This window comes from Gorilla gorilla, chromosome 8 (genome assembly GCF_029281585.2).
Source record: "Gorilla gorilla gorilla isolate KB3781 chromosome 8, NHGRI_mGorGor1-v2.1_pri, whole genome shotgun sequence".
NCBI classification, from domain to species: domain Eukaryota; kingdom Metazoa; phylum Chordata; class Mammalia; order Primates; family Hominidae; genus Gorilla; species Gorilla gorilla.
Window position 1 is genome coordinate 30,493,921 of NC_073232.2, and position 243,793 is coordinate 30,737,713.

Genomic DNA, 243,793 nt, shown 5'->3' on the forward strand with positions numbered 1-243,793 from the left:
CACTGCCCCTAGAAACTGCTTCAGTGACCTGGGACAGAGAGGCCCCACCCACATGTCTTCCCCCAAGGAGATTCCTTCTCTCCAAATTACCCCTCGGTCACACAAGAACAAGAATCTCTGCGCTCTGTGCCACCTGTCCAGACACAACCAGGCCTTGTTTCAGCTGCAGCAGAGGCCCTCACAGTGTAAGCCCATTGGTGCTTTCAGCCTGCTTGTTCTTTTGACATGATTTAAAATAAAGAAGAGGAGGAGGGAAGGCAGAAGAAGAAGCAGGGAAGAGGAGGATGGGGGGTGAGGAGGAAGAGGAACAGGGGAGATGCAGAATAAAAGATGGCCAAGGGGGATCAGCACAAAATGGAACAACTTTCTTATCCAAATTGCCCCATAACTCAGTCTTTCCCACACTCTAAAAGAGAGATAACTAGTTTCAATAACTATTAATACTTTCTCGAAGTAACTTTTTTGAGTGAATTTTACTCTTGCACCTGACTGGAACCGACCTACCCCTCTCCCCAACCTGAAGAGAGGAATGGGCCATGTACCTTTGGGGAGATAAATAGCTTTATAAGGCATAATAGCCTCCCTGTAGCCAGTCATCACTCCACAGAAAGCCAGGGAGATTCAAGCTGTGAGAACCCAGGTGCTTTGTTGCATAACCAATCTCAGCCTTAATCCAGCCAAGGTCAGCCCACATTAGATTCCCAAGAAATGGGCTTAGGGTTCCTCCTCCTGCCTGGACCATTCACAGGTAAGGAGATCCTCATAGAGAAATACATCTAGTACTTACAACCAAACTCCAAGTGGGAGCAAGTCATCATTGTGATGAGAGTAGAAGACCATGGCAGAGAAGGGAGGAGGTGTAGATATGTATAAAGAGAGAGAGAGACATGTTTGCTTTTGCCCAACTCTACAATTCTAGCCTGACTCAGTCCATCCTCACTCAACCACCAGGGTAAAATAGAAATCAGCCTCTGGGTTGTCAGAGAGAGAGTAGTGGTTGTGTGTGTATGTGTTGGGGGATGGGAGTTGTTGCTTTCTCCAACCCCAGGCTAGTGTATAAGGAGGGATATCACAGATAGGAAAAGATGGAGTAGAGGGAAAGAGAGGCCGGAGGAGAACTACAGCCTACAGTCACTCTGAGGAACTCATCCTCATTAAAGAAATCCTTTGTATGATGCTGCATGTCTTCCTCAGATTTGTGGCAGCCACACTGAAGGAGGAGGCAGCTGTAGGAGCTGCCGCTGCTGCATGCAGGTATCCAACAGTGTGTCCCTAGCAGCCGACTTGGTGTCCCCAGTGTGAAGAGCCCAGGCTTTGCCCATTAGGCTGTGACTGAAAACAATCCCCCTGCTCCAAGCAGCTTCCACAGTGACTACCCCAAATCCCTAAACAGATTCCTGGACTGAGAGAATACAGTTCATAGCATGAATGTCTAAGAGCGGGATTTAGTTAAAACAAAAAAAAAAGATAACAGAAAATCCCACCCAATTCTGAAATCACTAATGAAATCATGTGTGGTAGTGGGTATTTGTCCCTGCATGGATCACAGTTTCATACTTTTGTCCCTACAATGACATTTCAAAAATATTCTCCCCTATGTAGCATCAAAGGCTGTTTTTATGGCCTGCTATTGTGAATCAACCTTCTGTAAACCATATTGTGCATTTTCCCCTGGATTTTAGTGAAAGAATTGTGCCAAGGCAACTGCTTTGTCCCAGTGCTGAAACAAAGACTAATACACGGGAAAGAGGCAGCCTCTCCAAAATGTACTCATCTCTGATTTGGGAGGAAAGCTCCTAGAGTGACCAGCCCATAATTGTGGTTGATATTTAATCCCCCTTGGTACAAAGGCTCATCTTTTCACTAAGCAGAAGCACCATTGAGATATGACTAACCTTTAGGGTTATATCCCAAATGGGGAGTCCAGGGCCTACACTTGGATTGTCTAGGTCTCTTCTATTTTGTAAAAATATACACAAAAAAGCATTCCTCACAACAAAGCATTCCTAATCACTTCAGCTTCTTGGTGGATTTTTATTCCTGTGTCCACTTGGGGTATTGAAATCGATCGCTGCAATATTTAATATATTACACTCCTAGGGTCATCCCTCTCCTAAGACCGAATTCTCTCCCTCATGCCCTCAACTCAGCCCAGTTTCTACCCTCCCACTCCCATCTGTCCAGGTCCTCTGTTTATCTGTCCACATAATGCCTTTAATTCTCAGCCCAGCCAGACAACTTCACGTTTATTCTGTTTTCTTCTGTTATGGAAAATGCTGAAAGCTGTAGGCAACAGTGCACTTAAAAGGGAAAATGAGGAGCTCCGTAGATTGGATAAAATTAACCTGCCACAAACAACCTCATTAAAGAACTGCCTACCAAGAGTTAAGAATTAATAGCAAAATGGATGGGAAAAAACCCTTCAGTGAAGAGACCTTAAACCTCTTTCCCTGAAAGGTGCATAATTTACAAGCCCAACCTAACATTCAGTTTTATTTCCCTTTCCTAGTGACCTGTCCCATAACCTTGTAATCCACTGCGGGGGTGTTTTCTCTTTTGTCCCTTTCTTCTGGTTACACACCCATAGGTTTGCAAGCCCAAATATTTTCTGATATTTTTGGTTCAAAAATGCACTTAAATTGTTCGGAGCCTTTTAATTTAGAAAGACACTTTAAGAGACTCCTGGAATACCCTTTGGGAATTGTTAGATGATTTGAAGAGTGCCCTTAAAAGAACTGTGTTTGGATAGGAGGGGGGCTGAGGGAATCGTGCATAAAGAAGCATGAAAAACCAGAGTGAGGACATTTTGTAGATTTAGTGTTCTGATGGCACTGTGGTTTATTTTGCACATGAAGTTCAAATTTAAGTAAAGCCCATGTATATGGGCTGTAAGTTGCTTTTCTAATGTTTTATTGGGCAGTGTATTCTATATTGGCATTTTATATGCATAATCTCATTTCAATGCAGAGCCGCATACTAAATCCTGGAGCAAGCAGATGAGAATGCTATATGGATATTACACTCAATTTCATTGACTTCAATGAGACTTTGCACGTCGCGATTTCCATTGTAATGGCTTATCTTTGGCTAGAATTTTACACATTGACATGCTATTCCTTTGGCCAGGATCCTGAATGAAGAAACCATGTCAATGGAACAGCCATAATGATTCCATTCACATTATAGCAGGTAACTGGGATCAATGGTTCTAACAGAATTTATAAAAGACTTCCTGCTTCTCTTTTTCTTTTCTTTTTTTTTTTTTTTTTGAGACAGAGTCTCACTCTGTCGCCCAGGCTGGAGTGCAGTGGCATGATCTCGGCTCACTGCAACGTCCGCCTCCCAGGTTCAAGCGTTTCTCCTGCCTCAGCCTCCCGGGGAGCTGGGACTTCAGGCGCCCGCCACCATGCTGGGCTAATTTTTGTATTTTTAGTAGAGATGGAGTTTCAACATGTTGGCCACGGTGATCTCGAACCCCTGACCTCAAGTGATCTTCCCGCCTCCTTGGCCTCCCAAAGTGCTGGGATTACAGCATGAGCCACCGTGCCCGGCCTTCTCTGTTTCTTAATATTATTTTTTTGCACTTTTTTTTTTCTTGAAGGAGATCACAGTTAAAATCAGTCTTGGAGTATACACTAAAGTAGTGGTTCAAAACAGGAAAAGATAGGAAATTCACAATCAGGATGCTTCCAATTCATCTAGAAATCCTTCTGTTGTGTCAGGATATTATATGTAGTGCCTTCATGTGTGGTAGGATCAGATCCTATTCAGATAAACCAGTTAGAGACTCACAGAAAGGACAAAATTTTAGAAATACTTGTAACCTTCTTAAGTCTACAAAATAAGTTATATTTCTTTCCCACTTAAGTTCTACAAAATAAGTTGTTTTTCTCCTGTTTAACAGTAATCTTAAATTACAGACACAGACTGAAATATATAAGATAATAAGAAATGTTGGCTATATTAGAGAAAGTAGATGTTTCAGAGGTAATTTCTTTAAAGGAGAAGATAGAAGTGTGTAACTAATTTCCTAATTTACTTTTAAATTTATGGTGCATAAAGATGTAAAAGGATAAAAAACACAAGAATTAAAATATTTTCATTATTTTCTTAAAGTCATGAGCAGCAAAACAATTGAACAATTTGAATGTTAACCAAGATCTTCCACTTAAAAATCTTCCTTATTTAGGAAAGAGGGGGAAAAAATCCCACCTCTCTTTTTAAAATCAGATAAGAAACATTCCGGTAGTAGTGATGTACACCCTTTTAATTCTTAATCATAAATGTTTAAGTTTGTTTTAGAAGTCTTTATTATTAACAGAAAAAATAAAAATTGGCTTCCTAAAGGCCAATTTGCCACATGATGTATAACACTGGGAACAAAATTAAAAGCATCTCTTTACATTTGCATCTGGCAATGTGCTCCATGTTAGAACCATAGCCATGTGTTTATGGAGTGCAGCTCTCCTGGTCTTGAGATACATGCTGTTTTTTATAGCCTAAGCAGAATAGCTCAGCACATGCAGGGCAAGAGGCTGCAAAGCCCTGGCCCCTCACCCCAGCAAGGAAGCTCAGGATCACTGCAGGCTCCCACACTGCTTCTCTCAGCACTGGTGTAAGTCCAGATCTTACCCTCTTTCCACTTCTAGAGCAAATATTATGAAATATGGGTATTTCCCAACATAGCCTTCACCTGGGTGCAAGGGTTAGGTAGGGGGAAGGGAAGAAGGGGAAAAGCTGAGAGACTGGGAGGAGAGAGAAAACAGAAGATACAGGGAAAAGGGGAGAAAGGTAAATAAACCTGTTTAAGGCAATTCCCACTGTATCATGCAGGTTTGACTTTGAATGGATAGGATAACTAGACATCTGAAAGCTTAACCAGCCACTGGTCTGCATATTTGGACCCAACGTAGAGGAAGAAAACGAATCTCAGACATTTGCACCACTGACAGTCAGGGTATTCATTTGAAGGGAGGCGGGGGGAGGAAAGAAAGAGATGAGAGAATGAATGTAAAATGTGTCTTTATTCCTGAATATCCAAGAATCTAGGCCCTTGCAGAGACTGAAACCCCTGCCTACTGACCAAGTGGTAGCCTTCAGATCTCTCATATATCTAACTTTCACAGAAAAGGGGGAGGAGGTCAGCTGCCTCCACTCAGTGCAGCCTCTCTTCCACACGGTGTTTCCTTTCTACTGCTCATCACTTACCACAAGTATTGTGTTTTTCCTGGAGCCAACTTAAACTGATCTTAAAGAGGGCAAGCACTAACAACAGAAATTCCATTTTAACCTCTTGTGCCCTACATGTGCTTCTCCCAGCCTCCAGAATTCTGAGTTTATTTGTTTGTTTGTTTGTTTTGGTGGCTTGAGGAAGAGGAGAGTAAGCTGCCACTCAGATGGTTTCTCTTTTTTTTCTTTTCCCTCCCTTCCTTCCGTGCACTGGGGCTGGAGAAGGCCTTTGCAGAGCTGCGCTCTGCTAGCCTGGTGATATTTTAGGGTCTAAGTCAACTGACTCCTGAGCGTTTTCCATGCAAAAAGGGTCCAACACAAACGTGTTGATGGTAGTGATTAGATGAATAACTGCATCTTACTGGAAGGCCTCTAGACTGCCTGCTACTATCTCTCCACCTTTTTCTTTCTTGTTTCAGTTATCTACCCTGAAGGAAGATCCAGACAGCAGGAATTAAGGAATCAGGGACACTCTGGCATCCTAGGTACTTGGGTTGTTTCCCATATATTCTTTTTAGACTATATACATACACATCTGTGGGCAGCAAGCTCTTCTGATTCTCTTTTGGAATCCCTCCCACCCCCCACATACACACCTCTCTGGCCTTAAACATTTCTTGCAACAAGGGGACAACCACTGCCCTTTCCTGCCCCGCCCCCGCCCCCCCCCCCCCCCCCCCCCCACACCCGGTTAGGCACCAGTCGCCCCGCAGCCATGGCCGCAGCCGGAAAAGAATAGAGAGCTCGCTGTGCTGCAATCCAAGCCGCTCAGCTCTGGGCGAAGAAGACATCGTGGGAGCTAAGCAGTGGCACAGGATAGGGCTGCTCCCTGACCAATAAAGCATTTATTCAGCTGAGCAAACGTTTTCGGAGCACCCAGCATGGCACTGCTAGATGCTGCTGTTCGGTCCCAGGAAAATAAAGGGAGATGGCAGTCCGCAAGGCGAATGTGAGAGGAGACCTGTACGGAAGCCATCGACAAGAGTTTCACACTACACGTTTTGGGGTCGTGTTTTTCCAAGCAAACCCGAGTGATCTTTAGGGAAAGCCAAATACACTAGACGAAAACATCCTGTTATGAGAGGCAGGGACGGTGGAAGCACAGCTATCTGAGAGTGCGTTAATCAGTCAGGATAGGGGCTTGGAAGCCCAGGGCTTGAATTTGGTGAATTCGTGCAATTTGGAGCATTTCGACTTAGTATTGATCCCTAAACTCAATTCTGAAAACAGCCTCCATTGCAGAAGTGTGGGTTGTGTTATCCCAGTATTTGCACTCATCGATTGGGCTAAAATAAAATGCATCATACTCTCTGCAAAGAAGGAAGAGGCAGGGACAGTCACAAGAGGAATAGCAGAAAGTGCATAGTTAATATGGGTTGTACGCGAATCCGTGAAACAAGTGCCTTAAACCCAGGGGGATTTCACGTAATAGCTAATTTGGTGAGAGCTAGCGCGCAAGCAAGCAGAGGGCCATCTTAGAAGGGAAGGAAGATAGCTGAATATAGGCTTTTCCGACTGGAATTAACATTTCCTTGTGATTTGCATTAGCTAATGTCTAAACCCTCACATGCAGCCCACCTAACCCAGGTTTTCTTCCACGCTTGTAGGCTCAGTAAGGAATTGTCTTCCTTCTAACTGCACTGCCAGAGCTCAGAGGCTGCGGAGAGGCGGATGCTGCTTTTCCCCCGACCCACTGGGTCCTAAGTGCCGGGAAAGGCCGCAGGGCAGATGCTGGGGAGGCGCTCTCCGCTTGTCCTCTCCCGGCCTGCAGGACCCCAACGGGTTCTCTCCTCAAAGTTAATCCGAGGAATCCAGCGCCTGCCTGGTTTTGCCCATACCCTTCTCAGGTCCCAACTGGGAGGAAAGGGAACTGGAGGAGATGGGAAAAGGAGATAGGAATATTTTATCTTAAAGAAGACATTCTTTTTCCTTGTTCAACACACAAAACCAAAACCCCTTCCTCTTATTTCTCCCGTCTTCCGATTCCATTTTAGTTGCTAATGGAGTGTGTGTGTGTGTGTGTGTGTGTGTGTGTGTGTGTGTGTGTGTGTGTGTGTGTAAGAGGGAGAGAGAGGGAGAAAAAGAGAGGGCGAGAGGGGGAAAAGAAACAGGGGGTGAGAGAAAGAAGAGAGAGATGGAGATCCCTTTAAACAAAAGACAAGAGGCCTGAGCTGGGGCCTGGAGCTGTCCCCGGAGCCTGCTCTGCCCCGCAGACCCTGCGATCTCCAGGCCCGGTAGGCTTTTTCAGGTTCCGCAGGCCTGGCCGAACCGGCCAGATCCCGCGTTCCAAGCGTCTGGAGAACTGGAGACAAAGCCCAAGATCCAATCCCACCGCAGCGCGGCTCGAGCCGGCGCCCGGGACCCGCGGGCCTAGGCGCGACCCCCAGCAGCCTGTGACCGAAGAGGGGAGCCCGGGACCCCTCCGCCTCTCCGCAGCCCTCTCGGGCGGGGTCCCCCAGGCCCGCCCGGTTCCCCCTGCCGCACTCAGCCAGCTGCTTTTGGAGGCCTGCGAGTTCCAAACACGCCTTCCCATTAATTAAAACCTGGAAAGCCTGGCCACTTTCTTCTCAGGCCGAGGCAGCATCTCCAGAGGTCCCCGCGGCACTCTCGGCCGGCAACGGCTCCCACGCGGGGCCTTGGAGGCCGAGCGGCCATTTACTGCCCTGTGATTGCGCCGAGGACCAGGTTAGCTCATAAAGCCTTTCACACTCAACAATGGGGATTTTCTCAACAATTAACAAGAAACAACATAATAAAGCCATTTACAAAGACCTTGCTATTTACTACAAATTAGGCACTCTTTAAGAGACCAGTGCCTAATTTCACACACTTTACAACCGGGGCTGCATTTTAAACACCCGGGAAAACAAGCTTGTTGCACTTTCCTGTGACCTAGCTGCGGTGCACCTCTGTTTCCCCTCTTCCCCGGTAGCAGCTTTGTTTGCATTGCTGCACTCCAACCTCCCCAACCGAGGGTGGCTTTCCAGGTCACTCTCTCACGTTTCCCGTTTCCAGGCCATCATTCCCCTTGCAGATGCACGGAGAGGTTCCCAGGGATGGGGACCACGCGCCAAACCCAGCCAGCCGGGCCTCATCCCATTCCTCCCACTGTGGGAGTTGCGCCCGGCCCTGCCTGCGCCCCCCGCGCCCTCCCCACCACCCAGGGCCTCTGGTCCTGAGCCACTTCCCAGAAGGCGTTCGCGGCCACACTGGCCCAGGGGAAAGCCCCAACCCTTTGCCACTGGCGATCCACACGCGCCTTTTGGAGGCCTTGGCCAGCCCTCCGCCCAATGCGAAGAGCTGGGCCCCATTTGCCTGGGGAGCGGAGATGAGGCCTGGGCGAGAAGGTGAGAAACGGCGAGGCTGCGTGTGCGTGTGCCAGGGTGGGCGATGACTTCGGGACACACAAAAGGAGCGCCAAGTGAGGGGAGGCGTTCCAGGCCCCGAGGGCCGGCCCCCGCGCGCCCTGCGCCCCCCGCTCGCGCCTGGCCTGGCCCCAAGGCCGACTGGCCGAGAGGCTGCTCGGGAGGTGCCGCGGCGCTGGCCCTGCCGCTCGCCCCGGGGGTCGACATCGTCACCCATTCAGAGGACAGCAAGATCTGGGCGGGAAAACAAAAGTCACAAAGAAATTGGTTTGCCACCATGCAAAATGGCGGCACTTAAACATCTTTCTTGTGGTGGTGGCCCTGCCCAGAGAGCCCGGAGCTGCCCTAGGTTTAGCGCGGTGCGCCCTAGAGCTCGGCGGCCTGGGGCAAGCGAGGGGGAAAGGGACCCTGAAACCCCTGCGGCCCCCAAGCCGGCCCTTAGCCCGCAGCCCATCGCGCGATCAGCCGGCCCCTGCCTTCCTTCCCAGCCCGCCAAGCCCCTAGCCCGCGCCAGCAGCCCCCGGCCACTGACCGCTGTTTACAAACACAGCCTGGGGGCGGGGTGGGCCGGCCGGAGCGCGGACTGGCGGGGTGGGGGCGGCCGCGCGCCCCGGAGGACGCCACCAGCAGAGAAGAACGAGGAGTTGGTGCGAGAGAGCGGGCTCGGCAGCTGGAAAGGACTGAACGCCTTGTTTTTGAAACTGTCAATTCCCTCAACCCCTATTGTGAGGGCTTCATGCAAAACATCTCAGGCCTTTTAAAGTAGGAGCTTGTGAGGCCGCCACAGTTTGAAAAGAAGCGAGAGAGGAGCGGGGGCCCAGGGCATGGGCGAAGAATGATAGCTGGGCCCCCCTAAGCCCTCCCCACGTACTCTGGTTTTTTTTGTTTTTTGTTTTTTTTTTTTTTGCAAAGGAGGGCCTGCCAAACAGGTAAAATGCAGCCCTCCCCCACCTCCTAGATCTGCCCTATGTCCCCATCCCCCAGGCTAGTTTGCAAAATGCCCTTTGGCCTAGGGAGCAAACCAAAACCAAAGCTAGCATCAAAAATAGTTCTTCCTTACAGGGAAGGGGAGAATCCTGGAATGATTGGGGTGGCCGGATGGACTCGCTAAGGTGGATGCCCTGTTCCTCCTTGCCAATTTCCTGAGGTTAGTTGATGGGAAGCATTTTTTTCCCCCTTTCCTAGTTTGGCTCTGGGAACTCCTTTTTACATCCTTCCCAGCAGGAAGTTATTTTTAAGGTGAAGCAAAACTCACCACATTTTCTTTATTTTTTGGATGCTAATGCTTTATTAAAAAAAAAAACTTTACCATGAAGGATTTTTGTTTTTGTTCTTTGAAAGAAAAAAAAATGCTTTTGAGGAATTAGTTTCTACATCTCTTCCTGCATGCAAACAAAACTGTCATTTTCATATCAGCAGAAACTCCCAATTCTTGTTGATTAGAACTTTGAGGAATTTCTAGACCATTGAAAGTCACCCAGACACAGAAAAGATAAAAATCCAACACCAGCCCCATGTAGTTTGTGTTATTGTTGTTTAGTGGTGGCTCCTTGTTGATTTTCAAATAAACAACCATTATTGAGATTACTCCACTGTAATCAAGTAAGCCAGTAGAAAAGAACACCCACTTTAAAAAGTAAATAGTGGAAAAAGAGCAGGCTGCATTTTCTATAAAGGCGGATAACCTGACTGTGGAAGACAGAGTACACACACCTCTTAAAAAAAAATTTAAATTTTCATTTCACAGTCTTATCAGGAAATTACTTTTATAGGAGACCAAAAATAAGTTTGTTAACCCAAAAAGTTAGAAAAAGAGCCTTTTCCTGCTTTTTTTCCTCATGTCTGTAAATGTTGGACTTTAGACACAGGAATCAGTCACCCTGGAGTCATATAGTGCTTGTTTTTTTGTTTGTTTTTAATTCTATGCCCTGAAAACATCTAAATGTAAAAATGTAATCTATCAATGGAGGTAACTTGTTTTTTTCTCAATAAGGCTTAACTTTCTGAACAAATGGGACATTTATAGCAGCTTAGAAAAGTCTAGATATTGTCATTAATCATAAAACAACCAAAATAATATAAACAGTACTGAGAATAATTCCCACATCAGAATGGGGAAACAACTAAGGGGCTAGCAGGAATTGAAAGAATACCTTGTATTTGCAAGTTACTGCATACTATTTGGTACACTTTCCTTACAGAAGCCCTAACTCACGTTTTGCTGTGGTTGGCTGGCTTATGGTAGTACTGTGGGGTGAAATTTGTGTTGACGATTTAATTTCTTTCCTTTTGATGGTATCACTCTGGAAAGCCTCGGCCTCCATGCTGTTCATTCTCCAGCTCCTATAAACTGAAACTATTGATTCTCTGAGGGTTAGAGACTAAGTGTCAAAGCTGGAGGCCAATATTTTATGTCAGAAATTCCATAGGGTATATTTGTTTTAAATTGTGCTTATTCCATCTTACAGTCCTTCCACACCCAAGATCTGTAGACTTCAAATTTATTCTTACTTTATAATTTAGGAACAATGAGTCCTTAGCCAACAAGAGAAGTACTAGTCTGCATGTAGTAGTCACCGTACTTTGAACTTTCTTAACTTAGAAGTAATTAAAGAGTAGAAATTACACACTTCCAATGTGTGTGTCACACTTTTTACAGATTGATTTTTCAGGACAACTTACTGCACCTAAATTCTGTATTGCTTTCCGAAGAGAAAAGAACTGAGATTATGAAGCCAATTGTTTAGCTTTCTGGGGCTTTAACTATAACATGGACTGGTCTTTGGAATTATATACAAACAAGAATTCAAAGATACCATCCCCAAATTTTCACTTTGACCATATCTACCATTCCAATAAAAAAGAATCCAGTGAACCTACACCTGGCATGGCAACATTCAAGAAGGAAAGGAAGGAAGGTAGTTGAAAGCATCTGTTTACTCCATCCAAATGTATTTGGATGCAGGTATTCTCAGCCTCGGTCCTTTACAATAAGAGGAAAACCACAGAGCATATTCAGCAATTAGGGGCTGAGGCCATCCAGATCTAACTGAAACATTTATAGACAAAAGGAAAATTTCAAAGGGAATAGGAACTAAAAGGTTAAGGAAAAACAAAAACAATAGACTGAATTTCCATGAGAAATAGTGACTTAAATTCACACAGTAAACATTTCATTGGTGTTTTGTTTTGTTTTGTGATTTATCATCTATAGACGCAACTTCTTAGATTCAAGATAGCAAGGATCTGAGATACATAATCTGTCAGACTAAAGGAGGTGGGCCAGAAATTATTAGATTCAACTTTCATTAAAAAAATCACTGATCTCTGCTTCACTTTCTTAAGCCTGAAACTTTTCCTACTTGATGTGTAACAAGTTTGTAAAGTTTTGTTCTTACTTGGAAAGAAATCCACCAGTGTTCTGCACAGAACCTGACTGGCCTCGTCACATAGTATTACAACAAAACACTACACCCAATAAATGCATTTCTTTCAGGCAAAAACATTACAAGTGAAAATGTCAACAAAACCGTTCAATCCTGTTAACCGTTCTTCAATCTGGAATAAGTAGAAATGTATGGAACCAGGAATTTTAAACAGTGTTTTTAATTGAAAATAAAGCTAAAGCATGCTTTTCAACAGTGCAAATTTCCATAATTTTGATTTACTGCTTCCATCATCACAACACAGTACACCAGCATGGCCCTTACCCAGGGCTAGACCCTAGCATTTGCATGTTGAACTACTTTGATTTTAAGTGCAAATATAGATAGTCATCTCTGATTGTCACTTGCAGTAGAAACTCTCCTGCTCTATACACAGGATGGTCTGAAAACAGAAGTTTTAGAGAGATGCAGAAAAAGTATAAGGTAATAAAATCCAAGTGCCTGAGTTCTGGTACCAAAAAGCCCTGAAAAAACTGTTATTTTTCATTTGGGGTATTGCAACTCTGACCCCTCATTTTCTTTTTCTTGGTTGTATTTACTGATTTGTCACTATCAAGAGTTCGACCATGAAATATTCTGCTATTACGAGAAATATTTCAGCCCGGGCATGGTGGATCACACCTTTAATCCCAGCACTTTGGGAGGCCGAGACAGGCGGATCACCTGAGGTCAGGAGTTCGGGACCAGCCTGGTCAACATGGTGAAACCCCGTCTCTACTAAAAATACAAAAATTAGCCAGACATGGTGGCACGCGCCCGTAATCCCAGCTACTCAGGAGGCTGAGGCAGCAGAATCGTTTGAACCCAGGAGGTGGAGGTTGCAGTGAGCCAAGATTGTGCCACTGCACTCCAGCCTGGGCGACATAGCGAGACTCTCTCCAAAAAAAAAAAAAAAAAAAAAAAAGAAATATTTCAATTGTTTTGGGAGTTTGAAGAGTCATGTTCAGACCACAAGATAAGCAGGACAATAGTAAGAGTCACCTTATTTAAAACCTTTGGGTGAGAACACAAAACAGACTTTTCCTATTGCAAAGGAGTGGCTTTAAAAGTAAAATCACACCCTTTACAAAAAAAATACAATTCTGTATTTATTTTACTCAGTATGTATGAGGCAGCTTTTACTAGCATTTAATCAGGACTCACACCCCAATCTTTCCACTAAAAAAAAAAAAAAAAAAAAAAAAAGTTAAGTGCAACTACTCTTGGAGAGGGAATAAGGGGAGTCAAAAGAAAAAGATACCCCACAAACAAGAGCTCCAGAAAATAACATTTTGGGCTCACAGAAACTTCTTGCTACCTCACCTCACCTCACTGTGTAACCATGTAACCTAACAAACTTTCACTGAATTAACAGTTACACTTTCAGCTCTGAAATCTAGTGCATAAACTTAATGGCTCATTGTAATATTTATTATTCAACCTTTTGACATTTATTTGTTGCAGTTGAATTGAGGTACCGGGTGCATTATTAGCATCGAAACAGTAAAGTGTTCCAGCTCTACCGTAATAACTGAGTTTTACTTGAGTCTTTAGCCTGAAGTAGTCTGTGGAATGTAAACCAACCCTTCTCCCACCCCGCCCCCACCCTACTCCAGAAAAAAAAAAAAAAAAACCCGCAACGGAAAAAAAGTAATCCGATTTCTGTCTTCAAAATGCGATAAACCAGGACTCCAAAGGGGGTGTAACACATTAATGGACTTGTACAAACCATCCTGTGCAGTTTACAACAAAAGGAAGGTAATATGGTTCAAGAAAATATCTTCCAAAACATTTTTATGAATTAAATTTCCTGAATTTGTGACTAGGTGGAAGAGGTATTGCAGAACCGCCCAGCTGCCATTTCCATATAGGATGGGCCTTGTGAGGAGTTTGAGAATCCTTAGTGGTGTTTAAGGAATACGCCGGCCACAAATCCCCATCTCTCCCAATAATGAGTGATGGTGGACAAGGAAAATTTGCCATGAAATGAAATGGCCTTTTCACTGCTGATGCTACATTGCTGGCTACCTTTTTGCGTCTGTTTATAACTGTAAAATCATCCAGTGTTCCTTCATGTGTCTCAGTTTTACCTGTAGGACGAGGGCTTCTAGCTGATTTCAAATTTGGTTTGACTGGAGGTGTCTGAAGGACAGGTCGCTTTCCCAGTACTAGTGTCCGGTAATTTTTTCTCACCCTGGCACCAAATTTATATTCCCCATCCTCAGGTTTTGGAGAACCTAAAGTGCATGAAAGGCCCTGACTTTGAGCCAGTGGATTTAAGGAAGGAGTTTCTTTTTCAGGGTATGCAAAACCTTCCTTGGCTGTGGTTAACAAGGCGTCCTCCTCTTTACTCTCAGTCACACTGTAAAACTCACCCTTTGTATCATTGCACTCGCACTTTAGCTTATTTGTAAAAAGGTGAGGTTCATATTCTTCATTAGCACTACTGTCTTCTACTTTGATTTTAATATTGTGCAGAAATGGCAATGTCTTTTCGCCTGTGTCAGTGCAGGGATTCTCGGCTTTAGTTGCTGCTGCTCCTGCAGCGTTCACTTCAGGATCAGTCTGCGAAGAGGGCAAATCCGTAGCAAATTCAGGACAATGAAGGATTTTGGAATATTTTTCTGAATTTGCTTCTGCTCCTGAAGAATCATTATTTAAGAACCTAGCAGCTATTGTGTTGTTATCTGCACAGTGTGTAGTAGGAGTTGTTTGTAGGCATTTCCTAGCCTCTCGGAGTATTCTTTGTTGTGGAAATGCATTGTTTGTCTTTGGGCTAGGTGAAGAGGCCCCCTCTGCCAGGCAGTTAATTGTCAGGTCAGTTCTCTTTACAGCATTGGAAATTTCAGAGTGTGGGAATGTAATCTCAGATACCCTATCGTTCCTTATCTCAGCGAAACAACTCCCCAGGCTGGCCGGGCAGTACACCGGAGATGCTTTGGGGGCCCAGCTCTGCAGATTCCACTCCTCCGGCGACTCCGCTTTGACACTACTCTTGAGGTCGGGAAGCCTGCCGGCATCCTCGAAAGCAGCGGGTTTGGTTGCAGCGGCGGCGGAGGCCAGATGGTACAAGAAGTTGGCCTGCGCCTGCACGCTGGGAGGCTTGCAGAAGCTGGTGCGCCTGAATCGGATGCTCTGCACTGACACTTGGCTGGAGCCGGAGCTGGAGTCCGACTCGGTGGACGAGTCCTCCTCCTCCGAGCTGACTTCACTGGAATCCGAGGCCCCGCTGCCCCCCTCCTCCTCCTCCTCCTCCTCTTCCTCCTCCTCCTCTCCCTCCTCCTCCTCTTCCTCTGAGGACACAGAATTGCTGGAGCTGGACAAACTGGAGCCAAAATCCGAGTCGTTGGCCGCGTGGTCCGAGTAGGAGCTGGACTCGGAGTCGCTGCTGCAGCTCTCGGGAAAGCTGCCCAGATGGGGCTGCGGCCGGTGGTGGTGAGGGGGGTGGTGACTCTGCTGCGGCGGCTGGGCCCGGTGGTGGTGGTGGTGGTGGTGATGGTGGTGGTGGTGGTGGTGGTGCGGAGGCGGGCAGAAGCCGTTGACCAGATGAAACCTCTCCAGGCAAGTGGCCCCGGCGGCGGCCGCCGCCGCCGCTGCCGCCGCCGCCGCCGCCGCCGCCGCCTTGGCTTTGTAGGACCTGGGCAACAGCAGCAGGCGCCGCGCGCCGGCGTGAGGCGCGAGCAGGCAGTCCTTGGCGCCGCCGCGCTTGCGCTTGCAGCGGTAGCTCAGGCTCCCCGGGCCTCCGGCGCCCGCCGCTGCCTTGGGCTGGGGCCCGGCCGCCGATGCCTGGTAATAGGCGGCGGCGGCGGCGGCGGCGGCGGCGGCGGCGGCGGCGGCGGCAGCGGCGGCGGCGGCGGCGGCTGCCGGGTGTTTGCTGCACAGCAGGCTCCGAAAATAAGCAGGGTCCGAGGGGAAGGCGACGTAGTTTCCCTGGAGCGGGGCAGTTTCATAGTTTAGAGGGGGTTTGCACGGCGAGCGCACGATCTCCGGGTAGTGCGAGCCGGGGTATTTGCTAAAAATCTGAGGTAGATGGGCGGCGGGGCGCGCGGCGGCGGCGCCCGGGCGCTGGGACTGCGCGCTGATTGGCAGGGGCCGCGCGGCTCCGCTCAGGCCCCGCCAAAGTTGGTGCTTGTCCTTCCAAAATCCCGGGCGGGGGCTGGCGGCAGCGGCGCGCTCTGGCGGCGGCGCCTTTGTGGCCAGGGCCCGGCCGACCCGCCTGCGCTTGGTCTTGAGGACGCGCTCGGTTTTGCAGGAGGTGTAGAGCGCTTCCACGTCTTCCCGGGAGATGAGCGTGCATTTGGCGGCGTGGAAGGCGATGCTGTTGATTGCCTTGAGTTTCCGCAACTCCTCCAGATCGCAGTGGTGCTTCTTCACTTTCAGATGATCCATGCGCTTGTGCACGGTCGTCCTCGGGATGTTTTTCAGCAGATCTGTGAAGACTTGGGAGAGGGCAAACATTTGCTTCCCTTTAATGATGAGGTAGCCGAGCCTCACGCCATCCACCTCTTCAAAACCTGACTTCAGGTCTCCCATCTCGGGCACTAAATGATCCCCACCATTTGCAGTAAATATATACGTGACGCATACATACACATGTATGTATGTTAATCCTCCGCCAGATGCTGCGTGTGTCTCAAGGCATCCTGCTAATAAAATAACAAAGACTGTTATTCCCGGCGAAGGAAGTGCCAAACTCTAGGCGAAATTATTGGGGGGGGAAACCCCATGAAATTACACTGACTTGATTCTTGCTTTTTTGTTGTTGTTGTTTTCGTTTTTTTAAAAAAGAGGGAAAAAACCATCCGGTTTCTGATCTGCCAGTGTGTTGGTCTGAGTCCCCGATGCAGATCAGTACCTGGGCCCCTCTATTCCTTCCTTCTCCATTGGAGCACTATGATAATGGAATGTGAAGGGAGAAAGAGAAAAGAAATGCAGCTGCTATTCCCGCCGCTGCTTTAGCTACAAATAAAATGACAGAGTGAAGTGAGCTCGTCCGGAGACACCTTCATCAATTAATTCCCCTAAAGCCAGCGCTGATTGGACACTCCTGACAGGTGATGCAATAAAAATTGATATTCCACCCCTTCCCCCCAAAATCTCCCACTAATTAGCATACCCTTATACTGCCACCTCCCCTCCCAAAGTAAATAATACAGTCGGTATATAAATCTTTCCATTAAACTATCGGAGCTCAGAAACAGCCTGACTCACAAGACTTCATCAGAAGCAGTGTGTGTACGCTTAAGGAAGAAAAAAAAAAAACCGCACCGTATATTCGCCTTTAAAGAAATACTGCCTATTTTTTTCGTTTATTTGCATTTTACCGATACAGCTATTATCATTTCAAAGAAAAGCATTTAAAAAACATTATCAAGCCGAAAGAGAGATACCCCACCCCCTTTTCCTTTTGGAAAATGGAGCTTAAGGGAAAATGTGCAGAATAGCCTGGTATTTCCCTTACAGGAGTGGGGAAGGAGACCGGCTGGGAGCTCCAAAGTTAAACCCGCCCCGTGAACCACCCCAGTGCGGACTTACGTTTGGAATTTCTCTCGATTTTCTTTTTTTTTTTTTTTTTTCCTGAAATGCCTTTTTACAACCAGAAACAAAGTTATTTGACCAAGGAAGCAGTTCAAGGCTCCAGCTCCGAAACACTGTAACAATTCAACTGGATTTCGGTTCTCTGCTGGGGGGTGGGGTGGGGAGGAGGTAGTTTCACGTCAGACCCATAACAAAGCATAGATAAGCCAGAAATGTGTACACTTTTCCACAATTAACCGTACTGGATTGGAGGCGGGATCGTCCAAGAGTCCCCAGCAAAGCCTTTGCCAGGGTCCTGTTCACCACAGGTCAGAATTCCAGGGAGCAGATTGCTTCCTTCTGCAGCAAAGAAAAGAAACTGTCAAACGCCCAAGGTGCTTCCAGAGGTTTTACGTAATAACAATGAAAAGAAAGTGCTGATGTACGATGCAGACTGTTTCAGTGGTTTGTGATGCTTTTGGTTGGTAGTTTAGGTAAATCTTCCACAACTCCCAGTTTTTCCATCAAAGTCAAGCATCTGCTTTAACAAAATCACTTTGGATGAAAATCAATGTGGTTTAACCTCTTCTTAGTCAAATTAAGGCATATTTTGGTGTCGTTTTCAAGGATATCCAAAATATTGCCAAATGAGAGCAAGGGTCCCCCCAGTCGCATTACCACGATCCCAAGGCGGCTCCTTGGCTGCTTTGCAAAATTCGGCAAAATCTTCTTAACTGTTCGGTGTTTGCAACTACAACATAAATGCAACCCAGGCATTTATGTGTTTCCTTGTTCCTCCAAAAATAGACACATCCGCGTGATTAAAAGAATAAACGGATATTTCTGAGCCTGCAAGAAAAAAATTATACAATAATTTCTTTTTTCACATTCAAAAGTCCCAGCTTCCCCTGCTCTGGTCTGGATGGCACGAGCAGGTATGGCTCAAAAAAGAAAACAGAAAGATAAAAACTGAGGAATCAGACATACAAAAAGGTAGTTTGCCTGACAAGATGAAATCTCGGCCATAATTCCCCACCCCACCCTCATCTCCTTTGTAATTTCCCAGGAATTTTGAAAAGAATTGGGAATTTCAAGAAGTGCATCCGGAAATTAAGGAAGTCTATTTAAGAGAGTCTGTAACTCAGGAGGTTGGGATTTGAAAAGTCAGCCCCTGAACTACTGTTGCACTCAGCACAGATGTAATCGCCGCTCTTCAACTTAATCAATGTGTGTACAAACCGCGATGTCTAGTTCTTGCCTTTGAAATCTAAGGCTAGCATTTCCATCCAAGAAATCAGAGCTACAGCAAATTACATTTTTGTCCCTTGAATGAAAGAAGGATCATTGAATGGATCTCGTGATATTTCAGGCTTTAAACGTAACCGAGAGGCAGCAATGAACAATGCCTCGTCACAGCTAATACCATCCACCGAGTTGGCTTTCTTTTGCATCTGGATCTATTACACCGCGTTTTTCTCTTTCACTTTCACAGGAGACAAAATGCACAAGGTTTAGGCAGAAAGCGAAGTTTCCAGGAAAAGCAGATGCTGGTGTTTGTTTTTAAAAGTAGAATGACCAGAGTCTTTCTATTGCCAGCAACAATAATGTCGTTTTAAAATTCCTTCTGATGCACTTATATAGTACTGCCAGCCCTCGCCCTCCCACCCCCACCCCCGCCCATTCCCCTCCCCCAGCTTTAAGATTGAGACCAAAGAGTCAGCCAAGAAATAGTAAACTCAGAAAAAGCTTTTGAGAAGACAGTACAAAAGGTTGGCTAGAGCATCTTTTTTTTTTTTTTCCAGGTAGTTTTAGTTGTTCTCCATTCCTGTTTATATTTCCTCTCTCTCTCTCTCCTAGTCCTCCTACACATAGCAACATGATTTAGTAGCCATTTCAAAACTACCTTCTTTTCCTCTCTCTTCACCTTTAAAATATTGGCAATATAGGTGGTTTTGAAAACTAGTAGCATATTAAGTTTTTTTTTTTTTAACTAAGGGCATAATCTGTTGGGTGAAATAGAGAAAAATAAAGGCTAGGGAATTTGAGAAATGTGTCTATATAGACTTTGTGCAAGTATCTCTATATGTACACTCAAACACCTTTACACTTATACATTTTTAATACTACTATTACACATCTTTCTTCGTGTCTAATACATTCTTTTGTTCCTTTAACTTCCCCATCCTTGTGTGTATGTGTGTGTTAGGCTCCAGCACTCTTGCTTGAATGAGTGAATGCACACACACACACACACACACACACACACACACACACACACACACAGAAACACAGAATGTGACAGACAGCTTTCTTGGGCCATCAGCACACGTTGCATATCCGGGGTCTTCTCCAGGCACATTGGGGGTCGATCCCGATAAAAAGATCTAGCAGAGGCCCCTGAGCGCTCACACATGAAAGGCAGGGGACTTTAAGATGGATTTGCATGCACACCGGGGATTTCGATCAATAGCTACCAACATTTATGGCTTAGATTATTAATGTGAAAGCTGGCCAAAAGAATGGGGATGAAAAATTAAAGGTGTCTGTTATCAATTATGCTTAAAGTTATGCAATAATTTACTTACTTTGCCTGATGTGCAGATCCAGATGTATAAAGTACTATTCTTCAAAAGCCAGGGGGTTTCTTTGATAAATTTGTTGACCATGTCAGCTGACTCTACAATCAAAGATGAACCCAATTCAGATAATGGACTGTATTCAAATTCTTTTTTAAGAAAAGATATATCAACTTCTATGTTTCTCAAATGCAAGTACATATGTAGATAGATATGTCCAAATTAACATTTATATATATATCCTTCTCTGTGGGTCCAGGAAATTATTGTGAATTTAGGCACATGTATGATATGCATTGAGTTTAATTAAATGTGATTATTTACTCAGTGAGGAATGCCTAATCTACACACTATTGTAAAAAGTGCTTTAGCTTTGAAAACAAAGCTGCTTGCAAAAGGAAAATCCTCTTTAGCAAATAGAGATTGAAATATATTCCTAATGTCCACTTACTTCTGCATTTATTGTAAAAAATCAGCACTTTCAGTTTTTAAAGTGAAGGGCCATGAAAATATGAACATATTTGTCTTTACTTATCCCATATGAATGTGCTAGATTTACCTTTAGATGCTCTATTTTGATTTATTTTCACTGTATTTTATGTTTAAATACCATTGCAATTCAGTCTGACCTCTTTCCTCTGGAGCGAAGTAATGCACACGGCATTTACAGTCTTTTAAATGGTTAGCTGGGAAATGCAATAGCAATTTGCAGGAGTAGTTTACTAATGGGGAAAGTTCCTTTGAAAACCTGAAGGAAAACCTAAGAGTACTTTTGCATTTCTACACTACAACTGTCATATAATTAAAGTATTGAAGAGCATTAAAATAATCCTTTTCCTTCCAAGCTTTCACCCATACATACATAATTTAAATGAGGATCACAGCGCCCCCCCACCAACTCTTCACCATATACGTTTGTTTTAGTGATTGCTGGGCACATTTTGTTCAAAGTGAATTCAGACAGAAAAGAGTAAGGAACATCACAAAGGCCTCAACAATGTAAGTATGCTGGTTAAAAGAATAAAAGCTCCTTGTGCTATTAACTAAAAGTAACTATAATATTCACAAGATAAAAGTTTAAAATAATAATAAAGTCTCATATGGCTGAATTAGTTGAGGATATAAGACAATAAAATCTCAACAGTTCTTTAGCTAAATTTATCTAATATCACATCTTCTCTGCTTTTTGGGATGGGAAAATGGGAATGAAGGAGTAGAAAATGGTTAAATTGAGAAACAAATGATAACTTAGTACATTTCCTTTAATTTTTTTTCTTTCTGGTTCATTTAAACAAATCAGGGTAAGTCTCCAAAAGGGCCCATCCCTCTGTTCTTAGGCATTTAAAAACCCTGTCTTTAACAGAAGTTTGGGACACAGGGTATATGCCATGTTGTCTACTGACCCATAATCAAAATGCAGTGACCTTCTACCCTTTTTTTGCCCCCTGACCCATCTTGAATTCAATGCAGCCTTTATAAATTTGCAAATCCTTGGAGGTAAAGGGGTTTTTGTGAGGCTTTGTTCTGAAAAAGCCCTAAGAGTGTGCTTTCTAAACTAGACAAAGGTAAAGCAACAAATCCTAGTGGATGAGATTTTACACAGGTGAGCAATAGGCACCTCCAGATAACATATATTGCAAGCTAAAAACCAGTTATAAACATAGGAGACAAGGAGGTTATGGATTGCATCAAATTAGAGTGAGGTACAAATCACTTTCATGATGTAAGAAACGGCTAGGCCACAATCTTCCCGCTCTTCTCATCTCAAGGGCTGTAGGGGACCCTAGTGACCAAGGAAGGAATGGGGGCGGGGGGGGAAGGGGGCAGGGAGGAAAAGAAAGGAGTGAGACTTGATCTGGATCTGTGGGCACATTCCCTTATCTTTCCTGCTATCAGCCAGTTTAAAGGACACCATAATTATGATGGTGATAAAACAATGCCTGCTTATGTGTGCTGAATAAATAAAGAATGTTTACAGCTCAAGAATCTTTTAATTCCAATTAAATGCTATCAAAGAAAAGCCACTTTTCCTACTGCAACCGCCTTTCCCCCCAATTATCTTGTTTTGTTGTAATATTTTCCTGAGACACATGGGCCTTTCACAATTGATCCTGAATGCAAAAGAAAAAAAATCAGAGAAAGTAGAGTTTGACCTTCAGATATTAAATAATACACAAATATCCAGAACCACAATTTGTTAGGGTTGCCCAAGTTTTTGTTTATTTTATGCAAGGGCCAAACATGTAGAGACTGAAGTGGTGACACCAAGTGTTGAGGCCTACCTATGGGCTGCTCAGCCATACTGAAATCCTGAGCCACCACGAGGGGAGACAGGAGAGACAAGACATGAGGAGCCTGATGGTCTCTGGAAAGGGAATCCTCTTCTGGTTCTCTTCCCCTGGCTTCAGCCCAAATCCTTCTAGGAGCACTGGAGCCAATCACTGTCTTTCACTGCTGCAGCTACTGGGAACCTACAAAAAAGCGGGAGATAAAAAAAAAAAAAAAAGAAAAAAAATCACAAGTTCGAATTTATGGATACACAAGTATCATTTCATATTCATGACATCAGCAAATCACATCATAATCAGATTTGAGCAAGGTTTGGACACTAAGACCCAAAAGGCTGGACACTCAACACTGACAGTATCACATATTAACCAGAAAATTCGCTTTTTTATTATGGAATCACAGGGTGAAAATTAAGTCTTTTAACTTTGAAAAGCTTACTTTTCACTTCTGAGGCCTATTTTTACACTAATAAATTTCAAGTAAACGTCTCTTTTAAAGTTGTTCCACAACATTTCAATTCAAACTTCTATTTCCTTTCTCAATTGGGGTAGTGTTTTGTTTGTGTTTTAAAAAAACACATGGCACAACAAACGTTATGGAAAACGCACTCATTCCGTTAAATGCCAATACAAACCTGCCTTTTACTACATCTGTCTAAGCAGCGCATTGCTAAGTATAAACTTTAAAAAAATTTTTTTTCTCAAAGACATGTCTATTATTTCTTGTCAAATACTATTTGGTGATGTGGTGCAAAAACACAATGGTAAAAAATTTCGGGGTATTTGTAAGTTTTCTGGAGACTTGCAGGCCCCTTTCCTTTTGAAAGTTTAGAGCTCCAATACCCTCAATTCTACTGGCAGAATTAGGATGGACTTAGAGGGTCCTAAACGTGACCGATTCACTAAGGCGGGGGGGGGGGGGGGGGGGCTACAGCTTGCAGCAACGTGCTCTGCAACTTAATCCTACGCTAAAAGAGGGCAGAGAGCGAAAAAGAATGGAATACAAACTCTCCCGACATCCGTAGTTACTTTCAAGGTGGATTGTGTATTTTAAGGCTGATGGGAACGTCTGGTTTGTGGAGCAAAAAGAAGAGAAGGTAAGTGTTTGTCCTTGTATCCACCAGTTCGTAGAGAAACAATGAAAGAACAAAGGGAACCACTTCCCCATCTGAACATTTTCTGTATCTCTCTCCGTTTCAAGCCAAAAAGCTTGGGAAGGGATTCGCTTTACTCTACCTTAAGTAGTGGTTGCTGGCTTGTTGAACTAAGAATGAGAAAAAAGTTGAGAGGCAGATATAGACTAAATAATAATAAAAAAGGCTTGCTGTGGCGGATCTCCACCGCGCCAGTCTCAGCAACTTGCAGCAGAAGTTACTCAATGCACGGAGGCAAAGCCCAAGAAATACCCTTTGCACACCAGATTTCGAACTCAGTCATTTAAATAGACTTTCTTGCTGTTTGAAGGGGTTTCTGCGCACAAAATGTGTAGGTAGTGGCTATGGGAGAGATGTACTATTTAGGTCGAAAAATGATCTCATGGCTATCTAGAAAAGAATTTTTAAAAAGGAAAGGGGATTCAAGTATCACGTTACTGTTTGCTAATAGAAGAAATGGCAGCACTGGCTGGGAAAGGAGAGGGATTCGTATTGAAATGCATTTGCTTTGGGGTACGCTGGTTATCCGCAAGTCTGGCTTTGTGGGTCTGCGTGGCTGAATAAGTGACCGAGTGCCTTCGGCATTATATAAACGGATCGATGTGTGGGGGAGTCCCCAAAGCCGTCGAGCACGTGAAACGCGATTTTTTACTGCCCTCCAAGCGGCGACCAAGCCCCGCTCCACCCCACCCCGCCTCAAAATCCGTATATTACCTGCCCTGTTACAGTGACACATGTTTATGTTTATAGTCCTGGTTTGTAGTAGTGTCAAGAACCGCAGCAAGAGGAGGGGGAGGAGAGAGGAGAGGGAGGAGTAAATTCAACCACCCCCACTTGTTGTTAAAGCAAATTTACTGCGTTATTGCAAGCTCAGGACGGGGGGGCTGGGATGAGAGTTGAGAGGAAGGGTTGAGTTGGGAAGTGTGTTGGCGGTGGAAGAGGGGGGGTGGGGTTAGGAGCTCCGCAATGGAGCTGCTCTCCCCAGCAGCCCAGGAAATGCAGCTCGGTCAATAGGGGAGCATGCTGGCACGGTCGAAAACAAAAAGGTTCCTCCTGCTCGCTGCGTTCACGTGGGGGGCTCTGCACGCGGGGCTCCAGGGCCGTGACCCCTGACCCCGGCTCCTCTCCGCGCTCTCCCGGTGCCGCGCGGCCACTTTTTACCCAGGATCCCTCGCGCGGGCCGCGCTCGTGCCGAGCTGGAGTCCTTCCTAATCCTCCATTCCCCGCTCTCGCTCCCCGCCCCCGCCGCCAGCCCCGGGGAGGATTCTCCGGCGGGGAACCCCCGCCCCACCCCCACCCCGACTGCCCCGGCGGAGTCGGCCGCAGCGAGTCCGCGCGGGGCGGGGAGGGCCGGGCCGGGCCGGGCCTCCCCTACGGCGCCGGGCCTGCGAGGGAGGGGAGGTACGGGGAGCTGAGGGGAGGGGGCGCCGGCCTCCCGGCTCAGCTGCCCCACCGAGGCCTGGACCTGTTGACTGCGATTGGCCCGCCTCATCCCGCGCCCTCTCTCTGCCCGCAGCGGCCCCAGCCCTTCCGCGGCGTCGCGGGGAGGAAATGGGGATGGCTGTCCTCCTCTCCGCCTCCCTCTAACTTTCCTTTTTTTATTTGGGTGTGTGTGTGGGGGGGGGGGGGGGGCTGAGAAAGCCCAGGCAACTCCACCGCCGCCCCATCCTGCCTCCGAAAGTCTCGTCACGCCCGACCCGCCGCCGCCCTCCCAGCCCCCATGACTTAAAACCGCCTGCCCTCCTCGCAGCGGCGCCCCGGCCCGGAGCCCGAGAGCCCTCGACGCCCCCGCCGCGCCTCCCCCGCCTGGCCTGGCCCAGCGGCGTCCCCAGCGAATTGTGTCGCTTTTCTGCCCTGGAAGCTCCCTCGGCCACGTTCCACTTTTTTTCCCAGTCCCAGGAGGCGTAAGATAAAACCTCTGATTTGCTGCGTGCTGCCGGGCACATTCTCTGCCCTCTCGTCCGAAGGACGACTTTAAAATGGAGAGTTTAAAATAATAGCATTTACAGGAGGAAATAAAGAGCGAGGGGATGGTTCTTTGGCCGGTTTTAAGACATACATGCTTTTTTTTTCTTTTAATACAAGATGTCTTAAGGGTTAAAAGCGTTCTAGGGTTTGCTGTATTTCCTTCTAGATTTGGGGTTTCCTGAGGAAATCTTTTCCGGAGGGAAATAGCAAATCGACATTAAGATGGAAGCGAGACTTCTCAGCCACTTTTGGAAATGAAGGGGGAAATTGTAAAAATACATTCAGAAAAGGGCGCGAAGGCGGCGGCTGAGGGGAAGAAGCTGGAGTCTTGGGAGGAAGCGCAGTGGGTTGGAGTCGGGGGAAGGAGGGCCCGCTAGGTCCGGGCGGGGAAGAAGGCGTGCGGGCGGCGGGGCGTGCGCCGGGCCGGGCAGCTGGAGGAAGGCGCGGCGGGACGGGCGAGCGCGAAGAGGCAGGCGGGGAGGGCCTCGGGGGGCGGGGGCCGGGCGCGGGGCCGGCGCGCCGGAGGAAGCGGGACCTGGCTCCTCGCGCCCGCCGGGCCGCCCCCATTGTTCTGCCCTAGCGCCGCTGTTAGCCGAGCAAGTCCTGACCGAGGGAGGGGTCCCGCGGGCCAACCCGACCCCCGTCGGCGCCTCCCCGGGCTCCTGAGCTCCGGCCGGGTCGGGTCGGGCCGGCGCGGCAAGTTTTGATGGTCAGACTCAGCCAGCGAGGGGTTCCCAGCTGAAGATCTCGGAGGAAGGAGCCTTTACAGCGTGCTGCGAAATTGAAGGAAGCCGGGCGAGCCTGCAACGCACACGTTATGAGAAAAAGGGAAAGCAACATAGATATGTTTATAAAGTGATAAATAGATAAGAGACACACGTGGGCAGTTATTATTCTGGATCCGGAAAGTTACAGTAGATTATATAATATTTGAAATATCTTGAAATGCATGGATTCAAAAATCCATTTAAAAAAAGGTTCAAAGGAATTCGGAAAACACGTTTCGCTATCCTTATTACTGATTACTCAGCTCTTCTTTGTACACAGAAAGTCTAGTTTTAAAAGGAAAGGCTGAGCTAGCCCTTTCAAAAACGGGCTTCCTTTAACGTGAAGTGCGTTTTCAAAATAGGGAATTTCAAAAGGGAAAAACGTTTAATTTGCTTTTAAGCCACGTTTTGGAAACAAATAATTGCAATCCACTTAATAAACTCTGTCTGTTTTCCTTTGTGAGGCATATGGAAGAAATATTTCTGGCTAACGTCACAGTTTTTTTTTTTTAAATGAAGATTTCCAACAAGTGCTTGCGAGTCTTGTCGACAAGACCAAAGTCATCGTGCGTGAAAGGCCAAGAAAAAATAATTTCAATCCTGTGGTCCAAACCTTACTAGGGCAAGAGAGTAATTTCGACTTAGGTTTATGATAGACTTTGCGGAAATTCCTTCTAAAATACTCATTACTAGTCTGTGTGTTATGAAGCACTGTTTCCCAAGGTAGATTTTAAAAAACCAATTAGAATTGATCTTTAATGGAATATTATATTTACACGTCATCATGAAAACATCATTTGACAGAGTTTTGAATTACAAGAAAGGAGTTAACAGATGATGCTCATAAATAGCATCTGTTTGAAAAGACCCCTTAAGAGTCAGTTAAAGGTAGTGATGGTTGTATTTTTGCATTTGAAATGCTGTAGAAGTTGCTTGCATTTTAACACTTTCATTTTGCCGGTCTTCTTTCTAAACTTGCATTTCCTCATGGAAATCATTCAGTTATTTCGAGATATAGGGAGAAATTCTTATGTAAGAAATCATTTGAGGCGTAACTATGGAAAGGTTTGAACAGAAAAAAAAAATCGCTGTTGAAAATCAAGTATTTTCAATCTATTCATTCGTTCCACACTCATCCTCCCACAGTTCCCCCCATCAATTTACATTTTTTTGTTTATGTCTTTGAATATTTAGAATAGCTTTACATGATTATCTGTTATGTAGATGATAGTAGAAGGTGAATCGTTTTACATCATTCACTGTTTCAGATATTTTTTGTTTCATTTAAAGTAAAAAGATTCTTAGGAGTCATGTATTCTTGTGAGAAAAACAACAAATGGATGGAAAAAGGGCATGAATGGGGGTGGGGATGGAGAGGGACAAGTAGCATTCCTGGTCAGTCTTTGTGATACCTTTCTTTAATTTTATGTCATTATATTTTCCACTTCTGCTTGCACCAACGATCATTGCTTTTTTAATTGGGGTAAAGTGCCACCATATAAAAATTACCTACCTTCTGGCTCTCAAGCGCCGCAGTAAAATAAGGCTGACAAAAAGTGATCCGAGGCTTGTGTGTTTAATTCGCCAGGAATGTTAAGCTTCATAAGATTCACCCTATGGGGTCATGTTGGTCCTTGGCACTGTTACTATACAGTTTCAAGAGGTAAATATGCACATTATAGATTTTAAAAATCTAAGATGTACTAGACCAACAGTTTATTAATCGAAGGAATAAAAAATGAATTTGTCAACCTCATTCTTTCTGGGACACAATGCACTTAATTAACATATTCTTGGGCTTGTTTCTGGATTTGGTAAGCAGTGGCCCCTTTTGGAGAGGAAAACATTTAAATCTTAAAAAGTGATCTTCTTTGGTCCAAATAGTATTTATAAATTCAGTTTAATTTCTTCTTTTTTTTCAGTCTAAGATATGTTGCATTTCTTTCAAGGTTCTCTTCCATTTCAAAAACTGATTTTCCTCTTTTCCACGTCCAGAATCTTTTCACTCAGATAATCTTATGTGGCCTATAAACAGACACCTAAATATGTCACTTTAATCACACTTTAATTATAACAGAGATGCAGATCTTCAGTGTCAGTAAAAAATGAGAACATGGACCTTACAATACACACTATATTGATGATACTCTGAAAAGTCAAAATATAACGCCTTTCAGTATTGCTGCATCATGGAAAAAAATAGTTCAACTCTGAATCGTTAACGAGGTTTAGGTAACACCTAGAATGCCTAAAGGCATCTTTTAGATAGCATTTTTATATTGATAATTGCATGCTGTTTTACTCAAAAAATGTAAATACAGCCATTTGATATCAATTTTATAGCAAAAGAAATAGCTCTGAGGCCAAACACGATTAACCAAACCAAACCTTTCAAATATTAGACCTCGATTCTTAAAAAGATTTTTATTTAGATTACACAAAATTTAAATTTCAGAATTATCTACCAAACTTTCAGAAAATTAAAGTGTATCTAAAAACAATATTAATTATAATTGATTCTAAGTTGGAGATTGTTTTGTAATAAAGTGATGACTGTTACATGAAAAGGTGGTAAACATTTGAGGGCTATTTAGAATAGTCAAGTCTAAACTACCTGGTAAATAAAAACTGATATTAATTTCAACTATTGAAAATCTTCAGATAAATCAATTCACCTGAAAATTTTTGTTAATCATTACTTACAAATATTAGTTCAATTGTACATACAAAATAAAATCTTGCTTTACTTTGAAGAATAAAGCTCAGAGTGTAATTAGCTTTTAAACACCAATTGAGGACATTAAACAAACATTTACTCTAGACCTACTATGTGCAAGACACTTGCTAGGTGTGATGGTGAGTGAAAAATAATCACCTAGTAAGATTAACAAGTTTCATTAAATAGATTTTTGAAAAAGCCATTAACAGAATCTCAATTCAAAACATAATTGCAAAGAATATTTTTATATGAAATTTCAAATAGTACTCCATGATATAGGTGCCATGGTGGTTTTGTATCTATAAAGACACAATACTCATTTATGGTGACATATTAATAACAAAGCTAGTTTCAGAAACACTTCAGTATTTTAATCATACTAGCATAAATATATGGCTCATAATAAACTTTTAATGAAAAAGGTAAAAACTCTTGGGTACCAAATGAGCAAAACAAAAAACAGAGATTCCTCTATGTAAAAGAGGATATAGCTGAAAGTCTGCACAGATCATAAGAGAGTGTCTTTTTGAGTTTTTCAACTAATTTATTTAGAAAGAAGTTGATAGACTCCAATGAGGTTTAGCAGATGCAGGAATTCTAATTGCTTTTTGTTTAAAAAACTTAGTCGAAGAGCCAATATAGAATTTTACACACTATGGAAGTCAAGAATCTGAGTTCAGGAAAGTGTATCTAGTCTCAGCATTATAGAAGTATACCTCATATGGATGTAGAAATAGACCTCAGTTTCTATACCCCGTTGTAGAAATTTATGTATACCTTGACAATGGGTACAATAGACTAAATATAATATGCGCAAACAGAAGGCAAATAAAACTTTAATTTACAAAGGAGATAAATATGAATAGTACTAACCTCTGAAATGAATATGGTTTTAAATATTTCTTTCATAATATCTACTTATGTAAATAATTATGGAAAAGCAAATACAGAAATTTGGTGCCTACCTTAAAGAATAAAGAAAATTATTGGAAGATATATTACCCATAGAGCGAAAATACATCTTCCCATTATAGTAGGGTTAGAGGTTACATCATAAAATACTTGAGTTTTTTGTGGTTTGCCTCAGATGATTAGTTTGGAGAAACAGATGAGCTAGTACTGAGTTAGCTGCTGTTATGTGAAGCAATATTTAGAGACAACAGGGTTTCATTTTATCCTAGAGGTACTACATATACTTTTTTGAAGGATATTTTGAGAATATAAAATAAAATTTTAGGGTAACATTTTACAATTGAAATTGTTCTTTTTCACAAAGTTATTTTATAACTCCTATGGTAATTTATTTTTATATTGCTATGTATTTTAAAAAGCATACTTGAACTTTAACAATTCTGCCAATGTAATTACAAGTTTTATCCATTTTGAGGTAGGAAAATTAGCATATTCAGCCAGTTGTTACATATATAACTATATATATATATATGTCTCACAAAGGACAAATACAACTTTCTCACTGCTATATTCCCCATATCCAAAACAGTCCCCAGTACACAGTAAATGTTGAATAAATATTTACTGAATGAATAATTAATTGTGTATTTGAACTGTTTTACTGTTTTATACTGTCTGCTTTTCTTCCTTTTCACTTAACATTTTATAGAAATATACAAAATATTATACTTCAGATATATAAGAAAAAGTTTGATATCTGGTACAAGTTAAAATGAAAATGAGTTATTTACACTCATGTTTTTTCTTATAATTTTCATACTCAACATATGTTAAAATCAGTTTTAAATAATTTGAATTATATTTTGTGAACACTTATGTATACATCTTTAACAAAATTTGTTTCAGATACTATTGTTTATATACAGGCTGTTATGAAATAATACATTTTCCCTATTTTTAAAAATTTCGGAAACCTCTTACAAATGATACATTTTTTTTTGTTTTGTTTAGGAAATAGCAAGTGTTTACTTACATTTGTTTTAAGTGTTAAAGAATAGGGCAAGGTACCCATCCTTCTTTACATACAAATTAATTCCTTCACAAGAACTAAGCTCCAATGCATTAAAAATAAAACAAATGTATTTTTAAATAATTTAATGCATTAAGGCTTGGCTGCAGTGTTTGGGAGGGGAAGTTTCACACTGATTTTTAACTCAGAATTGCTCTATAGTAAGAGTCTGAACAGGACTTGGATATTGAGCTGGTATCCTTTGTATAAGGGTGAAGATAAAATATATGGTTAAGATACACAAGACAGTATAGTTTTGTTTGAAGGCCGTTTTAGTTTCATAAATTTTTAAGGTAGTTAAAAAATATAATCATTATATATCCAGAAATGTATTAATTGTTGTCACATCCCAAAAAAGAATTCACATTATGTAGTCTTGTAGTCACCTTTTCTAAATGCACTATGTGAATTCTCATTGTTTTAGTGTATATTTTAATTGCCATTACTTTGTATATCTCAGCTTTTAAAACATCTGAATTTGCTATATATGCTCTCATTGTGCTGTATACCTATTATCACTCTTACACAGATTTCTAGCAATTAATTTGAAATAGAAAAACAGCCATGATACCTTTTCTAACCCCCCTTTATCAGAAGAACATTTAGAAGGCTTTTAAAGCCCAAACCATTATATTATCTTTTGGCGACCGACTAGGAGAACTTGGGTTCTCTATGCTTTAGCACTGTGAAAGTGCATCTTCCAGATCAGCACATTTATAATGCGAATTGCTGATAACCATTTTGTACCTGCAAGGTATTAATCAAAAGTCATGAATTCGCCTTTTAACTGGGCTTGTCATTTAAACAATCTGCATAATTCTGATTTCATGCGAAACTTTTCTAATTAGACATTTTTTGCTTAAACATCAATATTGGGCTTTACGGATGCATAAGGAATAGGCAGACAGTAGAAGATTTTAGTTTAAAAGTGCTCAGCATCCAGCTAATTAATCTATGCAGATAGGCCTAATCCATTTTCCATTTGTTTGTGAGGTGGGAGCTCTCATCTTTCTGCCACTTTTAAATGACCTCACATTTCCAAGTATAAATTTGGAGAAAAGACCCGGATCAGAGGAATCCTCCATCAAAACTGGACGCCACTGTCTGATGGCGTTAATTATGTTTTAGCGACTGACCAGGAGGGCTAGAGTTCCTTCTTCCTTTTGGTGTAATACAACTGCATTTTCCGGATCATTGTATTATATTGCTAATTCCTGATAAACCACCATTTGTCCTGCACACCGAGCTGAGGGGCGCCTTGGCGTTCCCTCTCCGAGTGCAGCCCTAACCCAGGCTTTTGACCTTCAGCCTGGAATACACTTTCGTTTGTCATTGGGGCCCACGTAGTGCGAAAATGGGCGGCAGATTTGGTAGGACTTCCAGCGGGTGAACTTTGGGAAGAGTCCAGGACGTGAATTTAATGGGTGGAGTGGTTGCGGCAGCACTGTGAAGTTAGCGCGGCCAACTGCAGGAAGCCATGCTTCATTACACCCTTCATGGGAGCTGGCACACTCGCCCCACCCTCGTTTTCCACGGGCCAGTCTTGGAGGAAAAGGCCAGCAGGTAGGTTCCCAGGGCACGGAGATGATGCCCCCGGGGAGTCCCCTCTGGCGATTCTGAGAAAACCCCTTCCCAGCCCTGGGCGTCCGCCTCCCCCGCCACCTCCCAGGCCTCTTCCCGACGCTCACACGCGGCCCGCGCCACCAGCGCTGCAGAGGGCGGCCCTAACGTCCCCGCCCCCGCGTGCGCGCCCCCGCGCCCTCGCGTCAGCTCATTCCGGCCTCCGCGCGCCGCCGGCTCCCCTCGCGCCCACCCCCAGCACACCTCGGCGGCGGCGAGCGGCGCGGGGGAGGGGGAGGGGGACGGGGCCCCGGAGGTAGGCCGGGGGCAGCCAACAGGCCGCGGCGGCGCGCACGCAGGGCTAGCCTCGCCTAGGCCTCCTCCCTCACGCCGGCCGCAGGACGGGCGCGCACGCCAAGTGACGCTCGGAGGAGGAAGCGCAGCCCCCTTCCCCTCCCTCGCTGCCCCTGGCCCAGCGGGAGCCCCCCCCCCCCACAGTGCGCCTGTGCGGAGGCCCTCTTGATTATGTGTGCCCTCTCCGGGCGCCCGCGTTAGCGGCCGGGTGGAGGTGGGGAGGGAAGACGCTGAGGAGGAGGAGGAGGCGGAGGAGGCGGTGGAGGGGAGGTGGGGGGAATCAGCAAGGACATGGCTCCTGACTCCTGTGCGGAACGTGAGTGACTGAGCGGCAAAGCCCGAGTGAGCGAGCGGTGGGCTGCCGGGCTGGGCGGGGGGCGCCGGGGCGGGCTCGGGGGGCTGTGTGGGGGGGAAGCACTAATCGGCTTGCATGTGTTTTTTAATGGTCCCCCCAACTCCCTCTTAGATGGTCTCTAGCGACCGGCCCGTGTCACTGGAGGACGAGGTCTCCCATAGTATGAAGGAGATGATTGGAGGCTGTTGCGTTTGCTCAGACGAGAGAGGCTGGGCCGAGAACCCGCTGGTTTATTGCGACGGGCACGGCTGCAGCGTCGCGGTGCATCAAGGTAAACACCCAACCGCCCGCCGGGGCGCGCCGGCCTGCGCCCAACGGTCACCGCCGCCCCCACCTGGGCCGCAACCGCCGGCACCCCCGCCCCGTGCCGCGGCCGCGGGAGGGACTCGGAGGGTCCGCGGCGGGGCGCGGGGGGTGTGGGCCGCGCATGTGGGAGAAAGTGCGTGTGGCCCGGACTGTCATGTGATTCCGCTCTCACTCTCTCAAGTGTCATTCGGCCGCCGCCTGCGCCTGGGGCCGGGGTCTGCTGACTTGGCGGGGCGGGGCAGGGCGGCGGCCGCGCCCTCGAGATCTGGGCCGGGGGCGGGGGCGGGGGCGGTGCGCGCCCCTCCCGGTTCCCGGGGCCACGGGGGTGGGTTTGGGAGAGTGGAGCGCCCTCTTCTCCCCTGGCCTGCAGCCGCCTGTCTGCCGCAGTGTTTGGAGACTTCCTGTGGCGTGGAGACTGGCTCGGGAACGCGGCGCCAGTGTGGGGAGGCTGGGGGTCGCCTTGCCTCTTTAGATGGGGAGGGATGCGGGGCTCGTTGCACCCCGAGCCAGAAGGCTCGGGCCCTACCGCCGCCCGGTAGCTGTCTGCGGAGGAGATGGCGGAGTCCGTTGCTGACCGTGCGGGAGTGGCGGGGCTGCTGCAGCGCCTGTGGGGTGGCCGCGGCAGGCCACCACCAGCCTAGGTGGCTGAAGAGGTGGCGGTGCCACGTCACTTTTGGGGAGCCTCTTAGTTTATTTCTGGTTGTTAACAATTGATGAGGTTTTTGGATATACAAGAAGGCCGAGGACACTAGTAAGATACTTTTCTGGCCTTTGAAGTGGCCGACTTCTCCCCATTTCACGTGGTAAGGAATCCAGGACAAAACAGTCTACATTCTTTTTTGGTGGCTCCATGTCCCTTCGCATTTCTGAATCTGGCATTAAGCGATGCATATGTTTTTAGTAGTCTGTTGGAAAGGACTACCACCAAAAGGGAGACAAAAATTTGAACATGTGCTAAAGTGCATTTTGTAGAGAAACGAATGTCACACTTGGAAAGGGAGACTTAGAAGCAGTGGTGATGATTCTGAGGTAGTGAACTTACTCTGAGAATGCTGTTTATTCCCAGGCTTTTATTTTTTTACTTTTTATTTTGTTGAGACGGAGTCTTGCTCTGTCACCCAGGCTGTAGTGCAGTGGTGCCATCTCAGCTTACTGCAACCTCTGCCTCCTGGGTTCAAGCGATTGATTCTCCTGCCTCAGCTTCCCGAGTAGCTGGGATAACAAGCACACCCTAGCACACCCGCTAATTTGTATTTTTTAGTAGAGACGGGGTTTCGCCATGTTGGCCAGGCTGGTCTCAAATTCCTGACCTCAGGTGATCCTTTTGCCTCGGCCTCCCAAAGTGCTGGGCTTACCGGCGTCAGCCACTGCGCCTGGCCCTAGACTTTTAAAGAAGAGCCAAGTTGCATGTCTTGCTTTTTTAGGGAGTGAATACAATGCCTGTCAAACCAGATACTGATTTTAAGATCATCCCATGTTCATTGGCATTTTGAAGGCCAATGAATTTCTTATGAATTGGAATTTCTTATGAATTGGATGATAAACTATCAAAATTTGATAGTAATTTCTATGTCCCAATATAGAAAATTTTTATTCAAATCTTAAATTTTCCTTCCTAGAAGTACACTTGAATAAAGTTTTTGGGCAATGATGCTGTGTTTTGGACACCTATGCTGTGTTTTTTGACGGATAGAGCATTTATAGTGAGACACATTTTACAAATTCTTTTTTTTTGAGACAGGGTCTCACTTTGTGGCTCGGGCTGGCATGCAGGGTGCTATTACAGCTCACTGCAGCCTTGACCTTCCAAGCCATCTTCCCACTTCAGCCTTCCCAGTAGCTGGGACCACAGGCCTGGACAACCATGTCGGGCTAATTTTGTATTTTTGGTAGAGGTGGGATTTCACCAGGTTGCCCAGGTTGGTCTTGACTTTTTTTTTTTGAGACAGAGTTTTGCTCTTGTTGCTCAGGCTGGAGTGCAATGGTGCCATCTCGGCTCACCGCAACCTCTGCATCCCAGGTTCAAGTGATTCTCCTACCTCAGCCTCCCGAGTAGCTGGGATTGCAGGCATGGACCACCATGCCCAGCTAATTTTTGTATTTTTTTTAGTAGAGATGGGGTTTCTCCATGTTGATCAGGCTGGTCTTGAACCCCTGACCCCAGGGTGATCTGCCTGCCTTGGCCTTCCAAAGTTCTGGGATTACAGGTGTGAGTCATTGTACCTGGCCTGGTCTCGAACTTTTGAGCTCAAGGGATCTGCCCGCCTTAGCCTCATAAAGTGCTGGGATTACAGGCATGAGCTTCCTTGCCTGGTCCTACAAATGTTTAACTGGAAGTGGAAGTTTAGCTTTTGGAGTTTTAAAAAGTTATACTGAATTTATATTCTGCCGTGATTGTACAGTGGGTAGTACTCTGTTTTGTGAATTTATATTCTTTCTTTCTTTATATGTTTTTTTGAGGCAGAGACTCCCTCTGTCGCCCAGGCTGGAATGCAGTGGGGCAATCTCGGCTCACTGCAGCCTCTACCTCCCGGGTTCATGTGATTCTCCTGCCTCAGCCTCCTGAGTAGCTGGGACTACAGGCACTACCACCACACCTGGCTAATTTTTTTTTTTTTCTTTTTTGAGATGGAGTTTTGCTCTTCTTGTCCAGGCTGGAGTGCAGTGGCGTGATCTCGGCTCAATGAAACCTTCACCACCCAAGTTCAAGTGATTCTCTTGCCTCAGCCTCCCAAGTAGCTGGGGTTACAGGCACCTGCCACCATGCCCAGCTAATTTTTAAAAAAATTTTTAGTAGAGATGGGGTTTCACCATCTTGGCCAGGCTGCTCTGGAACTCCTGACCTCAGGTGATCCTCCTGCCTTGGCCTGCCAAAGTGCTGGGATTACAGGCATGAGCCACCGCGTCCGACCTGAATTTATATTCTTTAAATGCTTTCCAATATTTAAGATATTTTCATATTTCTGCCTAGCAAGCTCATGCAAAAGTCTACTTGGTTATTAGTGTTTTTAGAGTTTTAGAAAATTTTCAGTTTTGAGCTAATTATTAACTTTAAAAACCAATTTTAAAACAAGACTGTGATTAGATATGTGATGTATACTTAAATCATTTGGAGCATTCACATCATTATGTATTTAGAAATAAACATACCTTTTTTTTTTTGAGATAGGGTCTCCTTCTGTTGCCCAGGCTGGAGCACAGTGGTGTGATTATGGCTCACTGCAGCCTTGATTTCCCAGGCTGAAGTCAGCCTCCTGAGTAGCTGGGACTGTAGGCACATGCCACCGTGCCCAGCTAATTTTTTTTTTTTTTTTTTTTTTTTTAAATTTGAGACGGAGTTTCACTCTTATTGCCCAGGCTGGAGTGCAATGGTGCGATCTTACCTCACTGCAACCTCTGCCTCCCAGGTTCAAGCGATTCTCCTGCCGCAGCCTCCTGAGTAGTAGGATTACAGGCATGTGCCACCACGCCTGGCTAATTTTGTATTTTTAGTAGGGACAGGGTTTCTTCATGTTGGTCAGGCTGGTCTTGAACTCCCAACCTCAGGTGATCCGCCTGTCTCAGCCTCCCAAAGTGCTGGGATTATAGGTGTGAGCCACTGCGCCTGGCCTAATTAAAAAAAATTTGTTTGTGGAGATGGAGTCTCACTGTATTGCCTAGACTGTTCTGGAACTCCTGGGCTCCAGCAGCCCTCCCAACTCGACCTCCCAAAATGCTGGGATTACAGGCATGAACCATTGCACCCAGCCTTGATTTATTTAGATGAGGTAACACAAAAGAGTTGCATTTAAAATTTTTACTTTTTAATTAAGTAAGCTGTATATGTGATAAATAGGATGTGAACTGTTTTCTCTGTAAAGAGGTAGTTTACTTGAATAGTGACAGGTGGATTAATAGGGCTTTGAAAGGGTATTTGATTTTTCCATAGTTCTTCGAATCTTAACATTTTAACACATTTCATTTTTCAACAGCTTGCTATGGCATTGTTCAAGTACCCACTGGACCATGGTTTTGCAGGAAATGTGAATCTCAGGAGAGAGCAGCCAGAGTGGTAAGGACTATTTATCAAGAACATTAAACTTTAGTGAGTAGGTTAGGAAATTAGGAACTGCACTCCTGTTGTGGTTTGTGGGGTTGTCAGTCATTTCTTCAAATATCATAATGTAAGAGATAATTTAGGCCAAATATTGACTTGGAGTATTAAACAGATTTTGTAAAACTGAAAAACAAATGGAATCAAGTGAGTATATTTTGGATACTTTGAAAACAAAAATACATAGTCATATTTGGGCTTTGTTAACTAGTTACAGAATCAAGAAAGCTTGAAGAAGTTTGAAGGTTACACTGGCTAATCATAGTTAAAATATAATGGAAATAGAAACATAAGGAAGTTACATTGATAATTCTGTTAGGTTTTGTGTAATGGGAAAAAACCCCAATAATTTTAGTGACTATCATATTCCTTTTACTACATCTTTGGGTGTATAGTTTAACTTCGAACACTCACTGATTTCAGGCATTCAGTCCCTTTGGCAAACCAACATAAAAATCTTTTTTTTTTTTTTTTTTAACTTGGGTGGTTACCTTATTTCAGAACTTTTCTAAACCTCTTATAAGAATGAAGGAGGTGCCGGGTGTAGTGGTTCACACCTGTAATCCCAGCACTTTGGGAGGCCGAGGCGGGAGTATCTCGAGGTCAAAAGATGGAGACCACCCTGGCCAACATGGTGAATCCCTGTCTCTACTACAAATACAAAAATTAGCTGGGTGTGGCAAGCACCTGTAGTCCCAGCTACTTAGGAGGCTGAAGCAGGAGAATTGCTTGAACCCGGGAGGTAGAGGTTGCAGTGAGCTGAGATGGTGCCATTGCACTCCAGCTTGGGCAATAAGAGTGAAACTCCGTCTCAAAAAAAAAAAAAAATTACAAACGTTAGCTGGGCGTGGTGGCACGCGCCTATAATCCCAGCTATTTGGGAGGCTGAGGCAGGAGAATGGCGTGAACCTGGGAGGCAGAGGTTGCAGTGAGCTGAGATCATGCCATTGCACTCCAACCTGGGTGACAGAGCAAGACTCTCAGGTAAGGAAAAAAAAAAACAAAAAGGAGGTAGGCTGGGTGCAGTGACTCACACCTGTAATCCCAACACTTTGGGAAGCCGAGGCAGGAGGATTGCTTGAGTCCAGGAGTTTGAAACCAGCCTGGTCAACTTAGTCTCTACAAAAGAAAAATTTTTAAAATTAGCTGGGGCTGGGCACAGTGGCTCATGCCTATAATTCCAGCACTTTGGGAGGCTGAGGTGGGCGGATCACTTGAGGTCAGGAGTTTGAGACCAGCCTGGCTGACATGGTGAAACCCCATCTCTGCTAAAAATACAAAAAATTAACTGGATGTGGCAGAGCGTGCTTATAGTCTAGCTACTCTGGGGGCTAAGACAGGAGAATCGCTTGAACGAGGGAGCCAGAGGTTGCAGTGAGCCAAGATTGTGCCACTGCACTCCAGCCTGCACTCCAAACAGAGTGAGACTGTTTCAAAGAAAAAAAAAAAATTAGTTGGGCGTGGTGGCTTGCACCTGTACTCCCAGCTACTCTGGAAGCTGAGACAGGAGGATTGCTTGAACCTGGGAGGTTGAGGCTGCAGTGAACCATGACTCCAGCCTGGGTGACAGAGTGAGAGACTGTCTCACAAAAAACACAGTGAGGGAGGTATGTTTATCCTTTGTATCCACAAGCATTTTTCACATTTGGATTTCTGAAAATATCAGAAATAGATTTTATTTTCATTAGTTATGCAAACCTACCATTTAAAATGTGATAGTTCCTTTTTAAAATCTTATTATATTTATTGATTTATTATTTATTCCAAGACATCTTGTTATAGCAAATTCCTTTCCCTTGGTGTTGATTATGGAATTAGACTGAAGGTAGAAAACAAACATTTTAGCTTCTTTACCTAGGCATATAGCAAAAGCAGAAGCTTTTGTGTTTGCCTGGGCAATTTTTGAGCGGTAGAAATAATGGGCTGGGTGCTGTGGCTCATGCCTGTAATCCTTGCACTGTGGGAGGCCAAAGTGGGTGGATGACCTGAGGTCAGGAGTTTGAGACCAGCCTGAGCAACATGGCGAAACCCCACCTCTACTAAAAATACAAAAATTAGTTGGGTGTGGTGGTGTGCACCTGTAATGCCAGCCACTTGGGAGACTGAGGCAGGAGAATCGCTTGGACCTGGGAGGCAGAGGTTCCAGTGAGCTGAGGTTGCGCCACTGCACTCCAGCCTGGGCGACAGAGTGAGACTCGTCTCACAAAAAAAGAAAGAAATAATGGTTGAGTAACCTATAAAAATGTGTTGAGTCTCAGAACTATTTGTATTTTATTATTTTGAGACAGTCTTGCTCTGTTCCCCAGGCTGGAGTGGAGTGGCGCAATCATTGCTCACTGCAGCCTTGAAGTCCTGAGCTCAAGAGATCCTCCTGCCGCAGCTTCCTGAGTAGCTGGGACTTACAGGCCTGTAGCACTTAACACCCAGCTAATTTTTTTATTTTATTTTTGAGACAGTCTCGCTCTGTCGCCCTGGCCGGAGTGAAGTAGCGCCATCTCCGCTCACTGCAACCTCTGCCTCCTGGATTCAAACGATTCTCCTGCCTCAGCCTCCCATGTATCTGGGACTACAGACATGCGCCACCACACCCAGCTAATTTTTGTACTTTTAGTAGAGATGGGGTTTCACCATGCTGGCCAGGCTGGTCTCGAACTCCTGACCTCAGGTGATCTGCCTGCTTTGGCCTCCTGAAGTGCTGGGATTACAGGCGTGAGCTACCACGCCCGGCCTGAATTTTACTAGAAATGAGGTCTTGCTTTGTTGACCAGCCTCGTCTGGAATTCCTGAGCTCAAGCAGTCTTCTTACCTCAGCCTCCCAAAGTGGTGGGATTACAGGTGTGAGCATCCGTGCCTGGCCAGAGCAATTTTTTTATAGTTCTGATGATATGTTTTGGTTGTGTGTGAGAATGCACTTTAATAGAATTACAGCTGTTATTCTAGTGTGATTTAGCAAATGGAGGATAAAATCAATCATAGAAAGTTTGGGACTTGGTGAAATCTTTATAGCGTTACTCTTTGACTTTTTTTTCTTTGTATCATGTTACGGTTTGTGGTGAATAGGTCACTACGCAGTGGAACCTATGGTTTGTTAGTAAACACTGACAATGAGATGAGGCTGTTCCTGGGGGTGTCACAGTAGATTGAAGGCTGGAAAAGATAAGAAAATAAGGTGGGTATTCAGAGAGAGAAGATAATGAATAGGGAGTGTCAGAATGCCAGCATCATTTGCCTCAAATGCCACTTGTTACGTGCTTCCACTCTTTTATTCTCTCTAAGGACATGGTCAAAGTGTCAGTGTGAATAAGGTAGTTAACTTAAAAGATGTATTAGGGCTGGGCGTGGTGGCTCAAGCCTGTAATCCCAGCACTTTGGGAGGCTCAGGTAGGCAGATCACATGAGGTCAGGAGTTCGAGACCAGCCTGGCTAACATCTTAAAACCCCGTTTCTTCTAAAAATACAAAAAATTAGCCGGGCGTGGTAGTGAGCGCCTGTAATCCCAGCTACTCGGGAGACTGAAGCAGGAGATTCGCCCGAACCCGGGAGGCAGAGGTTGCAGTGAGCTGAGATCGCGCCATTGCACTCCATCTTGGGCAATGAGTGAAACTCTGTCTCAAAAAAAAAAAAAAAAAAAATTATATTAGATGCTGCTGGGTGCAGTGGCTTGCGCCTATAATCCCGGTGCTTTGAGAGGCCAAGGTGAGAGGATCACGCCTGAGTTGGAGATCAGGCCACAAGTTGGAGATCAGCCTGGACAACATAGTGAGACCTTATCTCTACAAAAAGAAAAAAAAAATTAACCACATGTGGTGGTGTACTTATCCTAGCTATGTGGGAGGCCGAGGCGGGAGGATCCATTGAGCCTGTGAGTTTGAGGTTGCAATGAGCTATAATCACACTACTGCACACTAGTCCAGGTGACAAAGTGAAACCCTGTCTCTTTAAGAAAAAGAAGTTTTTGCAGGGGGGCATTTTATTTTAACATCATTTGGTGGGATGTGGGTGACATTAAGGTTTTTTTTTTTGTTTTTGTTTTTGTTTTTTTTTGAGACGGAATTTTGCTCTGTTGCCCAGGCTGGAGTGCAATGGCGCAATCTCGGCTCACTGCAGCATCCGCCTCCCGGGTTCAAGTGATTCTCCTGCCTCAGCCTCCGGAGTAGCTGGGATTACAGACACCATGCCTGGCTAGTTTTTTGGGTTTTTTTTTTCTTTTTTGAGATGGAGTTTCGTTCTTGTTGCCTAGGCTAGAGTGCAATGGCACAATCTCGGCTCACCACAACCTCCACCTCCTGGATTCAAGCGATTTTCCTGCCTCATTCTCCCCAGTAGCTGGGGTTACAGACATGCGTCACCATGCCCGGCTAATTTTTGTATTTTTAGTAGAGACAGGGCTTCTCCATTTTGGCCAGGCTGGTCTCGAACTCCTGACCTCAGGTGATCCACCCGCCTCAGCCTCCCAAAGTGCTGGGTTTACAGGCGTGAGCCATGTTGCCTGGCCGAGGATTTTTAAAGAAGAGGCAAAAGCAAAACCTTTTTAAAATTATATTTAAAAATATATATTATATTTTTTTGGAGACAGAGTTTAATTCTTGTTGCGCAGGCTTGGAGTGCAGTGGCGTCATCTTGGCTCACTGCAACCTCCGCTTCCCGGGTTCAAGCGATTCTCCTGCCTCAGCCTCCGGAGTAGCTGGGATTACAGGTGTGTGCCACCACACGCAGCTAAGTTTTGTGTTTTTAGTAGAGATGGGGTTTCTTCATGTTGGTCAGGCTGATCTCAAACTGCTGACCTCCAGTGATCTGCCCACCTCGGCCTCCCAAAGTGCTGGGATTACCATTGTGAGCCACTATGCCCGGTCTGTAGTGTATAATTATGAAAGGCAGGGTCCTTTGTAAGAAACAGATAAGCAAAGAAAGGGCATTGTATTATAAGGACACAGGAGTCAAGAACCCTAACATGGAAATGTATTTCACCCAGAAAGGGAATTGAATTAGTTTTATGAATCTTTTTTCCACTTTTGTCTGCATGCCTGCTTCCATTCTTTTCTTTCTGCTGATTTACTGTGCTACTTGTTCCAAAATGAGTAGCTAACTTTTTGAGTGTTTACTATGTGCCCACATACTGTGCTAAATGTTTTATGCCAGTTACTTCATTTAAGCATCCTGTCACATCTATGAGGTGGATGTTATTCTTACTTTATGGGTAAGGATACTATAGTTTTAAGAGAAATAGATGTTTTATGACAGTCTGGGATGTGATTAAGCTCTTAACCACTGTGTTACCTCTTAACCACCATGTTGCCTCCTATGGTGAAAGATGACGATACCTCAGCTCCTGATATTTTCCATCTCCTGTCTCAAAAGCGAGTAAATTCAGTCCCAATCTCATGTTCCTTTGAGAAAACAATAAAACAAAAGCCCAACTTTGGTTTGGCTTGGATGAGGTACCTAGCACTGGACCGTTTTGCTATGGTGAGACAATAGGGTCAAGTTGCTCAGACACAGGAAGAACTCTCTGGACTGGGGATAGCTCACTTCTCAGGGAAGGGGGATTATGACCTGGCAGTACCCTGACAGATAGCAAACAGTAAAGATTCAGAAAAGTAAAGGAGCATTTTCAGAAAATTTAGGTACTATGTAGAATGAACTTGAAAGGGAAGGTTAGAGATGGACTTAGGATGCTATTACTATAAAGATGGAATACAAAAGGAGTAGAAAAGAAGGGAGCATTTTGAAGTATGAAATGACAGAAATGGATGTTAGGTAAAGGGAAGGGAATAATCAAAGATGATTCTTAGATATCAAGGTGCTCACTCATTAATGGTGATACCATTAATAAATATTAGAGCAGTTGTAGTAGAGGAAGGAGAGCAAGTGAAGACTAAAGAAAGACCTGTTTTGGGCATGTTGGTTTTGATGCTGCTAAAATTTTTGTATTGGAGGCCGGGCGCGGTGTCTTATGCCTGTAATCCCAGGACTTCGGGAGGCCGAGGCGGGCGGATCACCTGAGATCGTGAGTTTGAGACCAGCCTGACCAACATGGAGAAACTCTGTCTGTACTAAAAATACAAAATCGGCCAGGTGTGGTGGCACATGCCTGTAATCCCAGCTACTAGGGAGGCTGAGGCAGGAGAATTGCTTGAACCTGGGAGATGGAGGTTGCGGTGAGCCGAGATCGCGCTATTGCACTCCAGCCTGGACAACAAGAGTGAAGCTCCATCTCAGAAAAAAAAAAAAGATTTTTATATTGGAAATTTAGGATACAGTTACAGAGTGAAGTCAGAGTTGAAGCTGCATAGAGGGAAAACAGGGAACCACATGCCTTTTTTTTTTTTTTTTTTTTGCTAGAGAAGAGAAATGTTCACATTTGGGAGAGTAAGAGAACTGATTATCAAGGATTGATAGTGAACTGTCAGGAAAAGAACCTAAAAAGTACAGTCGCCACAGAGACAACTAGGTGTTCAGGAAAGAGAAGTTGATAGTAACAGTACTGCCAGGAACGCTGAAGGACTAAGAAAAGTTTTTGAGACAGCTAATACAGCTTCCTGGTTTGGGTAGAACCCTGGTTGTAGGGCATGGAAGATAGAGGATTTGATTGTTGTGTGGAAAGTATAAGGAAAGAGAAAAATTAAAGGAGATGAGGTTGAGGAAAGTTTGGTTTTTAAGGGAAGTTCTTTGTAGATAGACATTCATTATTTAGAAAAAGCACCGTGTCTCCCAAAAGAAAAAAATTAAACACACTTTCTCATGACTATTTTTGTACGTATGTATTTAGAGACAGGGTCTCGCTTTTTGCCCACGCTGGAATCAGTGGTGCGATTTTAGTTGACTGCAACATCGAACTCTGGGGCTCAAGGAATCCTCTCACTTCAGTCTCCTGAGTAGCTAGGACTATAGGTGCCTACCACTATGCCCGGCTAATTTTAAAATTTTTGGTAAAGATAAGGTCTTGTTATGTTGCCCAGGCTGGTCTCGAACAGCTGGCTTTAAGAGATCCTCCCGTGTTGTCTTCCTAAAGTGTTGAGGTTTCAGGCGTGAGCCACCATGCCTGGCCTATTTTTTATTTAGTGAGCATTTGTTCTGAATTACTGCAGGCTGAAGTGACTTATTAGAAATTTTGTCTACTTACATAATTTTGATGAGACACAGAAGAATTTTTAAAAATTTAATTAATTTTTTTTGAGACAGTCTTGCTCCATCGCCCAGGCTGGAGTGCAGTGGTGTGATCTCGGCTCACTGCAACCTCTGCCTCCTGGGTTCCAATGATTCTTGTGTTTCAGCCTCCTGAATAGCTGGGATTACAGGCATGTGCCACGATGCTTGGCTAGTTTTTGTATTTTTAGTAGAAACTGGGTTTCACAATGTTGCTCAGGGTGGTCTCGAACTCCTGGGCTCTAGTAGTCCCTCCTGCCTTGGCCTCCCAAAGTGCTGAGATTACAGGTGTGAGTGACCGTATCTGGCCAGAGAGGACATTTTAGATTGTAAATATTCTACTTTTTTTTTTTTTTTTTTTTGAGATGGAGTCTCACTCTGTGGCCCAGGCTGGAGTGCAGTGGTGTGATCTCCGCTTACTGCAACCTCCGCCTCCCAGGTTCAAGCGATTCTCCTGCCTCAGCCTCCCGAGTAGCTGAGACTGCAGGCACGCCCCACCACTCCTGGCTAATTTGTTTTTTTTTTTTTTTTTGAGACAGGGTCTCTGTCTCCGAGGCTGGAGTGCAGTGGCACAGTCTCAGCTCACTGCAACCTCTGCCTCCTGGGTTCAAGTGATTCTCCTGCCTCAGCCTCCCGAGTAGTTGGGCTTGCAGGTGCCCGCCACTGTGCCTGGCCAATTTTTTTTTTTTGAGATAGAGTTTTGCTGTTTCCCAGGCTGGAGTGTAATGGTGCAATCTTGGCTCACCACAACTTCCGCTTCCCGGGTTCAAGCGATTGTCCTACCTCAGCCTCCCAAGTAGCTGGGATTACAGGCATGCGCCACCACACCTGGCTGATTTTGTATAGTAGAGACGGGGTTTCTCCATGTTGGTCAGGCTGGTCTCGAACTCCCGACCTCAGGTGATCCACGTGCCTCAGCCTCCCAAAGTCCTGGGATTACAGGCGTGAACTCCCATGCCCGGCCCTAATCCTGGCTAATTTTTGTATTTTTAGTAGAAATGGGGTTTTACCATGTTGGCCAGGCTGGTCTCGAACTCCTGACCTCAGGTAATCCTCCTGCCTTGGCCTCCCAAAGTGCTGGGATTACAGGTGTGAGCCACCCCGCCTGACCCCTTCATTCTTTTATTTTTTTAAATTCTCTGCTGATTTGGAGGTCATATGCTCTATTTCTTTTATTTTAGTGATTGCACTTAAAGTTTTAACATGCATACTTAATGTTTTTCTGAGTCTTAATATCTGTACTCTGAACAAAACAAAGGTCCTTGGGACGCCTTGATTCCTTTGGTTCTTTTTCCCTCGCACAATCTATGTTATTGTTGTCTTTATTACTCTGCTGTTTTTTTTTTTTTTTTTTTTTTTTTTAAGATGGGGTCTCACTGTGTTGCCTAGGCTGGTCTGGAGCTGTTGAGCTCATGTGATCCTCTCACCTTAGGCTTCTAAGTAGCTGGAATTACTCCATCTGTTTTTTTCTTTTTTTTTTTTTGGTGATAGAGTCTCACTGTCACCCAGGCTGGAGTGCAGTAGTGTGATCTCGGCTCACTGCAACCTCCGCCTTTCATGTTCAAGTGATTCTCATGGGTTCAGCGATTCTCATGCCTCAGCCTCTTGAGTAGCTGGGACTACAGGCACATACATGCCACCTTGTCCGGCTAATTTTTGTATTTTTAATAGAGATGGGGTTTCACCATGTTGGCCAGGCTGTTCTTGAACTCCTGACCTCAGGTAATGTTCCTGCTTTGGCCTCCCGAAGTGCTGGTATTACAGGCGTGAGCCACTGTGCGTCTTATTTTGAATCTTCTAAATAATCGTGTGTTTTAAAAAAATAGTTATTTATAATTAGGCTTAATATTACTGATGTTTTTGTTCAATCTAGCCTTTTATTTTCCTTTTTTGTGGGTTCATTTTTTTTCCTTTGAAGGTTTTGATATTTTTTTCTCAGGGTCTGAGGCTAGTAAGTAATAAGTAAGAAAGTTATATTAGTCTTTTTGTGTCTATGAATTTCATTATTTTGCTCTCTTGGAAGCTAGTTTGAATCCTTTGATAATAGCTATTTTCCTGTAACTAAAGATTTTATTCTAGTTTGTCTTCTGGTATCTGTTGGTTGATAAACAATCTTTTGAGTTTGTTTATCCTGTTTGAGACTTGGTCTGCTTTTTCATTCTGAGGACTCAGTGTCCTTCCATTTTTTATTTTCTACTCTGTCTCTTCAAATACTGTAACCTTCTCATTAACTTTTCTTTTCCTAAAACTGTTAGGTATATGTTTGGGATTTTCATTCTGTTTTTCATGTCTTTTAATTTGTCTTTCATATTTTCTATCTTATCTTTTTTTTTTTTTTTTTTTTTGAGACGGAGCCTCTGTTGCCCAGGCTGGAGTGCAGTGTTGCGATCTCGGCTCACTGCAAGCTCCGCCTCCCGGGTTCACGCCATTCTCCTGCCTCAGCCTCCTAAGTAGCTGGGAATACAGGTGCCCGCCGCTACGCCCGGCTAATTTTTTGTATTTTTAGCAGGGACGGGGTTTTTCCATGTGAGCCGGGATGGTCTTGATCTCCTGACTTCATGATCCACTCACTTTTGCCTCCCAAAATGCTGGGATCACAGGTGTGAGCCACTGCGCCCGGCCTTTCTATCTTATCTTTGCATTATTGATAATATCTTTAACTCTGTCTTCAGATTTATGCTTATTTTTAATTCAGTGAATTAATTTTTTTCTGAGTAAATTTCTAGAATTTTTGTGTGATTTTATTTTTCAATTTGTCTCTTTTTTCAGGGTATCTTGCTTTATTGTTTGAAGAATTATATTCGTTTTTTTATTTGAACATTTAAAACATACTTATTGTAAAGATTCTCAGATTTTGGAATTCTTTGTTAACTCTGCTGATAGATGTCTTTATATATTGTGTAATTTTTGACTGCAAGCTAATCTTCAGGTGGAGTTGTCTTTCCTGGGATTCCTGTTCCTCTACCATGAGTTGTGAAGATGTCACTGTGGGGTTTTTGCCTTTGCTCTCTGTCTTTTAAGAATTGTGTTTGGCCGACCAGATTATAATGGTTTCTACAAGTCAGGAGCTTATTCCTTTTTTTTTTTTTTTTTTAGACTGAGTCTTGCTCTGTCATCCCGGCTGGAGTGCAGTGGCGCAGTCTCGGCTCACTGCAACCTGCACCTCCCGGATTCAAGCAGTTCTCCTGCCTCAGCCTCCCCAGTAGCTGGGATTATAGGCGCGTGCCACCACTCCTGGCGAATTTTTTGTGTTTTTAGTAGAGATGGGGTTTCACTGTGTTTCGATCTCCTGACCTCGTCATCCGCCCGCCTTGGCCTCCCAAAGTGCTAGGATTACAGGCGTGAGCCACTGCGCCCGTCCAGTTATTCTTTTACTTAAAAGCAAAAGGCATTTTGAAGCTTTGATGACAGCTCTCTTAAGTCACTAGGGAGTATGCTTTTTCTGTCTTCCTTCTGTATCAGCCTTAGCACATAGTTTTCATGTTCAGGGTTATCCCATAGTCAAAGCATGGCAGCTGGAACTGCAGTCACTGTGACTACAAAAGAAGTCCCAGGCAGAAAGAAGGGGAGAGGGTAAGCTTCAAGTGTGGTCCTCTAACTGAGTTGTACTCTTTTTTTTTTTTTTTTTTTTTTTTGAGAGAGAGTCTTGCTCTGTTGCCCAGGCTGGAATGCAGTGGCCGCAATCCTCTACGTCCCGGGTTCTCCTGCCTTAGCTTCCCGAGTAGCTGGGATTACAGGTGTGTGCCACTATGCCTGGCTAATTTTTGTATTTTTAGTAGAAATGGGGTTTCGCCATGTCGGCCAGGCTGGTCTCAAACTCCTGACCTCAGGTGATCCGCCCGCCTTGGCCTCCCAAAGTGCTGGGATTACAGGCGTGAGCCATCGCGCCTAGCGCTGAGTTGTACTCTTAAACTAATTGTCCTTGAGGCTCCACTCAAGAACTTAGGCTTAATTTTACTGGCTCTTAATTGTTACAGAGCCTGCAAAATGTGGTCATAAAGTTGGGCCCATTGATAAACTGGTTAAAGTGAGAGTTCTGTTAGTAGGGAAGAAGGAGAAAATGGACTTGGATTGGTAGCTGCAGAGTCTGTTACAGTTTGCCTAATGGGGTTCATTGCTCCAGGCCAGGCTCTAAGTTTGTTTCTTGGCTTGGATTTCTACATCCTTTAGATAATGGATTTTGGGCCCCATACCTTCCCTCAGCATCTCCTTGGATTTCTAGAGTGACTCATCTACTCACATCTGGAGCAAGCATCTAATTTCTGTGCAGCTTCCCTAGTCTTAGTAGTCCAGCACATGGTTTTCTAGAGTCTCTTCCTGTTATGACATGGGTCCTTATCAGCTCTTGTCCTTATATAGGGAACCCAGTTAGAGCTTTTCTACATATCTTTAGTCTATGTTGCTGTCATAGTCAGTCCTACCCTCTAAGGTATTGTTTCTGATAGCTTCGTTAACTGCCCCAGCTTCAATTTAATACTGATTCCTTTAGCTTTTTGTTTGTTTTTGAGACAGGGTGTTGCCCTGTTACCCAGGCTAGAGTGCAGTGATGCAATCTCAGCTCACTTCAACCTCCGCCTCCCGGGTTGGAGCGATTCACCTTCCTTAGCCTTATGAGTAGCTGGGACTACAGATGGGTGCCACCAAGCCCAGCTAATTTTTGTATTTTTAGTAGAGACGGGGGTTTCACATGTTGCCCGGGCTGGTCTCGAACTTCTGACTTCAAGTGATTTGCCTGACTCAGCCTACCAAAGTGCTGGGATTACAGATGTGAGCTATCGCGTCCGACCTTATTTAGCTTTAAAGTTCTTTTTTATTTCTGCCACCTGGAGAGTTACCTTTATTCACATAATTAAAAATTATGTGAAAACAATTAAAAATTGTTTTCAGATTTCTTTTATCTTTGATTTTTTTTTTTTTTTTTTGAAATGGAGTCTTGCTCTGTCACCCAGTGCAGTGGTACGATCTTAGCTCACTGCAACCTCTGCCTCCCAGGTTCAAGTGTTCAGGTGGTTCTCCTGCCTTAGCCTCCTGAGTAGCTGGGATTACAGGCACGCGCCACCACGCCCGGCTGATTTTTGTGTTTTTAGTAGAGACGGGGTTTCACCACATTGGTCAGGTTGGTCTCGCACTCCTGACCTCATGATCCGCCTGCCTCGGCCTCCCAAAGTGCTGGGATTATAGACGTGAGCCACCGTGCCCGGCCAACTTATCTTTGATTTCTAAGTGCAAGAAGCCAGGCTGAGTGCCAAAAAGTACTCGGATTGTACCTTTTTTTTTTTTTTTTTACATAACACAAATAACTTTTTTATTTCTGTACAGGCTTTTTAGCCTGTACACTTTAAATAGAATGTCTTTAAAGTTGAACATTTACTAACTTTTTTTTTGTTACTGCTGACTCATAATCTAGTATTTCATTTTAAATTCAGCATAATATCCTAAGTTCCTATAGCTTTCAAAGAGGTGGTTTTCAAAAATTAACAGATTTGGTGCTTTCCATCATAGACCGATAACATAGCCAGTTTTATTTGCTTGTTTCTTGAATTCCTTTTCCTTTTAATGTGAGAAAAGCCTAGCATAAGGGCAGGAATGAAGCAGGTGCTTAATATTTGTTTGTATTCTTTTCTAACCTGCCTACAAAACTAGTAAGAGAATTGAAAACATAGATGTACTTTGATAAATTGCCTAGCATATGGTATCTATTTATTCTGTTTTTGTGTTTAGACTTTTTTTTTTTTTAATTAAGTCTAATAGTTTCTGTCTCTTTTTTTTTTTTTTTTAGGCAGAGTCTCGCTCTGTTGCCCAGGCTAAAGTGCAGTGGTGTGATCTCAGCCCACTGCAACCTCTGCTTCCCGGGTTCAAGCGATTCTCCTGCCTCAGCCTCCCAAGTAGGTGGGATTACAGGCACACACCACCATGCCTGGGCAATTTTTGTATTTTTAGAGACGGAGTTTCACCATGTTGGCCAGGCTAGTCTCGAGCTTCTGACCTCAGGTCATCCTCCCACCTCAACCTCTCAGGTAGCTGGAACTATAGGTAAACACCGCCATGCCTGTCTAATTTCTACATTTTTTGTACGGATGGGGTCTCACTATGTTGCTAGGCTGGTCTTGATCTCCTGGGTTCAAGGGATCCTCCAGCCTTGGCCTCCCAAAGTACTGGGACTACAGGCGTGAGCTCCCCTGCCTGGTTTTTGCTAATTTCCAAGACAAAAATATACAGCAGTGTTATTACTTTCTGGTGTTAATTTTTATTTTTTTCCTCTGTGATTAATATTTGTTCTGTATTTCAGCTTTCCTCGTGTTTTTTTTTTTCTAAGACTATAAGACTAAATCTTTATATATCTTCTTACTGCTTTTTTTTTTTTTTTTTTTGAGATGGAGTTTTGCTTTTGTCACCCAGGCCAGAGTATAGTGACAGTGATCTCAGCTCACTGCAACCTTCACCTCCTGGGTTCAAGCGATTCTCCTGCCTCAGCCTCCTGAGTAGCAAGGATTACAAGCGCCTGCCACCACGCCTGGCTAGTTTTTGTATTTTTAATAGAGACGGGGCTTTACCATGTTGGCCAGGCTGGTCTCGATCTCCTGACCTCAGGTGATCCACCCGCCTCGGCCTCCCAAAGTGCTAGGATTACAGGCGTGAGCCACCATGCCCGGCCTCTCTCATTGCTTTCTTAAATAATCTGCATGGTTATCGTATTAGGTCGTTTATAGATTCACTTTTCCTTTCCTTCCTTTTATCTTCTTTTCTGTTTATTTTCTTCTTCCTCTTCTTTCTGTCTCCTCTTTCTCCTCTCTTTGATTTTATTCTTCTCTGTTCCTCCTTGCGCCTTCCTCCTCCCTCTTTCTTCTCTCCCCTTTTACTTTCCCTTGTCTTTCTTCCCCCTTCCTTTCCTTTTTAAACCAGGGACCTTCTTGTGGGTACCATCTGCTTGCTCCCATCTGGACTGTTTGCTCCTTAGGCTTGCTGTATGGATACTGGAACATCCCTTCACCATTATCTTGGAGTTTTCTTCTTGCTTATATCGGATTCCCTGTTTTTCTATCCCCCTACTCCCCTGTTTCTTTATATTTAAGAAGGCACATCTTCTGGCAGCTTCATAGGAAAAGGCGCATGAGAAATAAATTAGGGTTTTGCATGGTTGATAAAATGGGATTGCTATCTTACTTGATTGTTTGACAGAATACATAGAATTCTTGGTTGAAAATCATTTTCAATCAGAATTTGAAGATATTTCTCTACTGCCTTTTAGCTTTCAGTGTTACTGTTAGCAAGTCCAAAGCAGTTCTAATTTTTTTTTTTTTTTTTGAGAAGGAGTCTCACTCTGTCACCCGGGCTGGAGTGCAGTAGTGTGATCTCTGCTCACTACAACCTCTGCGTCCCGGGTTCAAGAGATTTTCCTTCCCCAGCCTCCCGAGTAGCTGAGACTACAGGCGTGTGCCACTATGCCCAGCTCAGTTTTGTATTTTTAGTAGAGATGGGGGTTTCACCATATTGGCCAGGCTGGTCTCAAACTCCTGGCCTCAAGTGATCTACCTGCCTCAGCCTCCTAAAGAGTTGGGATACAGACATGAGTCACCACACCCAGCTGCAATTCTGATTTCTTTTTCTTTTCCTTTTCTTTTTTTTTTTTTAGACAGGGCCTCTCTGTCGCCCAGGCTGAAGTGCAGTGGCGTGATCTTGGCTCACTGCAAACTCTGCCTCCTGGGTTCAAGTGATTCTCTTTCCTCAGCCTTTCAAGTAGCTGAGATTATAGGCGTGCGCCACCATGCCTGGCTAATTTTTGTATTTTTAGTAGAGATGAGGTTTCACTATGTTGGCCAGGCTGGTTTCGAACTCCTGAACACAGGTGATCTGCCCGTCTCAGCCTCCCAAAATGTTGGGATTACAGGCATGAGCCGCTGCACCCAGCCGATTCTGATTTCTTTTTAATCGTTTGTATGTGGTAGTTCTTTCTGGATTTAGTATTTTCTCTTTAACCTGGTTATTCTGATACTCACGATGGTGTGCTTGCTTTTACTCATTGTACTACGTACACAGTGGTCCTTTTGATTTGTTAGCTCCTGTTTCGGAATGTGAGTTTAGGTCAGGGAGAAAGTTTTTGAATTATTTCTTTGATAATTTCCTCAGTTCTGCTTTGTTTGCCTTTTCTGTATTTAAAAAAAATTTTGGATGTTAGACTTTCTAATCTGATCCTATAATTTTTGTATTTTCTGTTTCAGTTGTTTAACTCTTTTTACTCTATTTTCTGAGGTGATTCCTCACTTTCTCTTCCAACTCTTCACTTAAAAATTTTTTTGTTTGTTTGAGACAGCATCTTGATATTGTAGCCCAGGCTGACCTTGAAAGTGATTCTCTCAGCCTTCCACGGAGTTGGGATTATGGGCGTGCCACTACTCCTGGCCCTCCTTCACTTAAAATTTTTTTTTTTTTTTGAGATGGAGTCTTGCTCTGACCCCAGGCTAGAGTGCAGTGATGTGATCTCAGCTCACTGCAACCTCCGCCTTCCGGGTTCAAGTGATTCCCCTGCCTCAGCCTACCAGGTAGCTGGGATTACAGACACCACCACCACGCCCGGCTAATTTTTTTTTTTTGTATTTTGGTAGAGATGAGGTTTCACCATGTTGGCCAAGATGGTCTCGATCTCCTGACCTCGTGATCTGCCCGCCTTGGCCTCCCAAAGTGCTGGGACTACATGCTCTGAGCCACCGGGCCCGGCCCCTTCACTTTAATTTTTCAAGATGGTTATACTAATTTCTTCCTTTCTTTGTTTTTCTTTCTTTCTTTTTTTTTTTTAGACAGAGTTTTGCCGTGTTTCCCAGGCTGGAGTGCATTGGTGCGATCTTGGCTCAGTGCAACCCCTACCACCCGGGTTCAAGGGATTCTCAGGCCTCAGCCTCCCGAGTACCTGGGATGACAGGCGCACGCCACCATGCCCAGCTAATTTTGTATTTTTAGTAGAGACGGGGTTTCACCGTGTTGGTCAGGCTGGTCTCGAACTTCTGACCTCAGGTGATCCACTCGCCTTGGCCTCCCAAAGTGCTGGGATTACAGGCGTGAGCCACTGTGCCCGGCCATACTTTTTAATTTCTAAGGACTCTTTATGCTCTCAGCTGCTCCTTATTTTTGTAATCTTCTGTTCAAGTTTCTTGGATACAATTTATTTTAATTTAAATTTAATTTAATTTTATTTTTTTGAGACAGAGTCTTGCCTGTCACCCAGGCTGCAGTGCAGTGGTGTGATCTTGGCTCACTGCAGTCCCCACCTCCTGGATTCAAGCAATTCTCCCTTCTCAGCCTCCTCAGTAGCTGGGATTACAGGCGCCTGCCGCCACGCCTGGCTAATTTTTGTATTTTTAGTAGAGACTGGGTTTTGCCATGTTGGCCATGCTGGTCTCAGACTCCTGACCTCAGGTGATCCACCCTCCTCCACCTCCCAAAGTGCTGGGATTACAGGCGTGAGTCACAATGCCTGGCTGATACTTTAATTGGAGGTTTTTGTTTTGTTTCAGTTACGAAATTTTCTTCTGCTCCTTGAACTCTTCTTTTGTACTGTTTTGGCCTGTCTTTCGTGTTAGTGACTTTATGTAAAAATCTGGTGATTCTCAGCCTTGATTCAAATGTAAGACAAATTTTTTTTTTTTTTTTTTGAGAGGGAGTTTCACTCTTGTTGCCCAGGCTGGTGTGATCTTGGGTCGCCACAACCTCTGCCTCCTGGGTTCAAGTGGTTCTTCTGCCTCAGCCTCCTGAGTAGCTGGGTTTATAGGCATGCACCACGATGCCCAGCTAATTTTGTACTTTTAGTAGAAATGGGGTTTCTTCATGTTGGTCAGGCTGGTCTCGAACTCCCGACCTCAGGTGATCCACCTGTCTCCGTCTCCAAAAGTGCTGGGATTACAGGTCAGGTGTGAGCCACTGTGCCCGGCCCTTTTTTTTTTTTTGGACATGGAGTCTCGCTCTGTTGCCTAGGCCGGAGTGCAGTGGTGCGATCTCGGCTCACTGCAACCTTCGCCTCCCGGGTTCAGGCAATTCTCCTGCCTCCGCCTCCTGAGTAGCTGGGACTACAGGCATGTGCCACCACACCTGGCTAATTTTTGTATTTTTAGTAGAGACGGGGTTTCGCCATGTTGGCCAGGGTGGTCTCAGCGTGGTCCGCCCTCCTCGGCCTCCCAAAGTGCTGGGATTACAGGTGTGAGCCACCGTGCCCAGCCTCAAATTTTAAGACAAATTCTTAATGAGTGGATTGGAAGTTCTGTGTGAGCAGACATTGTTGAGTGATAGACTTCATCATAAGTGATCTAGCGGGGTTCTTAGCTTAGCAGGAGAGAAATACATCTGATCATGATCACCTGTTTGGGGTTGACAAACCTGGTTACCAATATTCCTTCAGCCAGATGGATGTTGGAATTTGAGGATTTAGAATTACACTTTTATGATTCTTGTTTTTCTTCAGCTGCTCCTGGTGTCCCTGAGTCTAGATTTCTTCCATTTACCCTCTCTAGGAAATTAAGCTTTGCAGTTTTCTAGGGCAGGTGAGAGCCAGTTACGCGTTAGTATGTAGTGAATAAAGGATTGTTTTGATTGCTTTTCAGATGGTATGCAATTCCTGTTGGTTAGCCTCATCTGAAAACGTCACTCCTGGATACATAGAACATCACTGCGCATGTGCATCTCCCCACCCCCGATGCCTGGTGTCTAACGTTCCTCCAGTTTCTGGTGCTCTGATGCATTGCTTTTGGGCTTGTCTTACTACAGCAGCTTTCTTTGGTCCTAAGTCATTTACCACTTGTCATATGTCCTTTCTAGTTTCCAGGGATATTCTTTTTTATATTTATGGCTTTATGCCGTTTATCTCAGTTGTCATTTGGTGTTTCGAGAAGGAGAGGTGGTAGTGTTTAAGTGGAATTAACTACTTGTGTTTCTGATGTGGTCTTTTATATTTCTTACAGGGTTTTGTTTTACCAAGTACTAGTCTTCAGTCTATCCTGTTTACTTGATTTTTTTCCCACTCAACTCACATTTTTGAATCATCTCATGAATTCTGCTTTCCATTTACATTTTTGCCCTTTTGTCTTTTCCTCTTCGCTGTTAAACTTCCTGAAAAAATAAAACTAGTTGATTCACTTCTTCAAATGCCTACTGTGTTGTTATTTTTCCCCTTGTGCTTAATGATTGAGTTATAACTCAGTTATTATAAGTAATAGTTTATGAAATCTGTATTTGATATAACACTTTCATCATGGACACTGTCCATTTTGTTCTTCAGTGACTCTTAACATAAAAGATCCACGTACAAGAAGTTCTTTTAATAATAAAGCATCAGGAAAATTATCTCCCTTGCGTATCTGGTATATTTCCTCCTTTTTGATAGATCTGTGAAATACATTCTATTTGTCTTTTTGTCCTGGTTACCAGGCAGCCTAGAACCAAATCTGGTCTTTAGTTACATCAGCTATATTAATATCATTATTAGTATATTTGTTCCCTCTTTCTCCTTCCGTGGGGTTTAGGACTTCACCTCTTATCTCTGTTTCTCTGCGTGTTGATTTCATTCTCTCATACTACAGACTCTACTTCATGAGGCTGGAACCATGACTGCTGGCAGCTCTTGTTTCCAGCCCCTTTTGCCAGAAGAAGGGGCTCTCTAGAAGAATCCTGGAAAGGACTCTGATTGGCCTGTCTTGGATCATGTGCCCATCATCTCTGTGGCTGGAGTGGGGAGGGTACTGTGAATGGCAACCCTCACTAGAACTACATAGTTGGAGTCAGGGGTAAGAGCAGTTTCCATAATGCAGGGGGGTGGGTGCTGTTTGCAAAACAAGGGGGATGCTTATGAAGCAGAAAAACAATAGATGTCTATCATACTGGCTTTTATTATTTTTCTTTTTTTTTTTTTTTTTTTGGAGACAGAGTCTCGCTCTTTTGCCCAGGTTGGAGTACAGTGGTGCGATCTGGGCTCACTGCAACCTCTGCCTCCCGGGTTCAAGCAATTCTCTGGCCTCAGCCTCCCAAGTAGCTGGGATTACAGGTGCCTGCCACCACGTCCAGCTAATTTTTTGTATTTTTAGTAGAGATGGGGTTTTGCCATGTTGGCCAGGCTGGTCTCGAACTACTGACCTCCAGTGATCCACCCACCTCGACCTCCCAAAGTGCTGGGACTACAGGCGTGAGCCACTGTGCTTGGCCTTATTTTTCTTTTTTTAATTGTTATAATACTTGTCCTTTATTGTAGACTGCCTCAAATCCTTTTCTAAAAATTTTAGGTTTAAGTATATTAAATATCCTAAAATAACATAAACTCCTATTCATTCACTCTTCAAGGGTGCAGTGAGCTATGATCCTGCCACTCTACTCCAGCCTGGGTGACAGAGGAGACCCTATCTCTAAGAAAAAAGAAAAAATCAAAATATGATCATGGGCTTTGGAGTCAGATGAACTAAATATATGACTGAGCAAGTTTCTTATCTTCTTTTTTTTTTTTTTTAATTTTAAATTAAAGAATAGAGGTGGGGTTTTGCTATGTTGCCCAGGCTGGTCTTGAACTCCTGGCCTCACGCAGTCCTCCCTTCTTGGCCTCCCAAGGTGCTGGGATTACAGGCATGAGTCATTGTGCCCAACCTCTTTTCAAAAAATTTTTATTTTTTTAAATTTTAAGTAGAGACATCTATTTGTTTTGACACTATTCCTCTTAGTTCCACAGTGGCACTATGTCGTAAATCAGCTGTTAATATTTGTATGCATTTCTTTCTGGACTTTGTGTTCTTTTTATGTGCCTTTGTGCGAGAACCACAGTTTTAAAATTACTGTAGCTTCATATTAATAATAACTCTGGATACAAGATACCAGAAAGAATTAGTCCTTCTATATTGTGTTCCTTTTTTGTTGTTGTTTTAAGTATCTTGCCACTTCTTAGCTCTTTGCATTTGATAAACATTTTGAACCATAATGTTCCACAAAAATGTTGCTAGTGTTTTGTTTGAGTTTGCATTGATTGTGTATATCAGTTTGGGGAGAATGGACTTCTTCTTTCTTTTTGAGACAGAATCTTGCTGTGTCGCCCAGGCTGGAGTGCAGTGGTACAATCTTGGCTCACTGCAGCCTCCGACTCCTGGGTTCAAGTGATTCTCCTGCCTCAGCCTCCCAGGAAGCTGGGACTACAGGCATCCGCCACCATGCCTGACTAATTTTTGTATTTTTAGTAGAGAAGGGGTTTCACTATGTTGGCCAGGCTGGTCTCGAACTCCTGACCTTGTGATCCACCTTGGCCTCTCAAAGTGCTGGGATTACAGGCATGAGCCACTGAGCTTGGCAAGAATGGACATCTTTATATATAGTTTTGAATTTTTGAATCCATGAACATGGTAATCTGATTATTCAGATTTTCCATATTCATTGTGGTAAAATACACATAATACAAAATATACCATTTTAACCATTTTTATGTATACAGTTTAGTGGCATTAAGTACATTCACAGTGTTTATAACCGTCAGCAGTATATATTTCCAGAACTAATCTCAAAGAGAAATTCTGTACCTTGTAAGCATAACTCTCATTTCGCCCTCTCTATAGCCCCTGGTAACTTCAGTTTTCTTTCAAGTTGCCTAGTTTAGCTACTCATGTAAGTGGAATCTTATATTTGTTCTTTTGTACGTAGCTTATTTCACTTTGAATGTTTTCAAGGTTCGTCTATGTTGTAGCATGTACCAGAATTTGAATCTTGTTTATAGCTGAATACTACATAATCCATTGTTATGTATATACCGTATTTTGTTTATCCATTCATCTGTTGATGGAAACTTGGGTTGTTTCTACCTTTTTGCTATTGTGAATAATGCTGAGCTGAACACTGGTATTCTACCATCTGTTTCAATCTTTTTTTTTTGGGTGGGGGGGTGTACATTAGGAATGAAGTTGCTGGATCACATGGTAATTTTGTTTGGCCTTTTTTTTTTTTTTTTTTCCTGAGACGGAGTTTCACTCTTGTTGCCCACGCTGGAGTGCAATGGTGTGATCTTGGCTCACTGCATCCTCCGCCTTCCGGGTTCAAGTGATTCTCCTGCCTCAGTCCCCTGAGTAGCTGGGATTACAGGCGTGTGCCACCACACCCGGCTAATTTTGTATTTTTAGTAGAGACAGGGTTTCTCCATGTTGGTCAGGTTGGTCTCGAACTCTCGACCTCAGGTGATCTGCCCGGGCTGGGCCTCCCAAAGTGCTGGGATTTGAGCCACCATCCCTGGCCTGTTTGGCCTTTTGAGGAACTGCCAAAATGTTTTTCACAGAGACTTCAGCATTTTGTATTCGTACCAACAATGCATGAAGGTTCAGTCTTTTTCCACTCAAGTCTTTTTCAGTTTTCTTCAACTCTTCTTATTTTCTGTTGTTGTTACTGTTTTTGAGACAGGGTCTGGTTCTGTCATTCAGCATTGAAGTGCAGTGGCTTAAACATGGCTCACTGGAGTGTCAACCTCCTGGGATCAGGCAGTTGTCTCACCTAGACTCCTGTGTAGCTGGGATCACAGGCACGTACCACCACCACCACCACCACCACCACCACCACCACCACCACCACCACCACCACCACCACCACCACCTAATTTTATTGATTTTTGTAGAGAGGTAGCTTCACTATGTTGTCCAGGCTGGTTTTGAACTTCTGGACTCAAGCAATTCTCCTGCCTTAGCCTCCCCAAAGTATTAGGATTACAAGTGTGAGCCATGACACCTGGTCTATTTTCTGGTTTTTGATGATAGCCATGCTAATGATGTAAAGTGGTATCTTGTCGTTTTGATTTGCATTTTCCCAGTGATTAGTGATACAAGCATCTTTTCATCTGCTTCTTGGCCATTTGTGTGTATTCTTTGGAGAATTTTCTGTTCAGGTCCTTTGCTCTTTTTGTGTGACTTTTTGTTGTTGAAATGTCGGTATTCTTTATCTACTTCTAGATCCTAGACCCAGTATCTAATTTTAGATTCCAGACCGTTCTTAGATACATGGTTTGTGAATATTTTATCCCATTCTGTGTGTTGTCTTTTCACTCTGTTGATAGTCATGTCCTTTTATGCACAGAGATTTTAATTGTGATGAAGTCCAGTTTATCTTTTTTTAGTTTTTGTTTTTTGTGCTTTTGGTATCATATCGAAGAAATGATTGTCAAATTTAGTGCAGTGAAGATGTTCCCCTGTGTTTTCTTCTAAATGTTTCTATAGTTGTTGCTCTTTTATTTATTTATATATTTATTTATTTGAGACGGAGCCTTGCTCTGTTGCCCAGGCTGGAGTGCAGTGGTGCGATCTTGGCTCTGTTCTGGGTGCAAGTTCTGCCTCCTGGGTTTAAGCGATTCTTCTGCCTCACCCTTCCGAGTAGCTGGGACTACAGGCACATGCCACCACACCCGGCTAATTTTTGTATTTTTAGTAGAGACAGGGTTATACCATGTTAGCCAGGATGGTCTCAATCTCCTGACCTCGTGATCCGCCCACCTCGGCCTCCCGAAGTGCTGGGATTACAGGCGTGAGCCACCGCACCCGGCCCAGTGGTAGCTCTTATGTTTAGGTGTTTGATCCATTTTGAGCCAATTTTTGTGTGCAGTGTAAGGTAAGTGTCCACCTACATTCTTTTGCATGTAGATAATCCAGTTTTCCCAGCATTATTTGTCGAAAAGACTCTTTCCCACTGAATGGTACTGGCACTTTTGTTGAAAATCACTTCACCATATAAGCGAGAGTTTATTTCTGAACTCTCTATTCTCTTTCAGTGCTCTGTTTTTATGCCAGTACAACAGTTTTTTTTTTGAGGTGGAGTTTCGCTCTTGTTGCCCAGGTTGGAGTGTAGTGGCCCAATCTTGGCTCACTGCAACCTCTGCCTCCTGGGTTCAAGCAATTCTCCTGCCTCAGCCTCCTGAATAGCTGGGATTACAGGCATGCACCACCACGCTCAGCTAATTTTTGTATTTTTAGTAGACACGGGGTTTCTCCATGTTGGTCAGACTGGTCTCAAACTCCCAGTCTTGGTTGATCCGCCCGCCTCGGCCTTCCAAAGTGCTGGGATTACAGGCGTGAGCCACTGTGCTTGGCAACACTGTTTTGATTACTGTAGCTTTGTAGTAAGTTTTGAAATCAGGAAGTGTGATGTCTTCAAATTTATTCTTCCTTTTCAAGATTGTTTTGGCTATTTGAGGTCCCTTGAGATTCTACATGAGTTTTAGAATGTATTTTTTTTTTTATTTCTGCCAAAAACATTCTTGGGATTTTGATAGAGATTTTATTGAATGTGTAGATTGCTTTTTTTATTTTTGTTTTTTTATTTATTTTATTTATTTATTTATTTTTGAGACAGCGTCTCACTCTTGTTGCCCAGGCTGGAGTGCAGCAGCACAATCTCAGCTCACTGCAACCTCTGCCTCCTGGGTTCAAGCAATTCTCATGTCTCAGCCTCCCAAGCAGCTGAGATTACAGGTGCGCACCATCACGCCCAGCTAATTTTTGTATTTTTAGTAGAGACAGGGTTTTACCATGTTGGCGAGGCTGGTTTTAAACTCCTGACCTCAAGTGACCCACCCGCCTCAGCCTCCCAAAGTGCTGGGATTACAGGTGTGAGCCACCACACCCGGCGTGGAGATTGCTTTGGAGTAGTAAAATCTTAGCAACATTAAGGTATTACAGTCCAAGAACGTGAAATGTCTTTCCATTTATTTATATTGTCTTCAGTTTATTTCAGTAAAGTTTTGTGATTTTTCTGTGTACGAATCTTGCGTCTTCTTCATTGCTGACTTATATATACTTTGTTTTGTTTTGTTTTTTTTTTTTTTTTGAGACAGTTTCACTCTTGTTGCCCAGGCTGGAGTGCAATGGCACGATCTTGGCTCACCACAGCCTCCGCCTCCTGGGTTCAAGGAATTCTCCTGACTCAGCCTTCTGAGTAGCTGGGATTACAGGCATGTGCCACCACACCTGGCTAATTTTGTATTTTTAGTAGAGACAGGGTTTCTCCGTGTTGGTCAGGCTGGTCTTGAACTCCCAACCTCAGGTTCCTGGTGCTTCCTATTGCACCATCTTCCCAGAATCCTCTCCCTTCCTGTTGTGCTTTTATAGCCACACCTGCTTTCCTCCTGCCGCCAGACTTAGTCATAACCACTAAGGTATTCTTCATTTTGGTAATTTTGTTACCTCAAGGATGTTATATAAATGGGATGATAGAACTTGTAATTTTCTGGAGGCCCGGCGCGTGGCTCAGGCCTGTAATCCCAGCACTTTGGGAGGCTGAGGCGGGTGGGTCACTTGAGGTCAGGAGTTTGAAACCAGCCTAGACAACATGGTGAAACCTGTCTCTACTAAAAATACAAAAATTAGCCAGGGGTGATGGCACGCACCTGTAATCTCAGCTGCTTGGGAAGCTGAGACATGAGAATTGCTTGAACCCAGGAGGCAGAGGTTGCAGTGAGCTGAGATTGTGCCGCTGTACTCCACCCTGGGCGACAGAGTGAGACTCTGTCTAAAAACAGAACAAAACAACATGTAACTTTCTGGGATTGAGTTTTTTACACTAGGTTTAATTCCTTGGAGATTCCTCCAGGTTTTTGCTTAGTATTTGTTACAGTTAAACTGCGTTTTAATTACTTACTTGCTGAAAGATAGTCTCAGTTATTTCCACTTGTAGGTTATTAAGAATAAAACTGTTATAAACATTACATGGGTTTTCATGTGAACATAAGTCTTCATTTAGTAATTTTGATAGGCGGGTAGTGATATCTCACTGTGTGTATTATTATTATTATTATTATTTTTTTGAGACAGAGTTTCACTTTGTCGCCCAGGCTGGAGTGTGGTGGCGCGATCTAGGCTCACTGCAGGCTCCACCTCCCGGGTTCACGCCATTCTCCTGCCTCAGCCTCCCGAGTAGCTGGGATTACAGGCTCCTGCCACCACGCCTGGCTAATTTTTTGTATTTTTAGTAGAGACGGGGTTTCACCGTCTTAGCCAGGATGGTCTCGATCTCCTGACCTCGTGATCCACCCGCCTTGGCCTCCCAAAGTGCCAGGATTACAGGCATGAGCCACCGTGCCCGGCCTATTATTATTATTTTTTTTTGAGACGGGGTCTTGCTCTGTTACCTAGGGTTTGAAGGGCAGTGTCATGATCATGGCTTATTGCTGCCTTAACCCTCAGAGTAGCTGGGACTATGGGTGTATGCCACTACACCCAGCCATTGTTTTTAAAAATGTATTTTTGAAGAGATGGGGTCTTGCTATGTTGCTCAGGCTGGTTTTGAACTTCTGAGCTAAAGCCATGCTCCCAACTGGTCTCCTAAAGTGCTGGGATTACAGGCCACTACACACGCGTCATTGTGTTTTTAGTATGTATTTACTTAGTGGCTAATGATGTTGACCATCTTTTCAGGTGCTTATTTGGTATCTTTTTTTTTTTTTTTCTTTCAATATGGAACACTTTAAGAATTTGTGTGTCATTACTGTGCAGGGAGCATGCTAATCTTCTCTTTATTGATTCAATTTTGGTATATGTGCTGTTGAGACAAGCACTAGTACCTTTATATATCCTCTGTTCATCAGTTTTGGCTATTTTCTTTTTCTTTTTTTGAGACAGTCTCCCCATCTCTACTAAAAAAATACAAAAATTAGCCGGGCGTGGTGGCACATGCCTGTAATCCCAACTATTTGGGAGGCTGAGGCAGGAGAATTGCTTGAACCCTTGAAGCGGAGGTTGCAGTGAGCTGAGATCGCACCACTGTACTCCGGCCTGAGTGACAGAGTGAGACTCTGTCTTAAAAAAAAAAAAAAATGCTGGGTGTGTTGGCTCACGCCTGTAATCCCAGCACTTTGGGAGGCCAAGATGGGTGGATCACCTGAGGTCAGGAGTTCGAGACCAGCCTGACCAACATGTTAAAACCCCGTCTCTACTAAAAATACAAAAATTAGCTGGGCGTGGTGGCGTGTGCCTGTAATCCCAGCTACTCCAGAGGCTGAGGTAGGAGAATTGCTTGAACCCAGGAGGTGGAGGTTGCAGTGAGCCGCGATCGCACCGTTGCACTCTAGCCTGGGCAACAAGAGCGAAACTCCATCTCAAAAAAAAAAAAAAGGTATTCCACTCTTGGTGAGTGGAATGTTCTGTTGTTCTGTAAAATGTTCATGGATCCAGTTAGTTCATGGCGTTGAATTAAATATTCTTGCTATGAATATATGTATAGTTTTAACAGTTATTACAGAGAAATATTGAAGTCTCTATAGTGGATTTATGCATTTCTCCACTCTGTTCCATCAGCTTTTCTTTTACATATTTTGTAGTCTTGTTTTTTGTTGCATACACATTTAGGAATGTTATGTTCTCTTGGTGGATTGACCTCTCTCTCCATAAATAATTTCCTTCTTAGTCTCTAGTACTTTTTCTTTGCTCAGAAGTATAGTGTTTCTGATATTAATATAGTCACTCCAGCTTTTATTTAATGTTTGCATCATATACCTTTTTAATTTTTTTTTGCTCTCAACGTGCTTATTTGAAGTAAATTTCTTGTACACAAAATAGTGTTAGGTTATGTTTTCTTTGTTTTTTGTGTTTGTTTGAGATGGAATCTTGCACTGTAGCCTGGGCTGGAGTGCAATGGTGTCATCTTGGTTCACTGCAACCTCTGCCTTCTGGGTTGAAGCGATTCTTCTGCCTCAGCCTCTCGAGTAGCTGGGATTACAGGCGCCCGCCACCATGCCTGGTTAATTTTTTATATTTTTAGTAGAGACGGGGTTTCACTGTGTTGACCAAGCTGGTCTCGAACTGTTGACCTCGTGATTTGCCTTCCTCGGCCTCCCAAAGTGCTGGCATTACAGGTGTGAGCCACCGTGCCTGGCCTTTTTTTTTTTTTCTTTTTTGAGACATGGTCTTGCTCTGTCACCCAGGCTGCATTGCAGTGGCACAATCATGGTTTACTGCAGCCTGGACCTCCTGGGCTCAAACAGTTCCCCCATCTCAGCCTCCCAAGTAACTGGGACCACACGTGTGCACCATCACACCTGGCTAATTTTTTTATTATTTGTAGGGACCAAGTCTTGTTATGTTGCCCAGCCTGGTCTCGAACTCCTGGGCTCAAGAGACCCTCCTGTCATGGCCTCCCAAACTGCTGGCATTACAGGCATGAGCCACCATGCTTGGCTTTAGGTTATGTTTTTAAAATCCAGTCTGTCAATCTTTGGCTTTTTTTTTTTTTTTTTTTTTTTTTGAGTTGGAGTATCGCTCTGTCACCCTGGGTAGAGTGCAGTGGTATGATCTTGGCTCACTACAACCTCCGCCTAGTGGGTTCAAACGGTTCACCTGACTCAGCCTCCAGAGTAGCTATTACAGGTGCCCACCACCACGCCTGGCTAAATTTTTTTTTGTATTTTTAGTAGAGATGGGTTTTCACTGTGTTGGTCAGGCTGGTCTCGAACATCGAACCTCAGGTGATCTGCTCTCCTCGGCCTCCCAAAGTGCTGGGATTACGGTTGTGAGCCACTGTACCTAGCCAGTTTTTGTCTTTTATTTGCTGTATTTAGGTATTTGGGTCATTTACATAGTTATAGATGTTGTCAGACTCCCCCCCACCCCCCCCTTTTTTTTTTTGAGACAAAGTCTTACTCTTGCCCAGGCTGGAGTGCAGTGGCTCAATCTTGGCCCACTGCAACCTCTGCCTCCCGGGTTCAAGTAGTTCTTGTGCCTCAGTCTCCCGAGTAGATGGGATTACAGCCATCTACTGTAAGCCCAGCTAATTTTTATATTTTTAGTAGAGGTGGGGTTTCACCATGTTGGCCAGGCTGGTCTTGAACTCCCGGCCTTAGGTGATGCACCTACCTTGGCCTCCCAAAGTGCTAGAATTACAGGCCTGAGCCACCATGCCTTGTTTTAGTTTTTGTTTTTTGACTGTTTTTCTTGCTTTCTTTTGGGGTACTTGAACATTTTTGGAATTCCATTTTTCTTATTTTTTTCTTCTACGCCAATTCACTGTGCCAAACCATTTTTCTTTATTGTGTTTTGTATCTTTTTTTTTAGTTCGTTGATATGGTTTGGATATTTGTTCCACTGAAATTTTTTTTTCTTCTTTTTTGATACGAAGTTTCGCTCTTGTTGCCCAGGATGAAGTGCAGTGGCATGATCTCGGCTCACCTCAACCTCCGCCTTCCGGGTTCAAGCGATTCTCCTGACTCAGCCTCCCAAGTAGCTGGGATTACAGGCATGCACCACCACACCTGGCTAATTTTGTATTTTTAGTAGAGACGGAGTTTGTCCATGTTGGTCAGGCTGTTCTCGAACTTCCGACTTGAGGTGATCCACCCACCTCGGCCTCCTAAAGTGATAGGATTACAGGCGCGAGCCACCGTGCCCGGCCTTGGTATCTTTTTGGTATCATAAATAACTTTTGATTGAAACCTGGGCATTTTTGTATTGTCATGAGACTATGCACTTACTTAAACAACTGTTTTAACTAGTGTTCTCTTACACTTATCTAACAAGGGGAGAGTGTTGGTGCCACTTTGTTAAGCCAGGTAGGGGATGAAGTTCAGGTATCTACCTTGTCTGTGTTGACATTTGAGGCAAACTTCCTTTTAGTTGTTTGCAGAATTGGGAGTTGTGGCTCCCTACCTGATCTCTGTGGTGGATGTGGCCTTGTTTGTTACTGTGTGTAGGTGAAAGTTCTCACTCTCTACTAGGTCTTCTCTGCTACCACTCCAGTAGGGACAGGGAGGGATGCCTTATTACTGGCAGATGGTGGTGGAAGTCCAGTCTTCCCTACTTTTCTCCACTGACACAGTAGGGAGTGGATGCTCATTAACTAGCCAATTGGAATGAAGGTTCCAATCCCCTGCTTAATTTTCTCTGACACTACCTGGTGGGAATCTTGGATTGTTTTCATTACAGTCTCATGAGGGTGGATATCTAGGTTCCCCATGTGATCATTGTTGGTATGGGTGGGGCTAGGTTTTCTATGGTGTTATGCTGGATTATAGCAGTTACTCTTCAAGTTCTCTTTCTGGTTAACATACCACTTTACTGGTAATCTGGTCTGGAGAGAGAAGGCTTTTGTTGGGGCTTCTTCTTTTTTTGTTTTTTTGAGACAGAGTCTCTCTCTCTATCACCCAGGCTGGAGTGCAGTGGTGCGATATCTGCTCACTGCAACCTCTGCCTCCCGAGTTCAAGCAATTCTCGTGCCTCAGCCTCCGGAGTAGCTGGGATCATAGGCGCCTTCCAACATGCCCGGGTAATTTTTATTTTTAGTAGAGACGGGGTTTTGCCATGTTGGCCAGGCTGGTCTCCAACTCCTGACCTCTGGTGATCCACCCGCCTTGGTCTCCCAAGGTGCTGGGATTATAGGCATGAGCCACCGCACCCGGCCTTGTTGGGGGTTCTTTTATTTGGTCAGTGCCCATCGGTGTTCCTGATGTACTCACTTCTTCCATTCCAGGAGTAGGATACATTAGGCAAAAAGAAGAGAATACCCAGGGAATTTACTGCTATATTGTGCCTTGTGTCCTGTGATCCTCAGCTAATTTGCCTTCTCTCCACCTTTCAGAGAAAATTCGTTTTATTTATAATATTCACATTTTAAATTTGTACTTAGTGGGAGGAATAGGGAAAAGTATGTCCATTCCATCCTCCTAGAAGTGTAAGTGTAACCTTTGATTTCATTGAGTGTGCCCTATTTTTCTGTTTTCTATTTCATTGACTTCTGCTCTGATCTTTCTTTCTTTTGCTCTTCTAGTTTCTTAAGGAACAAGGTGAAATCACTGATTTGTTTCTTTTCTAATATAGTCATGTAATTGTATAAATTTCTATTTCAATTACTGCTTTAACTGTCTTAAAAATACTTGATATTTTTGTCTTTTTTTTTTATCCCTTGGTTATTTTATTTTATTTCATTTCTTTTCATTTTATATTTTGAGACAGATTCTCGCTCTGTCTCCAGGCTGGAGTGCAGCAGCGCGATCTTGGCTCACTGCAAACTCCGCCTCCCGGGTTCAAGCAGTTCTCTGCCTCAGCCTCCTGAGTAGCTGCGGTTACAGAAGCCTGCTACCATGCCCGGCTAATGTTGTATTTTTAGTAGAGACGGGGTTTCACCGTCTTGGTCAGGCTGGTCGTGAACTCCTGATCTTGTGATACACCTGCCTCGACCTCCCAAAGTGCTGGAATTAACAGGCGTGAGCCACTGCTCCTGGCCCCCACTGGTTATTTTAGAAGTATGTTTTGATTCCAAATATTGGGATTGTCTTTGGTTTTTTTTTGTCACTGATTTCTAGATTAATATCACAGTTGTAAGAAAAAATTCATGGTAACACCTGAAACCTTTTAAATTTACCAAGAGTTGTTTTTTTGGCCTGAATATGGTATATCTTGGTGAATGTTCCAAATGCACTTGAACAGAATGCGTATTCTGGTAGTTTGTGTAGAGTGTTCTATAGTTAGTTAGGTCAGTTTGGTTAATGGTGTTATTCAAGCTTCTGTATCCTTACTGATTTTCTGTCTGCTGGTCCTACTATTATTATCATTCCTTTTTTTTGAACATGATGTTGCTTTGTCACCTAGGCTGGAGTGCAGTGGCATGCACAATCATAGCTCATTGAGCCTCCACCTCCTGGGCTCAAATGATCCTCCCACCTCAGCCTCCCCAGTAGCTGGGTCTACAGGCATATGCTACCATACCCAGCCAATTTTTTTTTTTTTTTTGTAATGGAATCTCGCTCTCGCCCAGGCTGGAGTGCAGTGGCGTGATCTCGGCTCACTGCAAACTCCACCTCCTGGGTTCAAGCGATTCTCCTGCCTCAGCCTCCTGAGTAGCTAGGATTACTGTTGTGCGCCATCATGCCCGGCTAATTTTTGTATTTTTAGCAGAGACAGGGTTTCACCATGTTGGCCAGGCTGGGCTCGAATTCCTGACCTCAGGTGATCTGCCCGCCTCAGGCTCCCAAAGTGCTGAGATTACAGGTGTGAGCCACCATGCCCGGCCCACCCAGTTAATTTTTAAAAAATCTTTTTATAGAGACCAGGTCTTCCTGTGTTGCTCTGTCGCCTGGGCTGGAATGCAGTGGCACAATCATGGCTCACTATGGCCTTGACCTCCTCCTGCCTTAGCCTTCCCGAGTAGCTAGAAGGACCACAGGTGTGTGCCACTACCAGTGGCTAATTTTTGTGTGTTTTTTGTTTTTATTTTTTGAGACTGGGTGCCACTCTTGTTGCCCAGGCTAGAGTGCAATGGCATGATCTCGGCTCATTGCAATCTCTGCCTCCTGGCTTCAAGCAATTCTCCTGCCTCAGTCTCCTGAGTAGCTGGGATTACAGGCATGTGTCACCATGCCCAGCTAATTTTGTATTTTCAGTAGAGATGGGGTTTGTCCATGTTGGTTAGGCTGGTCTTGAACTCCTGACCTCAGGTGACCTGCCTGCCTCGGCCTCCCAAAGTGCTGGGATTACAGGCGTGAGCCACTGTGCCAGGCCAAAATTTGTGTGTGTGTGTGTGTGTGTGTGTGTGTGTGTTTTTTTAGAGATGGGGTTCTGCAGTGTTGCCCACACTGGTCTCGAACTCCTGGCCTGAAGTGATTTTCCCACCTCGGCCTCCCAAAGTGTTGGGATTACAGGCGTGAGCCACTGCGCTCAGCCACTTTTCTTCATGTTTCCAGTGACTGATAGTTCATTAAAAGAGTGCCCTGTTATACATGCTTATAATTTCCATCAAATATGTGAAAGTTGTTGGCCATGGTTTCTAAAGACTTTTTTGTTTCTATATTATCTCCTGTTTTGTGGCTCCAGTTACGAGTATGTTTGGCCTCTTGAAATTATTTCAATTATCACGTATTACATTTTTTAGTGGTTTTTTTTTTTTCTGTGTTTCATTTAGGTTAGTAATTTTGGTTTCATGGGTTGTAAATCTCAGTGTATTTTTCATCTTAGACTTTGTAATTTTCAATTTAGAAGTTCAAATTTTAAAAATATTTCATATTTTTACTAAATATATTTGTTTCTTCTAGCCTTCTGATCATATGAAATATCATCATAATTGTTTTAAAGGACTTGTCTGCTAATTCTGTTTTCTGTTTCATTTCAAAATTGGTTTATTTTTTGTTTCATTATGGGGTGTAACTTCCTGCTTCTATGTAAGTCTTATAAATTTTGATTGACTTTTTAGCCACTGTGAATTTTACCTTGTTTTCTAGTTTCTCTAGTTTTGTTTGCCTTTTACAAATATTTGTGGACTTTGTTCTGTGGCATTATTGAGTTGCTTGAAAACAGTTTCTTTCTGTTGGGTCTTTCATGTTTTCTTTGACTGGACCAGGGCTGTGTTTAGGGTTAATTTTTTCCTCCTTCTGAAGACTTTTCTTTCTTAGTACTCCGATGTCATATCTACAATGTGATATAAGTTATATCACATCATTTCCTTTTGGACTTTTGGGTATGGGTACTATTCACATCCTTATGTCAGTTCTGGATGCTATTACCTCTAATTCTTTTGGTGATTTCTCATCTTGCCATTGGATAGCTCCTTTACATTGCAAGTGCTGATTTGTCATTCAACCAAAAGTTCTAGGGTGAGCCTTTGTAGATCTCTTCATTTCTCTCTCTCTCTCCAGCTCTCTACTCAGTGCTGGTCTCCCTTGTGAGCTCTAGGCACCTTGGCCTCCTTGGACTTCCAGCTTCATTTCCTCAGCTTGGGGAGATCACAGGCTCTGCCTGGGTTCCTCCTCCCTGTTCCACGACCTGGAAACTCTCTCAAGGCAGTAAGCTGGGCACACGTGCGGCCCATTTGTTTTTTGTCTTCCAGGGATCACTGTGTTTTGTTGCTTGTCCAATATCTTCAGTGCTGTTGTTTCATTCATTTTATTAGGTTTTTATTATTTCATGCAAGGAGGCTAAATCTGGTCCCCTTTATTCACTCCATCTTGACCAGAAGTGGTATCATTGTGGTTTTAATTTACTTTTTCATGATAACTGATGATATTCAGCACGTTTTAGCTTGTGTGTTGACCATTCGTGTGTTCTCTTGTGATGAGTTTGTTCATTTAGCCTTTACTATTCTTTGTTTTCTTTTTTCATCTATTTGAGTTGCAGAAGGTGTTTATATGTCCTAAATACTGATCCTGTGTCTGATAAATGTTTTGTAAACACTTTCCCCAAGTCTATATGGTTTAACTATTTATTTTAACTGTACCTTTTGATGAGCAGAAATATTTATATCTGATAAGTTTAATTTATCAGTGTTTTCTTTTGTAGTTATTGCTTACTGTGAGCTAAGACACTTTTGCCTAACCTCGAAGTCATGAAGGTAATTTCCTTTATTTCCTCTAAAAGGTTTTGCTTTTGCTAATTTATGTTTAGGTCTGTGATGCATCTGAAATTATTTTTGTAGGTTTGAGTATTTTGCATATGGCTATCCAGTTGTTTTTCACCATTTGTTGAAAACAGTCTCTTTTTCTCACTGGGTTGCTTTGGGAACATCACATGGCTGCATAAGTGGGATATCTTTCAGAAATCTTTATTCTGCTCCAAAAATCTGTTTGTCTAGCCCTGTTATTCTGATAATTTTGTAACTTTATATTGTCTTGAAGTCAGAATTGCAAGTCCTAAAACCTTTTTCTTCTTTTTTGAAGTTCTGCATATTCTCCGTCCTTCACATTTCCATATAAATTTTAATAATCTCTTTTCTGTCTTCTCCAAAAAAGGCTGATGGGATCATGATTATAATTGTCTTGAATCTGTTGATCAGTTTGAGGAGAACTGACATCTTAACGACGATTGAGTCTTAATCATTAGTATAGTATATCTCTCCATTTATTTAGGTCTTTTTTGCTTTGTCTGAGCAGTCGTTTGTTGCTTTTAGCCTTTGGTCTTGCATGTCTTCTGTTTTTAAAATTACTTATTTTTTTTTCCTTTTTTTTGAGACAGAGTCTCACTCTGTTGCCTCGCTGGAGTGCAGTGGTGCAATCTTGGCTCACTCCATCTCCTGGGTTCAGACAATTCTCCTGCCTCAGCCTCCCAAGCAGCTGGGATTACAGGCATGTACCACTAAGCACAGCTAATTTTTATGTTTTTAGTAGAGATAGGGTTTCACCATGTTGGCCAGGCTGGTCAACTCCTGACCTCAAATGATCTGCCTGTTTCAGCCTTCCAAAGTGCTGGGATTACAGGCATGAGTCACCACGCCTGGCCTAAAATTATTTTTAAGTATTTTGTCTTTTTTTTGATGCTATTTTAAAATATTAAATACATTTTTTAGCAATTATAAAGTATTATAAAAATTTCTAATTTTTTGTTGGAAATAGAATTTTTGTATATTGACCTGTTTCTTACAACCTCACTTAAGTTATGTTAATTCTACTAGTTTTTTAGGTAGATTACTTAGATTTTTCTAATAGATGATTGTCATGAAACACTGTTGTATCTCTTTTTTCCCATTTGTAATTCCTTTTATTCTCTTCCCTTACAGAATGGACTTAATCTTGTTTTCATTCTTAGAGGAGAGCATGCAGTGTTACACCATCAATTATAAGTCAGCTGTAGGGGTTTTATTGATGAAGTTTATCAGATTGCTTTCAAATATAGCTTTTATTACTATTTAGATATGGCAAGGCCAACAGAACCCAGCATGACTGCCATTGAAAAGATAGTTTGTTATAGTCACAGACCCCAAGAGGAATAGTCATGCCATGCCATGGAGAATACACAGTTGAGTAGCTTCCTGAGGGTTTGTGTCATGAATGGATATTGAGTTTTCTCAAAAGCTTTTTCTGTATCTATTGAGATAATGCTATGTTTTTAAAGATATTAATGTAAATTTCATTGTTTTATTTTCAAATGTTACGCTGAATGCCATTTGGTGCCATGGTGTATTATTCTTTTTTTTTTTTTTAGTGATGGGTACAGTGGCACAATCTCTGCTCAGTGTAACCTCCACCTCCTGGGTTCAAGTGATTCTCCTGCCTCAGCCTCCAAAGTAGCTGAGATTACAGGCACGTGCCACCATGCCCGGCTAATTTTTTTTGTGGAGACAGGGTTTCACCATGTTGGCCAGGCAGGTCTCCTGACCTCAAGTGATCCTCCCGCTTTGGCCTCCGAAAGTGCTGGGATTACTTTCGTAATCCATGTGAGCCACCACAACTGGCCTATTCTTCTTATATATTGTTGGACTTAAATTGCTAATAGTAAATGTTTTTGCAACTTTGTATGGGAGGGCCTTTGTTGTAATCTTGTTGCTTTTTGTCAAGTGCTGGTATTTTTGGTATATTCATTGGTATTCTTCATGCTAAACTTAGAAAATGATTTGGGAAGCATTGTCTTTTCTGTTTTCTGGAAATACTTGTGTGAGATTGATTTATAGTGTTTGAAGGAACTTATCAGTGAAAAAATCTGAGTCTAGAGTTTTCTTTTTGGGAAGGATTTTGATAATGAATTCAACCTAAAATGCTTCTCAGATTTTCTGTTTTATCAGTTTTGATAAGTTTCATTTTCAAATAATCTTTTCATCTAAGCTGTTGAATTGGTTAGCATAAAGTCATTAATAATAATCTTTGGCCCTCTTAATATCTTTGGGATTGTAGAGGTAATTCCCATTTTATTCTTGATATTGGTAATTTGTATTCTTCCTATTTAAAAAAAAATTAATTTAGCTTGCAGATTGTCAACTTTTTAGGTTTTTCCAAAGTGTTACCAGAAAGGGGGTCCCAATCCAGACCCCAAGAGAGGGGTTCTTGGATCTTGTGCAAGAAAAAATTTGAGGCGGATTCATAGAGTAAAGTGAAAGCAAGTTTATTAAGAAAGTAAAGGAATAAAAGAATGGCTACTCCATAGGGAGAGCAGTGCCATGGGCTGCTGGTTTCCCATTTTTATGAGTATTTCTTGATTGTATGCTAAACAAGGGGTGGATTATTCATGAGTTTTCTGGGAAAGGGGTGGGCAATTCCCAGAACTAGTGGTTCCTCCCCTTTTTAGACTATATAGGGTAACTTCCTGGCATTGCTATGGCATTTGTAAACTGTCATGGTGCTTGTGGGAGTGTCTCTTAGCATGTTAATGTATTATAATTAGTGTATAATGAGCAGTGAGGACGACCAGAGGTCAGTTTTGTCACCATCTTGGCTTTGGTGGGTTTTGGCCCCCTTCTTTATTACAACCTGTTTTATTAGCAAGGTTTTTATGTCTTGTATCTTGTGCCAGCGTCCTATCTCATTCTGTGACTTAGAATGCATAACTTACTGCAGTCCAGCAGGACTCAGCCTTATGATTTCCCCAGCCCCTATTCAAGATAGAGGCATTCTGGTTCAGAGGCCTCTGACAGAAGGACCAACTTTGACTTCAAATTCTCTGTTACTTTTCTTTTCATTTCTTCTGCTCTTATTTTTACTATTTCTTTTTTCTACTTACTTTGGGTTTACTTTACTCTTTTATATATAGGTTCTTTAGGTATAACCCTACTTATTTTATTTTATTTTAGACAGAGTTTTGTGCTGCCACCCAGGCTAGAGTGCAGTGGTGCGATCTTGGCTTACTGCAACCTCTGCATCCCGGGTTCAAGCGATTCTTCTGCCTCAGCTCAGCCTCCTGAGTAGCTTAGATTACAGCCACCCGCTGCCATGCCCAGCTAATTTTTGTATCTTTAATAGAGATGGAGTTTCATCATGTAGGCCAGGCTGGTCTTGAACTTGCGACCTCAGATGATCCACCTGCCTTGGCCTTCCAAAGTGTTGGGATTACAGGCGTGAGCCACCATATCCGGCTGCTAGGTCATTAATTTTATATCTTTTTTTCTAATGTGGTTAGGGAACATAATCTGTATGATTTCCATTATTTTCATTTTATTGTGTCCCGCTTTATGGCTCAGTATGTGGTCTCCCATGGGGTATGCACCAAATTTACCTGAAAAGAATGTTTATAGTGGTTTTAACATTGCTTAGATTATTATTATTATTTTTATTTGGTTTGGTTTTGTCAATCACAAAGAGGAGTGTTAAAATATCTTACCACGTTTGGGGCACTGAGTATTCTGACTATGCCTTATGCTAATTTTTGCTTCATGTATTTTGAAGCCTTGTTTTTAGGTGCATACATTTATAATTATTATGACTTCTTCATTGTCTGACTTACTGTGAAATGCCCCTCCCTCTCTTTACTATGTAGCCACTCACCATCTTTTTTTTTCTTGTTGTTTGTTTGTTTTTTTTTATGAGATGAGGTTTTACTCTGTCTCCCAGGCTGGAGTGCAGTGGTGTGATCTTGGCTCACTGCAGCCTTTGCCTCCTAGATTTAAGCAGTTCACCTGTTTCAGCCACCCTAGTAGCTGGGACTATAGGTGTGTGCCACTGTGCCTGGCTAATTTTTGTATTTTTGGTAGAGATGGGGCTTTGCCATGTTGGCCAGGCTGGTCTCGAACCCCTGGCCTCAAGTGATCAAGTGCCCGCCTTGGCATCCCAAAGTGCTGGGGTTACAGGCGTGAGCCACCTCACACCCAGCCTATCCATTTACTTTTTTTTTTTTTTTTTTTGAGATGGAGTCTCGCTCTGTCGCCCAGGCTGGAGTGCAGTGGCATGATCTTGGTTCACTGCAAGCTCCACCTCCCAGGTTCACGCCATTCTCCTGCCTCAGCCTCCCGAGTAGCTGGGACTACAGGCACCCGCCACCACGCCCGGCTAATTTTTGTATTTTTAGTAGAGCTGGGTTGTCACCATGTTGACAGGCTGGTCTCGATCTCCTACCTTGTGATCCACCCACCTCGGCCTCCCAAAGTGCTGGGATTACAGGTGTGAGCCACCGCACCCAGCCTATATGAAAGTTTTAATTTCTCCATCTCTTTGCCAACATTTTTTATTGTTTGGCTTTTGATTTTAGCTATCCTACAGGGCATGAGGTAGTATCTGATTGTGGTGTTGATTTTTATTTTATTTTTTCATTATATTATTTTTTTAGACAAGAGTCTCACTCTGTTGTTCAGGCTGGAGTACAGTGGTGTGATATCTTGGCTCACGGCAACCTCTGCCTCCCGGGTTCAAGCGATTCTCGTGCCTCAGCCTCCTGAGTACCTGGGATTACAGGTGCCCGCCATCACGCTTGGCTAATTTTGTAATTTTAGAAGAGATGGAGTTTCACCATGATGGCCAGGCTAGTCTCAAACTCCTGACCTCAGGTGATCCACCCGCCTAGACCTCCCAAAGTGTTGAGATTACAGGCGTGAGCCACTGCACCTGGCCTGGTGTTGATTTTTAATCCTTAATGATTAATGACGTTAAGCATCTTTTCATGTGCTTATTGGTCATTTATATATTTTCTTTGGAGAAGTGTCTATTTAGATCCTTTGTTCAATTTTTAACTGGGCTGTATAGCTTTTTATTTTTGAGTGGAAGAGCTCTGTATCCTGGATACAAACTACTTATCAGACATGCGACTTGTAGACTTGTAAATATTTCTTCCATCCTTTTACTTTCCTGATGGTTTTGTTTGTAGCAAAAAAGTCTGTAGGTTTGGTAAATTCTAGTTATTTTTTCTTTTATTGCCTCTGCTTTTAGTGTTATGTCTAAAAACTGTTGTTCAACCAAGTCCTAAAGACTTACCTCCTATGTTTTTTTCTAAAGTTGTATAGTTTTAGCTCTTACATTTAGATCTGCGATTCACTTTTGAATTAATTTTTAAATATAGTATCAGGAAGGGTTTCAACTTAATTCTTTTGCACATTCCTCTAGCAATTTAAGTATATTTCTTTACTCTTTTCAGTCTGTTTTTATAGTATTACCACTTATGGGTAATATTGTACAAGTCGTAAAGTATACAAAGCTTGTAAGTTGTTCTTTTATATCACCTCTGTTTGTTGTCAGTTATGCTATTGTCATGTGTGTTGGAACTATGTATATTATAAGCCCCAGAAAACAACAATATAATTTTGGCTTTCAATAATCATGTAATGTTAAGAACTTAAGAGTTAAAAGTCTTCTAAGTTTACCCAGATATTTACCATTTGTGGTAGTCTTCTGAAGATTTGCATTTTCTAGCATCATTTGTCTTAATTCTGAAGAATTTGTTTAGCCTTTCTTGCAGGGCATATCTTTTGATGATAAATTGTGTTTTCTTTCTTTTATCTGAAAGTACCTATTTCATCTTTATTTTTGAAGGGCATTGTGGTTGGGTTTAGAATTCTGTGTTGACGGTGCTTTATCTCTTAGCAATTTAAGTATTTTAGTTTACTTTCTTTTGGCTTCCATATTTTATGATGAGAAATCTGCCATTTATCCAGTCACTGTTCCCTCTGCCCTCTGTGTAATGTGACATGTTCTTTTGGTGCTTCAAGATTTTTCCCTCTGTGTTTGCTGTTTAGCAAGGCATTTGACTATTTGAGGTTTGCTGAGATTCTTGAATCTGTGAATGTGTCTTTTTTCAAATTGAAGAAATTTTCAGCCATCGTTTCTTCAAAATTTTTTTTCCTGCCTCATATTCTTTCTCTCTTCTTCTTTTTAAGGCCTTTGGTTATGCATCTGAGACCTTTTGGTACTGTCCTGTAGGTCCCTGAAGCCCTGTTTTTTTTTTTTAACCTCTGTTTCCTCTTTCAGATTAGATTCTTTTTTTTTTTTTAATTTTTTTTTATCTTTTTTTTTTTAATTTTTTATTTTTTATTGATCATTCTTGGGTGTTTCTCGCAGAGGGGGATTTGGCAGGGTTACAGGACAATAGTGGAGGGAAGGTCAGCAGATAAGCAAGTGAACAAAGTTCTCTGGTTTTCCTAGGCAGAGGACCCTGCGGCCTTCCGCAGTGTTTGTGTCCCTGGGTACTTGAGATTAGGGAGTGGTGATGGCTCTTAACGAGCATGCTGCCTTCAAGCATCTGTTTAACAAAGCACATCTTGCACCGCCCTTAATCCATTCAACCCTGAGTGGATACAGCACATGTTTCAGAGAGCACAGGGTTGGGGGTAGGGTCACAGATCAACAGGATCCCAAGGCAGAAGAATTTTTTCTTAGTACAGAACAAAATGAAAAGTCTCCCATGTCTACCTCTTTCTACACAGACACGGCAACCATCCGATTTCTCAATCTTTTCCCCACCTTTCCCCCCTTTCCATTCCATAAAACCGCCATTGTCATCATGGCCCGTTCTCAATGAGCTGTTGGGTACACCTCCAAGATGGGGTGGTGGCCGGGCAGAGGGGCTCTTCACTTCCCAGTAGGGGCGGCCGGGCAGAGGTGCCCCTCACCTCCCGGACGGGGCGGCTGGCCGGGCAGGGGGCTGACCCCCACCCACCTCCCTCCTGGACGGGGCGGCTGGCCGGGCAAAGGGGCTCCTCACTTCCCAGTAGGGGCGGCTGGGCAGAGGCGCCCCTCACCTCTTGGACCAGGTGGCCGGCCAGGCGGGGGGCCGAACCCCCACCTCCCTCCCGGACAGGGCGGCAGGCTGGGCAGTGGGCTAACCCCCCCACCTCCCTCCCGGACGGGGCGGCTGGCCGGGCGGGGGGCTGAGCCCCCCCCACCTCCCTTCCGGACGGGGCGGCTGGCCGGCTCCCCCACCTCCCTCCCGGACGGGGCGGCTGGCCGGGCGGGGGGCTGACCCCCCTACCTCCCTCCCGGACGAGGTGGCTGCTGGGCGGAGATGCTCCTCACTTCCCAGACGGGGTGGCTGCTGGGCGGAGGGGCTCCTCACTTCTCGGGCGGGGCGGCTGCCGGGCGGAGGGGCTCCTCACTTCTCAGACGGGGCGGTTGCCAGGCAGAGGGTCTCCTCACTTCTCAGACGGGGCGGCCGGGCAGAGACGCTCCTCACATCCCCGACGGGGTGGCAGGGCAGAGGTGCTCCCCACATCTCAGATGATGGGCGGCCGGGCAGAGACGCTCCTCACTTCCCAGATGTGATGGCGGCCGGGAAGAGGCGCTCCTTGTTTCCTAGATGGGATGGCGGCCGGGCAGAGACGCTCCTCACTTTCCAGACTGGGCAGCCAGGCAGAGGGGCTCCTCACATCCCGGACGACGGGCGGCCAGGCGGAGACGCTCCTCACTTCCCAGACGGGGCGGCAGCCAGGCAGAGGCTGCAATCTCGGCACTTTGGGAGGCCAAGGCAGGCGGCTGGGAGGTGGTTGTAGTGGGCCGAGATCACGCCACTGCACTCCATCCTGGGCACCATTGAGCACCGAGTGAACGAGACTCCGTCTGCAATCCCGGCACCTCGGGAGGCCGAGGCTGGCAGATCACTCGCGGTTAGGAGCTGGGGACCAGCCCGGCCAACACAGCGAAACCCCGTCTCCACCAAAAAAATACGAAAATCAGTCAGGCGGGGCGCCGCGCGCCTGCAATCACAGGCACTCGGCAGGCTGAGGCAGGAGAATCAGGCAGGGAGGTTGCAGTGAGCTGAAATGGCAGCAGTACTGTCCAGCTTCGGCTCGGCATCAGAGGGAGACCGGGGAGAGGGAGAGGGAGAGGGGGAGGGGGAGGGGGAGGGTTTTTTTTTTTTTTTTTGAGATGGAGTTTTGCTCTTGTTGTCCAAACTGGAGTGCAGTGGTGCGATCTTGGCTCAACACAACCTCCGCCTCCTGGGTTCAAGTGATTCTCCTGCCTCAGCCTCCTGAGTAGCTGGGACTACAGGTGTGTGCCACCACACCTGGCTAATTTTGTATTTTTTGGTAGAGACGGGGTTTCTCCATGTTGGTCAGGCTGGTCTCGAACTCCTGAGCTCAGGTGACCCACCCACCTCGGTCTCCCAAAGTGCTGGGATTACAGGTGTGAGCCACTATGCTTGGCCTCAGATTAGATTCTATCTATTGATGTAGCTTCAAGTTCACTGACTCTTGTCATCTCAGATTTGTTGTTGTGAAGCTTGCCTAGTGAAATTTTTACTTCACATGTTGTATTTTTAGTATTTAAAAAATTCTTTGTTTTTTTGTTTTGTTTTTTCTTTGTTTTTTTTTAATTTGAGATCAAGTCTTGCTCTTTTGCCCAGGCTGGAGTGCAGTATTGCTATTATATTACTGCAGCCTCAAACTCCCAGGCACAAGTGATCCTCCTGCCTCAGCCTTCTGAGTATTTGGGACTGCAGACTGGTGCTACCACGCTTGGCTTATAGTTTCTTTTTTATTGTTGTTGCTGAGACATCCTGTTTTATTTATTATAGGTTTATCTTCAGTGGGCAGATTTAATTAGCATTTAGTGACATTTTTCCATAAAACTTTACAATATAACGGAAATGGTATAATTTGGAATAGAGGAAAGAAATCACTCATAATCTTACCATCCTTATCACAGTCCTATTAATATATTTTGTGTATTTTTTTTTTTTTTTTTCGAGATGGAGTCTTGCTCTGTCACCCAGGCTGGAGTGCAGTGGCATGATCTTGGCTCACTGGAAACTTCGTCTCCCGGGTTCACGCCATTCTCCTGCCTCAGCCTCCTGAGTAGTGGGGACTACAGGCGCCCGCCACCACGCCTGGCTAACTTTTTTTGTATTTTTAGTAGAGACGGGGTTTCACTGTGTTAGCCAGGATGGTCTCGATCTCCTGACCTCGTGATCCGCCTGCCTCGGCCTCCCAAGGTGCTGGGATTACAGGCGTGAGCCTCCGCACCCGTCCTATTTTGTGTATTTTCTTTTCTTTTTTTTGAGACAGAGTCTTGCACTGTCGCCTGGGCTGGAATGCAATGGCGCGATCTTGACTCACTGAAACCTCTGCCTCCTGGGTTCATGGAATTCTCCTGCCTCAGCCTCCTGAGTAGCTGGGATTACAGGTGCACACCGCCACACCCAGCTCATTTTTTTTTTTTTTTTTTAGTAGAGACGGAGTTTCACTATGTTGGCTAGGCTGGTCTCGAACTCCTGACCTCATGATCTGCCTGCATTGGCTTCCCAAAGTGCTTGAATTACAGGCGTGAGACGCTGTGTCCAGCCTATTTTGTGTATTTTCTTTTAATGTTCAGTGAATTTTTTTTTTTTTTTTTTTTGAGACGGAGTCTCGCTCTGTAGCTCAGGCTAGAGTGCAGTGGCACAATCTCGGCTCACTGCAAGCTCTGCTTCCCGGGTTCACACCATCCTCCTGCCTCAGCCTCCCTAGTAGCTGGGACTACAGGCGCCCACTATCACACCTGGCTTATTTTTTTTGTACTTTTAGTAGAGACGGGGTTTCACCGTGTTAGCCAGGATGGTCTCAATCTCCTGACCTCGTGATTGCCTCCCTCGGCCTCCCAAAGTGCTGAGATTACAGGTGTGAGCCACCGCACCCAGCCATATTTGTGTTTTTAAACATAGAAAAGGTACAGCTAAAATAATGGTATGAAAGATTAAAAAAAAAATTCACTTGTATAGGGCTTTACCATGAATGAAGCTTACAGGACTAGAAGTTGCTCTGGGTGAGTCAGTGAGTAAGTGGTGAGTGAATGTGAAAGCCTGGGACATTTTTGTACACTACTGATAGGGTTTGGCTGTGTATCCCCACTGAAATCTCATCTCGAATTGTAATCCCTATGTGTTGAAGGAGGGAGGTGACTGGATAATGGGGGCAGTTTCCCCCATCCTGTTCTCATGATAGCGAGTGAATTCTCTTGTGGTCTGATGGTTTTGAAAGTGGCAGTTTTTTCCTATGTACACATTCTCTTTCTCTTGCTTGCTGCCATGTAAGATGTGCTTGCTTCCCCTCCTGTGATGATTGAAAGTTTCCTGAGGCCTCCTCAGCCATGTGGAACTGTGAGTCAATTAAGCCTCTTTTCTTTATAAATTGCCCAGTCTCAGGTAGTTCTTTATAGCAGTGAGAGAATGGACTGCTACAACTACTGTAGACTTTATAAACATTGTACACTTAATGTACACTAAATTTATTTTAAAAGTTGCTCTGTCATGTTACTATGGCTATTACATCATTATGTCACTAGGCAATAGGAATTTTTTAGTTCCATTTAATCTCATGGGACCACCACTGTATATGTGGTTGTTGTTATGCAGACTGCATTTTGAGAGAGACCACATTCCTATAGCTTTTCTTATAGTACATTGTTATAATTTTTTTTTTTTAATTTTTTAAAATTTTTTGAGGTGGAGTCTCTTTCTCTGTCGCCCAGGCTGGAGTGCAGTGGAACGATCTTGGCCAACTGCAATCTCCTAGGTTCAATCGATTTTTGTGCCTTAGCCTCCTGCTTAGCTGGGACTGCAGGCACGTGCCACCACATGCAGCTAATTTTTTTGTGTTTTTAGTAGAGATAGGGTTTCACCATGTTGGCCAGGCTGGTCTCGAACTCCTGACCTCAGGTGATCTGCCCGCCTCAGCCTCCCAAAATCCTGGGATTATAGGTGTGAGCCACTACACCCAGCCTGTTCTTTTTTATTGTTGTTGTTAATCTGTTACTGTGCCTAATTTATAAATTAAACTTTTTATAGGTATGTATGTATAGCAAAAAACAGAATCAAGTGCTCAGTACCATTTGTTGTTTCAGACATCCACTGGGGTTCTTAGAATGTTTCTCCCATGGATAACTGGGGGACTACTGCATTTAGGAGGTGACTGAAGTGGTCCTGATGAAAGGTGATGCTTGCTTTAAGTAGGGTAGTAGTGGAGATGGAGAGACAGAGGCAGATCTCACCAGTATTTAGGAAGAGGAAGGGCACAATACAGTTATGGATTAAAAGTGAGATTAGGGAGTGAGGTATGAAGTGGTCAAAGATGACGTATACTAGGTGTCTTGTGTGAGCAATGTGTCATTGAAAATATCATTACCAGTATATGGAAAGAGCAGGAAGAGCAGGTTTTGTCATAAATTGTGGAGCGTTTCAAGTGTCTATGTAGGCTGGGTGAGGTGGCTCACTGTAATCCTAGCACTTTAGGAGGCTGAGGTGAGTGGATCACTTGAGGCCAGGAGTTTGAGACCAACCTGGGCAACATGACGAAACCCTATTTCTACTAAAAATAGAAAAAGTTAGCTGGACGTGGTGGCACACACCTGTAATTGCAGCTCCTTGGGAGGCTGAGGCAGGAGAATTGCTTGAACTCTGGAGCTGCCAGGTTGCAGTGAGCCGAGATTGAGCCACTGCACTCCAGCCTGGGCAACAGAGTGAGACTCCATCTCAAAATAAAATAAAATAAAGTGTTTATGTAGCATATAGAGTTTTATACCTGAACCTGAGGACAGATACAAATAGATAAAATTTGGGAGTCACTGTTATATTTTTATAATTTAGTTGGTAATGGAAATTTGGACAATGAGGAAGATTGCCTAGTGTTTCACGTGAAATAAGATGACATCTTAGGCCAGAGCCCTGAGGAACTTCACCATTTAAAGGTTTGATAGGGTGATCAGAAAGGTGCTGCCAAAGAGGTAATAGGAAAATCAGGAGAGTGAAATACTGAAAGGCAAGAAGTATAGTGGTATTAGCCTGTTTCAGGTTAAAGGAATACCTGAAACTGGGTAGATTATTAATATAAAGAAAAGAGGTTTATTTGGTTCACAGTTCTGCAGGCTGTACAAGCATACCACCAACATCTTTGGGCTGAGGAAACTTTTACTCATGGGGCAGTGGGAATGGGGACCAGGAGTGTCACATGGTGAGAGAAGGGAGCAAGGTGGCAGGCTCTTTTTACCAGTCAGATCTCACGTGAGCTAACAACAGCAAGAAACTCACTCATTACCACAGGGAAAACACCAAGACATTCATGAGGGATCTGCCCCCATTACCCAAACACCTTTTGCTAGGCTCCACCTTCAACATTGGGATTACATTTTTACATGAGATTTGGAGGCACAAATATCCAAACTTTATCAATAGGCTCAATTTTTTTTTTTTTTTTTTTGAGACGGAGTCTCACTCTGTCGCCCAGGCTGGAGTGCAGTGATGCGATCTCAGCTCACTGCAAGCTCCGCCTCCTGGGTTCACGCCATTCTCCTGCCTCAGCCTCCCAAGTAGCTGGGACTACAGGCGCCTGCCACCACGCCCGGCTAATTTTTTGTATTTTTAATAGAGACGGGGTTTCACCGTGTTAGCCAGACGGTCTCGATCTCCTGACCTCGTGATCCACCCGCCTCAGCCTCCCAAAGTGCTGGGAATACAGGCGTGAGCCACCGCGCCCAGCCTTTTTTTTTTTTTTTTTTTGAGATGGAGTTTTGCTCCTGTTGCCCAGGCTGGAGTGCAGTGGCATGATCTCTGCTCGCTGCAACCTCTGCCTTCCGGTTTCAAGTGATTCTCCTGCCTGAGCCTCCCGAGTAGCTGGGACTACAGGCACGCGCCACCACATCCAGCTAATTTTTTGTATTTTTAGTAGAGACAGGGTTTCACCATGTTGGCCAGGATGGTATTGATCTCTTGACCTCATGATCCACCCGCCTTGGCCTCCCAAAGTGCTGGGATTATAGGCGTGAGCCACTGCGCCCAACCAATAGGCTCTATTTTTTTAAAAATTATTTTTTGTAGAGATGAGGTCTCACTTTGTTGCTTAGGCTGGTCTCGAACTCCTGACCTCAAGTGGTCCTTCTGTTTTGGCCTCCCAAAGTGCTGCGATTATATGTGTGAGGCACTGCACCCGGCCTCATTAGGCTTTTATGGCTTATGCTTTCTGTACTTTTAATACTATTTCAACTTAATTTTCTACTCCAATTTTTTGTTGTAATTTATATATGTATGTAAGTGTATATATATTTATATGTAGGGTGTGTATATATAGTGTGTATATATATATAAAGTATGTATGTGTGTATATATATATAATGCGTGTGTATATATATATAAAGTATGTGTGTATGTGTGTATATATATATAATGTGTGTATATATACACATACATATGTATGTATACATACACACATATATATACGTGTGTATGTACGTGTGTGTGTGTGTGTGTATATATATATGTATATGTATATACACTTTTTTTTTTATTTTTGTTTTTTTTGAGATAGGGTTCACTCTGTAACCCAGGCTGGAGTGCAGTGGCGCAGTCATGGCTCACTGCAGCCTTGACCTTCTGGGCTCAATTGATCTGCCCGCCTTAGCCTGCTGAGTAGCTGGTACTACAGGTGTGCCACCACCACATCCAGCTAATTTTTTGTTTTTATGTTTTTGTTTTTTTGTAGAGGTGGGATTTTGCCGTGTCCCCCAGGCTGGTCTTGAACCCCTGGGCTCAAGCGATCTACCTACCTCAGCCTCCCAAAGTGCTGGGATTACAGGTGTGATCCACTGTGCCCGGCCTATATTACTATATAGTATGCTGCAAAACCTCTTTTGGAAAGAAAGTGGGATATAAATAATACTCAAGTGAGACTTTCAGGAACATATTCTTCTTGGTAAGACAGTGCCACTGAAACTTACTGTGTTTCATAAGAAGTGGTAGTACTGGCTCTACTTTTATTTTTGGTTTTAAATTCTGAGCATGAGAAGGAGAGGGATCCACAATAAATTTTGAGTACTATTGTGTTTGAATAATAATAACTGATTAGCCTAATTCCTTTCAGAAGGGAAATCAGCATGCATGAGATCATTTCTTGCCACTTAAATTAAAATTCTAAATTGTAGAGTTAGGCTCTTTAAGAGAAACCAGACCTACTTGACGGCAGTTGTCCTAGCTGACCATAAGACAGGAAGTAAACAGGTAACAGGCAGATGTTAAAAGCCCTGCCCCATTCCTGTGTTGAGAGGACCTTTTTGTTTTTTCTCCCGCTCCCCAGGTAAATAATCCCAGCATCTTTGTGTTTTTATTAATGTAAGATTTAAAAAATTGTGGCAGGAGTTTTGTTTTGTTTCTTTTAGTTGGAGTTTCGTTTTTGTTGCCCAGACTGGAGTGCAATGGTGCGATCTTGGCTCACCGCAACCTCTACCTCCCGGATTCAAGCAATTCTCCTGCCTCAGCCTCGCCAGTAGCTGGGATTACAGGCATGCGCTGCCAAGCCTGGCTAATTTTTTATTTTTAGTAGAGACGGGGTTTCTGTATGTTGGTCAGGCTGGTCTCGAACTCCCGACCTCAGGTAATCCGCCTGCCTCAGCCTCCCAAAGTTCTAAGATTTACAGGCCTGAGCCACTGCGCCTGGCCCATGGCAGGAGTTTAAAAGTTAAAATGTACTTTAAAAAAATTACTTGTCCTCTGAAGAAGATCACATGTCATCAAGAACAACTGTTTGTGAAGAATGTTCTGAAATATTCTTGGGGGGCAACTGGGACAAATGCTGCTCTCACATTTTCAGTAGTTTTGACGTTGCAGGGAAGATACTACATTTTTGATAATCTGAAATATTTCTTCATTACCTGTTTCTTTTTTTCTTATAGAGATGTGAACTTTGTCCCCATAAGGATGGAGCTTTAAAAAGAACAGATAATGGGGGTAAGTGCAGAGATTTCTTGAAAAAAATTTTATTGAAAACTGGGACAGTGGAGTATTTTCAAATATTTGGTAGTTTATTTTATCAAACAGTGTTTTCTACTCATTTTTAACAGTGGTGGCTATAATTTATAAATCCTTATTGTATTGACCCACAATTTTTCTACTTTGTGGACAAACTTAAGCATTGGGTATTTTATGCAGTATGATCTATTAAATACATACTTCTAATTTAAATTCTTATGTTTTTGGCTGGGCGAGGTGGCTCACACCTGTAATCCCAGCACTTTGGGAGGCCAAGGGAGGTGGATCACCTGAGGTCAGGAGTCAAGACCAGCCTGGCCAACATAGTGAAACCTGGTTTCTACTAAAAATAGAAAAATTAGCCAGGCGTGGTGGTGCCTGCCTGTAGTCCCAGCTACTTGGGAGGCTGAGGCAGGAGAATCGCTTGAACTTGGGAGGCGGAGGTTGCAGTGAGCTGAGATTATACCATTGCCCATTAGCCTGCGTGACAGAAGGAGACTGTCTCCAGAAAAAAAAAGTATTTTTTTTAAATGGATATAGTTTCTTATGTTAGGAATTTTTTTTTTTGAAAAATGAGCCACATTTTTTTGTTGTTGTTGTTAGACCTAAAAATCTGTTGTTTTAGATTCTTTTTTTCTGTTTTGTGTATCTCTAGACAGATGATGTTTCTAGTGAATGTTAATTTTATTTAACTCTGAGGATCTTTGTTGCTTGAATATAAAGAAATGTTGACTTTTAGGCTGGGTGTGCTGCCTGACACCTGTAATCCCAGCTCTTTGAGAGGCCAAGGTAGGAGGCTCACTGGAGCATAGGAGTCTGAGACCATCCTGGGCAACATAGGGAGACCTTGGTCTCTGCAAAAGTAAATATAAAAAATAAAAAGACTTAGTTACACATGGTGGCACGTGCCTGCAGTTTCAGCTACTTGGGAAGCTGAGCAGGAGGATGGCTTGAGTCTGGGAGGTCGAGGCTGCAATGAGCCATGGTCACACCACTGTACTTCAGTCCCTGGGATGGGTGAGAGTGAGACCCTGCCTCAAAAAAAAAAAAAAAAAAAAAAAAGCTGACTTCTGTATCACATTTTGGTATGCTTTCCTATGAACCCTTGTATATTACTCATTTTTTTCTCCACTTTCAGTTATCTTTGTCAGATAAATCATATTTTTCTACAGCTCAGTACTATTCTGAAATGTGTAGACATGAGTTTATTAGACCATGGCATATATGATGAGGCAGCTAAAAAAAGGTTAAGCTGCTATTACTACTATATTCTTCTCCATTTTGGGTAGCCACTTCTAAAGTAGTTTTGGCATAGGCTAGAGTAATGGTGTGAGTAAATAAAAGGGAAAAATAGAATGATTTTGGCTAGATATATATATTTTACAGTTTAATCTTCAGACTATGTTATACAGTCAGATTGTACAGAATTTAAAAATATGTTGAAAACTCTTCCTGTTATTCCTCTTCCCCATGTGCCCAGTTTATCAATAGTTTTCCTGCTACTATGTAATAATTACTTTCTTGCATATCTTTCTAGGTTTCTTTTGCATATTCAAATGTGAATAAAGACTTATTTACTCCCTCCATCTTTATACAAATGGGTTAATATTATATACTCTTCTGCATCTTAATTTATTTCACTGAACAATTTATCTGTTTTTTTTGAGACTTTGCTTTTCTTTTTTCTTCGATTTTCTTTTTTTTGAAGCTTCGCTCATTTGCCCAGGCTGGAGTGCAGTGGTGCAGTCTCAGCTCACTGCAACCTCCACCTTCCGGGCTCAAGCGATTCTCCTGCCTCAGCCTCCCAAGTTCCTGGGATTACAGGTATGTGCCACCACGCCCGGCTAATTTTTATATTTTTAGTAGAGATGGGGTTTCACGATGTTGGCCAGGCTGGTGTTGAACTCCTGACCTCAAATGATCCTACTGCTTCAGCCTTCCAAAGTGCTGAGATTACAGGTGTGAGTCACTGCACCCGGCATGAACAGTTTATCTTGTTTTCAGTATAGAGCTTTTTTTTCTTTTTAACCATGTTATCTAATATCTAATCAATCAGTTCTTGATGCACTTTCTGATCTTCTACTTTGATGACTAACCTCTTGTATGTATGTCATTTTGCTTGTATACAAGTATATCTATAGGATTATTAATTTCCATAGGTGGAAACATTGAGTCAAAGGAGTTTTGCCGTTAATTTTGATAGATAGTCCCAAATTATTTGCCCTGTAGTTTTACCAATATATGTTCCCAGTTTTACCAATATATGAATAAAAAAGCTGTTCTTCATACCTTTGGTAATCTAACAGGTAAAAGTTTGTATATCCAAGCAGTAGTTTTGCATTTCTCTTAATATTAGTGAAGTTCACATCTTTTTATAGTTTGAAGAGCAGTTTGTTTTTTCTCTTCTGTGGTCTGTTTTTTGACTTGGTTGTTGATCTTTTTCTTTTTTTTTTTTTTGAGACAGGGTCTCCGTCTGTCACATAGGCTGGAGTGCAGTGGCTTGATCTTGGCTCACCGCAGCCTCTGCCTCCCCCTTTCAAGGGACTCTCCTGCCTCACTCACCCGAATAGCTCGGATTATAGGCACACACCACTGCGCCCAGCTGATTTTTTTATTTTTAGTAGAGATGGGATCCACCCACCTTGGCCTCCCAAAGTGATGGGACTACAGGTGTGAGCCACCATGCCCAGCCACAATTGTTGATCTTTTTAGTTTGATTTATTGGAGTGTTCATAAGGAGCCCCTCATATATTATTATGCTGTTTTGATATGAGTTGGACTAATTTTTGCCCATCTGGTTAGTCTTTGTTTATATTGTGCTTTTAAAAAAATTTTTTTTACCATGCATGAGTTTCTGATTTTAATTTTGTTCAATTTATTAATCTTCCATGACATCTGTATTTTGAGTTATTAGTTAGAAAGGCCTTCACTATTCCAAAGTTTTGTTTTTTTTTTTTAAGTGACAGGTTTTGATTCTGTTGTTCAGGCTGAAGTACAAGTAGCAGGATACTAGCTCACTGTAGCTTTGTAGTCCCGGGCTCAAGTGATCTTCCTGCCTCAGCTTTGAGAGTGTTGGAATTACAGGAATGAGCCACTGCACCTGGTGTAAACCTTCCGTCTTATTAAATATTTCCTATTCTGGTTTGTTTCACTTGTTCCATTCTACCCTATTAGCTTAAAAAAGTTAACATTACTATGTGCTTTTTTCCTCTTTCTCAATCCTCTGAAACTTTTAGGATACTGTAAATTCACTTGTCCATCTCCAGACATATATTTTATTTTTGTCATGTACTTTCATTCTCTGTTTCTTTAAGTATAGTGGTTTTGTCAGGTGTTTGTTGAGGATTATGCTAGTCTCTTAAAATGAAACAGTTTGTGTAAATTTGATGTTATTTTTCTTTGAATTCTATATAGAACTTCGTGAGAAACTGAAACTTTTCTGGGAAAATTTTTGATAAATTCGTTTTTTGGCAAAATTATAGGGACATTCCTTTTTCCCCTTTCCTTTCCCTTTCCCTTCCCCTTCCCCTTTGTCTCTCTCTCTCTCTCTCTCTCTCTCTCTCTCTCTCTCTCTCTCTCTCTCTCTCTCTCTTTCTCTCTCTTTCTTTTTTAACAGTGTATCACTTTGTTGCCCAGGCTAGAGTGCAGTGATGCAGTCATAGCTCACTGCAGCTTCAAACTCCTGGATTCAAGTGATCCTTCTGCCTCAGCCTCCTGAATAGGTGGGACCACAGGCACACCATGCCTGGCTAATATTTTTTTCTTTTTGTATTTTTTGTAGAGACACGTGGTCTCACTTTGTTGCCGAGGGTGGTCTCGAACATCTGGGCTCAAGCTATCCTCCTGCCTCATCCTTCCAAAGTGTTGGGATTACAGGCTTGAGCCCTTGAGCCTGACCTATTTTTATAAACTTAAGTCAATTTTGGTGCGCTGTATTTTTCCAAGAAATTTAACTACTTTGTATAAGTTGCTGAAATTGTTGGACTAACATTGCCAATAATATTTTTTTTTTTTTGAGATGGAGTCTTGCTCTGTCACTCAAGCTGGAATGCAGTGGCGTGATGTCGGCTCACTGCAGACTTCACCTCCCAGGTTCAAGTGATTCTCTGCCTCAGCCTCCCAAGTAGCTGGGATTACAGGCAGGCACTACCATGCCCAGCTAATTTTTGTATTTTTAGTAGAGACGGGATCTCACCATGTTGGCCAGTCTGGTCTTGAACTCCTGACCTCAGGTGATCCACTCGCCTTGGCCTCCCAGAGTGCTAGGATTACAGGCGGGAGCCACCACACCCGGCCGCCAGTAGTATTTTATTATTATTTTGTTAATTTTGCTAGCAATGGTAGTAATTACCCCATTGTTATTCCTGATGTTGGTGACTTGTGTTCTGGTTTTTTCTTTGTTTTTATTTTTATTTTTTTGACCAGTCCAAATAGAATTGTTCAGTTTTATTGACCTTTTTAAAGAAAGTTTTGGGCTTTGTTAATTTTTTATGCCATCTCCCTGTTTTCTATTTTGTTAAACTTCTGCTCTTTATTATTTCCTTCCTAGTACTTACTATGTGTTATATTTTCCTCTTGTTTTCTAACTTATAAAGGTGGAACCTTAGGTCTTTTATTTTAGATATTCTTTTCTAATGAAAATGTATATGCTGTAAGTTCCTCTCTATTGCTTTTATTGAATCCCACAAGTTGTATTTTTTTGTTTTTGTTTTTGTTTTTGCTGTTGTTGTTTTGAGACAGGGTCTCAGTTTGTCACCCAGGCTGGAGGGCAGTGGTGTGATCTTGGCTCAGTGAAGCCTCGACCTCCTGGGTTCAAGCGATCCTCCTACCTTAGCCCCTGAGTGGCTGGGACTACAGGTGCACGCCACCTTATCCGGCTAATGTTTTTGTATTTGTTGTGGAGACAGGGTTTCACCATGTTGCCCAGGCTGGTCTCAAACTGCTGAGCTCCAGCGATTAACAGGCATGAACCACTGCCCCCAGCCTATGTCTCAAGTTTTGATAAATTTCATATTTGTTGCCATTCCGTTCAAGACATTTTCCAGTTTCCCTTGTGACTTTCTCTTGACTATCTTAGTCTATCTTGGACAGAAGTAGAAGTCTTCTGCTGTTTGTTCGTAACATTGATTTTCCCTCTTATTTCTTATTTCTCATCTGTTCTTTTTGTGATTATTTTTTAGTGCTGTATTTTAATCAGTTTAACAATGCAACTAGTTAGTATTGCATTTAAATTTAATTATATTAAATTGCCTTAAATTGCCTTTTTGGCCATATCTCTTCCTATATATATACACAAGTATTTATATTTATCTATATAGTGGTTGCTGTAGGGATTATAATTTTCTTATCAGTAAATTCAGTCTCTACTGAGTGTACCACTTTTTTTTTTTTCTTTTTGAAATGGAGTCTCGGTGTGTTGCCCAGGCTGGACTGCAGTGGCACTATCTCGGCTCACTGCAACCTCCACCTCCCAGGTTCAAGCAGTCGTGCCTCAGCCTCCTGAGTAGCTGGGACTACAGGCACACACCACAACACTCAGCTAATTTTTGTATTTTTAGTAGAGACATAGTTTCACTATATTGGCCAAGCTGGTCTGAAACTCCTGACCTCAAGTGATCTGCCTGCCTTGGCTATCTAAAGTGTTGGGATTACAGGCGTGAGCCACTGCACCTGGCCTGTGTGTGCCACTTAACACGAAATGTAGAATGAAACCATATAGACTTCTTTTACCTGTTCTTTTTCCAGTCTTTGTTATAGTTTTATAGGAAAGCTACATACATTCACAAACCCTACCAGTGTTTTAATATTTAATGTAAGTGGTCATTTGTATTGTAAATGAGTGTGAAGGCATTATTGTTTTGTATGTTCATTATATATTAAATGTACCTACATGTTTATCACTCTTTATATTTTTCTTCAGTTCTGAGCTTCCTTCTGGAATCATTTTCCTATTACTCAAGGAAAATTGTTTGGTGCTCCCTTTAATGGAAATCTTTTAAAAAATGTTTTCTGGCTTTATTTAGTTATCTAGTTTTTCGTTTGATAACTTGCCTTTTGTCTTTAAGATTTTCATTTCTTTCCCTTAGTTTTCTGTAGTTTTTTTTTTTTTTTTTTTTTTTTGAGACGGAGTCTCACTCTTTCACCCAGGCTGGAGTGCAGTGGTGCGATCTCAGCTCACTGCAGGCTCCACCCCCCGGGGTTCACGCCATTCTCCTGCCTCAGCCTCCCGCATAGCTGGGACTACAGGTGCCTGCCACCTTGCCCGGCTAATTTTTTGTATTTTTAGTAGAGACGGCGTTTCACCGTGTTAGCCAGGATGGTCTTGATCTCCTGACCGCCTGATCTCTTGATCCGCCCGCCTTGGCCTCCCAAAGTGCTGGGATTACAGGCATGAGCCACCGCGCCTGGCCAGTTTTCTGTAGTTTTATTGTCTCTTGGTGTATGTCTTTATTTACTCTGATTTATAGTGGTTCTTCGGTCAGTGGCTTTGGGTCTTCTGTTCTGGAAAATTTTTAGGTATTATCAATTCAGATAATGCTTTCATGCCATTTTCTTTCTCATATTTTCTCTGAGACTCTGATTACATGTGTGTTAGATCTGCCTGCCTATTGCATTTTTCATGTGTCTTATTCCATTTTTTGTATTTCTTACTTTTGTGCTAACATTCTGGATTTCTTCTGACCTGTTTTGTTCCTACTAATTCTCTTTTCATCCATGTCTAAACCGTTGTTAATCCCACCCATTGATTTTTCTTTTTTTTTTCTTGAGATAGGGTCTCTATCACCCAGGCTGGATTGCAGTGGCACAATTACAGTTCACAGCAACCTTCAACTCTTGGGCTTAAGCAATCCTCCCACGTCAACCTCCTGAGTAGCTGGGACTATAGGTGCATGCTGCCGCACCTGACTCATTATTTTTTTTTGTAGAGATGGGGTCTCACTTTGTTGCCTAGGGTGGTCTTGAACTCCTGATCTCAAGCGATCCGCCTCAGCCTTCCAAAGTGCTGGGCTTACAGGTGTGAGCCCCTGTGCCTGGCTGATTTCTAAATTTCCTCTTTACTTCTGGAATTTTAATTTATTATTATAGTTTTCAGTTATTTGCATCAATTTAGAATTTTGTCTTGTGTGTACTTGATCATAGTAAGCATACTTATTTTAAAATCTTTATCTGATAACTCCAAAATGGTGATCTGTTTTGATTTTATTTCTCCTTATTTTCATTCATATTGTCTTGTCTGTCATGTGTTTGGTACTTATTGTGCTGGAAATTATATGTAATGAAGAAATTGTAGGCTGGGTGTGGTAGCTCATGTCTGTATTCCCACCACTTTGGGAGGCTGAGACTGGTGGATCACTTGAGGTCAGGAGGTCGAGACCAGCCTGGTCAACATAGTGAAACACCGTCTCTACTAAAAATACAAAAATTAGCCCCATGTGGTGGTGGGCACCTGTAATCCCAGCTACTTGGGAGGCTGAGGCAGGAGAATTGCTTGAACTGGAAGGAGGAAGTTGTAGTGAGCCAAAATCATGCTAGTGCAGTCCAGCCTGGGCGACAGACCAAGGCTTTGTCTTTAAAAAAAAAAAAAAAAAAAAAAAAGAGTGGAAATTATTTGTAGCCAAGATGATACTGTTTTCTTTTAGAGAGGATAGATGTATATTTGCATCTGCTTGGTGCCTTGGGGGTTGTAATTTAGGATTACCTTCGTCAAATTTCAGTTTGAGATGGTCAGAGGCCTGGTGTAGTCTCTTTGAGGGTCTATGTACTTTTTGTGTATTCTTAGCTCTAGTTTGCCCTTCAGTGTTGCATCTGAAACGAGAGGGGTTTACTTGTTCCCTTTTTCTGTTGGTTGTTTCTGAATGTACATCCCTGTACTGTTAGGCCTCTGAGTTTGTCAAAAGTACCCTTCAGGCTGGGCGTGGTGCTCACGCCTGTAATCCCATCACTTGGGGAGGCTGAGGTGGGCGGATCACCTGAGGTCGGGAGTTCAAGACCAGCCTGACCTACATGGAGAAGCCCCACCCCTACTAAAAATACAAAATTAGCCAGGTGTGGTGGTGCATGCCTGTAATCCCAGCTACTGGGGAGGCTGAGACAAGAGAATTGCTTGAACCCAGGAGGCGGAGGTCACGGTGAGACGAGATCGCGCCGCTGCTCTCCAGCCTGGGCAACAAGAGCGAAACTCTGTCTCAAAAAAAAAAAAAAAAAAAAAGGACCCTTCATCCTCACCACCAATTTCTCTGAAATAGGCAAATGTTCCCTGGGCAAAAGTGGCCAAAAACTGTGCCTAGGACTTTCATTCTTTTCAGGTTTTAGCCCAGAAACTCCTCACTATCATATCAGCTCTTTAATACCTTCATTCGGGAGGCTGAGGCAGAATTGCTTGAACCTGGGAGGCGGAGGTTGCGGTGAGCCGAGATCGCGCCATTCATTGCACTCCAGCCTGGGCAACAAGAGCGAAACTCCATCTCAAAAAAAAAAAATTTAATATGAAATTTAACACATTTCAAATTAAAATAGTGAAATGATTGTTATTACTAATATTAAAAATATTGACACTAAGATAAAAATAATTTCATGTTGACATTTAAAATGATTAACATAATTAAATTTTGTCGTAAGTATTAAACTTTTAAAAACTCCTTTTATAGTGGTTCTCAGAGGTAGCATTGATCTGAATATTTAGTCTGCCTGTATAAGAAGTGTTAGTGCCAACATCTGAATTTATAAATGTTTCCCTTTGTTTATGTAACTGTACATCATAACTGGGGAAATGATTAAGAATGCTTTATTTTGGTAGTGGTTTGAGTATTCTCAAGCAATGGAAATAAGACAGCAATGAGAATTTGTTAATGTCCTTGTGCATTTATTTCAATAGACATTTAAGGGATCTGTTAAGGAAGTTAACGGTGTTAATTTGCTTTTGATAAAACTAAAAAGATGACATTTATTTATTTATTTTTAGGTTGGGCCCATGTGGTTTGTGCCCTGTATATTCCAGAGGTACAATTTGCCAATGTTTCCACAATGGAACCAATTGTTTTACAGTCTGTTCCGCATGATCGTTATAATAAGGTACAGTGGATATTATTTTATTACTGTTTGAATATCACTACTGGGAAGTAGAAAGGAAGTTTTTGTGTTTTTAAAATCACAGGTCTCCATCAAATTCAGGGAGGTTTGGAAAAAAAATTACTACTCCAAACTACAGTTATTAAAATGTTATTAATATGTTACTAAGATCACAGGAGTACAAAGCAAGCAAAACTGTGTTACCTTTTATAGTAACCTAGGTATTTAGTATTCTACGATTTACAGGATATTTTAATCCTTACAGATTGGTGCTTTATGAATTACTGACCTCTTTTGCGCTTTCAAGTATCAAGAGTCTGTTAAATTTGAATTAATTATTATTTTGCATAATATTCATTACAATGTATCATACATTCTTTTTTGAAGAACAGTCCTATGTTAGAATGTTACTTGTCTCCTCCTCCCAAAGTTATTTGTACCCCAAGATATGGTTTTTATTGTTGGCCTTAAAAAAAAAGTTTGCTTTTTTCCTGTATATTTTTCTTCATTTAGTACATATATATTATTGTTTTATTCTCCTGTGCAATTTAGGTTTTACCATTACCCAATGTGCCTTTAAATATAGTTTTATTATTTAATTGAAGGTACACATTCCATCCGTGGAAGAAATTGCAGCCAGCTTTAAGATTTTAAATGTTTTTGTGTAAAAAACCTTTTTATTTTGTAATTAGTATTTATTTTAAAAACTTGAAAATACAGACAAGTAAATAAATATAAGACAAAAATCGTTCATAATCTTCTTATTCAGGCTCATCCAGGTTTTTTTCTGTGTATTTTTGCTTATAGTATATGCTTACAAAAAAGTTGAATCGTTTTCGCTTATATTTTTTGTTTGCTTTTGGAACTTACACAGCATCTTTTGCGAGTCAATAAATTGTGTTTCTGCTGTATTTTTAATAGATACTTAGTCTGTAATACAAAATATGAGATTCAACAAACTTAATTGTTTGTTGTAAATTTAATTAAGCAACCCTTTGTGGTTGAAGGGCCTAGTTTGGTGTCTGGCATTTAGTATACACTGCTAGCATCTGTGTAAAACTGTGTGAACATTTTGGAAGCTTCAATAAATACATTGTGTGAAATTGTCCTCTGGAAGTTACACTGTATTAGCTATATGTGAGATTGCTCATAACCCTATATTATGTTAGGTACACTGTGTTACCCTTAAAAAACTTTGCTATTCTTTCTAGTAAAAAAAAAAATATTAAAATGTTTGAAAGAGTTTGAGTACTGGTAAGGTTAATTATTTTAAAGATTTTTTTTTGAAGATTATTCATGTATGTTAATTGACCTTCCATATCTGTTTATTTTAATATTATAATTTCTTTTACAAAGTGTTTTATGTTAGAGATCATATTATTTTGTCTTGTATGTTTGCTGTGTGTGTTTTTTCCCATAATTTAACATTTGGTTCATAATTTTGTTACGTCTTCATAGCTTTTGTTGTTGGGATTCTAGCAGGTTAATTTTTTCTAATGCAGAAGTTTACATTTTTGAGGTAATTTACGCAAATGCTCTTTAATGTTTCTGCCTTTGATGCTGTGCAAAGAAAATCTTTATATTAATGCACTTTTTTTTTTTTAGTGCTTTGGAAGTTCGTTTTTAAAAACCTTGTTTTTCTTTTTAATTTTAAAAGCATTAAAACTTACAAACAGGTTGCAGGAATAGTACAAAAGAACTCTTCCTTCCCTAAACCATTTGAGAGTAACTTACCAGTATAATATGCTGTCACCCCTGAATACTTCAGTTTCCCATAAAGAAGGATACTCTCTTGGGAATATACAATATGCCATCAAAATAAGGAAATTAACAGCGATACATTATTACTCTCTGATCTTTGGATCCCATTCATGTTTTTGTAGGCATATTCTTTATAGCAAAAGAATCACAAACTGCATTTTGACTCTTTGGTCTTTTTATTTATTTTTATTTTTATTTTTGTACAGAGTCTCACTCTGTCACCCAGGCTGGAGTGCAGTAGCGCAGTCTCGGCTCACTGCAGCCTCCACCTCCTGGGTTCAAGTGATTCTTATGCCTCAGCCTCCCGAGTAGCTGGGATTACAGGTGTACACCACCATATCCAGCTAATTTTTTTGTGCTTTTAGTAAAGACAGGCTCTTGCCATGTTGGCCAGGCTGCTCTCGAACTCTTGGCCTCAAGTGATCTGCCTGCCTCAGCCTCCGAAAGTGTTGGGATTACAGGCGTGAGCCACCCCACCCGGGCCTCTTTGGTGTTTTTAAATCTCAAATGGTAACTCAGTCTTTCCCTGAGTTTCAGAAATTTGATACTTTTGAATATTACAGGCCAGTTATTTTGTAGAGTGACCCCCTATTTGGATTTGCCTGATGTTTCATCATGATTAAATACAGTTATGTTTTTAGCAGGAGTATCACATATGTGATTCTGTGTTCTTTTCTTTGCATCCTATCAGGTGGTACATAATTTCAGTTTTTCATTGATCACTTGGTTAAGGTGTGTCTGTCAGTTTTCTCCACAGTGAGGTTAATCTTTTTTCTCTTTATAGTCAGTATGGATTTTGTGGGGGAAGTGCTTCATATATAAACATCTTGTTCCTTGTGCCTTTTCCTCACTAATTTTAGCATTCATTGATGTTTCTTGACATAATTTATGACTAGGATCGACGGCAAGTAGTGGTTTTCTAATTTCACCCTTTCTTTTACATCATCAGTTGACATTCCACTGTAAGGTGAAGCTTTCTTTACTTGCTGATTATTTGTATTAGTATGGACTTATGCTATTTTATTTTAATGGGTCATATTCCACTAATGTCATTTATTTTGATGTTCATACTGTCTCAGGTTTGCCTGGTGGGACCTCTTTAAGCTGGCTTCTGTGTCTTTTGACCTATCATTTCAGAGAAGCATTTCTCTACTTCTGACACAATAGTATAATCTAGGCTCATCTTGTGTTATTCCTGCTGTAGTTCTGAAATCACTATTTCTCTGAGTAACCTTGATTTCTTTTTGGTGAGAATAATATTTAGAAGCCAAAGTGGGTGCTAGGTGTGGGTTATTGCTACTCTCAGTCAGCATGGCTAGGAAATGTGTGTTTGTGTGTGTGTGTATTCCTACGGAGATACATATTTCTATAAATTCACATCTGTTGTTTCTATATCTATGTAGAAAACTGTGGGCCAGGCGCGATGGCTTATGCCTGTAATCCTAGCATTTTGAGAGGCCGAAGTCAGCGGGATGACTTGAGGTCCAGAGTTCGAAACCAGCCTAGCCAATGAAACCCCGTCTCTACTAAAAATACAAAAATTAGCTGGGCATGGTGGTGCACGCCTGTAATCCCAGCTGCTTGGGAGGCTGAGGCATGACGAGAATCACTTGAGTCCTGGAGGCAGAGAGGGTGCAGTGAGCCAAGATCACACCACTTCACTCCAGCCTGAATAACGGAGTGAGATTCTGTCTCAAAAAAAAAAAAAAAAAAAAAAAAATTGGCTGGGCCTGCTGACTCACGCCTCTAATCCCAGCACTTTGGGAGACCCAGGCGGGTAGATCACGAGGTCAGGAGTTCAAGACCAGCCTGACCAAGATGGCGAAACCCTGTCTCTACTAAAAAATACAAAAATTAGCCGGGTGTAGTAGCAGGCGCCTGTAATCCCACTACTCAGGAGGCTGAGGCGGGAGAATTGCTTGAACCTGGAAAGCGGAGGTTGCAGTGAGCCGAGATCGCACCACTGCACCTCAGCCTGGGTGACAGAGTGAGACTCCATCTCAAAAAAAAAAAAAAAAAAAATTAGCTGGGCATGGTAGTGGACGCCTGTAATCCCAGCTACTCGGGAGGCTGAGACAGGAGAACTGCTTGAACCTGGGAAGCAGAGGTTGTGGTGAGCCAAGATTGTGCCACTGCACTCCAGCCTGGGCGACAGAATGAGACTCCATCTCAAAAAACAAAAAGAACAAGCTGTGAGGTCACAATACTTTGATTCATTATGTGAATATACATACACACACTAATCTCTATTACTGTATCCATCTGTATATATTGAACTCCATATGCTCATGGTAACTTCTCCAAATCTAGCCCAACAAAATAGGGTTCATTTTAATTTTTTCCCCCATATTTATGATTCTCGGACAGAAACCTGACTCTTAATATGTTTAATAGTTTACTTATTTGATCAAAGTGACCCTGTCTCACTTTGTCACCCAGGCTGGAGTGCAGTGGTGCAGTTTTGGCTCACTGCAGCCTTGACCTCTTGGGCTCAAGCAGTCCTTCCACTTCAGCCCTCTAAGTATGTGGGACTACAGGTGCACCCATCACACCCGGCTAAGTTTTTTGTATTTTTTTGTAGAGTTGAGGTTTCATCATGTTGCCCAGGCTGATCTTGAACTCCTGAGCTCAAGTGATCTGCCTGCTCTGGCCTCCCAAGGTGCTAAGATTACAGGCATGAGCCACTATATGGGCCCAGCCCCATCTCATGGCTTTAAGACTAAAATGTTCAAGTAGAAAAGGAGCGAAGGTAGACCAAAGAAGGAATTATTTAGATATAAACATTTCATTAGCATAGAATAATTTTAGAATATGGTAAGATATGTGCCCAACTTTCCCTTCCCACCTGGTTAGTCAACTTTTTCAACACTATTGCTGAATAATCTATGTTTTCCATTGTGATTTGAAATATTATTTGAATCATTACTAAATTATTGAATACTTGAGTATGTTTCTGGACTTTTTATGTGTTCCTTTGGTGTGTCTATTTTTATCCTGGCACCACACACACTATTTTAAATTATTGTGGCTTTATATACATTTTAGTACATGGTAAGACAAATATTGTCATGTATTTATTTTTCTAGATGAACATAAGGACTAATGAAAGCACAATTTAGACTGTATTAGAGTTACAGTGAAATACTGTTTTAGGGATGAATATATTTTTACAATATTGAATCTTTCCTGAGATAGAACACACACACACACGCACACGCACACGCACACACACACACACACACACACACAGAGTTAATTGAAACATTTCTTAGAATGAAGAGATAGACACTAAGATTTAAATTCCTGACTTATGTTCATGGAACATATTACCCTGTTTGTAAAACAAGTCTTGTGTCTACAAATTGTTCACTGGCATGTATTAATGAGATGATAATAAGGCCCCTGATATTCATATTTGTATGAAAGCATTGAATATATTTGCATTTGTCTATATCTAATAAATGTTTATTTTTGCTTGGCACTTTATACTAGTTACTTAGTTGAGTGCTTAAATTGATTTTTCTTTTCTGGAGAATTGAATCATTTTGAAAAGCAAAATCTTGCAGTTCTGGCTGTAAAAAAATTCTTTTGCTCTTTTTGATACATCAGCTGATTCTCATTTTGAAATTTTCTATTTGACTTCTCTCTGTTGTCTTTGTGTGTTCTCTCTCTCCAGCCCCCCTCTCCCCAACCCTAGTTACACATTCTCTTACACTTGGTATTCTCTTTTTCTCAGGAATAGTAAACTATTATTCATTACATTTGTTTCTTGTGGTCTCTCCTCCCCTCCCAGTCCCCTCTTCTTTTTTTTCCAACATGGTCTCGTTGTTGCCCAGCCTGGAGTGCAGTGGTGCAATTACAGCTCACTGTAGCTTCTACTTCCCAGCCTCAAGCAATCCTCCCATCTCAGCCTCCTGAGTAGCTGTGACTACAGGCATGCACCATCATGTCTGGCTACTTTTGTTTTATTTTTTATAGAGATGGGATCTCACTATGTTGCCTAGGCTGGTCTTGAACTCTTGGATTCAAACAACCCCCCTGCCTTGGCCTCCCAAAGTGTTGGAATTACAAGCATGAGCCACCATGCCTGGCCTCTTTGTGTCTTTTGTGCTTGTCAACTTGATATATTATTTGCTTTCTTACTCTCAACAGTTCCAAGACTCAAAGGCCTATTTATTTGATAAGGACTGTGGAAGAATGACACTATAATATCCCTCATTGTTATTTCTTTTCTCTTAGCTACCAAAGGCAGCAAGCATTCCAATCTAAACTTTTGGAAATGGCAGTGTATAGTAGCTAGCTTACAATTGTTCGTGAGATTAAAATCTGTAATCTCACTCACCAACATTGCCTATCTCAGTGCTTTTCTTTTTGTAATATTTATTTATTTAGAGACAGAGTCTTACTCCGTCACCCCAGGGTGGAGTGCAGTGGACAGTTATGTCTCACGATAGCCTCAAACTGCTGCCCTCAAGCAATCAGTCCTCCCACCTCAGTCTCCTGAGTAACTAGGAGTACAGGTGCCACCACCATACCTAGTTTTTTAAAAAATATTGGTAGAATTGGTAGAGAGACAGCGTCTTGCTATATATAGCCCAGGCTGGTTGTGAACTCCTGGCCTCAAGTTATTCTTCGACCTCAGCCTCCCAAAATGCTGGGATTACTGTCAGCCACTATGCCTGGCCCTATCTCCGTTTTTTGTTTTTGTTTTTGTTTTTAATATTTATTTGGTTTCTGGAGTACTCTAGATGATAGGTATTTAATATAATCTGATAAGAAATTGATTGGGAGATTTTACAAAAACTGATACTTCAGGGAAGGTTACATTGCTGGGCAACATGGTATTAAAATAAGACAGGTCAAATTTGAGAAATCTGTGATTCTACAGGTTACCCTACAGGTAACTGACTCAATGTCTCAGTCCTAAATTTCCAGGAGAGCAATTCTGGTATAAGCACCTGGATTTAGAAGCTATTTTCACCTAGAAAACATGAGTACCTAGGCACCATTCCATTATTAGAAATTGAGCATAGATGCTAATTTCTAGAAAAGAGAGGTGGGTTGTCCAGGTGGGCAACAAGTTGCAGTTTTGATCAGGCTGCTGCTGCTGGTGGTTTATCCAGCTACAAAATTCCAGGATACACAGTTTGCCTCTTTCTCCCCTACCCCCAGCTGGCTCCCCCATTATAGGTCAAATTTATTTTTTTTTTTTTGAAAGTTGGTAGCATTGACATATCCTGGAATTGTGACCATTTAAATTCTCAGATAACACAACATGTGATAATCTTTTTATAGGATTATGTCAAGAATCTTTTGTATATACCACCTCTTCCCCACAGTGATGAAGAAACAAAGGAATGCATGTTAGTTGCAAAAAGTCTGAGTGAAGTAGACTCCTAGATTAACTTATCTTATGTGACACTAGGGGCATATAGATCATTTTTAAGGGAATATAAGTAACTGTGATGATTAATGTTTTCAAATTGGTTTTAATTTTTTGAAACTGTTGTTGTGCCATGTAATCCATTATGGTTTTCTTCACATAAACATTTAAATGGAGTTTTTTCCTTTATCTAAACTCTTTTTTTTTTTTGAGACAGTGTCTTGCTCTGTCACCCAGGCTGGAGTGCAGTGGCGCAATCTCGGCTCACTGCAAGCGCCACCTCCCAGGGTTCACACCATTCTCCTGCCTCAGCCTCCCGAGTAGCTGGGACTACAGGTGCCCTCCACCACGCCCGGCTAATTTTTTTTTTGTATTTTTAGTAGAGACGGGGTTTCACCATGTTAGCCAGGATGGTCTAGATCTCCTGACCTGGTGATCCACCCGCCTTGGCCTCCCAAAGTGCTGGGATTACAGGCGTGAGCCACCGCGCCCGGCCTATCTAAACTCTTAACCAAAAAATTTTTTTCTTTTTTTTTGAGATGGAATCTCACTCTTTCCCAGGCTGGAATGCAGTGGTGCGATCTTGGCTCACTGCAACTTCCTCCTCCCGAGTTCAAGCCATTCTCCTGTCTCAGCCTCCCGAGTAGCTGGGATTATAGGTGTCCACCACCGTGCTCAGCTAATTTTTTTTTTTTTTTTGTATTTTTATTAGGGGCGGGGTTTCACTGTGTTGGCCAGGCTGGTCTCAAATTCCTGATATCAGGTGATTTGCCCACCTTAGCCTCTGAAAGTGCTGGGATTACAGATGTGAGCCACTGTGCTGGCCTTGATCAATTTCTTTTATGCCTGATATAAAGAAGAGCTTTGGGGCTTATTTCCAATTTTATTCAAATATTTTCTAATTTGTCTGCTTCTGCTTTTAAAGCTTTAATACTTAATCTACTTATTATAACATTCTTTTATTAAGAATTTCTGAAATTGTCAAATATATAAAACAGTAAGCAATAATATAACAAACACCCTGTGTAGATTCATCACCCAATTCTAACACATGACCAGCTCATAGCCAATTTTTCATACACCCCCTGTAGTAGGGCCGCTGTAACAAAATATCACAAACTGGGTGACTTGAAGCAGCAGAAATTTCTTCTTACAATTAAAGAGGCTACAAGTCTGAAATCAACATATCAGCTGGGTGGATCCTTTTGAGAACTCTTAAGGGAAATCTGTTCCATGCTTCCTAGCTTCTAGTGATGGATGTCAGTGGTTGACAGTTTTTTTTTTTTTTTTTTTAATCACCCTAATCTCTGCTTCTATCTTCACATTCCATTCTTCCTTTGTCTCTGTCTCCTTATGGCTATCTTCTTATTAGGAGACCAGTCATATTGGATTAGGGTCCTGCCCTACTCCATCATGTGACCTCATCCTAATTACATTTGCAATGATCCTTTTTCCAAATAAGGTTACTGTGTAAGATACTGGGTGTTAAGGACTTCACATACATTTGTTGGGGACCACAGTTCAACCCATAGCAGTCTGCCTTCTGGACCCCCCCAAAATTTATGTTCTTTCCACATACAAAATAGGTGTGCTGTATCCCAATAGCCCCCAAAAGTGTTAATCCATTTTGATGTAAACTCTTTAAGTAAGTCTCACATCTTACCTGAATATAATAAACTCAGAAAGTCCCAATCTCATCTTCTGAATCATCGGAATTGGCGATGGATTAAGACTTTGGTTAATCCTGAAGCAAAATTTCTATCTCTGCTGGGCATCTCTGGTGGCTCAGGCCTGTAATCTCAGCACTTTGGGCAGGCAGATGACCTGAGGTCAGGAGTTCAAGACCAGCCTGGCTAACACAGTGAAACCCTCTCTCTACTAAAAATGCAAAAATTAGCGAGGTGTAGTGGCACACACCTGTAGTTCCCAGCTACTCGGGTGGCGGAGGCAGGAGAGTCGCTTGAAGCTGGGAGGCAGAGGTTGCAGTGAGCCGAGACTGTGCCATTGCACTCTAGCCTGGGTGGCAAGAGTGAGACTGTTTAAAAATAATAATAATAACTTCTATTTCTAAAGCTGTGATACATAGAAAACAAGTTATCTGTTTCTGAGATGCAATGATGGGACAGATGAAGAAGCATTCCCATTCCAAAAGAGATAAATTGGAAGGTGAAAAGGGGTTTAAAGCAGGTTTGTAAGTCTGCAGGACAAATTCCATTCAGTTCTGAGACTTGAAAATAGTTCTCTGTGGCTTGATATTCCGTTCTCTAGGTGCATTGACACGGCCTTACCCCTTGGTCCTGGATTGGCAGCCTGCCCATTTTTTTTTTTCTTATGACTGCTTAGTTCCTGTTTTTTGGTTTTTTTTATTTCTACCTTTTTAATCTTAAGTACAGATGCTTCTTGAGTTATGATGAGCTTACATTCTGATAAGGCAGGAGTATTATTTGAGTCCAGGAGTTTGAGGCTTTAGAGTGTGATTATTGCACCTGTGAACAGCCACTTCACTGCAGCCTAGGCAACATAGTGAGACCCCATCTCTTTAAAAAAAAAAAAAAAAAAAGAAAGAAATATACCTTATTTATTTAACATCTTGGCTTAGCCTAGTCTACCTTAAACATGCTTAGAACACTTACATAGCTGGCAGTTGGGAAAAATCATCTGTCTACACAGTTCACTGGACAAGCAAGCATTGGTTGTTTAGTCTCATGATGGCGTGGCTGACTGGGAGTTGTGGCTTGCTGCCGCTGCCCAGCATCACAAGAGAATATTGTACTGATGTGTATCGGGTTTGCATCATGGTGGTAAAGTTGAAAAACTGTAAGTAGAATGATTTTAAGGTGGATACCATCTATAGATACTTTCTAGTATGCCATTTTCATTTCTTTTATTTTTCATTGTTATTTTATTTTGTATATTTTTTTGAGATAGGGTCTTGCTCTTTCACCCTGTTTGGAGTGCAGTGGCACTGTCACGGTCACTGCAGCATCAACCTCCCGGGTTCAAGTGATCCTCCCCGCTCAGCCTCGCAAGCAGCAGGGACTACAGCCATATGCCATCATGCCTAAGTTTTTTATTGTTTATAGTGACTGGGTATGTTGCCCAGGCTGGTGTCAAACTCCTGGGCTCAAGCTATCCTCCTGCTTTAGTCTCCCAAAGTGCTGGGAGCTACAGGTGTTTGGCTCACTGGCCTGGCCTTTATGATTTTTAAAACGATTTTTCTTGGGTTATTTTCTTAGTGGTAGTTGTAGGGCTTACTATCTTTATCTTAACTTGCTAGACTGTACTTAATTTTAGTAAGATGTATAAGCATATCTTTTTTTTCTTAAGCATATCTCATTTTATTGGGCTTCTTTTTATTGTACTTCACAGGAATTGCATGGTTTTTTTCTTTTTTACCAAATTGAAGTTTTGCAGCAACCCTGGAGTAAGCAAGTCTATTGGTTTCATTTTTCCAACAGCATGTGCTCACTTAGTGACTCTTTGTCCCTTTTTGTTAATTCTCATATTATTTCACACATTTTCATTATTATATCTGTTATGGTTATGTATGATCCGTGACCTTTGATGTTACTGTGAGGTGAAGTTAATAAATGTTGTATGTGTTCTGACTGCTGTACCAGCTGGCTGTTCCCTCATCTCTCTCTACTCTCCTTAGGCCTACTTGTTCCCTAAGACACAACAATATTGAATGTAGGCCAGTTAGTAACCCTTTGACAAGGTACATAGTCACCTAAGAGCTCTGTTGAAGATGTACAAGAAAATGTTCTTTTCATACCTGCTAACAACATCCATCCTGCAGTCTGTGGATCCAGGAGTCAATTTGACGTAGAAGTCTGATTTAAGAAACACGTTTCGAAAGGCTATGGCTGCTTTATAGAGGGTGATTCCTCTGATGGATCTGGGCAAAGTACATTGAAAACTTTCTGGAAAGAATTCACCATTCTGGGTACCATTAAGAACATTTGTGTTTTGTGGGAGGAGGTCAAAATGTCAACATGAACCGGAGTTTGAAAGAAGTTGATTCTGTCCTGCATGGATGACTGAGAGATTCAAGACTTTGATGGAGGTTGCAGATGTGGTGGCCAATAGCAAGAGAGCTAAAATTAGAAGTGGAGCCTGAAGATGTGACTGAATTGCTGCAATCTCATGGTCAAACTTGAATGAATATCTTCTCATAGATGAACAAAGAAAGTGCTTTCTTGAGATAGAATCTATTTCCTGTGAAGATGGTGTAAACATTGTTGAAATGATAACAAAGGATGTAGAATATGCCCTATACTTAGTTGATAAATTGGCAGCAAGGTTTGAGAGAATAGGCCCCAATTTTGAAGAAAGTTTTACTGTAGGTAAAATGCTGTCAAACAGCAGCGCATACTACAGAGCAATGTTTTATGAAAGGAAGAGTCAATTGATATAGCCAACTTTATTGTTATAAATGGCTGGGTGTGGTAGTTCACACCTTTAATCCCAGCCCTTTCGGAGACAGTAGGATTGCTTGAAGCCAGGAGTTTGAGACCACCCAGGGCAATATAGCAAGACCTTGTCTCTACTTGAAAGGTAGTGAAAGTGCCACAACCACCACCTCAGTGAGTCAGAAGCCATCAACACTGAGGCAGGACTTTTTACCAGCAAAAAGATAAAGACTTGCAGAGAACAGTTTTCTCCTGTAAAGCTCCATTGCCCTCTTCCACATTTTGCTATTATAATAAACATTATAAATGTTAAAAACTCAACAATATGTTGTTAAACTCATTGTTTTATGTACTCTATGCTTTTTTTTTTTTTGTTTTGTTTTTTTTTGAGATGGAGTTTTGCTCTTGTTGCCCAGGCTGGAGTGGAATGGCACGATCTCGTCTCACCACAACCTCCGCCTCCTGGGTTCAAGCAATTCTCACACTTCAGCCTCCTGACTAGCTGGGATTACAGGCATGTGTCACCACGCTCAGCTAATTTTGTATTTTTAGTAGAGACAGGGTTTCTCCATGTTAGTCAGGCTGGTCTTGGAACTCCTGACCCCAGGTGATCCGCCCACCTTGTTCTCCCAAAATGCTGGGATTACAGGCGTGAGCCACCCCTGGCTAGGTGTTAATTCTTCATTATAGCTTTGTCCCAATCCTGTTTCATTGTATTATTGTCACATTTGTATATGTTACAGTCTTGGCAATACAATTTGTAGACATTGTTTAATTCAGCTATTTAAATTAAATAGATAAGAGAAGAATGAAGAAGAAATACCTAATCACACTGTCTTACTTCCTACATGGTCCTTATCAGAGCTGTTTGTTTTTCATGTAGATTGCAATTGCTGTTTGGTGTCACTTGATTTTAGCTAAAATAATTTCCTTTAGTATTTCTTTTTTGTCACATCTGGAGCAAGAAAATCTCTAAATTTTTATTTTAAAATGTTTATATTTTGCCTTTATTTTTGAAAGACAGTTTTGCTAGTTATAGGATTCTTGATTTACAGGTGTTTTTTTTTTTGGTATTTTGAATATGTTATTCCATTGCCTTCCGGCCTCCATAGTTCCTGATTGGATCTCAGGTGTTAATTTTATTGTATTTATCTTACATGTGGCAGGTCATTTTTCTTGTTGTGTTTTAAGAGTTTTCTCTTTATTTTTGGGTTTTTTTTTTTTTTGAGACAGGGTCTTGCTCAGTTGCCCATGCTGGAGTGCAGTGGCACGAAAATGGCTCAGTGCAGTTATTGATCTCCTGGGCTCAAGCCATCCTCTCACCTCAGCTTCCTGAGTAGCAGGGACTACAGGCTTGCACCATCACGCCTGGATAATTTTTTTTTTTTTTTTTTTAAAGTAGAGGTGAGGTTTTGCTATGTTGTCCAGGCTGGTGTTGAACTCCTGGGCTCAAGCAGTCCTCCTGCCTCAGCCTCTCAAAGTGTTGAGATTACAGATGTGAGTTACCACTCCTAGCCACTTTCATTATTTTTAATGTGAATCTCTTTGTTTTCATCTTATTTTGAGTTTGTTGAGATTTTTGGATGTATAATTTTTTTAAAATCAAATTTTGGAAGTTTTCAGCACTAGATTTTCAAATGTAGTTTCTATCTCCCTTTCTCTTCTGGTTATTGATACATATGTAAATTTAATGGTGTCCCACGTTTTTTTCAGGCTGTTCTGTAGGTTGTATAATCTAAGGAAAAAACCGTCCGTTAGGTTATGTAATCTCTATTGATCTCTTCTTAAGTTTGCTAATTTTTTTCTTCTCCCAATTAAATCAGCTTTTGAGTCTTTTAAATAAAATTCAAACTCCAGATTTTCCATTTGTTTGAGGTCTTTGTCTCCTAAGTCCAACATCTGGGTACTCTCAAAGGCAGTTTTTCTTACTGCTCCTTTTTCCTGTGTGTGTTCTTTATTTTTAAATTTTTTTGTTGAATACCTATTTTAGGTAATATAGCCCCTCTGGATAATGATTCTTTCTTCTCCCTGTGTGTCTTACTGTTGTTTGTTTGGTCATTTATTTGTTTAATCACTTTGCCAGACTGATTTTCTGAAGTCTATTTTTCCAATAGTATACAACCTCAGATGGCCCTGCTCAAACAAATGTAGGACCCACCTTCCCTCCACCAGTTCCCCGTTTTTTTTAGCTTGACCTCCTAGGATTGCCACACCTTGGGGCCACATAAACCACTTATTGTACTTAACCTCTTAGCCAGTTACATTTTCACCCTTTTCTTTTGGAGGTGTTTGTTGTTTAGATACTGTTTTCCAAGGATATCAGAGGTTATTTTCCAATCATTTCTTAGAGGGTGTACAATTGAGCTTATGCACAGTCTTTTGACCGTTAGGTATGAATGTGATTTTACTTTGAAGTTTGACTTTTGAGGAATTGCCCCGGGTCAGAGTAACTAACTTTTCAGCCAGTTTTTGATCAGAGGTTGTACTGTAGCCCCCTGAGCTTTATTGATTGATGCATTTGTATTTGGCTTAGGGGGGAATGCTTTTAGGTTCGTCACAAATCCTGATACAATTTCTCCCCATTGGGTGCAGCCTAGTTCATGTGCACAACATTCTAGAACCCCAGGGATGAGTGTGATCCCAGGAGGGCCCTTCTTGCTGTCTTTCTCTAGTTCACTCTGTTAATCTTCTGGCTGTTCAGTTGTACTTGTTTCTTCTTGTAACTATCATTCTTGTCCTAATTGCTAACAAGTGTCCATTGTTTTGTTTTTTCCCTCTGACTTTACTTAAATTGTAGTAAGAACACTGGAAAATAGAATTCAGGTACTCTTTATTAGTTTTCTTTTTTTTCTTACTTGTTTTTGTTTGACAAATCATAATTGTGTATGTTTGCAGAGTACAGTGTGATGTTTTCTCTCTCTCACACACGCACACGCACACACACAGATTGTGAATTCTCCATTATTTTTGACAAAAACCTTAAGCATGAACTCTAAGCCTGTTAAAAAACAAAGTCTGTCCTCAGGCAGAGCTGCTGAATTCTTTGGTTCTTACAGTCCCCTTGAGTGTACACCCTCTGCCCTACTGCTCTGGAACTGGGGATGGGATGAGTAGCCTTCTTCTGAAGAGACACTCTTGCTCTATAAGAGGGTATTGAGAGAAGGGAAGGGTATGATAGCTTCTTGTTTTTCCAGTTTGTTTCTCATAATTAATATGGAACTTTCCACTCTACTAAAAGCTGGGGCAGGGATGATAGGGCCTTAGCATTCTTGGCTTTTTGTGAGGATGGGGATCTGTGAATGGGAGCTACCAGGTCTGAGTTGAATCAGAGACACTGGCAGCCTGGCCGTCATAGGGTAAAAGTATAGTCCTAGACTAGAAGCTGAGTTGGAGGGAGCCCTCATCTTCTTGGCCACACCATCTAGAGTGGACCATCTGTCATAGGGAGCTGTTGGGGTGGGGATGCTGGGAGCAAGTTGTGACTTAAATGCTATAGACTCTTAGTGTCATTATTGAGATTTAGTAGATTTACTTGGGTAAATTTTTTTCTGTATGTCGGTAGGACAATTCCAGAGACTACTTGACTGTTTTTCACCTGTGAAATGGTTACTTCTCTGGGGAGGAGATCTCCCATTCTGGATGTTTCACCCCCCTTCTTTTTTTTTTTTTTAATAAATAAAAATTATCATATTTTTAAGTTTTATGGGATGGTTAAGTAATGATTTCTATTCACTGTCAGCTCTTTGGAAGTTACTGAGATATTTGAGGCCTCTTTTGCATATTTTCCCCAAATTTTGCCATATAGAGTGTTATTGTTTCAATGTGCTCTATTCTTTTTAAATTTTTTTGATCATTTGTAGGCAAAAATGCATGCTAAATTCTTCCATTGTAACTAGTACTTAGGAATACTTTTATTCAGTGTGTCTAGATAGGTTTTGTTGTTATTTGGGATTTTACTTTTTAGAGGTATAAAATGATGTTTGTAATTCAGTTGAGTCTGAATCCTAGTTTTTCTTTCTTTTTTCTTTTTTTTTTTTCCTTTTTTTGAGATGGAGTTTCTCTCTTGTTGCCCAGGCTGGAGTGCAATGGCATGATCTTGGCTCACTGTAACTTCCACCTCCCTGGTTCAAGCGACTCTCCTGCCTCAGCCTCCTGAGTAGCTGGGATTACAGGCATGTGCCACCATGCCCGGCTATTTTTTTTTTTTTTTTTGGTAGTTTTAGTACAGACAGGGTTTCACCATGTTGGCCAGGCTGGTCTCAAACTCCTGACCTCAGGTGATCCACCCACCTCGGCCTCCCAAAGTGCTGGGATTACAGGTGTGAGCCACCACGCCCAGAGAATCCTAGGTTTTCAATAGAGGAGTTGAAATCATGTACCTAGTTAGATAATTAGTTGTTTTTTTTTTTTCTGTGTCCTTGTAAATATTGTTGCATGGTGTTATTTGGCACCACAGTGCAGAGTGAATGAAACCATTTGGTTGTGTTGAAGTTGGGCTAGGTTATGCTTTATTACTATTTAGAAATTAGTTTCTTTTTCAACATGTATCACCTGATTATATGTAGTTAGACATAACTTTTTGTATCCTCAACTTGCAGTCTGCTGATTTTATTCATTATACACTGATAATTACAGATTGTTGTTTTTGCAGTCCAGTCTTCTGTCACATGACCAGCCATGATTTTGAGCTGCGAAAAGTTAATATTGCGTATTAGTTACTTGCACATGGAAAATGGAAGATGTCAGTCAAAGTTTCTCGGGGTGTTCATTGGCTTTGTATCTCTTGGGCATTTCTGACCTACTTAGCTAAAGTATCTTCTTCTGTAGCCCACATATGTCAGCTTGGTGGGGCTGAATGACAGCCTACCCGTATAGGACTCCTCACAGACAGTGGAAATGAATGACCTATACCTTGCTAATTTGTGTAGGGCTGTTATTTGTCTCTTAGGTCCCAATACCCTGTTTCAAACCCTCTTAGATATGATTACTTCCTGCAGAGGGGAAAGATAAACATTGTTTTTACACCCTTGTTACAGGAATCAGTTTTGATGACAAGGTGTTGGGAAGAAGAGGTGTGGTAGATTGTGTCCTGGCCCGCCAGCCTCAATGCCTGGGAAGAGTCTTCCTGTCTTGCAAAGTTTGTGAGACTGATGAAGATAATGCCTTTGTGAATTTTTTTAATAGGACTATTTGTATGTCTTTGTTTATATTTTTCTGTTTGTATTATATGCAAAAATTAGATTATTGTCCAAAATGAATTCATATTTTGAGTTAAGATAGGTTAGTTAGTATACCTGATCTTCATTTCTGAAGATAATTGTAAAATTCTGATTCATGTTAAGAACATGTATGATTTTTGTCTTTTTTTTTTTTTTTAACCCCAAGACTTGCTACATTTGTGATGAACAAGGAAGAGAAAGCAAAGCAGCCACTGGTGCTTGCATGACATGTAATAAACATGGATGTCGACAGGCTTTCCATGTAACATGGTAAGGATGTTTCCATTGTTGCACAGAACTGAACTTGGTAAATACCTTGCGTAACAATCATAAGTTAAAGACTTAGATACTCAAACATTAATTATGGTAAACTTTATTGATATAGTTTCTATGTTCACATTTACTTATTTGTAATAAAGATAATTTTAATAACTGAATGTATTTACCAGAGTGATTTTGCAATAAGTGGACTCTGGTTCTGATGTTTTATTCTCTGTAAGCTTCAGTTTCGTCTTGTTTAAAATTTTGGTATTGATTACCTGTCCTTCGATTTGTTACTATGATTAAATGAGCTAATCTAGGTAAGCTTAGTGCAGTGTCTGAATACAAGGATTCAGTGAATGATAGTACTTCCTTACCTTCTGTGTCTCAAGTGAGAAGTAGTGTAACCACTGTCATTCTCAATATTACAATGGCGACTTCTCAAAAACTTATTTAAGATACTCTTTCATGCCGGGTGCAGTGGCCCACACCTGTAATCCCAGCACTTTGGGAGGCCGAGGTGGGTGGATCACCTGAGGTCAGGAGGTCCAGACCAGCCTGGCCAACATGGCAAAACCGTGTCTCTACTAAAAATACAAAAATTAGCCAGGTGTGGTGGCACATGCCTGCAATCCCAGCTACTCGGAAAGCTGAGGCAAGAGAATCGCTTAAACCTGGGAGGTGGAGTTTGCAGTGAACCGAGATTGCACCATTGAACTCCAGCCTGGCGACAAACCAAGACTCTGTCTCAAAAAAAAAAAAAAAAAGATATTCTTTCAGCAACAAAATTTCAAGGGCAAAAATTATTTACAACAATATATTTTACATAATAGGTAACAGTTCCAAATAAAAAGTTTGGGAATAATCTGTGCACTAATTTTAAGAATCAGTCTATGCTTCACTGCCAGTGTAAGTACATGCTCATTTCCTGAGTTTTTAGTGTGTGGTTATATGAAATCTGTTTTATACTACTATTGTGAAATGGAAAACGGTTTTTGACTTTTATAAATTCTCGTAATGACTGTACCAAATTTCTCAAAGATGAAAGTAGTTTTTGGGGTATGAGATCTGTATACTAATATAATTTTGGAATGTTAAAAGTGTGAAAGGTCAAATTGAAAAGATGGTGATTAGAAACTTCAGCGTTTTGTGTTTTTAAAAATGAATATGCTAGGCACTGTGGCTTACGCCTGTAATCCCAGCACTTTGGGAGACAGAGGTGGGCAGATTGCCTGAGCTCAGGAGTTCAGAGCCCCCCTGGGCAAGGTGGTGAAACCCCATCTCTACTACAAATGCGAAAAAATTAGCCGGGCATGGTGAAGCATGCCTGTAATCCCAGCTACTCGGGAGGCTGAGATGGGAGAATTGCTTGAGCCCCGGAAGGCCGAGGTTGCAGTGAGCTGAGATCATGCCACTGTACTCTGGCCTGGGTGACAGAATGAGACTCCATCTCAAAAAAAAAACAAAAAAACAAACAAAACGAATATTAGCTGGGTGCAGTGGCTATGCCTATAATCCCAGCACTTTAGTAGGAGGCCAAGGTGGGAGGATTGCTTGAGTTAAAGAGCAGCCTGGGCAACATAGCAAGACACCTCATCTCTACTAAAAATAAAAACAAAATTAGCCAGGTGTGATGGTGTACTCCTGTAGTCCCAGCTATTTGGGAGGCTGAGGTGGGAGGATTGCCTGAGCCCAGGAGGTTAAGGCTGCAGTGAGCTTTCATTGCACCACTGCACTCCAGCCTGGGTGACAGAACGAAACCCTGTCTCAAAAAAAAAAAAAAAGAATATTGTAACATTAGGTTTCATTTTCATTTCTTCCATTGCTTTTTACTGAAAAGCACAATTTATGTTTATCTCGCTTATTGTGCTGTGACTTAAAGCACTTACAGATGCAAATTTAGTCTTGAGTGAATGCGTGTTTTCCTTGTAAGGTTATGTAATCTGCATCCATGGGCTAAATACCATCACTTCGGCGCTTTAGAGGCATGGCCTTTCCATTTGTACCTGTGACAGATTGAAAAAGTAAAATGAAGTGTTAACTGATGGGGTGGGACTGAGGGGGAAGAGAATGTATCTTAAACTTAATATCTATTTGGAGACATAAAACATGTATACATCTTCATCCTAATAGAGATGTATGAAGAGTTTGTTTTAAGCCATAAACATAACTTTAAAAAAAGATCAGTTGCAGGTTGGGGTGAAATACACTTGGTCACAGCTAGAATAAAGCTTTTTATTTTCTCATTTTTTTCTTAGGAGATGTATTTTCTCAGAGCATGAATGATTGGAAGTAAATTTTATTTGCTTATATATACAGGTACTGTGATTTTAGTATATCAATAAATATACTTGGCTTTTATTTTCAGCGCTCAGTTTGCCGGACTGCTTTGTGAAGAAGAAGGTAATGGTGCCGATAATGTCCAATACTGTGGCTACTGTAAATACCATTTTAGTAAGCTGGTAAGAATTTCTCTTGGATTTAATGAAATGATTATGATTAGTTTTGACAATAGAATGACACTGTTTTATTAAAAAAAGCATATAACAGTTCCTTTTTCCTTGAGTTTTTGGCTGGAGATTGTGTTTAGCATGTTCTTTATTGGAAGTAAATAGATCTGTTAATAGTAATTTTAAAAGATTTTGCTTGCTTCGGTGTATTTGTAAAGGTGAATATTCTAAAATACTCTCATTTAGAATATATATTAATATTAGGCCGGGTGTTGTGGCTCACACCTGTAATCCCAGCACTTTGGGAGGCCGAGGCGGGTGGATCACCTGAGGTTGGGAATTGGAGACCAGCCTGACCAGCAAGGGGAAACCTCGTCTCTATTAAAAATACAAAATTAGTGGGGTGTGCTGGTGCATGCCTGTAATCCCAGCTACTTGGGACGCTGAGGCAGGAGAATTGCTTGAACCCAGGAGGTGGAGGTTGCAGTGAGCCGAGATCCTGCCATTACACTCCAGCCTGGGAAACAAGAGTGAGACTCCGTCTCAAAAAAAAAAAAAAAAAAAATATATATATATATAAAATATATAAATATTGATAGTGAATGTTGGTATACTTTAGTGAAAAAATTAATCTGTAGGAAACTGTTTATATTTTTAATGTCTTTAGTTAATTGGATTTTTGGTGCCAATTTTACATTTTGTGATTATCACTTTGTTTTTCATTTTCTGCTTAATTACTATTACCCATTTATTTATTTTCATTTTTATTTACTGGGAAATAGTAAAACTGAAGTAAGGCTGTTTTGTAACTTGCTTAAAAACCTTCAGAAAAATATATTTAAATACAACTTTGGGAATTCTTTAGATTTGGTCACTATTTGCTGTCACACAGGATCATGGTGATTGAGTTAGTAACATTTGTTTGGGTGTTACATGTTTGTATCCATGTTCCTTTGAAGGGTCAGTATGTCTGAAGTCCCGAGTATCTACTTCTCATTCTTTTTAATGGTAGATGTTAATACATTGAAGGTTTAAGGCTTCTTTATTTTTCTTTTAGTTTCTAATTTTTAAATTATTATATTTCCTTTGTGAATGGGGCTATTTCTTTTGAAAATAAATACTACAAGGGGCCCCTGTTTTATGAAATGAGCAGTTTAGACCTCTAATATTTTGGTTCTTGTATATGAATTACTTAAGAGTGTGTATCTGTATATCCTTTGATGCTGAATGCTTTATTTTAATGACAACAAAAATTTTGAGATTATAAAATTGAAAATTTTTCTTCCTAGGTGTAATAAGCATATTGAAATACTCATTTTCTAAATGAGAGATGATATAAATAAAAAAATGGATTTTGAAGTTTGTGCAAATAGAATTTTCTTATTGCTAATTATAGACATGATGTTATCCCATTTGATAGTTGGGAAAAATACCTGTTTAATAATTTAATAAGATTGTATAATCTTTACATTTGCATGGAATTTGAACTTCTTTATAGTCATTTTTATCTAGTTTACACCAATTAGATGTGGTACCAACTTTTAAACACCTCGAATAACTCTCACCTTCATACTTAATTATGCAATGGTACAAGTGTTTTAAACAGAAATGTGTGATGCTTTTTAGTAATGCTTTGAAAAGTGCATGAGTCTAATACTGACATTTCCTTTAATTTTTTAATTTTTTTCTTTATTTGCTCTATCAAATAAAATGTGCAGGAATTATTTATTGAACTGCAGAGATAAATTTTTAGAAAACTGTATACCTTAATACTGATGGTATAAGATTAAAAGTCTTCTTGCTTTTCCTAGTGGCATAAAGTAACACTTCAAATATTTACCTTTCTATTCTTCTAGACTTGGCACCCTTTTTTAATACGGCATTTTCTCTTTTTATTGAAACTTTTTATTTCTAAGCTGATGTTGAAAATATATAGTAGCTTATTTGAAAATAGATGATCTGTTTTCACACATTTTAATTTACAAAAATATGGCATTAATGTTTAGATTTTCTTTTATAATGCAATGGATGATATATGAATGGTGTCTAAACTGGATTATATAGATTGAAATAGACTTTTAAAAATTTCAGTAGACATTAAAAATACTTTATAGTTGAATTGGTGTAAGCCTAACAAAAAGATTCGTTTAAAAAGTTTTATATACATATACATATATGTATATATATTTTCTTTTTTAGAAAAAGAGCAAACGGGGATCTAATAGGTCATATGATCAAAGTTTAAGTGATTCTTCCTCTCACTCTCAGGATAAACATCATGAGAAAGAGAAAAAAGTAAGTGGATTTGTTGTTGCTAAATTTGTAGCACATCTACTTAATAGAATTTTTTTTTGCCTTTTTAGATAACATTACATTCTTGATAGTTAAATGGAGACATTGAAATATAGAAACATTTTGGCTAATAAAGAGTATTTAATGAAATGATAGGTTTAATGCCATATTTATGAATATGGTTTTACCCATTGCAACTGAAAATTTAGATTACAACTTTACTGAAAGCATGAGAGAAATTTCTTGCATGTGTTACTGTGGTCATCTTGCGAAATCTTTAGGTGACTTCAGCAATAATAGTTCGTATTATTATTATTGCTATATATTATTAACTGATTACTTCGCCTGTAAGTAATTATCAGCTTTTTTCCTTTATAATAGAACAATTTTGAAGTTCTATGTATTCTTGGCTATTTTTTCTTTTTCAGTGGTGCTACTGGTTTATTAATTTTTTCTAGTGGCTACATGTCATGTCTTTTGTTTGAGAATATTTTGTCTTTTAATTAAAACACTAAAAGCTTGCCTAAATACTAATCTGTCTTTTTCTGACTTGCCTGTTTTCCTGCTTACATTTTTACTTGCTTTATAGGAAATACTTTTTAATAAACTAAAAAATAATACTGGAAAATCATTTGTACTTAATTTGTTCTTTAATATGTTCTTTAAGAACATATTGCCATTAGCTGAGCATGGTGGTGGGCGCCTGTAGTCCCAACTACCCAGGAGGCTGAGGCGAGAGGATCGTTTGAGTGGAGGCTGTAGTGTGCTGGGATTGTGCCAGTGCACACCAGCTTGGGAGACAGAGTGAGACCCCTGTCTCTTAAAAATGAATCTATTATGAATTGTGTTTAAGGAAGTGAAGATAAAAAGGACATTGTCAAATGGAAAAGAATATTTTTCTTAGAAAGTTGGTATATGCTAGTTTTGGAAATGTTTCTGCAGACTGTATTTAAAATTTAGATCTCTTATCATTTTCACATTTGTAAATATGATTTGGTAAATGCCAACAAATAATTGTTTAAAAACATTTTGGGCTGGGCGTGGTGGCTCAAGCCTGTAAGCCCAGCACTTTGGGAGGCTGAGGGAGGTGGAGGAGTTTGAGACCAGCCTGGCCAACATGGTGAAACTGTGTCTCTACTAAAAATATGAAAAAAAAAATTATTCGGGCCCTGGTGGTGGTTGTTTGTAATCCCAGCTACTCAGGAGGTTAAGGCAGGAGAATCACGCTTGAACCCAGGAGGCAGAGATTGCAGTGAGCCGAGATCATGCCACTGCACTCCAGCCTGGGCGACGGAGCGAGACTCTTGTCTCAAAAGAAAAAAATTTTTTTGGTTTGAGTTAGTGCTTTTTCAAGGTGTAAACATTTTAAAAACTTAAGTAGTTTTGAGAGTAAATTCTCTATCATGAGTGAAATAATTATAACTTAGGGTTGTTGTTTGGCATTTATTTATTTATTTAGAGACAGAGTCCCACTCTGTTGCCCAGGCTGGAGTGCAGTGGTGTGATCTCAGTCTACCACAACCTCTGCCTGCTGGGTTCAAACGATTCTCGTGTCTCAGCCTCCCTAGTAACTTTCGCCCAGGCTAGAGTGCAGTGGTGTGATCTCGTGTTATTGCAACCTCTGCCTCCCGGGTTCAAGTGATTGTCATGCCTCAGCCTACCTAGTAGCTAGGATTACAGGCACATGCCACCATGCCTGTCTATATGTATTTTTAGTAGAGACAGGGTTTCACTATGTTGTCCAGGCTGGTCTCCAACTCCTGGTCTCATGCGATTCGGCCTCCCAAAGTGCTGTGATTACAGGCGTGAGCCACTGTGCCTGGTGACACACACACACACACACACACACACACACACACTTTTTTTAGATCTCAGGCAGCAAGTAAACATGTATATCTTGATTTCTTTTTGAGGTGGTTTTGTTATAAAGTGACGGTAGTAGGAACCTGTCTTGTTTATTGTTGATTAGATTGCTGATAAAAAATAGCAGGGTTGGTTTAATTAGCAGTTTTAGTAATAAGCACCATGAAAGTTTATTTAAGCTTTTTAAGTCATCAACTAAGGATTCTTAGGCAGGGCTCATTACAAATTGTGAAGAGGGAAGCCTCACTATTAATGGTCTTCTGTTCTGCCATTTCATGCATATTATCTTGTATAAAAAGCGCTTACTATATGATCGTATTTATTTTAAGATATGCCCTATCATGTTATTTGAAGGACAGTTATTAAATATGTTATGGTGTTGATTGAATATAGTGCTGATGACTACACGTATAGATCTTTTATTGCTCTGGGAATGAATTAAATTTTGTATTTTAAGAATTTTTTGTGGTGGTTGAGTGGATGCTAGATTAAAAAACACGTTTAGTCAAACTTGTTTAGCTTTAATATTTAGAAGTATGTAAATACTATTTGGATTTTACTTTTCGCATATATAAGTTTAATATAACTTGAGTTTTTGCTGTCAAGCTTGAATCTATTTTTACATTTTGTTTTTAATAACTGAGATTTACTGGTGATCTACAAAGTAAGCACACTAAATGAAGGAAACATACTGTAAGTTTATTATTAGACATGCTTGCTTGGCTTGGGAATATTTGGGAAAGGACTTTAAAAATATGGGATGATTATAAGTGATACTATAGTTAAAAGATTGAGTGTTACAGACTATCTTTTTCTCCTTCCCTCCTTACCTCTTTTAAGTTTTTTTTTCTTTTTCTTTTCTTTTTTTTTTTTTTTTTTGTTGCTTAGGCTGGAGTGTCGCCTAGGCTGGAGTGCAGTGGCGCAGTCTCAGCTCACTGCAACCTCTGCCTCCCGGGTTCAAGCGATTCTCCTGCCTCAGCCTCTTGAGTAGCTGGGATTACAGGTGCACACCACCACGCCCAGCTAATTTTTGTATTTTTAGTAGAGACGGGGTTTCACCATGTTGGTCAGGCTGGTCTCGAACTCCTGACCTTGTGATCCACCTGCCTCGGCCTCCCAAAGTGCTGGGATTACTGGCCCCTCTTTTAAGATTTTTATGTTCAGTAGAGTTGTCTTGAAAATATGCCTAGCGTGTTTTTAGTGTTGCATTGAAAGGTAACGCTCATAATCAAGTCAGACATTAGTATTTTTAAAACAGACAGTTCCCAATTTGAAATGGTTTGAATTACGATTTTTAGACTTTACACTGGTATGAAAACAATATGCATTTATTGTGCTTCTAGATTTACCATGGAGTTATGTCAGGATAAACTTTTCGTAAGTTGAAAATATTGTAAGTTGAAAGCACATTTTTAACAGGATATTTTCAGCTTATGATGGGGTTATTGGGAGTAGCTGCATTGTAAGGTGAGGGGCATCTGTATTGTATATTATGAGCTAAATTTTGGTGATACTGTTCATAAGAGATACATTGAACCACTTTCTTTCTGAATTCTTTTATCTGCCTTCATTCTGGCACATATTTTTCTTTTTTTTTAAATTTACAATTTTAAAATTGTTTGTTTGTTCGTTTGTTTACTGAGGCGGAGTCTTGCTCTTGTCGCCCAGGCTGGAGTGCAGTGGCTCGATCTTGGCTCCCTGCAACTTCCGTCTCCCAGGTTCAAGCGATTCTTCTGCCTCACCCTCCCGAATAGCTGGGATTACAGGCACCTGCCACTACGCCTGGCTAATTTTCTGTATTTTTAGTAGGGACTGGGTTTGGCCAGGCTGGTCTCGAACTCTTGACCTCAGGTGATCCACCCGCCTTGGCCTCCTAAAGTGCTGGGATTTCAGGCGTGAGCCACCATACCCTGCCAAGAATTTTTTTTTTTTCTGAGACGGAGTCTTGCTCTGTTGCCTAGGCTGGAGTGCAGTGGCGCAATCTCAGCTTACTGCAAGCTCCGCCTCCGGGTTCACGCCATTCTCCTGTCTCAGCCTTCCGAGTAGTTGGGACTACAGGCGCCCGCCACCACGCCCGGCTAATTTTTTGTACTTTTTTTTTTTTTTTTTTTTTTTAGTAGAGATGGGATTTCACTGTGTTAGCCAGGATGGTCTCGATCTCCTGACCTCGTGATCCGCCCCCCCCCCCTTTTTTTTTTTTTGAGACGGAGTCTCGCTCTGTTGCCCAGGCTGGAGTGCAGTGGCGCGATCTAGGCTTACTGCAAGCTCCGCCTTCCAGGTTCACGCCATTTTCCTGCCTCAGCCTCCCGAGTAGCTGGGATTATAGGCACCCGCCACCACGCCCGGCTAATTTTTTTGTATTTTTAGTAGAGACGGGGTTTCACCGTGTTAGCCAGGATGGTCTGGATCTCCTGACCTCATGATCCGCCCTTCTCGGCCTCCCAAAGTGCTGGGATTACAGGCGTGAGCTACCGCGCCCAGACAAGAATTTAATTTTTTAAAAGGAGGTGAGCGAGGTGTGCCGGTTGTGTTGAACCGACCTCCGCCCCACCCCGCCCCGCCCCACCCCCGCCCCCAATCCCACTGGCGCCACGAGGGAGATGGCAGGGGCAGGGAGGTCTAGTGGGATTCCACACCCCTGCCTCCCATGCACTGCCCGTGGGCGTAAAGGAGAGACGAGGGGCCCCTGGGGTGAAAGAGACCAGTTTCATTTCCCGTGAATGTGGGCCCCTCTTCTGTCGTGGCTCAGTCCTGGTCCACCGCATTGATCCTGGCATCTGTTTCTCTTTGTGTATTTAAAAATACTATTTATCGAAGTATAAATAAGTGATATTGTTATTTTATATTTAATATTAAATACTGTGGTATCCAAATTATTTAAAAATGAAATAACTTTTAACTTACAACTTCATATGGTTTTAGGAAAAATTTAAAAATATATAGCCTTTGCTTTTCAGAGAAGCTCTGTGTGATTCAAGCTGTATTAGCACTGGTTAGGTACTAACTATAGTGCGAGCAAGGAGAGAAGAAAAGTTAATGGTGAAATATGGCTTCGAATAAGGGATAGTTTGTTTTTTCTTGTTTCTTTTGTTTTTCGTTTTTGTTTTTTTTTTTTTTTTTGAGATGAAGTATCGCTCTGTTACGCAGGCTGGGGTGCAGTGGCACCACCATAGCTCACTGCAGCCTTGATCTCCGAGGCTCAAGGGATCCTCCTCCCTCAGCCTCCTGAGTAGCTGGGACTACAGGTGTATGCCACCATGCCGGCCAATTTTTTTTTTTTTAAAATTTGTAGAGACGAGGTCTCCCTATGTTGCCTAGGCTGGTCTCTAACACCTGCGTAGAAGCAATTCTGCCTTGGCCTCCCAAAGTGCTGGGATTACAGGCGTTAGCCACCACCCAGGCTGATTAAAGGATAGTTTCTGCAAAAATTGAAAATTTGGTATATATTTTAAAAGGAACCAGAGCATATATTTAAAATTAATTAAAGCTGTGCCTATCAGGATTAAATTCAGTCACTAAGAGTTCAAATTGTGAATTATTATTTTTGTAGAATGCCTTCTAATATTTGTTATGCCTGTTAATGTTAGTTAATGTTGATTAGTAAAAGGAAAGCATGCTGCTGTTCTATAATTTCACTTTTGGCAACAAACGTGTGGGTTATTTTCTACACCAATTAATCACCCAATTCTCTGTGGACACCAAGTGGGTGTCCTACAATTCAGTTCTGATATTACGCAGAGTTAGTGCAGATCCTATAGATACTGGGTCCCACGAGACTGCGCCCACTTCAGAGGCCAGTTGCAAGTCCCAGATTGTCACTTGTACTTTTCACCAACTGGTTATAAATTGGGGGTTCCACACAACCTTCTCCTTAGATTAGGTAATTTGCTAGAATAGCTCACAGAACTCCAGAACACTATTTTTTATTACTTATGTATTGTGAAGGATACAGCTCAGGAACAGCTGGATGGAAGAGACACATAGGACAAGTTATGGGGAGGTAGGTAGAGCTTCCATGCCCTCTCCAGGTGCTCCACCCACACAGCATCTGGTTGTGTTCACTGATCGGGAAGCTCTTAGAACTTCATTGTTAAGATTTTTTCTGGAGGTTTCCCATTATGTAGGCACAATTTATTAAATCGTTGGTCATTGGTGATTGAATTCAACCTCCAGCCCTTCACCCCTCCACAGAGGTACCGGGGTAGGACTTAAAGTTCCAAATCTCTGATCACATGGTTGGTTCCTCTGGTGATCAGCGTCTATCCTCCAAGATTTACCTTATTAGTGTAAACTCAAGTATGGTTGAAAGGGGCTTATTATGAGCACTAGGGGAATTCAAAGAGTTTTACAAGCTCTGTGCCAGGAATCTGAGAATAAGACCAAATATTATAACAAAAAATGCTCTTATCACCCCATCACTCAGGACATCAAAGGATTTTTAGAAGTTCTGTGCCAGAAACTGGGGGCAGAGATCAAATATACACACAAAGACACACACACTTATTATATATGTCACAACTGTAAAATAGAGTTTTATTTTCCTTCAGTAACACAAGTGATACATAGAATGAACAGTTGATTTGACTAGTCAAAATCACTAGGAATAATCTTTAGTAAGGAAGTCATTGCTGTCAAAGGACTCTATTCGTTTTTTTCTAACTCTTTTTATACTTGTTAGAAAGTTTTAAAAGCACCAACCTCACTTCTACCCCACTCAATCTGAAAACTTTTAAAAAGCCCTCTAAGAATTGTGAAGCTGTGTTTTCACAGAGAGTTTAAATGACTTGTTCGAAGGTCTGTGATTTGCAGTAACTGATAGTGGTTAGAAGAAAATGGAGTTATGTTGACTGTTAATCTATGGTTCTTTTTTTTTTAATAGATTTTTTTAGTTTTATTGAAATCTTACATGAGCAAGAAATTGGAAATACAATCACATCAAAGAACAAATTGTCGTGGCTTTTGACGTTTAAGCCAAACAAATTTTGTAGGGCAGATTTCAAAATGGTGTGAAGTTATAACAATTTAAAAACACAGTTAACCTACTTCTAAAAATGCAAAACATACGATCATAGGTTATTTTCAGTATAAGAAAACTTAAATGTGTTTGCTTTAATTTCTTAAAACTACTAAGACATAGCACTAGCTTGTATTTTTATTTACAGCATACTCCATACTCCTATGTAATCTATCCTAGATCGAAAAAAATGAAATTCTTCAAAACCACAGGTTCTGCAAAATCATGACTTAACAGTGTGTTCAGCTTGTTTTGAAGCTAAAATGAAGCCCGAAATGATAAAAACATAACTCCCAGAATAAGGGAACTCTGTAAGCCCAATAATGTCCAAGAGCATTTATGAAAAGAGGAAAAATAAAAAGGCCTGAGTATATACACAATAGTGATTTCTTCAGCCCAATACAAATGGCAGCAAATTGCTACTTAAAGATGAAACAGTTAAACAAAATTTTTTTTGAAGAATGTAGATCTAGAGCCAGTCGTATCTTGCCATTATCATTTTCAAGCCCTTACTTGTCTGCTTCCATTGTTGCCCATAAGTATCCTGATAAAATTCCTCGTTGTCATTATTGTAACCATAGTTACCAGAATAGTCACCACCTTGCTGAAGCGGCTGCTGAGCGATGGGTTGAGAGACCCAGTTCTGTTGTTTGTTGGTTTGACGATGCTTGGAATCAGGTTGGTTGTAAGCATCTGCCTTCTCTTGCCTCCTACGTTGTCCCCTGATTGCCCTGAGAGCCACGGGAACCACGGCCACGGCCTCTCTGCTATTGTGCAGGACCGTCTCTGCCACCCCTACAGCCTCGTGGTGGTCCCAAAGGTGCCCCCTTTTGTGAATAGCCAGCTCTACCTCTTGGAGGTGGTGCTCCCCTCCCCCTTGGTGGTGGTGGAGCACCCTGCCCTCCCCTTCCTCCTCTTCCTCTTACTGCATAGCCATCATCATAGCCATAGTAGGGAATCTTCGTAACCTCCATGATAGTTGTGGTAATCATAACCGTAGTAATCTTCATGCCATAGTAATCTGGAGGGTAGCCATATCTACCTCTCCCCCAACCTCTAATCGGAAGCGGCATGCGAGGAGGAGGGTGTAGTGATAATCTTCATATGCAGTGCTTCTGGAGGCCTGTCTAGCAGCTTGGCGCTCTTTCCTTTTCTTGTCTGGTGGCTTGGCTAAGACTATTTCAAGTTCTTCCCCTTCTGTTTCTTTGCCATTCATTTCATCCATAGCCATAACAGCTGCTCGTCTGTCTTCAGAATGAACAAATGCATAATCTTTCAACTTATTTACTCTTTGGAGTTCTCCAAATTCAGAAAATGACTTTTCCAATATTTTGTCTGTGCCCAAGTTTCTCACAAAGAATACTTTTACCTTAGCCATGACTTCTGGATATGGTTCTTCACAGGGTTAGCCCATTCAACTGTAACTACATTTCCCCATACTTTTACTTTTCCAGCATCTGGCTTGTACTGCTGACTTGTGATCCTCATATTTAAGGAAGCAGAACCCCCCATTTCTTCTTTTTTCATCAGGTTGATGATAGAGAATAACGTCCACCAAACCCTCTGTGACTTTACTGAATTCTTCCAGAGTGTTTTCTTTAGTCTTATTCTTCAGAATGGATCCAACAAAAGTCTGTTGTTTGCCACAGAAATGCGCACTCCATGTTGTTTACCAGGGCAAATTTCATAGCTGTCACAGTTTCACAGCTTCCTGTGCAGCTTCCTTTCCACAGAAAGTGGTAAATGCCTACCCTCTATTCTGACCAGACAGTGGATTTATGATAAGACGTAGATCCCAAATGGGACTGGCCTTCTCAAAAAGGGGCACCAACTCATCCTCATATACATCTCTTGGTATTTTACCTACAAACACCTCTGTTCCAATTCTAGGTTGCACACCAGAGTACACACCGTTTGGTGGAGGCCCACCATACTTCCTCTGTCCTGTGGTTACATTCAGAGTATAATCATTTCTCTCAAGCAAGGCCTTGATCTTCACTTCGTCAGGTCCCTTTGTGGACTCTTGCACCTAGCTCCCCTGTTTCTCTCTCTGCCTGTAGGTCTTCATAACTCCACATAAAAATGCACTTTTGTTCTGAACATGTGATAAGTCACTTTCCTTGAACCGCTGTAGTACAGACAGAGCTCCTTCTTTATTAAATTCCCTGAGAGCATCAATTGCTCTTTCATCAAGATCGATACAAGCTATCAATCCAGGGCAGAGCAGGGGCTGGCGGCTGGGCCCATGAGAACCAGTGCAAGGCATTTTGAAAATGACTAGAAATCTCGCGCGCGTGCCACCCCCCAAGTCTATGATTCTTATGTTTACATGGCAAAGAAGCTGAAGGGGAAGCAGGTACGTGTGCAGAACGGGAGACCAAACATGAGAGGCAGCCTTCTAATCTATTCCTGCAAGAATCAACCCAGCCTCATGAAAGCTGCATTAATACATTCATGAGGGTAGTAGTTCCGTAACCCAAACGCCTTTTAATGGCCCCATCAGCTCTCAATACTGTCACATTGGCAAATTTCAACATGAGTTTTGGCAGGAACACACCACACTTAAACCATAGAATAGGATTACTCACCTCTTTGAAGAGAGCTAGACTACTTTCTTCTGTGGCCCTCAAAGGAATAAAACTCTCAGTCAAATCATTGGAATGACTTCTCTGTGTCTTTGTAAAAGTTTTCTAGCATTGAGAGTTACCTGGTACCTGCCCTTTTTGTGTACTTTCCTTTTGGAATTTTGTGCTCAAGTTGAACCTTTCAGCATCTGTATATGTGAAGAGTTAAGAGAGGACAGGTCTTTTCAGGAACATCAGTTTAGACTGTGAAGGTGTATTGGGTGAGACTGAAGAGTATGGTAAGATGAGACTAGCTAAGAAGAGGCTACTTTATGAAGAATTTATAAGCAGTTAGAGTTTTAGACTTCGTCCTTGGGCATTGAGCCAGGCAGCCAGTAGGATTAACTTTTTTTTTTTAAACTTTTGGTTTTTTCAATAGTTTCAAACTTAAAGTTGTAAACATACTACAAATAATAATGCTGTACTACTCACTCATTCCAAAAATGTTAACATTTTACCATATTAATGTTACCATGTCCTTCCCTCTACCCTCCTTTGCTATCTCTCTCACTCTCTTTCTCCTCTACTCTCTGTAGAATCTTTCTGAACCATTGCAGGGTAAATTACAAATACAATGCCTCTTTAGCCCAAGTACTAAAGTGTATAGTTTTAATTAAAAGGGGAATTTCCTAAACAATTACAATGCAGTGATCAAAATCAATAAATTAATATTGTTACAGATTATTATCTAATCTACAGATCATATTCAAATTGCAGCTGCTGATGTCATCTACACCAAAGGGGGAAACCTTTTTCTCTTCCATGTCCAGGATCCAATCCAAGATCACAAGTTGCATTTAGCTGTCATGTCTATTCAGTATTTCCCAGTTTGGAATATGTCCTCATTCATTGTTTTTTGTGACCTTGACATCTCTTAAAGTCCTATTTCAGGTTATCTGAGGTATTGCCTTCTGTCTTTCTTAGGTCTTAACAAAGGGGTTTATAGCCATACTCTTTTTTTAATCTTCATACAGCTGTTTTCTAACAGTGGCCTAGATTTTATCTTTCTCTGGGAGCCATTCTTTGATTTGAGCATTGTTTGCTATCTGCAGAGACTGGAAAATTTTAAAACCAGCAAGTCTTGGCTCTTTTTTTTTGGTCTATAGTCTTTTCATTAGCTTATTTCTGTACTCCTGCTTTTTACTATAAACAGTAAGAAAGAATTAGACTGCATCTTCCACCGAATACCTAGAAATCTCCTTGTTAAATTATGCAACTCATTAAATACATTTTCTATTTTTCATGTTACCACAGGCAAGGTTGTGCCTAAACTTTCAGTTACTAATTATGAAGTATTCAGCTTCTTCCAATTTTCAGTTACCTTTTTCTCACTTTGGTTTAAGCCCTTAGTAGCAGCCTGCTAAGGGCCATGAGGTTTCTAGTGACAATCTCTTCATTGCTCATCAAGCTTTTGCTGATATTCTCCTGCAAGTCCTGTCAGCTTCTGCCTACTACCTGATTCCAAGCAGCGCCTGCATTTTCAGGTTTTATTGTATGGGAACATCCCTCTCCTGGTAACAAATAACCAGGAGTAATCTGTAAATCTTTGTTAGTTAACTATTGTAGTATAGCAATTTACCCTAAAATATATTGGCATAAAACTGCAATAGACATTTATAGTCTCACAGCTTCAGTGGGTCAGGAATTTGGATTTAGTGTCTATTATCAGATTGCCTTCATGTTGGCTTTGATTATAGTCATTTAAAGGCCAGACTAAAGCTGAAGGATGCTCTCTTTTTTTTTTTTTTTTTTTTTTTTTTTGAGACGGAGTCTAGCTCTGTCACCCAGGCTGGAGTACAGGGGTGCAATCTTGGCTCAGACTCACTACAATCTCCACCTCCCAGGTTCAAGCAGTTCTCCCGCCTCAGCCTCCCGAGTCGCTGGGATTACAGGCTTTTGCCACGACGCCCAGCTAATTTTTGTATTTTTAGTAGAGATGGGGTTTTGCCATGTCGGTCAGGCTGGTTTCAACTCCTGACCTCAGGTGATCTGCCTGCCTTGGCCTCCCAAAGTGCTGGGATTACAGGCATGAACCACTGTGCCCTGCCTTTTTTTTTTTTTTTTTGACACAGAGTCTCGCTCTGTCTCCCAGGCTGGAGTGCGGTGACATGATCTTGGCTCACTGTAACCTCTGCTCCCAAGTTCACAAGTTCAAGCGATTGCCTCAGCCTCCGCATTAGCTGGGACTACAGGTGTGTGCCACCATGCCTGGCTAAGTTTTGTATTTTTAGTGGAGACGGGGTTTCACCATGTTGGCCAGGCTGGTCTTGAACTTGTGACCTCAGGTGATTGCCCACCTTGGCCTCCCAAAGTACTGGGATTACAGGAGCTACCACACCCAGCCGCTGGAGGATATTCTCTAAGATGACTTACTCACATGGTTGACAGTTTGGTGGCTGCCTTTTTTTTTTGCTGCATGAATTTTTTCTTAGGGCCTTTTGAGTGCCATGTGACATAGCACCTAGCTTTTCCCATAGGGACTGCTCTAAGAGCAACCAAAAGCTGCCATGTTTTTTATGGCCTGGCCTCGGAAGTCACACGGTATCATTTTCTTTTTCTGACTGAATGTCTTTTTATTTGTTTTTTAAATTTATTTGTCTCTTTATTTATTTGTTTTTAAGGTTTTTTTGAGGTAAGAATAGATAACATAACATTTGCCATTTTAACCACTTTGATGGCATATTGTTATTTTTACTCTCTATTGGATGCATAGGTAAGCCTGTTCAGTACAGGTAGGCACTGCAGAGGTACAAAGATCATTGGGGGCATGGAGGCTTTCTACCACACCTTGAGATTTAGGCACATATCCTGTTTCTTATTAAATTTTCACCCACAAGTTTTAGCATTCACTGATGAGTCTAGCCTGAAATAAATAATAGTTGACAAAAGGTAATTTTCTAATTGTATCATTGTCAATAGTGGGGAAGGGTGGAGTCTACAGAGGAAATAAAAGAGTAGGTTGAGTAGTAGAAGGATAAATGTTATGTCCTTTGGATTTAGCACCGAGGAAGTCATTGAAGAGGAGTTTCAATGTAGAGTTTCAATATATTTATTGGTAGATAAAGTGGGTGTGAGGAAGTACAGGTAGTGAGAGTACTTAACTCTTAAGAATCTCAGATTTGCTGGGCTTGCGTGTATAGTCCCAGCTGCTGGAGGGCTGATGTGGGAGTATCTCTTGAGACCAGGAGTTAAAGGCTGCAGTGAGCTATGATCATGCCATTGCATTCTAGCCTTGACAACAGAATGAGACCTCATCTCTTAAAACAAAAAATTAAAAAAGAATCTCAGATTTGAAGACAAAAGGAGGAGGCAGGAAAAATGATACTATGTCTTCTTCTGTTTTGGTGGGGAAGAAAGAAGAGAAGCATGTAGGTGAATAACTAGGTCACCTGGGTAGTAGAGCAAAGAAAGTAGATGTGGGTTGAACCCTATTAGAGATATTGCTAGGCAGATTGGGTATACAAATAAGGAGGCCAAGTGCGTTATTTTCAAAAGTGTTTAAAATAATGGATCATGAGATTGAGGTGGGATAATAGATGTAGTGGAACTAGGGAAGGGCTGGAACATAGAGTTACAGGAGATATTGGAGCATGGGCCTAGAGGGCTCAGTAAGGTTCAAGAATAAGTATAGTAAGAGTGTGAATTAACTGCAAGATTATGAAGAAAGAGTAGATCATTGTGGTTTAATATTTCATTGGGATATGTTGGGTGATGGCAGCTTCCAGGTGTTGGAAGACAGTTCTCCATGGTTCTCACATTTATACACATCTTGTGAGTGGCAGCCCTGACTGCCTTTGTTCTTTTCAAGGTTGTTTATGTTGTTTATATAGCAAGCAAACAGCCTTGGAAAACAGAGGCACTATCATTCAAATTTCTCCTGTAATTCAGTCCACTGTGTGTATAAATGTCATCTTGCCCCAGGTCACCCTGTCAGAACGGGGAACTTAGGCAAATGCTAACAGTCTGGCTTTTGCTATTGCCATGAGTATTAAAGTCCTCTGTGTCCAATGCAGGAGTCTTCTGTCATCTTCTGCCAGCATCTATGAAACTGTGGTGAACTAACTTGTCACTTTACAAGTACAGTAAGATCTTAGACTCTTTGTAGTTTTTGACACCAAGATGTGGTTTTAGGCATACTGTGATGGAGAGTCTGAATGAAAGCCATTGAAATTGAGAATATTTGAGGACTGTGCGAGTTGTTCATACAGTTGGCCTTAACTCGCTAGCACACCCACCCACTCTTGTGGTCCAGGGATGTCGGGATACTGTGGTTGAAGGCCTTACCAAGATCACATGTAGTAGGAAAGAGTTGCCTAAAGAAAAGTACGTCGGGCGCGGTGGCTCAAGCCTGTAATCCCAGCACTTTGGGAGGCCGAGGTGGGCGGATCACAAGGTCAGGAGATCGAGACCATCCTGGCTAACATGGTGAAACCCCGTCTCTACTAAAAAATACAAAAAAAAAAATTAGTCGGGCATGGTGGCGGGCGCCTGTAGTCCCAGCTACTCGGAAGGCTGAGGCAGGAGAATGGCGTCAACCTGGGAGGCGGAGCGTGCAGTGAGCCGAGATCGTGCCACTGCACTCCCGCCTGGGCGACAGAGCAAGACTCCGTCTCAAAAAAAAAAAAAAAAAAGTAATGGGCAGACGAAAAGAAGAGATAAAGAGACACCTATTAATAAATGATAGAGCTGGAATTTAAGATGAACTATGTCTGACTACAAAGTCCGTGGATTTTTTTTTTTTTAAATACGTCTTTCTGCCTTTACTGGATGCTGTATTAGTCCATTCTCACACTGCTATAAATGAGAATGAGTAATTTAGTAGGGAGAAAAGAGATTTAATTGACCCGCAGTTCTGCAGACTGTACAGGAAGCATGGCTGGGAGGCCTCAGGAAAGTTACAATCATGTCAGAAGGCGACGAGGAAATAAACACATCTTTACCATGGTGGAGCAGGAGAGAGAAAATGAAGAGGGAAAGTTTGAAAGTGCTACATACTTTCAAACAACCAGATCTGGTGAGAACTCTATCAGGAGAACAGCAAGGGGGAAGTCTGCCCCCATGATTCAGTCACCCCACCATCAGGTTCCCCCCCCCAACACTTGCAGATTACAGTTCAACATGAGATTTAGGTGAGGACACAGAGCCAGACGATATCAGAGGTAAGAATCATATCCCCTTTGAAAGTTAGATAAATCTATATTACAACTTGAAGAGTTTTTTGTTTTGTTTTTTTTTTTTTGGTTTTAGTACAAATGGTGAAGTTTTCACATGTTCTCAAAAGAATGCTAATACAGAATATGCCTTATCAATCCTCTGTTCTGTTCCAGGAAGTTATTATTTAACTGAGTAGTATTTGGGAGAATAAATTTTGAAGAGCTGCTTGCTTAAATAAATAACTTGTTAAAAGAAGATAAAAAGTGAAAGCAGATGTGAATAGCCTTTTTGAAATTTAGCTTGAATTCAGATGTTGAAGACAAACAGTAATATAGTTTGCGTCAATTAATTGGCATGTCCACGAAATAGAATGTTATGGCTAACTGAATTGGCTGAGGATTAACTTTATTTAATAGAGTTATTTTTTGCAACTTGTAAGGTTGAGATTGCATGTAATGCAAAGACTCATGTCTAATTCATGTAGGTGTTTAGAATTTTATTCCAGCTATCTAATTATAGCATCATGGAGATGAAGTAATGATAGCCTATTGTTTTCCATTAATAATATAAATATTTGTTAATGTGTTTATCACCTGTGGCAAATGACCTAGTTTTCATTTCCATTTTTATAGATGAAGAATTAGGGACATGAAGGTTTAATTAGATTTGATAAATGTTTACAAAGTTTCTACTGAATTCGAGACACCATGCTCAATTCTTGGGAAAACAGAATTTAAAAATCTGGAGAGTCACAATCAATATTGAACAGTTAGTTTAAAGTTTTGTATTTGGGGGCATAACACCAGTAGAATCCGGTTTATTTTTTAAAACTTTTCTGCTCCTTTCTATGGCTTCTCTTTTGTATTTTTTCAGAAATGTAGCTATAAGCAGTGAGAGTGTTAATAGTAGATAGATCTGACTTATCTGAGAAGCCGTTTAAATGTGGTATATAATCTAATCTCCTACTGATTGTAGGATGCACCTTCATTTTATGTGCCACTAAGAAAAAATCATGACAAGTAAACTGACACAGCAGTATTATAATACATAACCTGATTTTAGAGATTTATTTAAATAAATAAATCTCTTAGGATCTATTAAACATGGCATGTCAAAGAACTTAGAGTTCCTTTTAACTCTTTCAGGTGTTGCATATACAGTTAAAAGATGTGTATATGATTGTTCATCACTATGGTAGCTCACATTTAGAAATCATGTAAATTGCCCGTAACAGATGAATACATTATGGCACATCTGTAAAATGGGGCATTATGTTGTGTCTCAGTTTCTTCATCTGCATCAAGTTGATTTTAGTGCTTACCTCATAGAGTTTTTAAAACTAAATTAGTTAGTACATGTAAAATGTCCTGGCACATATTAACTGAAAACCTGGTTGTTTAGACAGAAAACACAGGAGCATCTTAGTCATTAACCAACATTATTATTGTAACACTTATGATTTAGAATCATGATTTAGAAGACCAATGAAGTGCAAAGATGTTTTTAATATAAGTGAAAGATACATAGTGTATTCCCAGTTTTGGTTAGGAGATTTTTAGGCCAGGCATAGTGGCTCATGCATGTAATCCCAGCTCTTTGGGAGGCCAAGGCGGGTCTAAGAGTTGGAGACCAGCCTGGGCAACATGGCAAGAAGCCATCTGTACAAAAAATATAAAAATAAGCTGGGCATGGTGGTATGCACTTGTAGTAGTCCCAGCTACTTAGGAGGCTGAGGTGGGAGGATTGCTTGAGCCCAGGAAGTCGAGGCCACAAAAGCTGAGATTGTGCCACCGCCCTCCAGCCTGGATAACAGAGACCCTGTCTCAAAAAAATTATTATGGATTCATTTGAGAATTAGTTTTTCACATTGTGATGCTTCCTCTCTACACAGTTAGGAATGTATCACCTAAGAAGTTGATTCTATATAGCCACAATGTAATTAGCTTAGGAAATTTAACATTAATATAATACTATTAAAAAACATATAATCCATAACCAAGCATCTCGTTGTTCGGGTAATGTCCTAATTGATAGCCAGTTTAAGAAGAAATTGATGCAGGAGTCAAGTATCAAACGTTGCATTTAGTTGTTGTCTCTTTAGTCTCCTTTAATCTAAAATAGTCCCAGCACTTTGGGAAGCCAAGGTGGGTGGATCACTTGAGGTCAGGAGTTCGAGACCAGCCTGGCCAATATGGTGAAATCCAATCACTACTAAAAATACAAAAATTAGCCGAGTGACGTGGCTCGTGCCTGTAATCCCAGCTACTTGGGAGGTTCAGGCAGGAGAATCACTTGAACCCAGGAGGCAGGGGTTTCAGGGAGCCGAGATCACACCCAGCCTGGGTGACACAGCGAGACTCAGTCTCAAAAAATAAAACAGTTACCAGGATTTTCTACCTTTCATGACATTGACATTTTCTTGAGTTCAGACTAGTTGTTTTGCAGTGTTGCTCAACTGGGATTTGTCTGATTTCTTTCCTCCTGAAAAGATTCATGTTAAGCATATTTGATGGAAATACCACGTAGATGATGTCTTGTTCTCAGTGCATTGTATCAAGGGACATATGATATTAGTTTATCCCATCATCCGTGATACTAAATTTGATCACTTGGTTAAGGTGTCGTCTACCAGATCTACTGTGAAGCTTTCATTTCCCTGTGAGATATTACTTGAGGCTTTGAAATTTCTGTTCCCCAATAGTTTTTCATGCAGTGTGTTTAATATATCCATTGATGATCTTTGCCTGAATCTGTTGTAACTATGGTGGTAATAATGTGATGATTTTCTATTTCTATCAGTGCTTCCATATTTATTTCTTGGCATGCTTTGGTTATGAAGAACTTCATCTGTCCATCCAAACATCCATCCATTCACTAATCTCTCCAGTATCGAGTAGACTCAAGTTTATTTTTTTAAGTTCACTGTGTTACGTAATTCCTGTTATTATTCATCTTAATGCTCAGATTGTCCCACATTTGGCCAATGGGAGTCCTTCAACTTGGCACTTGTGCCCTTTTGAAATTTTTCAACAGTTTATAAACATTTCCTTAATTTCTAGTAAAACAGATGCTGTAGGCTTATCTTGTCTTCTTTTCTGCCCCAGACCTTGAATCAGCTCATTTTCTAACACTGGTTTCTTTTAGTGGAGGTAGCATATCTACTTGGAGTGTGTCTCTGTCCTAGAATGGACCCTTCAGCAGTTTGAGAGGTCATACCAGTCCTTCTTATTGTGTACCCCATGCGCTTACCTGTTACTGGCCAGTGCAGAACTCTTCCTGGTTTCAGCTGCATTTCTCAAATTGGCTCTCAGTGCTTTCCAGTAAGTACTGTTGACTAAATATTTAGTGCTTTTCTTGTCACTTCCTTCTTCCTCATGAATGCTGTTACCATGTGGGCCTTGTAACTCTTTTCCTTACCTCCTTGTATTTTGGGGTTGATGGTGATGCTTTTACACTTGGTTTTGTTGTGTTATTCCATGAGTTTTTGGTTTTATTATCTATTTGCTTTGCTTGTTTGTTTTTTTGAGACAGAGTTTCACTTTATTGCCCAGGCTGGAGTGCAGTGGCATGATGTTGGCTCGCTGCAGCCTCTGCCTCCTGGGTTCAAGCAATTCTCTTACTTCAGCCTCCCCAGTAGCTGGGATTACAGGTGCATGCCATGTCACCTGGCTAATTTTTGTATTTTTAGTAGAGACTGTGTTTCATCATGTTGGCCAGGCTGGTCTCAAACTCCTGACCTCAAGTGATCTGCCCACCTTGGCCTCCCAAAGTGCTGGGATTACAGGCTCTTTGCTTTGTTTTTATATTTGGGATTCAGAAAGGATGAGAAACTATGTTGCTGCCACCATTTTCTCTTGCTGTTTTTTTTTTTTTTTGTTTGTTTTTTTTTTTTTTTGAGATGTAGTTTCACTCTTGTCTCCCAGTCGTCTAGAGTGCAATGGTGCAATCTCGGCTCACTGCCACCTCCGCCTCCCGGGTTCAAGAGATTCACCAGCCTCAGCCTCCCGAGTAGCTGGGTGATCTGCCTGCCTCGGCTCTCCAAAGTACTGGGATTACAAGCGTGAGCCGCTGCACCTGGCCTTTTTTTTTTTTTTTTTTTTTTTACATTGCTCTGTTTACTCCTCTTCTGTCAAATCATAGCTCTCTTCGTTTTACTCTTTTCTTGCTCCTCTTGTACCCAAATTCAGCACTTAACCTAGCCTTGCCTTTCTGGTGAAGCTAGACTTCCTTTGACTTATAAGACTTATACTGTATCTCTTGTCTTTTGCATGGGTTTTGTTGTTGTTGTTTTTGAGATAGAGTCTCACTCTGTCACCTAAACTGCAGTGCAGTGGCATGATCATGGCTCACTGCAGCCTCAGCCTCCTGCATTCAAGCAGTACTCCCACCTCAGCCTCTGGAGTAGCTGGTACTACAGGCATGCACCACCACTGCCTGGCTAAGTTTTTATATTTTTTGTAGAGATGGAGTCTCCCTATGTTGCTTAGGCTGGTCTTGAGCTCCTGGGCTCAAGCTATCCTTCTCCCACCTTGGCCTTGGCCTACCAGTGTTACGATTACAGGGTTGAGCCACTGCGACCGGCCCATGATTTTCTTATATTTTCATTTCACTTTTATATTGTCTTTATATATGTATATGTCTTATTGTCAGACTGTATCATGTCTCAAAGCTGATCTATATTTTTTATGTTTTAATGTTCTTTTACAATGCCTAATATGATTTCTTTTCTTTTCTTTTTTTTTTTTTTGAGACGGAGTTTCGCTCTTGTTGCCCAAGCTGGAGTGCAGTGGTGCGATCTCAGCTCACTGCAACCTCTGCCTCCAGGTTGCAAGCCATTCTCCTGCCTCAGCCTCCCAAGTAGCTGAGACTACAGGCGTGTGCCACCACGTTAGCTAATTTTTGTATTTTTAGTAGATTTTTTTTTTAAACCCTGAGTGTCAGGTGTGAGGTAATAGAAGAAAGGTAGTGTTGTTGACAGCTTGTGAGTACTTAACTAATTCTTGTTGCATTGACTATAATATGGTAGTTGTGTATACATTTATAGGCAATTAGAAATAGGGAACGGAATCAGCAGATACTAATGGAGTTAGAGATGTTTGCTGAAGTCCTGGAAAGCCATCATTACTTTTTTCTTCCTTCCTCATAAGGCCTTCATGGGTGTGGCGTTCAGTTTCAGTAAGAGCTCTGTAACAAGCTAATAGCTCCTTTTCAAAAAGGGTGCACTTAATAGCCATGTCATTGGGGCATCAAGTCCAAATCTCCAGTGGGTGCCTGTGGGTGGAGGCTTTTTTGCCAGAGGATTCAGTTGGCAAAATCATAATTCATAGAAACATGTAGCTTAAAAGCATAATGAGGCCTGTGGGGTTCCAAAGGTAGACAATGTGCTTCAGCTTCCTACCTAGCTTCCAACACAGTGTGTTGGTTTTGGGCTACTCTCATAGGATGCATATTTACAGGATAGCTGACATTTAAAGGAAAAGCAGAACGTTCAAGTGAGTGTCATAGAGCCCCTGTTATTTAAAGAGTTCAGTAAGGTGTTCAGCCTGTTTTTCAATGGTGGGATTCTGAAGAGACCCCACCATCCTTGACTGCCAGAAGAATCTGGCGTTGTGAATCTGTTCCTATACTTTCCAGAAACTTGTTGAGCAGGTCTTTGAAATTTATTGGAGTTTCCACCAACTGTGCTGACAGAGGAGATAACATTACGGAGCTATTGAGACTGAGGCTTCTAATTTACCAGCGAATAGTGAGAGCTTTGGAAATCACAGGGTAGAGGTACTGAGTCCTGACATACCTATTTGTGGTAAGTGGCAAGGGAGTTTAGGTCACCCCTCTGGGAAAGCACTTCAGACATATTGGAGGCTTTGACACATGGATGTAAACTGATCTTGATCCTTAGATATGAGTGTTATGGCAAAGAGGCATTAGAAATGTCCAGAACAACCTACCAAGTACCATCAGTGTGTAGTGGATTTAGTCTGTAACGGCTGGGGCTATAAGAGCAATAACTAAACTCACTTGGCGCTAATTCACTGTTAGCTTCCTGCTCTTACTAGCCTTTTTTCACTGGCCTTGCAGGGCTTTTGTGTTGAGGTATTGCATCTCTTCCTACCCCTGGTACCTTTGAGTCCTTTATCGAAGCTGTGGCTTCCCTTTGTCCTTCTGGAATCCTATGCTGTTTCTGTTGGACCACCCAGGAAAGAGACATGGTTTGGAGAGTGATTTACATGTCTCATTAGCATTTCTACATGCTGCTCTTCTTGGTTGGGAGAATACCTTTTGCACTTATGGATGGGTAAATATAAGCATATAATACAGGGGATGGCAAACTTTTCCTCTAAAGGACCAGATAGTAAATATTTTGGGCTTTGTGGACCGCATTTAGTCTCTATCATATATTCTTCTTTTTGGGGGGGGGGCGGGAGCACTAAGGAATATTTTAAAGATGCAACATTACTCTTAGCTTAGGTGTCATAATTTGCTGACTTCTGATATAACATATCATTTCCTCTTATACCTTCAGATGTCCAGGCAGTAATGAACATACAGTTTAATTCCCCAAAGACCCCACCTACAAAGTCATGTTAGCTTCCTTACCCCCTGAGAATCCTGCCCACTGAATCCTGGGATCTTTTCCTTTCATGGGTCCAGGTAGGATAGTGATCTGGGTGTCTGTATCCAACAGAGTCTTAAAAACTTGTGTTTTCTGGCTGAGCACGGTGGCTTATGCCTGTAATCCCAACATTTTGAGAGGCTGAGGTGGGAGGACTGCTTGAGCCCAGGAGCGTGAGACCCCATCACTATTTAAAAAAATAAATCGTGTCTTTTCCTCTCCTCAAATTCCATAGCATACTTGGATGAGTACATGTGGCCATTGAGGCCTCTTGGGGATAGGGAGTGCACATCCCCATCTCTAATTATTTTTCTTCTTAAAGCACTGAGGTCACCTAATTTTTACAGTGGGGTAGAAATGAAGCTGACTGCCAGATTGGTGAGGAAGTCCTCTCCACCTAACCAGAGTAGGCTAGCTGCCAGCAGAGCATCCTTGGGCAGCTCTGTTTAAACATAGTTTCTGGTGCTTAGCCTACAGCCACCTCTTCAGTTTCTCCTCATTATTCAGGCAATAAAATGAAGACCCATTAACTGCCTAGTTGACCGTACAGTTTTTCATTTTTCGACTTTCCTCAGATCCCATTAATTGGCCTGTGAGGCCTTTAATTTTCCTCTTCTAAATAGCCATACCCCTAACAGCATTATATTCTCTCATCACCAAACTGTCAAGAACTATGAAAGAGGTGGAATAGAAAAAACAAAGTTTCTCCTGCTGTAATCTCACAATACAGAATGCTTCTGTGACCCATAAATGTATGGGGATTTCTCCCCACCAAGCAAGCTGTCAGTTTTGCAGCAGACATCATCTGCATTTGGACACTATCCACCTGGAGATGGCATCAGATTACACAGGTTGGGAACTCAGTCCCGCAGGACTGAGCCTCACTTTTGATGCTGATTCTAAGCCCCAGGTGCTTCTGTTCAACTGACTGTGACTTGGGGTTCCCACAGCCCCCTCCTTGGGTTGGATTAGTTTGCTAGAGTGGCTCACAGAACTGAGGGAAACCCTTACTTATGTTTACTGGTTTATTATGAAGGATATTACAAAGTATACAGATGAAGAGATGAATAGTGTGAAGTATGTCACTGGGTAGGGAGGCAGAGCTTCCCCGTCCTCTTGAGCCTTTGTTATACTGAGTTCACTGGACAGGCATGACTGAAGCATGGACACCTGTGTAGAAATGTGATTGGACAAAGGTATGATCTAACACTAATAGACTGAGTAGGGAAACCCAGGCAGGCCTGTATGTTCACACGCTTCTTGGCCTCTCTGTGCAGCATTATTTTCTTCTGGGTATTGGGGCAGAACCCCTTCTGAAATGGGGGTTTTGTGACCCACAATCAGACAAGGTAGGTCAGAGAATTTCTTTATGTCCAGCTCCATGATAGAAAAGTAGGGGAAGTTTAGAGCATATTTTTAGTTTTCATGGCCTGTCTTGGGGAGAAAAAGGAGGGCAGGAAAGGTCCGAAAGAGAGAGATTCTGTTTTCTGAGGCCTAAAGCACCCCATTATAACAAAGGACTGTCATTTCACCTTTGTTACTCTGCCGCTGTTCTGAAGCTGCATCAGGAACCAAGGAGAAAAGGCCAAATACTTTAACAAAAGATACGCCTGTTTTTTTAGTTACTTAAAAAATGGCAAGGACTTTGGGAGTTTTGACCCAGGGACTGTGGACAAAACCAATATATGTATACATATATATTATATATAATATCAAATATATAATATATTATATATTATATGATATATAATATATGATATATATGATATAATATATGATATGATATATATAATATATAATATATATTTATATAATATATAATATATGATATATTTATATATTATGTAATATATTTATATTATATATTATATAAATATATATTATATTGTATTATATATAATATATATGTATACATATATTGGTGTATATATTATATATAATATATATACACAGACGTGTGTGTGTATATATGTGTATATATATGTATATATCATAATATCACAGAAGTCTATCATTTGATCTTACTTGTAAAGTAGCTAATTAAGAGATGCAACTTCTGGGTCAAGAGATAGACAACTTATTACTTAGAGCAATAGCTATAACCAGAGTATCAGTAATTTTTGGTCATTTCCCAAGCCCAGTTCCCATAGGGCACTGCAAAGAAGGCCAGATAAAATCTGTTTGTGCTATGTGTTGCATTACAGGAGAGGAGCCCTGAGCTTAGGGCACCTGAATCTTTTGTAATAGACAGTAAGCATAGCTGACCTTTGCTTTCTGTCTTCTGAGGCTATTCACTATATGAGCAACCTTGAAAAGATAGTCCAGAATAATGGGTTGCCATTGCCTAACTCAAAAGACATGCAGAAATAAGAGAGACTTGTGTAGCATGGTTTCCTGACACATGAATAATTCTCAAATTATGATTGACTTTACACAATGTTTTTGATTCACAGCTAAGTCCAAAAGAGGTGTCCTTGATTGACAAACAAATTCTTCCAAATTGTGAATCAGGGACTTAGGTTTCTTCCATCTTGTGACTGCCTTCTTTAAAATGCTGCCTCTATGGCTTTAATGCTTATTTTTGTTATCCATGTAAAAGGAACCAGTGTGGATACTAGAAATTTGGGGCTATTAAGGACCAGGCCTAGAGGTGACACACATCATTTTCATTCAGACTACGTTGATTGGAACCCAGTGCACTGGCTGCATGTAACTGCAAAGGATGCTGGGAAATGTCTAGTTACATGCCAAATAAAAAGAAATGAGTTTGGCGAATAGGCTGTCTCTACCTCATTTTAGCCCATTCTTGTTAATTTGTATGTAATTACAGAGAATGACAGAAGACAGAGCATTTAAAAAATGAAAGTTAAAAAACAAAATCCCACTCCATATCTCACCATTGGGAAATAGCCATCACTTACTACTGAGTAAATATCACAGATTTTTTCTATGCATAGAGACATAGATACATACATAAAAAGGATAATTAGAGAAAAATTATTAAATGGAGTGAAACCTACTGATGTTTTAAACATCAAAGGCAGATTTATTTGACTATATAGAGGGAAAAGAAAGAGACCCTGTCTGTATAGAAAAACAACAGCAACAAAACATAGCTGAATGTGTGGTGCGTGCCTATAGTCACAGCTACTCTGGAGGCTGAGGTTGGAGGATGCCTTGAGCCTGGAGTTTGAGGCTGCAGTGAGCTATGATCATACCACTGCACAGCCTGGGTGGCAGAATGAGACCAAAAAAACTTTTTTCCCACCTTACCACAAGAAATATTATTTCCTCAAAGATACCTTTAAGTTTAATAATAGAAATTACAAAAGCAAACAAGACGTTGAAGAGGTAAGACTGTCTTTCTAGTTGGGGTGCTTTTAGCTCTAAGTGATGGAATACTCAAATCAGAGTGGCTGAAGCAATTGGAAATTTATTACTTCATGTAAGATCAGATGCTAGGCTTTTCTAAGATTGGTTAATTTAACAGTAGCCAATTCAGCTGTGGCAGAGCATTGTTGACTTTTATGTGATTTTTTTGGCTTTTGCAGTCATGGTTGCCAGGACACTGCAGTTGTTCTGAGGATCATGGTCTAACACTTGAGCATCTAAAGGCAGGAAGGGAATACCTCTTAAGAATGAGGGGAACAGCTAGAAAATTTCAATTTCTGGCCTGGTGCAGTGGCACACGCCTGTAATCCCAGCACTTTGGGAGGCCGAGGCGGGCAGATCACTTGAGGCCAGGAGTTTGAGACCAGCCTAGCCAACATGGTGAAACCCAGTCTCTACGAAAAATAACAAAAAATTAGCCAGACGTGGTGGCGGACGCCTGTAATCCCAGCTACACTGGAGGCTGAGGCAGGAGAATGGCTTGAACCCGGAGGCAGAGGTTGCAGTGAGCTGAAATCGTGCCATTGCACTCCAGTCTGGGCAACAAGAGCGAAACTCCGTTTAAAAAACAAAAAACAAAAAAACGAAGAAGTAGCCGGGCACGGTGGCTCATGCCTCTAATCCCAACACTTTGGGAGGCTGAGGCGGGCAGATTACCTGTGGTCAGGAGTTTAAGACCAGCCTGGCCAACATGGTGAAACCCCGTCTCTACTAAAAATACAAAAATTAGCTGGGTGTGGTGGCACATGCTGGTAATCCCAGGTACTCGGGAGGATGAGGCAGGAGAATTGCTTGAGCCGGGGAGACGGAAGTTGCAGTGAGCCAAGATTGAGCCACTGCACTCCAGCCTGGCCAACACAGCAAGACTCTGTCTGAAAAAAAAAAAAGAAAAAAAGAAAAATTTAACTTCTATTTTATTATCCTGATTGAAACCTATTCCAGGCCTAAAGCAGTCAGTGGCTAAAGAGAATCAATTTCTCTTAATTACCTTGGACTCATCCATGTTCACCTCTGGGCTGGGGAATAGATACACTTTTATGAGGACATGAGAAGGTGATCATGAATTTTCTTAAGAAATCAGGACTTTGTCAGCAGGAAAGATGTTTATGTCTAGTCACTATTTGGCAGACTTATGTTTTGTTTTAATTACATGTGTCAGATTTTATATTGAGCTCCTACAGTGAAGGCTGCTAGTATCCCTATAGTCATTTTGCTTTTCCTGATATCCAGGTTGTTTTTATTTTTATTTATTTATTTTTTATTTTTTTGAGACAGAATCTCACTCTGTCACCCAGGCTGGAGTGCAGTGGTGCAATCTCGGCTCACTGCAACCTCTGCCTCTCCAGTTCAAGCGATTCTCCTGCCTCAGCCTCTCGTGTAGCTGGGACTACTGGCACATGCCACCATGCCCAGCTAATTTCAGTATTTTTAGTAGAGATGGGATTTTACCATGTTGGCCAGGCTGGTCTCGAACTCCTGATCTCAAGTAATCTGCCCACCTCGGCCTTCCAAAGTACTGGGGTTACAGGTGTGAGCCACCTCGCCCTGCCAGGGTTGTTTGTTTTTGAAGACATTTCTATTTTTTCAGGTAGTGACATTCTCTTATGTAAACATAATCCTCATAGTTGTGTAGGTATTTGTTTTGTATTTAAATTCGTTAGCTGCTCACTGTTAGTCTTTTTACCACAGCTATTCCAGTAAGTTCATTGTTCCTCTTAAATTGGCTGAATTTTATTCACTTTTTTCAAGAATAAGTTCTTAGGACTTGTGTTCTCTGATTTCTTTCATAATGGAGAACATTTCCTTTTGCCTTAATTTTTGAACTGTATCTTGGCGGTATATAATATTGTTGGGTCACACTTTATTTCTTCTAAAAACTTAATGGTCCTGGAATATTGCTGTGGAGATGACTAACGACACCTCTCTCTCCCTGTATTCTACTAAGTTTAACTACAGTAAGTCTTGGTGCTACACAGTCTGTAACAGAATTGTTCAGAATTTTTTTTTTCCATTTTCATTTTGTGGAATTTTATGTTTGAATATACCTGCTGTTCCCCATTCATTGAATTCTCTGCTTCAGGGATACACGTTATCTTATGTTTGATTATCTCTGTTTTTTATACCTGTCAGATGTGGTCTGCCTGCTTTAGTATCTTTTTTAAAATTTGCATTACTGTGATTATTTCAAGCCTTTCTTTTAACACTTTAACAATTTTTGGCAATGTGTATTTTCCTTGCTGTTTCTATTTTGTTTACTAATTCTGTAATGATACTGTTTTAGTCTTAACCTTATTACTTTGGTTATCTCCCTTCTTACCTTTTCCTATTTTATCATCTCATTCTTGAGCTTTGTTTGAACTCATGTTATATTTTTTATTTGGCATGGGGACAGTTTTGAGAAATATCTTCATACTCAGTTATGTATGCTTCTAGGTTGTGATATTTGGCTATCTCATGCACATTAGACTCTGTATTATTTTTTGCCTGTAGTTTCTTTGCCATACAGTTTTTAAAATGTTGTTTATGCTTGGGAGGCTCGCTTTTGACACTTATTCCATTATAATTTGCGTAATTTTTTGAATATTTTCTCGTTTTTGAGACGATGGTTTAAGGGCTATGTATTTTGCATTTTTCTGAAGCGTGTGGGAATGAGGGGTGCAGTATAGAAGCTTGGGAGGAGGGGCGCAGTATAAGAGCTTGGCTTAGGGCAGTATGCACTTTTTGGTAGAACTCCAGGCTGGGCTCTCCTTTTTAACACAGTGCATTATTAAATGTCTTGCACCAGGTTCTATATATCTCAAGTGTTTGGGTGTATTTTAGTCTTATGGGGAATACCCTAGGATTCTATTTTATTTTTTATTTTAATTGTAATTTTTTGAGACACAGTCTCACTCTGTCCCCCAAGCTGGAGTGCAGTGGCATGATCATGGCTCACTGCAGCCTCCACCTCTTGGGTCCTCCGCCTCAACCTCCCAGTAGCTAAGACTACAAATTTGCACCACCACACCCAACTCATTTTTTTGCTTTTTGTGGAGATAGGTTCTCATTGTGTTGCCCAGGCTGATGTCCAACTCCTGGCCTCAAGTGATTCTCTCACCTAGGCCTCCCAAAGCACTAGAATTACAGAGGAGAGCCACTGCACTGGGCCCCCTAGGATTTTATGTAATTAGTTCTTAGCCTTGATTCTTTACTTCCAGTTAGCACCTCTTCACTTTTCTTCCTCTCGCCTTCAGTTTTTCCTGTTTCTTCCCTGAAGCTAGTACTACTCTTTAGGCAGAAAAAGTAGTTTAGTAGGTAGGAACATATAAAATCACCTCTCTTCAGATTTGGGACTTTCGGTTATATTCTCAGAATTTTTGGGAATTAAGGGGTAGGATTAAGAGCTGAATCCTGTAGCTCAGTCTAGGGCAATTTCTACTATAGAATCTAGTTTACTCCTTGACAGTTTTTGTTTAATGCATGAATATCTGCCCCTGCTTCCCATTTTGGTTGCTTTTGGGAATCATTTGGTTGGTTGGTTTTTAACTGGTTTCTGTTCATTTGTTTTCTACATTGGGAAAATCTGTGATGTGATTTCAGCTTTCTCTTAAGCATTTTAAGATCCATGTTTACTTAAAATTTGTTTGCTTTATATTTGTAATGATATTTTGTGTTATTTGAATATAGGCACTCTTACTAGAAATTTATTCTATTTCAGTGTAAAGAATTGAGTCATATTAAAATAACTCACATGTTCTTTTTCTTTATGTTATGCCTAAATATTAATTTCTAGTATTGGGCTTTCTGATGAACTTGTCGTGATGATTAGTGATAATGAAATTCTTTCTTATATGTTAGCAAATCTTTTTAATAATTTACTGTAGAGTTTTCCTGAGAGGTAACTTCAAGCTCAGTATTGCATTCTTTGTAAAATTCACTTTCTGATTTGTCCCAGACATTTCTGTCTATGGTTCACAGATTACATACGTACTCTTCAAAACTCTGAATTCCTCTTGGCCTTAAGATATGAACTTACAAGTATTATCTTCACTGCTCCTTTAAATAGTCCTATACCTGTTCTAGTTTGAAAACTGAAACATTGGACCTGTCTCTTGGTTGTTTGTCTTGCACTAAACTTAAGTTAAAAACTCCTGCATAGGCTGGGTGTGGTGGCTCACCCCTGTAATCCCAGCACTTTGGGAGGCTGAGGCAGGCAGATCACTTGAGGTCCGGAGTTCGAGACCAGCCTGGCCAACATGATGAAATCCTGTCTCTACTAAAAATACAAAAGTTAGCCAGACATGGTGGTACACACCTGTAATCCCAGCTACGTGGATGGCTGTAGGCGTGATAATTGCTTGAACCTGGGAGGCGGAGGTTGCAGGGAGTTGAGATCACACCACCGCACTCCAGCCTGGCAACAGAGTGAGACTGTATCCCAAAAAAGAAAACAAAAACAAAAAAACCCCTCTCCTGTATAACTGTCTTTAGCTTCTTTACGGGGAAAGCAGTTCATTCTGGAACTACACCCAGTTTAACATTTAGGTTCATTACAGAGAGCAAATGCTGCTGCATTGATTTCCTTGAAACTATTTGGTAATCTTATTATTATAAACTTTTCTCTCCCTTTTGTTTCTGTCCTTTCTTTCTTTTTTTCCCCCTGCTCTTGATTTTCATCATGGGTGCCTTACCTACTTTCTTTAAATTTTGAAAACTTTTTTTTTTTTAGGTTTTGTTTATGTTTTTTGGGGGGGATAGATAAGAGTCTACCTTGTGCTTGTTTAAGCCATACCTTTCTGTAAAAAAAATAAATAGAATTTTTCTCACATGACTATTTTAAGGATGGAGATATCATGTGTATTCATAAAATATAAACTTTTACGGTTCTGATTTTGTATTGCTAATTATACATACTGATTCAACTGAGAGTGACGTTGGCTGTCTTGACCTAACAAGCAGTGAAGATAATACTTGTAAGTTCATATCTTCAGGCCAAGGGGAATTCACAGTTTTGAAGAGTACATATGTAATCTGTGAACTACACACAAAGCTCATCTGTTAACAGTTTTCCAAAATCTCTGACTATTCCTTTTTTTTTTTTTTTTTTTTTTTGAGACGGAGTCTCGCTCTGTCGCCCAGGCTGGAGTGCAGTGGCGTGATCTGGGCTCACTGCAAGCTCCGCCTCTCGAGTTGATGCCATTCTTCTGCCTCAGCCTCCTGAGTAGCTGGGAGTACAGGCGCCCGCCACCACGCCCGACTAATCTTTTGTATTTTTAGTAGAGAACGGGGTTTCACCGTCTTAGCCAGGATGGTCTCGATCTCCCGACCTCGTGATCCGCCCACCTCAGCTTCCCAAAGTGCTGGGATTACAGGCATGAGCCACTGCACCTGGCCATCTGTGACTTATTTTAATGGCCATTATATGCTTGCATAATGATTTTTTTTCAAGCACACCTCTGTTGTTGGACAAGTTGTTTTCATTTTTCTCCCCATTGCAAATAGAAGTATGATAAACTGTATTTAAATCTTTGTACACCTTGTTAGATGTGAAGTTACTAGGTCACATGGTATGAGTATTTTTATAGTTTCTAACTCTTGTTTTAAAAATTGTCAGCTTGGCTCAGTAGTGTGTGCCAATAGTCCCAGATATTTGGGAGGCTAAGGCAGAAGGATCCTTTGAGCCCAGGACTTCAAGGCCAGCCTGGGGAAAATAGCAAGACCCAGTCTCTTTAAGAACAAAAATAAGTGTTCTTTATATGTTTACATTTTCTCTAGTAATGTATGCAAGTGCTCATTTCCCTAGGCAGTTGTTAGATCTTGTCATTAAAAACAAAACCCAACAACTTTGGTCACTATATAGGAGAAAAATACTACCTTTAGTTGTTTTAATACTTGGGTTGCATGTTTCTGTTGCTGTTTACTGGCTCTTTTTTTTGGGGGGAGGGGATTGCCCAGTCATGTCCAATGGCGTATGTATTTTCTTATTTATTAAAAAATTTAAACAGAATTAAAATACAGAATTTTTAATTTTACTATCTTCCCAGTTTGGTTTTTGTTTTTTAATGATTTGTTTTTTTAATTTGCATAGCTAAGTCTGTGTTTTCCCTTTCTGTTTTTTTTATTTTTTGGGGGGGAGGTTAGAAAAGTCTTTCCTTCCTTAAAGTCAGATACTTTAAAAATACTTTCTAGCTGACTTTGATGTTATTTTAATTTTTATTTAACCCTTTAACCCATCTGGATTTTGTTTTATTTTGTCTAAGATATTTTCCCCTAAATTATTAACCAGTTCTAGTACCATTATTAAGTAATTTTAGTCTTTGTCTTCTGATTTGGAACCTCCTCTTTATCATATACTAAATTTTCATATATAATTGACTTTTCCTGGGTTTTCCCTTTCTTAATCTGTTTAAATCAACATATGTTTTTAGTGACAGTCATTAGATTTCTTTGATTCACATTTGATAGGCTGTTCATATGGATATAAGCCACGCACAGTGTGTTCCAATGAACACTTGTAATGCTCATTGCAGGATACATTTCTTGATGTATCACAGAGGACCAGAGTTCTTTATTGTTCCATGATTTGCTTTGTATGATTTTTTTACATCTCTATATTGTATGTTTTCACACATGTACATGTGTATTTTTTGCCTTTTACTCTCATTTGTTTTGCAAGTTGTTAGGGTTTGTTTACTTTTTTGTTATTCAGGATCATTCACCATTAAATTATCTCAGCTCTTATAACCTTGAAGAACAAAGCCCAGAATGGGAAGTAGAATATATAGAGTAAAGGAGGATAGAAAGGCTTCTTAATTATCTTTATAGGGAGAAAAACATTGATATAACACTTAAAGACCAGGATCATTTCAACTTCATAGACTAGAGTGTATAAATTTGTTATTTTGGTGTGTGTAGTTGCCCATTTTCATACTGCTATGAAGAAATACACAAGACTGGGTAATTTTATAGAAAAAGAGGTTTAATGGTCTCACAGTTGCACATGGCTGTGGAGGCCTCACAATTATGGCAGAAGGCGAAGGAGGAGTAAAGGCAAGTCTTACGTGGCGGCAGGCAGGAGACAATGTGCAGGGGATCTGCCCTTTATAAAACCATCAGCTCTCATGAGATTTATTCACTATCATGAGAACAGCACAGGAAAAACCCACCCCTATGATTCAATTACCTCCTACCAGGTCCCTCCCATGACACGTGGGGATTGTGGGATCCACAATTCAAGATGAGATTTGGGTGAAGACACAGCCAAACCATATCAATGTATTAACTTAGAAAAATCCTAATATTGTTACTTTTGTTTTTTTAAATAAATGGGGTCTCACTCTATGTCACCCAGGTTGGAGTGCAGTGGTATGATCACAGTTCACTGCAGCCTCAACCTTCCAGGCTCAAGCAATCCTCCCGCCTTGGCCCTCTTAGTAGCTGGGACCACAGGTTTACACCACCACACTTGGCTAATTTTTTATTTTTTTTGTAGAGATGGGGTCTCCCTGTGTTTCACAGGCTGGCCTTGAACTCCTTGGCTTAAGTGATCCTCCTGCCTTGGCTTCCCAAAGTGCCGGGATTACAGGTGTGAGCCAGTGTGCCTGGCCTGTATTGTTATTTTGTTTGTGCTTTCTTTAGCTCCCATGACCCAATCGTGTATTCTAGTCTGGTTTCAGTTACGCTGTTGCTTTAAACCACTCCACGACTTTTAGTGGCTTATTAAGCGGTGGGCTCAGCAGGGATGATTTATCTTTCTTCCATGTGGTATCTGTCGGGTTTACTCATGAGGATTCATTAAGCTGGTGGCTAGCTGGGTGTTCAGTGTTGGTCTTATTCACATGTCTGGCGCCAGGCGCTGCTGGCTATAGGCTAGAGTACCTCAGTTCACCCTGTGATGTCATTCTCCATTTGGCCTCTCTATGAGGAGAGTGTGGAATGATTCTTTACATGGTGGCTGATAACTGAGGTGGCAGAGGTGGAAGCCATGAAGACTTCTTAAACCTCCAGGTTCCTGAGCTTATACACCATCACTTCTGCCACATCCTGTTGAGTAACGCAAGTCGTAAGGTTAACCCAGGTTCAAGGGAGTGGAGAAGAGGATGTCTTAGGATGAGAAGAGCAGTGATAACCCGTTGCAGAGAATATGGCATGATGCTTTGGGGAGTCATTATCTGCCACAATCAAAATAACTTTAGGATAAAAATGTTTCCTAAAAAGTCTGAATTAGAAGCATTATTGGGTGGGAAGATAGCCGAGAACACTCTGGGCAACATAGTGAGACCCCTGTCTCTACAAAAAGTAAAATAAAAAATTAGCCTGTAGCCAGGCCTAGTGGCACATGCCTGTAGTCCCAGCTACTCGGGAGGCTGAGGCTGCAGTGAGCCAAAATCACACCACTGCACTCTCAAAAATAAAAAAAATACATATAAAAAAAAGCCTTGTGTGGTGGCATGTGCCTATAGTCCTGACTACTTGGGAGGCTGAGGTGAGAGGATTGCTGGAGCCTAGGAGGTTGAGGCTGTAGTGAGCTGTGATCGTACCACTGCACTCCAGCCTGAGTGACAGAGCGAGGCCCTGTTTCAAAAAGAAAAGAAAAGAGTATTATTATATTAATTTACATTTACTGTTGCTGAAGTACTGACAGTGCAGCCTGAAAATATCTTACGTACTTAGATCAGGAATTAAAAGCAGAAAAAATGGCAGTATTTTGGGGGTATTAAAGTAAAACATCTATCTTTAATTTGTATGCATTGTGTTCTGCTTGTATGTAAACCTTTTTAGGATGACAGAGATACCAATCTTTCATGACTTGAAAAGATTAAGGGCCCTCAATGGTCTGATTTAAGCTTCATGAGAAATAAACAAATTCGATGAACTCTTTAAATAGTAAATTTCACACCCAATACTGTTTCATAATGTAGTGATTCAAACAACAGAACATTTTGGTTAAAATTATCTAACATTAAGTTGGACTTCCAATATGTAATTAATTTTTTATTTTATTGAATTCCTTTTTATATTTAGCTCATCAGTTTTAGCACTTTATAGCACACCCCAACTTTATCTAAATTTTTTTGTTAGAGATAACTAATTCATCTATTTTTTTGAGTAAACCCAGGAAATAATTTTTTGCTGGAGTTTCTGTGCCTCTAGTTTCTGGAGAAATTCTCATGCATGGTAGAGGAAAATCTGGTACTGTTCAGATGTGAAGTGCTATGTAAACTTTAAAGTACTATTTTAAAATGTTCACAAAAGTATTTGGTGGTTTTTTTGTTTTGTTTTGTTTTTTTTGTTGAGACGGAGTCTCACACTGTTGCCCAGGCTCGGGTGCAGTGGCACGGTCTTGGCTCACCACAACCTCCGCCTCCTGGGTTCAAGCGATTCTCCTGCCTCAGCATCCTGAGTAGCTGGGATTACAGGTGCACACCACCATGCCCGGCTAATTTTTGTATTTTTAGTAGAGATGGGGTTTCACCGTGTTGGTCAGGCTGATCCTAAACTCCTGGCCTCGTGATCCGCCCGCTTCAGCTTCCCAAAGTGCTGGGATTACAGGTGTGAGCCACCATGCCCGGCCGTATTTGGTGTTTTTAAGGAGAAAAAGTGTATATTTTGCTGAATGTAAATGTAGCAAATAATTACAGACTTCAGTTGTTTATTAGTATTATTTTAGACTTATCAAGAATAAAAAAGCTGAACTTACCTAAAAAGAAACTCACACTAGTATTACTTGTTTATAAAACAACATGATGATCAGAGGAAGTGATTTTTGACAGAAGTATTTGTTAATATTTTAAATTACTAGTTATAAAAAAATCTCTGTTGCATATATGGGGTTATAGTTAAATTAAAATTGGATTTTACTTATATTCGTTTTTAGAAATATAAAGAGAAGGACAAACACAAACAGAAACACAAGAAGCAGCCAGAACCATCACCTGCATTGGTTCCATCCTTGACTGTTACTACAGAAAAAGTAAGTTTTAAGTATCATATTTTGTTTTATGTAATAAGTAGTTATTGTGCTGATTTTCACCTCTAAAAACTGTTTTCATTCCCTAACTTTTCCCAGCTTTTCAACCACGTATCAAGCACTTAGAATTCTCATTTCTTTTTTTTTTTTTTTTTTTTTGAGACGGAGTCTCGCTCTGTCACCCAGCCTGGAGTGCTGTGGCACAATCTCAGCTCACTGCAACCTCCACTTACCTGGTTCAAGTGATTCTTCTGCCTCAGACTCCCGAGTAGCTGGGACTACAGGCGCGTGCCACTGTGCCTGGCTAATTTTTTGTATCTTTAGTAGAGACGGGGTTTCACTGTGTTAGCCAGGATGGTCTCGATCTCCTGACCTTGTGATCCGCCCACCTCAGCCTCCCAAAGTGCTGGGATTACAGGCGAGAGCCACCGCTCCTGGCCTGAATTCTCATTTCTTACCTTATTCTACCTTCTGTTTATTCTGTGCTTGTCTCCAAAGCCTGTTGTTAAGTAAGGATAACAAGTGGGAACCATCATTGAGACAGAGAATTTTGGCTGTGGGTGGACTTCATTCATCTGAGATTTTGAATTCTGGCCTTGCCACTTACTGATTGAGTGTTTAGGTTAATTAACCTTGGTTAACTCAATTATATCATTTGTAAAGTGGGGGAAATTATTAATGAAATGGAATGACAGAATATGTGTAAAGCAATTAGAACAGTATTTGGTTCATAGTGAGAATTAGTAAATATTAAGTAGCATTAGGATTATTATCTCGTGGTTAATATGAAAACAGAGGGAGACTGGGACAGAATAAATAAGTTGGGAAATGCAGTAGGAGATGAGTCTAGGGTGAGGGACCCATTATGCAAAGCTGTATAAACCAGTGTAAGGACTTTGTGTTTAGTTTGATCGAAAAGTGAGCTACTGGAGGTTTCTGAATTGAGATGTAATGTGGTCTGACTTAGGTTTTGAAAGGACCTCTGGCTGCTTTGTTTTGGACAGGCTGTGGAAAGTCAGAATGGAAGCAGGGAGGCCATTAGCAAGGTATGCAATCATCCAGAGAGAGATGGTGGTAAAAATAGAGGTAGTGATAGGTGATCAAATTCTGAATACATACAAAGCCCACCTGACTTTCTTACAGATAAGTTAGAGGCATATGAGAAAGAGAGGATCCATGGATGATTCCAAAGATTTTGGGTCAGATCACTAGAAGGTATAGAGTCACTGTTAACAAAGAGGGGAAAGACTGTGGGCATAGCAGGTTGAGGGGAAAGAAAGGAATTCAGTTTGGGATGTGGTTTTAGTTTTCTGTTGCAGCTGAAATTACTACAATATATCAGTTTAAAACAACATAAACTTACTAGTCGTTCTGTAGGCCAGAAGTCTGGGTGGACTCAGCTGTTTCCTCTAATCAGGGTCTCTCAAGGCCAAAATCAAGGTGTTGGATGGTCTGGGTTCTTATCTGAAAGAATCTGTTTCTACCATTCGTCAGGTTATTGGCAGAATGAATCTGCTTGTGTGCTTGGTCAGGTTATTGGCAAAATTTGGTTCCTTGTGATTGGTTGTAGGACTGAGGTGCCCACTTCTTTGCTGCCTGTCAGGTGGGGGTCAGCCCTGGGCTTCTAGAGCCTCTTTTTTGTTTCCTTGTGCCATTGTCACATGATCCCCTCCATCTCATAGGTAGCAATGGCATGTTGAATTCCTCTTACACTTGGAATTTTTTTTTGCATCTCTTTTGCTTTTAGTTGGAGAAAGTTCTCTCTTTAAGCTCATGTGATTAGATTGGGTCTACCTGGAAAGTCCAAGATAACGTCCCTATTTTAAAATCCTTAAGTTTAATTACATCTGCAAAGCCCCTTTTGCCATGTAATATAACATATTCACAGGTTTCAGGGATTAGAATGTGGACATCTTGGTTGAGGGGTGCTATCCTGCCTACCACAGATATGTTGGCATTGAGATATATCTATTAATATTAGACATCTAAGTAGATATGCTGACTAGCCAGTTGGATAACTAGTCTGGTATTCAGAAAAGAGGTCTCAACTTTGGATATTAAATGTGGGAATTATATGCATATGGAGTTATTTAAAGCCACAAGACTGAATGATACCACTAAGGGAGAAGTGAGTGCAGGTAGAGAAATAGGCCTTAGGAGGCTCAGGACCTCCTGTGTCGCAAGATCTGGAAGAGGAGGTACAACCAACAAAGGAGACTGAGAAGAGGCTAGGGTTTGGAAGAAAACTAACAGGATGTGGTATGCTGGAAGCCAAGTTAAAGAAAGGTGGGGATAAGTGAACTGTGTCATATATTAAGGACTAGCCCTTTTAGTCATTTGGAGGTCATTACTGACCTTGAACAGTTTTAAAGTACTGATTGAGGCAAAAGCCTGATTGGAGTGCTTTATAGAGAGAATGGGGGAGAAAAGTCAGACAGTGTGTATAAATGAGGAGCTTTGCTATGAAGAGGAGCAGAAGAATGGATTAGGGAAGTGGAGATAATGAAGGGTATTTTAAAAATAAGATAAATAATAGGATGTTAGGTACACTAATAGGAATGATTCAGTAGAGAGGAGGAATAATGAAATGATAGAAAAGACAGAAATATTGCTACAGTGGTGTCCCCTAGAATATGAGAAGGGATGGGATTTTGGGGAAAATATCTTGTGATAAATCCAGACGTTTTTCGGTAAAGTAAGAAGCAATGCTTTTAGTTGTGAGATTTGAGGAGTGTTAGAGATTTGAGTGAAGAAAAAAAGGCATGAGATGGTTAACTATAATAATGCAAAAGAAAATTTCCACGATGTTTACTATGATTTCTGGGTAGTCACAGTGTTCCACCTGAAGGTTCATGGGCAAGACTTAAAGGTGAGGCAGATTTACACAGCTTTTTGTTTTTCTCTATTCTTGTCCATCTCTATGGACGTGGGCACAGAGTAGGGTTTCGTCAGGTTGTTATTTTACCATCTGAATATAGCGAATGAGTGAGGGTAAATGCCAGGGGGGTTATAATGATGAATCATTATATTTAAACCCAGTGGGTAGGGAAATGAGGACAATAGATGAGGGATAGTATATACTGGTTCATGATTTCTGGTGAAATTAAAGGATTGTTGAAGGCTGCGCATGGTGGCTCATGCCTGTAATTTCAGTACTTTGGGAGGCTGAGGCAGGAGGATTGCTTGAGCCCAGGAGTTTGAGACCAGCCTGGGCAACTCAGTAAGACCTCAAAGATTGTTGGAGTAGTAAAGAGTGAATTAGAAATATGAAGTGGTATTTAAGAGTAGGATATATGAAATGGAGATTATTGAGGGTTTGAGATTATTTAATCATATCAGAATCTAGGATGTGATCAGGGCATGAGGGGCTGCTGTAGGGCAGAAGACAAGATCATTGGAAGAGAGGCTGTCAAGGAACGGAGAGACTGGAGGTTATAAAAGATTGTCTAGATATATATTGAATTCTCTAAGAAGTAAAATAACAGTAGTGTTGAAGACTGACAGTAATGTAGGTACTAAGGTAGTGGTTGGCAAACTTTTTCTGTCAGGGGCTGAATACTAAGTATTTTAGGTTTTGTAGGCCATATTGGCTCTTTTTAATACTCAGACCTTTGTTGCTGTAGAACAGAGTAGCCATAGACAATTTGTAAACAAGCGGATGTGGCAGTGTTCCAGCAAAACTTTATTTATGGACACTGGAACTTAAATTTCATATAGTTTTCACGTGTTATGAAATAGTCTTCTTTTGATTTTTTTTAAAAAGCCATTTAAATGTATTAAAATCATTCTTAGCTGTTGAGCTATACAAAAACAGGTGGATGACTAGAGGGCCTGTAGTTTGCTGTATCCTACCCTAATGATGAGACCTAATGGTTGCTAATGTCTGGTGACTTGAGATTTTCTTGCTGAAAGGTTTTAGAGAGTTGTAGAATTAACATTGAGGAATGAGGAAACCTACCTCATCTCCATACCCAGTGATACAAGAGCTGTGGGAGCAAAGTAACGTTGAGATAGCTGCAGAGTAAACAGTGGGTTTCAGGGTCGATCTAAGTTTTTGTTGGAACAAGAATCAGAGGAGATGTTCAGAGAAAAGGATGGGGTACATTGCACCTTGTTCTCAGAGCACAGTGGAAGGCTTTCAGCTGTTGAAGGAGGGGTGGCAGGTGTGGACATAATAGGGGAGGTTCACAACCGTGTAGGGATGAGGCAGGTGAGGATGGACCAGGAGTCTTTTGATGACTGACATAAAAACAGGGAGAAAGTCATTATCCGATTGACCCTGGTAGACTTCAGGCAAATAAGATGAGGCCTTGAGTGTTTGAAGAGGTTGGGTAGAGAGGTAGTAAGGGCTTCTTCTTGATCCTGGTGGCTGGTAGAAGCCTTCAGTCATAGGTTCCTTTTTGGGGAATGGTGTCATTTTACGTTGGTTCACCACACTCTCATCTTCTCTTGATGGAAAGATAGGGATAGGTCAGGGAAAGAAAGGCTGTTTTACCTAGAACTTTAGGGTTCCTTCTAGACTATATGGATTTTTAAAAATTATTGATATATCATAGTTGTACATATTTTGGAGGTACATGTAATATTTTGATACATGTACACAATGTGTAGACTCCATGGTTGATGATGGTAGAGCACACTTAAATTGAAAGTCAAGGGAACTTTAATTCACTACTGTAATTTTTAAATGTCTGTATCATGTAGTGTTTGCACAGTTTTAACCTTAGTTTACCATCTCTTACTCCTTAGTAAAAAATTCCGTTTCATTTATTTCTTTATTAACTTAGATTATACTGCCTTATATTTTTTAGTGCACTTTTTCTGTGACTAACCTTTAACCCTTTTGCATATAAATGTTTTAAAACTAGAAATTAGCAACAAGTATCTACTTCAATATTATGTTATTAATGTGGTATCACTATCACCTTTTAAATATTGCAACTATAATTTACTAGTGTAATATTTTCACACAAATCTTTGGTAACGATGGTAGTGGACCACCGGTGATACATAAGCATTGTTCACTAAGATTGTTATCAGAGGGAGTAAAAGTGTAAGTGTCTTTTCCAGAAACCATAGCTCTTTGTTTCTGTGATTGGGGGATTTTGGTTCTTAGGTAAAAGATGATTAGATGGAACACATAGGATTCTGTGTCTGCAGGAACTTGATGTACGGAGTCCTTTAATATGACAAAACAAGTAGAGACAGCTTATGTTTTTAGGAAAGTGTGGTTACTCCCCTGATTTCCCCAATTTATAGTCTTTCTGAGCACTTCAAAGTAGTTTCCTTCTTCCCATGGTAGAAGAGGATATTGCCAAGGAAAAAAAGGGGAGATGCTAGGTGGGGTAGCTCACACCTATAATTCCAGCACTTTGGGAGGCCAAGGTGGGTGGATCATTTGAGGCCAGGAGTTTGAGACCAGCCTGGCCAACATGGTGAAACCCTGTCTCTACTAAAAATACAAAAAATTAGCTGGGCATGGTGGCATGTGCCTATAATCCCAGCTACTCGAGAGGCTGAGGCAGGAGAATTGCTTGAACCCCAGAGGCTGAGGTTGCGGTGAGCCAAGATGGTACCACTGCACTCCAGACTGGGTGACAGAGCGAGACTCTGTCTCAAAAAAAAAAAAAAAAAAAAAAAGAAAAAAAAAAGAAAAGGGGAGAAAGTCTTCGTTTTGACCTGATAGAGATTTGCTTGCTGTCAATGTTATTTTGGTAAAGAAATTCGTAGATGCTTATAAGCAACAGTTCTCTTTTTAAAAAACTGACAAATTGAACCTCACAGCTTGTTAAAAGCAATCTATAACACATTACCTTTCATTATTATTAGAAGACTTAGTTGTTTCTCAGCGTCATTATAAATAGCTCACAATTTTTAGTTGTTTGAATTTTGAGGTAACTTAGCTTTTAAAGTACAGCTTTTGTTTGTTTTAAGGAAGGTTTTCGTGCACCAGAGATACGTGATCAGGTTTTTGTCTCTTTCTCTTTGCAGCATTTTTTAAAAGAGGATAAAGGAGAACCTAATTTTAAGTAAATCCTTTCAATTAGCTGTTAAATTTTGTACTGATTTTTAAGACTTTCAGAGAAAATTTTTGGTAAAATAAGTTAATTTTTATGTGTAATTTAAAAATTTTAATGTTTCTTTAAGGATCATCTTTTAAAGAAATCTTTAGAACTTTGAAGTTATAATGAAATCCAAGTGGAGATTTAATCTTTTTTATTGTCACTTTATCTCTCTGTTCTTTCCTTGTATTTTTACAACACAACACAATTATATTTAAAAGTTAAGCTTTTTTAAAAAGTAAATTTAATTTTGAAGGAAATACACACAATCTTAGGACCATAAGGTATTCAGAAGTCTAATATATCATAAATATATTATACACGATACATTGCACATATTTAAAATAGAAACATTGATAACATTTTGACATATGTACACATTAGTGAAACTACCACCACAATCACAGGCAAGAGTTTCCTTGTGACTTCTTTTAATCTCCTTCTCCCTGAGTTCACATCCTTCCCCAAGCAACTACTGATCTGCTTTTTGTCACTTTAAATTAGTTTGAATTTTCTGTAATGTTAAAAAATGGAAACATATAGTATGTATGCTTTTTCTGTCTGGCATCTTTCAGCATAATTATTTTAAGATTTTTTCTTGTTGTATGTTTTAATAGTTCATTTTTTGGCTAACTACAATTGTGTGTATGGATATACTATAATTTGCTTATCCATTCAACAATTGATGGACATTCAGGTTGTTTTCAGTTTTGGGCTGTTACAAATAAAGCTACTATAAATATTGTATAAATCTTATAAGATATATGTTTTTATTTCTCTTGCATGAATACCAAGGAGTGGAATGGTTGGGCCACATGGTAGGTGTGACTCACCATGGTAGGTATATGCTTTTTTTGTATGTGTGACGGAGTCTCGCTCTGTCGCCCAGGCTGGAGTGCAGTGGTGCAGTCTTGGCTCACTGCAACCTCTGCCTCTTGGGTTAATGCATTCTCCTGCCTCAGCCTCCCGAGTAGCTGGGACTACAGGCGCCTAACACCATGCCCGGCTAATTTTTTTGTATTTTTTTAGTAGAGATGGGGTTTCGCCGTGTTAGCTAGGATGGTCTCAATCTCCGGACCTCCCGATCCGCCCTCCTAGGCCTCCCAAAGTGCTGGGATTACAGGCATGAGCCACCGTGCTTAGCTGGTATCTTTTTATGTGCATATTTGTTATTTGTTATTTTTGGTGAAGTGTTTATTAAGATCTCCCCACCACCTGCTTTTTTTTATTGGCTTGTTTTCTTGTTATTGACTTTTGTGAGAGTATGTATTCTGGATGCAGGTCCTTTGTCAGATACATATTTGCAGATACTTATCTCACTCTGTGGCTTATATTTTCATTCTTTTAGTCTTTTGAAGAGCAGACATTCTTTATGAAATTTAGTTTATGAATTTTTTTGTGTTTTCTTTCACAAGCTTTTAAAACTATAATTCAGGAGTATATAGTCACACAGCCCAGACTGGTTAGCCAAATCTAAAATAAACTGGCTTCTTATCACAACTAATGTGTGAACATTGCAGCCCTTCTTCTCTCCAGAATGACCATAAAAAAAGTTACTGTAGAGAAACAGAAACCTAGGTTTGAGGCAAAACGTAAAAATCAAAGGAAAAATAGCAATTCAGTGGTTCGTTGGTGAAAGCAGGAAAGTTGGTGCCCTTCACTGGGCTACTTTGCTCTTCTTACTCTTGCTCTTTTTTTTTTTTTTTTTTTTGAGACAGATTCTCGCTTTGTTGGCAGGGTTGGAGTGCAGTGGTGTGATTTCGGCTCACTGCAGTCTTTGCCTCCTGGGTTCAAGGGATTCTCATGCCTCACCCTCCCGAGTAGCTGGAATTATAGGTGCCCACCACCACGCCTGGCTGATTTTTGTATTTTTAGTAGAGATAAGGTTTAACCATGTTGGCCAGGCTGGTCTCAAACTTCTGAGCTCAGGTGATCCACCCACCTTGGCCTCCCAAAGTGCTGGGATTACAGGTGAGCCACAATGCCTGGCCTTAGTCTTGCTCTTTTTGTTCCTCTTCTTCAGTCCATCCATGTTAGACCTCAGTAGGTTTGAACAAACCATCTATTCGTTTCTTTGGAGCTTACCACAGTGATGATTGTTCCTTGCTAGTGTGTAAAAATCCTGTTGAAATTTCTGTGTTTATTTTGTATCCTGCCACCTTGCTTAAACTTTTTTTGAGACAGTCTTGCTCTGTTGCCCGGGCTGGAGTGCAGTGGCTCATTGCAGCCTTGACCTCCCGGGCTCACGCATACTCCCACCTCAGCCGCTTGATCAGCTGAGACTAGAGGTACACACCACTATGCCCATCTAATTTTTTCTTATAATTTTTTGTAGAGATAAGTTTTGCATGTTGCCTAGGCTGGTCTTGAACTCCTGGGCTTAAGCCATTTGCCCACCGTTAACCCACCAAAGTGCTGGGATTACAGGCGTGAGCCACCATGCCTGGCCACTTTAATTTTTGTTTGCTTACATTGGGCTTAATTGGCTCTTCTTTTTCTACTATTTTGAAGATTAAGGCCAGGCGCGGTGGCTCACGCCTGTATCCCAGCACTTTAGGAGGCTGAGGCAGGTGGATCACTTGAGGTCAGGGGTTCCAGACCAGCCTGGCCAACATGGAGAAACTCTTTCTGTACTAAAAATACAAAAATTAGCCGGGCGTGGTGGTGCAGGCCCATAGTCCCAGCTACTCGGGAGGCTGAGGCAGGAGAAGCACTTGAACCTGAGAGGCGGAGGTTGCAGTGACCCGAGATCTCACCACTGCACTCCAGCGCGGGTGACAGAGCAAGACTCCATCTCAAAAAAAAAAAAAAAAAAAAAAAAAAAGCCAGGTGTGGTGGATCCCCTGAGGTCAGGAGTTCAAGATCAGCCTGGCCAACATGGCGAAGCCCCGTATCTACTAAAAATACAAAAATTAGCTGGGTATGGTGCCGGACGCCTGTAATCCCAGCTACTCAGGAGGCTGAGGCAGGGAATCACTTGAACCCAGGAGGTGGAGGTTGCAGTGAGCCAAGATAGCGTCATTGCGCTCTTGCCTGGGTGACGTTCAAAACTCTGTCTCAAAAAAAAAAAAAAAAGATTATTGTTCTTCTATCTTCTTTTCTAATATATTCATTCAGTGCGATAAATTCCTCTTTAAATGCTGCTTTCCCAGCATCTGACAAATTTTTATAAGTTTTATTTTCATTTAGTTCCATATATTTTTAAATTTCTCTTTATATTTCTTCTTTTACTTATATGTTGTTTAGAAGTGTCTTGTTTAATCTCCATGTGTTTTTGGATTTATGGCCACCTTTCTGGTATTGATTTCTGGTTTAATTTCACTGTAGTCTGAGAGAGCAACGCACACTGTATGATTTCTATTCTTTAAAATTTGTTAAGGTGTGTTTTATGGTCTAGAATGTGGTCCATCTTGGTTAATGTTCCATGTAAGCTGGAGAATAGAAGAATGTGTCATCTGCTGTTGTTGGACAAAGTAGTCTACAGATGTCAATTATATACAGTTGATTGATAGTACTGTTGAGCTCAACTGTGTCCTTAACTGATTTTCTCACTAGTGTATCTGTTAATTTCTGGCTGCAGTATCAATTTCTATCAGTTTTTGCTTCATATATTTTGACTTCTTTTGTTAGTCACATACACATTAAGGATTGTTATGTCTTTTTGAAGTATTAACACCTTTATCTTATTTTATTACTCTCTTTAGTCCTGATAACTTTCTTTGCTCTGAGTCTGTTCTGTTCATAATGTAGTATTTCTGCTTTTTAAAAATTAGCATTAGCACAGTATACCTTTCTCCATTTCCTTTTTATTTATTTACTTTTATATGGAACACTTCAGGAATTTGCGTGTCACTCTTGCACAGGGGTCCTACTAATCTTCTCTGTATCATTCTAATTTTTGTATGTGTGCTGCCAAAGTGAGCACGATTTCCTTTAAACTCTACATGTCTTTATATTTAAAGTAGGTTTCCTGTAGACAACATGTAGTTGCTGCTTGGTTTTGGATCTGCGACAATCTTTATTTTTTAATTGGGGTATTTAGACCATTGCCATTTAAGGTGATTACTGATATAATTGGGTTAATATCTACCATATTTATTATTATTTTTCATTTTAAAATTTTTGTTACTGTTTTTGTCATTCACAGCTTTTGTGGTTTTATTGAGTATTTTATATGATTGCATTTTCTTGTCTTTTTTTTTTCACCCTCTCATCACACTTTAAGTGTTTTATTTCACTGTCTGCTTGATTGCATGTTTTCTGAGGCAAATTCAGATATCATTCTTACACTTAGTGCCTCTGTGGGTAAGGTGTTTTCTTCTGGCTTCCTTCGTGGATTTTAATCTTTGAGCATGGAGGTACTTCCCTTACCCCCTCCTTTTTTGCATTTATCTTGTTTGGCGTCCTCTAAGTTTCTTTGATAGCTGGTTTGGCTACTGCCATTTATTCGAGGGGAAGTTTTTGGACGTTATGATTTCAAATATTGCTTCTTCTCTTTTCTTCTCTTCCCTGTATTCCCATTTTAACTATGTCATATGTTTTGTATATGTCCCAGCATTCATGGATATTTTGTTTGCTTTTGTTTTCCAGTCTTTTTTCTCTTTCCTTTTCAATTTTGGAAGTTTTTATTGTCATATCCTCAAGCTTAGAGATTTTTTTCTTGAGTTGTGTCCCACTCTGCTGATGATTCCATCAAAGACATTCTTCATTTCTGTTTGTTTTTGATCTCTCTGGCATTTCTGATTTGCTTTCATTATGCATATGTTCTTGCATGTTGTCTACCTTTTCCATTAAATTCCTTATATTATAGATTTTAAAAATTATTGGTCTCATAATTCCAACATTCCTGCCATGTCTGACTTGGTTTCTGATGGTTTTTCACTTTATTTGAACTGTATTTTTTGCCTTTTGTGTTGTTGTTTCAAGTTGAACATTATGTCCTGGCAAAGGGAACTGCACTATAAATAGGCCTTTAGTTAACGTGCTAGTGAATTGTGGGGAACAGGAGGCATCTTATACTTCTATAATTAGGTTTCAGTCTTTAGGTGAACCTCTACCCCTGGAATGTGAACTGCATAGGGGCTTCTTAGTTATTTTTTTCTCCCTCAAGTGGGACAGGATGATGGTTAGAGTCGCCTGAGGTTGTACATTTCCCTTCCCTAGGTTAGTTAGGCTCTGACAAAAACCTCCACAGGTTAGAATCTGGTTAAATAGTTAAATAGCAGGCCTTGTTAGGAAAAAGAAAGCTCTGGTTATTTCGAAATGGTTCCTTTTCCCCCTTTATTGGAGGGATCTCTGGGGGACTCTGTCTCCGGTATTCACTCTGTGGGCCTGCTAGAGGTCCTAGAGGTAAAATTCACAAAAGTGTGAGGGTCCCCCAAGACCAGGTCCCCCTGGAGGTTTTCTTTTTCAGGCTTGTTCACACTGTGCCTCCAGCAGTATCAACTAAAATAGTTCAGGTTTTCTTTCCCTGGTACTGGTTCCTGCAGAGGTTTCAGCTGCTGGATTTGCTTAGGTAAGTTGTAAGTCTCTCTGTGCACTGATTTGTCTTTCCTTTTTTTTTTTTTTTTTTTTTTGAGACGGAGTTTCACTCCTGTTGCCCAAGCTGGAGTGCAATGGTGTGATCTTGGCTCACTGCAACCTCTGCTTCCCGGGTTCAAGTAATTCTCCTGCCTCAGCCTCCCAAGTAGCTGGGATTATAGGCATGTGCCACCATGCCCAGCTAATTTTTGTTTTTGTTCGTTTGTTTGTTTTGTTTTTGTTTTTTGAGACAGAGTCTTGCTCTGTCACCCAGGCTGGAGTGCAATGGTGTGATCTCAGCTCACTGCAAGCTCCACCTCCCGGGTTCACACCATTTTCCTGCCTCAGCCTCCCGAATAGCTGGGACTACAGGCGCCTGCCACCACACCTGGGTAATTTTTAAAGTAGAGACGGGGTTTCACCTTGTTAGCCAGGATGGTCTCGATCTCCTGACCTTGTGATCCGCCTGCCTCCACCTCCCAAAGTGCTGGAATTACAGGCATGAGCCCCAATTTTTTGTTTAGCAGTTTGCCCTGTGACCTCTCAATTCACTGATATAAGAGTTGGTGATTTTCAGTTTGTTGAGTTTTGTGTTTGTTTTAGGGCAGAGCAAAGACTTCTCTCTGCTCCTTATATGCTCAACGAGAAACCAGAATTCCTAGTATAGGCATTTAATGATATAAACTTCCCTCTTAAGTAGGGCTTTATAAATTTTGATATGTTGTGTTTTCATTTTTATTTAGTTTAAAAAATGCTTTGTATGGTTTTCCTTTTCTTCTTTGACCTATGAGTTACTTAAGTGTGTTATTTAGTTTAGAAATATTTGGATATTCACTTTGTTACTGATTTCTAATTTAATATTTTTGTGTTATCATTCCTTTTAAGTTTATTGATACTTTTTTGATGCAGAACATGGATTATCTTGTTAAACATTCTGTGTGTGTGGTTTGTTTTTTGTTTGCTTTTTGTTTTTGTTTTTGTTTTTTTTTTTGAAGGGGAGATAGAGTCTCCCTCTGTCCTGGAGTGCAGTGGCACGATCTCAGCTCACTGCAGCCTCTGCCTCCCAGGTTCAAGCGATTCTCCTGTCTCAGCCTCCCGAGTAGCTGGGACTTACCCAGCTAATTTTTGTATTTTTAGTAGAGACAGGGTTTCACCATGTTGGTCAGGATGGTCGCGATCTCTTGACCTCGTGACCTGCCCCCTCAGCCTCCCAGAGTGCTGGGATTACAAGCGTGAGCCACTGCGCCCGGCTCTATGTGTTTTTTATAACAATGAATGTGTATTCATTTGTAGTTGTGTGGAGTTTTTCTGTAAATGTCCATTAGGTCAAGTTGATTTATATTAAGTTTTCTATATCCTTACTCGTTTTTTGCCTGTTTGTTCTGTCAGTTATTGTGAGTGGTGGGTATTAGGTGCAGAAACAATTAGGATTGTTGTATCTTGATGAGTAAGCCACTGTATTTTGTTAATATTCTTTGTTGTGAAATCTACTGGCTGATATTAATATAGTGAATTTAGCTTTCTATTGATTAGCTTTAGCTTGATGTTTCTTTTCCCATGCTTATACTTTCTTTGTGCCTTTATATTTAAAATAGGCTTCTTTTTTCTTTTCTTTTGTTTTTTTTTTTTTTTGAGATAGAGTCTCGCTCTGTCACCCCGGCTGGAGTGCAGTAGCATGATCTCAGCTCACTGCAACCTCTGCCTCCCGGGTTCAAGTGATTCTCCTGCCTCAGACTTCCAAGTAGCTGGGATTGCAGATGTGCGTCACTACGCCTGGCTAATTTTTGTATTCTTAGTAGAGACGGGGTTTCACCATGTTGGCCAGGCTGGTCCTGAACTCTTGGCCTCAAGTGATCCACCTGTCTCGGCCTCTTAAAGTGTTGGGATTACAGGCGCGAGCCACTGCGCCTGGCCTGAAGTTAATTTAACTTAAATTAGGCTTCTTTTTTGTTTGTTTGTTTGTTTTTTGTGGGCGGGGGGGTTCACTCTTGTTGCCCAGGCTGGAGTGCAATGGCACGATTTTGGCTTACCGCAACCTCCGCCTCCTGGTTTTAAGCGATTCTCCTGCCTCACCCTCCCGAATAGCTGGGATTACAGGTATGTGCCACCACGCCCAGCTAATTTTGCATTTTTAGTAGCTACGGGGTTTCTCCGTGTTGGTCAGGCTGATCTCCAGCTCCTTACCTCAGGTGATCCACCCTCCTCCACCTCCCAAACAGCTGGGATTACAGGTGTGAGCCACTGTGCCCAGCTAAAATAGGTTTTTTTAAGGCAGTGTATAGTCATGTTATGAGTTTATTCATTCATGGTTGCAATCTTTGCTTTTTAATTGGGGTGTTTAGAGAATTTACAGATAATATGATTCTCTGAGTGGTTGTATTTTATTATAATACTGTTATTATTATTGAGACAGGGTCTCGCTCTGTCTCCCAGGCTGGAGTGCGGTGGCTTGATCTCGGCTCACGGCAACCTCTGCCTCCTGGGTTCAAGCGATCTCCCACCTCAGTCTCCTGATTAGCTGAGACTACAGGTGCAGCTAATCTACAGGTAGAGACGGGGTTTTACCATGTTGGCCAGGCTGGTCTCGAACTCCTGACCTTAGTCGATCTGCCTGACTCCAAAAGTTCTGGGATTACAGTGTGAGCCACTGCACCTGGCCTCTGTGTAGTTGCATTTTAATCTAACATTTGCTAATCCTTTTTGCCCATCATTTCTCTTCCCTTCTCTCTCTCTGTCTGCTGTATGTTTGATTGAACTTTTTTTATGATTCAGTTTTGCCTGATTTGCAATAATTTTTTGTTATATTGTATTGTTTGATTTAGAGAGTACGGTATAGCATCGTTAGTCTATCAGAGTTTACCTTCAAGCAATATTATACTAGTTTACATATAGTATAAGAACCTTGTAGCTGTATACTTCTCCCCTTTTGGTTTTGTGCTATTTTTATCACTTATTGTTTTTTTACATATATTATAAAACACAATTTATTGTTACTACTTTTGCTCTACATCATCTGTCTTATAAAGAGTTTAAAATAGGCCAGGCGCGGTGGCTCATGGCTGTACTCCCAAACACTTTGGGAGGCCGAAGCGGGTGGATCACGAGGTCAAGAGATCAAGACCATCCTGCCCAACATGGTGAAACCCCTCTCTACTAAAAATACAAAAATTAGCTGGGCATGGTGGCAGGTGTCTGTAGTCCCAGCTACTGGGAAGGCTGAGGCAGGAGAATCGTTGGAACCCGGGAGGTGGAGGTTGCAGTGAGCTCAGATTGCACCACTGCACTCCAGCCTGGCGACAGAGCAAGACTCTGTCTCCAAAAAAAAAAAAAAAAAAAAGTAAAATAATGAACAAGTCTTTATTGTTTACCATTTTTACTGTATTTGTCTGTTACTCCTTCCTTATCTCTTTTCACAGTTTCAGTTATCTTCAGTCAACTGGGGTCTGAAAAATATTGAATAGAAAATTCCAGAAATAAATATATTATAATTTGCACACTGTTTTGAGTGGTGTGATGAGAAATTTCACATCATCATCATCTCTCTGTACTATATTTACCATTAGCAATGAACATTTCTAATGCTCTTCCTTCTTTTTGGTATATTCACATTTCGTTTATTATTTGTCTGAAATAGTTCTCTTAGCATTTATTGTAGTGTTGGTCTCCTAGTGATTAGTTCTTTCTGCTTTTATATCCAAAAAAGCCTTTATTTTGTATTTGTTTTAGAAAGATATTTTATAATAGCTGCCTGTGGAATTCTAAGTTGACAGTTTTTTCTTTTAGTACTCTCCTGTTTTCTAGATTGAATGTTTTCAGGGAAGATTTTGCTTTCATTCTTAATCTTTGTTTTTGGAGTGTAAGACATCCTTAAAAAGAAAAAAGAAAAGCCTGGTTTCTTGTAACAGTTCCTCTTTATCATTGGTTTTTAATGATAAGCAATTTGATAATGAACTGAGTTCATTTACTTTTCTTCATATTTATTTTTCTTGGGGTTACTTGAGGTTCTTAAACTGTGGGGTTTTTTTTTTCATCAATTTTATAATTTTTCCTACTATTATTTCTTCAGTTTTGTGGGGATTTTTTGTTCGTTTGTTTTGATCCTCCCATTCTTTTTGAGTATTCTAGTAGCATGTAAATTAGGCTACTTAAGGTTGTTCTGCAGCTCACTGTTATTTTTTTTAATGTACTCATTCTTTTGGTGGTTTATGTTGGGTAGTTTACATGTTGTAGTCTCAAGGTTGGCTTGGTACAAAGTTTGTGGTTTTTATGGGACACTTGAATAGTACATAATTTTATTTTAAAATTTTAACCAGCACATTATGTTTTCTAATGGTTGAAGGCATAGCACTTCTCATCACCAATGCAGATGACAGAGCCTTGTAGACTAATCTGAGGCAACCATACCTTTTGTAAATAATCATAGCTGCTGTTTCTTTGGTTACTTGTTATAGAGTCATTGTTTAATTTTGGATCTAGTTTTAAATTTTTGTTTGAAGTAAATAATTTTTGTTTCCACTTAATGCTATTGTGTAGGTATATTGGTGTTGCAGCTTATTTTAGGACTAATAGTTGGCCATGAAATAAAAATGACGTGTGTTCTGAATTAGCCTTTTAAAAGATTAAGTTGCCCGTAAATCACAATGTAGAACAAAGTATTTATGCAGCACTTCAGAGACTCTCAGTACAGCCAAATATCTAGTTTTATCTCCAGTAGAAAACAACAACAACAAAAAAAGAACTTACATTTTTCAGTAGAGCACTAAATGAAGTAGTTTGCATGTTGTGTTCCAATTTGCATTAAAAATAAGTATTATTATATACAAGAATTACACTCAGAGCAGTGAGATGTTCATACTATGATAGACATTTAGAATACAAAAGTGAGGAAACAAGATTTTGTGAATTTAGTCTTGGGCTTACTCATAGTGTGTCTTTCAGCCATCTCCCACCTCCCTCTGGTCTCCTTTTACCTGTCTTCGATTTTGAGTTGATCATTGTATGTTTATAATGGAATTCCCTAGTGCCATGTTGTCCCAACAGCACATTATGGAACAAGTACTTTTAAAATCATTTTTAAACATGGAATTAAAATAGATGTTTCTCTTTGAATGAACCCTGCATTGCCTTAGTTAGTGTCATTATGTATAATTTAAAAATTGTTAACATCTAAAGCTAAAATTCATTTTTTTCACATTAAGTCTGATTATGTTCTGAAACGTAGGTTTGGACATTTAAAAAATGTTCAGTTACAGTTTTAATATGATTTTTTGTCACTGAAATTTGATTGTTTTATTCATTGCTCTCTTTGTAATACTGTTTCTTCCAAATGTCATGTTTTCATGGGTTTTTATGGACAGATTTATACTTGAGGGTTTGATCAAGGGTGTTCTGTTAAATAAGTGGGAAAAATGACCATCTCTAATGTAGATTGTCATGTGGAAGTGAATAGCGTATTTCCATTTGTAGTACTCTACCCAATTTTCTCTCCATTCTTTATTTGATACGTGAGCAAAAATACATGAGTGAAGAACACCACTGTGTTTTCTTAGATGACTTTTAAACTTCACTAGGTCATGCAAGGATCAGATGTGAGAGGAATGGAGAACCTCAGGATCAACTCAAGTAATTGGAAAAAGTATTTGAAAAATGAGGTGGGGTGGTTTCCAAATTGACCTGCCCAGCATGGAAAAGGTTCATATTTCTAAAGTAAGCCATGAAGTTTCATCAGCTTAAATGTAATTGGTTTGTAAAATGGGATTTTTTTTTTCCTTTTAAACTTACTTTGAAACGTTTGTTCTTGTTTGTGGATTGTAGTTTGTTAGAATAGTGGAGTACTTTGTTTTTATGAAATATTTCTTCTATTTAATGATGAATATCCGTTATTGGCACTGAGATGATGGGGGCTGGGGATGGCAACAGGGTGACAGAAAAGCAGCAAGATTTGGTTTTCCAAACACTTAATTTCTTCTCTTATTCCTCTTTTTGAAATTGTTTTTGCTAAAAATGCCAGCCATTTTGAAACTTGATTTTATTGTCATGTTCTCATTTTTCATATTCATCTGATTGTTTGTGTTGAGTGGTGGCTGTATGTGGGAAAATTCACTTTTGCATATTTTCAGATTTTTTTCATTTTTATAGCAGAGATTTTAGATAGATACAATAAAAAAGTATTAACTTATCCAACAAAAATTTAGTGCCGATTATGTAGCAAGCGCTTAGTGAACTTTATGCTGTGCATGCCTCAGATACTTTAGTGAACTTAATAGCAACATCAAAATCTTTGCCCTTATGGACTTTATAAACCTTTGATTTCAAAACATGGTGATTAATGTGCATCTGGTATAATACACTTTCATGTAGTCATTTTATTCACCATTATTTGGGTATACCTTGTATTAAAAATGATTGCTAAAACTGGAAACTATACAAGTCTTCATCTTTTTTCCTTAACAAATGCAGATCAAGGGAATGATTGAGAACCACTTCTGGGATAGTTATAAAATCTTACCTTTGCGATATATAACTTTTTCCTCAACATAACAATTGGAAAAATGATTTCTGTTTCAAATCTTTCTGTTTTTTTTTTTTTTTTGCAAAGGGGCCCTCACCTGAAATCCTTAAAAAGTTTTGCTCTGTCCTCCGCTAGCCTTATAAACTCATGGATATGGTCCTCTAATGGATTTGTAGCACCTTAGTTCCCTTATTGTCACCTTCCTGTGTTGAACACTAAAGCTTATTTTAATTTCATGTCTAGGAAGTGTAGACACTGTTAAAAAAAAATGATGTTGCTTGACAAATGAGTATCTTCAGTATTACTGTGTCACTTCATAAATATAACTAATACATACTTTTACTAGTTGTTGCAATTTGATCCTGAAACAGCCATCTTTAAATTATGTAGTCTTTTTCTTTTCTTTCCTTTTCTTTAAAGTAATTATAATAGACTTAAATTGTTTTTGGATGATTTTGTTAGGTGAACTGACTTATTTTTAGAACAGAAACTTTGTGTTTATTCTGCAAGTTCTTCTTATTAATGTGGCACCCATTGTTTTCTGTAACTAAAATGTAATCAACTCTTTTTCCTTCCCTTTTTGAATCAAAATGTTAGACTTATACAAGCACTAGCAACAACTCTATATCTGGATCATTGAAGCGCTTGGAAGATACTACTGCACGATTTACAAATGCAAATTTCCAGGAAGTCTCTGCACACACCTCTAGTGGAAAAGATGTTTCAGAGACTAGAGGGTCAGAGGGCAAAGGAAAGAAATCTTCAGCTCACAGCTCAGGTCAAAGGGGAAGAAAGCCTGGTGGTGGAAGAAATCCAGGAACAACTGTGTCAGCAGCTAGCCCTTTTCCTCAAGGTATTAGTGATGTTTTAGTTAAAATACTTGTGTTTAAGATGGTTAATAATAGTTATGCTTTGTAAAATAATTGGTTTTTTTTAACTTATAACTAATGGATGTTCTAGATTATTATATGATTAGTTGCTGTAGTAAGATTACTTTAAAGATAGTGTTTCCTATTAAATTTTTTTAATAGGGACTTTTTCTTTCCTTTTATAATATGATTTGTGCTTCCAGAGTTGAATTGTAATTTTAATGTTTAACTAGATATGGAATAATGCTTAAAATTGGGGAGAAAAATAATAAAAGCTGGAGCTTTGCTTTGAGTTCTGTAGAACAGTCCTTCTTTTTGTTTGAGACGGAATCTCGCTCTGTTGCCTGGGCTGGAGTGCAGTGGCGCAATCTCGGCTCACTGCAACCTCCGCCTCTCAGGTTCAAGTCATTCTTGTGCCTCAGCCTCTTGAGTAGCTGGGATTACAGGTGCATGCCACCATGCCTGGCCAGTTTTTGTATTTTAGTAGAGATGGGATTTCACCATGTTGGCCAGGCTGGTCTCGAACTGCTGATCTCAGGTGATCCTCCCGCCTTGGCCTCCCAAAGTGCTAGGATTACAGGTGTGAGATACTGTTCCTGGTGTCTTTTCCATAAATGTTTTTTATTTATATTTCCTAAACATTAAAAACAATTAAGGTTGGCCGGGCGTGGTGGCTCACATCTATAATCCTAGCAGTTTGGGATGCTGAGGTGGGCAGAACTCTTGAGGCCAGCTTGGGCAATGTGGTAAGACCTCATCTCTACAAAAAATTTAAAAATTAGCTGGGTGTGAACTGGGCACAGTGGCTCATGCCTGTAATTCCAGTATTATGAGGCTCAGTCAGGTGGATCATCTGAGGCAACATGGCAAAACCCTAAATTAGCCAGGCATGGTGGCACATGCCTATAGTCCCAGCTACTTCAGAGGCCGAGGTGGGAGGATTGCTTGAGCCCAGGAGGTTGAGGCTGCAGTGAGCTGAGATTGCACTACTGCACTCCAGCCTGGGTGACAGAGTGAGACCCTGTCTCCTTGGACAGGCAAACAAAATTAGCCAGGCTTGGTGATGTCTGCCTGCGGCCCCAGCTCCTCAGGAGGCTAAAGTGCGAGGATTGCTTGACCCAGGGAGGTTGAAGCTACAGTGAGCCGTGATTGTGCCACTGCACTCCAGCCTAGGCGACAGAACAAGACCCTGCCTCAAAAAACAAACAAACAAACGAAAAACCAAAAACAAACAATAAAACCCACTAAATAAATAAATACAATCAAGGTTTGCATTTTTTAGTAGATAAACAAATACTAGACAATTTTTAGGGGATTTACATAGGTCTCAGTAAATAAGTTGTTGATTAATAATGCATTTGTTATAAAGTTTGAAGTTTAACAGGTTAACACACTAACCTGTTTTCCAGGTTTTCAGTGTGTGTGTGCGTGTGTGTGTGTGTGTATTTTGAGACAGGGCCTTGCTTTGTTGCCCAGGCTGGAGGGCAGTCATGTGATCACGGCTCACTGCAAAGTTGACCTCCTGGGCTCAAGCATTCTTCCCGCTTCAGACCCTCAATTAGCTTTTGCCTCCACCTTTGTCTCCCAAGTAGATGGGACCACAAGCATGCGTCACCATGCCCAGCTCATTTTTAAATTTTTTGTAGAGACGGGTTCAGCCTCCTGAGTAGCTGGGATTAGAGGCACACGTCACCACGCCCGGCTAATTTTTATATTTTCAGTAGAGTCGGGGTTTCACCATGTTGGTCAGGCTGGTCTTGAACTCCTGACCTCATGATCCTCCCGCTTCGGCCTCCCAAAGTGCTGGGATTACAGGCATGAGCCACTGCACCCAGCCTAAGTTTCTTATATCTTAGAATGGTATGGTGGGGTACTGATGTTCTTTAAAGAAAGAATAAGCAGTGGTGGCTGATTTCTTTATGAAGTTCCATGAAAATTGGATTGGGAGAATGTGAGATATAGATTAGATTCCATATGATCATTATTTTGTCAAATCCATTTTCTATTGTGGTAGATTCAGCTGAACAATAACAATCACTAGTATGTCTTAAAGTTAAAACTTAGAACTCATAACCTAGGAAACATCTTAAGTTCTTATTGTATATTGGGAACATTTTCAATCATACCTTCAATATTCAAAAAAGAAGTTCCCCTAGACATTCAGAGTCAGATTATAGTCTTGTTAGGTCTTCTTGCATGACTGTGGAAAGGAGACTACTGTTCTTTAGTCCTTCCTCAGGCATACATGAGGTGTTTGGGGGAGAATTGCGGAATGTTGCTGTGGCAAAAGGTGGGTGAAATAAAGCACATCTTATATCTTAATAATTATTTAAGTAATAGCTTACAATTCCACAGTAAACATTTAATACCATCTATAAAATGACACATATTTTTAAAGGTAATTTTGGGGATAAATTTGACAAGTCTTAATATACGAATGTCCTAAGTGTTGTATGTTAATTTTTTTAAACTCTTCTGTTTAATGATTATATCATGTCTGCTGCTTATGGGAACTTTAGCATCCAATTTTTCTGTCCCCCCCCATCCCCCAACTTTTTTTTTTTTTTTTTTAACTACAGGCAGTTTTTCAGGAACTCCAGGCAGTGTAAAGTCATCTTCTGGAAGTTCAGTGCAGTCTCCCCAGGATTTCCTGAGCTTTACAGACTCAGATCTGCGTAATGACAGTTACTCTCACTCCCAACAGTCATCAACAACCAAAGATGTACATAAAGGAGAGTCTGGAAGCCAGGAAGGGGGGGTAAATAGTTTTAGTACCTTAATTGGCCTCCCTTCAACCTCAGCTGTTACTTCACAGCCTAAAAGCTTTGAAAATTCACCTGGAGATTTGGGTAATTCCAGCCTTCCTACAGCAGGATATAAGCGGGCTCAAACTTCTGGCATAGAAGAAGAAACTGTAAAGGAAAAGAAAAGGAAAGGAAATAAACAAAGTAAGCATGGGCCTGGCAGACCCAAAGGAAACAAAAATCAAGAGAATGTTTCTCATCTCTCAGTTTCTTCTGCTTCACCAACATCATCTGTAGCATCAGCTGCAGGAAGCATAACAAGCTCTAGTCTGCAGAAATCTCCTACATTGCTCAGGAATGGAAGTTTACAGAGCCTCAGTGTTGGCTCATCTCCAGTTGGTTCAGGTAGGGGTTTGCCTATTATTATTTTTCTCCTTCACTCCCACCACCTCCCTTCTTCTGTCTCAAAACGTTTTCAACTGTTGTTACATGACATTTAATTAAAGTGAAATTTCTCAGTTTTTAAATTTTCTAATGGAAAATACAAAAATATCTTAAAGTCTTAGATGATTTGGTGTTTGGGAAAGATGTTCGGCACTAATTTGATTTTACTTAATTAAATGTAGGCTAAACAATCTATTGGTCATTCATTACTTACAAAACACTTAGAATTTATTTCCTATTTTTGTTTAACCTGCACAGTATTTTTTTTTTTTAATGCAGAATTTATATTTAGGGTGTGAGAGTTTTTACCCTTTGGTTTTTGTTTTGTTTTGAGCTCCCTTTCTCTAAACTTCGATTTTAGTAATCATTTTCTAAACGACTCCTCACACAGATACTACTTGAATTACCCTATCCTGAGACATTTTTATATCAGTGATAAATGATTTTAATTTATGGAATCTAGCAGTCACATTTTATTTCAGGAGATACCTGAAATGATTTAATTTTGTTTTCAAATATACTTCATGATTTTACCATTCTTTATTATAAGACAAGTGAGTTGATATACATTGTTATTCACACTATTGGGATGTTTCTGTAACTTGCAATTTGTATTATGAATGTTATTTTTAGTTTTTAAAAATTTCTTCAAAATGCAATGCATGTTTTTGGACAGACCCTTAACAGTTGATGTTAACTGAAATGTCAGCATTTATCTTTTAAATTGCATCTTGAATTTAAGATAAATGGTTTTCAATAAATGTTGAAACCTTTCTTCTAGTTTTAGATTTCTGATTGTTGAAATAACAAGAATTTAGGTAAGATAAATTATTATGGATTGTATTTGTTCTATTAGTTGGTGGCAAGGGTAGGTAGGAAATGGTATGGAAAAATGATACAATTTAATGAAGAATGTTCATGTTTATTTTATAAATACAAAATTTTAGATTGTTTTAATAGTTGTGAATACACAGTAGTAACTTCAATAAACAAACATAAAAAAGACCAGTCCAAGAGAGAGAATATCATATGTAAAGGTCAGATGTGAGAAATAGTAACAATAACTGTGATTTGTTATGTGCCAGTTCTGTTAATATTTATTTTCTCATTTAACAACAGTTATGAGATGTCCTCATTTTACAGCTGGTAACACTGAGGCTTTGAAAGGTAAAATAAGATACCCAAGATCACATAGCCAGGAGTTTCTTTGTATTCAGAAATGAGTGGAATCTCTAGATGCATTAAGGATGGTTCTAGAGCAGGATTTATCAATCTTAGCGTTATTGACAATTTGGATGGGACAAGTCTTCATGTGTTACCCTGTGTATTGCAGGATATTTACCAGAATCCCCAGTCCCTGCCCCCTACAGGCCAAGAGCATCATCACATGCTCCTTTCCTAGAGTGGGAATAAAAAATGTCTCCAAACATTGTTTAATGTGTTAAATGTGTCCAGAGGACTAAAACTACCTCTGATTGAGGCTCACTATTTTAGAGGGGGAAAATACATGTAAATTGTAGTGAGAAAGAAGTTCATAGAAAAGGTTTAAATACATTGCATATTTGAATGTATGCTTTTATTTATATGTTTCCTTTGAAACTAGAAGGGCTTAGCAGTAAGCTCCCTTGTCACAAAAAGTACCTTTAGACAAATTTAATCAAAAAATTGAATTTCTCTTCATTTTTAGCAAGAGGTGTAGTAATCAATCACATGAGTACCTTACTGAGAAAATAAAGCCTAGATTTGCTTTTGTGGGGAGACCTCTTTACTGATTTTCTGTAGTTTTGAAGCATAGTCTGGGAATTCCTGAATTTCAGAAATTACATTGGAATGCCTATTTGAAACACATCTTCAAATTAATAAAGTTAAGATATTGATTTACATCCCTGAAAATATTTTCCTATCTGTTACAGATTTGGGGAGATGTTAGGTGTGAGGAATAGGGTTCCTCATAGGATGGTTGCTTTCAGAGGGCAGTGTTTGTGGTACTCCTGTGGCAGAAAAAAAGAATTCGTTTCTCTTACCTTACCATTAGGTAAACATAGTAATTTAGGGGGAAATTCTTGTAAGTATTAGTTCACAAAAATAAATGACCTAAGAAATTTATCTGCCAAGAAATTTTTAAAACGTTGTGTTTAAAAATTACTCTGGGGCGGCCGGGCATAGTGGCTCATGCTTGTAATCCCAGCACTTTGGGAGGCTGAGGCCGGTGGATCACGAGGTCAGGAGATGGAGACCACGGTGAAACCCTGTCTCTACTAAAAATACAAAAAAGTAGCCCGGCATGGTGGCGGGTGCCTGTAGTCCTAGCTACTCGGAGAGGCTGAGGCAGGAGAATGGCGTGAACCTGAGAGGCAGAGCTCGCATTGAGCCGAGATCACACCACTGCACTCCAGCATGGGCGACAGAGCGAGACTCCGTCTCAAAAAAAAAAAAAAAAAAATTACTCTGGGGCTGGGCATGGTGACTCACGCCTGTAATCCCAGTAATTTGGGAGGCCGAGGTGGGCGGGTCACTTGAGTTCAAGAGATCGAGACCGTCCTGGCCAACATGGTGAAACCCAGTCTCTACTAAAAATAGGAAAATTAGCTGGGCGTGGTGGCACGCACCTGTAGTCCCAGCTACTAGGGAGGCTGAGGCAGGAGAATCGCTTAAACCCGGGAGGCAGAGGTTGCAGTGAGCCAAGATCGGGCCATTGCACTCCAGCCTGGGAGACAGAGCGAGACTCCATCTCAAAAAAAAAAAAAAAAAAAAAAAAAAAAAAAAAATTACTCTGAAGGTATTTTATGTCTTGTTAAAGCTATAATCATGGAATAAGATTATTGAAAACTATTTGAGATATATTCTTTAGTTTTATGTATGTTAATAAACATTTTAGGACTTAGTGCAGAACATTTACTGATAATAGTAAAAAGCGTATCCTTATCTAGAAGAGGCTTGGCTTCATGTGCTGCTTTAATCATAGTAAGTTAAGAATTGCTAACTGCTGATGAACACTTAGTATGTGCCACACACTGTGTTAAGCAGTTAATAAGCATTAAGTGTTATTACTCATTATATAGGACAAGAAACTGAGACAGAATTCTCTTAGGTTTTAAGTGATGGAGATATGCATTTTCCCTGGGTCCAGAGCCATTTAATTAGACAGCTCAACAGATGTTTGCTGATGAGGGTCTAACACCACACTAGTGTAATGTCAGTCTTACTTTAAGCAAAGAGATCCCTGAACAAATTTGAACCAGTAATTTAACTTTCAGCAATAGTGTTTCTTATTGGTATGAAAAGTTAATTTTTCCTTTGGACTAATTTGAAATTGAGAAATCATTTAGTAATTGTGGCAACAAGAAGCTTCCCCCCATATAATAAATAAGTAGGAAGGAGAAAATGTATACAGTCATCCTTTGGCATCCACGGGGACTTGGTTCCAGGACCTCCTGCAAATAAATACCCAAGTCCAAGATGCTCAAGTTCCTGTTATAAAACGTCGTAGTATTTTCATATAACCTATGCACATCTTCCTGTGTACTTAAATCATTCTTTTCTAGATTTCTTATAATACCTAGTATCATGTAAATGCTATGCAAATAGTTGTTATACTATATTGCTTAGGGAATCATGACAGGAAAAAAAGTCTGTACACATTCAGTACAGACTCAATTTCTTCCTCCAAATATTTTCTATACAAGGGTGTTGAATCCCCAGATGTGGAATCCCACAGACAGAGAAGACAACTGTATTATGTATTACATCATCACAAGTTGTTTTTCATGATGCTGTTTTTAAAAGATTGACTTTCTTGAATGACAGGTTGATAATTTAGTAATGTCGAAGATGACCTTTGTAAGCACCTGTTGTTTAAACTATAACATTCACTATAATACTAACTCCTGAGGCTAGGGGCTGTTTCTGACATACACCACTGTATCCCCACTGCCAGCACAGTGCTTTGGACATAGTAAATGTTAAACATCATTTTAAGAAATGAATGAATACCATTAGTTGTCTCGTGAGTGTATGTCATGTGGTTAGAAGTATGCTGTATGATTTTGTACTTCCCCTCTGAGTGTTTATAGTTAAGCTGTAAGACATATTACTTTATTTGAAAAGCTTTTCTTTTCTTTTCTTTTCTTTTCTTTTTTGAGTTGGAGTCTTGCTCTATTGACCAGGCTAGAGTGTAGTGGCCTGATCTCAGCTCACTGCCACCTCTGCCTCCCGAGTTAAAGCAGTTCCCCTGCCTCAGCCTCCCTAGTAGCTGGGACTACAGGTGCGCACCACCACACTCAGCTAATTTTTGTATTTTTAATAGAGACAGGGTTTCACCATGTTGGCCAGGATGGTCTCCATCTCTTGACCTCATGATCCACCTGCCTCAGCCTTGCAAAATGCTGGGATTATAGGTGTGAGCCACTGGGCCCAGCTATTTTTAAAGCTTTTCATGTAGTATTTATTTTGCCAGTTTATGATGAAAAGTATTATTAAGTTGGAAAAGATCATGGAGAGGTTGAATTGTACTTTGAAGTAGGCAGAAGACGAAGGCCAATATTACCTGAAAAGAAAGTAAAGGTCCGTTTGAGGGAAAAGCCTAATAAGAACAGGAAGCTTGTATTTGTGGCACTGTGAAGGTGATGTTTATAGGGTAGGATGGGTTCATTGAGAGATTAATGCCAGACTGAAGAAATCAAACTGATAGGCTAATGATCTTTTTCTTAAAATAACTATTCTGGCTAGTTACCATTATGAAAGAATTTCATTAATGGAAAAGAAAAAAAATGCTATCTCATTCAGCTTAGCAATGCTAATATAATCTCTTATTTGAGTACGTTTAAGTTTCTTAGGAACTCTTTAGTTACTCTCTCGTTTGATTCTTGGAACAGCCTTGTGAAATAGGACAGCTCCTCTTGATGTTGTTATTTCTCCTTTACAACTAGGATGTAAAGCAGGAGTACAGTCAGGTTCTAATGTGATTCCCTCTTGAAATTATTGGCTAAAAGCATCAGTTTTAATAGTAATCAAAATTCTCTCATGACATGTTCAAATTGTAGCAGAGTACATTTTTTCTGGGAACTGTAGATCAAATTAGAGTAGAAGCCTAGAAAACGCCTATAAAATGTTTGATTCAGAGTTCAGATTCTAAAATTTGTATTATGGATTGAAGTGTGTCCTGATAAATGGCCTGTTTTATAGTGACTTGTACAAAATGGAAAATTAGTGTGTTTCTAAAAGCGATTTCTAAGAGTTTTAAGTTTGGGGCTTATAGGTTTTGTTCGTTTTTTGACTGAACTCTTTCCTACGTACATTTTTTTGGGTTCTGAACAGTTAGGCACGAAGTCTTTTGAAACATCAAAAACAGTTTTGTAAGAGTTGACAATCTGTCCTTTCCTCTTCGCTATTTATCTTCACCACATTACAAAAATTTGATTTACTAAAGTGAAAGTTGAGAACATCTTTTTCTTCACTAAAACCATCTTGTTATTTTCTCTGAGAAAAGTCTGATATTCATTAACCCATTTATGCTGGAGGTTGCGCTTTTTTGTGTGTGAAAAATCAGACCTTGGTGATGACCTTGAGCAGTAGGATATAAATAACTCCCACAAGCTTAGTTTCCAGTAATGGAACACGAGGCATAAAGAACTCAAATTGCAAGGGGTTGATGGTTTAGCATTCACTTCCTTTCTTGGGGCATACTGTGTCCTTTCAAAGTACAGGTTGAGTAACCTTTATTAAAAATTCTTGAGACCATAATATTTGGAATTTCAGATTTTTGGGAGATTTTGGAATACTTGCATTATATATACTTACCAGGTGAGCATCGCTAATCTGAAAATCTGAAATCCAAAATGCACCAATGAGCATGAGAGTCATGGGCGCACTCAAAAAGTTTTGGATTTTGGGGCTATGTTTTTGGTTAAATAATATCCAAGGAATTCCCAGTTATCCCTCCTTTAAAAAAATTTTTGCCAACAGTGTTAGCCATAAGGGAATATCAGTTGTTTCCAGGATTAGCAAACCCAGGTCCTTTGAGTCACAGCCTTGGTCCTAGTTTTATCAATTATTTTTCCCTCAGAAAGCCATATAGAAATTAATTTCTCATATTCTGAGCAGATTTTGCTTTTATTAGTGTTTTATTCCTTGTTCTCTGCACCCTCTGCTTGTTCTTCTCGTTTGGGTGGAATAAAAGAGTAAGGGTAATAATGTCTTATTTATTTGTTATCTTTCTCTTTTCTTTTTTTCTTTTCTTTTTTTTTGAGACCAAGTCTTGCTCTGTCGCCCAGGCTGTAGTGCGGTGGTGCAATCTCGGCTCACTGAAACCTCTGTTTCTTCAAGCGATTCTTATGCCTCAGCCTCCCAAGTAGCTTGGATTACAGGCACGTGCCACCGTGCCCGGCTAATTTTTGTATTTTTAGTAGAGACGGGGTTTCGCCATATTGGGTAGGCTGGTCTCAAACTCCTGACCTCAAGTGCCCGCCTTGGCCTCTCAAAGTGCTGTGATTACAGGCATGAGCCACCACACCCAGCCATCTTTCTCAAAAATAAATGGTTCAAGATAGTGAGCTGAATATAACTTAATGAGTTTTATGCTGCTATATAAGTCATAATATATTTATGGTCATATATCAACTAAATTATCATACTTAAATTGTGATTTCCATGTGAAAATAGTATTCAAATGTTTTTGGTAAGCTCTTCCCATCTAATGAATGACCTAGGCCTAGCGTAGTGGCTCACATCGGTAATCCCAGCACTTTGGGAGGTCAAGGCAGGCAGATCACTTGAGGTCAGGAGTTCCAGACCAACCTGGCCAACATGGTGAAACCCTGTCTCTACTAAAGATACAAAAATTAGCCAGGCGTGGTGGCATGCACCTGTAGTCCCAGCTATTTGGGAGGCTGAGGTGGGAGGATCACTTGAACTCGGTGAGCCGAGCTTGCGCCAATGCACTCCATCCTGGGCAACAGAGTGAGACTTTGTCTAAAAAAAAAAAAAGATCTAAAGCACATTAGTGTATCATGTTGCGAATCATTCTTTCTCCCATTAATGAAGCCTTTTATTCTCAGACACTTGTTATACAGATTCATTTGTAAGCCCTTATGTCTTTTCCTCACTCTTTGTAAAAACACAGATATACATTCCACACACTCCCATTAAGATTTGTGAGAATTCTATCACGTTTGGTTCTCCCCCTCACGTCCCAATTATTAGCTTATAATTTTTGTTTTTGAAGTTCTAGGTGGCCTACTTAACTACACTTTTAGGTGAATTTCCCTCCATTTTTCTGGCCTATTTCTTTTTTTACCCTTGAGTCACTGGCAATTTCTTCACTGATTTCCTTTTTCCTTCCTCTCAACAGAAATTTCCATGCAGTATCGGCATGATGGAGCTTGCCCAACAACTAGTAAGTTGTCTAACTGGGTTGATAACCTGGGCCTTTTGTCTCCTCTAGTGCTCTTTCTAGTATGTTATGCCACCTCGGAACCTCTAAATTTTAATTTTCCAAAATGCAGGTTTTTCTTAATTGAACAGATACTTTTCTCCTGCAAAGATAATGTACTGCTTTGTCTTGTTATGGGTTCGTATTACAGTCAAGTTGTGTACAAATTTTAATTATTGTTGGTCTTTTAATATGGTGCTTTTGTTGCAGAATTGTGACTTCACCTCCTTCTTGAAATAATGTGTTTATTTTTTTAACATTTTGTTTTCTATTCTTAATATAATTTTTCAATATTTGTATATTCGCACTAGGTGGTTTTTTTCGTTAAGTCTTCTACATGTGTTGAGGCTTTCTTATACTGAAGTCTAGGAAATGAGAATATTTGATAGGGTTAGATGATATAATGAGGTTTTTCTTTATAATAAATATTGTTAAGTGTGCCCTAAGGCAGATTTACCTATATAGATTTGCATCCTACAGTGACTCACTTTTAGCAAGACATTACGTTGACATAAATGTCTTTTAAAAAGTGATTTGAAATACATATTTATTACTAAGGAAATTGTTGTCGTTATGACAATATATCTTAACATATCTCAATTTAGTTGGTAATATGTTGGCAAGTGGAATACAATATTTAAAAATTTATACCGTGTAAAAATGGAGCCAAGCTTGCAGTTTTAATGATTCAAACAATGATACATGATAGACTTACTGAAATTTTATTATACTAATTCAGTGTATGGCTATGTATTTCTTTTGTGTGTTTGAGAATGATCTTAACCTGAAGTCCTTTTTTCCTTACTTAAAAGCGTTCTCAGAGTTGCTGAATGCAATACACAATGGTAAGTTTTATTAGAATCTTCTCTAGTGGTTCGTTTATCACAAAGGTTGCCTTTTGTAGAGAATCTCGATTGAAAGCTAGCATGTTCTATTGATTAGATGAAATCCAGTGCTGCAGTGAGTCAATTGTTCAGCACCTTAGTGAAAAATTTTTGTAGATTGCCAATAAGAGGATGATAGGTCAATATGGTTCATCAGTTTGGCTTTTATTGTTTCTTTTTAAGGCAAAATGATAATAGTGTTTTAAGTTTCTGAAAGTCTTTTTATTTTTACAAATGGTTTTTCTAGTTCTTTTGAGATCTCTCTTGCCAGTGCAGGTAATTATTGGTACCTAGGGGAAGAATTTGCTTGGAATGTGAATTTTATTTTTTAGGGTTTGGGTTTATTAATATATAGAATACTTTAATTATTTTACCCCTGTATTCCACATAGTGAATAAATGGAAGATAGTCTTTTAAATTACATCTGGTTTGGGACCAGGTTTTTTACAGTGGAGTTGTATCTTTTGCTGCATTGGGTTCTGAAATCAGCATATAAGGCAAATACTATCTTTGTAATGTAATTATAATGAAGATTATTCTTGCAAAAAATGTTTGAAGGTTTCTTCAGTTTCCCCAAAGAACCTTCCTTAATCCTTTGATGTTCAAAAATTCTCGTTTTGAGGCTAGTGTCAACTTTGTTGATTTTCTTTTTCAGTTATTAACAGATCTCATTTGTTCGAGACTGTTTATGTTCAAGCCTCATTTGTTCAAGACTGCTTGATTCCAAGCAGTTTTTCAATACATTTTCATTAACTTCATGAAATCTTGCATATTTTGCTAATGTATTTTAATTTGCAGTCGATTTGTGTTGCGTTTGGGTTTTATTGTCAGATGTTTACGGTATCGACAGCCAACAAGAGACTAATGGCATAATGAGCAGGCATAGACACTCTTGTTGCCTTAAGGGTAGGGGTCGTTAGGGTGGGAGTCTTATCTTATAAGTTATTTTTTATTAATTAGTAGATTGATTCATAATTCTTGTCTCCCTATGCAACCTGTGCCTGCGGAAGCTTAGATAATGAATACTCTTGATAACAAGGAGTCCCTCAACACTAGGTATCTACAGGGAAAAGGGATTGGCAGCATCCTTGAAAATAAAATAAACTTGTTACTATTATTTGGTAGAGAAGTGTAAAAGCTGAAGATGTTTAACATCATCTTCAGTTTGCATAAGTAAATTTAGAATTGTTCTTTAATTCTTTAATCCTGAACATCTTTAGAAAATAAATTTGGGATTAAAAGAAAGTAGACATCATGGGAGCAATGTAATGGATTTATATTTTTCATTGCAAGTACAAGTGTAAGATTGACACCTAGTGAATGATGTTTACCCTGTGGGTGATTGAGGGAGAGTCTCTTAGACTTCGTGGAAAAATTTGTACAGTATTTTCTCTCCCCCACTGCCCCATCCCCAACAGTTAGCTTTTCTTTCTCTTTATTTTTCTTTTGAAATTTTTTGTGTTTGGGGTTTTGTTTTTTTTTTTTTGAGACGGAGTTTCGCTCTTGTTGCCCAGGTTGGAGTGCAGTGGCGTGATATTGGCTCACTGCAACCTCCGCCTCCTGGGTTCTCCCAGGTGGACTCCTAAAGTGTTGGGATTACAGGCGTGAGCCACGATGCCCAGCCATACTCTTTTTACTTACCTAAGATGGATAGTTGGATTATTGATTGGAATCTTTTATCTTTATGAACATAGTCGTTTACAGCTATATAATTTTAGTTTTTTTTCTAACTATTTTTTTTTAGAAGCAAGATCTTGCTTTCTTACCCAGGCTGGTGTGCAGTGGCATGATCATAGGTCATTGCAACCTTCAATTCCTGGTCTCAAGTGATCCTTCCACCTCAGTCCCCTGAGTAGATAGGACTACAGCCTCCAATTTAGACTTTTCTCCTGAGTTGCAGACTTATATTTCCAAAAACCTAATAAGCTTCATTTCCGTATGATACTCAGCCACCTCAACCAGACTTAGGCTAGGAAGTTAACTTCAACTCTACCGTCTCATTTTCCTAGTCATCATTTTTTTAAAAAGCTTTTTTCTATTATTGATCAGTTTAACTTCTTTTTCTTTTGTATTTCCACTGCCCCATTTGGTTATGTCCTACATTGTCATCTGAACTGTTTCAGCAAACTCCTAACCTTCATTCCATTATCCAGTCCCTTTTCTAGATGCTACTAGAATTGATGGTCAATCTAAAGTGCAAATCAGACCATGTCAAACTGTCTTACTTAGAGAATTTTCTGGGACTTATGGGATAACATTTATACTCCTTCACATGGCATGTGGAGTTTTTCTTCATCTCGTTGTAATCTGATTCTCCAGTCTTATCCCTTCTTCTCCACAACTTTACGTTGCATCAATAGAAGCTACTTGTAGTTTCCTGATGTTATACTACTATGTGCAACATCTCTGACGTAGACCTTGTTTGTATCTGTTGGTGTGGACTTCCAACTTTATCTAGTAAAAGCAGTCATTAAAACTAAGTGTAGTTGCATTTACTTCCTGCAAAGTTTTTTTTTCAGACTCTTTGATAGAATTAACCCTTTCTCTCTTTTTTAATACTTCTGGGTTCTCATATGTGATGTTCTGATACTTCCTCCAATTGATTTCTACTCTTTCTCTGGACACTTTTTTTTGTTTTTGTGAAATATATCTTAGTCATATTTATCTTAGATTTGTGAAACTTCAAAAAAAAGCTTTCATTAGACAGTTGAAACTGGATTATTTTCATCATTCTAGCAACTGATGCATTTCAAAATGTTTTGAATAGAACTTTATAAAACTAAAATTTATTACTTCACAAAACTTATTCTGGAAAAGTTAATACAAGTGAAATGACCAAGGAAAGATGATTATTATTATTTTTGAGATGGAGTCTCACTCTGTTGCACAGGCTGGAGTGCAATGGTGCCATCTCAGCTCATTGCAACCTCCGCCTCCTGAATTCAAGCGATTCTCCTGCCTCAGCCTCCCGAGTAGCTGGGATTACAGGCGCCCACTACCATGCCTGGCTAATTTTCGTATTTTTAGTAGAGACAGGGTTTCACCATGTTGGCCAGGCTGGTCTCAAACTCCTAGACTCAAGTGATCCGCAAGTGGTCCACCTCGGCCTCCTAAAGTGCTGGGATTACAGGTGTGAGCCACCGTGCCCAGCCTCTTTGGCTACTTTAAACCAGCATTTCAAAATAATATTAAAAGTGAGAAAGGCCAAAACAAATGTATGAAACAACTCTATTACTTTAGCAAAGAACCAAGTTACTATATACTGAAAGAAACAAGACAGTCCAATCCAAAGTTTAATTCCCAAAGAAAATTAACATATTCCCAAGAATATATGTGGAACTTATTCTAGGAAAATGTAGCAATTAACAATTTTCATTCATTCAACAATTATGGCAAGCCTATTAGATGATGAGCTAAATACTGACAAAATAAGATGAATAAAAGCCAACTTCTAAAATAAATTATTAAAGAACCTAGAAAATATTAGAGCAAAACCATCCCTGAGACATAAAGATGAAAACTAGGAGGAGGATATGCTAGTTTTCAACTGGACTATAAAACTAAACTATAATCTTTTAATACATACTACTTGTTTCATCATTTTTACAAGCATTTAAAATACTTCTATTAAGTGAAATAGAGAAATTAAACTTACAATTTATTAAGATCATGAAATCTCTTAGGCTGCTTCATTCCAGGGCACCACCACAAAACCAAATATGAAATACAATGCACTTTCTTTTATGGGCATCGATTTAAAGTTAATTCTCCATATAGTATTCTTTAAGATATTTAAATGACTACTTTCCCTTTCCAAACTGCCTTAAAAGTTTCTGAAATTTCCTGAGACCTTTACATAATATATCTTTCCTTACTTTTCTGTTTCCTTTTTCCTTTTTGGGGACAATAATTTTAATATTATTTCTTCAATTTTTAAATTTCTTAAATTTCTCTGATCATATGCAGTTTATCCTGGTGGACCTAAATTGGTGTTTGAAATTGGTTAGGTGTTTTCCTAAAGTACTTTGCTTTGTATCAATATTATTCTTAATTCCTTACCTGAAAACACCAATTTCAAAAGTTTATGAAGTTATTTCACATACCCAAAAGAACCGCCTTCATTAAGTCCTAAGATCCTCTCTGAGAAAGAATAAATGAAGACATATGCTTTAAACTCAATATCTATGACTGTAAATATATAATATTTCCTTGGGGCCGTGCATGGTGGCTCATGCCTGCAATCCCAGCACTTTGGGAGGCCGAGGTGGCAGATCACTTGAGCTTAGGAGTTTGAGACCAGCCTGGTCAACATGATGAAACCCCTTGTCTACTAAAAATACAAAAATTAGCCAGGCGTGATGGTGCATGTCTGTAATCCCTGCTACTTGGGAGGCTGAGGCAGGGAGAATCGCTTGAACCCAGGAGGCGAAGGTTGCAGTGAGGTGAGATCGCGCCACTGCATTCCAGCCTAGGTGACAGAACAAGACTCTGCTTCATAAATAAATAAATAAATAAATAAATGAAGTACCAAAGAGCTTACTTAGATCAGTTTTCACAGCAGTATATTGCTAATTGAGTTCCAAGTCCCACTTATTGCACTTTTAAATTCCCTTTAATTATGATGCTTCTGGTTTGAGACAACTGCGCTCACTAAACAAATAGGGTTTGTTGGAGGAGGTAATGTTAACCAGTTATTCATATAGTTGCTGTAGGATGAGTATACGTATAAATGCCAGTTGATTTTAGAGGTGAACATTCTCCCTCAAGAACAGGGTTCTACTTAGGCTTGTCAGACTAGTTTATAAGAAACTGAATTTTTGTCCTTCATATGTGTCCCTTTTTTATTTCAGGGAAGCATTAAGTGGATAGGATTCCATGAAGTGGGATGAGTAATACTCAGGCGCATATAATTGTTCCAAAGCCAGTATCATTTGAGATTCACTGTGTGTAATGAGATGTTACTGATGGGGGATGAGTTGTCACTGTGAGCAGTATGGAGATTGAGAATCTAGCTCATTCTAAATTTAATTTCCTTTTAATCACAACAGACATTTTTTCTTCTTATGAGTTAGTGTGTTCTTTATGCTTATACAGTAAACTGTCACATCCTAGGATACAACAAGTGCTACGAAGTTTGTTTCAATGCACACAAACTGTGAATCACTTGGTAAGGGATAATTAGGTTAAAAAAGGGGAAGGGAACTAGGCCTTGGGCTTAGTAAAGAGCTGCAAAGCACATTGGTTTAGGGGACTGAAATGAAGTTCTAGAGAAAGGCACCTGACAGTTAGTAAACCTAGACCTTAGAATTGCTGTCTTGAATCAGAGAAATGGTAAGGAGCTATGATGAGTTTGTGGGAGACAGAACACATGATGAAATGGTATGAAATCTTATGGGCAGGGTTGTGATTATGCCTGTGTAGGAAAGAATTTGACTAATTTAACACAGCCTTTATAATAAGGTAGTATAAGACATGTACTTATAGATAAGACTTTTTCCATTTCAAAGTATCCAGGCTATTTTGTTGCTCTTGGTTCCTTGAAGATAGGCTTCAAAGACTCTTAAGGGATAAACACATTTGGCTGGTGAGTCCCCCACTGGGGAGAAAAAGTAGTTTTCACATTTGGCTGGTGAGTCCACCACCGGGGAGAAAAAGTAGTTTCCAGTATCCATGTTAACTTTTATAATGGAAAATGAATCTACACTCTTTCATTGAAACTGCAAGAGGGGTGGAACCTGAAAAGTTCCAACTGAGTGAGGGAAGCAGTACAAATGGGAATGAGTTGTATAATAATTAATTTTAAATTAACTGGTAATGCCATTACTACTCTCTTTATTTAGAGCACTGCAATTTTTTAAATTTACATAGGTTTCATGGGGATTTTAACCCTGATGATCCACCCCCACACTGCACCCCATCATAATATCTTCAGTTTTTCAACTTGTCTGTCATGGTGGTTTTTAGGAAGTGGTGATTAAAAATCTGAAATTAAAGTGTGTCTTTTCTTTAGACAGAGGTGACAGTTCTACACTAACAAAGCAAGAACTTAAATTCATAGGTATGTACCAAACTCCAGCATGGTTCTAAACATAATAGTGTTAAATTAATCCTATTGTAGCTTGGAAACCTTCCCATACAAACCAATGTTAGCAATATGTACTCATAAAAAAAAATGATGCCTGAAAGGAATTATCTATAACCTTGGATGGTAGGTGGGATGAACTATATGTTCTTATTGTTGTAGTTATTTGGATTTGTCATATTGCTTAAGACTTGGTAGGTAGATCTTAGAATTCCTGAAACTGTTTACTTGTAAGGGCCTAGATTCACAAAATCAGACCACTTCATACACCTGTGTCCCTTCTCTCACTGAGATCAGGAAGAATATGAGAACATATTTCATGTTTTATAATCATGATAACTCTCTGATTCTTTTAACATATATCTCAAATACTCTGGATCAATTCAGAGAGAACATGTGTATTCTGAACTACAGAATGAAATCCACTACTGTTAACCACTTGAAGTATGCATCCATTCATTTCCCTCCCCTAAAAACCTCATTTTTAACATGCTGATAAAGCTAATTTTATAGGCTGTGAGTATCTTCAATATGGCACTTTCCTTCTTGAGACTGTCTTAGCTTTTTATCGTTTGACTAGAATATATTAGGTTCTTTCTTTATGTCTATATGTAAGGTCCTGGTTAGTTGCTATGGGGAAATAAGTATACTGCAAAAGATAAATGATGCGGCACATGAGTCCTCCCTTTGAGAACATACACTCTAAAAGGAAAAGAAATACATATATGTAATAATTTCAAGGGATGTACTTATAACTTCTTTAATGGTCAGTAGGAGTTCAAGGCCAGGGAAAATTGCTTTCAGCTGAAGGAATGAGCTATCCAGATAATGTAACATTTGACCTGATACTTAAAGAATATGTAAAATTTTGTTATTTGGAGATACAGGGATCAGAGCTAGATTCTTAGTCTGAGGTATGTACAGTTAGCATGAGCAATGGCATAGAATGAGAATACACAGGCTGTGTAAAGTAATATATATATATATAGCGTGTGTTTTATATATATATACACACACACACACACACATTTATATATATATATATATACACACACACACACATTTATATATATATATATTTTTTTTTTTCTTGGCATGTTTTACCTCCAAGATACTGATATTTGATATGAAAAATAACAACATTAGCTATTAGTCCAAGGAGTTGAAAGCAGTCGGTGTTGAGTTGGAAAAAAGATAATCAAACCTGTACTTTAGGAAGTTTCAACTGGTGGGTAGCATGTAAAAAGATGGAAAAGAGCTAATGCTGAAACAGAGTAACCCAATAGTTTTTTGTTACAATCTAACCAAATTTACTGATGGCCTGAATGAGGATCCTGGAAGTCAAACTGATGAGATGTATATTACCCAAGAAGAACTGGTAATGACAGTAGCTGGAAAGGATGGGTATTCATTTACTAACACAATATTTAGGTAGAGATGTTTAGCACAGAATTAAATAGAGCTTGGGCACCAAAGAGAATTGAAACTAGGCCACTTAGGGGGTAGTAACTGAAACTCTGAGACTAGTATAGGCTGAAAAATGTGGGTAGAGAAGACAGAGAAAGGTTGAATCAGGTTTATTTTAAAATAGTGAAGTCTTAATAGGTAGAAAGGAGATTAAGGATTAAGATTCAAGGAGTGATATTTCATAGATCAAGAATCTGGAGCAGATGGGAAGAGATCAAGTGAACATGTAGAAAAATTAAGTTTGAAGGAAGACAGAGAATCACTGTGGAAACATTCGCTGTCAGAAAACCCCCCATCAAACCAAATTAGTTTTCTAAAACCTTCATAATTTGAATTAATGAATTTTTAAATTATTAGAAATTTTAAAAATAGATTTCCCCCCAAAAGAACTGATTCTTTCAGGTATGTGTAGTAACTTGAATGTGTTTACAAAAGCGTTTTCTTTTTAGTGTACTTCAGAATAGGGCTTTAATGATTAAATAAGAGTATTAAATAATACTTAAATATGCAACGGTTATGCATCTGAGCGAGTTATTTTATTTTAAATTCTCAATGTCGCCTGAGAAGTGATCTCTTTCCTCTCCTCTTGTATTTTTTTGTCCGAAATACCTCTGTCCTGGAGTTACTGTTTGTGCCTGCCTGTCTGTCATTTTCTCTGCCTATTCCTTACTATTACATAAATCACCAAGTGCTGCCTTCCGAACATTTTTTCTAATTTACTAATTTGAGGCTTTCTAGACATGACTTTTGTATTTAATTTTTCTTTATCGTTTTCAAAACTCTTCTTTTGTGTTGATTCAGGTCCTCATCATCTCTTGCACAGATTATTCTAATATCCTCTTTTTTACTTTTGTCAGTATACCTAGAGTTCATCAAATGGGCTTACTCAAGCCAGAATCTCAGAAATGAAGGTAGGGAAGAATGTCATTTAATCATCTATGATTTAAAAATAATAACTGCCAAGAATGCCAAATGTTGCTTATCTTATTCTTCCTTACGGTAATCTTCTTGGGAAAACAAATTTTAATTGGAAAGTGCTTGCTTAGTGAATCGGACATCAGAATAAAGGCAGTTCGATCATGTTTAAATATTATCATCATCTTGATAATACTTTTTTTTCTCTCCGTGTAATGTATTTCACTACTTTGCAGCTTCCTTTCACATTAACTTCTGGTCCTGCATTTGCAGAAACTATGTCCCAATCACCTTCATTAAACCTGGAGTTGTAGACCATGTCCCTTGGTGGGCTGTTTCTATAGATGGCTGATATACTTGTTTCACACTCAGAGGGTCATTTTATTTCAGGATCTCTTGATATATACATATGGATATATATCTCTGGATATATGTATGTGCCCATTCCTAACAGAATAGTATATTTATGTAATAACAGGTAGGTATTTGGAATTTTGCTTCTCATACTTTTTTCCATCATGCATGCATTAGGAGCAACTAATATTTTTATTTCAAAGGTGTATCTGAAAGCTTATAGCTTTGGCTTGGGAAGCCAAAAACTTTATTTCATGTTACCAATAATAGAAAATCTGATTTTCCACCCAGATTAGGTCTTTTATGGAACTGTAGAGAGAAAACAAATCAGCATAATAAACATAAGACATGAGGGAAGATAGTAGTAATTTGAAACAAAATTTAAAAAGAAAGAAATTTTATGTATTCAGCTATATTTTATAATAGTCAAAGCAAGGAACACAGTAAAGGGGTAATAACGCAATGGTTACAGCCAAGGAACAGAATAATAAATGGGTAAATCAGATAAAGAAAACTTCCTAGAAAGAAGGAAAGTACCAAGACTGTGGTGCCAGGGACTTAATAGACTGGGCACGGTGGCTCACGCCTATAATCCCAGCACTTTGGGAGGCTGAGGCAGGCAGATCATTTGAGGTCAGGAGTTCAAGACCATCCTGGCCATCATGGTGAAACCTCATATCTACAAAAAAAAAAAAAAAAAAAAAAAAGAGCCAGGTGGGGTGGTGCACGTCTGTAATCCCAGGTACTTGTGAGGCTGAGGCATGAGAATCGCTTGAACTTGGGAGGCAGAGGCTGCAGTGACCTGAGATCACACTACTGCACTCCAGCCTGGGTGACAGATGAGACCCTGTCTTAGAAAAATAAAAAATAAAAGGACTTAATAATAGAAGTGACTTCCATTCTAAGGAAATGTACAAAATATGAAAAGACTAGACATACAGAGATATTTATCATAGCAAAAAGTTGCAAGTACTGGGGATTGACAAAATTATCACAATGGTTATATTATTATTATTATTATTATTATTATTTAATCAATCAGTGTCTTGCTTTGTTGCCCAGACTAGTTTCAAATCCCTGGCCTCACGTGATCCTCCCGCCTCAGCTTCCCAAATTGCTGGGATTACAGGCATGAACCACCGCTCCTGTCCTATTGTTCCGCCACATCTTTCTATTATTTTTGAGACAGAGTCTTGCTTAGTCCAGGCTGGAGTGCAGTTGTGCCGTCATAGCTCACTGCAGTCTCAATTTCTTGGGCTCAAGCAATCCTCCTGCCTCAGCCTCTTGAGTAGCTGGGAATACAGGCACACACCATTCCACCCAATAATTTTTTTTTTTTTCTTTTTCAGTAGAGATGAGATCTTACTAATGTCGCCCAGGCTGGTCTCCAGCTACTGAGCTCAAGTGATCCTCCTGCCTTGGCCTCCCGAAGTGCTGGGATTACAGGCATGAGCCGCCACACCTGGCCATAATGGTTATATTAAAATCAATGGTTCAAGAGTATTGTGTTTTCTTGTCTCTGTTTTCTAAAAATGAATGTGGCCATTCTTTTATGTTTTTATTTAAAACAAAAATATTCATGAAGAAAGGCAAATTATATTGATAACCACCATATCTGATAAGATTATGTTCTTCATTTTAGTTGATACTTTTTCCTCCACTAAATCTTTCTTTTAATCTTTTTAAAGAAACAGAAAAAAAAATCACTGTGTAGTATGTATGTTTCATGATGCTTCTCGTTTAGGCTTATGATTGTACTCATTTAGGTGTGTCTCATCTCTTAGTTGAAGTACTCTCCTTCATTAACCTGGTGACTCATATTTTTATACTTTATTTGAGCTTAGTGTTTATAGAGAAAAAATCACCCCATGTAAAATTTCATATCATTCATTGATTCATAACAATTGCAGCTGACATTTAAATTGCTTTGCAATGTTAATATACTTCTCTAGGAAACTTACTTTTTGCTATGCATGTTTAATATGTATACATTTAACTCCTCATACTCTTCCTTTGCTTTCCCTGTACTCAAGATATTAGATGTCTTTCCCGGGGGGGGAAAAAACCTTATTTTAGTTTCCTGACCGTCTTTTTGTCACCATCTCTTATGTTTTCATCAATTGTGCTCTTAGTATCTTTCCTCTTGAAAACAACCCCTCCACAAAGAAAAAAACCACCCCAATTTACTTATTCCTATTTGTGCGCCTACCCCTGAAACTGTTCTACAAGCACACACTCGTTTAAGATCATTTGTTTATTTTTGTGATATGTCTGTGTATGACTTAAGTCTTCCTTGGACTTAACTGTGCTTCCTGATTGAGAGAATTCATGCGTTTCACCGATTCCCTACACAGTCTTAGCCATTATATTTCAAAATACAGCATCTTACCATTCTCTCCATTCTTTCTTCTGGAAGTTTTGTTAGGCATATTTGGATTTGAATACTGCCCTTAATGTTCTTTAAGTTTTTGTAATTTCCATTTTTTAAATCTCTCTTTTATATCTGAGTAATTTGTTTAGATGTTTGTTTTTGTTCACTAATCATCTCTTTAGCTGTGTTTAATTTATTGTTTTATTAGACTATTGAGTGAAGAATTTTAGTGAACATGTTGTTTTCAAGTTTGAATTCTTTGAAGTCTCTTTTAAAATGAACGTAGTTTGGTTTTCTGGTTTTCTTTTTAAAAAAAGAACTGCGTAGTTCTTTTCCCACATCTGAAAATATTTTTATTTTGAAGCAATCTCAAACTCATGGAAAAATTGCAAGTATAGTAGAGAGAACTTTGTTTTTCTGAGCCATTTGAGAGTAAGTTGCGCACAGTATCCCATCAGCACTGAATACTTATGTATTTCTTACAAACAAGGACATTCTCCAACAATATCACAGTATAGCTATTATGAACAGAAAATTAACACTGCTATATTACTACCATCTAGTTTTCAAATGCCATTCAAGTTTTGGCAGTTGTCAATGTTTTTGGAGATCACAGCGTAGTTGTTTTGGATTTTATTTTTCATTACTAAATTCAGATTATGTTTTGGGGGGCAGGAATTTTATAGAAATGATCTTTGCAGTGCATATTATCAATGACACATAATCAGGCTTTCCCAATGTAAAGGCTGTCTTTCCCCCTTTACAATTAGTAATTATTTTGTGGAATAAATTGTGACACTATATGTAATATTCCATTCCTTATCAGATTTTCAGTTTATATCAGTATGTGTTTAAGGATTCCTGTGGGCTATAATTTATTATTCATGATTTATTGTGATGCTGAAAATTGTTCAGGTTAGCCAGTGGGAGCCCCTTTGAGCTGGCTCTCTGTTCTGTTGACATATCCCTGTTATTCTTTGAATGCTTCCTTACTTTCTGGCACTGTAAGTACATTAGTTTTCCATTGCTGACATAACAAATTATCAGAAAGTTAGCAGCTTAAAACCACACACATTCATTAGCTTTCATTTATCATATTTTACCAGTAGAAGTTTGGGTTGGCTGGGTTCTCTGCTTAGTGTCTTGCAAGGCTGAAATCCAGGTGCTGGCCAGCTGGGCTCTTACCAGGAGGCTTCCGAAGAAACCCTTAGCTCTTAGAGACTTTTATAAAGACCTTGCACATGCCCCTGTGTCTTCAAGCCAGCAATGATGAGTTGAATCCTTCTCACACTTAGAATCTGTCTGACCTCCCCTCTCACTTTCTCTTCTGCCGCATCTTTCACTGACTTTCTACCTTCTTTTTTTTTTTTTTTTTTGTTTGGAGACAGAGTCTTCCTCTGTCGTCCAAGGCTGGAGTGCAGTGGTCTGATCTCGGCTCACTGCAACCTCTGCCTTGCGGGTTCAAGCGATTCTCGTGCTTCAGTCTCCCAAGTAGCTGGGATTACAGGCGTGTGTCATCACAGGCGTTTCGCCCTGTTGGCCAGGCTGGTCTCGAACTCCTGACCTCAAGTGAGCCACTGCACCCAGCCCCTCTTCTGCTTTCAAAGGCTCATGTGATTACATTGGATCCTTCTAGATAACCCCAGATAATTTGTTTCCAAGTCAGCTAACCAATAGCCTTAATTCGGTCTGCATAGCAGTACCTAGATTAGCGTTTCATTGAATAACCAGGGGATAGCAAACACCAACCTGTCTTTAGAATTCTGCCTACCACTACAAGATACTCTGTGTTCCTCTTTTTTATATAGAGTGTTCTTTTCTCACATTTAAAAAATGCATCCTCTTAGGTTCTTAATCATTTAAAATATTTATCTTATAATATTTATTTGCCATTTCTGTTTTTGAAGTGTCTTGGAGGGCAGTCTAAATGTTTGTATCTGTTGATTTGTCATCGTGGGGATTGGTTCCTTCCATGTTTCCTTATTTTGGATTGTGAACTTAAGTTTTATCGTGGGTCAAGGATATATCCCTTCAGAAAAGTTTGTGTTTGCTTCACCACCCTGTCCCTTCTTATGTTAATTTAATGTTGGGATTTATCAAACCAAAGTCTATTTGAACACAAGACTATGTGGCTATAAATTCATATGGCAGACTTTTTACCTCCTATCCAGAGCATAGACCAAATTGGACAAGTATTATTATTTTCTCCCTATGATGTGGTTTTTGGGTGATTTTTGTGTGTGGGTTTCACCATGTTGGCCAGGATGGTCTCAATCTCTTGACCTTGTGATCCGCCCACCTCAGCTGCCCAAAGTGCTGGGATTACAGGCGTGAGCCACTGTGCCTGGCCATGTTATTTAATTTTTATGTATTTGTATAGTTTCCTAAGTTCCTCTTTGTGTTGATTTTTAATTTTATTCCATTGTAAATTGAGAAGATTCTTGATATGATTTTGATTTTTAAAGATTTGTTTTGTGTCCTGACATAAGGTCTGTCCTGGAGAATGTTCCATATGCTGTTGAGAGCAGTTGTTGGATAAAATGTTTTGTAAATGTCTGTTAGGTCCATTTGGTCTAAAGTCTAGAGTCCAGTGTTTGTTTTTTGATTTTCTGTGCCAGTGATCTATGTAATGTTGAGAGTGGGTTGTTGAAGTCTCTCACTATTATTGTATTGGAGTTTATCCCTCTCTTTAGGTTTAGTAATATTTGCTTTCTGAATCTGAATTTTCCAGTTTGGTGCATATATATTTAGAATTGTTACATCCTCTTGCTAGTTATCCCTTTGTCGTTATATAATGACCTAATCTTTTTTACAGTTTTTTTTTTCTTAAAGTCTCTTTTATCTGATGTAAGTATAGCTACTCTTGCTTACTTCCTGTGGTTTCCCTTTGCATAAAATATCTTTTTTCATACCTTTACTTTCCATCTGTATGCATCCTTACAGGTGAAGTGTGTTTTTTGTGGGCAATAAGTAGTTGGATCTTGTTTTTTAATTCATTCACCTAGTTGATATCTTGTAAGTGGAGAATTTAATCCATTACATTTAAGGTTATTATTGATATGTGAGGTTTTGTTTTTGTCCTATTGTTTTCTAGTTGTTTTGTATATTCTTTCTTTTCCTTTCTTTTTGTCGTTGTGGTTTTGTGGTTTTCTGTAGGGGTGGTATGAGTCCTTTCTCTTTCTTCTTACTTTGTGTATTTGCTTTACTCCAGTGAGTTTTGTACTTTTGTATGTTTTCATGGTGGCAAATGTCATCCTTTTGCTTCCAGGTTTAGAATTCCCTTGAGCATTTCGTGTAGGGTGGTCTAATGGTGATGAATTTCCTCAGCTTTTGCTTGTCTGGAGAAGACTTTATTTCTCCTTCATTTATGAAGGATAATTTTGCTGGATGTAATATCCTTGGCTGAAAGTTTTTTTTTTTTTTTCTTTCAGCACTTTTGAATATATCATCCCCTTCTATGTTGACTGTAAGATTTCTGCTGAGAAATCTGTTAGTCTGATGGGGGGGTCTTTTTTAGGTGAGTGGATGCCTTTCTCTTGTTTTTAGAATTCTTTGTCTTTAGACAACCTGAGTAAAATGTGCTGTAGAGAAGACCTTTTTGCATTGTTTTTAGGGATCTTAGAGCCTCCTCTATCTGGATGTCTATGTCTCTTGCTAGACCTGGGAAGTTCTTTTTTTTTTGAGACAGAGTCTCGCTTTGTCACGCAGGCTGGAGTGCAGTGGCGCGATCTCTGCTCACTGCAACCTCAGCCTGCCAGGCTCAAGCAATTCTTCTGCCTCAGCCTTCCGAGTAGCTGGGATTACAGGTGTGCACCACTACCACCTGGCTAATTTTTGTGTTTTTAGTAGAGACAGGGTTTCACCATGTTGATCAGGCTGGTCTCGAACTTCTGACTTTGTGATCCGCCCGCCTCAGCCTCCCAAAGTGCTGGGATTACAGGTGTGAGCCATCACACCCGGCCCAGACCTGGGAAGTTTTAATCTAGTATTTTGTTGAGTTGATTTTCCATATTATTGGAATATTTGGTCACTGTATTTTGACTGGGTTATTTCAAAAGACTGGCTTCAAGTTATGAATTTCTTCTGCTTGGTCTAGTCTATTGTTGAAACTTCTGAATACATTTTGGATTTCGATTGTTGTTTTTTTTTTTTGATGGAGTGTTGCTCTGTTGCCCAGGCTAAAGTGACCCCAGTTTACTGCAGCCTCTGCCCCCTAGGTTCAAGCAATTCTCCTGCTTCAGCCTCCTAAGTAGCTGTGATTACAGGCAGGTACCACCACACCTGGCTGACTTTTGTATTTTTGTAGAGATGAGGTTTTGCCATGTTGGCCAGGCTGATGTTGCAGTCCTGTACTCAAGTGATCTGCCAGCCTTGGCCTCCCAAAGTGCTGGGATTATAGGCATGAGCCACTGCGCCCAGCCTCTGTTTTGTTCTTTTTAAATTCTCTCTCTCTCTCTCTCTCTCTCTATATATATATAATTAGTTATTACTGAATAATTACAGAATAAAAATAAATAATTAATTTATTATTCATATTATTCATGTCCTAAATAACCATTCTGATTTCTTTGTATTTTCAGAATTATTTTGTATCGCACATAGCTTCTTTAGTATTAAAATTTTGAATTATTTTTCCAATATTTTTAAAAACTGTTTTTAATGGTATGTGTTCCTACGGAATTATTGTGTGCCCTTTGGAGGTGTCTCTCTCTCGCTTTTTTTTTTTTTTTTGGCTTTTTAATGTTTCCTGTATATGTTGATATCTGTGCATCTGATGTGATAATAGCTTCTCCCAATTTTTTTGAATTTGCTTTCATAGGGGAGAACATTTTATTGAAGATATACCTATGGTGTTGCTTGGGTAGGCACCGGAGTTTTGATTCTGGATGTGTGCAGTCATGTAATCTCTGGATGATTTATTTGGCTTAAACAGTATCAGCGGTGGCTATGATTTTTCTCAGTGGTTTAGGGTGCAATTATTAGTGGAGGCAGTGGTGAAGTTTTGCTGGGGACTAGGATGCCAAGTAGACCAGCCTTTGCACCTCAGTCGTGGACCAAGCATGCCTCACCTTGGGCCCAGGGTGGCATATGCTGGTACTGGTGTTAGTGGGTCCAGGTAGGCTGATTCTTGTGCCTCGAGGTGGAGGCCCATACTTCCTCAGATGCCAGTAGTGGTAGCAGTTGGCTGTGTAGGTTGGACGGTTCTCGGGTCTGCAGCCAGCCAGTGTGGTGTGCGAGGATGGTGGCAGTGGTGGGACAACCCTCTGGATCCCAGGAAGAGTGCACTTGTATTGGTGGTGGCTACAGTGGACTGGGCAGGCCAGTCTCCAGACCTACAGATGGTTCATGCAGATAGGTGCCAGCTGTGGCAGTAGCAGCAGGGTGGGTAGGCCTAACCTCAGATCCCCAGGACAAGTGTTCAGGTGCTAATGATGTTGGATTGCGCTGGGCAGTCCCCTGTACTCCAGACTTGTGTGCTCTGGCATGGGCTGAGGGTGGGGCAAAGCTGGGTTGGTGGGCTTGTCCTCAGGCCCCCTGATGGTATTTGCAGGTACCAGTCATGGTAGGCAGGGGCAGGGTGATCCCTAAGTCACCAGCAGAATGTTCAGGTAGCCGGGGCAGCATTGGTCACACCATTGCCCTGTCACTGGAGAGCCCAGGGCCATGTTAGTGGAGGCAAGTGTAGGCCAGCAGATGGGGAACACTCATGCATCAGCCCTAGCAGTGGTTCCCCACATCTCAGCCCTGTGTGCAGTAGCCCACACTTTGCTCATTCACGCCTCCACCCTGGGAGCAGTAGCTGGTGTATCTCTTGGCCTCAGTCCTAGTGCTGCTGGGCCCTAGGACAGTGTGTAGCCTGTTGGGTACAAGACTCTTAAGATGGTGCTTTGCTGTTGCTGCTTAGGTCTTAGAACATGTATGGGATATAGCATAAGCATCCTCCCTGTGGCTGTGCTGTCAACACAATCTCCTCGCAGTTCCCTATGTTTATTTCAGAGCCTGCAAGGATCTAGGAGCTCTCCCATGACTAGGATTGCAGAAGTCCATGTGGGAATGTTGACAGCTGAGGGTCTCTAACCTGTTCTTTCCCTGCATTAGGGAGCCTCTCTTGGCTCCTGGCCAAGCAGGCTGCCTTGCTTCCCTTTCCTTCCTTGTTTTAGGTATTGGTTGTTAGTTTTTTGTTGAATTCCAGTGTTTTCTCTTGGACAATCTATACAAATTGTGGTTACCTGCTAACTATTTTGGTTCTTAGTGGAAGAGACAAATACAAAAAGCCTCTAGTCACCCATCTTGAAACCCCTCTCTCAATCCTATTTAATTCATAATAATGAATTCATAATAATGATGGGCACTGTTTGTCAGATGTTTACTATGTGGTAGACAGCATACTGTCTACCATGACTGGTGCCTGCACACACCATTAGGGGTCCTGAGGACAATATTAGTATATGCTTCGCATATGTAAGTTAATCCTTGCCCCAGCCCTGTGAAATTGTTGGTACCACCCTCACTTTATAGATGAGGTATATGAGGTTGTGTGAGGTTAAGTTATTTGCACGAGGGAGCAGGATTTGGACTTTTAACTATTTTCACACCATGTTAACCTCTAGGAAAGAATAAGTAATTCAGTCTCTCGGGATGTGGGTTAGGGATAACTTACAGGCTTAATTACTTACTTAGTTAAATACTTCTGAAGACTATTCCATTCACAGTCTTTTTCCTGAATAAGCCACTGGATGGGTACTTACTTGACCTCCTAGGCAGTTTGAAAGTGGGAAATAGGAACTCAGGTTGGTGAGCATTATTATTTCTGTCATTAGACAGGTATACTTCTGTCTTATTTACCAATCTTGTGTAATTGCATTGGCTTACTAATAAAAACTTAAGTCTAAACAATGTTCTTTTGGCTTCTACTCATACTGTATTCTTCTCCTGAGATCACTGTTTGTCTCCATCTTTTCACATCTAGTGGGCTGAAAATGCAGCATTTGAGAAGTCACTGCCATGTCTTTCGTCAGGCTCTCTTTCTTTGCTTCAGTGACACCACAGTCATGGTTTTCTTCTTATCTTACTGGTGTCAATTTTCTGTATGAACTCCTCTTCTAGGACCCATCCTTGAAATGTTGGAGAGCCTCAACATGTGGTCCCAGGCTGGCGTTTAAGAAAACTTCCATTCCTCCTGTTCCAGTTTTTACCATCTCAGTAAGGGCACTTTTAATCACTAGCCAGAAACCCATGACTCATTCATCTTCTACCCTGCTACCAAATCTAATTTGTCATCAAGTTTAGATGATTCTAATTTCTAGATGCACTGCAAGTCCTTGTCCATGTTCAGTACTACTACCGTCTTTGTCTGGAGGGACATAATTTTTAATCCACATTGTGAAATAGCCTCCTAAAAAAAATCTTTGTTTCCACTCATCCCCGTCAGTCCCTTTGCTACATAAGAGTCAGAGGGATGATCTTTTTAAAAAGTGAGTCGTACTATTTGCCTTTGGTGTCTTCCTACTGATCTTAGCAAAAATTCAGAACACCTGTACATGGCTTACAAGGCCTTATGATCTGTTCCTTCCCCTCTCTCCAACTTTGTCTTTTACCAGCCTCTCCACAAGGCTTTAGCTGTATTACCTGTTTTTTCTTCTTTCAATATTTCTGGGTCTTTTGGACAAGTTTTTCTGTCTTACTCTTTGTCTAGTTAACACCTACCTAACCTTTAAGCCTTGTCTTAAATATTTTTTTAGACAGGTCTTTCTTGCTTCCTAGTATTTCACTCTTGTGGTACCTTTTTCTCTTCCGTTATAGTATGTGTTGGAATTTATATTCATGTATTTGTTTTAATGTTTGCCTTGCTCCTTAAATTGTAAATTACCAGAGAGCTAAAATCTTGTCTGTCTTGCTTGCTACATTATCCCAGCTCCTAGCCTCATTCCTCATACCTACTGAGTATTTGTTTGATGAAAGGAAGGAAGGAAGGGAAGAAAAGGAAAGGAAGGAATCAGTATGTCATTGCCACCCTCTGTATCATTCTGCAGCTTTGTTTCTCCTCCCTATCCTGAACAGATGAATTTCGGTGTATTTTCCTAGAGCTCATGCATTGTAACATTTAGCTCTGTTTAATTCAATGAATGTCACCTTGATTTTAGTTAAAAACAGCATATGACTTAAAGAAGATGAAAATAGAGCGAAGTTAAATAGAAAGCAGATACAGAAGAATTTAAGGTGGATGTTGTACCAGCCCTACCTGAGGAGCAAGGAAGTTGAAGGGAATACATTATTTTCATTTTCAAAGAAAGATTTAGAATTTTAAGCTTTCCTGCCTTGATAGGAAAGGAACATTTTGCTCTGGTTTTTTTTTTTTTTTTTTTTACCAGTAAACTGAGTACCAGATATTGTTTCAAAGTGTGATTACTGGATTGCACATTTAGCTGCGTAATTTCCTATGTAAGTATACGTTGATGTAATATAAAAACAATTTAAGTTTTGAGATTGAAGGTCCTTAATCACCACTATTTTGCTTCTCAATATTATTCTTCCAAGATGTTTTACTGCATGTTGTGATGGTAATTGCAACTTTCAAAGTGTAGTAGAGACATTAGAGGACCTGGTAGTTACAACAGTGTACTTTCCTGACTTACAGATACATTTTTAATGAAAGCATTAACACCAAAATGGCCATAGCTACCATTTATTAAAACTTACTCTGTGGTAGGCATTGCTAGAGCTTTTTTATATGGATGTTCTCAAAATCTCACAAAAAGTCTTTAAGGTAGCCATTATCTTTGCTTTATAGATAAGAATAATATGGAGGTTCAGAAGGGTTAAGTAGTTTGATTAAGGGTCATGTAGGTGACAGATCCAGCATTTGAACCCAGTTTTGTCTAAGTCAAAAGCCTGTGCTGTTTCAATTTCAGCATGCTGCCTCCAGCTGACTTTTGTTTTCTAATTTTAGAAATTGGAGACTCCCTGTGTAGTACACTTTTCACCCCCAAAATAACTAGATAATCAGCATTTTATCTGCTTTTTTTTTTTCCTTTTTTTGAGATGGAGTCTTGCCCTGTCGCCCAGGCTGGAGTGCAGTGGTGTGATCTTGGCTTATTGCAACCTCTGCCTCTCAAGTGATTCTCCTGCCTCAGCCTCTTGAGTAACTGGGACTACAGGCATGCGCCGCCATGCCTGGCTAAGTTTTGTATTTTTAGTAGAGATGGGTTTCGCCATGTTGGCCAGGCTGGTCTCAAACTCCTGACCTCAGGTGATCCACCTGCCTCGGCCTTCCGAAGTGCTGGGATTACAGATGTGAGCCACCGCATCTGGCTGCAGTATTTTATTTTCTAAGATACTCTGAAAACACTGAATTCAGTAGAAACTCAATATTTGTTGAATTATCTATGGAGTAGCAACCTTTAAAAATGCATCTCTTTTTCTCTGCTATGTATTATTTGGAATATAAAGTTTATAAATAATCACTTCATTAATGTGCTGTCTCTTTTCTGGCCCTCTTAGCCAAACTTGTTTCTTTTTCTTCCTTTCCTTTCTTTTTCTTTTTTGGAGACGGTCTTGTTCTGTCACTGAGGCTGGAGTGCAGTGGCACAATCTCGGCTCAGTCTCAACCTCCCAGGCTCAAGCAGTTCTCCCACCTCAGCCTCCCAAGTAGCTGGGACTACAGGCACACACCACCATGCTTGACACCACACCCAGCTAATTTTGCATTTTTGGTAGAGATAGGATTTCACCATGTTGCCCAGGCTGGTCCTGGGCTCAAAGAGATCTGCCCACCTTGGCCTCCCAAAGTGCTGGGATTACAAGCATAAGCCACTTGCACCAGGCCATTCCTTTGAAATTCTTAGAGCAGTTGATAAGATTCTCTATCTTAGTTTTCTAAGTTTGCCCTTTGTGATCTATTTTTGTTTGTTTACCCTTTAAATGGTAATGTTATTTAGGGTTCTGTCTTTGGTTCTCTTCTCTTGATCATGCTGAGAACTTTCCCTGGGTGATTCCATTTTTGTTCCTTGGCCTTGACCATTGTGTTCATAGCAAGAGTTGTAAGTAAAATACTTATGGGGCCACATAGGTAACATAAATGAGTGACATGGTAAGGGATGATGGAGATGCTGATGGATTAAAGTCTCTATGCCCTATTCAGAGCTCTGGTCAGATTGTTGCTCTTTTATAATATAGTATCCAGTGTTGGCAGATCTTCAGTTTTTCAAGACATATTAGGCATCTAGAGTTCTTAATGGGAAATTTCTTATTTCTATAATAATTATGAGCAACTGGTTAAAATTTCAACCGTAGTGCAGACCAATAGTAAGTATTTTTAGTTTGCAGGTTTACTTACTGTAACTTACCATGCTTCTCACTCCTGGATTTATGTCTTCAGATCTGAATTTCCTGCTGGGTTTTAGGCTTATCCCATTGTGTTCTATATGTAGGAGTTCTGTGTCCCACAGGCATCTCAAAGACCATGACCCTGAACCTCTTAATTTGTATTAGGAAGTGATTTCATTTATAGGATACCTGTGAGTTTGAATCATTATTTCACCACCTACTAGCTCATCAAAAAGGTTACTTTATTTCTTTAAAGTTCTGTTTGCTCATATGTGAAATGGGAGTAATATTTACCTCATTGAGTTCTTATGCTAGCACAGTTACTTGCGTACAGTAACCAAACACTGCTTTCAGTTGCTGTTCCTGTTTCAGTGAATGGTATCACTACATGTACTTACTTATGCTTAAGAGTCATTGGTGACTCTACCCTTATTTTTATTTTTCAGGTCTAATTAGTCACCAGGTTCTATTGGTCTAACAGAATTTTCAGGTCTAATTAGTCACCAGGTCCTTAGAATTTATCCTGCTCTACTGCATGTTTCTTCCTCAAACCGTCCTTCACCTCTGTACTGCAGCCCCTTTAGAAATTAGCTTGAGAGGCCAGATGTGGTGGCTCAAACCTGTAATCCCAGCACTTTGGGAGGCCGAGACGGGCAGATCACCTGAGGTCAGGAGTTTGAGACCAGCCTGGCCGACATGGTGAAACCCTCTCTCTAGTAAAAATACAAAAATTAGCTGAGTGTGGTGGCACGTGCCTGTAATCCCAGCTACTAGGGAGGCTGAGGCAGGAGAATCACTTGAACCCGCGGGTAGAGGTTACAGCGAGCTGAGATTGCACCACTGCACTCCAGCCTGGGCAACAGAGCGAGACTTCACCTCAAAAAAGAAACTAGCTTGAGGCTGAGCATGGTGGCTCATGTGTGTAATGCCAGCACTTTGGGAGGTTGAGGTGGGAGGACCACTTGAGCTCAGGAGTTTGAAATCAGCCTGTCAGCATAGTGAGACCCCATCTCTTAACCCACTGACCCCACAACCAACGCAAAAAAAAAAAAAAAAAAAAAAAAAGCCAGGTGTGCTGGCATTCGCCTGTGGTCCCAGCTACTTGGGAGGCTGAGGCAGGAGGGTCGCTTGGCCCAGGAGGTCAAGGCTGCAGTGAGCTATGATTGCACCACTGCACTCCAGCATAGGTGAGAGAGACTCTGTCTCAGAAAACAAACAAACAAAAGATAGAAAAGAAATTAGCTTGAAAAGCAACAACATCTCTTCCAGTAAGTTTTTTGGCTCACCACTTTTCTCACTCCAGGTCTGAATTAGATACGTCTTTTTCTGTGCTCCTAGCCCCCTGAGGACGTCTCTGTCATAGTGCTCTCCACAACTGTTTGTAATGCCTTTTTTTCTACACAACTTCTTGAAGGCAAAGACTACCTATCTTGAATGGCTTTTTATCTCCAGGGCTTAGAATAATGCCTGGCAAATAATGAGTTCAGTGATGTTTGCAGAATGAATGCATTGGCTAAATATATCATTTTTCTGGAGAAATTGTAGATATAAAAAAGATCCTGACACCTTAATTATAGCTGTAAGGCTTTTTAAAATGTCCCAGTTGTTTTGTTTTCCCTGTTTGAATAAGATTCTAGGTGCTTTAATTTATTATATAAATTAAATAAATTCCTTCTATAGGAATTTATTTATGTATTTATTTATTTATTTTTAAAGACAGAGTCTTGCTTTATTGACAATGCTGGAGTGCAGTGATACAATCACGGCATGGCTCACTACAACCTTGAACTTCCAGGCTCAAGTGATCCTCACACCTCAGTCCCCAAGGTAGCTGGGACTACAGGCATGTGCCACCATGCCTGGCTAATTTTTATTTTTTGTAGAGACAGTATCTCCCTTTGTTGTCCAGGCTATGTTGATGTTTTTTTGGAACAAAGTAAATTGTATGTTGATACAAATTACTGATTATTGTTGTCCTCTAGGGCTACAGTTGCTAATTTATTTATTTTTATTTTTTTCTGCAGCCCACTTAGGTTCATTCTTTCCTCCTGTTTCTGTACCTGGGTTTCAGGCTCTTTTTCCCCTCTTGCCCTCCCAAGAGCTCTGGTTTATAGCAGGTTTTCTCGGCCTCCGCACTATTAACACTATGGGCCAGTTATTTCTTCTGGAGGCTGTCCTGTGCATTGTAAGATGTCTAGTAGCATCCCTGGCCTATACCCATTGGATGCCAGTAGCACCCTCCAGGCTTGATAACTAAAAATGTCTCCAGGTATTGTGAAATGTCCCTTGTGGGGCAAAATCACCCCTGGTTGAGAATGGCTGGTTTATAGATATTCCCATTTCTTTATCCTGAAAGTCTCTCCTTCTCTATGCTGAGCATGATTTTCTTTTTTTAAAAAATAAGCACTTTTAAAAAATTAACTTGTTTCCTGTTAACTTATGCTCATCCTCCCACCCTCTTTTCTAGAATGAATAGCTTCCATTTCCCACCTTATTTCTGGCTTTTATCCCCATGGTGCCTCTCAAAGTGTTTTCATCAAGTCTCCCATGATTTTCACCTCCTGTGTTCTCTGGAGTAAATGGAGCTGCCAACTCATAGCCCAGTTCATCATGTCTTAATCGTTCCTCCTCTCCTACCCCTGCAGCTGCCCCATACAGTCAGTCACAAAGTCCTGTCTGTGTTATCGCTGGAATGTCTCTAGAATCTACCAACATTCTTTATGCCCACACCTGTCTCCCACCAATGTCATCAGCTCCTCTTTTGGTCTCGGAATTTCAAGTTGGGCCTGTTCCATTTTAATTTCTACCTTGTCGGCTTTCTAGAACAAGGTCTCTTCCTACTTCATACTTCCTCAGTGATGATTTCTGGGGCTTTAGCGTTTGCCTTTTGGAAGGCCCATTAGGTGATTTTTATGGAACTCTAATTGCTTCATTCCTCTATTTAAGAAATGTTTTCTTGCTGTTAGAAACTCCTAAAATCCATGACATATTTTTTACAAAGCTCTTTCTGCTATCCCCTGCTTTTAACAAAAGCCTTTTTGCTAAGTAAAAATGGTGTAGGTTCTTTTAGACAACTGCTTCATGAGAAGTCAGTGTTTATTTGTTTAGTTACTAGCACAGTATTTTTTAAACAGCAACAATAAGATTTATAATTGGAGGAGGGATCCAGGAGGAAATGCAAGTTTACTGATTATGTGTGTCTGTGACAAATTTGACTGCTAAGTTATATTTAAATAACATTTGTTTTTTTGCAGGTATTTATAACAGCAATGATGTAGCAGTATCGTTTCCAAATGTAGTATCTGGCTCGGGATCTAGTACTCCTGTCTCCAGCTCTCACTTACCTCAGCAGTCTTCTGGGCATTTGCAACAAGTAGGAGCGCTCTCTCCCTCAGCTGTGTCATCTGCAGCCCCTGCTGTTGCTACAACTCAGGTAAGTTGTTACACTATCATGTGACAGGTAATAGGTGGGTTTCTCATTTTTAAAGTGAGTTTTGTTAGAGGAGAAACAAATGAAATAGGGCCTTCTATAGGAATTTATGAAATACCTCCATTTGTATTAATGTATTAGTGAAAATGATAGATATTTTTACGTGGTATTCATGAGAGGATGGATGAGTGTATGGGCACCAACTAATTCTTTTTAATTTCTGGGTTTTAAATCTGAATGATATAAAATATACTTTCAGGGGAGTTTTTATTCTGTCTTTTAAAAAGTAGGACCCACAAAATATGAGCCAGTTTAGGACTCTTGTGATTTTTAAAATTCCTTTTATAATTTTTAAAATTACACAAATAATATATGAAATCTTTTTAAAGTTTTAAAAAAACCGTGTAGGAGAATGTAGGTTAAAAGACCGAATGACCGCTTCAAGCACTACACATTTTTCCTCCTAGTGGGAGAGAACAGTGTTTGTAAATAATGATGAATATATAGGTTTTTCCATTTGTGTACCCCTTTTATCTGACTTCAGATTTGTAGTTTGATAGGTGACCTAGTCTATAGGATTTTTTTTGTTTTTGTTTGAGACGGAGTCTCACTTTGTCACCCAGGCTGGAGTGCAGTGGCGTGATCTCAGCTCACTGCACCTCTGCCTCCTGGGTTCAAGCGATTCTCCTGCCTCAGCCTCCCGACTAGCTGAGATTACAGGCACACGCCACCATGCCTAGGTAATTTTTGTATTTTGAGTAGAGGCAAGGTTTTGCCGTGTTGGCCAGGCTGGTCTTCAACCCGTGACCTCAGGTAATCTGCCTGCCTTGGCCTCCCAAAGTGTTAGGATTACAGGCGTGAGCCACCGCGCCCAGCCAAGATGTTTTAAAAGAGTCATATAAGAGAAATTGTAATCCTGTTTTATAAAGAGGACAGTGCAGGGGGAAAGCTGTACCCAATCCCCCTGTATTACACCCCTCTTCCCCAAAGTTAATCATTTAAGATTTCCAAAGTATTTTTTTTATTTATTTGAAATTATGTATGATTTTATTTTCATTTCTCCAAAGCTCTAGTAGTCTTTTAATGGTCAAGAAAATGGTCACAGGGACAAATGTCTAATAATGAACAACTAGTTAAAATAGTTGTTTATAAGTTCCTGTCAACTTAAGCTTTATGGATGCGTGCATAATTTCCATTGCGTGTGTTGTTAGGATATATATACGCTTTTCCGGCAAGCACAATGTTAGGTTATTTTGATGCATTTGTGTGAATGGCACAGTGAAAGCAGTTGCTATTAAAATTACGTGTTAGAATCAACCCCAGATAGTTCAGCACAGAAAAGCAATGGCATGATTAGTAGTATCGTCTTTGAAGATGAAAGTGAACTATTTGGTGAACCTCCCAACTTGATATAGAGGAGTTTGACTACTTTAGCAGAGTTTTTCTGTAGTTGATGTCACTAAAAGTGAGGTAGCCATAACAGGGGTTTGGGGTTAGAGAGGGTGAAAGGATAAATGAAAGAATAGCTCCTATAAATGGTTTTATCTCTTTTAATTAAGTGCAACCATATGCTGTTGATAGTTTTATATTCTTGGACAAAGTCTCACATGAACATTTTCAATGTGCATTTCTCTTTTCTGTCTTTATAAAAGTCTGTTTAATTACCCTCTGGTTAATTCCCAGCTGAATTAAGTAAAAGTCCTCATTTCTTCTCATTCATTATGTCTGTGAGCCAGGGGGTTGGCATTAGGGAAGTGGTAGAGAAGAGAAGTTTATAGCTAGAGGGAAAATTCCACTTGACATGTGACTCAACTGAAGAACAAAGAAATCATAGTTGTAAGTAACCCAGGATTCAGTTCAATTAAAATCTTTACTATTTATCCCCTCTCCATGTTTCAGAAAGATGGGTCTCTTACAAATGTGATCATCCAGTTAGATTTACATGCTGTGTACTGAGATACCTACATCTATGTTTCTGTTCAGCAGTAAATGCTTTCTGTCTTCAAGCTGAAGCTTATTTAGCCTGGCTTATCTGGTGCTGCTGTAGCAACCATCAGTCTCCAGGCAACTGAGGCACGTTGACCTCTCAGTTGAACTGAGTGCTGCACTACTTCAATTTAGCTGCCTGAGACAGTAGTAATGGTGTTGAATGTGAAAAATGTGAAATTTTCTAGGCAATGTGCAAAGGAAAGGATACAGAAATATTTAAATAGAATTGATAGGACTCTTAAAATTGGGGATGCACTTAGCAATTGAATCATTTTTTACAAAACGACAAAGTTTATTCCTGTTTCACTCTCATATAGACCCTGTTTGTTTTCAAGTCTTACATTAGTTGTGTTTAGATAGTCACATCCTAGTGTTTTATTTAAGGTTGCTCTAAGTAGTTGATTTTAGAGCAATGCAGTAAGATAAATGGGTGAATAAAAATTATCAATATTTAAAACGTAATTCTAGGCTGGGTGTGGTGGCTCATGCCTGTAATCCCAGCACTTTGGGAGGCCACGGTGGGTGGATCACCTGAGGTCAGGAGTTCAAGACCAGCCTGGCCAACATGGCGAAACCCTGTCTCTACTAAAAAATTCAAAAATTAGCTGGGTATGGTGGTTCAAGCCTGTAGTTCCAGCTACTCGGGAGGCTGAGGCAGGAGAATTGCTTGAACACGGGAAATGGAGGCTGTAGTGAGCCGAGATCGTGCCACTGCACTCCAGCTTGGGCCAACAGAGCCAGACTCTGTCTCCCAGAAAAAAAAAAAAAAAAAACAACAAAAAAGTAATTCTAGAAGTCTTACCACAACTGTTAAGAAAACCATCATACTTGCAAGCAAAAACTTTAATAATAGTGATAGATGATGGAAATATTAAACTTGAATCAACGTTTTGTGCCCTCACACCCTTAATGAAAGTAGTAGTTTTTATTGATTGGATTGGTGTCAGCAGGATAAAATCCAGAGGTCATTTTTGCTTTTTGTGATATACATTTTAAGTAAATAGACCTCTACATTGCCTTATTTGGTATCTTAAGAACTGTTCCCTGGGCCGGGCGCAGTGGCTCACACCTGTAATCCCAGCACTTTGGGAGGCCGAGGCGGGTGGATCACCTGAGGTTAGGAGTTCGAGACCAGCCTCAACATGGAGAAACCCCATCTCTACTAAAAATACAAAATTAGCCGGGTGTGGTGGTGCATGCCTGTAATCCCAGCTACTCGGGAGGCTGAGGCAGGAGAATTGCTTGAACCTGGGAGGCAGAGGTTGCGGTGAGCCAAGATCACGCCATTGCGCTCCAGCCTGGGCAACAAGAGTGAAACTCCGTCTCAAAAAAAAAAAAAAATTGTTCCCTGGAAAGTGGTCAAGGAGATAAGATTGGGAAGGGCTAGTAGAAGTTAAAAACTTAGAATAACTTGAAACTTGATTTGTGCTGGGAAAAGGAGATACTTGTAAAATTGGCGGGTGGGGGGTGTGGAGGGGAGTCTGATAGCAGCACACATTTTGGGGAAAAATCCTTTAAAAAACTGTTTGATTTTATATTCTTTTCTTCTTCTTCTTCTTCTTCTTCTCCTTCTTCTTCTTCTCTTTCTTTTCTTCTTCTTCTTCTTCTTTCTTCTTCTTCTTCTTCTTCTTCTTCTTCTTCTTCTTCTTCTTCTCCTCCTCCTCCTCCTCCTCCTCCTCCTCCTCCTCCTCCTCCTCCTCCTCCTCCTCCTCCTCCTCCTCCTCCTCCTCCTCCTCCTCCTCCTCCTCCTCCTCCTCCTCCTCCTCCTCCTCTTCTTCTTCTTCTTCTTTCTTCTTCTTTCTTCTTCTTTCTTCTTCTCCTTCTTTCTTCTTCTCTTGAGACTACAGGCGCCCGCCACCACGCCTGGCTAATTTTTGTATTTTTGATAGAGATGGAGTTTCACCATGTTGGTCAGGCTGGTCTCGAACTCCAGACTTCAGGTGATCTGCCCACCTTGGCCTCCCAAAGTGCTGGGATTACAGGTGTGGGCCACTGCGCCCGGCCTGTATTTTATATTCTTAAGTGTTAAACCCTTTTTTTTTCCCCTTTCAACAGACTAGTTTTTAGAGTAATGGCTCTTTCACAAATAATTGATAGGAAGCCTGCTTTACTACATACTAGTATATTAGTAATAGAGTAGTTTCTTAACATTGCAGGAAGAGCGGACTCCTGTCCATGTGACTGTTAATCATGGATCAGGGTAGAAGTATAAATTAGTTTCTGTAGGAGTGTCATTAATTTTTCATTTTGCCTTTCAAATCCTGCTGTTTCCTAGTTCTGCAGTCATTCTATACTGTCTTTGGGAGAATGCAGGTGCTTTTTTTTGGTTTGAAGGATGATTTCTTTAGTAGAAGAACTTAAGACTGAATGCAATGAAACATAAGTGCATTCCGTTACATCCTACTTTCTGAGTTTTGCGTTTGAAATACAATCTTCATGTGATAATCATGGCTTCTTGTCTATCCCATGTTACTGTTAAAATGATGTAGACTTAAACAACATTTAAAGTAAAATAAACTTCCAAGGTTTATTTATGTGATATTTAGGAAATGCAGATATTTCGTGTTGTTGTTGTTGTTGTTTGTTTGTTTGAGATGGAGTCTCACTCTGTTGCCCAGGCTAGAGTGCAATGGCACGATCTCGGCTCACTGCAAACTCTGCCCCTGCCAGGTTCAAGTGATTCTCCTGCCTCAGCCTCCTGAGTACCTGGGACTACACACGTGCACCACCACGCCTGGCTAATTTTTGTGTTTTTGGTAGAGATGGGGTTTCACCATGTTGGCCAGGCTGGTCTCGAACTCCTGACCTCATGATCCACCCATCTTGGCCTCCCAAAGTGCTGGGATTGCAGGCGTGAGCCACCTCGCCTGGGCATATTTCGGTATTTTAAACATACAATTTAGTGACTAGAGTTTTGCAGATTTCTGTGACACTTTCATCTCAATTAGCTTTGAATATTTTGTTTTCCAATATGATTATGTATGTGTGTGTTTATGTAGGGGAAGTTGTCTAAGATGTAGTCTCCGATTTCTTTTCAGATGATGTCTAATAAGGACACTTTAATTCTGCTTGAGAAAATGGTTTCGTTTCTCAGGCAGATTTAACTGACTTCTGGGGTGATATTTATGTTTATACTTAATTAGTCAGAATGTAAATTTCTTCTGATTTCAATAATATAATGACTTATAATTTTAAGGGAATTACCTTTCTGAGGAAAATCAGTTTTTATAACCTTGGTAACATCTCTTGTTACCAGATGATGAAAAGGTTCAGTCACAGTCACATATCTGTAAGTCTGGAATTAAGACATGATTCCTTAGCCTGCTCTCTTATTACTAATTGTTACTGTTAAAATGAATTTCCCAATTATGTACCTCTTATGCTAAGAGGTATCTCCTTGGAAAATGTTGTTAGTAATTTTACTGTGTTCATTTGTGTGATGCAATGCAAAAGAGCAGAAATTTGAGTCAGCAAAAGTCCTGGGTTCCAGGAGTTTTGCTACTCACTTGTATAACCTTGGGCAGGTCTTTTAATTTTTGTGAGCCTCAATGTTTCCATATGTAAAATGGGAATACTTTAAGTACCTGTTCTACCTGCTGTACAGATACTTTATGAGGTTCAAATGCAGACCATAAAATACTTTAGAATTCATGGTTATTGACTTCAACTGTTACTCTTCAGCCTAATTACCAGTGAGAAATTGTACAGGAACACTTCCTGTATTGGAAATAGTATTAACAATTTCTGTTAAAACTCATATAATTCATGCTAACATAGAGAAATGAATTTTAGCCAGTATATATATTCAGCTGTGGATTAAGGTCTTTCCCAGTTCCAAAATTATTTCAATAGCTGCCTTTGTCCTACAGTAATTTTTTCCCAGAAAGGTAAGAGCTATATTGATAAGATATTAACCAGTTAAGAAACCTACTTAGAATTGGTTGGTTAATCTATACAGTCCTGTTGTCCAATCATGAGTGTTCAGTGATGGTTTAACTACACTTCATTCCCTCCTGCTACTTTATGGAAACTCAATTGTGGGGCATTTTGGCATTAGCCTAAACAATGGTTTTGAATACGTTAAGCTCCTAACAATTAGGGAGCAGTTTGGAGCATTGAATAATGTGGAATGATGCAATTGAACCTGACAGCTTCAACAGTCAGCCTACTCATGGGACCTGAAAGTTGTTCACACTTGGTTTCACCTCTCATCACATGCTGAGTATTGAAGCCTTACTGGTGGTAGCTGACACAGAAATGGGTCTGCTATCAGAATATGTTCTTAGTAAATATAAAGTTTGAACTGATCTGGAGAATATGTGAAACTTTCAGTTGTTCCCTAATCCATGTCTAATGTTCATTCATGTTTTTGCTGGAAACTTTTCTAATCAAATATATTGTGTTCCCAAATTCAAACAATAATATAAATTGGATCTAGAAACATTCAAGTCCTTACACTCTATGTGCAGCATTGCTATATTATCAAATACATAGTTTAAAACATTACTGCATAATGAGGCATTTATGCTATCTAAGTTTTCTTAGCGAAATAGGTTTTAATCTTTGAAATATAGCCACAGTTCAGAATATAATTGGTAAGTTGTATTTTCTAATAATTTTAATGGAAAAAAGAAACCACAATAGCTTGTGAAAATAATTTTTAAAGTTAAGCTAAAATATGAGCGCTTACCATGTGTCAAGCATTTTTTTAGCCCTTTGCATATATTAACTCAGTTCTCACAGTGTTCCTATGAGGTAGATACTGTTGTTACCCTCATTTTCCAGATGGAAATTGAGGACAGCGAGGTTTAATAATTTACCCAAAGTGAGATAGCTTGGCTTATGATATATATGGTGATAATAAAATGTTTTTCCTCCTGAAAGTATATACGAATTAGGAATTTAAAAAGTAAATACTCAATTTAGTGAGCCTGAATATTTTTGGAAGATTGCATTTTTAATCATGTGTCAGGGCTGAAAAGCTTGAAGCAGCTACTTTAGAGCTTTTTTGAATCACTTGACTTTAATGTTTATTGACAGGTTAATTGTGCATTAAAAAAAATGCTTGCTATATATAACCTGTTCCTGTATGATTGAAGTATGAAGTTTCAGATCTATCTCTAGATGATACATTGCTATTAATACAGTGCTTTCCAAAGGTGAAATATTTTCATCGGTATTAGTCTTTCGAACCTAATTTTTCTTATTATTCTGCGCTTATTAACATTAGGCAGGAAAAAAAATCTACCAAAACAGTGTCCACTTTTAAGTTTCACATTCAGTTAATTGAGGAAACTTGAACCTTTTCCCCCACGCAGTCGACTCCTTTAGCATGAGCCAAGTTCCTAGGAATTTGACAGTTACTACTTTATAAGCAAGCTCTTTTAAAACATCTCTGTGGTCATAGGCAGATATTTGAAAATATAAGAGGTAAACTCTTAATAACAGGAGAAATTATAAGCTGAAATATATTTTTATCTTAATATTTTAATATGGTATGCCAGTCTACTTAGGAAATACTAAGTTTATTTGTTTTGAGTTTGAATACTGCCTTGGTAGAGACTTGCAGATGTTTAATATATTAAGTTATTCTAAATTTGCTAAGGATATTCTTTAACTCAGACACCTGAACATATATTGTTTAAAAGTGACTTAAGCTTAGTTCAATAATTATTCAATTTATTCTTAATCTACTGGTCTTTCAGTCTATCTTGTAAAATAATTACACTTCTCTTAATGAGGTTTTTACTAGAGTGTTACAATAAATGTTAGATAACATCTTGAGCAGAAGTGATTTTTATCAGTTATTGGTCTTGGGAAAGGGGAAGGATTCCTCTTTAAGATATTATATGAAGGATGTATACATCCATATATGTATATAATCCTATATATTCTTATATATATTATCCTTACATAAAGAGGAATCTTTCAAATATATATATAAACTTAAGTTTGTTATGGCAATTTTCTTAATTTGAAATAATTTTCGATATATAGAAAAGTTACAAGGACAGTACAGAGAGTTAGATATATCATGGATATCCTTCACTCAGCCTCCCCTAGTGTTAACTTACATTCTTACAGTACCAGCAGATCCAAGGAGAGTATCTATTCACAATAGCCGTTCTCCTTACCTGGGCAGGTTAAGATTGAAATGTCATATAATAGGTACTTCTTTTCCAAAAAGAATTTCTAGTCTTTATACCAGATCTTCTGAAATAGTCTTCTGGTATATTAGTAATGTGCTTTCAATGCACTTTTCAAAATCCGTTTCCAAAGTATGCTGTAGAGAAGTATGTGTATGTTAATGTTTCCTTTATTTCTTATTCCAGTTTTTTTTAATACAAAAGCTTTCATGCCCTTTATGCTTCATAACCCTTATTTCTTTGGGTTAACATGGACTTCCTTCCTTTCCCCTGAATCTTAATGCTTTTGCTTATTAATGGCAGCAAAGGTTTTTGAGTCTATGAAACGCCAGACACTGTGTGTGCTCTCTTCAGTAAGCCGTCTTCCTCTTCTCCATCTTCAGTGCTAATAAGCTGTGGGATCTTCCCACTAAAAGGTGGGGGTTTCTTGGCTTGGAAGTACCCAGTCTTTCCGAAAGACTCATCAAGGGTCCCAGTATTAACTGTTCCAAACATCAGTTAAGAAATGTAGGCTAAGCAGTGACAGTCATTTGTGTAGTCTTTGGTATCTCATCTTACCAACCTTAAAATGATGACGTTCATGATTTCAGTTTCCCAGCAGAAATTAATATGGAATGTAGTAGATGTTTTTATACACCAAAATGACTCTATCTGGTAAAATTAATAACTTTTAATTTCTCTTTTGAAAGTCTCTTGTTTAGATAAATGCCTTTACTAGAAAAACAACTACCACATTAATTTTAGCTAACCCGTTTGGGAAATTGGTCATTTCCAATAATACTTTCATTTATTGTATAAACTTTTGCCAGCCATCTTTTAAAAATAGATACTTTCCTTCTTTAGCATACGCTAAAGATACTTTATCTTTTTTTGATGATTGTCATTATGCAAATTAGTTGTTGTGCCATACTCCTTTCTATTTTGATCTTCAGTATATATAGATCTAATAGATAGGGAAACTAAGATAATTCAGAGACTAGATCAAGAAAATGCCACCCCTCTGAAATTTGAAGCTAATAAGGATAAATATTAATATAAAGCCCTTGGCAGAAGGAACCCTTCCTAAAAAAGAGTATATTTCTAGTTCTAGTGAGAGTTGGATCTTTGGATTCTTATCTAAGGCAACTGATGAGACTGATAATTGAAAGCAAAAAGGTATTCCAAGTGATATATTGATATGTCACATAGATGACTGCATGAACGAGAGTCAAAAGGCTGAGAGTGTTTCCTTGCTTTGGAAGTGCTAAGGCATCTAGAGGTACACTTTATAAAGTTAATAATAAACTAAAATGAGAATGCTATCCTCAGTGTCTTCTTGGAGGACCACCGTATCCGCATTCTGTACTGTGTTTTCTCTGTTGGTCATATTTTTCTCTGCCCTGTCCTGTGGTCAGCTGTTACTTCTTGGTGTCAACAAACTGTCTCGAGATAAGACTATTTCTTCCTCCTTCTAATTAATTTTCCATTTCTAATCTATTAAATGTGTAGTGGATCTTTTTTAGAATTGTATCTACAGTAAGAGTAAATTGGCTCTACAAAAGCTATTTTTAAGTATTAGGATCTGAGACGTCAACAGATGGGACTGGTAATATCTGTTTTTTCTGTTGAATTGTTTGTATTTTTCTTATTCTATATTGTTTTATTAATAGCTAAGATTCCCAAAGAATTGACTTCTGGAGAGAGAAAAAAATCTTAACTGTATCTCTATTTATGAATTGTGTGTTTTATGTGCCCTCTACTACTAAATACATGGTAAGTGAACAGCACGATCTTCATGTTGAAGTTATAACTTACCTTTTCCTGAGGGACAGTTGATTGTTAAACAGGACTGAAGAGTACCAACTTACTGACTTTGTCTGCATATTTTTAATAAGAGGAAAAACAAAACCCAGAAATTGACAGATTTAATTTACACATTAAAGTGTGAACTATAAAATACACGCTTTGAGATAATAGAAAGCAAGGATGGTACATCCCAGAAACTGTTTCCGTGAACCATAAACGCACATTATCATGCTTTGTAAGTGGGCTAAAGGCCAAGATGCAATGTCATGATGTGAGTCTGTCCAGAAATACAGCTTCTTCTCTGTGTTATTTTGCTTATAACTACTGTGTTGTCTTGGTCTCTTGTGTGCAGTTATACATATCCAAATGTCCCCCATCTTTTGTTCTTGTTATTCAGCTTCTTTACTATAGAAGTGCTTTAGTTCTTTGCCGATATTTTCAAGAGTTTTGTTCTGAAATAACTGCAATGATTTTAGTTTATAAAAGCTTCAGTTTGATTTCATTCATGAAAAAGAAGAACAATTCTACTTTAACATTTGTGGTTCTGTTAAATCTGAGAATTATTTCAGGCCACTGAGAGTCTTCTGTGAGTAACAGCATTTTGTATACAAGAGATTTGCCTCCAAAATGTCAAATTTTAAGGTCATAATATTCTTGGAAAGTGGGAGAGAGCATGCACATCAAAGAAAGCATTTTTATTACAGTGGATTACGCAATACTTTGGCCAGCCTCCTTAGCTTCATCTGTTTAAGGGTTCATTTTCGCTTGTTTGGCACAGGTCCCAGTGAGGCCTTCAGAATTGTGGTTAGCAACATGAATGAATTACAAACTTTGGACGAGCTCTTCAGTTAGTAGAGCTGGCTTGCTGCCAAAAAGACAGTGCCTTATATGGGGTCAGGGCAAAGCTGTGATTCGTTGAGTCCTGCATTGTATAGAAAACATACTTGGGATGCCTGTTTGCTTTCTTTTAAAATAAAAACAAAACAAAACAGAAAAAGCAGCAGGCTTCCAAGTCTATCAAAATAGGAAGTAACAAAATAGTGTGCAGGTTTTACTAATGACAGAGTTAAGCAATGGAAATACAGCTCCGTGTAGCTAAAATACTAGAAGTAAAAGTTGGACTTTTGACCTTAGCCAGCTTGTGATACGAGAGATTGAAGCATTTGGTTAGATACCTGTTGTCTTCCTGCTTTTATGTTTCAGATGGCTTAATAAGATTAATTAGTCTCATGTCCACATGGCTGCTGTGCCACTGGGGTTTGGTATCAGCTAGATATGTTGAAAATTAAAAGCAGGAATAGTTAACTTCCAATGTGCCAGTCCTTCTTTTTTAAAAATTTGTAGTTATGGCCAGGCGCGGTGGCTCACACCTGTAATCCTAGCTCTTTGGGAGGCCGAGGCGGGCGGATCACCTGAGGTCAGGAGTTTGAGACTAACCTGGCCAACATGGTGAAACCCCGTCTGTACTAAAAATACAAAAAATTTAGCTGGGCGTGGTGGCGGGCGCCTCCTGTAATCCCAGCCACTGGCAGAACTGCTTGAACCCTAGAGGCGGAGGTTGCAGTGAGCCGAGAACGCGCCATTGCACTCCAGCCTGGGTAAGAGTGAAACTCTTTCTCAAAAAAAAAAAAAAAAAAAAAAAAAAATTGTAGTTACGTAACTTTTTTTTTTTTTTTTTGAGACGGAGTCTTGCTCTGTCGCCCAGGCTGGAGTGCAGTGGCGTGATCTCCTCTCACTGCAAGCTCCACCTCCTGGGTTCACGCCATTCTCCTGCCTCAGCCTCCCGAGTAGCTGGGACTACAGGTGCCCGCCACCATGCACGGCTAATTTTTTGTATTTTTAGTAGAGACGGGGTTTCACCATGTTACCCAGGATGGTCTCGATCTCCTGATCTTGTGATCTGCCCACGTCAGCCTCCCAAAGTGCTGGGATTACAGGCGTGAGCCACCGCGCCCAGCCTAGTTATGTAACTTTTAAAAAATCGACATGTTGGAATGGTAAAACAAGTAAGAATGAAATTTGCTTTTCAGAAGGTCACAAATTTTGCTTATATTCTTCGGTTGGAGAATATAATTACTAGATCTATTAGAAGGGAAAACTTTTAATATATTTTCAAATATAATTCATTTATCATTGTAATTTTTTCCATTTAGGCAAATACTCTATCTGGATCTTCTCTCAGTCAGGCACCATCTCATATGTATGGCAATAGATTAAATCCAAATTCATCAATGGCAGCTCTTATAGCTCAGTCTGAAAACAATCAAACAGGTAAGTTTTCAAGAATTATTAAACTCTAAAACCCTACTCTCACCTACTTTAATTTTTTTCCCCTTTTGGTTCATTTTATTTGAAAACATGCAGGGATGTGGTTAGTAGAGGATTTGTACTTTAAAAAAATATTCACAGTTGGAAAATGTTAAATATTTCAGGTGCTGGATATGTTAACTAGCTTGATTTTATTATTCCACATTACATTCATATATCATAACATCAGTTTGTACCCCAAATTTATATAATTACAAACTGTCAATTTACAATAAAAAAAGAATCACAGTTGGAAGTAAATAGTATGCTGTGCCGCAAAATAGCGATGTCCTTTTTTTTTTTTTTTTTCCTGTCTGAAATGGAAATGTTTCAACAGAGCCATCAGCAAGCAGGAATGCAGCAGTGTCTCCTGTGACTTTTGTGATTGATGTGTTCAGTTCTCAGTTCTATGCAATGAAAGTAACATAACACTGGGCTTTTCTGTGAATAGCCTAAACCTTTATTTGCATAATTCATGAAATTGTATTACACAAACTTGGTTAAAAAAATCCTGTTAGAGAATTTCTGCAGTGTTTAGTAATCCTGTGAATGTTCACCAGTTGACGTTTTGTCGCATTTGTCTCTTGTACTGTCTTAATGAGCCACTGGATTTGCTTTGTTTCATTGCATCCTTAAGGATTGGTTGACATGTCCAAGTAGTCATGCCTGTTTGGGGGAAGGGAATGGATTTAGCAGTTCACCAAGAATGGATCAGTCTGTCTTTACCGTTTAAGGGTCAGAGGTTACCTGACTCAGAATAAGGGGAGGACAACCTTGAAAGAGGCCAGATAAGGTGATTTTTATAAGGAACTAACTGCAGGGGAAATACAAGTTACTTTCCAAGCAGAGATATTTGATATTACCTAAGGAATATTTTGAAAAGTTAATTTTTTTTCTTTAAAATTCAGGATTCTGTATTCCTACTTGTTTTTGTCAATTTGGAAATTTAGTGTTTTATGTAATTTTATTCTTGGTGTAAGGCTCTGGTGTCTAACACCATAATTTTAGTCTTGGTGTGCAGCTCTATGTAAATGTGTTTTATGGCTTGTCTTGGGATGCAAAGTGTTAAAAAATACAAAGCATACGGATTTGCTGTGATAAGCATACAGATTAGCTGTCCACAGCTGTGATTCATTACTTTAACCGTAGAAATTAAAAGTGGCTGAGGGGAGGGTACAGCAAATGCAAACCACGCTTCTGTGCTGTAAAATTGAAAGAAATGAAAGAACAGAACATAATCCATGGCCTTCTACACCCACAAAAACGTGTAGGGACAACGCCTTACATGCCACAGTTCAGCAGTTCTGAACTAGCAACATGCTAGATCTTCTATTTTCATGGGAACTGCAAAGATAGTGGTAAAGGTTTAATGTATGTTTTAGGAAAAATCAGGGCAAGAGTTTAAAACCTCTTATCTAGTGAGAGTCACTTTATCAGCTCTGAAATATTTACACTACAGATCAAGATCTTGGAGACAATAGCCGCAACCTAGTTGGCAGAGGAAGCTCACCCCGAGGAAGTCTCTCGCCACGGTAAGCGCTATTTACACTGCAAAGTATAGGCAAAGGAAACGTTTGAGATTTGGAAACTTTCTTATCTCATATCAGTAGAGTGTACATTTGTGAGGCTATAAAAGCATTCTACAGATAAGAAGCATGTCTAGACAAGAAAAATGATTCTAAATTAATTTAAATATTAATTTAAACACCATTAGATTTCTAAGTAAAACAAATCCCTTTCCTTTGGTTTCCAATCAGTTCGAACTCTCTTGTATTTATTACCTGTATACTGATTTGAGTAATTCTTTTTGATCATAAAATAGTTTTAAGATCTCTTAAAAGTTGTAGACCCAAGACTTTCAAGTTTGGGTTCCAGTTTTAGCTCTGTTCCGTGTAGCACTTAATCCCTTAGTCTCTAGTTCCTAATTCAGTAAAGTCGTGTGGTAGATCACTAAACTCCTACTAGTTCTTAAATTGTTTGAATCAGTTATAGCAAATGTATTACAAGTTTTTTGAAATTATTTTATGACAGTATTCAGATACCATTTATTAAAATATAATTAATATATTTGGGGTTATCAAACTGCATATTCCTTCTGTTCTAAATGGGGAGAATGTGGTATGAGATACTGTGTCTGTTTGTAGGGGAGAATGGAACTTTGGTGATGGCTATCTCCTTATTAATTTTATTTCCCTTCTGTGCCTTCTCTTTGTTTTCTCCGTGTTCTCTAATTTAGGAACCCTCCCTCAAGCATGGTGTTAGACTGGGTGACAATGGAGAGTAAGAGAAAAGCCCATTCTAGGGTCTTTCTTCCAAGAATGGGAGAAACGTGATTAAAAATGAAAACTTTGGTCAGGCGTGGTGGCTCATGTCTATAATGCCAGCACTTTGGGAGGCCAAGTTTGGAGGATTGCTTGAGGCCTGGAGTTCAAGACCAGCCTGGGCAACATGCCAAGACTCCATGTCTACAAATGTTTTTTTTTTTTTTTTTTTTTTTTTTCAAAATGAACTTTTTCATGTGATGACAGATCATGAATAACAGTATTGCTGATATATTTGGGGAATGTCTGTTAAGGAACATCTTCTTTATCCTAAAGATTAGTTCAGTAACCACTAATTTCATTTTCTAATGGTACATCTAGTGATGCCTTTCTTTCTGTATAATTCCTGGGTGAACTAAAAGTAGTATTGTTTTCCCTGATTGAACTCTGCAGAAAATCAAATATCCATTCTTAGGAAACCAGGAATCTGAAGAACACATGATAACATGATCTGACTAGTCCGTGATTTTATGCTGTGATTAATTCTATGTTGTTTTTCTTTTCAAAGAAGAAAGTTAATGAATGTTTGCTCAGTGTTTAGTGGAAGAAGCATTTCTCTGTTGCCCTTTTAAACTTAAAATATTACAAGCTACTGAGAATTATTAAGAAAGTGCTATTTTGCTTAATATAGTTTTTCCTTTTCATTAGTTAAATGGGACTTAACAAATGGTACTAAATTATTTTTAGCATATTATTTCCAACTTTATATTACTCTTTAGAAATCAGCCTGAGATGTAACAGCCTAAATTATCCTGGTATAGTGTACTGTTTGCAGAGGGATGGCCAATTGTATGTGGCCCATAATGTTTACATATGGAATAAAAACCCCATTTGTTTAACATCTTACGAAAATTTTGCAGAGACGCATATTAAGGCAGTGTCAAGAACACTAGTGGGTTGTTAGAAGACCTGAGTTGTATAGCCCAGCTCTTGTCACCTCACCAGCAGTGTGTCTTTGGACAAGTCACTAAAACTCCGTCCTGTTTCCTCATTTGAAAATGGAGCCAATAAACCAGGTTTTGACTTCTCACTAGGTTGTTTTGGAGATCATATGAGATATATACAAACGCATTGGAAATTCTAAAGCTCTTTAAATGTATTATGTTAGAATGATAGCTGGAGACTGGAAATGGCCACACTTATTTAAACCAAAAAGTGTAGAGAACATTACATGTTCATCTTAATACAAGTGCTGTTTGTTTTAGAAGGGTTATCATTTGAAGTATAGATCTAAGACATTTTAGAAATATTCATGTAAAAGGATCAAAAATTGCTTTGGGGGCTGGGCACGGTGGCTCATGCCTATAATCCCAGCAGTTAGATAGAGAGGCCTGGGCGGGAGGAACGCTTCAGCCCAGGAGTTGGAGACTAAGCTGGGCAACATGGTGAAACTCCGTCTCCCCTGCCCAACCTCCCTCACCGCCGCCCCCCACCCAAAAAAAAGCTGTGCGTGGTAGTGTGTGCTCTTGTGGTCCCAGCTGCTCAGGAGGCTTGAGGTGGGAGGAATGCTTGAACCCAGGACCCAGGAGGTCAAGACTGTAGTGAGCTATCATTGCACCACAGCACTCTAGCATGGCTGACAAAGTGAGACCCTATCTCCAAAAATGGAAGAAAAAAAAAATTGCTTTGATCTTATTATTTCTTAATTGTGAAAATACTTGAAAATGAGTAATTTTTAATTTATAACAAAAGGCCGCTTTAAGATTATTAAAAATTTCTTTTTAGTGACATTTGAGATTTTAGTTGGTTGTAAATTCAAATACCTTTTACAGTATTATAATTGTTCAGGTTATTATGATGGCAAATATATCAAAGCAGAATGGTGAAACCCTTTTCTGGGAAATTATTTTTAAGTCTAATTTTGTCTTTCCCTCTTTTGTCTTATAATGCCATACCAAGTTATTTTACAGCCTATTTCAGAGATTGTTGGTGGTGTGTTTATATTTTCTAGTGGTTTTTAATTATCTATGATGGCTAGCTATTTCCTTGATTCTATAATATTGGGAGGAAGAATGATAATTACTCAATTTTAGGGTAGAGTATGGTTTTCTAAATCCAGGAACCTGATACTTCCGGCATAGGCAGCCTGGTGTTATAAAACTCATACAGGAGAAAAGGGGTCAGCTTAAGGTAAGAAACTGGACTCTCTTAAAAGCATTCCCCTTCTTTCTAACTTGAGAATTGTTTTCAACAGATCCCCTGTAAGCAGCTTACAGATTCGCTATGATCAACCAGGCAACAGCAGTTTGGAAAATCTGCCTCCAGTAGCAGCCAGCATAGAACAGCTTTTGGAGAGGCAGTGGAGTGAAGGACAGCAATTTTTATTAGAACAGGGTACTCCTAGTGACAGTAAGTATTCATTTTCTTATATGTGAATCAAGACAGATGGGCAGATGGATGCAGAAGTCACTTTTCATCCAGAGTAGTAATAGGATTATGATATACATTTTATATAGTACAGTGAGAGAAAGTATAAGGTGAAGTGGTTTAATAGAAGAGATTCTATAGTGTTACTGCTTGGACTTGAATCTCGTCTTTACCTGTTATTAATAGTATGATCTTGGGCATGTTTTTTAAAGTTCTTTAATCTCCTATTTTTACAATTGGGAGTAATAATGCACCCATATCAGAGGGTTATTGTGAGGATTAAATGACATGAAAAATGTAAGGACCACTGCCTGGCTCATACATAGCATTGTCTCGGTGCTTACCATGATTATACATATTGGTACTTTGTGTCTCCACTGTACTTTGTTCTTATCAGTTTACTAAAATACATGAGCACTGTCTTCTCTTACCCCAATTGTTAGAAGAAAACTTGCTCACCTCTGGAAAACTTACTTTAAAAAATACAAATAGTCAAGTATGGCCGGCTAGCTTCTTCATTTTATAATTTGGAGGAAGAATAATAATTATTGAATTAAATCTATAATTAGTATATATTATGCTTATCATCTATTGGATTATAGAGCATGTACTATATATCTATGATTCAGTATCTTCACCATTTTAAGTATTAGGGCCGTGGGTGTAAAATGCAGAGTTAAAATAGGTGGTGGTTAGCTGGAGATGTGGCCTTGTCTTAATTTTAGGGAAAAATAGGTGGTTTTCATCATTTTTGAGTATAAACTTTTGCTGCTTCATTTTATTGAAACATTTTGCTTGTTGTTGGCTAGCTAAGTGCCATAAATTGGTATTTTATGAATGGTACCCTGACAAAAAATGCTAATTAATTGTGAGGAAATTCATGCCAGGCTAATCCTTTAAACACGATAGCTGGAGGATAGGTTTAGCTAAGTCTTATTGCATCTCATTTGGGCCCACTAAGGTTTCTTTGTGGGATCTTGGAGGGGAGGGATAAGAGTTCAATCCTTGGGAAATGGCCAGATGTGTCTGTACCAGAGGAGTTGTATCTTCTAAAGGCCCTGAGGTCATGTTAAACAAATATAACTTTTTAGTATGTGACGGACACTTCAAAAATCTTAATGGCAACACTCTGTGTTGTTAGCTGGGAGGTCCAAGTTGTGGAAGGAATTGAAGTACTTGAGGTGATGGGGCCAGACTGAAAGTCAGCCTGTTTACAGGGGATGCGCCTTTCTCCAGGACTGGAGAGGTGGCTGGGCGCACACATAGCGCTCCCTGCTGGGTGACCTGCAGAGCAACATGCTGAGCAGCTGGGATTAGGGGCTTCCTGCCAGGCGTCTGATGGCAGCACTTCATTTAAACCGGACAACAAACAAAAACATGTGCTCATTATTTTGGTAGAGGGTATTGGTGCGATCCTTAACCATTCTGTATATGACTTCAATGCAAAATAGTGACAGGCACTTGAATTTTTAATTGGCTTTTATTTTGATGAAAATGTCATCACTTTTCATTGAGAATGGAAAATTACCTGAAGCTGGTGTGTGTTTTTTGGTATGTGGCAACAAAGTTTCCAGAAGGTACATCCAGGAACACTTTGCCTTTGTGCTTATAAAAATACAAACATAGATAGGCAATTTATATCCATAAACAAACTTAGGAACAAAACTTTATCATTTAGAAACACTTTACAGAATTTCTACTGTTCTATTTTAACTTATTTCTAAGGTTACCGGCACTGCGTAAAATACTTAGTCTTATGTGTGTACTTGTCATTATTAAAAACTATCCAAATGTGTGCTAGTTTTAGGAATGCTGAAGTCATTACACCAACTTCAAGTTGAAAACCGAAGATTAGAGGAACAAATTAAAAATTTGACTGCCAAAAAGGAACGGCTTCAGTTATTGAATGCACAGCTTTCAGTGCCTTTTCCAACAATAACAGCAAATCCTAGTCCGTCTCATCAAATACACACATTTTCAGCACAGACTGGTAAGTGTGAAAATATTTATTTTGTATCTAAGGAAAATAGGCTTTCAGTTTTATTTGTATTATAAGTGAGTAATAATTGGTGCACCAGTTATATGAAGATGTAGAAAAGGAACTATAGGTTGTTTTTGAAGGGCATAAAGAATCCTGTTAAGTGATCAACTTGAATTTACTCTAACTTTCTTAGTCCATAATATAATGGTAAAATTTACTTAAATGTCTAATGATCTCGTTATTGATTTAAAGCGATGGTATTCAATATAGATTTTTTTCTTATTTAAATCAGTCTTAGGAATAGCAAGACTAGATATTTAAGTGGTTTTGATACGGGCTTCAGCATAAGCTTTTTAATAAGCCTTTAATCTTACACATAACGTAATTTAATAGGGTAAATAGGTTTCTTTTTGTCTTTTATTATTCTAGCTCCTACTACTGATTCCTTGAACAGCAGTAAGAGCCCTCATATAGGAAACAGCTTTTTACCTGATAATTCTCTTCCTGTATTAAATCAGGTAATTTTTGTATGGTTATTTTCATCTATGTTGATTTACTTGTGAATAATAGTATATTAAATGGTTTAAAATTATTTTAAACAGTTTTGCAGTGTTCTTTAAACTTAGTTTCTCTTCTTTCTTACGCTAGGACTTAACGTCCAGTGGACTTAGTTTCTCTTCTTTCTTACGCTAGGACTTAACCTCCAGTGGACAAAGTACCAGCAGCTCATCAGCTCTTTCTACCCCACCTCCTGCTGGGCAGAGTCCGGCTCAACAAGGCTCAGGAGTGAGTGGAGTTCAGCAGGTCAATGGCGTGACAGTGGGGGCACTAGCTAGTGGAATGCAGCCTGTAACTTCCACCATTCCTGCCGTGTCTGCAGTGGGTGGAATAATTGGAGCTTTGCCAGGTAACCAACTGGCAATTAATGGCATTGTAGGAGCTTTAAATGGGGTTATGCAGACTCCTGTCACAATGTCCCAGAACCCTGCCCCTCTCACCCACACAACCGTACCACCTAATGCAACACATCCAATGCCAGCTACACTGACTAACAGGTAAGAAACTTAAGTATGTTTTGGGTTTTTTAGTGTAACAGAGTACCGGTGTTGTCTATGCCTTAGATTGGGGCTTTCAATGTGTTCCTTTGTAGATACACCTTAAGAAGTCTGCCAAAAATTTTAAGTATATTATACAGAGTACATTTATTTTTGAAACTTAGTAATTTAGATTAAAATGAAATTAAGTTACTTTTAGTAACAGCATTAAGTATGTTCTGTGCTGAAAATTAGTCTTAATCTGTGATGTCTATTTTTAAATACTAGTTTTTCTTATTTCTTTGTATACTGTATCATAAATTCTGAAGAAAGATAATATCGTAGTGGAGATAACATGAATATTAGTTTCTTAAAACTTATGTAATATTTTTAATGTTCTAATCAAAGATTTTGATATAGGATAAAAGTCATTTATCTGAATTCCCAGGAAGTGAGACTCACTGGTTTCATTGTACTGGAACTGCATTCGAATGTTTGTTCAAAACTGGGGGACTAAAGCTATGTTGTTATCAAGCATACTTTTGGGGGAATAAATACTTTTAAATGGATTTGCAGTGGGTACTAGAAAGCTATTTCCTGTAGCTCTCTTCATTGGTGTTTAGTTTTACCATTGGGACCATTAGAAAAGGATAGGTCAAATCAGTAGTATGTTTGGATTCTTTGTTTCAAATATGTGTTTACTTAGTGTGAGTTAAATTATCCTTGAATAAAGATAAATTATTACATATGCTTGTTAGAAACACATGTAAATTTCTATTCCATAAAATAAGTTAGGGCCTATTTGTTTTATAATAAAAACATTTCTTGACAATGTGAATTCTTGTTTAGCTGTACACATGGATATATATAAACATACATATATATAGAAATAATTTGTACATAACTGTTTTCAAAGTGTTTGGATTCAGAATTGTACTTAAGTTATTAAACATCAAATTGAAAAGTTGTCTTTGATTTTTAAACTTCTAAAAATGCATTAGAGGTGTGTAGTAAAAAGTAAGAATTGTAATCATTTTTCAGTGCCTCAGGACTAGGATTACTTTCTGACCAGCAAAGACAAATACTTATTCATCAACAGCAATTTCAGCAGTTGTTAAATTCTCAACAGCTCACACCAGTAAGTTCTTTCTTTTGATAATATCTTATTAGGAGCATGTGTTCTAAGCTGTAATATTCACTGTGGGTACAGATTTCTCCTTTGTGAAATAACATTATTGAATGCATAATCCAAAAAGTTTTTCTTGCCATGTGGTACAGGCTGTGATACCTGCAGTGATGTCACATTCATTCCTGAACTTAAAAGTGACAGGGCACGTGGCATGGTGCTGCTATAGGCTCTGGTAACACAGTGCTGAGATGTGGTGTGTGTTTTCCCGGAGCTTCATTTTGATACGGGAGATGGATGGACACGATGCACACTTTTTGGTTGTGATAAATACTGAGAAGAACAAAGAAGTGGAATAAGTGGGGAAGAGCATAGGGAACCGAGGACCATTTTAGATAGGATGGCCCTGCCTCTGCAAGGGGGGTGACTTTTGAGCACAGACCGATGTGAGAGTTCAGGGAGTGTGCCTTTGTGACTTGAGGGAACACAGAGAGAAAGCACGTTGGAGGTAAAGGGGCAGCTGCTGTCAAAGGTCTGGACGTACTTGTGTTTGGAAGAGAAGTCAGCAGCCGTGTGGTCAGAGGGTGGGAGAGGTCAGAGCCAAGGGGGTGGTCTTAGATGATCGCATACAGCCTTTCTTGGCTGTGGCAAGAAATTTGGATTTTATCTTAAGTATGATGGAAAGCCACTGGCGAGTTTTTAAAAATCTATTACGGAGGATTTCAAGTGTACCAAAAGTAGAGTGGAGAGCACCCTGAAGACCTATGTACGCCTCATTCCATTCTCTCACCCAGTGCTAATAATCTCAGTTTTGTTTTATCTCATTTCATTCTCCATTTTTTTCAGGATTAAGAATTGGAAGGTTTTGAACAGAATAGTGAAATAATGATTTACATTTTAAAGGATTAGTTTTGCTGCTATATGGAGAATAGTCTGTGTGTGTTATAGGGTGTGGGGGAGTGAAGATAGAGGCAAAAGTGGAAAAAGGGAGTGATCCAGGCAGGAGACGTAGGTGTTAAAATAGTATGGGCTACGTATTGAAAACTGCCTGGAATTATGGTATATATATGTATATTTTTGAGAGGGAGTTTTGCTCTGTCGCCCAGGCTGGAGTGCAATGGCACAATCTGGGCTCCCTGCAACCTCCATCTCCTGGGCTCAGGTGATCCTCCTGCCTCAGCCTCCTGAGTAGCTGGGACTACAGGCATGTCCCACCATGCCTGGCTAATTTTGTATTTTTTTGTAGAGACAGGGTTTCACCATGTTGCCCAGGCTGGTCTTGAACTCCTGACCTCAAGTGATCTGCCCTTAGCCTTCCAAAGTGCTGGAATTACAGGTGTGAGCCCCTGTGCCCAGCCAAGATGTTTTGAAGACAGAACCAACAAGACTTGTTTGCTGGACATACAAGAGAAAGAATAATTCTGAATGGTTGGATAGTGACTTTTACTGAGATGTGGGAGAACAGAACCCAACCAATTTTGGAGAGAAAAATAGGTGTCATGGACACACTAAGCTTGAACTCCCTTTAGATGTACAAGTCAAATGGAGATAAGGCAGTTGCATAGTAGGTGTCTGGAGTCCCAGGCAGAGATGCAGTTAGAGATAGAAATCTGGGGTTAGTGCTACACAGGTGATGAGAGCCATCAGATTTGATGCGGACTCCTAGAGCATGAAGACTGAGTCCTGGACACCCTAGAAAAGGAGAATAAGCCAGTAGAGAAAGGCTATTGAGAAACTGTGGCCAGTGAGCCAAGAGAAGGACAGTGTGGCATCTTAGGGGCAAGGTGAAGGAAATGTTTCCAGAAAGGGAGGAGTCAACTGTGTAAAATGCTTCTGTGGTAGGGTAAGAAAGAATTGACCAACCGGGCGTGCTGGTGCATGCCTGTGGTTCCAGTTAATTGGGAGGCTGAGGTGGGAGGATCACTGGAGCCCAGGAGGTTGAGGCTGCAGTGAGCCATAATCATGCCACTGCACTCCAGGTGCAGTGACACCTGCACCTGACAGGGACTGTTTCTTTCTTAAAGGTTGTCTAGAGGCTTTTTACAGTTTGGGTGTGATGAAAGTAAAAACCTCATTAAATGGTTCAAAAGGAAATGGGCAGGAGAGGAAGTAAAGATAGCATATGGGCACCTCAAGACATGTCACTTTGGAAAGCAGAGGAAGGGGAAGCAGGAGGTGGATGTGGTAGGTACACGGGGCAGTTTCAACTCATTTTGAATGTGACAGCATGTGTGTATGTTGATGGGACATTGCTGGGATAGGAGAGAAGAAAGGTGCTAGCAGAGGAGGAGATGAGAACGGTATTTCACTGCCCCAGCAAGGCAGGCAGAGCAACTGGAGGTGGGTTTTATGTGGAGGGTTGAAGCAATCCCACTTTCAGTGCTTCTGATTTTCTTAATTAGAAGTAAAGTGATCAGCAGAGGGAAGGAGATGGGTGTTAACGGTTAGATAAGAGGGGAGATGGGAAATAGAGAACTTGTAGAAGGGGAGAAAGTATGGACCGAGACCCAAGTGGGGTTGTGGCTCAGGTGCAGGGTAGGCCTGGCCCTGTGGACAGTCATGGGGCTTCCTCCAGACCCATTTCCCTAGCACTCTTCATTCAGTTGGGCTGCTTGGAGAATGCATTGCTTAATTAACATAGAAATTACAAAGGCTGACATCCTTTCTAAGTATATTTATGTACTATTTTGCTGTAGTAAAAAATATATTGAAAATACTTTTGATTCTGGATCATTTTCAGTCTGTTTTTAGAGTGGTGTTACATGCAGTGTGCCTTTAAGTGTATATAAATTCTTAAATGCTGGCCGGGTGTGGTGGCTCATGCCTGTAATCCCAGCACTTTGGGAGACGGAGGCGGGCGGATCACGAGGTCAGGAGTTCGGGACAAGCCTGACCAACATGGTGAAACCCCGTCGCTACTGAAAATACAAAAATTAGCCGGGTGTGGTGGCGCGTGCCTATAATCTCAGCTACTCAGGAGGCTGAGGCAGGAGAATTGCTTGAACCGGGAGGTGTAGGTTGCAGTGAGCCGAGAGCACACCACTGCACTCCAGCCTGGACAACTAGAGTGAGACTCGGTCTCAAAAAAAAAAAAAGTCTTAAATGCTGACACTAAGATGGGATCTTGTTTTTTCTTACCAGTTGCCTCATCTTAATATGAGCACTAAAACTCCATTTATTTGGGTGTCTTCCTGTTAATCAAGATTTTACTCTAATAATAGCATGTGTAGCTGTCTCATTTCCAGAACATGGTTAAGGAATTTTCAGCACAAATTATTGCTTGGAGACCATGAGGACTAAAGGACTGTACTTTTTCCTTCATCTGCCAATGTCGTGGGCTAAAGTTTGTTCATTTACAGGGATCAAACTTGATGTAGGTGAGGATTTTTTGGAAGCCTCCGCACAGCTTCCGCTCGACACTCTTGCTTGACTCTGCTTCCCCCAGATGACTTGCATGTTGCTAAATCCAGTGGTCCGTTCTCATTCTTCATCTTAACGTCACCTGGCAACAGCATTAGACAGAGTTGATCACTTTTCCTCCTCCTTGAAACATTTCCTCCTCTTAGCTTCCAGGATACCACATCATCTTGGTGTCTTACTACCTAACTGGTCATTCCTTTTTAGCATCCTTTCCTGGGTCCTCCTCTTCAGCCTGAGAGTGCCCAAGGTGGAATTCAGTGATCTCTCGTCACTGTCTGTAAATAGCATCTCTGTGCTGATACTTACATCTCCAGCCAGACCTCTCTCTGGAGCTTCAAGCTCCTGTAATGCAGCTGCTCACTCAGTAGCTCCGCTGGCATATCTTAAAAGACATTTCAAACATAACGTGTCCAGAACCGAACAGCTGATCTTCCTGCACAACCCCGCCCCACCCATCGTTTTCCTCACCTCAGCTGATGGCAGCTCCATCCTCACTCTGACACCCCACATTGACTCCATCCTGAAATCAGACTGTGCCACTTCTCAAAACCTTCCCGTTTTACCATGAATACAAGCCAAGGTGGCCATGCCTTGCCACTGCAAGCTCTGTGTTCTCCTCACTTCCTCCTGGCTCCCTCCACCCTTCCTGGGTCCTTGCTGCTACTGGATCCTGCTGGGCCTGCTCCTCTGGAGGCCTTTGGCACTGCCTGGAAATCCTCACCTGCCCCCATATCCACCCAGCGAATTCCCTCATCTCCAAATCTTCATCCAGATGTTAACTTGGCAATGAAAACTGCCCTGGGTAATCTGCTTAAAATTACAACCTGACCATTAAACCCTACTCCCTCCAGACTTTCTCATACACAGTTCTGTTTCCCTTGACGCAGAGCAGTAATCACATTCTAACGTTTTCATTTATTTCCCTTTCCCTGCTCAATGTGTTTCAAGCACCAAAAGCAGTGCCTGGCACCTAGTAAGCACTCAGGAAATCTATAAATATACGCTGCATGGAGTATATGCTTGCTGTAGAATGGTAACTGCATCAAGAAAGCACCCTAATGACAGGCAGAAACGGGAACTTTAAAGTTGTTTTAAGTTTGGAAAGGGTTTGACCACGCATGATGCATTCAGATGTCCACCTTGATTTCTCTTAAGCTGCTGCACTTCCTGATTGATCATCACGGATAACCTAATAGAGCTCTCCTATGTGTGTCCTGTTTTGAAAATAAGCTGTTTGTTGAAGATTCTGACATTTTATAGTAGATGGTTATTGTCTAGTGCAGCATATTTTTCTAGATGAGATACTTGTTTTCTTTCTTTGCAAATATCTAATATTAAAGGAAAGAAAACATAAGGCAGCTCATCTGACTGCTGAATTCCGTACTTGGGAACTCATTTTCTCTCACATGTTTTTTGCCTAAGGAACAACATCAAGCCTTTTTGTATCAGTTAATGCAACATCACCACCAGCAGCACCACCAACCTGAACTTCAGCAGCTGCAGATCCCTGGACCAACACAAATACCCATAAACAACCTTCTTGCAGGTACACAGGCACCCCCACTTCACACAGCTACCACCAACCCATTTCTCACCATCCATGGAGATAATGCAAGTCAGAAAGTAGCAGTAAGTATATTTTCCTTACTACATCTAATGAAACAAGAACTGTATTGATTAATCGGAGATGATCATTTTCCAGCCTAGTTTTGTTCCCCTGATCATTTCTTCTTAAAACCAGTTGCTTTTAGCAGATGGATATTATAGGCAAAGGATCTAAGCCAATTTATACGTCCCCTAAGTGTATCAGTTTGAATTTGCACATTAGGTTTGAAGGCTGTTTTGTAATTCAGCAATTTTCAAGATGACAATATATTTTAGTTAGCAAGTCATATGGGACAATCAAATCAAAAGACAATAGTTGGTGCTTTCTGAGAAGCTTTGTTTATAGAACCAGTCTATATATCTTGGAAATATTTTTATTTTACTCCAAAGTGCTTTTTACACATTAAGTATATTTATTACCAAGATTAATATGTACATTTTAGGGCACACAATCCAATTATTCTACCAGATTAGAGGAAGTAAATCACAGTCACATCTGTAATGGAATTCAAATTTTTAGTTATTAATTTCATGTAAGTGATGGCATCGTACCCTTTCAGTGTGAAAGTTAAATTAAAAATGGATGCAGGAACAGTATTCTACACATACAGTAGAACCCATTTTAAGGCCGTTTCGATTAATTCTCCCCTTCAATTAGGTCTACTTTACTGGAGTATAAATGTTTCCCCTAAATTCCAGTTCAGGGCAGAACCCTGTTAGAGGAAGGCTATGGGGATGTAGAATGGAGACTGGACATCAGGAAAAGGAAGAAGGGAGGGACTGAGGTGGGAGACTTGGCAAATGAGTGTTCAAAGTTGCAGTGTTTGCTGTTTCCCGTTACTTTGAAAGTTTTGTTTACTGTGCTTTTAGTCTTCAGAAACTTTAGTTTGTACTTAGTAACGAGAATTATTCAAAATAGAGGATTGTTTTTCATGAACTCTTCAGTGCTTTCTGTTTGCCCTCTTGTCTCGCCTATTTCCTGTCATCACACACCGCGTTAGCTCTCCAGTGTGCTGCTGACATGGGCAGTTTTCAGTGATTCTGTATTGAGTTCTTTGGTAGTATTTTTTCCCCCAGTGTTTCACAAGTGTTTTTCTTGTGTTAAGAAATGCACTAATTACAAACTTTTCCTAGGTTATACAGTATGAAATGTATTTAATGGAAAATCACAGTAATTTAATGAGCTAATAGAGTGCTCATAATAGAGAACACAGTGCTGGGAGGTGCTGTTGTTTGCTTAGTACCCTGCTATGTGCCAGGTGTCCTTGCTAGATACAGTGACATCTGTGATTTCAGTCTTTAAAGTAATAATAGGCTGTAACTCCATTTTTTTATAGATTAGTAAAAGGAAACGCAAAGTAAGCCCAAGGACAAATAGCAAATGTGGAATCACAGCCGATGACTTTCTTAGCCCATAAAAATTTCATTCTCTACAGTACCATGTTACTTCTGTGGAAAAGTTGATTTTGGAAGATGAATTCTGCATTCATTCTTTACAAGTTCTGTCCCTCAGATGGGCCCACCTCTTTGGTCTTTTTATACTGTTGAATTTAATGTTTTTAAAGTATTTACTAGTAAATTCATGTCTATGTATTACGTTGCAAGTAGCCTTACCAACTTGCAAGAAAAAAGGGAGTAACTTTCTATACCACGTTTTATCTCAGTCACAGTTTCAGATTCGGAGGATATTATCAAAAGTTGATTTAGCTAACGCGTCTGCTCTTTTGTTTACCTGCAGAGACTTAGTGATAAAACTGGGCCTGTAGCTCAAGAGAAAAGTTGACACCTGAGAAACATCTAGAAATTGCCTATCCTGTTGTTCTAGCACTTCATCTGGCTGCCTTTGCAGTCCTTTTACTACAGCTATGAAGAAACGCAACAAGAAACTCAATGCACAACAAAGGATTAATTGCTGCAAGGACATTCTTGTAAGGCTTTGATTAGTTTTCTTGTTGCTTTGTTGCACTGAAATGGAATTCCCATGCCCCTACCCCTTACCCCAGTTTTTTGAACAGGGAAAGAAAATTTAATAACTTTTTAAAGTGACATAATTTACATGCAATATGTTTATCAACTCAAGAATTTAATATAGTTGGTACACAACTAGTTTTGTTTATAAATTGGAGATGCAAATAGCAAAACTAAATACTTGTTCCATTTACAAACTACTTGATTTTATCGTACAAGTTGAAATATGCTCTTTTGTTTGGGTTACAGTATGCTTGCTCTAAGTCAAATTCCAAGGAACTAATTTCTTCTCCTGGAGTTCCATTGATTCAGTATTACAAATATATAGCACATCACCTGGGACTTGGCAATCTTTGTTAAAAAAAATTTCCTTTCTAATGGGATTTGGCCAATTTTGGTAATGAAGTTAGGATGGTAATGTCTGCATCTGCTAAAGGTAATTTTCTTTTGAGAATTGCTTTCTTTAGTGTTAAGACCTACTCATATTTTAAAGAAATCTTGAGTTAAGTGAGTTCTGAGGCTGCTGGGGGAACCAGATCAATTCAAAGCTAAATACTTCTTTCAGAAAGGGGCCACTGTGGAAAGTGCTGGTGGGGTTTGCCCTTGATCAAGTGCCTCCATTGTGCTGCAAGGGCTGTAGACAGCAGGGTGGGACAGTCAGTCCTCCGAGCAGCAGGAATCATCCCGTCACCTGCAGCCTTCCCATGCTTCCGCCTTTATTCAGAACTTTCTGTGCCACTGTAGATAGCTCAGGCAAAACTATTACCTGGGTATTTATCCACTAATGAGTCACAAGAAAAGGAGTGGATTTGGTAAAAATAGAGATTTGTTGTATTTAAACCACTTCCCATTACTGACCATTAAAAGCTCACCACTAGAGTTGCTGAAACAGGTGAAACCTGTATGACAGCCCTTCCACTTTGGGGAGCCACGCTTTTGATGTGACAGTACTGCAGAGTGATCCACCACTGAGGATGTCATCATCAAACTCTTCTTTGGTGTGTGAATTATTAGTGGAAAAGACCCAGCTGTAATTTGACCTCCACTGTGTACTTAGCTGGAAGAACATGTTAATTCTGCAATATGTTTCTTGGTTAAACATTGCACAGTTCTTACCTCATTTCTGTAAATAAAGTTTTGTGAATCTGTTTTGTATTGTGACAAATTCATAAGATAACATTGATATTTTGATTTGTAATATTTCTAATTGGTAGATTTAACTGAAAAGTAAAATTAATTTATTTTTATATGTTCAGGGGAATTTTAAAGTCAAATCTTTTGTAGATAACTTAAAAAATCAGTGTGGTTTATTTTACTTATTTAACCCACTGGTTGTTATTCTGTAACAGTTTGTATAAATGGTAAATTTTGAATGTGTTGTTATTTTACCTAGATGTAAAATTCCACATGTATTAAAATGTACAAAAAGTTTTGTTAATAAAATTTAATAATGTTTATAACTCCGTGCCATTCTCATTTGGAGAGGATGGAGGGGGTGCACCCATGTTGCTTCCTCAGGGAGTCTTGGCCTGTGTTTTGTGTTTGGAGCACTGGTATATTGCCCCGGAGTTAATGGAAACTCTCATGAGCAAATGCTATACGATGTGCAAAGCATTCTGTAAAGCATTGTGCGGTACAAACCCACCTCAGGCTCAGAGATCTTGGATCATCCTCAGATGAGACGGAGAGAGAATAGGGAAATAGCCTTGGTGGAGATAAAAGGAAAACAAAGTCCTTTTAGATGAGATAATTAAGTAGAGCCCGTTGATAAAGCAGTACTCACACTTGGTAGAGATTCGATTCTTCTTCTTTATACAGTTAGCTTTAACTAGAGGCATATCCATGAAAGAGAAGCCCAATCTACTTAGTGGTCTTGGGGTCTTGGTAAGCATCAGAATCACCTGTGGTGCTTTTCAAAAATATAAATGCTCAGACTTTTTATCCCAGACTTAACTGAGTCAGAACATACTGATCTGTGTCAAGTGCTCCTGGTAATTAAGAGGCACATGAACAAGAAAAACTGGTCCTAGGCTATAAACTTTATTAAGGAGTAAGTTTTGGGTTCCTGGAGAGATTTTTTTTTATGCACATGAAAAATAATTACGATTCTAGAAAGTCGTCTCTTCTCCCAAGGCGAAGGATTACCTTCCCTCTAGAATGACAGGTGACTCATCCATCAACTCCTGCGAGTTTAATTTCTTAACATGTGTCCTTTGCCTTAGCTGCGTGTTTGTAAGTGTCCGCTTCTGTAGCTCTCCAGCTTCCTGGAGGCTCCGGGACATCGACCTCGTCATCGTGGGTTGCTGCCCTGCAGGGCCCTGGCAGCTGCTGGTTCACATGTGCGCCTTGTGCTCTGGGAAGGGCACTGAAGAGCTGCTGCCCTGCTAGTGTCCCTGAGCCTTGAAGAAGGTCTACACTGGCTGGTTGCCATCTGCACTTCTGTACTTTAGTCCTGTGGATGTGCAGTCCATGTTGTGGGTCAAGATCAAGCACTGGGCCAAGACAGAAAAGCCAAGTCGCTATCTTATGCTGCCTACCAAGCAGAAGGGAACGATGATCCCATAATCCTCCCAATAGGCAGGAGAGGCCCTTGGAATTGCAAGGGAGGTACCACCTTACAATGAAATGTAATTTTGCTTTCATAAGTGCGTTATGTACCTAGGTTTTAAAAGACATGGTCTCACTCTGTCGCACAGGCTGGAGTGCGGCGGGGAGATCATGGCTCACTGCAGCCTCAAACTCCTGGGCTCAAGCAATCCTACTGCCTCAGCCTCCTGAGTACCTGGTACTACAGTCAGGAGCCAACGTGCCTGGCTGTCTGGGTCATGTCCTTCTGAGTAGAAATCTCAGTGAGACAAATACTGTTCATCTTAGTTTTACTTATTGAAAATAAAACACATCAATGATACCATCTTTTCATATAAACTAGTCCTTCCAAAATGAAATAGGGGCAAACTTTTATAATTTGGAAGTCATTTTTAAAATAATTTTTACTTTGTTAAAATTCATGTCAATTGTTTTTCCATTCCCCAATCTGTTATTTGCAACAAAGGAAATGTCTTTTTCACACCACTTACTGATTTTTGCAATTCAGTCCAGATTTATGTGAAAATACAAGTTTCGTTTGACTGTGACTTAGGTCACAGTTCAAGTTTGGCAGGTCTCTAAGGGACAGATTCCCCACTGAGGTAAACGAATGGGGGCAACACATCTCCCTTCCAACTGTCTCCAACATGTCTCAGCCTCAGATCCCTGGCTGCATCAAGGTCTGGAGGCCTACAGTCACATGGTTGTGGAGCAGACTAAGTGCCTATTTTCCAAGTTTGTGATCCACATCCACCGCAGGGCACTGGTGACACTTTTAGGTGTTAGAATTAACCTATTTAAGTAATAAAAATTATCATGACCACTTTTTAAGAAATTTGAACCAGAACAAAAGGCCTGTCACTTTTTTTTTGGAGCCTGAGTCTCACTGTCACCCAGGCTAGAGTGCAATGGCACAATCTCAGCTCACGGCAACGTCCGCTTTCTGGGTTTAAGCAATTCTCCTGCCTCAGCCTCCTGAGTAGCTGGGATTACAGGCGCACACCACCACGCCTGGGTAATTTTTGTATTTTTAGTAGCGATGGGGTTTCACCATGTTGGCAGGCTGGTCTTGCCTCCTGACCTTAGGTGATCTGGCCGCCTCGGCCTCCCAAAGTGCTGGGATTACAGGTGTGATCCACTGCGCCCGGCCTCCTTTCATTTTTTATAAAATGATACATCTATAGTTTTAATATTTTCTCTTTTCCTACCTGGTTGAATATACAAAGTTATGGCCTGCTTTTGCCACTTAAAGTGACAGGAAAGATCTTTGAAATCAAATTTTGTGTTTATTAAACTAATCATTTTTTAGGCCAGTTAGGCAGTTTCCCACTGGCATGGTTGTCACAGCAGGAGCTGTGTAAATGATGTTAAGTGATGTTCCCTTGTCTTTTAGGGGAAGGGGATCTCGGGGGATTGGGGGAGTAGGGGCAGCATAAAGGGCAGGGTTGGAGAGGACTACGCTAGTCACAAGGGATCAGGTGGGCACAGGAAATGAGGCTGGAAGAGGGCTGTGGGTTTGCAAGAAAGATGATTGGTGCTGTGCTGGAGTGTGGTTTCTGTAGTCCTGTGGCCACAAAAGGAAGACTGTAAATGCGCATTAAGGCAGCAAGCAGCGTGGATAGCGCAGTGAGGCGCCCTCTCTACAAAACAAAGTTAGCCAGGCATGGGGTATACACCTGTAGTCCGAGCTATTCAGGAGGCCTAGGTGGAAGGATCATGTAAGCCCAAGAGGTCATGGCGGCAGTGATCATGTCACCACACTCCAGCCAGGGTGACAGAGTGAGACCTCTTTTCTTAAAAAAAAGGGGGGCTAGCAACTTGTCGGGCATGATTACTCACACCTGTAATCCCAGCACTCTGGGAGGCCGAGGTGGGTGGATCACCTGAGGTCGGGAGTTCGAGGCCAGTCTGACCAACATGGAGAAACCCCGTCTCTACTAAAAATACAAAATGAGGTGTGGTGGCACGTGCCTGTAATCCCAGCTACTCGGGAGGCTGAGGCAGGAGAATCACTTGAATCCAGGAAGTGAAGGTTGTGGTGAGCTGAGATTCTGCCGTTGCACTCCAGCCTGGGCAACAAGAACGAAACTCCATCTCAAGAAAAGGCGGGGTGGGGGGGATTGGCTAGCAAGGTGCAGAGTGGGTAAATTCGGGAAAGGCAGATGGGAGAAGGGACAAGGTGGATATCAGGAGACAAGTATGTTATCTCTAGATCTGGGTCCAAATATTCCAGATGAGCTCACTGCCTCTTCTCTGGCCTGCTTTTTGCTGCAAACTCCCAAATTCCATGAGGTTGAATTTTCAGGTTTTGTTCACAACTCTTGGTTTACTTCAGGTACAACCAGAGCTAGGCCTTTGGTTGGTGAGAACTCCAGCGCCCCACCCTCCAGGTGAGCCACCAGTGTGGCCACCACCCTTGTCTACTTTCAATGGGAGAGCCATGTCCTCTGAGTGTGGACAGTTGGCAGAGGGTGTTCCCAAGGATGCTGAGCTAGGCATCATGTCAAGCCCTTCACCTGCTTTGCCTCACCTCCGCTTCACACAACTCTGTGAGGGCTGTTTTGTCTCCCCCATTTTGCAAATTAGGAAGTTGAGTACCTTAGGAAGATACAGAGTCACATAGCTGCCAAAATGTGAATTGGTGCAATTAAGAACAAGAATGATCTGAGGCAGGTAAAGTGGCAGCACCCCATGACGCTCTTAAAGCCCCTCCCGACTCAGAGTTCCTAAGGAGTGGCGGAGGCTGGGATGCCTCTTCAAGATTGAGGCCTCTGGGGGTGTGGGCTCGGCCCATCCATCCAGCACTGGCTCCCAGCACAATTCCACCCCTTGCTGTGCACCCCAGCAAAACCCAGCCATGCTGTTCTTGAACATACCATGTCCCTGACATCCCTGTGCCTTTCCCAGGCATCACTGGTAACTAGAATCATAAAGGCCTGGACATGGCTATGGCTGGAGTTTGAGCTGTCCCTGGCTCTGCATTCATTCATAGTCTTTCCAAGGGGTGTAGGGGTGTCCGAGCCTTTGCCTGGGTGCAGACTGGAAAGGAACTAAGGAAGAAACTAGAGACCCCTCGGTGGACCTGTGCATTGAACTGGTTTGGAGAATTCAGGTGAGATTATGTGAGACGACTGGAGAAGACAGACAAGTTGGAATCCCCCCCAAAAAGCTAGGGAGGCTTCAACCTCCTGGAGGCTTTTTTTAGGGAAAAGGAATTCACCTTTTCTAAGGCCCTAGCTCCAGGCGAGCTGCTTTCTCAACTCCCTGGGAGGTAGTCCCACCCTCCAGCTTATTGGAGAGGAGACCACACAGGCAGGTTGCCATACCTCTGTGCTCTGGCTCTTTTGGACATCAGGGAAGCACCATAGCTCCCTGAATAGAGTGGAGGATTCTGCCGGGGTTTAGAGCAAAGGGCTCTGGAACCACCAAGTTGACCCTCACCAGACCCCTACAGAGGGGGGGCAGTTGAAGTCACTGGGGTGGGAGAAGAGTGAAGACAAGGAAGAAGACTGCAGACTTTGGGGACACCAAGACTAACAAAGCAAAAGATGAAACATCTGGACAGGAATCTGAGGAGGCGCCAGGGGAACTCTTGGTTTGATTTACATCCATTTCACTCCAGAATGTGAGGCTGTAGAAAGCTGGAAGATGTCATATACCACCTTCAGGATTAAAGGGGTAAGGTCAAGCCTGAAATCACCTTTTGGACATGGTACTTAGGTATTTGGCGACATGAACAGGAGCAGCTTTGGTGGCGGGAAGAGAGATACAGGAGTCAGATGACAAGGGGCTAAAAGGTAGGAGGTAGTGTCTAAGGCTCCCAACGTGTGCCCTTAAATACTTGATTGTACAATGAGGTTGTATCAAACCAGTGTCAGTTCAGCTTGCTTTAACAAAGTGCCATAATCTGGCCGGGTGTGGAGGCTCACGTCTGTAATCCCAGGACTTTGGGAGTCCAAGGCAGGAGGCTCACTGGAGGTCAGGAGTTGGAGGCTGCAGCTATGATCACTCCACTGCACTCCAGCCTGGGTAAGACCAGGACCCTGTCTCAATGACATAATTTTTAAAAAAATGCTGTAGTCTGGGTGGCTTATATACAACAAATGTATTTCTCCCAGTCAGTGAGGCTCTGTTCCAGAGGCAGAAGGCCGACTCACTCGGAAGGGGGCAACTCTGCTCTCTGGCCTCCCATTCATGGGGGCTCCACCCTCCTGATCTAATTACCTCCAAAGGCCCCACCTTCTGATCCCATCTCCTTCGAGGTTGGGGTTTCGACACATGACCTTGCTGAGGGGAGACAGATATTCAGTCCATTGCAACCAGTGAAAAAAGAAGTTACCTCATGGTTTGCAGCCAACTCAACAGCATCTTCATTTTGGTAGTACCTTCCAAAGTTTAAAATTAAAGCATGAAATTCAGTTTGTGCTGATCAGGTTTGTTTTCCTTCAAACTCTGATGACTGCATCTGGGGTTTCTCACTTGGCTCCCGTAACAAGCAGATGGATGAATTAGGGGATTCCATCTTGGTAGCACTGCCACCTTGCTGGTTCCCCAGGGCTCCTCCAGAGCAGGCAAGGTCGGGTGCTCTCTGCAGCTAAGTTGCCCGCGTACATTGAATTGCTGAACAAAACAGGGTCCCATTTGCTTTGCAAGCTCTTAGCCTCATGCAGTGGTTCTTCCTGGCTGGCCAGTAGAATCACCTGGACATCAGCACCTTCATGCGGGGATTCTCTACCCAGGACCCATTATTTCCCCGTCCCTCCCCCGAGACAGGGTCTCACTCTGTCACCCAGGCTAGATGGCAGTGGTACAATCATAGCTCTGTGCAACCTCAAACTCCTGGGCTCAAGCGATCCTCCCACCCCAGTCTCCTGAGTAGCTGGGACTACAGACAATGTGCCACCGTGTCTGGCTGAGTTTTTTTTTTTAGAGACAGGGTCTCATGTTGCCCAGGCTGCTCTCAAACAATCCTGCCTTGGCCTCCCAAAGCGCTGGGATTACAGGTGTGAGCCAGTGCACCTGGCCTGCAACGAATTTTTAAATTCTAGTTTTTAACAGAACAGGACAGACATAATTGTAGCCAAAGAACAAATTTCCAATAGTGATTGTTTTAAGCCAAGCCTCTTAAAAAGGGAAAATAGCTGTGATCAAATATGTCAAGATATCTACTGTTTAACTAACTGCAGTGATATCTAACTTTGTGAAACCAAGATTGGAACCAAAATGACAGTATAAGCAATGAGACATTTTATCTTACATTTCACAAGATATTTCTTTTTGAGTAATAACAGAAGCAAACATGACCGAGATGGCTCACTTTCCTTTATGACTGAGGCCACAGTAAATCATACAGCGACCCTACTGTTGCCCCCAAAATCTGTCAATTTCATTTTGTAAACGGTATACTTTTTAAACTGTATGACCCACAGATGAAGTTTATTGCAGTCAACTCACGTAATAATCCAGGAAATACTGACCCGAGGACACTCTTGGTTTGGGGCCATTCCTGACAAGGCTGTGAGGGCAAGAGGCCCCCACTGTAAGCGACCCTGGCCTGGCTCCCACCCCACGTCTCAAACTCCGGAGTGAGGTTACAAAGGGAGTCCCCCGACCAGACGGAAACACCATGCGTGTTTCAGCCCAACATTTGGAAGTTGGATTTGTTTTAGAAAATACCAACATCTGTTTTTACCAAATGACTAACCTTGTCCAGTTGCAGTCACGCAAGCCCCACGCCAAAGTCTCGCCTCTCCTCAGCCTCCACAGCCAACTCCTGGTCTTAAAGGCCTGAGCCCAGGTGCTGGTCCGTGGCTGGGAGCGGGAGGCCTGCAGCACAGGTGCCAGTGCACGTAGTTGCAGAAGATCCTGCCAGGCTGGGCCCTGACTCAGGTGTCTCTGGGGCTCAGCCATTCTCTGAGGCACGTGGGTCTTCACGAGGGCTGGGGCGGGACCAGGACTCACCTCTACCCTGGGGCTTTCTAAACCAAAGCAAGACAACGGAAATCTCTGCGCTATCCTTCCTCTCTGGGGAGTTCAGCGCCCCTCTGAAAATCTGCAGGCATTTGAGATGGGCCACCTGTTAGCAATGCCCCATAAGACAGGAAGGCCGCATTATGTAGCACCCAGGCTGGGTGTCCTGGGCCCCAGGGAACACATGGCCTCCCTATATGCACAGAACATGATTTAAACCGTGCCATTTAAACTT

The 243,793-nt window shown here is 40.7% G+C and overlaps 2 protein-coding genes, 2 non-coding genes and 1 pseudogene across 32 annotated transcripts; 1 reads left to right on the forward strand and 4 right to left on the reverse strand.

The window, feature by feature from the left end:
• Positions 1-12,920: 12,920 nt before the first annotated feature.
• SKIDA1 (SKI/DACH domain containing 1) lies at positions 12,921-24,724 on the reverse strand. 3 transcript variants are annotated; one of them, XM_063709707.1, is made up of 4 exons: positions 24,269-24,724; positions 22,395-22,583; positions 20,122-20,213; positions 12,921-18,385 (listed from the first exon to the last, which is right to left on the reverse strand). In XM_063709707.1, the coding sequence occupies exon 4, from the start codon at positions 16,550-16,552 to the stop codon at positions 13,814-13,816; it is 2,739 nt and encodes a 912-aa protein (XP_063565777.1). In that variant the 5' UTR covers positions 16,553-18,385; positions 20,122-20,213; positions 22,395-22,583; positions 24,269-24,724; the 3' UTR covers positions 12,921-13,813. The 3 variants fall into 3 exon arrangements, with proteins under 3 accessions (XP_063565777.1, XP_055209846.2, XP_055209845.2); XM_055353871.2 differs by lacking the exon at positions 24,269-24,724 and having other exon boundaries at positions 12,921-16,665; positions 17,555-18,385; positions 22,395-23,273; XM_055353870.2 differs by lacking the exons at positions 20,122-20,213; positions 22,395-22,583; positions 24,269-24,724 and having other exon boundaries at positions 12,921-16,662; positions 16,761-19,139.
• Positions 23,379-236,462, forward strand: MLLT10 (MLLT10 histone lysine methyltransferase DOT1L cofactor). Of its 27 annotated transcripts, none has more exons than XM_063709701.1 (25): positions 32,449-32,552; positions 33,370-33,529; positions 37,536-37,615; positions 86,016-86,070; positions 95,054-95,163; positions 112,102-112,205; positions 114,565-114,658; positions 116,846-116,941; positions 151,453-151,548; positions 170,236-170,491; positions 173,087-173,656; positions 181,044-181,088; positions 181,937-181,969; positions 188,019-188,066; positions 190,415-190,468; positions 206,778-206,956; positions 219,027-219,144; positions 220,640-220,712; positions 223,696-223,850; positions 225,670-225,858; positions 226,279-226,367; positions 226,543-226,904; positions 227,925-228,021; positions 232,852-233,058; positions 234,773-236,462. In XM_063709701.1, exons 2-25 carry the CDS (start codon positions 33,370-33,372, stop codon positions 234,815-234,817), a joined length of 3,315 nt encoding a protein of 1,104 aa, XP_063565771.1. In that variant the 5' UTR covers positions 32,449-32,552; the 3' UTR covers positions 234,818-236,462. The 27 variants fall into 27 exon arrangements, with proteins under 27 accessions (XP_055209834.1, XP_055209843.1, XP_063565772.1 ...); XM_055353849.2 differs by lacking the exon at positions 32,449-32,552 and adding an exon at positions 32,855-33,245; XM_055353850.2 differs by lacking the exon at positions 32,449-32,552 and adding an exon at positions 32,855-33,219.
• Positions 63,232-63,338, reverse strand: LOC115936086 (U6 spliceosomal RNA). The gene has a single exon (XR_004071670.1). It is a non-coding gene; the product is annotated as a U6 spliceosomal RNA (small nuclear RNA).
• On the reverse strand, positions 124,091-126,111 carry LOC101124389 (heterogeneous nuclear ribonucleoprotein R-like; annotated as a pseudogene).
• On the reverse strand, positions 161,426-161,532 carry LOC115936081 (U6 spliceosomal RNA). Its single transcript, XR_004071665.1, has one exon. It is a non-coding gene; the product is annotated as a U6 spliceosomal RNA (small nuclear RNA).
• Positions 236,463-243,793: the final 7,331 nt, after the last annotated feature.

What these genes read in the sequence shown, in the direction of transcription:
- SKIDA1 (XM_055353870.2), bottom strand. Translation starts at nt 16,821, where the DNA reads ATGGTTTTTTCCCTCTTTTTTAAAAAAACGAAAACAACAACAACAAAA. An exon ending in AACAAAAAAGCAAGAATCAA is followed by an intron (nt 16,663 to 16,760) that starts GTCAGTGTAATT and finishes TTTTATTAGCAG; the next exon opens with GATGCCTTGAGACACACGCA.
- MLLT10 (XM_063709701.1), top strand. Translation starts at nt 33,370, where the DNA reads ATGGTCTCTAGCGACCGGCCCGTGTCACTGGAGGACGAGGTCTCCCAT. An exon ending in CGAGGAAGTCTCTCGCCACG is followed by an intron (nt 220,713 to 223,695) that starts GTAAGCGCTATT and finishes TGTTTTCAACAG; the next exon opens with ATCCCCTGTAAGCAGCTTAC. An exon ending in ATTCTCAACAGCTCACACCA is followed by an intron (nt 228,022 to 232,851) that starts GTAAGTTCTTTC and finishes TTTTTGCCTAAG; the next exon opens with GAACAACATCAAGCCTTTTT.